This window comes from Homo sapiens, chromosome 6 (genome assembly GCF_000001405.40).
Source record: "Homo sapiens chromosome 6, GRCh38.p14 Primary Assembly".
NCBI lineage: Eukaryota > Metazoa > Chordata > Mammalia > Primates > Hominidae > Homo > Homo sapiens.
This window is the reverse complement of record NC_000006.12, coordinates 93,430,155-93,703,711: the sequence shown is the minus strand read 5'-3', so window position 1 is coordinate 93,703,711 and position 273,557 is coordinate 93,430,155. Positions and strand designations below refer to the sequence as shown.

Sequence of the window (273,557 nt, the reverse complement as noted above, 5' to 3'; positions counted from 1 at the left end):
TAAAACAGTATTGATGACTAGGAACTTAGCCACTTCTTCCTGTGAGATATGACTCTGAATCATCTAAAATAATTTATCTATTAAGACGAATACCTTGCCCAAAACTTGCTTTAATGTTTGACTTGCTTTGCTCACCAATCCAGTCATAAACTTTGCCCAATTCCAACCCAGTTTTCTACTTTTGAAATCCACTGCAAAAACATTCAGCCTAGGCCCTAGAACTCTATAAATACATACCTTACCTATCCTCATTCAGACACTGTGAAGATTCTGTCAAGGTAGTGTTCTTTCTTGCTGTAAGTGAGTACTTACTGTCTAATAAGCTTAGCTTGACCTAAACAACAAGTTTTTGGAGGTTGTAAGAAGTAGTAGATGACAATATGTTAAAGCTAAGAGTTGTTCGATTATGTTTAAATCTTGGTAGGAAAATTTGGTAGATTCAAAATCATGGTAGACACAATCAGAAGAGTAACCCACACAGGTGGGAAGGAATGGGAGAGGCATGCAGAAGTAAAGTTGTAGATTTAACCTCAGTTAGAAGAGGCTTCTACACCACTGTCCCAAGAGAGGAGGAGTGAAATGAAGGCAAATATAAGTAATCAGATATGCCTGGCTGGGATAGGGAAAGGGAGAGTCAAGGAGCTAGCAGGTGTTTTGGTGTCTAAGTCACATAACTGCCTCTGTGATCCAAAGTCAGGACACTGCAGCTACCACACCCATGAAACTAATGACCCAACAGTGGAAGAGCTCCTGCCAACACTCACTCCTACCAGAGGCTGTTTTTCTATCAACACTGCCCCAATCAGATGGCATTGACTTTCCTTGTTTTTTCCTTCTATATTAGCATAAATCAAATTCACATCCAGAATGTTAATTACAAGGGGTCTTGGGAGTGTGTTGTTTGCTTTCCAAATTCTCCAAATAGAAGGAAAGTGAAATAAAATGGGGAAAAAAGGTCCAAACCAAGTATTAAGTACAGTTGATCCCTTAATGCAAACTCATCCTTGCCTCTATGGTATGAATCCACATTAGTAATGTACTAAAATTTATTCAGGCATTTGCATCAGTAACCATACATGAGACTGATCTGTAATTATCTTTTATTGTTTTCTGTTAGATTTGTGTATCAGTGTTATGATGCTTTCAGCATAATGTGAAAGTATTCCATTTTCTTCTACGCTCTGGAATATATTAGATAACTTTAGGTTATCCATGTATTAAAGGTGTCATAGGATTCATCCACAGACTCAATTGGGCCTAGTGCTATTTTAGAAGGTAGTGCTTTACAATTTCATGAATTCATTTTATTACCAATGGTCAGTAAAATTTTGTAACCACTCTGAGCTCTAACATAGTAAATTACATTTTTAAAATCAATTTTATTTAGTTTTACAGTATATTTTACTAGATTTGAACAGCTGTATTATTTCCTCATTGAGCATTTAAATATTCTATGTTCTCTTTTCTAAAATAATCACCATATTTGTTTTATTCCCAGTCATTTGTAATTGGTTTCTATGCTAACCTGCCAGCCCCTTTGCCTTAGTTTCTCTATTCGTTTCTTATTTGGATGGGCTACATCCACTAATGGTTTCTTCAACAATGGTTAGTAGAAACAATATTGTCTACTAACAGTATTGTTAGTAGAAACAATATTGTCTACTAACAGTATTGTTAGTAGAAACAATATTGTCTACTAACAGTATTGTTAGTAGAAACAATATTGTCTACTAACAGTATTGTTAGTAGAAACAATACTTGCATGTTCAAAATTATTTGTTTTCCATATATAGAAGGGCAGTTTGGCTGGGTATAGACCTCTTCAGGCACATTTTCTTCATTTTCTTTCCCAAAGTCATTTCAGGCATTGATCCACAGGTTCCAGGCATTAATAATGACTAATAAGAGGCTTGGGAGCCAATCTGATATTTTTTTTCCTGCATAAGCGCCATGAGAACATGGTCTGTTATCCGTCCTGTTCACCATTCTTTCCACAACTGGCAAAATGCCTAAAACAGAGTAAGCAGTCAATAAATATTTGCTGACTAATAGAGTAAGGGAACTGATCTTTTTGCTTGAATGTCTGAAGAACTTTATTTTTATAGTCCAGTAAGTTCACCAGACTATATCTCTAGTTGAGCTTTTCCAAAGACATGGTGTTTCTTTTACTGCAGGGAGGGGTACTTACTATTATTGTGGCTCTCCTTTTTCCTCCTTTCCTAGTTATGATATCCGTGACAATCTTTTGAACTCTTATTCACTTCCACTTTATTTTACTTTTTATCAAACATATCCTCCAGGTGCCTTACTTTGCTTTTATCAGTGGTCTTTCTCCTTTTTTGCCTTCTTCAAATGAGGCCTTAGTTCTTTAACAGTTTTATTTTTCTCCTTTTTTCCAAGCTTAACAGATCATATGTCATCTACTCGCATTAACTTGCAAATTTTATCTGACACCTTATTATGTTTGTATTATAAGAAAAAAAGAAAATGGATAAGTGGAGGCAGGTGGTTAGTTTGGGGTTATCTGTAGCTATCTGAGTTTATTAGTTTGGGACATTAATTCTGAAAACACTATAAAAGCCCAAGTACAAATCTTTAAAATACAAATTCTGTTTCACTGGGCATTCTGTGTTACTAAAATATTCACTAGTGTCTTATTGGTTCTGTTTCTACTTTTTTTTAAAAAATGGGAAATCTTCAGAGAATAATTTGGGACTATGCGGTGTTTGCAAAATGGTTATCTTTAGTAGCATGTTATACTTTTATAAATTTATTAGCATTTCATCTGCATATGCACTATATATAGTTAATATTTATAGGTGTGATAAAAATACATATCCAAATGAGGCATGTTATATCAGTATATACTCAAGCCTACGCAACTCAAAAAAAATAAGGAAAAAACATTTCTTTGAGTGTACTATACTTCCGTGTGCATGGCATTGGCTCTAAAATGTTTTTCACTTTTATATAAAGAGGCTTCTTTTTTGTTAATTTTCCCCAACATATTCATATTTTCCTGTCCTTTCTACAATGAGTTTTAAACCAAGTGATAAGTATTAACAAGCATTTCTTTTTAACTTTTCTAGGATGAATTTCCTGGATATAATAGGATTCCACATAGCACCAAGTTAATTTTTACTTTATTTTTTATAGGAGGTTCATCCATGTTAGTCAGTATTCCAGAACTCATTTTAGAGATCTACATCAATGTATGCAACAGCTTAGTCAATATCTTCACTTAAATGTCTCAACGGCGGGTCCACTGCACTTTATAGATTCAATCAAACAATGCAAAAACCAATTCAAATGCAATTTAAAAACCAAACTTATAGTTTACTTTCCTTAAGCTTTGTCCTTTTTCAGATTTTTTAAAAATGTCAATAAATGGTACCACTGCACACCCAGTTGCACAATCTAGGAACTTAAATGCTGTCCTTAGCAATTTTTCCTTGCCACATAACTCATACTCATTTCAGTTTACCCGTCTTCCCCTCACGACTGATCTCTGTGTTCTGACTTTTTAACCTCTCATATTTCACTATCTTCATTTGCACTAAAACCAACCCTATTTGAGCCACAATCATATACCATATTACTACTGATGCTCTCTATTTGGACATGGCAATGTCCTAGTTCTGATCTCCCTTCTTACCCATCCCTCCTACATTTCATTCTCCACATGGCAACAAGAGAGAAACAAAATTTAACATAAATTGGACTACATCAATCTCTGGTTAATGACATGCACTGACTTTCTTTTGCTCTCAATTTAAAGAATAAAGGCTTTTTATTTTCTTTATAAACTATGTATGATACATCATTACCCACCTCTCTGTCTGCATCCTATCTCATTTGCCCTACTATGTTATAAGCTTTCAAGTTGTCACCATGGGACATATGAAGTTTCTTACTTGTCAGGATACAGTGATTCTTCTGTCTGGCTCCCTCTGGACTCTGAACTCCCTAATGGAATGTCTGTCTTCTGCATATCATTATGTACTTAACACCTAGAACAAGGCCAGGGTGCAGTTCATACCAAATTAAGACAGGTTGAATGAATAATGAATATGAGTGCATCTTCTCAACCAATAAAGTAGTGATTAATTTGTTCCATCAAAATTTTAATGAAAGCCCATTTTATTTTCATATGAATTTAATTGAAATATTGCGAAACAATTAAATAATGTAATTGTTCAGCTTTTACCTGCGTTTGTCATACAAATCGTTTAAACATTTTTTTGAGTAAACTGTTTTTGCAATATTAAAAAACTGTTATTTCTGATCAACATGTATTGAATTCCAAGTATTCTAACTCCTGACTGCTCTGTACTCAATGATATCCCTAAACATAGACTTAATATTTAACACTAAAAATTTAAAGTATCTCTTTAATATCCAAAATTATTATTTCTTTAAACAAGCTATTGTTGAGACACAAAGCTATAAAGTTGGGATATTGTCACCATTTGGATTATAATACTGAAGTGTGTGTGAGATTTTGACAAAGGTGATATTTCATGCTGAACCACAAACTATGTTACTAGGTCCCACTTGAAGGCGGCATCTTGTATAATATTTGCAGGTCAGCTTTCTGGGTTTGGTTTGCACACTATGACTCAGGCTTATGGATAAAAATGACTTTCCAATGTGGGAGAGCATAACAGAAAACATTTTTTATTAATATGCTCTAACAAATTGAATTAACTGAATCTCATGCCTCATCTCTTTTTCTAATCAATTTTAGATTTATTTCTTCCCAGACTAGTAGAATGTGTTTTCTCAAGGTCATGCATAGATCTTGATGAAGAACTTGGACTTTAGGGTCAGAGAGAACTTGGTATAAATCCTGATAATATCATTTAACAGGTTTGTGAGTTCAGAAAGGTCACATAACCTTCTAAACCTACATTTCTTCATCTATGTAATAGAGATGATTGATAATAGTACCATTGTAGAAAAAACTGAATAAATATTAGCCATTATATTACTATTTATTCGACAATGCAACTTTCATCAGTAGTTTCCCTACAGATGTCGCAAATAAAATCGAACTGTACTCACACTCCTAGAATTCAGTCAATGGATTCTGCTATATACTCATGTCTACTCATGTCTACTCATGTCTACACAAAACTCCTGAAAACAAACTTGATTCCAAAGTTGCAACTCGAAACAGAAATTCCACTTTACTATGCACACGACAATGCAAGGTATGCCTTTTCACAAGCCCAGCTTCCAGATGTGCTTAGCTTTTATAATACAGATCCAAATTAGTGTAGATTGTGCTCCAAGATAGACTGCACAGACAACATGATTTCACACAATTGCAGTAGGTGGCTCTTGAGAAAATCAAGCCCAAATGAAATGTATTTCTTTATGGGGTTATGCTTGTAATGCAAAATGTGTTTTAGGAAAGACTAAGTCTTGATGTATTCAATTCTGCATTTGGCCCTTTTTTTTCTCAATTTCAAACCAGATCCAGGTGGGAATATCAAAAGCTAGTGCCCACCCTATGTGTACACCCTGTGTGACAGCATACAAAGATTTTTTTTTTCTTGAGTGAATAAACTGGTCTTATCCACCATCTCTTCCACAATACATGCATACATTTTTAAAAACGGAAAACAAAACCTGACTGCAAAGCATAATTGTAAGTGGTAATACTTACATTTTCATCATATTTATGCAGTAAATAAGCCTGTCAAAAATGGGGTTTAGTTTTGTGGTGTGCCTCCCTTCTGTACTGATATAATTTATTTTGCTCCTCTACTAATGAGGATGGCTTTAGATAGCCATGAGCATCAGTCTGAAATAAAAATTAAAAGTCAGTATATTACATTTCTCCTTCTGTTCTTTCTGCATATTACATTGTTCCATAAGCTCATTGGTGCTAGAATTCTCTCTCTCCTTTGGCACAATTTTCCTCTATGGTATGATGCTATGAAAATTTATGGTAAAACAAAAATAATATAATAATGGGGATTTTCTAAACTTGTGCTGTATATATCTTCAAACAGAAGCTGGGAGGGCTACATCTGTTACCTCCCACTAGAGCAGATCTTTGTGTCCTGTGAAATAGCTGGCTGTCTCAAAGACCTTCACTTCCATGTGAGTTAAATGGCTTCCATACTGAAAAATTCTAAGAGAATTTTTCTCCTTCCGTATATAGTTTTGACTATCATCATCTCTGAAACATTGCCAGATTTTTCTTACATTGAGTAGGCTTCAACTGATATCCTTATTCATCCTTCCTATGTCAACTACTACAATTCATTCTTTTATAGCCACCTTAAATCTTTAGTCTCTAAAATTCCTGGGTCCAGAATGCTCTGAGCAGACTATTATCTTGCTCAGTGAAGCGGGACTGCTTCACCCTCACTCCTCCTCCATCACCTTAACTGACTGGATTTCTTTTCATTTATAAATTTAACTCAAATTGTTTTCTTCTGTTCAAATATTCTTCAAACTTTCTCATTGCAGCCTATTTCCTAAGCCAGCTATCTGCTTAGCTACACATAATGCTCCTAATTCTTTCTTTTAAAATTGCCACATATCAGTCTCCCATTTATTCTCTACAGTCATAATTCTTATCTATTATATTAATATGATTAGAATTCATTCCTTTTACTGTTAATGATCACTGAAAAAGTAGGGTTTTTTTCTATTAACTATTTTTAAAACTCTAAGGGTCCCACCAAATGAACATCTTGATATTTCATTGTAAAATTTGGGGGAATACTTTTAAAGCTGTAAGACACTCCCAAAATACTTCAGTTTTTGCTCTCTCTCTCTGTCTCTGTGTGTGTGTGTGTATGTGCGTGTGTGTGTGTTTGTGTGTGTATAAGAGACAGAGAGAGAGAGACACGGAAATGCAGAGATGGGAGAAAGACAGAGAGAGAATGCTCTTAATATAAATATGTTTTGACAGGGTCATGTTGTGGAGAGACCATTCTCCATGAGTCTCTTACATTTCTTCATGTCTTATATGCAGAGGCACTGTCCAGCTTTGCTCCGGATTATTATTTCAAAAATGTTAGTATAGTAAACAGCCTAAGTAGGTAGAGATAGTGTTTTCATCTGAAGCAAAGATCTGTTCTTTCTGTTTTTTTCTTTGTTTTTTCTATTTTTCTTACTGGTCAGTATAGTAAAAACATGTTTCTCTTTGTGTAAAGATCAGATATGCTTTCTGCCCACTATAGAAGATTTGGTTTCCCTAACTCATGCTTCCTCTCCTGTAGGGTAACTTAATTGCATGTAAAGATGCCACCTCAACCTTTTTGTGCTGCCCTATGGAAACTGGAGCTTGAAGAACCAGTATAAATACTGATATACTGGCTATTACTACCTCTGTAAATAATAAAGCCCTTTGTTTCTTATCTAAGGCTTTATTATTATTTTTTCTTTTCTCTGAGTATCCATGAAAGAGGGACAGCATAACTTGTTAGTTGAGAAAGATTAACACACTTCTGTTTTCCTGGGGATTTCGTGGTGAAAATGGGATGCTGACATAGGCATGTTCTCTGTTGGCAAAAAGAAAGATTAGGAAGGATTAGTCTCTGCGCCAATAAATAGGAATATAGGGAAGTTCATATATGGTCACCTGGATAACAGTGTCCTTCACTTCGATGCCTTTCAATTAAAATGAGTTGAATAGATGGTTTCAGAAAAAGCACTGGGAAGTAGGTACAAAGACAACTACCCTACTACTTTTTATATAAGTGGGTGAAGAGAATGCCCCTATGTGGTGATCATCCTCAGTTCTACTGCTTTGTAATAACTAGTACTGAGATTTGTCCTGGGGTTTCATAGTAGAAAGTTCTGTCACCTTTCAGACAACAGAGATGCACTGGGGAAGAATTGAGGGAAATTTATTACCACTATGTGCAGAAATCAGGCAAACCATTAAAATTTTGGCTAGTTCACTTGGGAAATGAAAGAGTGGGGCATATAATGCTTATTAAGGAGGAACAGCAACTGATGAGTGTTTTATGGCTTAGTCTCTCCTGCAGTCTAGACTGTCAACCCTAGACCCTTTCAGGGTTTTGTTGTTGTTGCTATCGTTGTTGTGTGTCCTGACTTCTATGTGGGAACTTTGGCTCTCTCAGGAAGACTTCCAAAACGAAGACAGACTGCTTGGGAAAACAACAGGTGAGGCATTAGCTAGTATTTGGGCTCTTACTACACTGGTTAGACTTTACAGTGCTAATGAAAGTGATCCACTAATTTATGAGAAAAACACTCAAATAAATCTAGATAAATTCTTGCAGGAAGCCAGGCCATCTTGGAAAATTATCCTAGGCCTTATGTTGAAACTACACAATCTTGATCTTAAGAAATGTTATTTCTTAAGATCTTAAGAGATGTTATTTTGGTAATGGTACTGCAAATGTTCTAGAGTAAGGTGGACTCTAAAGAAAAATAAAGACACCACTGTGTACATCAAATCTAAATAAGCCAAAGGAAATAAATTCCACAGCCCCAAACAGAAAACAATGTGGTAATGGCTGTTGAATCAAGGGGTCCACAAAGCTAAAATAGATGGCGTCAGTGAGGATGATGTTACTGCTAATATAGGGCATTGAGTGAGCTAAAAACATTGGAAGTTCATTTGGTTGAGTTACATGCAGTCACCACTCTGCTCAAAATTGAAGATAAATATGTCATGCCCTCTGATTCTTCCTTTTCCACAACCACATCCTCAGCCTCTTTATGAATAAATATGATTTGGGGATAAGTTATATGCATTCCTGTCCAAAAGAAGGACCAGAGGCCATATGCATCTGTCTCGGTATGCTATGTAATTTGGGGGAAGGCAGGAACTCAAACTTACATGGCTCTGTTGGGGAAATGTGCCCAACTCAGCATCTTATTGGGGTTCAGTGTGTATAAAGATGCTCTGATTCAGTTAATGAGATATTTGGTCTGGGTATACAGTGGGGAAGAGCAGCTAATACGGCCTTGTGGACACCACCATTTGGGCAAATTTAATGTACAGTTGTGGTTTTCACTGTCGAATTCACTGTATAATGATATTAATGGTTTATATGTGGATACTACACATTCTTATCCATCTTCTGATGTCTGAAGTTTTCACTAACTAGATGATATCCTGCTGGTCAGCAAGTCAGAATTCTCAGTGTCCATGGACCTGATTGTTGTATTATTACATTTCTACTAACAAGGATGGCTACTGAGGTATTAAACTTCAATAAAATTTAGGGGCCTGCTAGCCAAGAAGTATTAATATTTTGGCCCTATATGAGTGCATACTAACACTGTCAATCCTACTGGCTGTCAAGAAAAAAAAATAAAACCTATTGTGTCTTTCCCACATCATCTCCAAAAAGAGATACAGCAATTTATTGAACTCTTTGGATACTAGAGATAGTACACGCCTCAGGTAGCATTCTACTTGGAAAATGGTACTAACTAGTCCACAGATAAGCATCCATCGAGTGGGGCCCAGACAAAAAGGATACGTTTAAAATTGCCCAGTGAGCTTTGCATGTCTTCTACACAACTGATCTCTTTGAACTATAATTCTCTGTGGCTAATGATTTTGATGATTGGAGTGTTTGGAAAAGTGAAGCACCCCTATAACCACAGGAGTCCCTGGGGTTTTGGAGTCATTGGCTTGGTGGCACAGGTTCCAAGTACACTCCTTTTGAAAAACAGCACTTAGCTTGGCATGAGACACTAGTCAAAACTAAATACCTGATCCATGAAGGAAGGGTTCGACAAGCCTCATTTGTCAGATGAAAGTAATACATTCAAGAATGCTATTGGTTTGGACCCAGTGGCATCTTTGCCTTTCATTTTCAAAAGAGGTTACTATCTCTTTGAGGAAGTCTTTATCCTTCACTCTGCCAACTGAAGCAAAGTGCTGTCATAATGGGGTCCTTGCTTCACAGAGTTTGCCCTAAATGCCTGGGCCTGATTCACTGAAGGCTCATCTCAGCAGGAACCTGATGGTGTCCACTGGACTGCTACAGCTGTTTGCAATACCAACTATTCAGACTGAACATGGACATTGTTCTTCAATTCAGTAGGATAATATTCCTTTTGATGAACCTTGTTTTATGTTTGCTGTCTCTTGAGCTTTTGCTAATTGTCTAAACTACTTATTCTCCTACCTGGTAAACTGTAGACTGACAGACTTGAGAAGCCTCTCTTTAGGACCACAAACTGTGGTAACAAATCACCCTGCTGATTGAACCATCTGGGTCACTCATAGAGCTATGCATAATGAGGATTTGTTCCCTGATGAAACCAGGTGAAGTCTGTCTGCTAATTGAGCCTGCATTGCTCAGATTTCCACCATTGCTGTCTAGATCCATTCTCATACAAGACATGGCAACACATTCATTATTATAGATCAAGCAAAGTAAAAGACCCTAAGTTTATGATGCACGGCCTATCACTGTATACCAGGCATATAAATCTTGCCAGAAGTTAATGTGTTTGTTTCATGATAGGAGAGACCACATCACACTGGGCATTCCACTCCCCTGCTATGGCACATTAACTAGACCAGAATGTTGTCTTCTCTCAAGGGTATCAGCAGGGTCTCATAGCTGGTGATTTTTTTTTTTTCAGATTATAATGCTCATTCCATGCCTGATCAGCCAAGTCCACACACAACAGTGGCTCTTGTAATTGGTCTATGTCATATTTTCAGATGTCTTGACAATTTAGAGACTGATGCTAGCACTTTTTTTGTCAAAAATGTATACAACAATGGGCTAATATTCAAGTTATACAATGGACCTCCTACATTCCCTAACATTCACAGGACTCTGGTATTGGAGAACATTGGAATAACCTTCTCAAAAATCAACTCAAAAAGATTTATGACCATACCTTCCTCAACTCTTCCTTATCCACACACTTTAATAAAGCAGTTTGGCTACTGAGTATAGCTCTACCTAGAAACATCATTCCTTTTCAGTTACTTCCTCCGTAATGATCAGTATGAAAAATATAAGAGGTCATGTAATCATATTTTGAAAGTTTGAGATTCTGCTCTGATTGTTACTGGGCATGATACTTGTTACTTTCTCCCAATAGCAATCCCAAGCTGGACTGATTTGTATGCACTCTGTGTGGCTCCCTGGGCAAAAGGAGGCCTAAGGGATTCAAACTTAATTCTTATTCAACTACCTAGATTCTTTATGAAGATTAAAAAAGGACACAGATCTTTTATGGTGGCAGGGAAACAGTAACAACTTTGGCATTTTCCTAGAGCAGGAAAATCTTAGACCCCAGAAGCCATGGATGAGGTAGTGACATTAATAATTATTATTTTTTTCTTTCTGACTACCCCTGGAGCCTTCCCCAAGAAAAATTACCTTTAGTGGCTCTCCTAAACTGTAACACACACTTAAATTTAATTGATTTCTGTGTCTGTAATGCCTCTTGGTAATCTTCCACTAGGCAGCCCTGATGACAAATTAATTGCCATTTCTTTTATCCTTACCAAAAAATCTATCAAAAGAACAAGTGATGGCCCTAGTCCCAATACTTTCCAGCAAAACTTCTATCAATAATTCTAGTTATCTGCTTCACCCCATTCCCACTACAATAGCTTAGTCATTTTGTGAAGTAGAGAAAGCCATCTGGATGATAGTGAGAAAATACAGAACTGAGTAGACCAACTGCCTACGATCTTACCTTCAAAAACATTAAAGATATCCAGTTATTCAAACCGAATTGAGAAACCAAGCAGTGCCAGCTGGCCAGGAGGTGATATTAGAGCAATGTCAACCTGTCTCCTAGATGATGTAGATCCCACTTCGATGGTCTGAATAACTGTAAAGAGTACTTTATTTTTAGGGGTGCCACATGTACTCTTGGTACTGTATTTCTTTTGTAAAAGCCAAGCATTCCCTTTGTCTCTCCTCCCAAAATGGTGATTGTCACCTTAAAAGTGGCCATAGCATACCTTCAAGCGTTTAAAGAAACACCCCAGTAGATCACATAGCCCTTAAATGACTGCCCTCTTTCTACAAAATGAGCTATACTTGGTTACTTAGGGGTGCTTCCCAGGAAAGCTGACTTGCTATTTATAACCACCCTGTAGGCAGGTTTTCCTGCAATAGGAATCATCTAATTTAAAAAGGTAATATAAAATTTGTCTTTGATATTAGTTAAAGTGATCAAAGGCACCACCTTGGTCCTGGGGTATATTTGGTTTAGTCTTAACTCAGTGAGCATGCCGGCTATTGATAATTTTTGCCCTCGATTTTCTCTTTGCAGGCCAAAGTAGAGTTTTCTTATTCTCTAACACATCCTGTTGTACCTGGATTAGTGCCTTGGGCCAAGTGGGAAGGTCAATATGGAAAGTTAAGGAGAGTGACACTTGGATTTCTAAAGTAGATCAAACGGTTTATGAGATTTGGTCAGCTGGTTGAGTCTGGGACCCTGAGGAGCACAGTTGATGTTAATACTACAGATTGCCTCGTAATGCTGCTCAGATTCCTAATGATAGTAACCTTAATTAAATACTATATGAGAAAAAAATGAACACATTTAGTTCTAACCTCTATCAGTCACATTAATTAGTGTGGCTGTCAGACTGGTGTACTCATAGAAAAATTTGCTGAAACTCAAGATAGCATTGAGTAAAGAAGACAATATTGCCAAAAAACAATTCTGTATGTGTCTCTCAGGTGTCAGCACATCTAGAGAACAGAGGTAATAATAGCCATTGTTCTGGACTATCATTTCAAGGGAGTTTGTACACCAAAAGACATGGAAAGTAATGATAATCTCCCCCTACAAAGTAAAAGACAGGTTTTGTTTGTTGTTCAGTATGACAAAGATAGTGTTTTTTGGGGAGGGCAAAGATCTGGCAGATTACTGCCCATCATTAAAGATTTGATTTCCCTAAGTTCAGACTTCCTCCCCTGCCACTGTGTGTATGCAGGCACTCAGCTCACTTAGCTTTATCCTGTGGAGCACAAAAATAAATGCTGATATTCTGACTACTGCTATTGCTATTAGTAATAAGGTCTGTTGTTTCTGGCCCAGAAATCTCATGTCTTTTGCCACCACACATAAAACTGTGGCAAGCTAAGTTGTCACGTGCATAGGGTAAAATCTCAGACCCTTCTAAGTTCTTGACAAGTATAATATTACTAATGTCTACTAATTATGATTTCAGTTACTTTGTAAAGAGTGAAAAAAATTTAGTCTAAAGATCTTATAGCTATCATTTCCAATTGATGCTGGACTTTAAAATTATTAAGTGAGTAAATTAATGTGATTATATAGTAAATAATTCAGTACTGTCCTGAAGAAAGATTCTGGTTCCCACTAAGGACATTTATTTTAATATTTTAGAGAAACTGATATAAGATATAGAAAATTCCTCATGACAAAAATTGTTCTTTGACATTTGTGGATAGTTTACAAATCTATGGAATATTTAATTGAGAGCCCTCACTCTAATGGTGCATATATTTATAGGGTACATGAGATATTTTGGTATAGAAATGCAATGAGTAATAATCACATGGTGGCAAATTGGGTATCTATTACCTCAAGCATTTATCCTTTGTGTTACAACCTAAGTATACTCTTCAACTTATTTTAAAATGCACAATTAAATTATAATTGCCTTGTTGTGCTATCAAAAACTAGGTCCTATTTATTCTTTAACTATTTTTTGTACCCATGAACCATTCCCATATCCCCACCACCACTCCATCACCCTTTTCAGCTTCTGGTAGCCATATTTCTGTTCTCTATATCCATGAGTTCAATTGTTTTCAGTTTTAGATCCCACAAACAGGTGGGATCTGTACCTGGCTTAATTCACTTAATGAATGTAATGAACTCCAGTTCCATCCATGTTATTGTCAGTGACATGATCTCATTCTTTTTTATGACTGGATAGTACTCCACTGTGCATAAGTACTACATTTTCTTTATTCATTCATCCGCTGAGGGACACTTAGCTTCCTTCTAAGTTTTGGCTGTTGTGAACAGTGCTGCAACAAACTTACTAAGAGTGCAGATTATCTCTTTGATATAATGATTTCCTCTCCTTTGTGTCTATACCCAGTAGTGAGATGGATAGATCTTATGGTAGCTCTATTTTTAGTTTTTTGAGGAACCTCAAAAACTGTTCTCTGTAGTGGTTGTTCTAATTTACATTCTAACCAACAATGTAGGATGGTTCCCTTTTCTCCACATCCTCTTCAGCATTTGTTATTGCCTGTCTTCTGGATATAAGCCATTTAACTGGGGTGAGATGCTATCTCATTGTAGTTTTGATTTGCATTTCACTGATGGTCAATGATGTTAAGCACCTTTTCATATGCCTACTTGCCATTCGTATATCTTCTTTCAAGAACTGTCTATTCAAATATTTTGCCAGTTTTCTTTTTCCACTGGATTATTAGATTTTTTTCCCATAGAGCTATCTGAGCTCCTTATACATTCTGGTTATTAATCCCTTGTCAGATGCATAGTTTGCAAAAATTTTCTCCCTTTCTGTGGATTATCTCTTCACTTTTTTGACTGTTTCCTTTGCTGTGGAGTAGCTTTTTAACTTGATGTAATCCTATTTGTCCATTTTTGCTTTGGTTTCCTGTGCTTATGGGGTATTACTGAAGAAATTTTTGCCCAGACCTAGGTCCTGAAGAGTTTCCCCAAGGTTTTCTTGTAGCAGTTTCATAGTTTGATATCTTACATTTAAGTGTTTAATCCATTTTGATTTGATTATTGTATATGGTGAGAGATAAGGATCTACTTCATTCTTCTGCATATGCATATACAGCTTTCCTCATAGCATTCATTGAAGACACTGTCTTTTCCCCAATATATATTCTTGAACCTTTGTCAAAATGAGTGCACTGTAGGTGTGTGGATTTGTTTATGAGTTCTCTATTTTGTTTCATTGGTCTCTGTCTGTTTTTATGCAAGAGCCATGCTGTTTTCATTACTGTAGCTCTGTAGTACAATTTGAAGTCAGGTAATGTGATTCTTCCAGTTATGATTTTTTTTTTTTTTTTTGCACAGGATAGCTTTCATTATTCTGGGTCTTTGGGGGTTTCATATAAAATTTAGGATTGTTTTTCTATTTCTGTGAATAATGTCATTGATATTTTGATAGGGATTGCCTTGAATATGTACTTTGCTTTAGGTGGTATGAAATTTATAACAATATTGCTTCTTCCAATTCATGAACCTGGAATATCTTTCCATTTTGGAGGTCCTCTTCAATTCATTTTATCAGTGTTTTATAGTTTTCATTGTAGAAATCTTTCACTTTGGTCAAGTTAATTATGAGGTATTTAATTTTATTTGTGGCTCTTGTAAATGGGCTTACTTCCTTATTTCTTTTTCAGACAATTCACTCTCGGCATATAGAAATGCTACTGGATTTTGTATGTTGATTTTGATCCTACAACCTTACTGAATTTGTTTATCAGTTTGAATAGTTTTTTGCTGCAGTCTTTAGGTTTTTCCAAATATAAGATTATATCACCTGCAAACAAGGATAATTCAACTTCTTCCTTTCCAATTTGGATGCCATTTATTTCCTTCCCTTGTCAGATTCCTCTAGCTAGGATTTCTAGTACTATGTCAAATAACAGTGGTGAAAGTGAGCATTTTTGTCATGTCCCAGATCTTAAAGGAAAGGCTTTCAGTTTTTCACCATTCAGTATGATACTAGCTGTGGGTTTGTCACATACGATTTTTATTATATTGAGGTGAGCTCCTTCTATAACCAGTTTTTGAGGGTTTTTATAATGAAGAAATGTTAAATTAATCAAATGCTTTTCGGCATCAATTGAAATGATCATGTGGTTTTTCTTCATTTTGTTGATATGAAGTATCACACTGATTGATTTGCATATGTTGAACTGTTCTTGCGTCTCTGGGATAAATCCTAGTTGAGCATAATTATTTTTTTAATGTATTGTTTAATGTTGTTTATTAGTATTTTGTTTGGAATTTTTGCATCAATATTCATCTGAGATATTGACCTGTGGTTTTCTTTTTATGATGTGTCTTTGTCCGGTTTTGGTGTCAAGGTAATACTGGTCTCATAGAATGAGTTTAGAAGTCTTCCTTCCTCCTCTATTTATTGGCATAGTTTGAGTAGAGTCAGCATTAGTTCCTCTTTACATGTTTGGTAGAATGCAGCAGTGAAGCCATCAGGTCCTTTTTCTTTACTGGGAGACTTTTTATTATGGCTTCAATATCATTATTTATTATTAGTCTCTTCAGGTTGTGGATTTCTTCATGGTTCAATTTCCTCTAAATTTTCCAATTTTTTGGCATATAGGTGCTCATAGTAGCCACTAACGATCCTTTGACTATTTTATATCTTCAGATGATTTCATCTTGCTCATTAACATTATTTTCTTTCAGATTGAATAATTCCCTGTAGCTTTTCTTATAGGATAGGTCTTGTGTTGATGAAACTCCAGCAAATTTTATATCTTCAGATGATTTCATCTTGCTCATTAACATTATTTTCTTTCAGATTGAATAATTCCCTGTAGCTTTTCTTGTAGGACAGGTCTTGTGTTGATGAAGTCCCTCAGGTTTGGTTTGTCTGGGAAGGTCTTTATTTCTCCTTCATGTTTAAAGGATATTTCCCCAGATATGCTATTCTAGGGTAAAAGTTTCTGTTTATTTGTTTGTTTTAACTCAGTACACTAAATATGTCATGCCACTATCTTCTGGTCTGTAAAGTTTCTACTGAAAAGTCTGATGCCAGATGTATTGGAGCTCCATTGTATGTTATTTGTTTCTTTTTCGTTGCTGCTTTTAAGACCCTTTCTTCATGCTTGACCTTCAGGAGTTTGATTTTTAAATGCCTTGAGGTAGTCTTCTTTGGTTAAAATCTGGTTGGTGTTCTATAACCTTCTTGTATTTGAATGTTGATATCTTTCTCTAGGTTTGGGAAGTTTTCTGATGATATATTGTTTTCTTTTTTTTACTTTTGTTGCTCTTTTATTGTCAAATGAGATAAAATATGCAAAGACTATGTAATTTTGGAATGTCATTTGAAAATTTGAGAAATGCGTCTTCTGGCTTTTAAGCTTTAGAATGAAATAGAAAGTTACATTGTACAATTGTTATGAATGTGTGTTTTTTAAGAATGCAATTATCTAGAGTTTCAGACTACAGACATAACAGGCTTTCTTAAAAAAGATATTATTCTTTTGAATAAACTTTCTACCTCTATCACTTTCTCCACCTCCTGTTTAAGGCCAACAAGTTTTAGATTTGCCCTTTTGAGGCTATTTTCTAGATGTCATAGGCCTTCTTCATTGATTTTTGTTCTTTTTTCTTTTGTCTATTCTGATTGTGTCTTAAATAGCCTGTCTTTAAGCTCATTAATTCTTTCTCCTGCTATTGAGAGGCTCTGACAACTGACATTCTTCAATATGTCAACTGCATTTTTCAACTCCAGAATTTTTACTTCTTTTTAATTATTTCAATGTATTTGTTAAATTTATCTGATAGAATTGTGAATTCCTTCTCTGTGTTATCTTGAACTTCTTTGATTTTCCTTAAAACAGCTATTTTAAATCCTCTGTCTGAATGGTCACATATCTCTGTGACCTCCAGGAGTTCAGAAAAATCCTGTTTCTCCAGAATTGACCCTGGTACCTTAATTTGTTCATTTGTTGTGGTCATATTCTCTTGGATGGTCTTGTTGCTTGCAGATGTTTGTTGGTGTCTGGCCATTAAAGAGTTAGATATTTATTGTAGTTTTTGCAAACTAGGCTTGTTTGTGCTTGTCCTTCTTGGGAAGATTTTCCAAGTATTTGAAAGGATTTGGTCCCCAAGTCCAACAATGCTGTGGTTCCTGCAGACTAGTAGAGGTACTTCCTTGATAGTTTTCGGATAAGATTTAGAAGAATTCTCTGGATTACCAGGCAGAGACTCTGTTCTCTTAACTTACTTTCTCCCAAACAAAGTCTGTGTGTGTGTGTGTGTGGTGAGCCACCTGAAACTGGGTTGTGGTGATGCAAGCACCTCTGTGTTCACCACCGCTGAGACTAGACTGGGTCAGACCCAAAGCCAACACAGCACTCAATCTCACTGAAGGCCCATTGTAAACTCTACCTGACTACCACCTATGTTCAGTCAGGAATCTAGGGCTCTACAATTGGCAAGTGGTGAAGCCAGCCTCATTTCTGTCCTTCCTTTCTGGGCAGTGAGTTTCCCCAGGTCCCAGGTGGGTCCAGAGATTCTGTCTGGGAGCCAGGGTTTGAAGTCAAAAATCTTAGAAATTTACCTAATGTTCTATTCTACTGCAGCTAAGCTGACACTCAAACCACAACACAAAGTCTGTCCTGCTCTTCCCTCCCCTTTCCATAGGCAGAGGAGCCTTTCTCTGTGGCCACTGCCAACACTGGCCCATAGGCGATTCTGCCAGGTCACTGCCGATGCTCACTTAAAGTCCTAAGGGCTCTTCAGTCAGCTTGTGGTGAATGCTACCAGGCCTGGGACTTAGCCTTCTGGCCCAGGGAAGGTTCACAAACCTGACTGAGAGTCTAAACCTGGACTTAGGGACCCCAAGAGCCTGCTTGTTGCTCTATCCCACTGTGGCTAAGGTGCAAGACAAGACCCCTTGACTTTTCCCTCTGCTTTTATCAAACAGAAGGAGTCTTTCACTGTAGCCACAACAGCTAGGAATGTGGTGTGTCCCACCTGAAGCCAACATGTCTCACAGCCCAAGGCCCATTGTGTACTACCTGGGTATCCCTGCTGGTTGTTCAGGACCTACTGATTAAAGGGGTCTTTAATCAGTAGGTGATGAATCCTGACAGGACTGGGTCCTACTCTTCAAGGCAGCAGATTCCCTTTTGGTTTGGGGTGTGTCTAGAAATGTTGTCTGGGATCTAGAGTCTGGAATGGGGACCTCACAACTCTGCCCAGTGCCCTATTCTATTGTGGCTGAGCTGGTATGCAAGATGCAAGGCAAAGTCCTCTCTACTCTTTACTGTCCTCTCCTCAAGCAGAAGGAAAGAGTCACTTTCATTGCTGTCAGTTGTGCTGCCTGGATTTGGGGAAAGGGTGTCACAAGTATTCCTTTGGCTGCCCCAGCTGTTGTTTTACTAGATCATGTGCCACCCTAGTCCTCTGGCTCTGAGCCCAACCCAGAACTAGGAGTTGCCTAGGAATTGCAGTCCTTGTTTCCTACACTGCCTTTCTGGTTTACCTAGGACACCAGAGAACTTTGGCCTCCATTCGCAAGGCTTGCCAATACACTCATGTTTCAACCACTAGAATGGGGAATTCCCCTCTGTCTAGGGCCAGTCTAGGGCTCCTTTCATACCTGGGAACTGGCTAAGCCCAGCATGTCTTTTCTCTCTGCTGTGACAGGGCAGTGTGAAGTTCAGTGTAAAGTCCCCCAATCACTGCCCTCTTTCTCACTAAAGGAGACAGACTCTTTTTGCCCCACAGGACCATGCAAGGAGATGGGGAAGGCATGATGTTGGCAATTTAAGACTGTCTCTCCTACCCTCTTCAATGCCTCTCTTTCAGCAATGTCAAGTTAAAACAAAGTACTGTGATGGCCTACCTGATTTTTAGTTCTTGTGACTTTACTGTTTAGATAGTTGTTAGAATTTTGTGTTCCTACAGGGAGATAAAGGTTGTAAGCTTCTGTTCCACCATCTTGCTCCACTGCCAATGGCTATTACTGAAAAGTCAAAAGATAAGTACAGTGAGAATGTGGAGAAAAGGAAACTCATATATTATTGAGAGGAATATACACTAGTAAAAACATTATGCAAAACAGTATGGAGGTTTTTCAAAAAAATAAAGGTAGAAATACCACATGACCCAGCAATTCTGTGCATATACTCAGAGGAAATAAAATCACTATCTGAAAGAGATCTCTGCTTGCTCATGTTTCTTGCAGCATTGTTTACAATAGCCAAGATATGATAATGACCTAAGTGTCCGTCAATTAATGAATGAAGACATTTTAGTGTGTGTGTGTATATGTACAAAATATATACATACAATGAAATATTACTCAGCATTGAAAGAGAAAGAAATTCTGTCATTTGCAACAACATGGATGAACCTGGAAGACATTATGCTAAGTGAAATACGTTAGACACAGAAAAACAAATACTGCATGATTTCACTTATATGTGGAATCTAAAAAAGTTGAACTTATAAAAACAGAGTAGAAGGTTGGGTACCAGGGATTCAGGTGGGGGAAATGGGAATATATTGGGGATATATAATTGCAAAATGGTGATTGAGGTGGGGGAAATGGGGATAATGGGGATATACAGTTACAAAAAGTATACAATTGCAATGATAAGATAAATGATTTCTGGATCCTAATGTACAGCATGATGACTAAGGTTAATAGTAATGTATACTTGAAATTCACTACATCATAAGTAGATGGATATGTTAATTAGCTTGATTATGGAAATTATTTGATAATGTATATGTATATCAAAACATTACATTGTTATATACATATATAAAATATTTGTCAAGTATATCTTAGTAAAGCTTAACAAAAATGAGTTGTGTGGGGTAAAAATGAACTTTGGGAAAATATTTAAAATTTTCTTCTTTGATAGTATTAAGAAAAAGTACTAAGGGTAGGGAAAGGTTATTAGTTTGCTATCACTCAATCCCTGCTGAGCAGAGTAGAACAGGAATAAAAAAAGGAAGTCAGCTCTATAATCCCAGCTGCAGGCTGATGAATCAGTCAGTGATTAATTGTTGCTACTAGTAATTGAAATAATCATATTTCAGAGAGAAAAAAAAACATTTGGTCTCTAAAATATATTTGCTTAAAAAATGTATTGCTGCAATATTATTGAACTTTTAAAAAGGAGGTATAAAGATCTTCATGCAAAACTAAAAGGGATGTGATTACCAAAATCACTCCAACATCTGGTAGTAGGTCTTAAAAACTCCCCTCTGACTGTCAAAATCAGTAGTTCCCTTTACACCAGGCCTCTTATTTCCTTACAGACTTTTCTTTTAAAACAGAATTTGCTTTATAGAGAACACAGCATAATGTAGAATGCAAACTAACAACGATAAAAATGACAATATACATTGCCTAATTTTCAACAAAGCAGTGAGTTTATGTTTACTCTCCCCCACAAAATGGTGTTCATGCTTTTTAATTGATGTTAGTGTGACTCATTTGACAGAGCTTATCATGCTCCAAATTCTAAGTATGTAGGACCCTACCCTAAGAATTCTGGAGTCATTGTCTTCAAGGAGTTTACTCTTTTGTTGTAAAAACATAGTATATACATAAAATGTTAATAATAGCACATGGATAATATAATCACTAGAAAAAACTTTCTAAAGTTGGAAATTTACATTTAGTGAGTGCTTAATATCTTATTCAGGCTGTCTACAAAGTTTTCTTTTAACTAATTTCTGAAACAACCCTGAGATGAGGATATCATATCAATTTTAAATGAAGAATAAACAGGATCAGAAAGGTTAAGTGATTTGCTCAATTCCACATTGTCAGTACATAGTAGAACCAATTTTCAAATATGATTTTGGGTCCATCTGATTGCAAAAACAAGAGACAGAGAGAGACAGAGAGAGAGAGAGAGAAAAGTAACTTCACATTTTAAATCCTTGGTGATGATATAAGTCTTAAAGAATACCATTTACAGAGTAGAAAAATTGGGAGAAAAAAATAAAATAGGAGGAAAGATGAATTTATTGTTATTGTTTCTGAAGCAATGCTAGGGCATATAAATATAAATGTCCAATAAACAGAGACCATTTTTTAAAATTCCAATTTAAAAATATATTGAGGGCCAACCACGGTGGCTCATGCATGTAGTTCCAGTACTTTGAGAGACCAAGGTGGGAGAATCACTTGAACCCAAGAATTTGAGACCAGCCTAGGCAACACAGTGAGACCCTGTCTCTCAAAAAAAAAAAAAAAAGAAAAAAAGAAAAAAAAAAGAAAAGAAAAGAAAAGAAAAAAAGAAAAAGAATTTAAATTAGCCAAGTATGGTGGCACACGCCTGTATTCTCTCTCAGCTTCCCAGCTTCTTGGGAGGTTGTGGTGAAGGATGGCTTGAGCCTAGGAGGTTGAAGTTGCAGTGAGTCAGGATTGTGCCACTGCACTCCAGCCTGAGAGACAGAGCAAGAACCTGTCACAGTAAAAAATAAATCAGGACTGGAGATGTGAATATGGTACTTAATTGTCCTTCAATGTGGACACGATGAAAAGTCAATAAATGAGCAACTATATTCTTGATTCCAAACAACTAGATTATGTCCTTGAGCAGTTTGAATTCTAGAGAGTATGGGGAATAGCTAGCAAAAATGGCTGTAACAATCCCTCCCTTGCCTGTAGGTACATGCTACTCCTCATGTTAAAAAAAAAAACGGAATTTATTTATCTTCTCCTTCAATCTGGATTGACTTTAGATTTGATTTAACCATGTGGTGGAAGTGAAATTGTCCTTGTTCAGGGCCTAGACTTTAAGAGACATAGCCGCTGATTATTTCATTCTTTTGCTATCCTAAGGCTTCTAGAAAAGAAGTCTAGGCTATCCACTTGGAGAAAGTGGCCATGTGAATAAAAGGACCCCAGCAGCAGCCCAGCACCATGGTTCCTGACATGTGAGTAAGGTCACCTTTGATCCTCTACCCCAACTATCACCTGAATGAGTGAATGCAGCCAAGATCACAGAGCACAGACGAGCCATCCCTGACAAGCCTTGCTCTCATTCTTGGAAAACAGAATCATGACTAATAAGCTGGTTGCATTTTAAGCCACTAAGTATTAAAGTAGTGTGTTGCACAGTATAGCTAAGAAACAGAAGGGGACTAACAACAATTAATTTATTAAATATTTGTTTTCCTTCCTGACAGACAATGAAACATTCCCATAAGAAACATAAAGCAGGCTGGGGACAGTGGCTCACGCTTGTAATCCCAGCACTTGGGAGGCCGAGGCGGCGGATCACGAGATCAAGAGATCAAGACCATCCTGGCCAACGTGGTGAAACCACGTCTCTAATAAAACTACAAAAATTAGCTGGGCGTGGTGGCATGTGCCTGTAGTCCCAGCTACTTGGGAGGCTGAGGCAGGAGAATCGCTCGAACCTGGGAGACGTAGGAGGTTAAAGTGAGCCAAGATCATGCCACTGCACACCAGCCTGGCCACAGAGCAAGACTCTGTCTCAAAAGGAAAGAAAGAAAAGAAAAGAAAAGAAAAGAAGAAAAGAAAAGAAAAGAAAAGAAAAGAAAAGAAAAGAAAAGAAAAGAAAAGGGCCAGGCACGGTGGCTCATGCCTGTAATCCCAGCACTTTGAGAGGCCGAGGCAGGTGGATCACGAGGTCACGAGATCGAGACCAGCCTGACCAACATGGTGAAACCCCATCTCTACTAAAAATAGAAAAATTAGCTGGGCATGGTGGCACGTGCCTGTAATCCCAGCTACTCGGGAGGCTGAGGCAGGAGAATTGCTTGACCCTGGGAAGTGGAGGTCACAGTGAACCGAGATCGCACCACTGCACCACTCCAGCCTGGTGACAGAGCAAGAGTCCATCTCAAAAAAAAAAAAAAACAAACAAACAAAATAAAAAAAAGGAAAGAAAAGAAAAACATGAAGCAAGGCTTAAAGATGAAGAGCTACCAAGGAAGTGGTAAAGAAGTATTTACATTGGGTGGTCAGAGAAGGCTTCCTGAAGAGATAACATTCAAGCAGAAAAGGAAGTTAGATAACTAAATGGGTAACAGAGATGAGTCACAAACATCAGAAAAAAATATACATATATATATCTACAAATGTTTTCGTGATATGTTATAAGCAATATATTCAAATCAAATTCACCATCCTTCCTATATTGGCATCCACATAGAATGCCCATCCTGTCATCTCCTTTTCTCTGCATTACTATTTATCTTTACAAATCAATTTAGCTGTCATCTTCTCCAGGAAGACCTACCTGACTTTTCTAATCTGGGTAGTGCTCTCTTCTATGTCATCATAGCTCCCTGTATTTTCTTATATGACAGTTTGTAATATACATTAACCTTAGAGCTCTTTTAGAGTAAAGAAATTCTAACTTTGATATACCCTGCAATATGTACATTGCAGGTAAAATGGCAATGTTTTTCTGCCTCTACTTACACTGAATTCACTATTCTTTCTTTTGTTTTATTTTATTTCCTAATGGTTCCTAGTGTAAGCACGTCACCAAAATTTAGATTAAATCAAGAAAAAAGTTTTTGACCAATGGCTGCTTAATCTGTCACTGAAAAGTAGCAACAAAACCAAGCTTTTATCAACCAGAAAACATATTGTGCTTCCTTTGGGAAAGTAAACAAGACAGTAGACATAGAAGCCTCACACAAAGGGGGAAAATAAACTGAAGGATTTTAAGAGTAACACCTGTCAAATGGAGCAGTAATGTGTATGGTTTGACAAAATAGGCTGGTGACTGTCAAAGTAAATAATAAATCTTCCAGCTCTGACTAATGACTGAACTATGCTGGAAGACTTGAGGGAAGCATCCAATAAAATGCAAAATTGAAAGAAAAATTGGAACGGTCGGCACAGCCTCCTAGCAGCTAAATTTCAAGTAATTTTGGAAAAACACAAACCATTCACCAGGTTCCATGGCAGAGGGAAAAGTTCCAAAAACTGTTCTGATTGAGCATTCTGCTTTAGTTAGGAAATCACATCTCTTCTGATGGAGTGCCAAGAAGTTGGTTTCTGCTTTTTCAATACAGAAAAAATCCTGCCGTGACTGTGACATTCTCTGTGCAGACATTCAGCTGACTGCCAATAATATCATTAGGGAAGAACAGCTAGAGCTGGACCCCTTTGTACGTAGAGTGAAGCAAACTGCAGAAAAGGCATAGATCCAGGGAAAGCCCATCTCTGATACCTTTCTATTTTCATTTCTTCCCAATTCAGGTACCTAATTTCCTTTAGTCACAGCTTCTTAGAAGACTATCTTATTTTTTCTTACCAGCAAGCAAAGATTTTCTAACATTATTATAAAGAAAACTGGCCAAGTGTCTGCTGATTATGTTATGATCCTTCCAGGGGCAGTTTCATTTATATAAATTGTTTCTTGAGGACCCAAAAAGCCTTGATAAATTTCTGTTCTAGAATTTAATAATATATCACAAGTGGAAGAATGCATCACTAGTGAAAGAATTTTAAGCACCTCAAAAACACAGTTCTATAAAAGTCATCTTTTTTCAGAAACTTTCCACTTATCTCTCAAGTTCAAAGTAGCAGAGGTGAGTACTGGTTTTCCCTCTGTCTGACTCCTTTAATTTTGTCTTTGTTTCCAGAGTAAACTATGCTCTAGATTCCCTATATCATAATGAAAGAGAGAGGAGGAAAAACAAAGTATCCTTTTTTAAGGGGGGACCATCTCTAGGTATTATTTAGCCTGCAATAGCATGGCTTGCTTTCTTATTTAATTATTTTTATTTATGTTCTTCCACTATTTATTTCTCCTTCATGTCTTTTATGCATTAGATTGTATTGAACCTAGTTCCAAATATGTTTTTTTCATAAAATTTGGTTACTGTTATAAGTAAGCAAAGTTGAGATGAGAAATAAACTAAATATTAAATCTAAAAACATACGTTTAATATTTGTTTTTTTCTAACTTAAATATATTTGCTAAAATCTGTAATTTAAAAACCTCCTAACCATTTTATTTATTTTAGGCACTGTCTTGAAGAATTATACTGGTCTAAAAACTGCATTTTATTAATATATTATTTTCATAGCCATACTTATGAAAGCAAAACATCAAGACATTTTCTGATTACAGAATGAATATTTGAATTCAAGATCATGCCAGATTTATGGCTAGCAAATCGCTGTCAATGTGTATCCCAAGTGCAGTGAGAGGTTGGCTCCCTCAAATACCCATGACTCAGAAATGACAGGAATCAGGATGCCTTTGCTTCTTTCCCAGTGATTTCAACATTCTAGGATGATTTGATTCAACAACCCTTTGGTTGATCCATTCTACTCTGATAGGTGGTTATCCAACCCAGTCACCACCATGTCCAAGGAATCCTGTACTTCTTGCAGCAATTATTCTGCTTGGCAGGACTCTCTTCTCTGAAGCTTTCTCTGCTCATTTTTCTTGCTGCCTCTGCAGGGTCAGTAATGTGTCTGCCAGTAAAGTGTTGTCTCTTTCCATTTCCTATTCCCATAACCACAAGGAATAGAAGCAGTTCCTTCGTTGAGGAAAGAGTATTTGTCCATTAATAACCACGCTAGTCTAGCATTCAAATCCCTCGTTGACACTTAGGTCATTTTTACCTTGGACTACTACAACCACATACTGTGCTGTCTCCAAGGCTTTATTCTTCTCTCCAGTTTAAAATGATATGCACTCTACAGTTCAAATCATTTTCTAGATGCATTTAAGTTATGCCCATGGGAAGAAAGAGCCTGAGCTTGGCAATATTGCATACAGGAAGTGTGGTGTGGAATGCAAAGAATTGTCTAAAAGAAGCATTTAAATACACTATATGATGACAGAGACTCAGCTTAATAGTTTTTTGCACTCCAGGAATCAAGAAATTCCAATAAACTATTACAATTTTAATGGCTACCTTTGACAAATTATGAGAATTTGATCTGCCTGGATCCCACCTTATTACAAAGTTATTAAAAATATTTTGTGTAATTTGCAAAGTAAAAAGTCACTGAATAGTACTGTCATGTTGTTATTTACTAACTTCTACTCTGATGCAGTCAAATCAGCAAAGAAATTGTAGGAAGCTCCTTGAACAATAGGTACATGGTTTGCCAAATATGCTCATAAGAAGAAAAAGCAAAACTTAGAGGAATGTGAGACTGAAATAGAAAAAACAAACAAACAATTGTCTGCTATCCTGGGAAACTCTGTTTAATTTCCTGGCATCTGAGCCATTTTTGTAACCTATGTTTTGGAATTACTATAGCCCTGTATGAAAGAGTTAATTCATTACCAAAAGGTGAGCCATTTCCTGTCTACTCAATTGTAGAATCAGACTAAGTACTATTTTATCAAAGGAGCATTGGCTGTCACCCAGCGTTAATCATTTTCAGAACAATTATGATTTACTTTAGACATAAGGCTGATGGATTTTTATTTCCAGATTCCATTTTGGCAACTTTAAGCCTTACCTCATATGTAAGACTATTACTAAAAACAGTGCCTCTCCAAATTTTCATCCTTCATTATTTCTGTTTCTCCCTAAAAAAAAAAAAAAAATTAAAATTAAAATTAAAAAAATACAATTAATTACATTCGTTAGTTAGCCAATGTGATTGCCAATGCTAGCTTAAACATTGTTTGTATATAATTTTACATAGATGTGGAGCCAATAGAGATCTGAATGATTGTGTGCTTTTACACATCTTTTAGCTAAATTAAAAATCCAAAAGCTAAATCTTGTGTTCTGGGACAGCATGTGAATTTGATATTTCCTGGCGGCTATTGGAACCATAAACCATTGAATAGACTATATTCATTCATTTAAGTGGTTTGTGACTGTGAAAGACTAAATATTTACAATGTCTTTTATCCTTGGATACAATGTAATGATTTCATCATTTTAATAGCCTTTTACTCAAATGTGGTTGCATCCTGGTTAGATTTTAGACATGCATTTCAAATAGTTTGGGTCTCTGTAATCATTTCAATGACTCCCAAGATTGAAAAACAATATATAGCAAGAGTTCAAGTCTTTGAACTTATTACTTTAGTTTTGATTTATGTCTTCCCTCCAGAATTTTGCCCTGTTTACCAAACTTTGCTCTAAATGTTCAGATAAGAGATATTTGTGCTGAGTTGGTCAGTGGAAGGTCACTAACAGATCCCAGGCATATATTTATAAGTGCAAGTGCATGTACACAAATAGGGATTTGGCAACTTAATGTGAATGAACCAAGACAAAACCATAGCAGTCACTATAGAAACAATTAAAACAATATGCCCCCACTGAAAGCTATGGAAATAGCTTTGTGGTACATATGAAAACACAGTATTATCCCATTAAAGCAAATATCTAGGTTTTTTTTCCCTTTTAGACAGTCCTAACAAATGCCAGAATCTCTTTGTCTCATTTCAGAACGAAAAATTGATTTGTGTCTTCTTTCCTACCTCACGTAGGGTGAAAATTAAATCTGGTTTATTTTCAACATAAAAATGTAGAAACAACATTGGTTCATTTTACATTTGGTTCTAATAATCACAAATATTTATTTCTATGAATATTCAGTCTTCTGAATAGCAGGAAAATAAAAATACTGACTAACATATACATTGTCAAAATATAATTTGTGATTACTTCCCCTAAGGTGCAGAATGGATATGATCACTTAGAACTTTTGTACCAAGAATTTTTAAATGCTCAGCTCAGAGTAGTTGATACCAATGATTATTTTATGAACCATTATCCTAAAATACCTATCTAAAACGTACAATAACTTGGTTGGATCTTCTGTCAAACCATAATTTATGTCACAATGAGGTTAGATGCCAAATGAAATAAATAAAGGCTAAGGAATTTTTTGGCTTGTAATATACTGATACTTAATGAATGTTCAAAGAAAATCATGTTCAAAGGGGTGTCTTTTTTTCTACCCTACAAGGAGAAAAATATATATACTTTGGTTCTTTACCTGTTGATGGTTCTTTACCTGATAGGGTGACTTAACCCTTCATTCCTGAAAGGTCTGGGCCATTTGCAGTTCTGCCAGAATTGGATTGTCATAGTTTTCCATTGACTTTAATTATAGGGTATGTTAATACTAGGAGACACACTAAGGAATCTTCTGGATTTCAGACATACTCTTCCTTACCTTTATTGAGGAGGATTAGTTCAATTTCCCCTTCGTCATCAGGATTAATAATCCCAGCCAACACCACATCTTTCTTCTTGCCTGTTGACTCAAAGGCATGAGGAACCCAAAATGGCCAGGTGGCAGTCTTAACATCCAACACAATGAAATCATTGTTGTGTCTCCTGGTAGAAGCATTTGTTTCTGTGGAACTAAGACCTCTAGGCTGACAGAAATTAAAGCTGCAGAAACAGGAACCAAAAATTTTGCTAGTGGGTCACCAAAGGTAATTGTAAGTGATGCCACTCCCATTTCCACTCTTTGACTCCTAGACCTATATATCCTGGCTATCAGAGAAAGAGTACCACATAATGACACTGATTCAGAGCCTTCTGGAGAATCTTGCTCCAGCCCTGAAAGGTATTATTACCTAGCTGGTGCTGTAATTCAGTCTTCAAAAGAACATTCCATCATTCTATCAAGCCAGCTGCTTCAGATTGGTGGGGAACATGGTGAAATCAGTGAAATCCATGAGCATGAGCCCATTCTTGCACTTCTTTTGTTTTGAAGTGAGTTTCTTGCTCAGAAGCAATACTGTATGAAATACAATAACGGGAAATCAAAAAAAAATGGCTAGGAGGTTATTGTAATTATCCAGACCAAAATGATTCACAACTTATGTTAATTTGATTGTCCTGAAAAAGATGAAGAGGGAATGAGTTTGAGATAGAGATGTGGTAAGATTAATAAGATCTTCCCATGTAGAGATGGGGAGTATAGGTAAAGTAAATAGTATGTTGGTGTGATGAGTATATGTAATATATAAAATGTGTATAATTCTCTAAGCATGTGCTTAAATCTCTATGAGTATGAGAAGTATCCACTACTCTCGTGTGCTTCTCTGTGATGTTTGTCAATAACTACTTTATTCCCTATTTAACATTTTTCCCCACAGCAGATAAAGGATTTTTAAAATGTGTAAAGCAGATGCAAGCTGGAAATCCCTTTCTGTTAGTAATTTCTGAGATTGGATATGGATGATTAAAAAAAAAAACCACTGTGCCTACCCCTTCTTATCATGCTTTCATTTGGACAGCACTCTGTCAAGTCATAGGATTTTGGCCGCGATCTTTCTTACCATGTTTGGTGGGTGGCAATTAATCACATGGTGTGCATCACCCTTTTCACCCAGTACACTAATATACTGTGCTCAAGGATGCAAATGTTCATGGTAAAAACTTATCTGTTTGCATCCCCATGTTGAACGCATCCCGCATGTTGAATGAATGGCCTTAAAATTCCTGCATCGTTGTTGTCTATCTTCTGTTGTAATAGAGATACAGGCAGGAATTTAGCCTAATTAATTCCCATTTATAACACTCAGCACTGCCCCCTAAAAATATAGACATTTAATAAATGTTTTGGTGATAAAGGAATAACTTATCTTTCCTTGGATGCATCCCTTTCAACTGAACCAAGAAAAGCATACATTGTACTGGTTTAGGGAGGATAAATGTAATTCCATGACAATTAAAAATGATAGGAGGAGTAGAAACCCATCCATCTATCTAATGACTAAACTTCGCTGGTGAAGATTTGATAATTCTAGTGAATGTTTTAGTGGAGGAGACTTTTATTTTAATATATTAAAAAATTGAGGAAAGTCTAACTTTGTTAACTCAGTAGCTTCAAGCCATTTGAAGCAACCACAGTGAACTGAAGAAAAGGGTCTGATCTATATTTTCACTTCAGAACAAAAGAAAACGATGTTTATCCTATTTAAATTAGTTCAAATTTTGTTCCTATTATTTCCAATATAATATATAAATTATAAAATCTAAGTCATATATACATACCCATACCACACGTGATTTAATATATGATATATATCCATAGCTCCACATGAAAAATTGTTATTTTTTATGATTTATTACTTTAAAATATTATATTTAACTTTTGGAATCTAAAAGCTGTTTATCAAGTGAAATGGATATATAGATAATTAAAATAAGTTTGTTAATGCAAAATTAAGAATTAGGTTATTTTTATTGATATGCTAGTTTGTGTATGAGCTTGTGTTTTATTTTATTTTAATATTTTATACCACTTTATTGAGATATATGATTGACACACAAAAAGATGTATATATTTAATATACACAACTTGATAAATCTGGCAACAAATATAAATCTGTGAAACTATCACAACAATCTATATCATAAATGTATTCATCACCTCAAAAGTTTCTCTCTCATCTCTTTATTATTGTTATTATTATTTTGTGATAAGATTCCTTAACATGAGATCTACACTTTTAGCAAAATTTCAAGTATAAAGCAAAGTATCATTAAACATGGGCACTATGCAGTAGAGCAAAGCTCTTGGGCTTATTCATATTGCACAACTGAAGCCTTGTACCCTTTGACTAATACCTCTCAGTTTTCCCAGAGGAGGGAACATGGTACAATGACTGTGGAAAACAGCATAGAGGTTCCTCAAAAAAAATTAAAGTAGATCTACCATATACTCCAGTAATTCCTCTTTTCAAACATGAAATCAAAATCGGGATCTTGAAGAGATATTTGTACACCCCTGATCATAATAGGATTATTCACAATAGCCAATAAAGGGAAACCACCTAAATGTCCATCAATGGATTAATGAATACATATGATGAAATATTATTCAACCATTTAAAAAATTCTGCCATTTGCAACAATGTGATGAAACTGGAGAACATTATGGTAAGTGAAATAGTTCAGACACAGAAAGGCAAATACTACATGATACCACTTCCATGTGCTTTATTTTAGTACCAACACAAACCAAACCATGCGGTATCTAGAAACTGCTTGTTGGAAACTTGGCTTCTGGGTTAAGACTTCTGCTGAGAGCACACAATCTGTACAATGAGCTCTGAATAAAGAAATAAATCTCAAAGTGAAGCAAAAGGTAGTTTTTCTTTCTTACTGGAACACATTTGACAAATCTGTTCTGTTTAGGTTAGTATGTCAAACAAGAAAAGGATAGTAACTCTGTGTCCTAGTCAATTGAATAATGTCTTCTTTTTCAGCTCTAGGAGCAAGGAATTTGCATTGGTTATTTTTATGGCATAGAAAAAGTATTACCTGTATATTCTCAAATCAAGCCTATTAAAGCACACAATTTCAAGCCAAGCTTATCAAGGCTACTACTGTGATTGTACTATATTTGTTACTAACATATAATGCAAATTCAATTAAGCTTTCCCTGAGGCTATTGTTGTGGCAAATAGTGAGCTCTAGAAAATAAATAATATTCCAAATTCACTAGTTTTTAGTATGCACCAGAAATAGGATATTTAGAATTCCACTTACAGAATTTAAAATTATGAACTTGATTTTGTGGATACCACTGAAATACTTATTGAAGAAACATGTTCTTATTTTATAAAATGTAGTTCTCATTTTATCATTTGTATTTACGTTCCAATAAATTTACTTTCTCCTTTAATTTTATTCACTGAAAAATTGCTTCTGACGTGTTTTGCATTTCCCTATCCCTCCAGATCTGTTTTTACATGTTTCACACAAGATTTACTGTGATGCTGTTAGCAATTTCTGCCACCAGAGAAAGTTGTGTTATATTTTTTCCTATGATTCCCTTGCAAAGGTTTAAATGAAACTGAGCTACATTTCAGTTAAAACTGATATTTCTGTCCAGTTAAGTTACTTAATTATCTCTTCTATAATTTAAGCTGTGCCTAAAAATAATATTTCTTAGTTTATATTGATATTTTGTGACAATTTTTACTATTCCTAATAGTATTTCAAAGAGTTATCATTTTTTACTTATATACTTGATTTTTTAAAGTTTTCTGCATTAATAATTAGATTTATTAGGTCTCCAAGCCAAATAGCTTAAAAATATTTGTATCCAGTTTTACAGTGCCAATCAATTAATATATAGCAATGAAAGCATACATTTAATTTTTCCCACTAGGGATTCCTCTTTGGATCTAAGTGTTGCCACTCTGCTGCCTCTGACAGGTAATTTGAATTAAAGATAGGATCAAAAGACTTGCACTTTCCTGCCTTAAACTCATTCAAGAGAAGGATATTTATCCTCTACTATGTTTCTACATAGGTAATACTTATGTTACTATAATAAAATCAATAATAATAATAATGTCAGCAAAATGATAATGAGAATTTATCAAGCAGTCTCTGGGGGTCAGGCACTGTGATAAGGCTTGTATCAGTAAAGATAGGATAGCTTACGCAGTACTAAAACAATCTTCAAATTGTGTGCTGTCCAGTTTGGGTTAACATAGAGACAAGAGCTTCTCAATAAATGCTTCCAAATAATTTCTGCAGGTGAAGAAGATGGGGCAAATCTTGAGTTGGTTGTGAAAGCTTCTGCACGTAACTCCCTTTTCTCCAACTTTCATGGGCTGAGAAGGCCATACCCAGATACAAAGAAGATAGCAAGTGCAATCCTACCATGTATCAAGAAGAAAATTTTTTGAATTTTTTGCACAATCCTAATGATTTGGGGGACTTCAATCCTTAAATCAGCTTCTCTAATAAACACCAGGACTTTCTGCCATCTCTGTCAAGTTCTATGCCCTCACCTTGCTTTATTTTCTTCAGACTACTTATAAATATATGAAATCATATTGTTTGCTTGGAGATATAGAATTGGACATAGAAAAATATAAATAAATTCATATTTGTAATGCACAATCCATGAGGACAAGCACTTTGTCTACCTTTTCTTTCTTCCCCATCTCCATACTTTCCTTTTCTTTTTTACTTTTTATTTTTCTCTTAACTCTATTGCCCATAGCTGCACCTGTTAGATGTTAGTTTCTTTGTGTAAAAATAAATTATATATATTTTATTAACAAGGAAACTATCTTAGAAAAGTTAAGCAACTTAACTAAGATGAGGTAGCTATGTAGCAGCCGAATTGTGATTCAAAGCTGGAGGTTTAAACATTCAGCTGTATAGCTACTGTGCTTGATAATTACATAGGCTACTGGGAAATACATATATAATTATGAAGTTACATGAAAATGCTGTAAGAGAATCATATATAAATTACTATGGAATCACAGAGGGAGTTAACACTATGGCAGGTTTGAAGGTGATGAAGAATTGAAGGATTTTGAATGAGGTCTTGAATATATTCAACAAATATATATTATTTGTTTGGATTTATTTCTTTGACTTTCTGCTATGAGCCAGGCATGTTCTAGTTGCTAAGGAGACAAAAATACCCAAGATAAGTTTTGACCCTTCTAGTGCTTCTAATCTCATAAGATATGTGCCAGTCAGACACACACACACATATACAAAATCACTACTCAGTGAAAGGCTGATAACTGTTATCTGAAGCTATTGGAGGGATAGTTGGGACTAAATAAGAGGACATTTCATTTGAGTCGAGTGAGCAGATGTTGACAGACAGATTATACCTTCCAGGTAGGTCTTTGAGAGCGATAGGCTCTAAAGTTTGGCCCACGACATGACCATAGAGGAAGATGAAGCAGGGACCGGGACTTTGCCATATCCCTCAGTTGCTCTCTACTAAAGCATCTGCCAATGATATTCTTCCACTTTTCTTCCAAAGCAATATTCTTCCATGTTGCTTGCTTCTGACTTTCCAAGCAGAGTCGGAGAAAAATAATTTCCTCATAAAATACACTTATGGCAAGAATTCAGAATGAAAATATTTAAACCACTGCAGTCTTCTCTACTTAGAAGGCTGTGAAGTTTGATTCTTCCTAAATAAATGGGGAAAGTACCATTCTTATCAATAGCATATATTGATAACTACTGAGTTCAGGACATGTTTGCTAAATTTTAGATGAGGAACAGAGGATGGTACATGGACGGAAGATAATGGTACAGTTAGAGATTCTAACTCAAAATGAGGGGTAAAGGCACCAAGTCTATTGACATTCAGAGGATGCAGAGGTGTCTAAGGGACATAATGGGTGCTAGGACAATGCCAACAAAAAAGACATGACGAAAAGCACTTTCCAAACAAATGAAAGGTGGAATTATCAAAGTGAGGTGTTATAGCATTGAGGATAATGTTTGACTGCTTATAATAGAAAACCCCAAAGTGACAGTGTCTTTAAAAGAGATAGATTTTATTTATCTCTTACTAAAAAGTACATATGTGACCTGATATGGTCTTCTTTCTGCTCTGTCATTTATTCTAGGCGATAGGGGAACTGTCTGCATACCAAAAGTAGTAATGGTTGAGAATCGAATAAAGGAACTATTTATAGAGGTATAAGGATGGCTAAGAGCAACAGAAGAGAATGATGAAGATTCCAAGGAATAGAAACAGGGGAAGTCAACAATAGCTTTAAGTCTGAAGGGGTGAGAAGGAGATGCTGTTACACGAAATTAGCGCTGTGGCCATATGAAGAGCAACTGTGCCTTCGAAAGAGTACCATCACCACTGCTAAACTTCATTTCAGCAGAGAGAAAATATAGGGAATTAATAAATAATCTCATACTCTCCTCCTCCATTTCATTTCCTGTCATTGGTCAAATATAACTAGAAGCTACAGGCCAAGAGAGCCCAGGGGATACTTTCAGCATCTCAAGGAACAGAACAGGTAGAAAAGAGTAAAATACTAAATTAGAAGAATAAACATAAAATAATCAGTTGCCTCCTTTTATCCCTCAGTATGTGTTTTGTCTTTTTTCCATGTTTGGTCAGCTTGGGACCCAAAATCACTTAGTCTCCCATATTTAGGCATTTAGAATTTACCAAGACTCAGTTATACACCAGGAGCAGCTTTTCAAATGGCAGAAAGGGGCATGCATTTAATCTGAATTTCAAGAGGAATGTGCTGGTATTCTCCTGTTGGGACTTGCCAGAGATCTGAGGAGGCATCTGTCACGGTTCCATTCAGGACCATTGGGTCTGCTGCATCCTAAGATCCATATGCCAGAAAAAATTGTAATGCAGTCTAGGCCTGCTGTGTAGCCTTCACTTGCTCTGGGCCTCACTCAAAACTGCAACCTTAAATATAAATAATATATTACTCACAGTTCTCCTGAGGGACAGAACCATTAGGATACATGTATATAAAAAAGGAGTTTATTAGGGTGAATTGGCTCACAAGATTACAAGACAAAGTCCTGTGACAGAGTCCCCTGCAAGCTGGGGAAGAGAGAAGCCAGTAGTACCTCAGTCCAAGTCTGAAAGCCTCAAAACCAGGGAAGCTGACAGTGCAGCTTCAGTCTGCAGCCAGAGGACTAAGAGTCTCTGGGAAGCTGCTGTTGCAAGTCCCAGAGTTTAAAGGCTGAAGAACCTGGAGTCTGATGTCCAAGGGCAGGAGGAGCTGAAGCAAGTGTCCAGCATGAAAAGAATAAAAAGAGCCAGAAGATTTAGCAAGCAAAGTTTTCCACACCTTCCTCTTGCTTTGTTCTAGCTGCACTGACAGCCAAATGGATGGCACCCACCTACATTGAGGGAGGGTCTCCTCTCCCAGTCCAACAACTTAATGTCAGTTGTCTCTGGCCACATCCTCACAAACACACTCAGAAACAATTTCTTACCAGCCATCTAGGCATCCCTCAATGCAATCAAACTGACACCTAGTATTAACCATCACAAGTTCACTCCTTGTCAACTTGGCATCCATACACATCTTCTTAAATTATACTTAACCTCCAAATAAGGACAATAATAAAGTCATAATTATGTCTAACATAATATAACTATCCTTCGTACAACCAACCAAAAGTGCACTAATCCTTTAACCTAAATGCTATTACATAAAATTAACAGCATTTAAATACTGATAGACATGAAGTCAGTAAATCTTATGTTATATGATAAAGTAATAAAAATGGAAATAAAATGAAGATATTTTCTTAGTACTGGTGTGCATATCCACCAACATATTCTTAACCAAATAAGGAAAAAATGCTCATGACAATTAAACTCTTTGTTTCTGTAACTGGTCACATGGTTGTAGCTGGTGTTGGTAACTATCTTTTTCCACTATCCATTCAGTATTCCCCTTGCTTTCAGCAAGCACCTCAGCTGGTTGTGGTTTTTTTTGCCTGGTGGCATGACACAAACCTTCATTTCTGAAGAGCCTTGACTATGTGTAGTCTTGCCTGGATTGGGTTGATGTAGCTTCCCACTGACCTTAACTACAGGGCAGGGTAATACTGAGATGCCCTAATGAATCTCCTGTATTCCAAACATACTCTTCCTTACCTCCATTGTGGAGTAGTAGTCTGATTTCATCTTGGTAGTCCAGGTCAGTCACCCAAACCAGCACTGTAACTCCTTTCTTAGTCTCTTGACTTAGAGGCAGGTGGAGCCCAAAGTGGCCAGGTAGCAGTTGTCTCAACTTCCAGTTCAATGGAATCGTTGTTGTGTCTCCTGGTGCAACATTCCTCCCTCTGGAACTAAGACCTCTAGGCCAGAAAAACATAATATCATGGGAACAGGAAACACAAACTTTCTGGCAGGTCACTAGGGGTTATGGCGAGTGGTGCCACTGCCACTTCTACCCCTTTATCCTTGGACTCATAAATACTGGCTATGGGAGATACAGTACCATATATTGGATGTGATTCAGAGCATACACAGCCTTCTGGAGAACTTTGCCTTAGCCGGCATTGTAATTGTGACTTCAAAAAGCCATTCCACTCTTCTATCAAGCCAGCCGCTTCAGGATAATAGGGAACATGGTAAGACCACTAAATGCCATAAGCATGAGCCCACTGCCACACTTCTTTGCCTGTGAAGTCAGTTCCCTGGTCAGAGACAATGCTGTGTGAAATATCATGAGAGTAGATAAGGCATTTTGTGATTCCACAGATGGTAGTCTTGGCAGAAGCACTGCATGCAGGAAAAGGAAATCCATATCTGGAGTAAGTGTCTATTCCAGTAAGGACAAACTACTGCTCCTTCCGTCATGGAGGAGGTCCAATGTAATCAACCTACCACCATGTAGCTGGCTAATCACCTCAAGGAATCGTGCCATATCGAGGGCTCAGTGTTGATCTCTGCTGCTGGCAGATTGGACACACAGTAGTGGCCATAGCCATGTCAGCTTTGGTGAGTGGAAGTCCATGTTGCTGAGCTTATGCTCAGCCTTCATCCCTACCACCATGTCTGCTTTGTTTATGAGCCCATTGGGTGATAACAGGGATGGCTGGAGAAAGACGCTGAGTGGTATTCACAGAACAGGTCATTCTATCCACTTGATCATTGAAATTCTACTCTGCTGAGGCCATCCTTTGGTGAGTATTCACATGGAACACAAACATCTTCACAGTTTTTGACCACTCAGAGAGGCCCATCCACATACCTCTTCCCCAGATTTCTTTGTCACCAATTTTCCAATCATGCTCCTTCCAAGATCCTGGCCATCTACCCAAACCATTGACTACAGCCCATGAATCAGTATATAATTGCACACTTGGCCATTTCTCCTTTCAAGCAAAGTGCACAACCAGATATACTGTTTGATGTTCTGCCCACTAGGAAGATTCCCCTTTGCCACTGTTTTTCAGGAATCTCCCAGAAAGGGACTGTAGTGCTGCAACTGTTCACTTTCAGGTGGTGCATGCATATTATGCAGAACCATTTGTCAATTAGATCCTAGTCTTTTCTTCCTCTGTCAACTGATCATAGGAAACTCTCCATGAGGTCATACATGCAGGCTGAGAGAGACATGGTAGGGTGGTAGAAGTGGGGACCATGGGCATTTGGGCTACTTCCTCATGTAACTTACTTGTGCCATCAGAATCTGCTAGAGCCCAATCCCATATGTACCACATCCATTTGATGATGAAATGCTGCAGCATATGCCCACCCTTATGGGTAGATGAGTCAGAAAGCAATCAATTCATGATAGTCAGTTTAGGTCATGTGGTAACTTGGTGATATGGTTTGAATCTATGTTCCCATCCAAATCTCATGTTGAATTGTAATCCTCAGTCCTGGAAGTGGGGCCTAGTGGGAGGTGATTGGATCACGGGGGCAGGTTCTAAAGAGTGGTTTAGCACTATCCTCTTGGTGCTGTACTTGCAAGAGTGAGAGAATTCTTCAGAGATCTGGTCATTTAAAAGTGGATGTCTCTCTCTCTCTCTCTCTCTCTCTCTCTCTCTCTCTCTCTCCCTCTCTCTCTCTCTCCCTCCCTCTCTCTCTCTCTCTCCCTCTCTCTCTCTCTCTCTCCCCCTCTCACCATGTGACATACCTGCTACCCCTTCACTGAGGCCTCCCAGAAGCAGATGCAGCTATCCTTTCTTTACAGCCTGCAGAACTGTAAACCAATTAAATATCCTTTCTTTATAAATTACCCAGTCTCAAGTATTATATTTCTCTACAGCAATGTGAGAATTAACTAATACACTTGGCGACCCACAGTCAAAGGTTCAGTTTTTACCAAGGCCCAGTAACAGGTTAAAAGCTGTCTCTCAAGAGAATAGATATTTGCAGAAGATAGTAGGGCCTTGCTCCAACTGTCATTCATCTGTGGGGACCTGCCAAAGGCTCCAATCATCATCCCTCTCTGTCACGGATACCTCAAACACCATTGGATCTGCTGGGTCATCTGGCCCAAGTGGCAGACCAGCTTGCATAGCAGGCTGGACCTGTTGCAGAACTTTTTCCTGTTCTGGAACCCACTCAAGACTAGAAACCTTTTGGATCACTTAATAAATGAGTCAGAGTAACACAACTGAATGAGGAATGTGTTGCCTCTAAAATCCGAATAGGCGCACTAGGCATTGTGCAACTTTCTTGATTGTAGGAAGAGCCAAACGCAGTAACTTATCCTTTACTTTCAAATGAATATCTCAACAGGCCCCACATCAATAAACTCTTCAATATTTCACTGAGATAGAAGGATCCTGAGTTTTAGTCAAATTTATTTCCCATCTCCTGACATGACAAACATCTCACTAATAAGTCTAAAGTGGTTGCTACTTCTTGCTCCCTGGGTCCAATCAGCATAATGTCATCAATGCAATGGACCAGTATAATATCTTGTGGAATGGAAAAGCAATCAAGATCTCTGCAAACAAGATTATGACACAAAGCCAGAGAACTGATATACCCCTGAGGTAGGACAGTTAAGGTATATTGCTGAACTTGCCAGCTGAAGACAAGTTATTTCTGGTGGGCATTATGGACAGGAATGGAGAAAAAGGTATTTATCAAATCAATAGCTACGTACAAGTTACCAGGAGATGTCTTCATTTGCTCAAGCAATGAAACCACATCTGATACAGCAGCTGCAACTGGAGTCATCACTTGGTTAAGCTTACAATAATCCATATTATTATCTAAGATCCATCTGTCTTCTGCACAGGCCAAATAGGAGAGTTGAATGGGGATGTGTTGGGGATCACCACCCCTGCCTCTTTCAAGTCCTTGATCATGACACTAATCTCTGAAACCCCTCCAGAGATATAATATTGGTTTTATTTACTATTTTATTTGGTACAGGCAGCTCTAATGGCATCTAGTTGGCCTTTCCCACCATAATAGCCCTCACCCCACAGGTCAGGGAACCAATGTGGGGATTCTGCCAGCTGCAAAGTATGTCTATCCCAGTTATGCACTCTGGCACTGGGGAAATAACCACAGAATGTGTCCAGGAACCCACTGGACCCACTGTGAGTCAGACTTGAGCTAAAACTCTGTTAACTACCTTACCTTCAAAAGCCCCTACTCTAATTGGAGGGCCACAATTACATTTTAAGTCCCTGGAAATCGATTTCATATCAGAGTAAGTGCCCAGGAGTCCTCAAAAGGTCTGATCATTCCCCTTTCCCTAATGCACAGTTACCCTGGTAAAAAGCCAGAGGTCTCTTTGGGGAAGGATGGGAGAAAGATTAACAGTATAGATTTTCAGGAGTGTAGTGGGGTTCTCCCTCAAGGGAACGTGGCCTTCCCTTCATTCAAGGGGTACCAGGCCCATAAACTGGCTCAAGTTTGGAAATTGATTGAGGGACCTTGATTCTCTATTTTTATAACTCAAATTTTACTTTGTCCACTCGACCTGGAAGTTTTCTGCTTATGCAAATCAAGTAAGAATGCAGTAGGCTTCCTATTAATTTCACTTCTAGGAACACCAGGATTAATTAGCCACTGCCAGAACTCTATACAAGTCAGACTATTCTGATTGCCACTTTGCCTCTGCTGTTAATTATGGTAACTATGCCCACCTTGCCTTTCATGATTGAGTGCTGCCATTTAGTTGTTCCACCTGGGAGCCAATTATTCCCATTGCATTTAAGTTTTCCAATTGAGTGGCTGCCGTTTTCACTGTAAGATCTGGCATATGAAAAGGAACTATCACAGAACTCTTCAAGGATGCTGGTACTTGCCTCACAAATCTATGTCACAGGTATTGGTGAAGGTTATATCTTCTGGACTCTCCCAGTTGAGGTGAGTAGGTATTCAGTGACAAGGCTACTCTAGCATTTCAATCTCCCTAAGTCTTTGGATCACTTCATCTACATTAAACCAAGGGAGATCAGGTGTCTCTAGCTTGCTTACAGTGGACCATCTTTCGCTCTATGTTTTAGTTAACCAAGTAAATAAACTAGTAGAATCTTTGTAAATCCCTGAGCTGCAACATTTAATTCAGAATCTCTGTTTAGTGAGTCGATATCAATAAATTCAGCCTGATCCAACTTTATGATCCTATCACCATTATCCCAAACCCTTAACATCCATTGCCATATCTGTTCTCCAGATTTCTGCTTATATAAATTAGAAAACTCAAGCAGTTCTATTGGAGTGTAGTGCACCTCCTCATGGGTAACACCCTGAACCTCACCTTTAGGGTCCTACTGGGTCTTGAGTCTAGTTATAGGTCTAGAAACAAAGAGGCATGGTGGGGGTGGGTCCTGAAGATAATCTGCATTGTCTTGACTGGCAACTGCCTCAGGTGAGGCCATCACTGTGGTCTCAAGCAGTGCAGGGTTAATCTCCTCAGACAAAGGTGGAAAGGCTGATGGCAGTGTGGGTGGGGGAGGGGATGTTGCCACCACTGAGCATGGGGAGGCTGTTTCCTCTGGCAAAAAAGTCTCATCACTATTTAGAAGTTCAGTGTCCTCAGCTTCATTAGGGTCCTCTCACACATCCTCATGCCAAGTTACAGGGTCCGGTTGTTACCCAATCAATGACTTCACTTTAACAATAGACACCTGGTAAGGTTGAGCCGACACTTTTTTGTTGTTGTACCTCCGCCACTCACATGATAAGATCTTGCATCTTATTTTCAGCAATTTCAGCCCTTTGTCTATAGAAGAGAAGAATCTCACCCCGGACACTCTTAGAAGCTTTGAGGCAAAGTATGTTCTTCTAGAGCCAGGAGATATAGTCTCTGAACTCATCCTTTTCTTTCATCACTCTGTCCAGTGAATTTAGGAGCAAACAACCGACTTCATTATACTCCTTGGTTCTCTGCAAATGTTCAAAGGTATTATGTATAGAGTCACTAAACTTGCCTCTCAGGAGCACTGAATCAGGAGTATCAAATATCTTTATTTTGCACAACTCTGTAAACAATGCATGCCAAAGACTCAGTGCTCTCTGGGCTATTAGAAGAAGAGTCTTTAGCATGTTTAGGTCTAATCAGATTAGAAAGCCAACTCCAGATACCCCAAAATCAACTAAGAAAATTCATTCTTAAATTTCTTTCCTAATAACCAGTCCTGGTACCAAAATCTGTATTAGGGTTCTCCAGAGGGACAAAACCAATAGGATACATGTATATACAAAAAAGAGTTTATTATGGTGTACTGGCTCCCAAGATTACAAGACAAAGTCCTATGATAGGCTGTCTGCAAGCTGGGGAAGAGAGAAGCCAGAAGTGGCTCATTCCAAGTCCGAAAGCCTCAAAACCAGAGAAGCTGACAGTGCAGCCTTCAGTCTGCAGCCGAAGGACCAAGAAACTTGGGAAGTTGCTAGTGCAAGTCCCAGAGTCCAAAGGCTGAAGAACCTGAAGTCTGATGTCCAAGAGCAGAAACAGCAGAAGCAAGTGTCCAGCATGTGAAGGAGAAAGAGAGCCAGAAGATTCAACAAGTAAAGTTATCCTACCTTCTTCCTCCTGCTTTGTTCTAGCCAGGCTGGCAGCAGCCAATTGGATGGCCCCCACCCACATGATGGGAGAATCTTCCTCTCACATCCCACCAACTCAATGTCAGTCTCCTCTGGCAACACCCTCACAAACTCACCCAGAAACAATACTTTACCAGCCATCTAGGCATCCCTCAATCCAGTTAAGTTGACACCTAACATTAATTGTCGCAAATGGTAAATATACGTATTTAAATGCTCAAATATTTTACAGGTTAGCTCTAAAATCTAAAGAGGTCAGCCATTATGCCTATTTCTTTTTGAAGGGTACTTAGAAACTCCATGGAATTTTCAGACCCGTATTTATCTTAATAAATCAACTATGGTGCTTCCTACTTCCTTCATACCTGTTGCAATTAGTATAATGTAATGGATCAGGAAATAGTCTATAGAATTCCAAAAACAAAGAAAGAAGTTTTCTCCATACTAGGTTAGAACAGAGAGCAAAAGAGTTAACAAAGACCTGATATAAGATGGTAAGTAGTGCTGCTGCTCCTGATACATGAAGGCACACTATTTCTGATTGTGTTAACTGGTTGGAAGTTAAAGACAGTAATTTCTAAGGTAATAGCATACGAGAAGCTAACACATCTGTTTATTTGCTCATCATATCCAGAACAACAAATACAATTGTTGTATTATTTGAGTAATATTGTTATAATCCAGAGTCATTCTCTAAGATTATTCTAATTTTTTTTCAGAATTCAAACAAAAAGTTAAATAAGGATAAAATAGATAATGCTGGTTTTACAAATAGATAAAAAATATCCACTCCATTATCTCTTAAATCCTTGATGGTGGCACTAATCTCTGCAATTCCCACCAGTTATGTAGTGTTGCTTTTGATTTAGTATCTTGAGGAAGGATGCCATGAGAGAAAAATATATAGAACATTTCTGCAATAATAGCCCTCATTCCATAGGACAGAGAACTAATGAGAGGACTCTGCATTTACCAAATATACATATTTACTCAAAATATTCCAAAACTAGGGAAATAGGAAAAAAATAATTCTAATCAATTTAGTACAAGATTGACTTTGCCAAGATTCCATCTCACACTTGATATCCATTAGTCCTTAATTGAACCACTGGATCACATTGTTTCATTCAGATCTGGTATCTAACAACAACATACGGTCTGGTTTTTTGCTTTTTCTCAGTCACATTATTAAGGGATTATAGCCTCTGGAGAGAACATGAAGAAAGATTCACAGTACAGAATTTAGGCTCTTTTCTAGGGTCTTTCCTCAAAGAGGACTGGTCTCCCTGTCAATCAAATCATTCTGGGTCTGTGAGATAGTTTATGTTTTAGAATTGAATAAGAGGCCATGAACCCCACTGCAGTACTTCAAGTCTTATTTTTGCTCAATAGACCTGAAAATTTTCTGCTTTTATAAGTTAAATAATGCATTAGGAGGCTGCCCATCTATTTCACTCTCAGGAGCCTTGGGAATAATTAGCCACAGCTATAGACCTCTGTGGCTAATTATGGTAATTGTGTCCAAAGGTTATGGGCCACCACCTGACCCCTGCTACTGTGGGATACCATAATCCACTGGGGAACCTAATTCCATGGTAGCAGAGCTGACTGTCCTCTCTAGATTATAGACAACAATCACTGTAGTCTTTTTTTTGTTTTGTTTTGTTTTTTTATGATTTCTGATATTCCCCTCAGCAATGCAGCTCTTAAAGCTTTGGGAAAAAGTATTTCCTACATGCTGAAAATTGTCCTGGTGTAGAAGTGATCTCCACCTGGAAGAGGCCCTGATTTGACTGTCTGTGCTATGCTTAGATCTAATTCTCATTTTAGGGATGGAGTCTGTGAAGAATGTTGAGAGTAGGTACTCAAGAGAATCCACATATCTTTATGAAGTATCTGTACTAGGTGACATCATGAAGAGTTGTTTTGTTTTGCTTTGTTTAGTTTTGTTTAATATAAGAGATTAGTTCTCTTAGGCAGAAATGGGCAGGTAGGATGGTAGGAGAGGATACTTCCACCAAAAAAGTATGTTCAGGAAGACTTGATAGTTCTAATTCTGTGCCCCATCGGTGTCTGCCTAACTGACCCCAAAGCACATCTTAGGGTCTTGGTTCTTCCCAATTGCCACTCCTGCCTTAGCATGAGACCTAGTTGGATTGTGCATTTTGGATCTGTGAATCTAAAGCTTTCACTATCAGGCTTTATTCCTGTTTACCTTATGACTACATGAGATGGTTGACTTCTCTGCCCACTTCCTGAGCTGGGAATATGTGTCCATTCAAATTCCAACATCATATTTAGAAAGCCTACTTCTGACAGTCATTACTGTATTGACTAGAGTCCTTGAAAGAAACAAATGACAAACTTAAAAGGGTAATTGATGAGCTTTTAAAGAAGCATGTGTTTGCATATTTATTCTCTGTGCCCCTCCGTCTTTACTTTTCATAGCTCTCCATGGGTGCTCAGACACATACTCTATACCAATGGCTCCTGATGCCCTCTAATTTCTGGTTAGTCCAACAATCAGAAACCACTAACAATAGATAATACAATGGAAGAGAGTAAAGCTGAGGATCCACTCCCCTGGTTTCCTGCCTTCCCAGTCACCATGGGTTCTATATGTTCTTCTACAAAACACCAAAGTTTATCTCAGGCAGTCTTCACTACCAGCTCTCTCTTTCTTCAAGTTAAATAAAAACTTTATTCCCTCCATTCTTCAGGTCTACAATCTGGCAAGAAAGAGGAGAAATAAATACTGTGACCTTGCTCTCCTTTCACCTCCAATATCTTGTTCTCATTGGTCAAATCCATCTAGTCGTAAGAAAACAAAGGAACTTGAGTGATGCTATAAATAGAGGTCAGCTTTCTAGAGCAGGGAACAGGGTTTTTTAAGTGGGCAAAGAATGGATCTAGAGAAGCAAATATAAAACAATCTGTGCCTAATTTCAGCAGCAACTTCCACTCTTGAGTTTACCTTGTGGTTCAAGAAAGCTACATCAGTTATATCTGTAATATCCACACATTAGCTAGTGGGAAAGAAAAAGGAGAGAAATAGTGGAACCATTCCTTCTTTTAAAAAAATATTTTACAGAAATCTCAAATAACCCTTTAGTATAGTTTGGATATTTGTCCCTTGAAACTCCATGTTAAAATTGGATCCCCTAACTGGCTAGCCATATGCAGAAGACTAAAACTGGACCCCATTCCTTTCACCCTGTACAAAAATTACTTCAAGATGGATTAAAGACTTAAAAGTAAGACTTAAAATTTTAAAAATCCTAGGAGAAAACTAGGAAATTCCATTCTAGACATAGGCCTTGGCAAATATTTCATGATAAAATCTCCAAAAACATTTGTAACAAAAACAAAAATTGATAAGTGGGACCTACTGAAACTAAAGAGCTTCCTCAAAGCAAAGGAAACTATCAACAGAGAAAAAAGGCACAAAATGGGAAAAAATATTTGCAAGCTATGTATCTGACAAAGGTCTAATATCCAGAAAATATAAGGAACTTAAATCAAGAAGCGAAACACAAACAACCCACTTAAAAAATAGGCAAAATACATGAACAGACACTTCTCAAAGAAGACATACATTCAGCCAATGGGCATATGAAAAAAAATGCTCAACATCACCAATCATTAGATAAATGCAAATCAAAACCACAATGAGATAACATCACATAGCAGTCAGAATAGCTATTATTAAAAAGTCAAAATATAACAAATGTTGGCAACATTGCAGAGAAGAGGGATCAATTATACACTGTTGTTTTGAAAGTAAATTAGTTCAGCCACTGTGGAAAGCAGTTTGAAGATTTCTCAAAGAACTTAAAATACAGCTACCATTTGACCCAGCAATCCCATTGCTGCAATATACCCAAAGGAATTAAAATCATTCTACAAAAAGGCACATGCATGCATGTGTTCATCTCAGCACTATTCACAATACCATAGAAATGGAATCAATCTAGATGTCCATCAGTGTTGGAATGGATAAAGAAAATGTGGCATGCATACAACATGGAATACTATGCAGTCATAAAAAGAGAAAAATTATGTCCTTTGAAGCAGCATGGCTGCAGCTGGGGAGCATTATACTAAGCAAATTAATGCATGAATAGAAAACAAAATACAGCATCTTCTCCCTTGTAAGTGGAAGTTAAATACTAAGTATGCATGGAAACAAAGAGCGGAACAAAAGACACCCGGGGCCTACTTGAAGGTAGGGGGTGGGAGAAGGTTGAGGGTCAAAAAACTACTTATTGGGTACTGTACTCACTACCTGAGGGAAGAAGTCATTTGTACACTAAACCCCACTGACATGCAATTTACCCACGTAAGAAACCTGCACGTGTAATCCCTGGACCTAAAATAAAGTTGAAAAAGAAATAAATAAATAAATAACAGTTTTTAAACACACAAAAAAACAACAAAATGAATTGATCCTCAGTATTGGAGATGGGACCTAGTGGAAGGTTTTTGGGTTACAAGGGTGGATCCCTCATGAGTGGCTTGGTGCCATTCTCCTGGTAGTGAGACTTACTAGTCACCACTGTACTGGTTTCTATTAAAATCAGTAGTTAAAAAGAGTTTGGTATCTCCCCACTCTCTCTCTCTCTTTCTTGCTTCATTTCTCACCAGGTGATCTCTACAAACTGCAGCTCTCGTTTGCTTTCTGCCATGAGTGGAAGCAGTGTGAAGACCTCATCAGACACCCAATCTTGAACTTTTTCAGACCTCAGAATTATCACCCAAATAAATCTCCCTTTTTAAAAATATATTACTCACTTTCAGGTATTCCTTTGTAACAACACAAAATGGACTAAGACACTCTTATACTTAATATAATCATATGGTTGCAACTGGCTACAAAAGAAGCTGAAAATGTGGTCTTTCAGTGAAGCGCATGTCCATCCCAAATAAAATCAGGTTTTTGTTACTAAAAAGGAAGAGAAGAACAGATGTTGATACTGTTGGTCAAGTATCAGTCTTTGACATAGAAATTCATTACTGTACCTATGGAATATATTAATAGATATATCAGATTGGTAAATTGGAAGATTTATGTTGAGAAGTTGTAAACAGAAATGCATGGAGTTCACCTGGTAGCAGCCATTAGATGCCAAGCTAAGGAGACATAAACCCAGTCTTCTTTTTCATAGATATGGTAGTAGGGGCTGAGGGTATGTTTCTTTGCCTAAAGGAAAAGGGTAACAGCATTGGTCCCGTCAGTGGTCTTCTGAGCTTTCTATGACTTCTCAAAGGTAGAAGACACAGAGGGACACAAAATGGCTTGATATGAACTGTAAGGTGTTCAGGACTATGGCCAGGGAGGCTTTCAAGAGGACTGTATGCTGTGAGGTTTCCATGATAGGGTAGAAACACATCCCACCTCATTCCATTATGTCACACACAATAAACATCTCCAACTAATCCCAGTAATCTGCCAAAAAACCTAAGTTGGGCTTAAACATCCCTCATAATGTAGTGTCTAGGTGGCTGCTAAATATTGATTAGCATTTTGAGATGTACTGGCCATCCAGGATGTAGTGAAAAAGTATGTGCTGCAGCTTAAGTGAGTCTTGAGTTTAAGTCCTCCTTCCTCTGTTAGAATTGCCAGTTGTCTTGCGGCTACTTAAGTTGTCTGTGTCTCATTTGTTTTGTTGTTAAAATTACAGCACTGATTTTTATCATTGCTAGGTGTCCTTAGCAATGATAAAATGAGTAAAGGAGTGAACACATATGATGTTCCTAGTAAACAGAAGTACTTATTAGTAATTCCTGACCTTCTCCCTTTCCAGCTTTCTCTTTCTTTTCTTTCTTTCCTACCCGCTTTCTTTAACCTGCTTCACTGTAATCTCACGAAACATCATTGCTATAGTCCATACTTCACCTCACAGATTCAAAGCTTTTAAGTTTCCTGACTTTAAGAAAATATAAAAATGCTGGAAACACCATTGTACGTCCTCATGCTATCCAAAACAAGGGAAAACATTACTAGAGAAGATATGAAAAGGATCTTTGAACACCTTGGGAAAATGCTGACTCAAATATTTATGCAAAATCTTGTAACATTAGCTATATAAACAAATTTAAAACAACTTTCATTAGAGATAATAAATATGGCAATTTCAATTCTGTTTTTATGGATTTTGTTTTCCAAATATAAAAGATTTTGAAGTCTCTAAGAATTTCAGTAATTGAGTTTGTGTTCTGTGCCCTTTTGGGGTCTATTCTAAATCTGATAGGTAGGTTATTTTTTGACTTCATTAATATTTCCTCATTAATCATTTGAAAAGATTTAACAGTGCCAGAGGGGAATGATCTTTTATTTTTTTCTTAGTCTTATTTACTATTCAAACAACCATTTGTTTGATTTTAGTTTTATTCAGTGATTCCAAATTGGTCAATAAAATGCTAATGATTACCAACATACTATATTTCTCACTTGGAGATCATCATTTAATTCTAGCAAATGCCAGTTGGATACTTGTTAAAACAGCAGGAACAACTAATTCATATATTCGAGCTAAATAAATAATGTTTGATTGCGTATTTGTTCCACTCAGCTCTGATAACTGGTACTGTTAGAGAGGTGCTTCATACACACTACCTTGAAAATGCCTGATAATCAGGTTACACTGATAAAATCAATATGTCAAAATGGTCTTAGGTGCCTAACTAGCCCATGTTTATGTCTACCATTAATGGACTTTAGACCTCAAAATTCACATTCTGAAATTCTAGGGCAGCTCTATAAGGCCCAGTAAGGTCTCCATAATAGGGACCTTCAGGAACTTATCAGCAACTCAATCTTCCCCAAAGGGTCTCCTGTGTGCATAAGCTCACTCCCATCCACTCACAATTCAAAAATACTTCTGGGATGAAAAATAATACTAGAACTTTACAACATGATTTCAATTGCTTTAACTAAAGGTGAATTGAGGGAAATAGTGTTCAGTTTGAAACAGAATTCCAAAGAGCCTCTACTTTGAAACGTTTTTGGATTTCATGGGGAAATCTATACTTTCATAAATTCAACTTTGAATCGGTTGGTGTAAAACACTCCTCAGTGTTTACTTTTGGGAAAGACAACCACTGTTATCATTTGTGAAAAACTCATACAACTAGCATCCCAATGTAGTCGTCCTGTCTTCTATTTACATAAGATCAACAAATATCCATGCATTTTCCCTAGTAGGGTCTTATTTTGTAGCTTCACTTTACAATGGTTAAGAAAGTATATAAAACCAAAAGTTCAGTTGCTTATCTTGATGTTTTATCAAATTTCACACAAAAAATTATATAAATGTGTTTTTTATTTGTAAAAGTTGGCGTAATTCTACGAAAAGTAATCTGGATTGTAACAGAATAGATAATTTAAATAAATGCAAAAGTGAGATGTCATGAACCTCTTATCCAGATTTGAAGAGAATACATTTTTTAAAAAGTGAAGATTTTCTATAAATATTTTTAACATGTCCAATAAGGACACCCAATGATTCTCTAGTTGGTGATTACTTTCTACTCTTTACACTTGCCAAGTGACACTCTTTACAGGAGTGACTCTCTCTCCTTCTGCAATATCACTAATATTCACATAGAACATTCTTAAAACAGGTTCTTTAATATAATTTACATTTAACAACTCTTCTCCCTAAAGAGTCTCCGTGTTTGTTAGCAATCAGACAGTTTCTAATGTCAAAGTGAAAAAAGCTGTAAAAGAGTAAGTGTACAAATCTTTACATAGGGCTCCTCTTGACATAGTAGGAAGTAGACATGAAGATTTTAAAGTTGCAATATATACACTAAAAATGGTTCTAATATTTCCTTCTTATAAATATGAATTTTCTATTGGTACAGTATTTGATTAATGTTCTGACTGTAGTTTTAAATTCCAAAGCACCAATGTCAGCAATGTTATCACATTCCTATACTTACATGAAGAATGATTACCCTCATCTGGGGTGACTGGCCAGGCCATATTGATGACACTATGCAAATTCCCAGTTGGTGGCCGATTAATATTCAGTTACTACTAAGTAGTCAACTATCTGTTAAGTTATTCAAATATGAAATGGTTTGCTTAATATGTATTTGTGTACAGAATCATTATGACGGTTTCTTTGGCATAATTTGAGTGAGAAAACATTGAACTAGCTTTACTTTACACTGGAAAAAAACAGGGATGATCCTAAAACAGTTGCATCAGAAGTTATCAAAGTTTTTAAACGGAAAAAATATTGAGTACAAACAATATAAAAGCATATAAAAGGGATGGGGAGCATATAAGAAGGACTGAGGACAAACGATATTAAAGCATATAAGAGGGGACAGGAGTAAACTGAAAAGGCTAAAATGTGAGAAATAAGTGTTAAAATAAAAAGCTGACAGATAACAGGCTAACAAATGCATATTGAACGTATATCATTTGCTGAACAACATGTTTGACCCATGTTCAATAATAAGTGCTTTACCATTTCAAATAGACATGCCAAAAGATAGCCATTTATACCTCTGCATTTTATTTGTTATTCTGTGGGTTTGAGAAGAAATGAAAACAACACTTCTGGCTGGGCAAGGTGGCTCACGCCAGTAATCCCAGCACTTTGGGAGGCCAAGGTGGACAGATCACCTTTGCCCAGGAATTCAAGACCAGCCTGGACAACGTGGCAAAACCCCATCTCTACTAAAAATACAAAAAACTATCCCGATGTGGTGATGCATACCTGTAGCCCCAGCTACTTTGAGGGCTGAGGTGGGAGGATCACCTGAGCCAGGCAGGCAGAGGTTGCGGTGAACCTAGGTCCTGCCATTGCACTCCAGCCTGCGCAACAGAGTAAGACCCTGTTCCCCCAGTGCTCCTTCCTGCCCCCCCCAAAAAAAAGAAAGTAACATTGCTTATCATTTGAATCTTCAGAAAACAAAGAGTTAAAAGAAAATTCTATCCTAGTGCTTTGTATTTATGCAGCCCAAATAAAGACTCCAAGGCTGCAGTGTACATCATACATTATCTATTTGTGTACTCGCTGTGAGCTGAAAATCATAGGATTTTAAATAGCTGCCATTAGTTTAGCACCTTTTTTGTGAAGAGTCAGTCTGTAGTGCATTACAAATATTAACAATTCTAGAAGCTAGTTATAAGTAACCCTTTTATACAACCAATGACTCTCAGATTCAGAGAATTAAGTAAGTTTTCTAAGCTCCCATGGATCACTTAGTTGTAGTTCATAACTTTTTATCTTTTTTTTCTCTCCCATTCCATAAAATACTTTATGCAAACTTTAAATCAAGTTCACATAAGACAATATATAAGAGGTTAAAGTCACCCAGGCAAAGACAAGACCAGATAGCACTAATTTAGATACTAAAGAAAATTTAAAAAAAAAAACTACAAAATGTTGACATTATAATTAAAGAGATACAATAGAGCAGGCATCAAAGCTGCTTTGCATTTACTTTTCAGTTTTTTAAAAATTTTTCTTTAATTCTTTAAAAATACAAAATGTTTACTAAGTGCCAGGCATTGACCAGGCCCTGAGTAGGTAGTGGTGAATAAATGAAATGGGTAGAGTCCCCAGATATATGGAGCTTACAGACATGAAACAGATATATACATAAATAACTACATAATGACAGAACAGTATATGCTAGGAAGATAAGGAGAGAGTGCGCAAATGATAATGAGGTAAGAGCAATTATAAAATGAAAACTTTGATAAAAATTCATTGAAAATAGGATTTTCATATGACCACTGTATTAGTCTATTCTCATAATGCTAATAATCACATACTGGAGATTAAGTAATTTATAAAGGAATGAGGTTTAATTGACTTACAGTTCAGCATGGCTGAGGAGGCCACAGGAAATTTACAATCATGGTGGAAGGGGAAGCAAACACATCCTTCTTCACATGATGGCAGGAAGGAGAAGTACAGAGCAAAGTGTGTGTGTGGGGATCCCTTTATAAAACCATCAGATCTTGTGAGAACTCACTCACTACCACGAGAACAGCATGGAAGTAACTGCCCCCTTAATTCAATTACCTCCCACTGGGTCCCTCCTAGGATACATGGGGATTATGGGAACTAGAGTCCAAGATAGGATTTGTGTGGAGACACAGCCAAAGCATGTCATTCTACCCTGGGCCACTACCACATCTCATGTTCTCACATTTCAAAACACAATCATACCTTCCCAAGAGTCTCCCTAAGTCTGGATGTCCAGACTTCTCTTCTTTGTCTGGCTCTGTTCCTTTTCCCCTCCTTATACTTTACTCCCTATTCCCCAAATTAGAAAGAGGCAGATTTTCAGGTTACTCTCCCTTTCTCAAGTTCTCCCACCACCAGTAAGCAGCACCTGTTGCCAAAATGGAAAGAGAACTTTTTTCAGCAACAAGAAACTGTAAAATAAGTCCTAAGCCCTTCCCCTTTGTAAATATAAAGGTGGAAATAAAGTAATAGAGATTATTTTATCTCAGTAAAATTCACTACCACACAATTGCTTGCTGCAAAATCTCACTTATGAAGACTGGAAGTGAAATGTATTTTCTATATTTCTCACTGTCTTCATTCAGCAACAAATCCTAATCTACACAGCACACTGCCTAGATCCTGAAGCAGACTGGTCCTTCAAGAATGATAGATCAAAGGTCACATAATCAGAAAGACAAAAAAGAAATATTCTGTAACAATTTTTAAATTATTACATTAAGTTTGGATAATTTGTAAAGCTTGTCTTGAATAAAAATGAAAGCAGTTTGCCCTATAATGTGAGCAGTAGAAACAGTGGGAAATACAAGAGCAAAATGGACAGAAATATAGCAATAGATATTGTTTAATGTAACCCTAATTCTTTGAAAGTTACATATATTTTAGCTCTTTATAAATTATTTGAATTGAAATTCACCATATCAGGAAACACAAGCATACTTCTATCACTAAAACACTTAAGGAATATTTCTTATATTTTGTAGGAGCTTTGGAAAGACTGTGTTCAATGTTATCCTTCTGATTTTATTTTTGAAAACCTATAATATTTAGATAATAGACTCTTCCATGGCAGCCAAAAATAAAAGAAATTGTCAACTTTCCTGTCTCAATTACAATTCAGTACCAATGTTTTTGTTTACACTATTCTATTTGTGTTCATGTTTCCCCATTGCTGTTTTTGCGGACCACAGTATCAAAAATACTCGTTGATTTGCATGTAAATTTTATCTGATGATGTTAAAGAAGTACTGTTTTCTATCACCTAATGATCCAAATTTTAAGACAGAAATTACACTTTATATATATATATATATATATATATATATATACACACATAAAAATATGTATATGTGTGTGTGTATATATATATATATTCTGATGGATTCTATAGGATACCAAGCACATAAATTGAAAGATTAAAATTTCATATTAAGTTACAGTCAACAAGTGTTTATTGAGCACTTATATGTCGGGTATTTTTCTAGACATTTGAACTAACAGCAATGAGCAAGTCCAACTAAAGCCCTACTTTCATGGGGCTTATCATCCAGTTTGAGGAGACATAGAATAAACAAAATAAATTAGCAAACTATTTTTGTATTATAAAATAATAAATGCTTTGCATGGAAAAAAAAAGAAAAAGGGAAGGAGGATCAGGAACTCTGGGCAAGAATGTTACCTTAATTAGGAAGTGCCACCTGAACAAAAAAATTAAAGGTGGTTATAGAGCAAGCCTGCGAGTATCTGAAGGAAGAACCTTCCAGGAAGATAGAGAAGCAAGTGCAAAAGCCCTGAGGGAAGTGTGCCTGTGAAAGAAGCACACTCCAGATCAAATAGAGCCCCGTGCGTTGGAGCAGGGAGTCTCACTGCAAAGCTGGTCTGCTCTGCTACTGTCAGACACATGCAGAGGTGAGTGTACTTTAATAAAAATACCTTTTTTTCCAGAAATGGGTAAGGCTTCCACTTGTTCCACGAGGCTTTCCATTCAAAGATTATTGGGCGTTACCTATGCAGCAGGCATTATATTAGTCTCCTGGTGAGTGAATAATACATAATTTTGGCCTTAAAATGTTGTGACTCTCAAATTTCAATTGATGAGAAACACCTGGGAAGCTTGCTAAGACTATATACTACTGAGTCCCATCCTAGAATCACTAATTTCAGAAGTTATCGAGTGGAAGAGGAGTCTTCATTTTAATAGACACTTTAGTTCATTTTGATTAGTCTATGGGCTACAGTTTAAAAATCACTTATCCAGATGGTATGTTGTATCTTCAAAATAGTATCAGGTTACACATCCTCAGAATTTTATATTAAGAGTATATAATTATAATTAAAGACCCATTTGCATCTTTATTAGTTTAATGAGTCTTTCCAACTAGATCAAGTAAAACTGATAAAGTTTACACCTGATAGATACTTCTTTGTGGGTAGGAGGCAAGGTGATTTGCTAAGGTTGAGAAGAAAGAGGTGGAAGGCTGGGAGATTAACATTTAGGAAATGTATGTGGGATAGAAGTCAATGATTCAAGGAGAAAAACTGTAGCAAAATAACCTTCTTGAACTAACCATATGTGCTCAGTGGCTTTTGCATAAGTTTCACAGAAAATCCTTTCACATCTCACAATGAAATATGAACAGCCAGTTAATGAGTAACCAAAATTTTAGACAAGATAGTAACTCATCCTTTGTTATCAAGGTAGAAAAATATAAAAGACTATAGAGATGAACTTCAAATCCAAATCCACCTGCTTCCAAATCCATGTTATATCAATTGTACCTTAAAATTTTTCAAATAAAAAGAGTGACCCCAGCTATGGAACAAAGATTTTTACATTACATGTAAAAATCATTGTTTCTCCATTTTTTTCACATGTTGATCTTTGTCCCACTCTTTTCTAATTCTATTTTTACATGAAAAATAATCAGTTCCTTAAAGACATGTTTCATATGTGCTTACATACTCTAATGTGCAAGACCAATTCTGAAGCAGTTTGGGCTACTCCAGCTGTCTCTAATTCTCCATATAGATAAACCTCTAGATCTTTAACACAGTTGGTACTCGTTAATGGTGTGCCCTTGGGCAAGGTACTGAAACATTGTTTGCCTTATTTTCCCCACCTGTAAAATGAGGTTAAAAATGGTACTAACCTATTGCGAATAGTGCCGCAATAAACATAACATGTGCGTGTGTCTTTATAGTAGAATGATTTATAATCCTTGGGTTATACACCCAGTAATGGGATTGCTGGGTCAAATGGTATTTCTAGTTCTAACCAACCCGAATGCCCATCAGTGATAGACTGGGTAAAGAAAATGTGACACATATACACCATGGAATACTATGCAGTCATAAAAAAGGATGAGTTCATGCCCTTTGCAGGGACATGGATGAAGCTGGAAACTATCATCCTCAGCAAACTAACACAAGAACAGAAAACCAAACACCACATGTTCTCACTCATACGTGGTAGTTGAACAATGAGAGCACATGGACACAGGGAGGGGAACATCACACACCAGGTCCTGTCGGGCTGGGCAGTGGGGAGCAAGGGGAGGGAGAGCTTTAGGAGAAATACTTAATGTAGGTGACAGGTTGATGGGTGCAGCAAACCACCCTGTCATGTGTATATACCTATGCAGAAAAACTGTACGTTCTGACATGTAACCCAGAATTTAAAGTATAATTTTTTTTTTTTTTTTTTTTGGGGACGGAGTTTCGCTCTGTCGCCCAGGCTGGAGTGCAGTGGCGCGATCTCGACTCACTGCAAGCTCCGCCTCCCGGGTTCACGCCATTCTCCTGCCTCAGCCTCCCGTGTAGCTGGGACTACAGGCGTGCGCCACCATGCCCGGCTAATTTTTTTTGTATTTTTAGTAGAGACGGGGTTTCACCGTGTTAGCCAGGATGGTCTCGATCTCCTGACCTTGTGATCCGCCCATCTCGGCCTCCCAAAGTGCTGGGATTACAGGCGTGAGCCACCGCGCCCGGCCTAAAGTATAATTTTTTTAAAAAAAAGAAGAAAAAAAATGGCACTAACCTCACAAAGTAGTTCTGCATCTATATATACACACACATACACATAACCTAATTAAAATTGTTCATGGTACATGGTAAATCCTATGTAAGGTATAAATTTCAGCTATCATTATCATCATCATTATTGCCATCACCAGCATCATCATTTGTAGTTTATTGTTACATTGCATTGACTCCTCAGCATGTGTGTTCCATCTTTTTTCCAAGTTACATTGCTTTAAGTAAAAATTTACCTGTTTCCTAATTTAAAAAATAAATTAAACTACAACATGTATATCATGTTCATGCTCTTACAGAAAAGAACAAGTTCTCACTACTTTTCACTCTGAAATGAAAATTCTACATGTCTAATTCAATATGTAATTATTATTGTTTTTATAATAATTTTTTATGGAATGTAAAGTGTAACCCAAGGAATTGAGTGGGTTTCCTATCTTATTTCGTTTTTTGATAATTTACAATAAAGCCTTTTAATTGGCCTTGGAAGTTTTTATAAAGATGACATTTTACATTTAAACCAGAATGCAGTAAAAAGACTCCTCTTGCAGGCAGCACAGAAAAAAATGTTTCTTAGAGGCAGCTTCTAAGGCCATCCAATTTCTTTTAATTCAAGGTACTCATCATGCCAGAGCATCATACTTTGAGGTCTTGCTCGATTGGGCCTAACATTCCCCTGTCTGAAACTTCCCTAGAAGTTTTACACACTAAAAGTTGAGTTGAAGGCTATGCAGAGAGAATAATCAAGTTGGTAGCTGAGCGGCAAAAGATCTCATAAACCAGGCTCTCATTCCTGGGAAAAGGTCAGTCCAGTGAAGCAGTTGTGTCTCATTTTAGCCTCTGTATGGTACTGGCAAAGAAGTCTTTAATAAGAGACATTTCAATGGAAATAGAATAAAACAAAGGCTAATGTTTGGAGCAGCCTGTAAGGTAGATTCTCTAGAGTTTAGAGGGCAGTCAATTGAGAAGATTCCAAGATTTGTGTTTGAAGTTGAAACAGAAAGATGTAAAGGCAATCTAACAGATTTTCCTGCATTGCAGTTTAAACGTAAGATGATATCTCTGACACTTATTTATCAAGGCAGCCATTTTTAGCTTGTAGAGCTTCAGGAAAGCAGAGTTTTAACTTTTAGTGATTCCAAGTCACAGGATGGGAGAAAGATTTAAAATGTTAGTTTGGAGACTCACTGACAGATATTGGGAGAAACTAAAAATTCAGGATTCTGTTCAGATTGTAGGTAAATAATAAAAATGTGAAAACAATGGGCAGGGCTAGACTCTAATAACAGGTACACTATGGCTTTCCTCTGAAACATATTTTTTTCCATCCCCTGTCCCCTCATTTTTATCAGATAATCACAATAAGTCCAATGAATTGCAAAGTAAGTTTAATCTCATTAACTTGGCCTGCTTTCTTTGTTTGTTTGTTTGTTTTGCATAAATTGCAGCAAGTATAGTGATTGTTCATATAGGCTTGTTACCAGTCAAAGATATTTAAGTTATTGGTGGCAAATCTGTATGGGTCTGCAGCAACCTCAATTCTTGCCTTCTCAGAAGAAAGAATCTGACTGAGGAGCATAAGGCAGTAAAAGAGACCAAGGCAAGTGTCAGAGCAGGAGTGTACGTTTATTTAAAAGGCTTTAGGCCGGCCTGGTGAATTTTGGGAGGCCGAGGCAGGCGGATCCTCTGCGGTCAGGAGTTCAAGACCAGCCTGGCCAAAGTGGTGAAACCCCATCTCTACTAAAAATACAGAAATTAGCTGGGCATGGTGGCTGACGCCTGTAATCCCACTCACCCGGGAGGCTGAGGTAGGAGAATCGCTTGAACCTGGGAGGCGGAGGTTGAGCTGAGTGAGCTGAGATCGTGCCACTGCACTCCAGCCTGGATGCCAAAGCAAAATGCTGCCTCAAAAAAAAAAAAAAAAGCTTTAAAACAGGAAGTACACTTGGAAGAGAGCCAAGTGGGAACTGAGGTCAAGTGCAATGTTTACCTTTGATTCTAGGACTTCAGGCTGGCTGGCCACTTTCCCATGATTCTTCCCTTAGGATGGGCTGCCTGTATGTGCAGTACCCTCCTTACCCTTGGAAAGTGAGCATGTGCAGTGTGTTTAGGAAGTTGTATGCATGCCCATCTGAGGCTTTCTTCCCTTTTCCAGAAGAGTGCCCCCCAGAAGGTCACACTCTGCCATTTTGTCTTTTAATGCACATGCCTGGGAAGTTGCTTCTCCCTAGTGCTTGCATTCAATTAACACTTAGTGCAATAGGTGTGGACCATCAGAAAATGGCCTTTCCCTGGCACCAGCTGCCAATTTATCACTTTTAGAGAGACAATGCGATAATTGCTGGACCATCATCCGACATTCCTAGTGGGTTGGGGGAGAGCCCTCTCTTGCCCCACTCATGCCTATCTAACTACTTGTAATAGGCTCTTTTTAAGTTTCCTTTGTTGGAACTTTAAGTAAGGGACCTCAGAATAGACATTTTAAATAACCTCTTTAGGCTAGGAAACCAAGCCAAGGTCTTACCATCAAACTTTACTTGTAGAAGCTAGCTGAATTCTTCTCTCTTTTAGGCTCACAAAATATTTTGAGGTCCCAAGGCAGGTCAGAAAGTCACATTCTTGAATCTCCACAAGGCCAGGAAACTTGTATTCAAGGTACCAGCTCAGCTTCTTCAAGGGGCTTTTACTGGTTTCATAAATCCAACCTCAGTTTTTTAAAGTTGTCTGTTCATATCTGAAGAATTGACATTCTAGTGAAAGTTTTGGTAATATAATCTGTGTTTCCAGCTATCTCCTGTTAGAACAAATTTTTGTTGAATTTATGTGGGTAAGTATATTGTCAGAAAGTTAACAACACTCATGAATATTTTCTGAATTACAGAGGGATCAGGAAGGGAGAAAAGGTGAATGATTCAATGCTGCTCAAAAAAAGTATACTTTACCAAATTTCTGTAAGCTATAGATAGCTTAAAAACAAACATAAAAAATTCCTTTAATCTAGCAAACAAAAAGAATTAACAATGTTTCAAGCAAAAAGTATAATAATAATAGTGCCTCATCAGTTTATTTCCAAATAATTAATTTTTGTTCTCCTTGATGTTGGATTAGCAAGTTTATGAATCCAGGTCTTTTTTTTCTTTTAACAGAGTTCTAGAAATTCTCGAAGTTATCAGAAACCTATACTTGTCGCAGTTATTCTCATTCTTTTCATATATCTCATTGAGATACAATATTATAAGATTATAATTGCTTGCAAAGAGCTGTCATAAAAAGCATAAAAAAAGTACTGTGCTATGTACAGCAAGACATAAAATGGCCATGATTAAAAATCTGATGGGAGTTTATTATTATTTCTATGGCATAAAACAATTTAATATGTAGTTGCCCCTTGAACAAGAGAGGTTTCAACTGCAAGGATTCACTTATATACAGATTTTTTCCATAAATATATTGAAAAATTTTTGGAAATTTGCAACCATTTCAAAAAAACTTGGAGACAAACTGTGTAGCCTAGAAATTTCAAAAAAAAGAAAAAGTATGTAAGTAATGAATGTAGAAAATATATCTAGATACTATAAAATATATATAAATTAATTATAAAATATTAAAATTTATCAAAGCTTATGTACACAGGCACAGACTATACATGGCACTATTTGCAGTAGAGAAAAATGTAAAGAAACATAAAGATGAAGTAGTAAATCATAACTGCATAAAATTAATTGTAGCACATACTGTACTACTGTAAGCATTTCTTAACCACCTCCTATTGCTATTGTAGTGAGCTTATGTTGTGAGTATCTGCTTAAAATGCTATGTAATGCTAATCATCTTTGGATGAGTAGTACATCCTGATAGTAAATTGTGTATCAAAGTAAAAAGTTATCTCTACTGGGTATTATATATTTTTCATCCTGCTTAGTGCAATAACATAAACCTAAGTAACACCATGGGACTGAAACAAAGTGCCAGTAGTAATGCAGGAAGTGTTCCCAAGAAACACAGTCATGACATAATAAGAAAAAGTTTAAATTGCTTGATGTATATAATAGTTGGAAGTCTGTAGCTGTGGTGTCCTGCCAATTCCAGATAAATAAATCCAGCATAGAGATCATTGTAAAAAAAAGAAATTCATGAAATTGTAGGCGCAGCTATGCCAGCAGATGCAAAAACTTTGACTATTTTGTGAAATACCTTTTTATGTCATACTGAAAACATAGCTTTTATGTTGATGCGGGATTCCTCTAAGTAAGTCATACTTATAAACTCTAAAATAAGTCATTATATGACAACCTAACCAAACAGAAGGTAAATAATCTAAAGCTACATAATTTAATGCCAGCAAAGGATGGTTTGATAATTTTAGAAATATCAAGTTAACACAAGAAGCAGCTTCTGCTGACCAGGAGGCAGCAGACATGTTCCAGAAATTATTAAGAAAGTTGTTGAGGAGAAAGAATATCTGCCTTAACAGATGTTTAATGCAGATGAAAGTGCCATATTCTGAAGAGGAAAAAAAAAGCCAAAAGGACATTTCTTATTAAGGAAGAGAAACAAGCACCAGGATATAATGCAAGAAGGGATAGGCTAATTCTACTGTTTTGTGTATATGCAGTTGGGTATATGATCAGGACTGTCCTTATCTATAAAGCTGCTAACTACTGAACCTTGAAGAAAATGATCAGCTGTCCCTCTTTTCATTGTACAACATAAAGGCCAGGACAGCAAGAACATTTAATTTTGTTTTCTGGATTGGTTCTGTTAATGTTTGGCCCTGAAGTCAGGAAATACTTAGCCAGTAAGGGACTTCCTTTTAAAGTTTATTTAATATTGGGCAATGCCCCTGGGCTACTGGGAACCCCAGGAGTTTAATACTGAAGGTGTCAAAGTGGTATATTTGCACCCAACATAACATGTCTAACTCAGCCTCTAGATCATGGGTCACTAGGACCATTAAGGCTCATTACTCAGGGTACTGCATGAAGAGGATTGTCAATACTATGGAAGAGAGATCTGATAGAGAGAACATCATGAAGTCCAGAAGGATTACACCTTTGAAGATGCCATCATTGCTACAGAAAATGTCAAGAAATCCATTATGCCTGAAACAGTAAATTCCTTCTGGAGAAAACTGAGTGCAGATGTTGTGCATGACATAATATAATTTGTGACAGTGCCAATTAAGGAAATAAAAAAGTGGATAAAAAATAAATTAAAAAATAAAATTGTGGCCAAAAAAAAGTGAGGGGTGATGGGTGTTAAGACATAAATCTTGGAGAAATTCAAGAGCTAATAGACACCGTGCCAGAGGAATTAATAGAAGATTGAATGAAAATGAGTGCTGTCAAACCAATGCTAGATGATAAGGAAGAAGACATAGAAGAAGCAGTGCCAGAAAAGAAATGTACATTAGACAGTCTGGCAGTGTGTTAGATTGAAGACTGCTTTTGACTTCTTTTATTCCATGGACCCTTCTATGATATGGGCATGGAAACTAAAGCAAATGGTAGAATAAAAGTTGGTACCATATAGAAACCTTTTTAGGTCAATTGAAAATTTTGAAAGTCAGACAGAATTTATGATGTATTTCCATAATGTTATACTAAGTGTTCCTGCCTCTCTTGCTTTTGCTTCTACCACTTCTGCATTTTCTGCCTTGGCCCCACCCCTGAGACAGCAAAACCAACCCCTCTTCTTCCTCCTTTTCCTCAGCCTACTCAATATAAAGACAGTGAGGATGAAGACGTTTATGATTATCCACTTCATTTAATGAATAGAAAATCTGTTTTCTCTTTTTTATGATATTCTTAAAATTTCCTTTTTTCTAGCTAATTTTATTGTCAAAATGCAATATACAGAATATGAATTGACTGTTTATGTTATACAGTAGGCTATTAGTAGTTATTTTTTGAGGAGTCAAAAGTTTTATGTGAAATATTGACTGGGCAAGGGGTTGGCACACCTAATTTCTATGTTGTTCAAGGGTCAACTGTAATAACCAAAGATTATAAATGATAGTATTACGTCAAGACATACCGGATTTCTAGAAATCTCATATAATTTTGGAACACATTAATAACGTATTCATACAAATATAACTCAGTTAAATATAATTTCTTATTTGACAATATTATTATATAATTTTAAGATACTAAATAAGTCAAGTAGTTTAATATGTCTCTTTTGTATTTCCTGGGGCCCTTCTGGAATGTCTAAAATTTAGCTCAAGGTGAAAAAAAAAAAAAAGAAAATAACTTAATTCTGATTTTGCAAAATTTGTAAAAAAATAAAGGTTCAAAATCCTTTATCAAAAATAGGTCACAGGTTATTACAAAATAGTATTCATTTAATCAATATCACTAATAACATCATGAGGCATACAGAATCTCTCTCTCTTCTTTTTAAAAATACTCACACAAAACATAACAAAATATTTTTATCTTTTATTAATACTACATTAAAATCTGTGTAAAGGAGAAGAGAAAATCCTAGTTTTATATCAATGTACTTTTTCTATTAAGGTTCACTTTTTAAAACTTATAATAAATTCATGTAGCTTTAATCAGTTTAACCAGATAAGATTCTTTTTTGCACTGCTTCCTCTTTCTAACTTTTTATATCCATTTATTTTTATCTATAACATTTCTTTCTCCATTTATTTATTCTGAAACAATCTTTGAATACACTTTAGACTAGACAAAGTTATTTTGTCTCAATAAAAATACATATCTTCTATTCCTTTTTTATGTTTCCTCACCAAAAACACATCTTGCTTTTCTTGTATACTTGGTATGCAGAATTGTTTCCCTTATTTTTAGTAATTATAATTATGTATATTCACTAGAATTTTAACTCTTAGTAGCCTTAATTTTTAGTGAAATCCTAGGAAGTAAGCAGTTTTTAATTGTGTCATATAATCACATTTTATGAATACATATTTTATAATTTAAAAAAATTCAATTTTTTAAATGTAGAACAGGAAAGATTCAAATATATTGTTTGAATAATATTCAAACATAATAAATTCAAATATATTATGTTTGTTTGCAATATGAAACTGAAAGTAAAAAACAAACCTCACGGTCTGTAACTGATGTTTCGATATTTTATTTTATTTGGAAATTGTCTAGAAATTTTATAAATATATGTAAGTTAACTTAACAAATCTCTAAAGGTATAGATGTCAAAGAAATTTGAGAAAATTTTAAATTAAACATATTATAAATAATAATTGTTATTTAAAAATTATGTGTAAGTACTCCCACTTAATATATTTAATTCATTTCTTCTTAGGTCAAATTCATGCTTTTATAAGTTTGATCTTAAACATCCTCTAGAGATAAAAGCTCTGTATCTGCATTAGATTTAATGTTGACAGACATGCCTGTTTTAATTAAATCAATGTTATTCTTATTTACCAAGGATTACCAAAGTCACATGACCTTGAAAAGAATTTGTACTTATTTAATTTATGAATGTTCATTTATTCTTAAGTGAATTTGGTACCATGTGGACAATATACAAACACATGAAAGAAACAAACATCCATGTAGACACAACATGCCAAACACACCTGTACACATGCACATACAAAAATACAAACAGAAACAAACAGAGATCTTTCAGCTTTTCAAAAACATTAGCCTTGAGACAGGTACAAAAACTAACTAGTTTAAACAGTTGGATCTAAACTGTGCCACTGTAAATGAAATAAGTTAATCTCTCATATGGCTAAAGCCACCTACTGAGTTCTAGAGATGGGTAGGAAATTTATATCTTGAAGGCACAGAGAAAGATTGCAAATTCTTTCAAGAGGAGTTTGGAGTCTGTAAGCTAGGTAAGACACAGAGTGAGATCTACAGCAGTTGCTAAGGCACAATAAAATCAAGAGAATTTACTACAGAATTTTACAAGAAAGTATACAAACGAGCCTAAAAGAATATTCAGAAGCCTGTGCAAAATAACTGGCTGGCTGAATGTCAGACACTTGAGATTTGCTTTTGTTTTGTTTTGTTTTGTGTGTGTGTCTACCTAAGCATGCAAAGAGGCAAAGAGGATAAAAGTTGGAGTTTGCCCCCTACAAATAACCATTTACTGTAATTATTGCCAGTTACCGTTAAAGTTGCAGCTGTTGCTAGTATCTCATCAGTAACCATATACCCAAATGTCAGGTGTTGTCTCACAGTATAAAATAACCCTTGATATCCCCAAAAGTCAAAGTGACCAGGGAGCTCAGTGCAAAAAGAAAGCAGAGTTTCAAACTTGTGGGGATCCCAACCGCAACTCTTGTGACTTTGTGAGGAAGACAAGAACAACATAAAGGAAACAGTGGTGCACCTTTTTTGTTTCTCTAAGGATTTCAAGAGTGCTAGAAGTCTCCTTTAGGTGTTTTTATATTGTCTCCAGAACTCTGATTTTTCCTCTTATTGCATCAAATGGAGAAAGTAGTAGCTTGAGGGGGAGCATTTCGAGAGAGCTAGTTGCAAGATCAAAGGTAGCAAAAGGAAGGAAGGGCAGAAGTATATGGATGAGCAGGTCTTAGAGGAGTGATTTGGGGGAGATCTTAACTTTCCCCAAAAGGCCAGTGAAGTTCAGTTAGTAGGGATTTGAGAAAAGGGGTTCAGTAGACCAAGAAGTTCCTATGAGAAGAATAGGATCAAAGAAAGAACAAGGAAGTTTGTAAATATGTAGTCTCAATGTTAGCTTTTATTAAGCTAACTTTTTGACAGTATAGCTCTCTTCAAAATTCTTTTTCTTCTTTTTCTTAAGAGCAAAGCAGTTCAGTTTTCATTGTCTAAATTTTTAATAATATCTGCACAATTATAGAGGCCAAATAGGGAAGGTCCTGTGGTTGATGAGAAGGTTGGGTGGTCTTTGAGTAACTTTTAGAGGTACGTCTAAAAGTCTCCGTAGAGACACAATTTGCAATACAAAGACAGTTGCTGTTTATTCACTTATGAATTGGATTATGGCTTGAATAATATAAAGGACTGACTCATTCACTCAATTGCATTATCTTCAATTTGCTCTTTAGTATTAGGGAATGGATTATGTCAAAAATATAAAGAGGGTTCTAATGGCTAAATCTTGATCAATGTAAGCATCAAAATAAATATGGTAATTAATTTCATATTAAAAATAAAAAGCCGAAATAACCTGGGGGGAGGAGCCAAGATGGCCGAATGGGAACGGCTCCAGTCTGCAGCTCCCGGCGTGAGTGACGCAGAGGACGGGTGATTTCTGCATTTCCCTCTGAGGTGCCGGGTTCATCTCACTGGGGAGTGCCAGACGGCGGGCGCAGATCGGTGGGTGCGCGCACTGTGCGCGAGCCGAAGCGGGGCGAGGCATTGCCTCACTTGGGAAGCGCAAGGGGTTGGGGAGTTCCCTTTCCGAGTCAATGAGAGGGGTGACGGACGCACCTGGAAAATCGGATCACTCCCACCCAAATATTACGCTTTTCCGAACTGCTTAGGGAACGGTGCACCACGAGATTGTATCCTGCAACTGGCTCGGAGGGTCCTACGCCCACGGAGTCTCGCTGATTGCTAGCACAGCAGTCTGAGATCCAGCTGCAGGGCGGCAGCGAGGCTGGGGGAGGGGCGCCCGCCATTGCCCAGGCTTGCTTAGGTAAACAAAGCAGCCGGGAAGCTCGAACTGGGTGGAGCCCACCACAGCTCAAGGAGGCCTGCCTGCCTCTGCAGCCTCCACCTCTGGGGGCAGGGCACAGACAAACAAAAAGACAGCAGTAACCTCTGCAGACTTAAATGTCCCTGTCTGACAGCTTTGAAGAGAGCAGTGGTTCTCCCAGCACGCAGCTGGAGATCTGAGAATGGGCAGACTGCCTCCTCAAGTGGGTCCCTGACCCCTGACCCCCGAGCAGCCTAACTGGGAGGCACCCCCCAGCAGGGGCACACTGACACCTCACACGGCAGGATATTCCAACAGACCTGCAGCTGAGGGTACTGTCTGTTAGAAGGAAAACTAACAAACAGAAAGGACATCCACACTGAAAACCCATCTGTACATCACCATCATCAAAGACCAAAAGTAGATAAAACCACAAAGTTGGGGAAAAAACAGAACAGAAAAACTGGAAACTCTAAAACGCAGAGCGCCTCTCCTCCTCCAAAGGAACGCAGTTCCTCACCAGCAACGGAACAAAGCTGGATGGAGAATGACTTTGACGAGCTGAGAGAAGAAGGCTTCAGACGATCAAATTACTCTGAGCTATGGGAGGACATTCAAACCAAAGGCAAAGAAGTTGAAAACTTTGAAAAAAATTTAGAAGAATGTGTAACTAGAATAACCAATACAGAGAAGTGCTTAAAGGAGCTGATGGAGCTGAAAACCAAGGCTCGAGAACTACGTGAAGAATGCAGAAGCCTCAGGAGCTGATGCGATCAACTGGAAGAAAGGGTATCAGCGATGGAAGATGAAATGAATGAAATGAAGCGAGAAGGGAAGTTTAGAGAAAAAAGAATAAAAAGAAATGAGCAAAGCCTCCACGAAATATGGGACTATGTGAAAAGACCAAATCTACGTCTGATTGGTGTACCTGAAAGTGATGGGGAGAATGGAACCAAGTTGGAAAACACTCTGCAGGATATTATCCAGGAGAACTTCCCCAATCTAGCAAGGCAGGCCAACGTTCAGATTCAGGAAATACAGAGAACGCCACAAAGATACTCCTCGAGAAGAGCAACTCCAAGACACATAATTGTCAGATTCACCAAAGTTGAAATGAAGGAAAAAATGTTAAGGGCAGCCAGAGAGAAAGGTCGGGTTACCCTCAAAGGGAAGCCCATCAGACTAACAGCGGATCTCTCGGCAGAAACCCTACAAGCCAGAAGAGAGTGGGGGCCAATATTCAACATTCTTAAAGAAAAGAATTTTCAAACCAGAATTTCATATCCAGCCAAACTAAGCTTCATAAGTGAAGGAGAAATAAAATACTTTACAGACAAGCAAATGCTGAGAGATTTTGTCACCTCCAGGCCTGCCATAAAAGAGCTCCTGAAGGAAGCGCTAAACATGGAAAGGAACAACCGGTACCAGCCGCTGCAAAACCAAGCCAAAATGTAAAGACCATCGAGACTAGGAAGAAACTGCATCAACTAACAAGCAAAATCACCAGCTAACATCATAATGACAGGATCAAATTCACACATAACAATATTAACTTTAAATGTAAATGGACTAAATGCTCCAATTAAAAGACACAGATTGGCAAATTGGATAAAGAGTCAAGACCCATCAGTGTGCTGTATTCAGGAAACTCATCTCACGTGCAGAGACACACATAGGCTCAAAATAAGAGGATGGAGGAAGATCTACCAAGCAAATACAAAACAAAAAAAGGCAGGGGTTGCCATCCTAGTCTATGATAAAACAGACTTTAAACCAACAAAGATCAAAAGAGACAAAGAAGGCCATTACATAATGGTAAAGGGATCAATTCAACAAGAAGAGCTAACTATCCTAAATATATATGCACCCAATACAGGAGCACCGAGATTCATAAAACAAGTCCTGAGTGACCTACAAATAGATGTAGACTCCCACACATTAATAATGGGAGACTTTAACACCCCACTGTCAACATTAGACAGATCAACGAGACAGAAAGTCAACAAGGATACCCAGAATTGAACTCAGCTCTGCACCAAGCGGACCTAATAGACATCTACAGAACTCTCCACCCCAAATCAACAGAATATACATTTTTTTCAGCACCACACCACACCTATTCCAAAATTGACCACATACTTGGAAGTAAAGCTCTCCTCAGCAAATGTAAAAGAACAGAGATTATAACAAACTATCTCTCAGACCACAGTGCAATCAAACTAGAACTCAGGATTAAGAATCTCACTCAAAACCGCTCAACTACATGGAAACTGAACAACCTGCTCCTGAATGACTACTAGATACATAACAAAATGAAGGCAGAAATAAAGATGTTCTTTGAAACCAATGAGAACAAAGACACAACATACCAGAATCTCTGGGACGCATTCAAAGCAGTGTGTAGAGGGAAATTTATAGAACTAAATGCCCACAAGAGAAAGCAGGAAAGATCCAAAATTGGCACTCTAACATCACAATTAAAAGAACTAGAAAAGCAAGAGCAAACACATTCAAAAGCTAGCAGAAGGCAGGAAATAACTAAAATCAGAGCAGAACTGAAGGAAATAGAGACACAAAAAACCCTTCAAAAAATTAATGAATCCAGGAGCTGGTTTTTTTGAAAGGATCAACAAAATTGATAGACTGCTAGCAAGACTAATAAAAAAAGAGAGAAGAATCAAATAGACACAATAAAAAATGATAAAGGGGATATCACCACCGATCCCACAGAAATACAAACTACCATCAGAGAATACTACAAACACCTCTACGCAAATAAACTAGAAAATCTAGAAGAAATGGATAAATTCCTCGACACATACACTCTCCCAAGACTAAACCAGGAAGAAGTTGAATCTCTGAATAGACCAATAACAGGAGCTGAAATTGTGGCAATAATCAATAGTTTACCAACCAAAAAGAGTCCAGGACCAGATGGATTCACCGAATTCTACCAGAGGTACAAGGAGGAACTGGTACCATTCCTTCTGAAACTATTCCAATAAATAGAAAAAGAGGGAATCCTCCCTAACTCATTTTATGAGGCCGGCATCATTCTGATACCAAAGCCGAGCAGAGACACAACCAAAAAAGAGAATTTTAGACCAATATCCTTGATGAACATTGATGCAAAAATCCTCAATAAAATACTGGCAAACCGAATCCAGCAGCACATCAAAAAGCTTATCCACCATGATCAAGTGGGCTTCATCCCTGGGATGCAAGGCTGGTTCAATATACGCAAATCAATAAATGTAATCCAGCATATAAACAGAGCCAAAGACAAAAACCACATGATTATCTCAATAGATGCAGAAAAAGCCTTTGACAAAATTCAACAACCCTTCATGCTAAAAACTCTCAATAAATTAGGTATTGATGGGACGTATTTCAAAATAATAAGAGCTATCTATGAGAAACCCACAGCCAATATCATACTGAATGGGCAAAAACTGGAAGCATTCCCTGTGAAAACTGGCACAAGACAGGGATGCCCTCTCTCACCACTCCTATTCAACATAGTGTTGGAAGTTCTGGCCAGGGCAATTAGGCAGGAGAAGGAAATAAAGGGTATTCAATTAGGAAAAGAGGAAGTCAAATTGTCCCTGTTTGCAGATGACATGATTGTATATCTAGAAAACCCCATTGTCTCAGCCCAAAATCTCCTTAAGCTGATAAGCAAATTCAGCAAAGTCTCAGGATACAAAATCAATGTACAAAAATCACAAGCATTCTTACACACCAACAACAGACAAACAGAGAGCCAAATCATGAGTGAACTCCCATTCACAATTGCTTCAAAGAGAATAAAATACCTAGGAATCCAACTTACAAGGGACGTGAAGGACCTCTTCAAGGAGAACTACAAACCACTGCTCAAGGAAATAAAAGAGGATACAAACAAATGGAAGAACATTCCATGCTCATGGGTAGGAAGAATCAATATCGTGAAAATGGCCATACTGCCCAAGGTAATTTACAGATTCAATGCCATCCCCATCAAGCTACCAATGACTTTCTTCACAGAATTGGAAAAAACTACTTTAAAGTTCATATGGAACTAAAAAAGAGCCTGCATCACCAAGGCAATCCTAAGCCAAAAGAACAAAGCTGGAGGCATCACACTACCTGACTTCAAACTATACTACAAGGCTACAGTAACCAAAACAGCATGGTACTGGTACCAAAACAGAGATACAGATCAATGGAACAGAACAGAGCCCTCAGAAATAACGCCGCATATCTACAACTATCTGATCTTTGACAAACCTGAGAAAAACAAGCAATGGGGAAAGGATTCCCTATTTAATAAATGGTGCTGGGAAAACTGGCTAGCCATATGTAGAAAGCTGAAACTGGATCCCTTCCTTACACCTTATACAAAAATCAATTCAAGATGGATTAAAGACTTCAACGTTAGACCTAAAACCATAAAAACCCTAGAAGAAAACCTAGGCATTACCATTCAGGACATAGGCATGGGCAAGGACTTCATGTCCAAAACACCAAAAGCAATGGCAACAAAAGACAAAATTGACAAATGGGATCTAATTAAACTAAAGAGCTTCTGCACAGCAAAAGAAACTACCATCAGAGTGAACAGGCAACCTACAAAATGGGAGAAAATTTTCGCAATCTACTCATCTGACTAAGGGTTAATATCCAGAATCTACAATGAACTCAAACAAATTTACAAGAAAAAAACAACCCCATCAAAAAGTGGGCGAAGGACATGAACAGACACTTCTCAAAAGAAGACATTTATGCAGCCAAAAGACACATGAAAAAATGCTCGTCATCACTGGCCATCAGAGAAATGCAAATCAAAACCACAATGAGATACCATCTCACACCAGTTAGAATGGCAATCATTAAAAAGTCAGGAAACAACAGGTGCTGGAGAGGATGTGGAGAAATAGGAACACGTTTACACTGTTGGTGGGACTGTAAACTAGTTCAACCATTGTGGAAGTCAATGTGGTGATTCCTCAGGGATCTAGAACTAGAAATACCATTTGACCCAGCCATCCCATTACTGGGTATATACCCAAAGGACTATAAATCATGCTGCTATAAAGACACATGCACACATATGTTTATTGCGGCATTATTCACAATAGCAAAGACTTGGAACCAACCCAAATGTCCAACAATGATAGACTGGATTAAGAAAATGTGGCACATATACACCATGGAATACTATGCAGTCATAAAAAATGATGAGTTCATGTCCTTTGTAGGGACATGGATGAAATTGGAAATCATCATTCTTAGTAAACTATCGCAAGAACAAAAAACCAAACACCGCATATTCTCACTCATAGGTGGGAATTGAACAATGAGATCACATGGATACAGGAAGGGGAATATCACACTCTGGGGACTGTGGTGGGGTGGGGAGAGGGGGGAGGGATAGCACTGGGAGATATACCTAATGCTAGATGATGATTTAGTGGGTGCCGCGCACCAGCATGGCACATGTATACATATGTAACTAACCTGCACAATGTGCACATGTACCCTAAAACTTAAAGTATAATAAGAAAAAAAAAAAGAACAAATAACCTAAAAAAAAATAATAATAAATAAAATAAAAAGCCTACTTGCCTATGCTGATACTAAATGAATATATGACAAGGAAAATACCACGTAAAAGAAATTATAGTTACAAAATCTCTTTTGCAATCATAGAAATAACTGATTACAGAAAAAACTTAATGGATACTAAAACTAAACATATTTAATGGGAAATATAATACTTAACAATCTCAACATGTCACAACTAATTGGTTAATTACAAGGAAAATAGAAACTTTTCAGTGGAGAAGTCTGGCAAACAATATTTTACCAAATTACCAGAGTTAACATTACCGAATCATAGGATAAACTGACATCGTGTGTCTCCTAATGCGATGTACTGAAAATGACATAAAAATGACAGTATTCCTAACAAAATGATCACTTGTATTTAATCATGAGGCAACAATAATAAAAAAATAAGATTAAATTCAATGAAATCACTGGTTAGTATTCTTAAGAAATACCAATGTCATGAATGTCAAAAGATGAGGAAATGAGAGTAAAGAGACATGAAGACTATATTAGAAAATAAAACTTGTGGAAGACTTTATTGAGGGCAACTGGCAACATTTGAATATGAATGGTATAATAAATAATAGTACTTTAATCAATATTAAAGTCCTTTATTTTATAATTGCACTGTATATAAAATAATATCATATTTTAGGAAATACACATACTGTAATATTTAGGAATAAGTGTTCATAATGTCTTCAATTCACTATAAAATTGTTCAGTGCAAAACATTTATACACACATGCACACAGTTAATGTTAAAAAGCTAAGAATTGGTGAATATGGGTGAAGAGAATAAGAAAGTTCATAGAGTTTCTTCCAACTTCTCTATTTATTTTTATGCTTTTTAAAATTAAAAGTACAAAGAAGGATTGAAAGAGCAGGGGAGGGGGGAGTTTTTCATTCATTCTGAACCTTACTCTCATGCCTTTCACAAGAATGGGAATGGAAGCTATCAAACAAAAGGAAAATTAGACATTTTTCATGATGGCACCATAATTGCCACACATTCATCTCCCTTAATGATTTATTTTAAATAAAATGTCATTTGTGTGTGTGTGTGTGTGTGTGTGTGTGTATACATAATATGTGTAATTGATGTGTAAATAATATATTTATATTTATATACCATATTTACATTTATATTAATTATGTGTAGATAATATCTATGGTGTGTATATATATACCTTATATTATATATAAGTGTATATATAGTGTATGTATATATATACCATATATATGGTATACATATACACATTATATTATATATAAGTATATATATGTGCTTATTAACATCTGCAAATACTTTATTATTTTATGAGCTCTATTTTACTATTGAAATGGTAACAATTGCTTTAAAAATGAGAATGCATTAGAATTACCCAGAGAGCTTACAAAAATGAAAATTCCTGGCCACAATCCCCCAAAATTCTGACTCAGGGAATGCACTGTGGGCATAAGCATCTGTATCATTAACAAGCACTCCGGGTGATTCTGAAATAGATCATCAGCAACTTACCTGGTGAGATACACTGAAGCGCTTTTGAGCTTCCTCCCTAGGGAGGCCAGCTGAATCTGGCTTTTGTCTATGAGTAAGTGCACATCATTAGAAGAAAGAAAGTTTCTCCTGAAAATCAGACAGCAACCATTTAAGAGCAGAAAGGGAAAATCTATTCAATCTTGTTCTTATTCTCTAGAACCCAACAGTTAATTTCTTCCACCTTCAATGAAACGTTTTGAATATTTTCCTTCCTGACTCCTCAGCATCTCCTTTCATGACCAGGTAGAAATTAGGGTTTCAGTGCATGCCAGGTATTAGAATTTATAGTCATTCTTTTTTAAGCAATTAAAAATCTACAAAATTACAAATAATAAACATTGTGAACCTGACATTTTAAACTTACAGTTATTTACATTTTGTACTCCTTTTTCTTAAAGAAAAATAAATTCCAGTTCAAGTTTAAATCCCTACTGTTCTATACTACAGGTTCGATTCCCACACCCCATTCCAAACCCCAAGAAACAACCATTATTTGGAATGCAGTGTAATCCTTCTAGTTCATTTTTTTAACCTTTATATGTGCATGTACGCTCATAGCCAGTACACAGCATTTTGAGACTTTTCTTTGTATTTACATAAATAACATAACATGTTTCGTTTGGTATTTGATTTTATTCATCACCATGTTTTTGAATCTATTCATTTGGATAAAGATAAATCTAGTTCAATAAACACGCATTTAAGATATCTAGCTTAAAACAACATGCTAAGATAAATCTAGCATAAAACAATACATATTTATTATCTCACCATGTCCATGGGTCAACTTTACAGCCATAGCTAACCTGGCTGTTCAATTTGGGGTGTGACAGGCTGCAGCCAAGGTGTCTGTTGGGGTTGTGGTCTCATTTGGAGCTTGGGTTTACTTTCATGCTAACTTAGTTGTTGGCAGAATTCAGTTCCTTGCAGTAGAGTTGAGGCTCACAGTTCCCTTTCATGTGGCCTTCTCCATTGGCAGTCCATAACTTAGCAGCTCGATTCTTCAAAACCAGCATGAGTGTCCTCAGGTGTACATGCAAGTAAGACTGAGTTTTATATACACATGCAGTCGCTATTTGAAGGGTATAATGGGAATTCAAAAATTATTATGCAAACTGAAACTAGGTGAAGCATCTTAACAATTGATGAAAAATTATAATTTCCTTATGATTGTTCTGTGAACTTTAAAATTTTTTTGTCAAAACTTTAAAAACTCTTACTCTAAATTGAAAAATTAAAAAATAAAAAATGAAATACATTTAAAATTGTAATTTCAAACTCTGGAAACATTAGGAATTGAAGTGCTTTATTTCTTTGTTTAAAAATATAACTTACCAAGAGTAGATTGAATAGTGCTTGTCTTCCTCTTTTCATCACATTCAAGTGAAATAGCATATTGTCTATACCTTGGTATAATTTTGGTATACCAAGTCAATGACTTTGTATAGTTCTTTTAAAGTTTAAGTCAACTTCTAATGTTTTATGCTTTCCAAGTTAAATACTAGATGTCTCCAAGAGTTCCTTTAATGTGAAGTGTTTTCCCACTATTACTTCCTCTGAACCTTCCTCCCCCCTCCTTTTTTAAATCACAACCGCTTTTCTCATTTATATCAATACATTTGTCTTCACTAAGTTCTTCAGGGTGCATGTCTATATTTTCTCCTTCATGGCCACTTAGAAACTCTGCGTCTTTTTTCATGGAAGTTTTAATGAGATTTCCTTCCAAAACCGACTCCTCTCATCAGCATTAAATATTTCACAATCATTACATCAACCTTAATCAATCCTTGGGATATGGGTGCAAATTTCACAGCTGCATCCTTATTGGCTCCAGCTGCTTCACCAGATAGACTAAAATTAATCAATTTATGCAACTTCTGAAACAATTAAACCACCTTTATTGGCAATAAATTTACTTCTTCAGCCTCAGTAATTAGCTTTTTTTTTCAATGACTTCAAACTTCAAAACTTTGTCTTGAATACTAGACAAACTGATTGGGATTGTTTCTGTCGTAATATTCAACCCAAAGGTGAAATAAATGCTCAATTCCTTATACAATTTTAACAGATGATGTTGAAATAACTTTGCCTTGTTTTTTAATATTCATTTTACTTTTTCAATATCATTGAAAAAAAAGTAGCTTCATGAAAATATTGGTCTTGTCCTATGGTTGCCTTGTCATCTCAACATTCAAATCTAATCTAATCCAATTTCACTCCCGGTATTTTCACTTGTCATTTATTTGCTGTACTTTCATCTTTGGTAGTCAAATCCCTCTATCAATTGTCCATTCCTGTAAAATGGTATGTTGCTTATCACAGGACAAGGAGACAACACAACTATAGGCTTTTCTGTCTCTGCATGAAATGACTGGATTATGTTATGTAATGAACACTTACCAACAGACTTTGACAGAAGTGACATGATTCGTCACTGATCATATATGCATCTGTTATTTACATAGTGATATATAGTCTGAAAAGGTAGCAAAGTTTGTATATTTTCAATTACAGTTAAGATACTGCAGTAACTGAATTTGGATCATGTAGTTGGGGTCTGGTATTATTTACCTAAACTATGGTAACTGAAATTTTTGCATAAGAAAACTTTGCAAATCAAGGAATGACTGTATATCATAACCTAATCATAAGAATGACATTCTATCATCATGACCGTATTCCATCGGTTTTACAAAAGTCACAGGTACCACTCACAATCAAAAGGAGGGGATTATAGAGAACACAGCATCAGAGAGTGAAGATCACAGGGGCCATCTTAGAATTCTGCCTACCTTAAGCATTCATAATTTTATTAGATTCTGTCTAAATCTATAGCATTTGCACTCCTACCTGGAGTATATAAGGAATCTGCCTTTCCACAATTTTACTGGCACTTGCTTATTATCCGATATTTATTTTTTACCAATTTAATAGTTGACAATCTCTATCTTAGTTTAAAATTGCATTTTTAAAACGTTCATTGAAATCTAACATTTTATACGCACTTAAAAATTAACTTCCTTCTAAAAAAGTTGCATATACCCATGGCTTGTTTTGTAACTGTTGATATTTTTCATTTTATTCCTAGGAGAATATAGTTTCTATATTCTATATTCTGGACAGCCAATCTTAGTATACTGTATACACTGAAAATACATTCTCTTAACCTGATGCTTATCTTTAATTTAATCATGTCTTTTATTTTATAGAGAATTTTTACTTGACTGTATCAGTGTTTCCCTTAATGCTTTCTAAAAATGCTCCTTGCAGTCAACTAAATGTTTATTTCCCCCAGAAAAATCATATGTTGAAATACTAACAGCCAATGTGATGCTATTCAGAGGTTTAGCCTTTGGGAGATAATTAGGTCATGAAGACGGAGCCTTCATTTATGGGAATAGTGCCCTTATCAAAGGGATGCTGAGATCTTTCTCACCCTCTTTCCACCATATGAGGATACAGGAGATACAGCAGTACAGCAGTACTGCATATGAGGATACAGGACACAGCAGTGTGTGACCTGGAAAAGGGTCCTCCCCAGAACCTGACCATGTTGGCTCCCAGACTTCAGACTTCCAGCCTCCAGAGCTGTGAGAAATATATTTCTATTGCTTATAAGCCACCCAGTATATGATAGTTTGATAGAGCAGCTTGAATGAATTAAAATATTCCCCAAGCTCTAAACCAAATCTGTTAATATTTTTTCTTCACATAAAAGAACCAAAATATAGACTTAACAATTCATTGTTAAATCATAACAATTATAAATGTATTGCTATAACTGGTTTAGATTCTAAATATCCAAAGTTAAATTTTAACATCAAAAGCAGCTGTGAAATTAGGAAGCATTAAAATGTGTCATTCTTTGCTATATCAACTCAATTCTCCAAAAAAAAATAGTATGCTTTGACAAGAATCCATTAAAATAGGACATAGGTAGAAAATACCAAAGACAATTTCAGATTTGGCTCAAAAAGAACATGGCTGAGATAGGCCCACTTTAGCAATAACTTGGAAAATTTACACCCAAGGTTAAATGAGAAGTGCTACTATTCATTTAAACATTTCAGATACATCAGAATAGCAACATTGTTATAAAATTGCCTACCCTACAAGCCCAAAGTGTCACTCTGAAGTTTGGCTTAAACAGCTTTTCTGGAATATGAAGTCTATTGTTCTTTTCTTCTTTTTTTTTTCCAAGTAGGTTAATACAAAAGCACTTCAGTTAATGGGAAAGTCAAAGATTGAGTCTTTTCATCAAAATGTGAAATAGAAATGCTACAAAACTAAACAAAGAGATCTGTTTATTTGCACACAGACAAATTAAAAATGCATCTTAAAAAACAGCTTTTTCTTGTAGCTGGCTTTCATCTGAACTAATCTAACACACATGCACACACACATTATATATACATATATCTGCACCCATTAAAATATAATTAGAAATGACCTTTAAAAATGGTTTCCCAAGTGCCCATTATATAATTTTCACCAACCTCTTAATGTTATTAAGTTTTTGTTAAAACTGTCATTATGCTAACTGGGTTGTGATTCTTTTACATTTTTACTAAATTGTTCTGAAAAAAATCTCCTGTTTTTAAAATAAGCTTAACTTGTCTAAAACATATTTTTCATATGAAAGATATGCATACATTTGAGAATCTATTTCTGTTATCTATGTACTCCATATCAACATGCAAAGAGAACCGTGTAATTCAGCAAGAACCTCCACAAATTTCTTTTTGACAAATCCAAAGTCTAGATATCTGATAATATAACTCAAAGCTGCAGAGTTCTGGAGTCCAGCCTTCTGCCTTGTGAATTGCAGTTTATTCCCTGTAGGCAATACATCAACCTCTGAAAACCTGAATGAAAATTCAAAAAGAAAAAAAAATCTTCACACATATAGGCTTCTAAATCAATCTTCAAAGGTTTCAATGTATTTTAAAATTTCAGCCTCTGAAATTATCTGCTGAATTTACTATCTTTTTAATTCTTTGTTACAAAAATGTTCAGTATAGAGCTTTCTATTTTCTCTTCTTAAATTATCCTTATGTCTTAATAACTAAACTTTAATAACTAGCACTTATTTTTGAAATCTCATTAGATTGTAAAAAGTGGAGGTATAAGATCTCTCTTCTAAGGTATACTCTTGCTGAACCACTGAGAGCCATAAATGTCTGTGGCATGAAGAATTACCATAGTATTATAGATATAGACAAGCTTATTGTACCCCCCCCTTCCAAATCCATTCCCCATTCTTCTCTATGCTGCTTTCTACCCCCGGGGGTACCAATCTAAAGGGACTGAACAAAAGGGTTTTATTGCCTTAAGACTTCCAATTGGGTTGAGCCAATGGAAACCCTAGCAGGAGGTCTAAAGGAAAGAAAATTGGATTCAGAGTATTTGTTTCCATGGCTCCCTTAGGACATTTGCCCAGAAGTCACTGCACCTGGCAAAGCGCCAACTCGTACTCATTTTCCAGGTTCCTGAAACTGTTCTGCCTGTTTCAGGCTGAGGGATAGTAATAGCTTGGCAGTTACTATCTCTATCTTGCTCCACAGTACTCTGTGGTTCCCATACTCACACACTTGTGAAGTAAATTGTGTTTTTGTCAATGAACTTGTCTCAAATTATTCTTCTTTGAGTGTGTCATAGTTTTTTGGACTCCAATACATTTGCCATTACTTGAATCACTAATTCTGTAGACCAATATTAAATATTTAACATGGATACACCCACTTTTTTTCCTAATTCATTTAGTGGACATTAACAGCATGACAACTGTCTCATAGCATTTGTGACATTTTTTTACTGTCTAAAAGAAACCTTGAGAGAATCAGATTGAGTATACCCTAACCAGTCACATGAACTGAGCGTGGTCATAATTCTTTCATGTGTATTGTAGAGTGTGAAAATATGGAGCATGTGTTGGTGCTGAAGTACTAGGGACCAGAGGAAATATTTGAGTTGTGTCCAAAAGGAACCACATGGATGGTCTACACTATAAAAGAGCAATAGATATTCCATGAGGAGAGAAAAGATGGCTCTGAGACAAGAGAGATTTGCAGGATATTACAGGGCCCCTACTGGTGTAAAGTGTTCATGAGAGCTCTTTGAAGAAACAGGTGGCCTGAGAGGTGTAAATCACTGGATGAGAGATCTCTGTGAAGTATGGATACACTGCTGGAAAAATATCAGCAAGGACTGCCTGGGATCTCATTGCTCTGAAAAAACAGGTAAAGGAAAATTGGTATCAAGTGCCTTCTACAAGGAATAAGATCTACCAGATTGGATATGGTGCTGCAGACTTGGGAAGCAGGAAGTGATTCTATGTTAGGTCATTCTTGTGTTGCCTTAAAGAAATACCTGAGACTGGCTAATTTATAAAGAAAAGAGGATAAATAATCTCACAGTTCTGCACAGTGCAAGAAGTGTGGTGCCAGCACCTGCTTCTGGTGAAGGCCTTAGGAAACTACAATCACGGCAGAAAGCAAAACCAGAGCAGACACTTCGTTTGGTGACAGTGGGAGCAAGAGAGAGGCAGAGAAGGTGCCACACACTTAAACAACCAGATCTCACATGAACTCAGAGAAAAAAATCACTTATCATCAAGGGGATAGTGCTAAACCATTCTTGTGGGATCTGCCTCCATGATCTAATCATCTCCCATCAAGCCCCTCCAACATTGGGGATTACATTTCAACAGGAGATTTGGATTAGACAAACACCCAAACTGTATCAGATGTCCACTCTTGAAGTTCAGTCCTCCACAGGCAAGGGTCCAGGGTAGGGCAGGATAAGCAGATGGTCTCCCAACATTTTCCCATGAACCTCATAACAGACTCCAATCTTGTCCTAAAATGCACTTTTGGTGTAGTGAGTTTGATTGCAAGGGATCAGTGTTATGTACTGGTACCACTCTCAGATGCCCCAAAGTAAAGAACAGATTTAGGATTAAACAAAAATGAATTAAGACTTTATGAGATGAAAAAAAAAATTCTGGTTTTTCACACCTGTGTTAAAGAAGAAGCCCGTGTGGCAAACTGCTTTTGAGAAAAGCATCTCAGTAAATCCTCTTGCTTTCTGAAGTTACTGAAGACAGAGACTCTGGAGTGAGGAGAAGCAAACACACATCCCTTACACAGCTTGTCAAACATATGGAGAAGATCCAGCTAGAAACAAAGCCCATCTCCCAGTCTCCATCCTTTGTGAATTCTGTTTCTATTATATGAATCACTACAGAGCTGACTGACATAGACGGGATCAGATATAGCCTGGCTGCTTCCAGGGCAAAGTGCCTGCAAGGAACAGGGAACATGAACATCCTCCAGGTAGAAATCAGGAGGAAAATTCTCCCAAACAGGACCTCACAGATGAGTTTGAGCACCCTTCAAGGAAATGGGGGTTGGATTAGGAGAAAAGCCTTTGAGTCTTTAGTTGGTGGAGGGCTAGATAATGCTAGTAAATATCATGTGAATGTTCTTACTGAATTTTTAAAGAAGGAACATGGCCAGGCATGCTGGCTCATGCCTGTAATCCCAGCATTTTGGGAGGCTGAGGTGGGAGAGTCACTTGAGCCCAGGAGTTCAAGACTAGCCTGGACAACACAGGAAGACTCTGTCTCTACACAAAAATAAAACAGAAACATACTATTATGCATGCCTTCATTGAATAGATATTAATATATTACATAAGTGAGCCAAGCACTGGTCTAAGCACTAAGGGTTTGGCACTATGCAATACAGACAAAGAAGAAAAAAATAAAATAAAAATCCTTGCCTTTATAGAACCTACATTCTAATCAGGAGAGAGAGACAACAAACAAGATCAATGAGTTAGGAACATGGTAGATTTGAGTGGTGATAAGTGGTGAAGAGCAGATCAAACTGAGACTGGGTCTAAGAACACGTGAAGGCAAAAACTGTGGCAACAACTGCAAGAATAGGGTGCCAAGCATAGGGAAGATCAAGTGTGAAGGCCCAGAAGAGCAGTTTTATGTTCCAGAAACAGCACAGAGGTCAGCACAGCTGCTGGGGAATGAACCAGATGGACAAGAGCAGAAGAGGTCAGAAAGCAAAGAGGACCTAGATCTTGGGAGACCTCTGGGAGACTTTGGCTTGTATGTAGAGTGAGACAGAAAAGTTGGAGGCTGAGGGCAAGAAAGTGACATGACCTGACATTAGTTTGACCACCATTCTGGCTGCTGTGTTAAAAAATGACTGAAAAAGAGCAAGCTCTGAGCAGGATACCAGTTAAGATCCACTGAAATAGCACAGCCAGAAACCACTGGGGCTTGGACAAGGTGCCAGCAAGGGAGGTGGTGAAGGCCAGTCAAATTCTGGCTGTGTTTTAGCTGTACAGACAGCAGGTTGTGATGGCCAAACTGCTGGTACATTTCCTCCTGTGCCAGAAGGGGTCTCTTTCACAATGTTCCACCTACATCAAAGCAGCCAATGTAGATTGGCTGAGGGCAGCAAATGTTCGCTGGTTAGGGATTAGGAACTTAACATGAAAAGAAACAGTATTTCAACAGGGTAGAATCCTCTCAAGTGAAGGATTTGGTTTTAACAGATTTATATTTCCATAACATGTTAAGGGATACACAAGAACAACAGCAATAACAAACACATCTTTCAAGAGAGATAGGGGCTGCTAATTGCAAGGCTTTAGATTTTCTGAGTGTGTCATGCTAGTTGAGAGTGAAGGCTAAAAAGATAAGAATATCGGGCAAATTTTTCCAGTGGTGTGGTCGTTTTATCCATAGCACTCAAAGGCAGAATGCCAAGGATCTGCAGACCTACAGGGCCTTCTAAAAATATGTCAGGCCTGAAAAAATCATCAGCTCCAAAACACGAAAAGAAAACTGCAAAGTGAAAATTAATAAATATTTAATTAAATTTTAATTAAATGCCTACAAATGCATAACCTATGTCAACTTCATTAATTGTTAAAATTTGAATTCATAAAAAATGTCATGATGCATGAGAACAATTTTAGGTTATATTTTCTCACTTTGCAAGAATCCATAAGTTATGATTAATGCAGTACAATCAGAGCCAAATGTAATTTTATTATAAGTCACTTCTAGCAAAATAATTTCAAAAGCAATATTATACCAATCCTTTAAAACTGTTTACTGCAAAAAGTCATTTGGTGTGTTGTTTGGGTGTTATATCTGAGAAAGGGGAGGCAAAGTGTCTGACTGAAGTCAGAGGGAATCTTCAGGGGCAATGGAGATATGACCCAGAGAGACTTTGTTTAATGTCTTCATTCCCCATGAAGTCTTCAGGGAGAAGTCTAATATCTTGTGGAGTTAAAACCCACCAAAATGCTGATCCTGTTTCAAGGTAGGATTGGAACAAGATCAGAGTCTGTCTAGGTAGGGAAAATTAAGTCTGGGTAGCTTTGAATTATATTAAATATTGACTCTGACCATGCTTTAAATTAAACAAGCTAAAAACAATAAATGTAGAGATGACTGTTTTGGAAAAATATAAACTGAAGTTTTGGTTTTTGTTTGCAAAATGTTTGGATTCATTATGTTCAAGAATGAATGTTTGTGCTATGTTTATAATTTGTAGATTGTCTGACAGAAAAAAATAAAGCTTACTGCTTTAAAAATGAACACGAAATCTTAGAAAAAGGAATGTTACAAATTAGTTACCCAGAAAATTTTTTCTGGCCTTAACAAAGGAAAAGCTACAAACGACAGCGGCATGTACCACTTCCATAACAAGGCCAGGATGGAATATACTGACAGGAGTATTTCCACAGTTAACAAGAGGGAAAAAAAGAAGTAAAAATAGCTTTTAAAAAAACTTTCAGCAATAAATTGTCATCTTATTAAAAAGTAAGTTGCTGGGATACTGTATGTATTAAATCATTGCAATAATGGGAAGATTTGCACCAAGATTTGCAGCCATTATGAGGCCATGACTAGAAAAGTCACCATTATTCAAGTCTGATCACTTGAAATGCCAAACTTTTAACACCTCCCTTTCCTATTTTCCAACTGAAAATGAACCTCCTTTCCAATCCAAAGAAAATATAGGAAATGCAGTGAGGATATATCTTTTTATTATTATTATTGTACTTTAAGGTCTAGGATACATGTGCAGAACGTGCAGGTTTATTACATAGGTAAACACGTGCCATTGTGTCTTGCTGCACCCATCAACCTGTTATCTGCATTAGGTATTTCTCCTAATGCTATCCCTCCTCTAGTCCCCCAACTCCCCACAGGTCCCGGTGAGTGATGTTCCCCTCCCTGTGTCCATGTGTTCTCATTGTTCAACTCCCTTATAAGTGAGAACATGCTGTGTTTGGTTTTCTGTTCCTGTGTTAGTTTGCTGAAAATGATGGTCCCCAGCTTCATCCATGTCCCTGCAAAGACACAAATTCATTTTTTATGGCTGCATAGTATTCCATGGTGTATATGTGCCACATTTTCTTTATGCAGTCTATCACTGATGGGCATTTGGATTGGTTCCAAGTCTTTGATATTGTGAACAGTGCCGCAATAAACATATATGTGCATGTGTCTTTATAGTAGAATGATTTATAATCATTTGGGTATATACCCAGTAATGGAATTTCTCAGTCAAATGGTATTTCTAGTTCTAGATCCTTGAGGAATCGCCACACTGTCTTCCACAATGGTTGAAATAATTTACACTCCCATCAACAGTATAAAACTGTTCCTATTTCTCCACATCCTCTCCAGCATCTGTTGTTTCCTGACTTTTTAGTGATCACCATTCTAACTGGCATGAGATGGTATCTCATCGTGGTTTTGATTTGCATTTCTCTAATGACCCAGTGATGATGAGCTTTTTTCAATATGTTTGTTGGCTGTGTAAATGTCTTCTTTTGAGATGTGCCTGTTCATATCCTTTGCTCACTTTTCCATGGGGTTGTTTTTTTCTTGTAAATGTGTTTAAGTTCCTTGCAGATTTTGGAGATTAGCCCTTTGTCAGATGGATAGATTGCAAAAATTTTCTCCCATTCTGTAGGTTGCCTGTTCACTCTGATGGTAGTGTCTTTTGCTGTGCGGAAGCTGTTTAGTTTAATGAGATCCCATTTGTCAATTTTGGCTTTTGTTGCCATTGCTTTTGGTGTTTTAGACATGAAGTCCTTGCTCATGCCTATGTCCTAAATAGTATTGCCTAGGTTTTCTTCTAGGTTTTTTTTGGTTTTGGGTCTTATGTTTAAGTCTTTAATCCATCTTGAGTTATTTCAGGCCAATATCCCTGATGAACTTCGATGTGAAAATCCTCAATAAGATACTGGCAAACTGAGGATGTATCTTTATATTTTTTATTTGCTGTCCTATTTTTAGTTCCTATTCACTACAAATCCCTTTTTTTTCACTTTCTATGGGAGGGGGGAATAGGTTTTTACAAAGTTTTCAAACATCTTTTTTTTAAAAAAATAATTTCAGGGTATAGTGGTCTAAAAGACATCTTATTCCCAGACAAAATGCAAGGCTCTAAAAGCTCATTAAAATCACTAGGCGGTGAGAATAAGGGAGCATTCAAGGGCTCTCGCCTCGCCTGGGATTCCAACAGGTTTGTGTTTGAATACCTCTGCTCCTTACTAACTAGCCTTCTCACTAACTTCTGTAAGACATAATTCCTTATTTGGTAACTCATAGGGTTTTTGTAATAATTCTATTATAGGATATATGTAAAACTTTATCAAATGTATGAGGTCAGAAAGCTACACTGAACCACATTATGTCCAGTTCACTAATGTATCTTCGAGAGGAAATTATATAAGAGATAAAGTTTAAAATCTTTTATATTTATATTTAAAATATTTACCATAAAATTTTTCATTATGAAGTTATTTAATCTATCCAGAATAAACTTTCTAACCAACAAACACAGCACACTCTGATGCTTTAGAGTAGGTGTTAAAGGCCATAGAGTACCTTAACCTTTAGATGGGATGTGATGGCATGTGATGGCCCATTAGTTATCTCCTCATTATCAACACCTACCCTCTCCCGAGACCTACTGTGTATCTGTCCTGTGCTGGGCCTCATCAGTGGTGCCTGCTATTCCCTGACTGTGATCTGTTGCTCTGGGGTATTCCATTTCACTCTTTACTAGGATTGGTTGTATTCAAAGAAACTAAATCTAATGTGTTGATCCTAGATCTTATTACTGAACAAATGTCAGCTCTACCACCCCACTCATCTCGTTACAGCATCTTTTAGTTATGCAAATTGGATATGCCTCATTCACTAATGCTGGTAACCTGTGAGCCCCCATTGGGAGTTAGAGTCACAATCCACAGATTAAATGAGTTAGTAATCTTGAGTACTTTCACCTGTGCTCAGCACAGTGTTAACATCATATCAATATTGGCTTTTAAGAGCCAAAGAAATAAAAATCATCAATTGGTTTACCACATGGGTAGAGGTACAGAATTCATTTTGGCTTGAAAAGTAAGGATTTGACTCAAGTCTTAGGCAGATGGAGCACAAAATTATTTTCTTCTTTAATGCATGTTACAGGCCATTAATAAGGCTTAGAATTCCCATTTGTGCGCAGATATGAGTAACCTCAGCAAATTGAGAAAGTAACCCCAGAATTGTGTGGGATGATAAACTGTTCCTGTTCCCTTGTATCTTCCAACCTACACTTAGAATTAAGCACACAAGAACATTTGAGAGAATCTACCCCGTTACTTTTATGTATTTGGTTAAGGAATTAGTGCTTGTTCGGTATTTTATGTTCCTTAAAGTTTTAAAGGAATTTAACCCATAAGAATAAATTAAAATGTCTAACTCAGTACTGGATTTAGGCTTATATTAAAGTTTAAATGTTATCATTTATCTATAGGATTGGAACATTAATAGCCTTTAGGATTCAATATATCTATAAGTTTAATCTACTGAAAGTTATTTAAATACTCAAGATTTTGTTTAAATCAAACAAGAAAAATATTTTAAAAGGAAATCAAATATGTTTTCTATATAAATGCCATTTTTAATGTTTGTAGATGTTTAATTAAATTGAAAAATGAGATAAAATTTTATTCAAAAGTCTCCTTAAAGTGATTATTACAATGTGCTAGACTATTATAATAAACAGAATAAAAAATTTTGTAGAAACTACATTTTTTATTTTACAACTACAATGAGTGGAATACTAATTTTTAAAAACATCCACAATGTCTTTTGTTATTATTCTCATAATTATCACTATCATTGTATTTATTGGTCTGCTAGAACTGCTGTAATGAAGTACCATATACTGGGTGGTTTATTCAACAGAAATTTACTGTCTCACCATTTTGGAAGCTAGATATCCAAGATGAAGGTGTCCTCAGTTGTAGTTCTTTAAGGTCTGTGGGGGAGAATCTGTTTCATACCTCTCTTATAGTTTCTGGTGGTTTGCTGGAAATCTTTAGCATTATTTGGCTTGTACAATAATCATCCTCATCTCTGCCTTCATCTTTACATAGCATTCACCCTGTATGAAAGTCTCTCTCTACAATTTCTCCTTTTATAAGGACACCAATCACATTGATTGAGAGACCATCTAATGTCCTCATTTGTCCTCAGGGAGCTCAACATAACTGTCTTGAAAAACACAATTCAACCCGTAACACTGCCTATCACAGGTTTTCAACATTTCTTTCAAACATGTTTAAATTATTCTCTTAATTAATTTGTGTTTTTCTTATATAATATACCAGGGTTTTTTTTTTGTTTTTTGTTTTTTGTTTTTTTAAGACAGAGTGTTGCTCTGTCGCCCAGGCTGGAGTGCACTGGCGTGATCTGACCCACTGCAACCTCCACCTCCTGGGTTCAAGTGATTCTCCTGCCTCAGCCTCCCGAGTAGCTGGGATTACAGGCACGTGCCACCACATGCAGCTAATTTTTGTATTTTCAGTAGAGATGGGGTTTCACCATGTTGGCCAGGATGGTCTCGATCTCTCTTGACCTTGTGATCCACCCACCTCTGCCTCCCAAAGTGCTGGGATTACAGGCGTGAGCCACCGCACCCGACCGTAATGTACCAGTTTTTAAACTGATGACACACAGTACTGTGTTCAAATCCTGGCTCTACCACTTGTCCTGTGATGAAATTACTTTCTATGTTTTTGTTTCTATAAAACAAGAATGGTAATATACTCCTTGAAGTGCTATTATGAGAATTAAAAAAAATTAAAGTCATCCAGAATAATGTCTTATAAACAATGGAATCTCAGTTAGTGAAAGCTTCTGCCACTACTATTACAATATCTATCTTTACTGTTTCTTATTCTTGGAGGCAAAGAAATATCTGTTCTTATGAGTATTTAAGTTGCCAATTGTTTTAGTGTCCGTTGGTTGGTCTAACAAATTATCACAAACCTAGTAGCTTAAAGCAACACCAATTTATTCTCTTACTGTTCTGGAGGTAGGACAGAAGTCTGAAATGAAGCTCAGCGGACTAAAATCAAGGTGTGAGTATGCTGATTCCTCCTGGAGGCTCCAGGGGAGACTCTGTTCCTTGCTTCTCCCAGCACCTGCAGGCTGTCATCACTCTGGCTTGTGGCCACATCACTCCAACCTCCGCTTCCATCATCATCACATTGCCTTCTCCTCCCTGACTGTAATTCTACTGCCTCCCATTCCTAAAGCCCCTTATGATTATATGGGGCCAACCAGAACAATCAGCATAGTCCCTCCATCCCCAGATTCTTAATTTAGTCAGGGCTTCAAAGCCACTTTTACCATATAAGGTAACATATACACACTTATCATCCTCAATTTATGATGATTCTACTTATGATTTTTTGACTTTACAATAGTGTGGAAGTTATACCATTGAGTAGAAACTGTACTTTGAATTTTGAATTTTGGTCTTTTCTAGGGCCAGAGATATGCAGTACAATACTATCACACAATGCTGGGCTGTAGCATTGAACTGTAGCTATTCATCAGCCATAAATTACAACGGCAAACAAGTAATACTCTACAGTGTACTGTGTGGCCAAATGATTTTGCCCAACTGTAGACTAATGTAAGTGTTTTCAGCACTTTTAAGGAAGGCTGAGCTAAACCATGATGTTCCTTAAGTCAAGTGTATTAAATGCATTTTTGACTGATGATATTTTCAAGTTATGACAGGTTTATCCATTGTAAGTTGAGGAACCTCTGTGTTCACAGGTTCTAGAGATTAGCACATGGACATCTTTGGGGGGACATTTTTATTCAGCCTACCGTGCCAATTTGGATTAAAACATTTTTTCCGCCATCTTAAAATAGGAGTTCTTGTTAAGTTATAGAATATTTCAGAAGAATGTCAACAATGTGTGCCTATGTAAGTGTGTGCATAAGATGTGTTAGGGGAAGTAAATTTTTAAGTTATGATGATATGACTTCAATAAATATTAAACTAAGAACAAATATATTTTAGCATTAATATTTTCAATTTAACAAAAACTAACATGGGATTTATAACATTTCTTTAAAAAGCTCAATGTGGTGTTAGTATAACCCAAATAATTTATGATTGTGTCACTGGTTAAATTCACTTTTAGGTACTATGAAAAAACAGAATATTTTACAGATAAGGAAACTGAGACAGAATGGAGGATGGGAAATAGGGGCGTATGTGACATTATACAAAAAAATGTCATGGTACTGCCAAAATAGAATCCTGAGTTTCAGTTCAGAGTTGAAGAAGAAAATATTATTTCCTTGAAAAGGGATTTCACCCTACCTCACCAAGTAAGGTAGAGCATTACTATCTCAGAAGGAGGCATATAAGTGTCTGATAAGATTGGGGTCCAAGACCAGGAAGAACTGAGGATACAGAGGTCCCACATGGTCCGAACAGAAATGGAGCTGGACATCCCACAGATGTCTCACATAGCTGCAAAGCACAGTGTAAGGAAATTGAGCCCATTACAAAAAGCAACAGAGGTAGACATTAATCTTCAGATTCAAAAGTTCAGCTAGCACCTCCTCCTTCCCCTTCCACAATTTCTCACTGGCATGTCTACATGTTAAAATTTAAATTTAGGAACAATTTGGAGTTAGGACAACGCACAGAATACAAGTAAAGAAAAAAATAAACCTAGAATGAGAAGCAGGAGACCAAGATTTTTAATTCTAATAATATGGAAGATAAGATATCATTAATATCATCCTACTTCAAAACACTAAGACATTCTGGGTAATATATAACAAATATCATTTTAAATATACAGCTTTGGTCCTGAGAAATCAAGGGGATTTCCCCAAGGCCAAAAGTAAAGAGAAAGTTGAAAGCCAGAGAGTTAAGCTGATGCTTTCACTGCCTTGGAAGCAGTCAGTTTTAAAGGCTTTCCTTAACTTTAAGCATGTTAATTCAATTATGCACGTAAAAGTTTTGAGAATGAAATCACCATCAAAAAGTAGAATATCTCAACCAGGAGTGCAGAAATTACGTATATGAAAAAAACAGAGAATCAGGGAACTACTTGAGGGGCACAGGTGAAATACTTTTTATCTTGGACCCAGCATATCCTTTTCAAGCATTTGACAATAAATATCACACAAAATATCATTTTGGGGTGGAATGATAGCAAAATTTCAACGCTCTGTTTATGCTTAAGTCATGCTCTACAGGGTTGTTTGATGCTTATCATCTCTAAGAATCTGTCTAAAATTTAGCAAATCTTTGGTTATAGTGTTTACCTTCCTTTTCTCCCTTCTTCCAATGTCTTCCCTCTTTTTTCTTCTCCTTTTCATCTTTAGCTAATGCCAATATCTGTTTAATAAATATTATTGCCCAGCTGATTTTATCCTAAAACTTATCAATGTGTCTCTTACTTCATCTTGTGTCTCACCTACAACCTTCCTCTGGGGGAAAGAAGTCCCTCTTCCCCCCACCGCCCCACTTTGGTGCATGACCAAACTCATAATTTTACTGCTTTGGATTCTGGCACTTAGGAATCATTACCTTGCATAATTCTCTTTCTCATGTCTCTTCTCTCTCTCTCTCTTTCTCCCCCACCCCCCGAATTTAACTTTGCTCGTGTTTCTCATAATAATAAATCGAAATAAAACCTTTTCCTCCACGATTTTATAGCCCTCTTTTCCATCTATTTTTTTCTTTTACTAATCAGCACTGCTGAAAGCATAACCTACACACATTTTCTATTTTCAAAACCTTCATTTCCAAACCTCCAAATTTCATACAGGCTGTTACCCCCTTAATCTTTCTTACTTGACTAAAACTCCTTACTCATGCTCAGTAGTGACTTGCTTGATGTTAAATCCAATGACAAGTTTGATTGTTGATCTTTACTGTCTTCTCTGCAGCTTGGAGCATTAATGATCCACTCCTCCATCTTAATCACTTTCTCTATCTTGAAAGTGTTTTTTATTGTGTGTGTGTGATACTATTGTTTTTTAAAAATTCTGCCCCTACTGTGACAAGAATTTCCAAATTCCCAATCCTCATTTCATCTAAAGCACTACATAAAGGAATTCTCCCCCAGTCAGAAAATAGAGGAAGGATATTAGAAAATTAATGACCTTCATGGAACTGTGGCAAGTTAATAATCATTAGTAGACTCAGATTTAAAATCTTACTCATGGCAATAAAAGAAAACCTCATGTTTTCTCTGTTTATCTGTTTTATTCTTTTCTTTCACTGTCATTTTCTTTTGTTCTGAAGTTCTTTTTGGTCATTGATTTACTTGAGATTGCATTTCATGTCTAATATTTACCTATGCATGAAGCAGTGATTTGTAAGCCTTGAGTACTAGTCAGGTATTTCAATTTAGAAGCAATTATTTGATATAGCAGATTTAAAACCATAATTTACTAGGTATAAACTTGTGTAGAAACCTGAAATTCTGGTAATGAAGAAATAGCCACAATGTTTAGGATCTTCTAAGTCAAAAAATTCAACAAGAAATTTAAATTTCAATTCAATTCAACAAAGAATCCTAACTCAGATTGTGTAAGGAAAACATTATTAGGACTGGGCCCATGAACTTTGATGCTCCAACACAAAAAGACTATGCTCATGTAAAGTTTACCCAGAACCTTTTCCATAAGTATGTCTTCTACTAACACAATATTTCCATAGAACCCTGAATTTGTTTGCAAACTCTGTTCCAGAAGGACATTATGTTGAGTACACTGGACTATATATTGGTGGTTATGAAATTTTTTAAGAGACAGATATCATAATGTCTAGTGTGTTTCCAAATTGAATTTCAAAATGTAGAAGTTATTTGTGTAAATAACCATCCTGCTACATCAGATAATTTCAATTTATTTCTTTTTGCTTGATACAGTTTATTGATTAGACCCAGTACAGAAAGTAGGACTGAATTTGATGGCATATCTCACCACAATGGGATGAACTACGGTGTTCTTAAATAACTCAACTAAGGCACATGAAGAAAGCTATCTTTTTCACTGGTACTCTATAAAACTAATGAAATTACCCTTAATAAGCACGGAAAATGTTCTGACTCTTATAGAATCCCATTAAAACTTGAAGAGATTGATTGTTCTTAGAAATAGCCTTTGCTTCTCCTAAAGTTTCATGGAATTACATATAAAGTCTCCTATACCCAAAGAACCAACTTTAAAAAGTTCTTACAAGCTGACTGTCCTCAAACTGCCAGCTAGAGAAGCAAGAATGTCAACTAAACACTACCAAGATGTATTGCTTTACAAAAACAAGCAAACAACAGTCATTAGTGAGAAGGTGATGTGAGAGTGTTCAGAAAGAAGTGAATGAGCCACTTATTGGAAACATACTTCAGTTACAAATACCAGATGTTATTATCCTATTTTCCACATATAAATATGAGGCTGAGATAGTCAGTGTAAGAACTGAAATTAGGAACTCTATATTAAAGTATGCATAATAAATTATCTCTTAAAAATAATATAAAATAAATATTTTTTAAGAAATAAATTTCTAAGAAATAATTATTGCATGACAATTAGACTGCAGTGATGGAGCTAAGCATTGATGGGAATCAGAGACATATTTTGCACAATAACCAATCTCAAAAGCCTTACAATTTAGCACAGAAAAAGTAATATGCATTCATAACACGACTATGACACAAGGTGACTAAGATATTGCCATAATAGAAGTACAAACAAAATGCTCTTGTAACAAAGAAGAGGAAAACATTTTTTTCAATAAAGTGATTTTTGGGTGAAGCATAGGAATTTTACTAGTATTTCACAGGAGTATGGAATTCCAAGATAAAGGAATCTCATTAGTAAAGACATAAAATTATAAGGGTGCATCTGACGTAGGGAGGTCAGCACATTACATGCTTGGACTTGACTACTGCAAATGTATGAATGTATAAAGGGAAATGTCACAAACAGGGCAAGGTATACCAGAGCAGATAAAAGTAGTCTTTATAGACAATTAGGAGTCACTGATGATTTTTGAGGATGCACATAATATAAACTTACCAAACTTAAAATTTTAGAACAAAAAATGTTGATAGTAATATTAAAATGTCACACAGGCTGTAGTTAATAGTATTCAATAAAACCTTTGAAGAGTCAGGCACAGTGACTCACGCCTGTAATCCCAGCACTTTGGGAGGCTAAGGCGGGCAGATCATGAGGTCAGGAGTTCCAGACCAGCCTGGCTAATATGGTAAAACCCCGTCTCTACTAAAAATACAAAAATTAGCTAGGCATGGTGGTGCACACTGTAGTCACAGCTACTCAGGAGCCTAAGGCAGAAGAATCGCTTGAACCCGGGAGGCGGGGTTGCAGTGAGCCGAGATCGCGCCACTGCACTCCAGCCTGGGCGACAGAGCGAGAAAGACTCCATCTCAAAAAAAAAAAAAAAAAAAAAAAAAAGTTGAAGAAGAGAAAGCTGAAGATAGAGAAGCTATCCTGATAATCTAGGTAAGAAACAATTAGGACAAGTGCTACATCAGAGTCCAGGAATACAAAATAAAGAACAGTAGTAAGTAACGAGCAGTGTTAATAAGCAACCTATAATCAGTAAACTACAATCAGTGCTCCATTTAGTATACACTGCCTTTATGGAAGCTGTAGTATAAAATAGTATCCAGTGTAATAAATGGAAATCATAATCCTGAACAAAAGCTTTCAATAAATCATCATAATCATGAATATAAATACAATATATAAGGCTGAACAATTTAAATTTGTAAAAAAGCCCTGCTTTCACATCTGCAACCCAGTTAAGGAGACAGGATTTTCACTTGAAAACCATAAATTTAAGCAGAGAGCTACATTTGCTAAGTTCCCAGCAAGTAACATGGACACTAGGTGGGAAAGCAGCTGAGAAGGGATGGGATAGGATGGGTATCAGAGTGTTGTGGAGTAAGTGGAGCTTAAGTTAAATCATCAGGACAAAATTATGCCCAAGGAAAGACGAAAAAGGGGAGGACATTTTGGGCAACAAAAGATAATGTTCGGAACTATAAATAAAATTAGGCAGCAATGAAAGAAAATTGTTAGGAGAACATAGTGAGGATATCTTTAAAGAGATAGGAAGTAATCAAAGTGTACAGGATGCTAAATTGTAAGCTGAAAATGGGATATCGTTTCAGCAGCCATAGTCCTTTAAAATGTTTAAGGAAAAGATGCGTCAAAGCAGTTTATTGGGAATTTGCTTTCTGCTACTGTAGTAGGATCTGGACCAAGGTAGAGCAAGTGAAAAAGAAAAGGAAGACATAGAAGTAAATAGAGAAAGGACATGGTGATTTAATGTCTATAAATGAATGTCTTCATTCATTGGGAATGAAGTCAGGTATGGCTCCAAGTTCTTAAGCTAGGATCTTGGGGGAATTATTATGCCAATGATTGAAATAAAAAATGTGAGATATGAAGTATATTTCAGAAAAGAGAGTGAATATGTTGTCAGATCATTGAAAATTAGGTAATGGTTAAAGATCCAACTGGCAGTTAGAGAGCCAGGGTGAATGCTCAGGGACCAAGTCAGGGCTGCAGGTATATGTAATAAATGTATAAAATATGAAATGACAATCAAATAATAAAATGACTAATGTTGATACCATTTGATATAGTTAAGCTACAAGGCAGACAAGAGCAATAAATGAATTATATACACTGGTTACAGAGATATGGGAAAAATAAGTTAATTGCCCTTCTCTCAGGAAGTTTAAAACTTAATTGACAGGAAATATATTATTTAAATATTATATATATACATATGTACATAATAAAGATACTAAACTATAACACATAATAGTGGTATAAATATCTAAAGTGGCTTAGACAAGATTTATGAAAATTAGTGACATGCTAACTAATGCTTAAACGATGAGTAGGAGCTCTCCTTATGGGATGGAGATAAGGGGCATTTCAAATACAGAGCAGAGCATGTGCAAAGCTACAGAGGCATCTAACACTCAGGGATCTGTAAGTAGTTAGTTAAGGTGTGAACGTAGGTTGTATTGGGGAACTGGTGGTAGGTTAGAGAGGCAGTTAAAGAGCAGAATATAGAAAGTCAAGCATGTCATATTTAGGAAATTAAGAAGACACTGAACGTTTTTTTAACAGCAGAGTGGCAATCATCAGATATTCCTCTTTCCAGATTCTCATCCAGATTCCCCTGTTCTGCCTTCCCCCAGGTTCTGTAGCTCTGAACTCCTTGTGCATGCCATACATATTATTACCCTAAACTGAACCACTTGCTCTCTCTAACATTGATCAAAAATTAGACTTCAATGCCTTGAAACAAATGTTGTGTCAAATATTTTCTCAAATACTGTTTGGTCTCTTTATTTTAAATGCTATCATTTTTCTGTTTCTATTTTATAGGCTACAAACCAATTTCATGCAGTAACTTTTGGAGATGGCACTCTTCTCCAGTGTGAATATAATTTGCAAAATAAATTCTGTGATTATCTACAAAATATATAGTAATGCATTTTCAAACCATATAGGAGAAAAGGAGGATTTGAAGAGTCTCCTTCGATAATCATCCTTTATTATTAAAAAAATTGAAATGTCCTTATGTTTGTTTTTTGTCTCTCAAATGTAGCCTGACTTCAGAAGTTGAGTTAAAAATTATTAGTGTTTCTCTTTTTGAGATTTTCTATTTGGCTGTTTTCTGCCTATCACACAAAGATTGCATCAACTGAACCATTCCTTTAATGTATAATTGGGATGATCAACAAAGTAAGTGTGCTTCAAAGCAACAATATAAAAGTCCAATAATTTATAAATAGGAGAAGAAAGTGGATTGTAAAAATAGTAATAATTTTGATGTGATTACTTAAGTATGCCTAAAACTTAGGATGAAATAAATTCACCAGCTATTTTATCAGGTATAAGAACAATACAGGATTCCAATTTACAAACAACCAGAATTCCTGTTTGTGCAACATATATATCATCCCTTCAAATTAAAATTTTTTCATTAATAATGGAAAAGGGGTCAGTAACAAAAAGAAATATATTCCTGTGTTAGTTTCATTGTTGACTTTACATATCTTATTTCATAATTATTTCATAGTATAGGTATTAGTATTTTGAAATTCCCAAATGGCATTCCAGAAGGTTGATTTATATATCTTTATTGCTGATGGAATAGTGTGAAATGTCACAGGCTCTAAAACCACTTTCCCTTTTATATTTCACTTCACAACTTCAGGCTAATATTAAAACATTTAGTAGAGTCTGATCATTTCCTGCTGGTTGGATTGTATTAAAAATATATTGCTTTATGGGCATAGAAATTAAATATGTGAACAATCAGCCTTTGTAAGAATATACCATATGTTAACCTAAGTAAGAGCAATAAAATATAAACAGAATGTGAAGATTTAGAACATTCTCATAATGTATGTTCTTTTTATGAACTAACTGCTCTGTTGTGGATTATATTGTACAGACCAGAAAAAAACACATAATTTTACAGAATTTTTTTTCATGTAGTTTTTAAGATGATAAAACTAAACTAATCTCTAGTTGAGTTTTCATCATAAATCACTTCTAAGGTGAGAAGCTACCTGATGGACTGTTCTGACATCTTGACAATAAAAAAGAGCTTATGACAGTTCTGGGGGGAGGAGGAATTGTTCCAAAATGTTTTCCAACAATTAAGCAGTAAATCAATGACTGACAGGATTGCTAGGCTGCCACATCTTACCATGGTTACATGAAATTTGATTACAATATAATATGCAATTTTTCCCAATCCTGAATGTGACCCAGTTGGAAAAAAGTTACCCCTATACATCTGATTTCAAAAATCCTAGTTGAAGTCTTGTTTGCACACAACCATGTAATTTCTAAGAGAATGTCACAACTATTTCAACAGTTGCTTACTGAAAGCCCAGGAAGTGTTATTCCAGAAAAAAAAAAAATTGTAGCATTATTTTACTTCTCTCATTTAATGATTGTGTTTGTTCATTCGCCCAGATTTTTAGCAATGAATAAATTTAATAATTCAACTGAAATAAGAAAATTATTCTACTTCTTTGAAAGGAAATAAAATGTAATACTTTTAAATGTATGCTAACTTTAACTGCATATATTATAGAATAATACAGTAAAGAGTGTAAGAGAATGTGGGAACTTTATTTTGTATATCAAAAATAACCCAACTGATTTATCTGCAGACTCACTACAACCTATCCATTAAACTGAATTTCTTATAGAAAAAGCTGTGATCAATTTCAAAGAAAGCTGAATTATGCTCAATATTTGCAAGTGGCACTCATGTAACAGCAATGCCAGATAGGCTTTCTTGAAAAGCGTTACGTGTAAAAGTGTAAGAGCTTCCTTTAAAAAAAAAAAAAAGATTAAAAGAAAAAGAAAACTCAGGCATGTACTCACAGATAATAATCTCCTTACCTGGAAGAATTACAGGAAAATGAAAAGAAAAAAGTAAAGATATCTTTGTAATACCATATTCTATGATGTCAACTTATGTCCCTGATATTTGAGTCAATCTTTGAAGACATAGGATACTAATGCTTTCATTTCCATTTTGTTTTCGTTTAAATTCATTTCCAAAGTTACTGTTCGTATGAAGTGATCAGGCTATTCTTCTTTAAACTGTGTTGCATATACTTATATGCCACCATACAAAATAAACATAATTGAAATGTATTTACTTATGTATTGGAGTTTATATAATTTTGCAAATACAGAATAGTCCTCAGACATAATTTATCATTCTGCTAGATGACATATTTTAGTAGAAGCCTTCATTAGTTGGTATCTTCATCTTTTTTAGTCCCAGGATTTAAATCAGGTCAAAAATCTCTTAGGATCACAGAGCCCGCAGATTTTCTTGATAAGGTCTGCTACAGATAGGTGATATAAAAGCAACGTTTAAATTTAATTTGTTTTAATTTTGAAATTTAATTTGCTTCTGAAATCAGAATTGAAGTGGTGTCTTAGAGTTATTTATCATGCAAGAGAACAAAGGTGCCCTGTGAAGCAGCAGTTTCACCCTGTAAATGGTAGCTGCTTACATCCCAATCTCTGCCTGCATGCTGTAACAGTAACATTATGCCATTCTAGGATAACATTGTTATTTATAATTTTAATACTATTTATGTATTTGCTCATTTCCTTATTTATTTATGTAAAGAGTTATTAATAACTGCACTTAACTCATTTGGTCCATCTTGGTAAAATGAATAACAAATTGGTGTTTTGGGGGCAATGTACCACGCAAAATGCTAATGGGATTCCTGAATGGAAGACATCCAGCATGGATCAAGACCTTGCCCATATGTGGTGTTTTTGTCTAAGCAATCTTTTTATAAGCTTTTTATTGCTTCAAGAGCTACCGAAGCAAACAGAGACATATTATTTATTAATTGTGCACCGTTAATAGCGAGGTCTCACCAACTGCCAATCCATATGGACGTAAAGCCCTCAGTCCTAAATCTGCTCAGATTAATTTCTTTCAACGGCATCCAACAGTGTGAGGGCGAAGTGAGAACCAGGTTGTGCTCCTGCCTTTTTATGCCATGCTTGGCAGATTAGTTCACTAGGACTTCTTTACAAGCACAAAAAGCTGCAGTACTTCTCAGTCCTGTCCAGGCTAGAGATTTGCTGAGATGAAGATAAAAGGACTTTAGATCTGTTCTGTTTTTTCCAGATCCTCTCCAAAGCCTGTATAATCCTTTTGTTTCAGAAAAAAAAAGATTTTTAAAAAAGATAAGAAACATGTTTCAACAAACCCAAACAGCTACAATATCTAATTACATTAAGGAGAACTCTTAGTTGAAAAAGTTAAAAAAAAAAATAGGTCCAGTTGAAGTTTCAAGAAGTTTGTGATTACTGGTTAATTTCAGTAATAAAATTCTTTATGTAAAATATAAAAACGTATTAACCTAATCATCACCACATCCACACACAATGTATGTATGTATACAATATATGCCAAATTTCATTATATTAATTTTTTAAAATTGGGTTATATTCTGGTCTTTTCTAAATTTGCAAGCTAACTTAACATTGCTAGATGAATATCAGTTCAGAGAAAGTACCATCATTTAGCTACTTCCAAAGCTATTTTGTGCTGGTTGCCCACTCCCATTTTTACAGAGCAAGCATGATCATTTGAAGAGTCTTGACTTTTCCCTACTCTCTTCTACATTGAATGGAGGTTTTGAGTGTGTATATGTTTTAATAATGAATTCAACTGCAAACTGAAAGCATTTTAGTTGCCCTTCAAGGCAGTATCTTCATTCTGCAAACTAGCTGTTCAATAAACTGTTAGAAAACTAAGTTACTAGTTTGTTCAGTAAATTTTTAGTACACTGTTGGAAAAGTTAAAAACTACTGAATTTGTGAGACGTCTCTGCTCAAATGGGAATTCTTAAATCTGACCTCACTCTCCGTGTTGGGAAAAAATAAGACAAAGTGTGTTTTTGTTTTTAAAGGCAACTGTAGAGAAAAGCTGGGACTCTTAGCAGTAGAAACTATAGATATATTTTAAAATCTAGAACCCTAGTTACTTTAATCTTTTCTACTCAGTGCTTAAAGCAGTTAAGTAGGCATATACCCAATAAGAAATGTGTTTGAAGAAGCCTATTAGGTAAGAAAGAAATCAGTGTGTTAATAATCACCCTAGCTGCAAATGGTGAGAAATAACCCAGAGCACTTTGCCCAGTTTCTGCATGGGGTTCCAAGACCAGGAAAAGTAACTTTCCTTAAGTAACAACCAAGCAGTTCAAGTAAGAGCTAGACTTGTAGCTTATGGAAATCACTGATTTTCCACAGAAACAATGTTTTAAAAGTATTTACTTTTTGCAGTGTTAATATTCCGTTCATATTGCTTTTTGTTTGCTTCCAAACAAGTCATTGAAATAAGTCACCGCTGCTTCCTGAGGAGTGTTTTATATTTAAAGTCGATTCAGTTTTAGTGGTTTTCTAAGCTTTGTATGTTCCACAATGGAGTAATATTTAATTGCTTCAGTAAACTCACCACAGAAGAACCTGACTGTGTAATTTTTTTCCTTTTCTTTTGTTATATTTTCTCTTCTTTCATCTTTAATTTTTAAATCCAGGAAGGTTCAACTGCCATTTTATTAAACATGAAAATTTCTTCTAAACAATTTGAGAAGGATCTATCCTTTGACTGCCTTGAGGACCTCAGGCAGCAGCTTGCTGTAGATCTAATGAAAATCTGTCTGTGCTTATGCACAAATTGACTAAAGAGAGTATATCAAATGTTAATTCATAGATGCAGAAGTAATATGCAAATAGAGATTCTAACCTTACTGCACCATCATTTTTAATGAAATAAGTTATTCAGCCCTTACATTTAAGGAAATAATAAAATAATGCCTTGGCTCAGTGCACTGGAATATAGAGTCTCTTCCTCGTAATTCACTGATTGCCAATTTTCTTCCTTTGCCACCAGATGTATTTGAACTTACTGAATTATGAGGACTTTTAAAAAATTCTTAGCTTAGGTAAGCTTAACAGTAAAAATTTCTAGTTGTGTACAAATTATGTGTCAGTATGTTTTACCCATATATAAACCTGTACACACATAAATAGAGTACCCTCCCCTCATCTTCAGGGAATACATTCCAACATTCCCAGTGGATGCTTGAAAGTGCGAATAGTACTGAATATTACATACACTGTGTTTTTGTCTATACATACATACCTATGATAAAGTTTAATTTATAAATTAGGTATAGTAAGAGATTAACAATAACTAATAATAAAGTAGAGCACATAACAATACTTATAACAATATAGTGAAATAAAAATTATATGAATATGATCTCTCTCTTAAAATATCTTACTGTACCGTACTCACCTGTTTTTGAACCTTGGTTGACTGAGGATAACCAAAACCACAGAAACTGAAACCATGGATAAGGTGGGGACTAGTATAATCCTGAGACAGATTGCTAATGCAATACAATATTGATACAAACTTGATAAATGTATTACAGCTTCTCCAAGATGAGAGCTTATTAAAAACACATAAACTTACTTCTACCTATAACATTTTGAAAATTGAAAACATATAAATTATGAAATTACATCTGAAGTGAATATTAATTATATATAATTTTACCATAAATTATTTTCAGCTAAAATTTCTCACTATAGAGGAAGGCATTTTAAAGTATTTTTATCACAGATGAGAATATTTACTATGATAAAAAATATTTATTAGCAATTATTTCATAATCGGTGGTTCCACCAGAAAATTTTGAAATCAAAGAATTCTCCATCGAGCAGCAGGGCATTCCTGTAAAATTCTACTAAACAAACTGTTTTTCCTAATAATGTATGTAGATCCCTCATTATTTAGAGTTCCATCCTTTTCAAGAAACAAAGTATAATGATATTAAAGGAAAAACTAAGGAACAATTTGGGGGTGAGTTAGGACACATGTTGAGTCGGTTTGTCCAGATTCGGTCTATCCTGCCCATCATTTCATGTCCATGTTGACTTGTAATGATTTGCATCAGTTTAAGCAAACTAACCATCACAGCTTAAGTGAAAGAGGTGAAACACTAGGAAAATATGATGTGAATAGGTGAAAAATTCAAAAAATCACAGAGAAACAATATGGATCTAGGTCAGAGAGATCCTATTAATTTAAGACCTTAATTTTAGACCTTATCTCATAACACCCAATATCAAATGAAAGTGGATGAAATGAAAAAAAAAATGTAGTTATATAAAACTAATCAAGTTGCCCCTGGCATCAGGGGGAAGAAAGACTTTTTTTTTTTTTAACATAGCAAAGCTTTTACTATAGATACAGTATACAACATTCAATGGATTATAGACATACCAACTTATACCTATGTCATTTATTAATCCATTCATTCATTCTTTAAACACTGAGGCACAACAGCCTCATGTATCAAACTGTAACCTAGGTATACAGTGTGTCTGTGGGACAAACGTGCTAATTATTGATTGTATGGAATAAGATTATTGTTAAGAAAGGCAAGTAGCAAATATGAATAGGCAACTATTATTACATGTAATATTCATCATCCTGAGGTTGTTAGTATAAATTTCTGTTTTAAATGATTGATCTGAATGGCATAATGTAGCCTTAATCTCAATGGTTTAGACAATTGGAAGAGAACACTTGTTTAAAATCTATAGAAATTTTATGATTAACTATTTAAAGTATACAATTCTGTGAAGAAAATAAATAACAGCAAGGCATTACATAAAAGATTTTTGAGGAATGAAGATATTAAGTTAATTACTTTTTTGTCATTTTGTACTGGAGAAATTTCAAACCCTGGTTATACTACCATTTTAAAACTTATTTCCATTTAGAAATAAGTTGCTTGTATATTTAGCTGCATTAAAGCATAAGATATTACTATAATAAAAGTACAAATTCTAAAGTCATGCCCTTTTCTGAGTTATTAACTTCAAGATTATAATGGCTTTTTAGTCTGTCAAATTTAAAAACAACTGAAGTAAGAAAGATAAGTGAACAATACACATGAATAAAAATTTAATGGAAATTAAAAAGAGAGAAATATTGACCAATGGAAGAGAAAAAAATAAACCTTGACAGAGGAAAAAATAGGCCATAAGACATTTTTGATGGCATGCTTATGGTACTTAGCAATGTGTATATACCACAAAGGCAAATATAGCACACTAGGCAATTGTAGCAGTGGTGGTTGTAAAAAAGGACTGTGCCACTGTAACGTGTTAACACTTAGATAGAATATGTTTTGTCAGTGAAATATTTTGTAAGGATATGATCATTTTAATAAAATTATAATTTTCACTCAGTCCAAATATCTGCCAGGTAAATACTCTAGATTTCATAAACTTGTGTGTGTGTGTGTGTGTGTGTGTGTGTGTGTGTGTGTGTGTGTATGTGAGAGAGAGAGAGAGAAAGACAGAGACAGAGAAGGAGAGAGACAGTCCAAAAGAGACAGACAGAGACAGAGAGAAGGTGGAGGTTGAAGGGTGGATAGAACAAATGAGAAAAAGAAAGGAGAGAGACAGAGAGAAAATGCCCGAGCCTACTAATGAATAAGAATATATTGGATATAGCACTAGCCAGGACATAACTCTACTCAGCAGCATTTAAGTTTCTTCTACTTCTAAGGATGAGGTACAAGTTGCAGAAAGTTGTTTTGATTTGGTCTGAATTCCTATTGTTGTATTCTGCTTATCTTATTCTATTATTTGCTTTCTATATTATTTATGTTCCATTATAGTCTATCCCAGTTTGATAAAATTCCTCATTTAAGACACATGGCATCATCAATCTTTGCTTCCATATTTGCTTAGTGATCACTTTAAGACAAGTTGTTACTGCCAAAGAAGCTTTGCCTCTTCCTAGTATACACTGCAAAATTCCAATGAATTGGACTGTTTACTTAGTAGATAGATGGTTTTTTTGTGTTATATATTCAGCCTAGCTCTCCAAATTTAAAAAATTCTGCTTGCTTTCTATATGCTGAATTATCTGTCAACCTTCAAAAAGGAGCTTACACTAACTCTTGGACCAAGAAGGAAGAAAACGTAATTGCTGATTTAAATCTAAGAAGACACATTTCTCCTTCCTAAGCAAATGATTTTGTTTAGGTTTCACCCACATCCTTCATAAGTTTCACAGGAAATGATCACTTATTTAATGCCCAGGAAGGAATCATTATTTATCTAAATGGGTCATAGTAGTCTTATTCTCTTTACCAATAATAATTTTACTTCTGATATGCAACATGGTTCTTGTAGATGTCATATGAAGTAACTTCTGCAGGGTAGCATTTGAGTGGTAATTTATCATTACCACTATGATAAATTCTTTCTTTCTGAGCTTATATTTTATCATTAGTATAGACTCTGTGTTAGGCCATTATTGCAGTGCTATAAAGGAATACCTGAGACTGGGTAATATATAAAGAAAAGATGTTTACTTGGCTCACAGTTCTGCAGGCTGTACAAGCATGGTGCTGGCATCTACTCAGCTTCTGGGGAAGCCACAGGAAGTTTTTATTTATGGCAGAAGGTGAAGTGTGAGCAGGCACATCCCATGGCAAGAGCAGAAGCAAGAGAGAGAGTTGGGAGTGGGAGGTGCAACCCACTTTTAAACAACCACATCTCTCCAGAACTCACTCACTGTCACAAGGACAGCATCATGCTATGAGGGATCCGCCCCCATGACCCAAACACCTCCCACCAGGCCCCTGCTCCAACACTGGAAATTTCAACATGAAATATGGGTGGGACCACATCTAAACTATGTCAGACTGCATAAGCATATTTCAGTCAAGAGAAAAGCTAGCAAAATGATGGGAAAAATGTAGAGGAAGCCTACCTCTGTGTACAACTGTATACCACTAGGCAGTGCAGTTTATTTAATAATCCTACAGTTGCCCAGTGTCTATTACAAGTTCCACAGAAATCAGGGATGAGTAAATAATATATTCCTACTTTTTTATGAAGTAAAATCTTAGTCTGCATAAATGATAAAGTGGGAAATTGTAATGAGGAAAAAAGAAAGCCTCTTTAGGATGTACTATCAAACTGGTCATCACCTGTATCGAATGTGGCTGATTGCTCCATCTGGCGCTATTCTCTTCCAAAAAGACAAATAAAAGACTACTTAGGACAGCTTTGGAATTGGTAATTATTATGTAGAAATGAGGAGAAAATAAGAATAATTTATCTAGGAGCTCCTCTTTCCTTCATGTAATTTGATATTCCAGAAGGAGAAGAAAGAGGTAAAGACAAAAGGACTTGTAACGGTGAAAAGTGATACATAATGGTACATATATGTACCTTTATTATAACTGTTCCTTCAGTTTTTCATTTCTTTGTATAGATAAATCTTCTGATACCATATTTCTTCAGTGTGAAGAACATTCTTTATAGCACAGGTCTGCTATTAAAAAAATTCTCATTTTCTTTGGTCTGAAAAAATATTTAACTTGCTTGTGTTGTTGAAAGGTTTATTCACTGGATATAGAATTTTGGGTTGTGGGTTTATTGCTTTTCATACTACTGAAATATCATTCCAGAGTCATCTGGCTTGCATAGTTTCTCATAGGAAGTATTCTGTAATTCTTTACATTTTTCTGTTCATTGTGTGTTATTTTTCTCTGGCTCCTTCAAATGTTTCCCTTTCCCTTTACTTTTCAGCAGTTTGACTCTAATATATCAAGATATTTCTTTTTGTTGTAGTGCTGGTGGTTATTGTTGTTCTATTTATTATAGATTTCCCTGAGCTTCTTGGATCTTTTATTATGTTTGGAGAACTCAGTCATTATCGCTTCACATATTTTACCTGCCTCATTCTCTATTTCTTCTCTTTGTGCCGTATCAAACTATACATATTGGGCTATTCTGTGTTATTCCACAGCTTTTATATATTCTATTTTGATTCTTTTACCCCATATTTTTTTCTTCACACTTCAGTTTGGTTACTTCTATTGAAATATCTGAAAGTTCACTGAATCTTTTCTCAGCTGTGTCAAGTCTGTGTAACTGTGATGGACATATTTAAAGAGGTGTTTTTGTTTTTGTTTTTATCCCTAAGGTAGTAATTTTGTCTGTTTGTTTGCTTGCTTGTTTTTTCTAGCATTTCCATTAGGCTAGGCTTCCTCTTATATTTGCCATATCCCTACTAAAATGTCTCATTTATTCATACATATTGTCAATCTTTTCCACTACGTCCTTTAATATGTTAATCATAGTTTTTTAAAGTCCTGACATTGTAGTCACCTTGGAGTCTGACATCTGAGTCATATCTGAATCTGGTCCTGTTAATTACTTATCACTTGGCAATAGCTCATGTTTTCATATGTTTCTGTATATATTATAAGTTTTATTAAATGCCAAACATTGTTTATAGTTTAATAAAGACTGAAGTAAATAATATTTAACCTGAATATGAACATTCCTCTTTCTTCTATAGGTCATCAGTGTGGAGTGTTGAATCAATCTAGTTAGAAATTGAGCTGAAATTTAGTTTTGTCTCTAAAGTTACTGTCAGTAAATTATAGGCTCAATTCCTCTACTAATCAACTTTCATTGCCTTATTTGGGATAGGGTAGAATTGGGATGCCATACAAATTTTTTCAGTGTTTGTGCTCTATCTTCAGCTTTCACCATGCATGCATACCTACACAACAGAAAAATATAGCTCCACATTCTTGTCCCTCCCCAATGGTTGATTGTTATTGCTTGTTAACATGTGCCAACTTTGTGGTTAGAAATGTTCTGTTATTCTGGCCTCACTTCAGTCTTAGGGAAGCCATATGCATCTGGACCTTGGAGTAGAAGTTTTCCAGCATAGATAGTCTACCTCTTCATGGCAGGCCAACTTAACCTGTTATCTGTAAACATTTGTCATTATCCAAGATATCTAAAGTTATTATTTTACCAGAAGAAAGAGTCCTGGAAAGGGAGGAGGACTTTACATCTATTCCCTGTGCTACCACTTGTCACTCTACTTACTCTATGGATAAGCATGTTCACTGCCCCTCCCAAAGAAGCTTAGGCCTTTGTCTCATATGAAAGTAGAATCCACAGACGTGTGCAGTATTTTAAAAGTCATCAATCACTTCCTGCATTCCCTCTTCATGGATAAGCTCTTCCTGGTTTATTATCCTGGTCCCAATTTTGCTCATGAGCACTTGATAGAAACCACGGGGAAAAGCTTGAGAGAGAATGGAAACATTTTTTGTGTCTGGAGCCCCTTAATATTCTGGACTTATATATCTGCCTTGTGTTTTGTTTGTTATATGGTTTTCTGATGTTGTCTTACAATTTACATGGTAGGTGGAATGTCTTTCTTCTTTTTTCTGCCATTGGTGAAACAATTTATGAATTTATATCTTCTTGTAGGTTTTTATTCCTTCTTGGAATTCAGGTCACTTGGTTTCCTTGTGAATTTAAGGCTCTGATGGATTCAAAAAGGTTATAATTTTGTAGAATATTTGGATTCTTATTATTAGCATGGGAGCAACACATTTTGTAGCATTTTTTTTCTGTCTGAAATAGTAGGTTTAGGATACATGGATGAGGATAAAGATAATAAGCTCATCGATGTTTATAGTTTCATTTTTAATATCCTGGAAGCTATATCAGAATGTAAGAAATAATCCGCTATTTTTTTCCTGTAAAAATGTGTATTATTTATTGAGAAAAGGATTAATATAAAAGTATAGATGTGAGTACCGGGAAAGGGAAACTACGGTACTCAAAAGCTTTCTCTAAGGGAATTCTCCTTTAGGGCTTTTCTAAATTCTCTTCTTAATAAACTGGAGATATATAAAACTTAAGCTACAAAATCAGATTTGTGGATTTTTAGCCTCAAATTCAGTATGAAAGGATAGTTTTCAGCTATTTTATTTTATAAGCATTTGAAGTCCCCAGTGAAATTAAGACAGAAATGGTGTCAGTGTAACATCCTGAAACACAGTTGTTAACTGTAAATTTACAGTTATAATTCTTGATTGCTGATTTTCCAAGTCACTAAAAAACCCATTGATCAAGCAAAACTAATTTTATTAGGACTACTACAATAAGGGAAAACGCCATCTTAATACATAGATATATTGACAAACTCTTAGTAGTGTCTCAGAGGGGAAGATCAGGGCACAATATGTATAAGGTTTTGCTGTCTTGGATAAAGTTATTATTGGTGGGAATTGATTGGATGGACAAAATGGATGACATAATAGTTTAGAATTGCTGGACATGTCAAGGCAAGTGCTTTTAAATGACTTTTGATAAATAAAGAGTTATTTAATAATTGAGATATTAGTACAGGTGATCACTTGCTCTTGTCCTGATACAAGAGCCTTTTTTTGCCTATACGAGAAACTATTTGTTTGGAGGGATTTCCTAAAGCAAATAGATAAGTTATTTAATGATGTACAGTCTAATCTCCTGTACATGAATTTCCAGGAGCAAATAGCTAAGTCATGTTGACACAGGTAGCTTCAATTATCAGTCCTGATTGTTAAGTTATTGTATCAAGGTAGTTTATAAAATTGTTACCGCGATGGTGTTTTAGTTATCTGATGTTGCAAACAAACCATCCCAACATGTGCTGTTTTAAAACATTACTATTTTAGAACATTTCATAGTTCTGCTTGTAGACAGGATTACCTGGAAAGTCCTGGTTTATGGTATTTCATGAAATTGCAGTCAGACAGAGGCTGGGGCTAGATTCATATAAGGGCTCAGTATCCAAGATAGTTCATTTTCATGGCTGATATTTGATTATTGCTCTTGACTAAAGCAAAGATGTGTTGTTCAATAGAGTGGCTACACTTTGCGGTTGTGCTTCTCATAGTGTGGTAGGTAGTTTCTAAAAGGATGCATCCCAAGAGTCAGCTTTTCAAGAGACCCAAGTGAGTGTTGCAAGGCATTTCTAACTTGTCCCCAGAATGTTACGTTCACCATATTCTATTAGTCAAATAAGTCACTAAAACTAGTCCAGATTTAGGGTAATATGGAATTTGAGCTCCGGATGTGAGAAGCAGTAGGCATATATAGCAAGGGTAAGCATCTTCGAGACTATCTTCCACAGACTGTGCTATGGGAACCATAATTCATGTTTCTTCCACATGCAACATCCATTAATTCTCTAAGAAAGAGCTTGAAACTCATCCCATTACAACACTGGTTCTAAATCCAGAATCTCAACAAATTGGATCCAAGTCATCAGGTGTGACTCCTCTCAATCTCAAAATCTGTTAACTAGAGGATAATTTATCAGTCCCCATCATGAACTCAATATTAAATGCTGATACAAATACAATATAATTGCAGTAGACACACCCCCTTCAAGAGTGGGGAAAGGACAGGTTGGCACATAGCCATCACTAGTCCATAACAATTCTGAAATCCAGCATAACATACATAATCACTTGTCTAGTTAGGTTAAATCCTACTCCCTAGGAATGACTCTCCATGGATCTTGACTCCATTCTCTTGAGTATTGGCCAAGAAACCTGAGTCATCCACAAGATATTACCTGTGTTTGCAGCTAAGTAGTCTCATTTTTCTTTCTCTTCATAGAAGATTGGGACTATGAAAGTTTTCATTTTAAATGGTCTCTGTCTTTTTTTACTCCAAAGTGATAACTTTTTGTTAATTCTATACTTCTAAAATGGGAGGAATTTCCTATAAATATTACTGGGTTTCCACTTAGTTTACTAAAGAAATACCCAATAATTTATTTGAGACAGGATTCTTTTCTGGCTAGGGTTGAGAGTCATGGTGCTATGGTACAGTGCCCTTGAGGTTTTAGAAATCTTCCTGGCTAGAAAGTGAATCTAAAAGAGACAAGATTATTAGACTTACCAGCTGAAAATTTCTGGAACGTGTACCTTTAATATTTTTAGAAGTCTATTTGTCTAGCTGATACGGTGCACATAGGACTGTCATAAATGTTTCTGAGGTCTTAATAAAAGGTCTTAAAACTATACCCTCAAGCTGAACATTACTACCTTGAGGCCTCATTTTGTTGCAAACACCTTGTATTTAGTCTTCACCCTGGGTTTTTTCCTTATTTTAAAAGCTTTTGTCTTGTTGAGCCTTTGAGAATGAGAAACAGTTTAGTTTTTGACCCAATATATCCAAGTTTTGTTCTATTTCTCTCTAAATTTGTCTAGAAATGGAACAATTCATTTTTTAGACTGTCTCTCTTTATCTGTATCTGATCACACAAGGCTTTCAAAAACTGTTACTTGTATGGTTCTGGAAATCTCCTTAAACAAATCCATCAATTCATTATGTATATTTTATGTTTTCTACTTAATCCCAGGTAATAGAGTTGTCAAATATTTTGATACTATATAAAATGGGTATCTTTACTCTATAATAAATTTTTCTCAATGTCCTTCAAGTCCACTGTAATCTTTTTGAGGTCCCTCCAGTTTGTGCCTATCTTTAGGCTGAAAGTCATAGCCACATGTTTGAAGACTGTGCTGTCATGTGTCTTAGTCTGTTTGTGTTGCTATAACAAAGTATCACAGACTGGGTAATTTATAAAGTAAAGAAATTTGCTTCCCACAATTCTTCAGGCTAGAAAATTCAATATCAAAATAGCAAAGGCCTGGCAAAGGCCTCATTGCCACAGCGTCTATAGCAGAAGGTGGAAGGACAAGAGAGCATGGGTAAGAACAAGACAGAAAGAGACTGAACTTCCTTTTGCAACAACCCCACTTTCCTGATAACAAAACCAATCTCTGGATAAAACATTCATTCACTCATAAGGACAGGGCCCTTATGGTCTATTCACCTCATACTGGTTCTACCTCTTAATACCATCACAATGACAATTAAATTTCACTGTGAGCTTTGGAGGGCACATTAAAAACAAAGCAGTAGCATTCCACTTCTGGCACTAATATTTGTTATAATTATGTATTGCTATGGGGGAAAATCCCAGATTAGTGATTTAAAATAACAATTTACTGTGATTCCTCACAGTTTTGCAGATTGACTGGTCTTGGCTGGTTTATTGTCACTTTGGATTTCTCATGAAGTTACAATAAATTGGAAACTGGGGCTGGAGTGGTCTGAAGGCTCCAATGCACTAGATATGTAAGATGGCTCATTAATATTCCTGTCAGTTTATGCTATTGCCTAGGAGCTCATCCTTGTTGTTTACCAGATCAGTGACACATGGTCTCTCTACGTGGCTTTGACTTCTCACAACATGAAAGCTGGTTTCTAAGCGGAAACATCCCAAAAATAAGCATTCAAGGGCCTAGGTGGAAGGCTAAAGGCTTCTGTTGACCTAGTCTTTGAATATCAAGAATATTACATCCACTGCATTCTGTTGTGTAAACAACTCACTAAGGCTAACCCTCAAGCAAATGAGAAGCAGAATATACATACAGAGAAAGAAAGTAATGATGGTAATCATTCTATCTACCACAGAAGGTGCATGCAAATTCAGTGGAGAAATAATGCCCAGAGTGAGTGTACTAGAGAAGTAGGACTATTTAAGAAAGTTCTGTATCTGTGCACCATAGTACGTTAAAAGCTACATCACCCCAGTCTTTTGCTAACTTCTTTATCTTCATAAATTTCTGTCTCATGTTTAGTAATCATGCTAACAAGGAAAAAATTATGTCAGTTTGTCAATTACTAAATCATTTTAGTTTTTATTGTTTTATAAAAACTACCACTGATATAGGAGACTTATTTCATGACAACATAAACACACACACACACACACACACACACACACACACACCCCAGAGAAGCATAGATTAATACTATGACAGATCTGTCTCCCTTAATAAGTGCTTGTTATGGTTTGTAAGTGTCTCGCAAAAATGCATATGTTGGAAACTTAATCCTCAAAGCTATGGTGTCAGGAGATAGGGCTTAATGAGAGGTGAGCGAGCCATAAGAGCAGAGTGAATAGGTTAATTCTGTTGTCAAGGAAGTGGGTTTGCCATAATGGAGGAATTCAGCTTCCTTTTATTCTCTCTTTCTCTCTCTCTCTCTTGCCCTCTTTTTGCCTAATTGCCATGGGATGATGCAACAAAAAGGCCCTTTCCAGATGTGAGCACCTTGATCTTGGAGTTTGCGGCCACAAGAACCATGAATCAATAAATTTCTGTTCATTATAAAGTATCTAATCTGTTATAGTCTGTTATAGCAACACAAAATGAACAAATATGGTGCCCATATAATGAATAAAATAACATTTAACTTCTATTTAGTTTGGTGAGATGGATTGTCAGAGATTAATTTGCTATAGAATTTTGATTTCTGAAGACTAATCAAAATTTTGCTTTTCCTTACACTGTGCTGATTCCTAATTAACTTCCATTATTCAATTCATCTAAATAATGATGATAGTTACATATCACTAGGCCATTTTGTAGCCTGTCATTGTAAAGGTTTATGGTATTTTTTTTAAATGAAAAACTAGTTGGTCCTTTGCCTTTGAATCTTCAGGTTGATAGCTTTTGAACCATATATACATTCACAAAAATTTTAGGGGTAAATTTCACAGGTAATTAAATATGCTTAATTAAAAATACAGTATGTAAATGTTCTGCTTTCAAGAGAATTGCTTAACCTCTATATGATGTCTTTAAAAATAGAACAAAATAATTGCCCAGTATTATTTTGTTGACAAGTTTTAAGGGGCTGCTTAGAGATATTTTAGCTTGCTAAAGGCCTTCAGCTTGCTACAGTTAAATTTTAAAAAACAAAAGCCAATGTATTAATAAATATTACTTACTCTTCCTGCCAAAAAAACAGATAATTATCTTTAAAATGCACACACATATACATTCTTATCTAAGTTGGATAAACCCAAATATTTATCACCTAATATTTATTAAAGACATTCAGTAAATGAGCACTGCAGATATATTAAATTTTGTGAGTGACACACACACACATATTTAATGTAGTTATAACTACAGCAGCTCATTATAGTAATAAAAGATATATAAAAATAAACATTTAAATGATCAATATAAGAAAAAGAATTACAGATTTTAAACTAATATATTTTGTAAGGAATTATTAAGTGAGGCAACTTTAGAGGAGTAGTGGAGTAACATTTTAATTATTTTGTATAATAAAATAAATACATACTCAATGTAAAATTTGTTGATAGTAAATAAGATAAATAAGAAAGTAACCAGTAATCTTGGTCCCTCCATTTATTAGCTTTGGAAATTTTGCCTGTTACTCGGTTTATAAAATGAGAATATAATAGTACCTATATTATAGGGTAGTTTTCAGTATTAAACACATGTTCATGTGTATAAAGAACCTAAAAGAGTATTTAGCACATGAAAAATATTCAAGGTGTTAGCTATTATCATTATTATATAAAGTAATTTATTTAAAAAATTTGTTGAAACTTTGCTAAGTGTATTACACTTGTCTAGTTCATCATGTATATAAATAAACTTAACACACTGAATTCTTTGTCTTATGGAGCTCATATTTAAATAAAAAGAGACTGAAAATTCATATAAAAATAATGAGTATATTGCCTGTTAAAAAGTGAAAAATGTTATGAATATAAGGAAAAATAAGTGGAATGGAAACTACTTCAGAAGCAGGTGGTTTTACCTTTAAGCAGTATGGACAGAATGTATCTAACTGAGAAAGTTGCATTTGAGCAAAGACCTGATGGAGCTAACATACTGAATTGTGCACAATAGCAAGTGTAAAGGTCCAGAAACACCAATGTTCTTGGTGTGGTCAGGGAATAGAAAAGAGGCTGCTGGATAGGGAAGGCTGAGAGAGGAAAAGAGTAGTAGGCTGGGTGTGGTGGCTCACTCCTGTAATCCCAGCACTTTGGGAGGCCAAGGCAGGCGGATCACAAGGTCAGGAGTTCAAGACCAGCTTGGCCAACATAATGAAACGCTGTCTGTACTAAAAATACAAAAATTAGCTGGGTGTGGTGGCGGGTGCCTGTAGTCCCACCTACTCAGGAGGCTGAGGCAGGAGAATTACTTGAACCTGGGAGGCGGAGTTGCAGTGAGCAGAGATCATGCCACTGCACTCCAGCCTGGGCGACAGTGCAGAAAAGAATAGTGATATGGTTTGGTTGTGTTCCCATCCATATCTCATCTTGAATTTCCACGTGTTGTGGGAGGAGCTCGGTGGGACGTAATTGAATCATGGGGGCAGGTCTTTCCCATACTGTTCTTGTGATAGTGAGTAAGTCTCACGAGATCTGATGGTTTTCAAAAGGGGAGTTTCCCTGCACAAGTTCTCTCATTTTTTGCCTGCGGCCATCCACATAAGACGTCACTTGCTCCTCCTTGCCATCTGACATGATTGTGAGACTTCCCCAGCCATGTGGAACTGTATGTCCAATTAAACCTCTTTCTCCTGTAAATTTCCTAGTCTTGGTTATGTGTTTATCAGCAGCATGAAAATGGACTAATACATATAAGAAGGTTGTGGTCAGAGAGCCAAAAGGGGAGTCAATTATGCAAGGACTTTTAGGCCTATGGCATTTACTCTATGCAAAATGGGGAGCTACTAGAGGATTTTTGAGTAGACATGTTCTGATGGCTATTTTTTAAGGATCTTACTGCTTTCTTCAGACTAGAATATGAGAAGACAAAGGTGGAAGTAGGAAAACCAGTTAGAAGCTTATTGTAGTCTTCCAGGAGAGAGATGATTATGACTTAGGCTAGGATGGTGGCAAGGAATGACAGTGCTAAGGGAAAAGCTTGTGATGCAGGAGAGAATGAAAAAACTTTCCAGAATTAAATCATTGAATAGGAGAGAGAAGTGATTACTTTGCTTTAAATAGGAGCCTAAACTGTTCATACAGCAACAAGAAGAAAGGTGGGACTGTGTGGTATTGAGAATTTGTGAAATCCTCTTGTAATATACTATCGTTGTTGTTGTTTCTAACTGAAGATATAAATATTATTAATATCTAATGTGTTCGCTTCCAAGCTCTTCTTTCTCTATCATATGTGAAGATAAAAGCAGAGATCAAGGTAATGCATCTGCAACCCAAGGAATGCCAAAGATTACCAGCAAACCATTAGATGCTGAGAGAGGGGCCATGAAAGAAATTCTCCTTCACAGCCCTTAGAAGGAACTAAACCTGCTGAGACATTGGTCTTGGATTTCTGGCCCCCATAATTGAAAGACAATAACCTACATACCCCTGATGTCAGACTCCAAGGCTCCATAAGGGAGAGACAATGCATTTCTGTTGTTTAAGCCATCCAGTAAGTTGTACTTTGTTATGGAAACCCTAGCAAACTAATACACTACCTTAGTCAAGTAATGAAGGTCAACAGCAACTGAAATAAGTCATATTGACAGGATGTATTCTTGATATGATATAACCAAAGTGACACTTTATCTCTGTGATTTTTCTCCCAAATGCACATAGCTCCAGTAAAAACATGACAAAAACATCAGACAAACCTCAGTTGTGGAACATTCTATAATATATTTAACAAGTACTTCTCACAACTATTGAGGTAACAAAAATAAGGAAAAAATCTAAGAAACTGTCATAGTCTAGAGGCACCTAAGCATACATGATAATTAAATGTAATGCAGTATTGTGGATTGGATCCCAGTGGGGGATGGGAAGGACCTTAGGTAAAGGCTGAGAAAATATGAATAAAGTATAGACTTCAGTTAATAATAATCTATCAGTATTGGTTCATTAATTGTAACTGATGTGCCATACTAATAGAAGTAATAGTAGGGGAAATTGGAAATTAGTTATACAGGAATTCTCTATTACCTTTGCAATTTTATAGAAGCTAAACCTGTTTAAGGAATAACATGCATCTTTTAAAATCCGTGGAAATATATTTTTAATTTTTTTTTTTAATTAGCCAATTCTGAGGGTATATGTACAGGTTTGTTAAAAGCATATATTGTGTAGTGGTGGGATTCAGGCTTCTACTGTACCCATCATATGGATAGTGAACATTGTACTCAGTAGGTAATTTTTCAACCCTCACTCCTGTTCCACCCTTCCCCCTTTTGGAGTCCCTATTGTCTACTGTTTCCCTCAGAATGTCCATATATACCCATTGTTTAGCTCCCGCTTAAAAGTGAGAACACATGGTATTTGATTTTCTGTTTCTAAGTTATTTCACTTAGAATAATCACTTCCAGCTAAATCTGTGTTGCTGCGAAAGACATTTCTTTCTCTTCATGGCTGTGTAGAATTCCATGGTATATATATATATGTCATATGTCACATTTTCTTTATTCAGTCACCTGGGGATACATTTGGTGACCTCTACATTAATTTGTCCAGACCTAGATCTCTGAATCTGCCATGCTTCTTGCATCTTAGCCAGATCTTCTCCACAGTTAGGGTTAACTTTTCATCAGCTTAGTTTACAATGATGTTGACAAGATAATGAGTTCACAAGCATGGTGAAGGGTATCTTCATTTTTCACTTACTCTCTAGACTTGAGAAAAGGTAGATGAATAAAAGTTGTTTCATAATAGCAATTTGTTTTATTTTGAAAAAGAAACATTTTTATTTTAAATCTGATAGATACACAATCTAAGAGATGCCAGGATAAAGAGGTAAGATTATGTGGAAGAAGAATATATTCAGTATATAAATATTTTATTATGAAACCCAGAGAATAGTTTTATAGGTAAATTGCACGACAAACATGATATGCATAAACAAGTTGGTTACAAAAAAGAAAATACAAAAATGTGCCACACATTAGCCTTTCCACTTTATTTTTAAAGCAACCAGATTAAATAGAAAAATGCCTGATTGTTTTAAAATTACAAAATAATTGGTTAGAATGAAGAACAATGTACAAAATATTCTAAAATTGAAGATTTATCAGAGAAAAGTACCAAAATACTACTAGAGAGCAAAAAAGAATTCTTTGAGGGCAAAGACTTACATACACACACACACAAATACTTATTTCTAAATGGAAATATAGTTTTAAAACTCATTTTATCTGACTTTCAAGCATGAAAATAATCTTTAAATAATCCCAGTTTACTCTGGAATGAATACTAGATTTTCCAGTCTCTTTAAGCAACACTAATAACTTTATGAATATAAATAAAGCAAAAATAAGTGAACTACAACAAAATTGAGGTAAAATCCTTTAACTTTCAATATCAAACATTATACTAACCTTCTGAAAAAAAGCAAATATATAACCTGTGGTTTATTTTGTGTAACTATCAATTATATTATTTAACTGTCATTGTTCTAATCATATATGATTATGGTAAATAATATTTTTAGATTATTCTAATTTTTTATCTTTCAGTTTATTTTTTCAGTTCACTAATTTAGAAGTATCCAATGTGACAACATAGTTTATATCAATTTTCGTATTTTTATTTTAAAATACATAATAAAAGTTTTGTGTCTAAATTGCATCTTTTATAAATAAACATGGCATTAGTGATCTCTGTCCATTGAGTGTGCTTTTGGGTTGTTGTTCTCACAGTCCTCTTCTTTCATCTGGTCTCCTCTTAGGAACAAAGACAATTTGTCAGGGTTTGGGATATGAGCTGTGACCACAGATTAGAGCAAAGTTAATTATTCTGTAGAAGCTTCAAATCCAAGACTTTGACCTTAAGAATGTCATGCTTGAAGCAGTCAGACTAAGTTGGCCACAGACAAATTAAATTCTTTAAAGAAATCCAAGTTGTAGATTAGCTAGATTTTTGAACCAGTGCTGATGGGGTAGAGATGGTAGCTCATTTATCTCATACTTTTGGTTTTGCCGTTGAATAAATTAATCTATTCCAGAGAGCTTGCTGCACTCTGGGGTTTTTTCCTCCTTTTTGTTTACTTTTGTTCTTCCCTTCCTACACATCCACAAAGCCCTCACAGAGTCCAAAGAGAGTTAAGATATAAGATGAAACAGTTCCGTCTTTGAGCTTCCTTTAATTCCCAATTATTTATATCCTTCGTCATCAAGAAATAAGGTTTTCTATTAATTGGGATAGTTTCCTCAGTTTACATAATTTATGGTTTAAAAGGAGAAACCTTCATTTTCAGGTTTGGAACATTAATGTGGGTGTTAACGCTAATATTTTTTTTTCACCCTTCTTGTAAGGGAGATTAATCAATATGCTTTATTTTTCTCTACAATTATCTCTTGGTTTTATCCCTCCCTATCTTGATTCAGCTACTACCGTAGCAATGGTTTCCATGGTTGATACCTAACTTAATGAACACTCTTAATGACTGATCTCCATGACACAATTCTCTATCTTCTCCAATACTTAAACTCTTCTCACTTACCTCAAAGGCTCACAACTAATTCTTCATTACCATGCAGTGTGCTTCATTTTCAGTATGGGGTCAATAAGTTATAAGTCACAGAAAAAATTACCCTCCATTTCCCAGTTTTCAAGTCACTGAAATCACAATGGCTCCCCACTTTGCCCCTCATGCTTCGTGGAGTTGACCCTTCTTTCTGTTTGCTAGTCCATAACCACCATCTATACAAGAACCAGGTGCAAATACAGCTGAAGAACCCTAACTGCTTCTGATTATCTCTTCATTTGGCCTCTTTCAATTGCTCAAGTACTAATTCTATGCTGGGTTATTTTGATCATTTTAATTTGATCTCATTAGTTATGGCTACACATAAAGTATCAATGAGGCTTATAAAATGGTTAAAAGGCATAATTCATAGTCTGGCCTTATTTTTCTAAAGTTTTTTAATACAGAAAACAATATTATAATTTTTAGAGCTATATTAAGATGTAATAAAAATGTAAAGAAATTTATGGAAAAGGTAAACCTATAATTTAAAATTAAAGGTTAGTTCTGTGCAGGAGCAGGGGGAAACCGGTTTCCAAATATAAAAGAAATGCTTTATTTCTTGAGCTGAGTGGTGAGTACATTACTTTTATACATTTATGCTTATTATATTTAAAGAGCAGATAATATCCTCAATTTTAGGCTTCAAGTCTGTAAACACGCACACATACTCTATTTTCTCAACTGACTTGTAATATTAGGCTCATGGTTACAGAAGGGGCTTACAAACTTATTTCTTTCAAAAGTCTTTCAAATTAAGAATCCACTACTAATATTCCAATTATCATTTATTCAGTCAGTCATTTACAAAATATATGAATGACTTCTCTTTGATAAGCACCAGGTTGTCAGGGAGAAATACAGAAGACACTAATTTTGTGCCTATTTACTGTGGGAATTTAGATTGTATAGGGAGATACACATATGTAAAAAAAAAAAAAAAGTAAATGAAAGGATTTGTCATAGATGCTCTGTTAGAAGAATCCAGGCAAAAGGCAAAGCCTAAAAATGTGAGAATGAAGTTAGCCTAGTGTCTTAGTCTATTTTGTGCTGCTGTAACAGAATATTTGAGACTGGATAAATTATAAAGAACATAAATTTATTTCTCACAGCTCTAGAGACTTGAATGACCAAGATGAAAGCATCAGTAGGTTTCTTGTCTGCTAAGGGACAAACCTCTGTTTCCAAGGTAGTGCCTTGAACACTGCATCATCTGGAGGTAAGGATCATTCCTCACATAGCAGAAGAGAACAAACCCACTTACACAAGCTCTTTTTATAGTAACATTACTCTGTCCATGAGAGTGGAGCCCTGATGACCTAAACACATCCAACTGGTGCCACCTCCAAATCCTGTTGCACTGGGGACTAAGTTTCAACATGAGTTTTTGAGAGAACAAACACATTTAAACCCTAGCACCTGGGATACAGGGTGGTAGCTGAGGCTCTGAGACACATCAGGCAGCCTCTTAATATTAGGACTTGGTTTTCCACACTCCATTCTCCTGCTCTACAGTGATTTTCTCTACGGGTAGTATTTAAAACATAAATGCATTTTAGCTATATGCATAATGAATTTAATAATATTTCTCAAAAGTTCTCATTGGTAAAACTTATAGCATAGTTTACATGTATAGCCTATGCCTATGAAAGCCAAGTTAAATTAGGTGAGGAAAATATCTGAAATTAAAGGAAAATTCAGCAGTAATGCTAAAATTTTAATTCTAGGAAAAATGTTGAAAACATTCTTTTTTTGCTTTTTTTTTCAGTTTGATTGTAAACATCGTTCTGTACGTCTGAGTATTTATTTCCAACTTTATTTAAGTTATGGTTAGAAGAATGGATGTTAGTATGAGAAAGACCATCACAGAATAGCTATATGTCCTTAGGGAAATTTCTTTACTTCTCTAAGCCCTAATTTTATTTTTATGTAAAATACAATTGATACTAATATTGCTCCTATACTGTTGTGTGAATTAAAACAGGCAATTTGCATAATGCTCTTAACACATTGCCTGGCGTACCATAAGTACTGAAAAATGTTAATAGGTTTATTGTTGTTATTTCTAATTGCCTATAAGGAAAATCCAAATGGCCAGGTGCTATCTTTTATCAGACATTTGAAATTCAATTGTGTATAATTTATTGATAATCCTCTCTTTGTTCTTTAAACATATACTTGAAAACAAGAGAAAGTTTTAATTATATATAAATGTGAGTAAAGCTACAATCTACAGAGTTATGGATTCTGGCTACTACTGACATCAAGAATCATTCACGTGCTTTTCAGCAAGCATCACCATATGTTTACTTACTTCGTTTATTTTATTTTATTCTTTCTTTATTTTTCTGAGACAGAGTCTCGCTCTGTCGCCCAGGCTGGAGTCCAGTGGCACGATCTCGGCTCACTGTAACCTCTGCCTCCCAGGTCTAGCAATTCTCCTGCCTCAGCCTCCCGAGTAGCTGGGATTACAGGTGCCTGCCTCCATGCCTGGCTAATTTTTGTATTTTTAGTAGAGATGGGTTTCACCATGTTGGCCAGGCTGGTCTCGAACTCCTGACATCATGATCTGCCCACTTCGGCCTCTCAAAGTGCTGGGATTGCAGGAGTGAGCCACCTCTCCTGACCCTTACTTCATTTTTTAAGAAAGAACCAGTCTATTTAAATTTGTGTTACAGATTTAAATTTTGTGAAAAATAAGGGAAATTACCATAAACAGCATCATGGCATCAATTTACACAAATTACATGCCACTAATTGCAATATAAAATCTAATGGCAATGTGAATCTTGGTCTTATTTCCAAGTGTTATACTAATTATTTTTTTGCTAGAAAATTTGGCATAATTTATATTTAAAACAGTTTTATGTTAACTCTGATATTATTTTAAATTATTTTTATAGAGTTCATCTTTCTGTATTTGCGACTTATTATTGGAAGCTGAAAGTTTTACCTGGCAGGTTTTATTCCTTAGGAAGATTTTGGAACTGTAAAGGAATGATGATAGGTGGACATTCACGAGTGATTGTTCTCTTCATTCTTGTGTGTTTCCTGTTTCAAAATGCATTCCTCATAAATATTTTTCTTATTTGTACTTTCAAAATCTACACAAATAGTTATTACTGAGGAAACATATAAAACATTTGTATAACTTACAAGAACTCACATCAAATTCCCATTGTTCTTGGAAAATAAGAATTAGTGAAGATACATTTTTGTGAAAAATGGGATAGTCTGTAAAATGTGTATATACATTTATATAAAGATTATGTGTATGTTTTATTTTTGGAATATTATTATTAGTATTTTGAATGAGGTTAATTTACACACAATAGAAAATAAGTTTCTTTCAAAATATTTTATAAAATGTTAAAAAACTAATAAGCAATTTTATATACACATAAGTGGCACCTCCTTAGCAACACTACACAGAAACTTCCATAATGATTTAGCACACATTTTGGCAAGTTTTAAAAAATATAAAATGATTGAATAATAAATGAATGGCATTTAAAAATATATATGGTATTATCTATGGTATTATTTCTTGTAAATCATTGCTATATGTTTGCCTTTCCATGGCAATGCAAAGTAAATGGTAAAATCTGGTATTCTCAAGTGGCAATAGCTGAAATTATGGTGAAGAGAAGTGCATGGTAAAGAACAGGTGCAAGCCGTTTATCTTCATTTTCTCTGTCTTCTATTGGTTAATACCTATTTAAAGTTTGAAGGTAGTGGTGCCTGCCACCGCCCACTTAAAAGAAAAAAGAGGGAGGCTGAGGCAGAGAATTGCTCAAACCCAGGAGGCAGAGGTTCCAGTGAGCTGAGATCATGCCACTGCACTCCAGCCTGGGTGACAGAGCCAGACTCTGTCTCTAAAAAAAAAAAAAAAAAGAGAGAGAAAGAGAGAAGAAAGTGTCGCTCCTTTCTGTTAAGCAAAGATTTGACTTTTAAAATGGCAGGATTAATATCCCTTCTAAAACATTGTTCCTAATTGGAAATCATACAGAATCTATACAACAAGCCACGAAGGTTAGCAGTGGTGGGTGAGGAGCTCTCATGGCTGACAGACAGATAATTGGAGAACAAGAAAACTTGTACTTATCGGAGCCCAACAGCCTCCAGGAAGGAAAGGTCCTTTGCCAGCACTAGATCCAACACTTGACTGGTGTGTGGTTAGACACAGAACGATGATCACAGCATTGGATGCAGTCAGAATTTAATACCCTGGCAGCTGTAGAAACAGTAAGACAATCCACCTCACCATAGTGGAATTGAGTAACATTCACAGGCTTCACTGGGGGTTCAGAAAAGCACAACAGTGCCTACACCCCGGAGCTTCTTATGATTCTCCAGAAGTTTGAATTTTTTTTTTTTCAAAAGGAACATTAACTCAAGGTCATTTCTCCTGACTGATGTTTTAGTGATTAATTTCATTTTCTTTGTTCAAGTGGCCTGTGTATACCTTACAAACTTGTATCAACAAATTGGGTTAGTAGCCTATTAGGCTAAGAAAAATAAAATTATCCCTTCCTCATATTCTCTGTGTACTCTGTATTGTAGCATGAGTATGTCTCCCTAGGTCCTGGCTATCTTTAAATGATAAGGTAAACTTTAATAGAAAAATTATGAGTATGCGTAAGAGTACTGCTAATCTGATTTTCCTTAAATTTTAAATAATTAGAAATCAGGGAAATAGGAAAATACTTCATTTTATGGATCCAAATATGATCGTTTTGGAATCCAGCAATGCTAGATTTTTAATTGTAGTTTGCTCAATTCAGTGAGACATCTCATGTCTTTGGACATTGGTGTGTTGTTTTTCTTTGAATGAATATGACCATTTGCTAGAGTGACATTTCCATATGCTTTGTTCTTTTACAAATCCTTAAATGTGTTTTCTCAATAAGAATAAACACCTTATTCTGTTTGAAAATCTAAGAAATATTTTTTTTAAATCTTTCATAGAAATACTTAGTGCTCAGAAGAGTAGAATACACAGTCTTTATGATAGAGAAGAAAACAAACCAATAAGTAGATATCTTGGATCAGCTGGGAAGCAAACAGAGGAACCGGAGCAGGAGGAATGTGCATGTGGTGGGTGTGGGTGTGTGTGTGTGCATATGTGTCTGTGCATTTTATTGCAGTTGCTGGTATTCCCACCCGTTTCTCAGGAGGGAGGAAACAAAGGGAGCAGGTGAGAGGTTTGGGTGAGGAATTTTTCCAAGGAGTAAATGAAGAAAAGCAGAGTTATGTGCAAGTTGGTGGGGAACTATTAAAAGAAAAAACAAACAGCTGTTAAAAACCAAACAAAACAAAACCCACAGGCTACCATTTCAAAGAAGCTTTGTCTTCCTATCCATAAGAATAGCAATTGATTTTTCTTTAAATTTTCAGAAACTATTAAAAGTATCAAGCGTGTTTCTTTTCTAAGATTTGGTTGATATGTTGGTTGTCCTAGAATTTTGTACTAGTTATTTGGTTAATAACAAATCAGCATTGTGTTTTTATAGCGGAGAGAAAAGCTAGGAGTTAGGACTGTTTCACAAGCCAGTGATAGACTTGTAACTAACAGGGGCATTTATTACTTGCACCAACTAGAGGTAACTGATTAAGTATATCTGGAATAGTTTTGCCTTCTGCTGGAGATGAAAAACAGGGCTCTCCAAAAGACTGTGTGTACAACTAAAGAAGACATTTTGGGCACATGCAAACAGATACAAATGGCTAGTAATTTATCTCAAATTTTAAAAATAGGGACCTTTTTGGCAGTGGTGGATTTTTGTTTGCTTTTTGATGGTTATGTTAATGCAATCGTTCTCATAGTTGGACATTGTTTATGAATATACTCTGTGCAGAGGTCAGCAATTATTTTCTCTATAGGCAGGCTGATGATAGATAGATAGAATTTAGTTTTAGCTTTATTGGCCACATATGGCCTCTGCCACTGCTGCTTCTCCTCCCACTTCTTTTCCCTCTTCTTCTCTTCTTCTCCCTCCATCTATTAGACTACTTTCACCTTTCAAAAATGTCAAAATTATTCATAGCTCCTGTGACATGTCAATTCAAGCCATGAGTCAGATTTGAGCAGTGGGTCATAGTTTGTCAAATCTTGCCTTATAGTTCTACAAGCTGTGTCAGGAAGATCTTCTTGGTCACCAATGAGGATTAATATAGGATGTTGTAAGATCTTTGTTTTTAAAACCAGAAGGTTATTGATTCTGCCTAAAATGTCCAAATTGTTCCTCCCATACAATAAAATAATGAATCACTAATTAAAACCAGAGTGAGATACCATCTTACCCTAGAAAGAACAGCCATTACTAAAAAGTCCAAAAGCAATTAGTATAGGCACAGATGTGGTGAAGAGGGAATGCTTATACATTGCTGGGAGTAATGTAAATTAATACAGCCTCTATGGAAAACAATATGAAGATTTCTTAAAGAACTAAAAGTAGATCTACCATTCAACCCAGCAATCCCACTACTGAATATCCAACCAAAGGAAAATAAGTCACTATATTTACAAAACCTGTATACATATGTTTATTGCAGCATAATTCACAATTGCAAAGATATGGAATCAACTAAGTGCCCATCAGCCATTGAGTAGATAAAGAAAATGTAGTGTATATGTGTGTGTGTGTTTGTGTGTGTGTGTGTGTGTGTGTATATATATATATAATATATATATAATGAAATACTACTCATCCATAAAAAAATAATGATATAATGTCTTTAGCAGCAACTCAGATGGAACTGGAGGCCATTATTCTAAGTGAAATAACTCAGTAACAGAAAGCCAAATACTATATGCTCTAATTTATAAGTGGGATCTAAGCTATGGGTACACAAAGGCACACAGAGTGATACAAAGAGCATTGAGCACTCAGAAGCGGGAGGGTGGAAGTGGAGTAAAGAATGAAAAACTGCCTATTGAGTACAATGTATACTATTCAGGTGACAGGCACACTAGGTACACTAAAATCCCAGACTTCACCACTATACAATTCATTCGTGTAACCAAAAACTACCTGCACCTGTAAAGCTACTGAAACAAAAAAATGAGAAAATATAAAGTAATTCAGCACTGAGGAGCCACTTACTTAAGAACATAACATTAGGAAGACATTAACCACAGGGCCATGGACCATTATTGCAAGAAATGACCTTAAAGATCAATCTATTTAACACTGATTTGTTTTAGAAGTTGTTTTATTTTCCAGATGAGGAAACACACTCTGAGAAAAAGTGTAACTATAGGTTGCCTTCTATAATTCTTTCTTAAAATATCAGGTAGACTTAAGAGCATCAATTTTAAATCAATGCCGTTTATCATTGTCCAAGATTTCTAAAGTGTTTGCATCTCACTAAAACACTGACTTTGTAGAGATAATTTAAATAAGGTTAAAAGATAGGCGATGACGTGCAAAGTAAGATCCAACTGCATGTTTACATAACAGATACTTAATTTAAACACAAATCATAACTTGTGTTTGAATTTAAATGTCTGTTATTTTCCAAGGCCCATCTTATGAAGGGCCTTTTACCCTGATCCTAACTCCATAAATGTCCCTAACCAGTAAACTGGGGATTCATTTTTCGTGAGACTTAGCCTACTTTCTCAGTCACCTTCCTTTTTCACTTTTCACAGTTTTCCTGAATCATCTTATCAATATCCATAAGTTTTATATCTAGTGTCCCAAATCTCTACCTTTACAATTCTAGCCCTGTCTTTCTTTCTCTTGATTCATATATGTGATTTCCTGTTAGGCACCTTTTTCTGGTGCTACCACATGTGTCACATATATAACATGCTCAAATTATAACCAATTCTCATTTTTCACAAACTGCCTTTATCTGTATTACAATATCAGCTTCATCCAATTCCCCAACAGTGAATACTAGGCATCCTGCTTAACTTATCTAGCCCCTCTTTATCCCCATGCTAAATGACTTATTGAATTTTGTTGATTCTATCTCTTTTGTATCTTTTATATCCATCTGGTTTCCATTTCCACCACTACTGAATTAGTGCAGGACCTCATTATCCTGGCTTATGCTAGTTCAATAATCTCTCTGCCAGCAGCCTTGACCCTCTCTAATCCATATGACACTGCAGCTATAGTAATCCTTTAAAATGCAAATTTAATCATCTTATTTCTTTGTTTAAATCCTTCAAATGGCTTTTCATTTCCTATAGGTTAAAATCCACATGCATTTTGGTGGCATACAAGTCACTTTCATGATCTCACACCCAAACTCATCTCTTGCCTCTGCACTCCATAGGAACCTCCAATCTTGATAACCTAGGCTGATTTTTTAGTTTCTGTACAGCCCAAATATAATTCCTCACATTCTGCTTTCTCTACTTATGAGGTCCTTTACTTCATCATCCACATCTCGAATTCTCACCTATATTTAATATTTAGCATAAGTGGAACATTATCTGTAATCGTCAGTGTTCTCCAGAGAAACAGAACCAATAGGAGACAGACAGAGGGAAGAGATATTTAATGAGAATTGGCTCATGTGATTATAGAGGCTATGAATTCAAAATCTACAGGGTAGCCTGGTGGTATGGGAGACTGAAGGAGAGCCAATATTCCAGTTTGAAAGCCATTAAGTAGGAAGAGTCAGTGTTACAGATGATGAAATCCAAAGACAGTCAGCTGAAGGAGTCTCTCTTAATCCTGGGAAGTCAGTCTTTTTGTTCTATTAAGGCCTTCAACTGACTGGATGGGGCTCACCCACAACACGCAGAGCAATCTGCTTTACTCATGCCCACTGATTTAAAGGTTAGTCTAATATGAAAACACCCTCACAGAAACACCCAGAATAATGTTTGACCAACTACCTCGGAACCCCATGGCGCATCCCAATTGACACAATATTAACTATCACACTCTATATGAAGTAATTCTTCACTCCTTCAGAAAGAGTTAGTTGATTATTCTCTCATGCCACAAACACATCTACTATATATGCCTTTATTTTATTTATAATATTTTTTACACTTATTTATGTCAATCTCTTTTACCAGATATTAGATCAACGAGGAAGGAAATCACAGGTGACAAATACATGGCAAATTCAGTGCTTGATGGTAAGTGAATAAATGAACGGAGCAAAATAAATCTTTGAAAAATAGACATGAAAAGCAGTATACAAATAATTATTTTAATAAAACTAGATTACTGTGGCCAATGGTATGGTCAGAAAAATAATAAAACTAAACATTGCAGAGCTTTCAATTTTTTAAATATGTTATCTCATTTGATTCTGACATTAGTCATGCATACAAGTGGCTGGTTTTTTTCCCCATCTAATAAAAGTGGCAATTGAGGCTTAAAGAAGATATGGATTTGACCAATGTTGCAGAGTTAGCAATTGTCACTGCCAGGACTTCCGTACTCCATCTGTTTAGCACTTTTCCCTGCAACAGCCAGATTTTAATAAAAGCCTGTTCTAGTCTCCTATTATGTGATTTTTTAAAGCTAAGTATCTTTTACTTAGTTATTAATTTTTAGACTCTCACTGTACATGGTGAATTGATGTGCTGCTTCTTGGAGCAATATGTTGGAACATGCTACTGCTTGACTCATTTCCAATTTTCAATATCTGTAAAAAATGGAAGTAGTTCAAATAGCTGCAAATTAAAGCACAGTTTAAAACCACTGTATCATATCAAACCTATCTGTGCTTTGGTTTATAAGTGCACGCTGCTTGTGCATGGATAATCCATCACAGCTTAAAATTAGAAAAAGACTTGCAGCAGGTCACTGATTTCTCTGACAACATGACCTTCTAAATACTTCTTAAACTAAATAGATGTGTTTTCCTCTGAATGTTTTCAAATCAAGACACTTTCAGTGGAGGTTCATTTCTGTACTCTGGAAAGCCCATTCGAGTCTATGATTTAATTAAATTGGTATTTGCATTTATAAAACAGAAGTAACCGAGGGCAAGGGCATCTACTTATATATGTGTCCTAGTTCTATAATAGAGATGTGCACATCTGTCAAGGTTGTTGAAACTAAATCTGTGTGTCCTCTAATGTTGGATGGTATTCTGGACACTGCTTTAGCTTGCCTACAGAGCAGTGTCAGATTTCACAGATCCTCAAGGGATAAAAGGAATCTGTACTGAGATGTGGTAGTATTGAATTTGGCTAGTATTTCTCATCTCCCATTTTAAAACCTGATTTTATTATGTTTATTTTTGGTAAACACTTAAAAAGTCTAGGGATAACTATAAATGTATCTGTTCACATATACCCACCCAATATCAAATATCCAGCAAATATCAAATACTCAGCTATTTAAAAACATGTACATTACTAACAGAAGATTTGTTCTTCACAAAGATATTTAGAATTTTGTAAATACAGCATTTTTTCTGGACTCAGTGTTCATGTTATTCCTTTAAATCAATTTTCTTCTCTTTGCTTATGTGACTGGCATTCCAGATAATATTCCCCTTTTCATGCATTATTTTATACAAACTCCCCAAGATTTGTATCTCCCCCATCCCCCATACTTGCAATTTTAAGTTTTTTATAACATTCCATTTGAAGAAATAGTGGGTGATATTTTTATAAGGAATTGTGGGCTTCTTATAGGATGAGGGTAGTGATCATATTTCTTTTAGCCAGAATCACCATATTGTTAACTATGAATTGCAGAAAGGAAGAATGCTTCTTTAGAGTATAAGATATGTGACCTGGTCTGCCTGTGGTGGGAAAAGACTTAAACTTGTGTGATTGTAGGGAGGAAGCTTTAGGCTTTTTATTGGGAGCTGTTCCAGGAAGTTGTGTGCAGCTGAGACAGAGAATATATTAGTGGGCTTCTCCTCACAGGGAGATGGTGTAAATACAAGAGTTTGGAAAGTAGAATGGGGGCTGGGGTGGGGATACTGCCGCAGCTGTGGAGAACTGCATACTTCTTTTTGCCTAATGAGAGGGATCTAGAAGAAGCATCTGGCAGCAGGGAGGGTCTACATTTTATTATAGACAAGAATAGAAGATGAAAGGATATGGTAGATGGAATACATGCACTTTAGAAAAGCATTTAATACAATGTCTGGTGAAATTGCACTTTAAAATACTTCTAGTACATATAACCCTCAAAACAGATGAGAAACACATGAGAAACTGCACATAAAGGAAATGGCATCATAGCTAGAAGTAGTTGGCATCAAGGTGCTTGGGAGGACTCTGAGCATTCTCTGTAGAGTCCCTTAGGGCCTGCATCGCCTACTCCAGTAACTAGAAACGGGGATTATGGGAGGTTTGTACATAATTCATGGATGATGCTGAGTGGGGAAGCAATATGTGCACATATAAATCCTACAACAGAGCCTGAGGAACTAAAGGATATATACTTCAGAGTCCAGAGGTCATGAGAAGTAGGAATTGTATTCTTCCTGTGTTCTTAGCAGTACCTGGTTCAGCTTTGGGATCTAGCAATCATTCACTTAGTCCAAAATGTCAAAGTTCATCCTGAACAAAAGACTTATTTTTGTTAATCTACCTTGACAAAATAGCAGAAGCTAATAACAGCAGGTGGAAACTTCTATTTCCTTAATATAAGAGGTAAATACAATTAATATGAAAAAAAACCATGGAAATATGTTATATATAAAATGAAATAGAAATTCATCAGTACATTACAGAATAAAACTTTTCTGTTATATTTTAAATGATTAGTGTGAGAATTATATTTTTATACTTAATAACTAGGATAAAGGAAAATGAAAGCTGAAATCTAAGGAACAGAAATTATATTAGAAAGTCCTGTTACAGTGGCAATAATTTGAATTACAAATATAATTGTAACCTTAAATTACTCCAGGGTATTTTTCTCACGAAGAGTAAGTGGTATATGCTAATGCATGATATAGAGTTTGATAAGATATTTTGATAGCTTCACAAAGCTAGGACAAAGGCCATATGGTAAAATCAATGTATAATCTCAGCTTCTAAATCTTGTTATGTTTAAAAGCGGCTTTAAAAATCATTTGTCTTATAAAAAGACACACGTTCTTTTTAATGGAAAGCAGTATGCATCTGAGTACAATTTGTGACTTTAATCTGACTCCTAATAAGAAAAAAATGCTATGTAAACATAAGACCAATTATTGATAAGAGAAAGGAGTAAATCTAACACAAATTCTCTTCTTTTTTGACCCTGGAAATAAAAAAGATGCAGAAGTCATCAAGCTGCGTGGACAAATGTTAGGCAGAATAAGGCTTTATCTCTAATTTACAGAAAGCTGTCATGGATGAGACTCGCACTCAACTGAAAGAGCAAAGCAATTGATGGATATTGGCCTAAAGCCCTGGAGCAGCACATGCACTTTGAAAATATTTTAACTTTAATTTAAAATATTCAAGATAGTTGAAAGACCCGTCTACTCAAAACAGAGTGTAAACTACTACTAGGAGAATTAGTCTTTAATGACAATTAAGAATCAGAGTCAAAATTTGCAAAACAATTTTGTAAAGTTGTATATAGATATTGAATTCAGTAAATTAAATAGACAAATCTTTTTCAAGACCGAGAACTACATTTTCACAGTCATGTTTACCTTTTAAAGCAAATTGTTTTAATGCTTCCTGCCCCCAATAAATGATTCTTTGTCCACTAAGTATGTCTTTAGGAAAGTTTGGTGTCTCAAACATTTAAGTATGCTCAATGAACCACTGCTCTCAACATACCCAAAGTTAGTGATTTTAGTACTAAATTTACAATGTGAAGCCTAAAAATGAGAATAAATGGAACCTGTCTACATACCATGTATTTAAATTCTACCCATAGAGTAGAATTTTGTAATAAGCAAGAGCAAATGAGCTTAAAAATATACATTCTTTTAACTTTTAAAAATTATTTTACTTTATCTGTTTCTCTTATTTCTGTTTTCATTGTTAACATTTCTTCATTACAATTATTTGTTGTTTATACTGTCCTTCTCTGGTTTTATTGCTTCTATGTCTGGATAGAGACTAAGCAAAGTGAATAGTTTGACATGTGAAGTTCTGCGATTGCCTGATCCCAGCTCGGGCTGAGTGCCAGGGCTCCCACTCACCAGATTTTCATCTGTCTGGATTATTTCATCTCACCCTTTTGGCCTTTGTTCTCTAGGAAACCTCCATGGGTCAGGAAAATTACATATCCAAAAGTGCTCTGCATTGCGTTCTCCCAAAAATAAGGTCACATAATTATATTCGTTTTATTTGCTTTTGGCTTCCAATTTAATATTTAGTAATTCATATGACTATTCAGGATTTTGAGAGTGTTTAGCAAGAGGAGGATAATTGTTGATATAGAAAGAGAGAGTGTCTTTCTTGTGGCTGTTGTCTAACCTAATAACCTCCCTTAAGCCAGCCAGGAGGCAGGTTATTTCATACATGGACATGGGTACACTGAGGTTCTCTATAATACTCCTCTGCCCTACTGACACCCATTTTGTGTGGGTGTCCTGAAATCTCTATCTCACCTAGTCTGCAACATTCCATATCCCCTTTGCAAGTGCTAAAGTAATTACATTTTGAAGGAAATTTTCTAAATATTATATTATCAATGATTGATCAAGGTCTTTATTGATGAGATATTAACTGGAAAGACAGAGTATCTGGAAAGAGCAAAGCAAAATGAAAAATATTGTGTAGTAAGATTCTGCAAATTATGTGGTATAATCCACATTTTAATTGCCTTTTGGGGCAAAACAATGTATTATGAGAAAGTGAATGTATTTAATATTACATTGCATCAATTAGTAAATGATTATATTGCTGATGCCATAAAATTTAAGCCTAGAATGTTAATCTAGGAAATAAATTCAATTTTATGTTACTAGTTTATTCTTGAACAAATCTATATATTGAATAAGAACTTAATGTGATTATTTTCTATTCATACACAAAATTTGAATTGCAATTGTTAATTGCTTTGGCAAAAATCCTTATGATTCTCACAATGTCAAATTGTTTTGGAAACATGCTCATTGTAAGATAAAAAAATTAGTAGACACAAAAGGACAAAAATGTCTGGAATTTTAAAGATTCATTGATTCATTCATTAAGTCAATAAGTATTTACTGGTATTTACTACATATTCAATGATTGTGCAAAGTGCTAGAAATTCAAACACAAATCTATTTACCAGATCCCAGCCCTGAAAATGCCCTTCTAAATGCTGCACTTCTACAAAGCACTCTTTCGTCATATGCTTGAGCAAGATCTGGAAGAAACAGACATGTAAACACAGTGAGACTGTGCAATGTGGGATAATATTCAGTAGGAGTCTGCAAAGAACATTTATGGCAAAAAGAGAAGATTTACATCAACTGCTTAAATAAACATATAAACTAAAGTAATTTTGTCATACTTTTAAATTTTCTGTATCCCCTACCATGGTTCTTCTTAGTTCATTTACTGAGGAAATATTTAATTCCTTACTGTTGCTATGCAATAGTGAAGAAAGCCCTGTGCTCATGGAGTTTTCAATTTAGCAGCGAAAACAAACTTTGACCAGGAATCGCAAGGGTGCCGCATGTTATAGAGGAGAAGAGGTGAGTCATTGGAACATAATAGATAGTCTTCACTTTGCTAGGCTTCCAGGAATAAGTGGAGAATGAACAGTGACTTCACAGAGTAACATGCCAGTTTCTTGACCACCATAATGGGCATTTTTATAAGCCTACCTGTTATTTGCTGGAGGGAAAATGATCAACATGATTCACATTTTAATTCTCTTTTAGGACAAGACATTATATTATTGAGAACTAAGTGTATTTACTGTTTGATTTCATTGGTTAATGTGTAATAACACATTTCTCTTGCTGATTATCTATATTACCATAAATGCTTATGGCAACAAAAAACAAAGGAACCAAAACGTTAATGGATATGAGGACATTCAGTTTTTTCTATAACATGTTCTCCAAAGCAATGACATGGTAAATAATTTGACATTACAACACAAGAAATCCACACATACTGCTTCATTTTATGTAGATGTGCTTGGGAATAAGTAGATGTACACATTTATTCAGGTCTCCAACATACTATCAGGATAACGTATTTTGGCAGCAAAGTACTGCATTGCTCACATTTTACCATTTCCATTAAACCAGAACTCTATGTATAAATTTGGATACATTTATCTTCTATTTGTTAAATTATTTATTGCATAGCACATGTCCTCTCTGTATCTGATTTTGTTGTTGTTGTTGTTGTTGTTGTTGTTGTTGTTGCAGATAAATCTGCTTCACTGGAAGATTACCTGTTACTGTGTGTTTGTTTATTCTCCCTTTACGTTTCACACAAGAACCCTAGCTCAGTGTCTGTTCTGTAGTCAGTACTTAATATATTTTTTGGTGGGTTAAATGGAATGTAATGGGTTTGAGTAAAACGTCTATCAAGTCAATCATACAAACACTTTTGAAGTAATAAATCCCAGAAAAAATGCCTGAATACTGAACAGAAGGTCCACAATTGTATAAATATCCTAACCATGATTATGATTATTTTTCTATAGTATATGGGGACATGAAAAATCAAAATATCTAAATTATTAATTTTGGCTGCTTTTTCCAACCAATCTCTTAATTAGAACTAGTAGCTAACAGTCTGATTTGAGAATTACTTTCCTCTAACTAATTTATGTTATAAAGGGAACAACATCAGTGGAATGATTAAATACTGAAGAAACAAAAGACCTAGAGAGCCCATAGATGACAAGCTCTGAATTATCAAGATTATCTTTCTAATTGCAGCCCAATTATAACAGATTGGAATGTTGCTATGTCAAAAAGAGACTTATAACCCAGATATCTCAATACCAAATAGATATAAAGAACACACACTCTCCACAAGGAAGATGTTTATTAATACAGGTTTACAGCTTGTGGAAAACGTCTTGGTAACCAGCATTAGTCTATAGGCAATAGCTTTCTAGAAGGAATTCCTAGAAGGAATAGGAATTCAAAAAATAATTCCAGACTGAAAAGGACACTAAATGTGATGAAGAGGTCATTGGGCAGAGATCAAAGGAGGTCTGCAGCTGTTCCATTCTGGTTGTCTTGGTGTGCTCTTTGATGTCCATAAAACTGTTTGGGCTAAAATCAGCCCTGCAGAGAAAGAGCCACTCCCATTTCCCCCCACCTACTTTTGCCAGCCCCACCTGGGAGTGGAGAATTGGGTAAATACCCAGACATATTGGCTATTTAAACATTTAGAATTACAGGAATATTTTTGCTTTAGATAAGATGTATGGTAGATGATTAAATAGAAAGTGTACAAGAGTTTTTTTTTTATGAATCATCTTTATGGTGAAATAGTCCACATACATATAATCTACCCATGTAAAATGTACAGTTTAATGATTTTTATTACATGCACAGATATGTGCAAATATCAGCCAAGAAATTTTAAACAATTTGCAAATATCATCACAAGAAATTTTTAACAATTTTTATCACCACCAAGAGAAAGCCTGTACCCTCTAGCCATTGCCCTTCAGCTTCTTCCCCCACCTTCTCCCCAGGCCTAATCAAACCTAACATACTTTCGGTCTTCATAGATTTATCTATTCTGGACATTTTATACAAGTAGAATTACATAACATGCGGTATTTTTTGAGTGGCTTATTAACAGAATGTTGAGTATTTTTTTATTTCTAGGTTAATTTTCTTTTTAGTCCCTCCACTCTATTTTTTATGAGTGGGAATCTCAGATTTTCAGAAATGAATCTGGTCATTCCTTCATGTGTAGTATCTTATACCATCAAAATGTTCTAATCTCTGTATACCTTTATATGTATTCTTAGAAAGTATGAGGTTACTATTGAAATAAAAAAATTAGCCACTAGGAATGCTACCTTTTATGATGTCATGCTTTGTCTCACTAACATCTTTATTATCTTGCTAAAATTTTTATTTTAAGCCTAGCAATTATTTCGTTTAGACACATTTCTTTTGGTTACGGTCCCTGAAATAAAAAAGGTTTAATTGTAAGAGGAAAAAAGTACCTACATGTGCACAGAGATTTAAGCATAAATAAAAATCTCTATCCTCATACTCTAGTTGGGCACACATTTCCTACATCTTTCACTATGGCAACAGTGCTGGCTGGCTCACTCAGGCCAAAGTGACACAAGTCTGGTATCCACTGGTGCATTTTCATAGCCAAAATGAAATTGAAAGTAATTATTGCATAACCTAAGAAATCCCTCTCCCACAATTCCTTTAACTACTTAGCTAATAGGTTTTCTGTCTGAAACATCCCAATTAGTTATAACACTTCACACTTCAGCCTGGCTGTGGAGGCTTGCCAGTACAATGATGTTAGTCTGTCCTCTGTGCAGGCAAATATCTCCACAGCAAGGAATGTGCTTTCTGAAGAATGACTATCCCAGGTACCTTAGAACATACCAAAGACAATCCAAACAACAGCATTGCAAAGTGGGTCTGTTTTATTTCATTTTAAAAGCCAAAGAGACTCAGCACCACGAAGCTAACCTGTTTCCTTAACTGGGAAATTTCACTTAATCTCTGTGACACAGAAGAAAATAATATTTAGAAAGTATCTCAATGGAAGCAATGAAGATCCCCAATATAGATCATATAGGAAAAAGCTTACCCACATGACCAAGTTTGTAGTTTATTCTGAAACTTACCCTATATCTGCATTTATACTTTATAAGCAAAGTCTGGTTGACAGGATAGATAATGCACTAACCAATAGAAAACAAAAACAGTATTTGCTTTTGTATTGAAGATTCAAGATTAAAAAAATAAACATTTTAAATATGTCTTTTTTCACCTTTATTATAATTCAAGAGTACTTCATGTTCAATTGTAAATATCGATTTGGGACATAATTTTTGGACCAACTCTTGTTTCTGAAATTTAAAAAAGAAGTTTGCTTCATTTTGTCTAGGGTTTTGTTTTGTTTTATTTTCCTCAATAAGAAAGAAGAAACTGTAAGGTTAAACATTTCAGCTTTCTTAAAAGCTTTTGATGCACTTGATTTCCTTTCAAGGTCTCATTTTCATATGTCATTTTAGGGATAGGAAAAATAATTGTGATTATGGCAATTGTAAATGGAAAGAAATGGAAGGAAAAAAAGACTGTATTAATACCTCATAAGCAAAGCACAAGGTCTTGTTTACATAAGATTTTTATGAAATATTCCTGCAATGCCTAATCATTCCAGGCAGAAGTACCTATAGGGTAGCCAGCAGAGGGGATATAGGGACCAGGGGCATATTTCATCACTGGGAGAGCCACCATGAGTTATGCCTGTCTCGTCTGTTCTTGGTTTCAAGGGGAGCCTTGGCACAGAGCTGGCCCTGGAGATAGTATTGTGGTGGCGACATAATAAACACTGTCGCCCGTAGGTTCAATAACTCAAGTGGGAAACAGCTGGGTGACTATGCCCAGGGCATTCTCTTTTCCTGTCCAGTTAATCTGTCCCTGTAGGGATGGAGGAGAAAGACACTGAGAATGAGATCACAGGAAAAGTTCAGAGAGGCCTAAAGAGCAGTGGGGCCAAGCAGCACTGCAGCCCAGGGATGCAAACTTCCCCAGCTGTCGGTTTGGACACCACACACTAATTTTAAAGCAGAAAGATAAGCCTTAGCAAGTTGTGTGCCTTCCCCAAGTAAATTTATTTCAAAGCTCTAGCCTCATTTGTACAAAAAGAGACAAATAAAAACTTACGTTTGTTATTCACTTCTAATAAGGAGAAAAATTTGCAAAAAGTGTGATTATTTTGATCCTCTCGTACTCTAATGCATGAGTTTCTCCACATGTAATATGAATGGTCATTCCTATATGGATCATAGCCATAGGTCTGTTTTTAAAATTACATATTGTAGTAAAGGTTTAACCTTAGTTTCTAATTCTGTCCAAAGGCAACATGTTGTTTTGTTTGTTTTGATGAGGTTCCTTAAAATGTTCAAACCATAAAACAAAATTATTCTAGATGGATGGAAACTAAACCACAATGTTTTAGTGAAATGAAAATCATCACCCTATTCCCAATCACTTAAGTAGATTAGGTAACAAGTTAAAGAGCCTACGATTTTTTAGGACTGGTAGACATATCTGTTAACGAACCTTATTTGCATCTTTACTCTCATGCATCTCCACTTCTGAACCTCTAAAATCACAGGTCACAGTACTTGCTACAGTTGCGGGGGTATCATTCTTTCTTCTAGGTTAGCAATACAGACAGTATGTTAATCTCTGGGAAACGCATTCAGCAGAACATCAGTCATCAAAAATGTATTCAACACTTACGTGCTCAGCACTTGATGTTCCAGTTAGAATAAACTCTGTACCATTCCTCCCACATGTGATTATTTTAGTCTTGATTTCTTTGATCATAACAATCTCTCTGCTCACATTGCTTTCCCCACGTTACTTAACTACACGTATCTCCGTTCAAATTTTGCCCATTCTTCAAGGCACGGTTCAAATGCTTCTTCATTTGGAAACTATGTATTATTTCTTTCAGTGAAAGGTGACTTCACTCTTTTTTTTTTTTTTTTTTTTTTTTTTGAGACGAAGTCTCGCTCTGTCGCCCAGGCTGGAGTGCAGTGGCGCGATCTTGGCTCCCTGCAAGCTCCGCCTCCCGGGTTCACGCCATTCTCCTGTCTCAGTCTCCCCAGTAGCTGGCACTACAGGTGCCCGCCACCATGCAAGGCTAATTTTTTTTGTATTTTCAGTAGAGACGGGGTTTCACTGTGTTAGCCAGGATGGTCGCGATCTCCTGACCTCGTGGTCCGCCCGCCTTGGCCTCCCAAAGTGCTGGGATTACAGGCGTGAGCCACCGCGCCCGGCCGACTTCACTCTTTAATGTTTCATACAACCTTATTGGTACCCAGGAACAGTTACGTAATTTGTGGGTTCCAGGACAAAATGAAAATGAAATGCCCCTTGTTCAAAATGTAGTAAGAATTTCCATCTCACACCAGGTAGAATGGCGATCATTAAAAATTCAAGAAACAACAGATGCTGGAGACGATGTGGAGAAATAGGAAAGCTTTTACACTGGCGGTGGGAGTGTAAATTAGTTCAACCATTGTGGAAGACAGTGTGGCGATTCCTCAAGGATCTAGAACCAGAAATACCATTTGACCCAGCAATCCCATACTGGGTATATACCCCAAGGAGTATAAATTATTCTGCTACAAAGACACAGGCACACATGTTTATTGCAGCACTATTCATAATAGCAAAGACTTGGAACCAACCAAAATGCCCATCAGTGATAGGCTGGATAAAGAAAATGTGGCACATATACACCATGGAATACTAAGCAGCCATAAAAGGGATGAGTTCATGTCTTTTGCAGGGACATGGATGAAGCTGGAAACCATCATTCCCAGCAAACTAACACAGGAACAAAAAATCAAACACCACATGTTCTCACTCATAAGTGGGAGTTGAACAAGGAGAACACATGGACACAGGCAGGGGAACATCACACACCCAGCCTGTTGTGGGGTGGGGGGGCAAGGGGAGGGATAGCATTAGGAGAAATACCTAATGTAGATGACAGGTTGATGTGTGCAGCAAACCACCATGGCACGTGTATACCTCTGTAACAAACCTGCACATTCTGCACATGTATCCCAGAACTTAAAGTATAATTAAGAAAAATCAATTTCCAGACAACAACAGCAGAGCATTAAACCAAATGTAGGCCCTTCTAAGCACACGGCCCTGTGAGACTGCACACGTCATATGCTCATGAAGCCAGCCCTGTCTACACCTCCTCAATGTACTAATTGCTATTAATTTTATTAATGCATGAGCTATTTTTACACATGGGTTGACTTTTCTCTTCGAATATAGTGTAGGCTCCTTGAGAACAGTGTCTGCATGTATTCCACAGTAGCAAAGAGAGTCTTACAAAATGTCAGATATTCTAAACTCTTGCTACTAAAATATAGTCCATGGACTGATTTCACCTGGGAATTTATTAGAAATGCAGAATCTCAAACTCCACCCGAAACCAACTGAATCAAATCCACATTTCACAAGATCTGCATGTAATCTGTATGCACATTCAAGTTTGAGAAGCATCATTAAACGAGCAAATGAATAGCCCTCTAAAACAAAAGTCACCATTAGGTGAGAAATTCATGCATTGGGGTATTATGTATTATTCCATCAAACTCTAATGGAAAGGTAATTTCTGCTTTTCTCAACAAGAGGGAAGTATCAGATTAAGACATTTTATTCCTCTTTTCAGATTTCAATTCAATCCCTCCCAATTTTTCTTTTCTTTGAGAAAAGGATTACTTTTCTCACTAATGATGTATAGAAGAGCCAGGTAGCTGCTGGACACATTTTACCAGAAAATATGCCATGTAAAAGATAGGTATAGGAATACAGATCTGTAAATTTCTCTCTCTCTCTCTCTCCCGCCTCTATTTCTCTTTTCTCTGTACTCTAATTTGCATATTGTTGCATATTGCTAATAAACAGTGAAATAATTCTGTCGGTGTGGCATAAGTGAAAGAAGAAAAACTGGCATATGGATTGACATCACTCAGCTTTCATCAGAAAATTCAAAAGGTGTCATAACAATTATAATGGTCTGCCTTTAATTCTCTCATTGGTTCCTATTTGAACTTTCCATATTAACACTAATCCCGAGCAGCTAACAAAGTGGTTATCTGGCAAGGTGGAATATTTTGGGAAATTCTCAAAAAATTTCAGCTCTCAATTTCAAATATACAGGAATGTACAAGTAGATTACTCTCTCAAAATGGCAACCCTGTGATTTGAGATTTAAAGGAAAGAAAAATAAGTAGAAAATGTGATATAAAATTATCAATTTCACCATATTAAGAATGATACTAAATAATTTAAATTCACCAATTTAGGAAAAAGTCCACTAAAGAAAGAGTTATTTCAATAATGCCAAAAAGGAAACATGATTTTATTTTTACTGCTACTGCTTGCTTACTTGTTCCCAAGATAGTTTATTTTAGCAAGGTTAGATCTTAGGGCTCTAAATTCTCAAGGTATATAATCAAAATTTAGCTTCTCAGGTATATAATCAAAGTTTAGAAGCCTAATACACCTGGACTTTAAGAAAATTCACAAAACCTTTATAAAATCCTTAACTCTAGAAGTGAACATATGTAAATGACCGTAGTTGAACATTAAAGTTCTGTAGGAGAGCTTTTAGCAACTTTTTATCTAGATAGCCTTCAAATTCTTCAGTCTTCATTTTATTTACTTATATTTACAGAAGTGAGGTTTCTTTGAAATTACTTTGGAGAACCTGTTGGTGTTTTAAAGGTAATAATTGCAGGTGATACCATAGTGAGTTCAGCTGTTCAAGCTCCAAAACACCACATAGAATGACAATGTGACAGACCAATGATACAATGGGAAAAGCCTGAAACAGTACGTTGAGTTTGATTAAAAGTCATAACTTTATTCAAAGCCTGCCTGGTGATAGTAGCTGCTGGTAAATACAGATGAAACTGAAGTAAGCTAAATTACTCTTTTCCGATTTATTTTTGATAATTGGTGGCAGAAGGTGGCTACAGTTTTAGAATAGAACCTCTGATTCCATTTTATAAGCGCTGATCCTGATTCTACTTCTATGTATTAGTTATCTATTTCTGCATAACAAACTACTCCAAAACTTAGCACTTAAAACAACATCCATTTGTTACCTCACATGTTCAAGGATACTGGTGTGGCTTATCTGAGTGCCGTGCCTCAAGCTCTTTCATGAGTTTGCATTCAACCTGTAATCCAAAGCTGCATGTTCACATGAAGGCCTAGCTGGTGAATGATCTGATTCCAATTTCACTCACATGAACCTAACCAGGGGACTGCTTCATGACATGCAAGCAATCCGAGACAGAGCAACAGCACTCCTTCAAGGGGAAGCCAATATCTTCCTAAAACCTAATCTCAGAAGTGACATCACACCAGTTCTGTAGTTTTGTATTTATTAGAAATGAGTCATTAATCCAGCTCACACTCAAAGGGAGGGATTCCTCAAAGGCATAAATACCAGGGCATGAAATCACTGGAGGCCATCTTAAAAGCTGCTTATTATAACCTTCCACTTAAGAGAAAATATGTGTAAGAAAAACATAAGTAATTTCTTCTGTTTTAAGCTGCTGCCAACATTTTCTAATGCATTTTACTTAATCAGTCCAGTAAAATTTATCTGCAGCTCTCCCATCTAATTTGAGAAATATGACATACTCTATTTGGCACATTTTTGTTTCATGAATTGACTATACTCTTCACTTTGTGAGAAATACAAAAAAAGTTTAAAATGTATTAATCAGAATTATTTTATTTGCAAGTAACCATAATCCTTACCTATAAATAAAAGTAAAACAAATTGAATGCCTGAAAAATACAGAGGTGCGTTTTCCTTTAGGTATGGCAGAATATAGGAATTCAGCAACTTTTATCCTCTCTCTCTTGTTCCTTCTCTCTTTTCTGTGGGATTTTTTTTTTCTGTTTTGAATACTTTCTCAAACAAATACTGTTGAAATAGAGAGTCCCAATATTTCTAGATTCATATATACAACCAACATTTTTATTAGGCAGCAAGTTTTTTTTAATTTCAAAAATTCCAACTGACATCCTAGAATTGTCTTTATTATCATCACTGCTTAAATTACATACATATTTTAACTAAGGAAAGGGCATATAAAGAATATGTGAAGGGCCAGGCCTGGGTAATACGTCTATCCTACAGTTTCACTCAAATGACATGTACTGAGTATGAACAAGAAATTAATCCTAAAGAAAAACTGGGTAATAAAAGTTGCAAAGCTGGTTCAGCAAAAACTATGTATATCTACTATAAATATTTATTCAATGTTTATAATGTACCAGACAAAATGTTGATATTAGTACAATTTTACTACAGGTTGAGTATTACTTTTTTGACATGCTTAGGAACAGAAGTGTTTCAGATTGTAGATTTTTTATGATATTGAAATATTTACATATATGTGAATATATATACATACACACACAAATAATAATATTATATGTATATATTATTTTGAGCATGGAACCTAGAAGGTAATTTTATGTAATATTTTTAATAATTTCATTCATGAAACAAGGTTTCTGCACATTGAACCAACAGAAAGCAAAGGTGTAACTATTTCATGTTGACATGCAAAAAATTTCACATTTGGAACATTTCCTATTTTGGATTAGGAATGCTAAATCTGCACCAAATTGTATAGGTGTATCAGTTCATTCGCATGCTGCTAATAAAGACATACCAAAGACTGTAATTTATAAAGAAAAGAGGTTTAATTCACACACAGTTCAGCATGACTGGGGAACACTCAAGAAACATGCAATCATGGCGGAAGGGTGAGCAAACATGTCCTTCTTTACATGGCAGCAGCAAGGAGATTTGCAGAGTGAAGAGAGGGAAAAGCCCCTTATAAACCATCAGATCTCCTGAGAACTCACTCACTATCACACAAGCAGCATGGCGGTAACCACCCCTATGATTCAATTACCTCCCACTGCGCTCCTCCCGTGACACATGGGAATTATGGAAACTGCAATTCAAGATGAGAGTTGGGTGGGGACACAGCTGAATCATATCAGTAGGTTTCTTCAACTTGTGGGAAAGTAGTATTAGAATAGGGCTGGTTAAATGGTAATGGGGTGTGCTGAGTCTCTTCACTCAGCTCAGAGGAGAAAAAATCAGTTTAAGTAAAATTTTGCATTATAGGTACTTCTGTAACTTTGTATGGTTTTAAACAAGTTATATTAAAATAATTAAATGACTTATAGTAGAGAGAAATTATTTTTGAAGCAATAAAGGTAAAAATTAGTATGCTGCACTATTGACGTCATAAAGGTATAAATTTACCACCTCCTGTCTCTCTGGCTACATAGTCATAGAAAGAAGAAAGTCACCTCAACACTGATTTGTCTTTCTCTCTCTTTAGTACCTTCTTTCACAGGAACCCCATTGAGGCCAAGCTAAGCTTTAAATAATCGCAATGGTCAAAGATTAGAGTGATGTCAAATATTACAGTAATTTTTTTTTTTACTCCAGAATGTGATCCTAAGGTAAATCTTATAACTTACTGAATCCAGTTTTGTCAAGGATAATACATTAACTCGTGTAATAGAATAAAAGATCAAGTCTTTACGCAGTATGTTTTAGGAGAGTCACATTACTCACTAGAGTTTTCTAACACTTTGTTTGGAAATAAAGATCTAAAGGAACACTAGACAAATAGTAAAAGCTACCAAAATAAACTTTTATTTTCCTGGTTTTAACCAAAAAATTAAATTTTAGAAAAGCTGAGGGTCAGTTATGGAATGCAGTTGTCCGGAGAATAGACAGATGTTCATTTTTATTTGCTTAAGAGTATAAACTATTGGATCACTGCAGCAGTTATAAATGATTTATGGAATGAGACACATTCTTGTTTAATGCACAAAGACTGTCAACTGTTCTAGCAATTACAGAGATATGGTACTATTTTTAGTGGTATAGTTACACAGGAACTACATTATTATTATATGAAATATGAAATATAAACTAACTTCTCTCACTATGGAGTTCTCATGAAGTTACATCTAGTAGAAAAGTAGTGAGAGAATAATTACATTTCTTTGCAACCTGTGTCTACACTTGCATAATAAAGTGGAATAACAGATAATATACATAATTTTAGTTTTAGCATTTGGCTCCACAGGGACACTTAATGGCCACTTGTTACGTAACCCAAGTGTCAGTCCAAGTCCACCATCCCCCTTCCAGGGTCATCTTTGTCTAATATATTTGAGCAAAATGGTTGTGTCTCATCTCCACTTCACAACCACACATCTGCCAGTTGCTTCTCTACTCCCATCCCCCTCCTGTCCATGGCATTGATTTTCTACATTATCTGCACCTCCAGGTACAACCTGGTTCATTTTATTCTCTAAAGCATCACCAATTTAAAGATGTATGTATGGAAAACTTTGTGTGTAAATTTGAGGCGATGGTGGAGGTCATTTTTGGAGCCTCACAGCCTGGGAAGATTCTTAAGTAAACTACAAGAAATTCTTTTTTCTAAGAAAGAGATCATGTCTATTTACAGGAACATAGATGGAGCTGGAGGCCATTTCCTTAGCAAACTAACACAGGAACAGAAAACTAAATACCACATGCTCTCACTTATGCATGAGAGCTAAATGATGAGAACACATGGACACATAGAGGGGAACAACACACACTGGAGCCTATGGGAGGATGGAGGGTGGGAAGAGGGAGAGAATCAGAAAAAATAACTAATGAGCACCGGGCTTAATACCTGGGTGATGAAATAATCTGTACAACAAACCCTCATGACACAAGTTTGCCTATGTAACAGACCTGCACATCTACTCCTGAACTTAAAATAAAAGTTAAAAAAATACATTCTTCTTTCTTAAATATTCTTCAGCGATTCTACCATAGAAACTTCACACTTTTTTTTTAATCTCAGGATTCCATTTCACTCCCAAATTGCAGATTTCTCCTTTTCCCTTGACCTCTTCCTCAATTTTCTCAAGCATTCTCTCCCCCAATTCCCAGGTTTCTGTTAGTGTGCTTGGTATATGATGTTATCATTTTGCCTAGTACTAGTCCATGGAGCCACAGACCTATTAGAGTATTTTCCCTAGAATATATTTGTTGCACAGATGCATGAAACTCTAATATACACAGACAGACAGCAAGATTGAGCAACACACACACACACAAAAAAAAACAAGATACAGACACAAGACACACACATACAAATACACACAAATAACAATATACAGAAGGATATACAGATAAAGTCATTATATAGATGGGTTATATATATATAGGTATTTTAAATATATTTTTATATATATTTTATATATATATTTATAGGTATTTAATAATGACTTTTATATATATATAAAACCCATCTATATAATGACTTTATATGTCTTTATATATATTTATATATATATCTCTTTATATAAGTCATATACATAAATTCCCATGTAGGAAATTCTATAGAAATGATATATATATATAAATATATAAATGTATATATAAATGGATATAAATATATATTCAAACATACATATTCAGCATACAGATGAAAAAAATAAGACTGGAATAGAAAAGGGTGCTTTTTTTTTGGTTGTTACCACTAACGTAATATAAATGAAATGCTACCACTCATGAAGTGTACAATGTAATGCTTACTAAATAAAGAGATACCAAAGGACATTTAATCTGAAGCTTGCTTTACTTGAACTAAAGTAAAATAATAGAATGAGCACTCAATACACACACACACACTCACACAGAGTCAGGGAAACAATCTATACAATTCAGGTGAATACTGCTTATGAATGCATTTCCATGTTTGTGCATTTCTATTATAAGCATGACAGAATTCATATAACTTAAGTAGCCATTGTCTTGTGCCTCCTCCTTTTGATGACTTTGTATTGTCATTTTTATCCTGGCTTCTGAAAACTATTGTCATTCTGTAGGTAGAGATAATACCCTGTGAGCAAGGGAAGTTTGTCAAATGTGGGCAGGAATAGGAATAAAGCTATCTTATTTCTTGTCTTGGTTTTACCTCTTGGCTGTGTAGAATCTTAGAAAATCTATCTAGTCTCCCTTTACCCATATAGTTTCCCATTACACAAAGTGAGACAACTATATATTGTTTATGATTTCTCTCATTCAAACATTCTAATTATACTGTGCAAACATAATTAGTCATATCTCGCATTTAGTATCACAGACTGATCATAATTTTGAAAATTTTATTCACAGAGAAAGCCCATCCGTAAATAGTGAATGTAGACTACACCCTTCCTATGCAAATTGTGAGTAGGTCTGGAAGGAAGTGTCAATTCCCTTTGGTGCTACTGAGGCATCAGGGTGCTCATTAATATCTACATGGTCAGCATGACTCTTTAGCCCTGAAAGTTCTACCCATGTTCCAGGTGAGGGAAATTCAGGCTGATTCAGGCATCATTTCTATAGAATTTCCTGCATAGGATTTTAAAGTTGAAATACTATGCAAACAAAACCAGAATTGAGACTTGTTCAGTGAGCACAGTATGGCTAAAGGATACAGGCCAGTTTACTAAGCCATTTTCTTAGTTATACAACTAATTCAGACATCTCTATATAAAATACACAAACTTAAGTTGAGTTGAGGCTACCTGGATACGGCTCCTTGCTAAAGACTGGAGGAGGAAATTCGGCTTCAGGAATCAGCCTTCTTTTTCACCCTTTGCTCTTGAGGTAATTTCTTATACACCTTAAGTTGTCCTAGCGAACCTCTTTGTTCAACTAGCCCTTATACTGTGCTGTATCTTTTCAAGTTACTTTATACTGTAGCGAGTTTACTAATGCAAGTAGTTATTATGTTCCATTGTTATCATTATTAGACATTAGTAACTAATATTAAGGGCTCACTGTATGCTTAACACCATTCTAAATGCTTTATGTGGATTAACTCATTTTGTCCTTATGAATTAATGAAGAAGGAATGTTATTTAAAGTTCCATCTTACAGATGAAGAAACTGAGGCACAGGGTACTAAAGTAACTTGCCTAAGTTAACACTGCCAAGAGGGATATCAGAATTTGAACCCAAATATACTGATTCTATACTCTGTCCTCTTAACCACTACCTACACTGCCATTTGTTGACTTAATTATGTCTATTGCACAATCCTTCAGTTATTACTCTTATTCTAATTAGTCCTTTCTGCTGTGTGTGTGTGTGTGTATATATACACACACACACACATATATATATACATATATATATACACATATATATACATATATATACATATATATGTGTATATATATATATATATGTGTATATATATATATACACGTATATATATATACACTGCTTCTCTGTTTTTCTCCTTTCTCTTGTATTTTAACACTTTTATTTTCTGTATGGGACAGACTGCATGCAGTGATCTACTCAGACCTGACAGGGCCCTTGTTGCTTCTCTCTTATTGCTGTCTGTTCTGTCTCTGTTTTTTCTCTCTTATACCACCTGTCCAACTTCAATACAAAGTGACTTACTACTCTCTGCTAACATTTCCACTCAGTCTACGTTCCCAAGGCCGTTGGATCAAAGATTCTCTTCTTCCCTCAAAATGCGGCTTTTTCTATGATTTATTTTAATTATGTGTGGTTTGAATGATTATCTTTGTTTCTGAAAAAAATGTATTCTTTGAACAACAACAACAAAAATCTTTGAGGATTTTGTTGGTGGTGTTTTGTTTTATTTTTCATCAATGTTCCCAGAGAGACCAGTACTCTGAAATTCTTTTCTATTTACTTGAAAGAGTCCTCCCCACCTAAAAAAAGTTATATGTCAAAAATTGTCAGCTCTTTATGAATAGAAAAAGTATCGCTTCAAGACTTACCCACTTAAGATTTTATTGACCAGTTTATGTCAATAATAAACTGCTAGATTCTCTAGAAATGGCAATCTCAGTGTCTTTTCATTGAGTTTACAAAGAAACTGCAATTTACTTAATTTTACAATGGCTCCTCCTAGCACAAACAGATTGAAGGCTATCACTTTAGTTTACCAACAGGTACATTAAAATATTATGTGACATGTTTAATTCAGATGTCAGGTAAAGCTCATTCCTTTGGATATTAATGAAATTGTTTCTATTTTCTATGGATTATAGAGAATGAAATGTCTTAACAATTTTTTATGGATTTATAAAGATCTTTTGGAATTTTAGCTGTTCTCTTACTTAAGTTTAGGGATAGGCTAAGTGTCTTGATTGTCTTAGCCTGTTTTTAAATGCAAACACTGATAAGGAATTCAGTATATTTTATGTACAATGGATTATCAAAGGTTAAGGAGATAGGAGTGCATAACAACACCCACAACTTAAAACACCACATTTAAAATAACCTGTTCTAAACGCCTTACAGCCATTTCTTTGGTTTAGGTTTTATCGCCCTAATAGGCTGCCCAGTAATCCTTCCTTCTCTTCACTCTCTTACATACCCCCAACGTTTCTGTTCATATCCAGTAAAAGGCAATATTAAATCACCTTTTCCAGCATGGCTCCTGCAGAACTATACCTTCAGGGTCTCACCATCCACCTCCAAGAGGCTTAAAGAGGTATTTTCCCCAAACAAAGGCAGTTCTCTTCCTTAAGTCAGAATTCTGGAGCCAGCTGTTTAGGTAATTAAATTCTCAAACTCCACTCTATGCAAAGTGTGACACTGACTCAGATTGCTTGAAGGCAGTCCAGTATTCTTAAACTATTCTGAATATTTTAGTCCCTGAAATAATGATGGTAAATATATTACGGTTCCACTTCTCATCATTCAGTGTGAGGGTGCAGTTCCCCGGCCGTTTCCTTCTCTCATGACTATTAAAAAAGGGCATATCATTTGAGATACTGAAACATTTAAAGCTGTTTAATCTTTGAGCTTGTCTCCGTTAGAGTCAAAGTCAAATATTTCAAATTCTGAACCTAAGGTTGATCATTTCCTTTAGTGCTCTTATGCCTCTCAAGGTTCCAAATATTCAATGTTCATCTAGGCAATCTGAGTCAAGAATTCCAACACCATAATTTGTATTCAACATACATGTCAAATCAGGAGGGTTATACCATAGTATAAGTTTCTAATCCACCTGTATTGTCTTTATATGAGCGATGCTGAGTTTTGATCCAAAGTAATATCCAAACATTGACTAAATTAGCTTTAATATTGATCTACTGCCTTTTTTGTCATTAACATTTATACTTAATAGGGACTTATTTAATCCTGAAAATATTGGTAAAATGATTTTCAGTTGAATTGGTACATATAGCAACATATCCATAGTCTTCCGGGCAAGTTTCATTTCTTTCATTGAACACAGTAGACTGAAGAACATGAATTTAAAATTAATATTCTAAGATTACTATTGCCATAATTATCTGTACAGAGTTTTTTATAAATGCTTTCTCAATTATATATATGTCCACACTGTGAAGAAAAAGGCTATTGTAAATTTAAAGCCAAGTTTAAAACGTGATTCTTTCTGTTGCTGCTTGCTAATTAATTGTGCTTAATTATAATTCACTTTTAAACACAGTCATTATAAAAGAATAGTTAATTATTCCACATTGTGGAAGATTTGGGTATAAAGTAATGTATTCAAAGAATATAAAAATATTATGTTAACATAAATATTTTCCAAAGTGTGGGTAATTATGCTCTGTCACTGAAAACTTCATAAAATGACTTATTTTTGATATATATTATTGCAAAAAAAGTAAAATTTATGAAAATAATTTGAATTATTTATAATCTGTATTTTATACTATAAGGTCTTCAATTTTTCTGCTAAATGTGTGTGTATACATTTACAAATAATTATGATTGAAAGATAGTTGAGCTATCAAATACACAAACAATAACAATTGGAAAATAATGCAATACGCCATGACTTTTTAATGACTTTAATTAAACTGGAAAAAGAGATATTAGTGAAATGCTTTTATTAGAACTGACGTCATATATGGGAAATATTAAAATACATTGTGAAGGCTCTTTCTTGTATTATATCTTATATCACTGTCAGTTATTTTTGTTGCATGAAAACCACCCCAAAACTTAGTGGCTTAAAACAACAACCAGCATTTATTATTTTTCATATTTTTGCAATTTGGGTAGGGCTTTAGGGGAACAGCTTTTCTCTGCTCTGCATGCTATTGTCCTGGATGGCTTAACTGGGACTAGAGGATTTGAGATGTCTTCACTTACAAGTCTGGCACTTCAGATAGAGTAGTTGGAAGAGCTTCAGGAGTGGCTGAGACTCTCTCCGACAAGTGGTCTTCCATTATTCAGAAGTCTTACTAAACCTCTACAGGGAAGCGTGATGCCAAGAAAGCAAAAACTGAGGCAACCTGGTTTCTTAAGATCTAGACCTGGAACTAGCACAATGTTATTTCCGCCACATTCTCTTGGTCAAAATAAGTCAAAAACTCAACACAGATGCGAGAAGAGGGGAAATAGATTCCACCTCAATGATGGGAGGTACAACATGTATGTAGGAGCAAGGGCTGAGTAATTGACAGCCATCTCTGCAGCCATCTCCTACAATCACTATCAATATTAACACTTAAAGAGGGAGACATCATGACTCACAAGAATTTTCAATAGGTGACACTTCAGTTGTCAAATAAAAACCCAACATTTTTTATAAGCCTTCTGTGATTTAAGTTGTTGAGATGCCAAAATAAATTTGTAAAGTAACAACAAACATACTGAGATGTTGGTCAAGTTGATTGCCAACTAGAAACTAGTTAGCATAGGTTAATCAAATACTTCAGATTTTAGCCAGTTCAATTGTGTTACTGATCTATTCTAGGCACTGAATATTCCCATAAGAAGGACATACAAATATTAGAAGCAGTGAATGATGTGCTAATAGCCAAAATTATATGTCAATTATCACATTTTCAATTACCTATCACATTTGGCAATTAACATTTTGTTAATCATCCACTCTCCAGTTTGATGTGACTTTCTAAAGTAAGTAGCTTACCCTCTAACTCTGAAAAATTACTGTTTATCATTAGTGAATACATAATCAGTTCCTAAAATTTATATTTGATTTAGGACTGTCTTGTGATAATGAATTCACCTCAAGCAGGATTTGTCTAGAGTAGTGTATGTATGGGAGAGCAGACATTTTCAAGCAATGGTTTTGCAGTTTGGATGTCCTAACTATACAAACAGTATGCTGAAAATGGATTTGCAGACATTAAGAAAGCATTTCTAATGATGTTCATTTTGATAATCAGAGTGCTTTTCATAGAAGTATGTTCTCATAGCAATGTAAATAAAGCAGACTGTTATTTTGATCAATATAGAATCATATGAGCTGTGGTTTGTGAATAACTATCCAAATGTAGTCCTTCTTTGTGCATTTTGGCTAATGAAGTGTGGTGTGGTGGAAAGTACACAGATGTTTACAGATTTGAGTTCAAATCTTAGCCCATTCAATTATTAGTAGATTATTCAGCTGTTGCCATGCTAATGCTGCCTAACAAACCATCCCAAACCAATAACAACAAACATTTATTTGTTTAGTTCATGGGTCTACAGATCAAGGCAGTTTGGCTCTATAGGCTGTGATTGTCTGGGCAGCTCTGCTTCAAGCTGTGGTCAGGCTGGCCTCAACTCCTCACTGCAGGACAGGGTTAGGTCTATCCTCCATGGATAAGTGGCCACCAAAGATATTATTATCATGGTAAGTAGCAGAAAGGCAAAAGCAACCTAAACGATATAATACATTTAAAACCATTTTCAGGCCTTGCTCACATAATATCCACTTATTTTTCTGTGGCCAAAATTATGTGGTCAAATTCAAATGCGGCATAGAATGTACTACATCCCAAGAGGGAAGCAGGGAGGTAAGTGAATATTTGCTGAATAGTATTCTAATCTTTCACAGTAGCTATCCACATTTGAGTACTTTCCATATTGCCTTTGATTTCCAATGTTATCATTATCTGCAAAATGGGGGTAATAATAAAACATGATCAGAACTATGTGAGGATTAGCATGTTCCTGACACAAAATTGACTGGATAATCTGGTGGTGTCATTCAGTTCAATATGCATCTGTAGGGTAGAACAGATTTAGCTAAAATTGAAAGAAGTAAAATCTTGGATATTTTAAAGTTGCTGTCACCAATTAGTACATTTCATTTACTACTGTTAAAAATAAAGTTGACGTGAGGATATTAGTAAAAATTTACATAAAAATATTAAGTTCCATTTAGTACTGTTACAAAGTCATATTCCTTAGGTGTACGGCATTTATTCAGTGATATATCAGTAGATAAATTAACCAACAAGTTGACATTAAATACCCTGTTAAATTATGAAGTGGCCATTGCTGCAGAAAACTGGCAACAGATATAAGGGAGTTTCCCTCTAGCAGCTTCACATTTTTATATGGAGTCTAAAAACAAGGGAGTTTAAAACACAAATTAATGACATAGACAATTAAGTTGTAGAATTAGGGATGGCAAACATCTCAGTATCTTAGTAATAATTATGAAGAAACTCATAAAGGAAGAAGAAATGATGTAATAATTGAAGGACTGGACTTGAGTAAAGAAAATGGTTGGAAACTACTAGCTAGGAGAGTTCGCCCCTGCTATTACTATTACCACTGGCTTCATTTATAGAGCATCTACAGTTGTATCAAGCTCCATGATAGAACTTTACCTTCAGTGGTTTATTATATAGCAAACCTGGTGGTTGTCCCCAGTGAAGAAGACATTCACAGTTTAATCATTTTTAAAAATTCACTGGAAAAGGTAAGATTAGCATTAAAACCACAAGCCTGTTAAATTCCATCCCCTATGCAACACTCTCTCACATGGTATGACATACTTGGAAAAAGAAGAGAGTATATGTAGCATACCAGTAAAAAACAATAATTAAAAGGCAAGGTTGGCTCATATTATAAAGAACATTGGATCAGATTAAGGAATTTGAATGCTTTATGCCAATAAGGGGGACATTGGTAGATTTTGTTTGATGAGAACAGATTGTTAAAATGAAAGCAACATGACACATACACATTAGACCACATTGGAAATGTGGAGATTAGTTTAAAGGTTATGCAATAGTTCAGGTCTGTCAGTGAAGGGTGTGCAATAGGACATGAAAGAAATGAAACAGATACTATAAAGGCAGCATTAGCAGGTTTTCAAGAAAGAGAGTTCTACTATTTTTAATTACTCATTTAGTCATATTTTTAGATCACATCTTTCTTGTGATCATAACATACAACCAATAATTCCTTCTGTGTACAAATATGCCTTTCCTTAAGAGATTCCACTGGCTCACATACATTATTGCTGAAAGACAGAAGCAGATGTTAATGGAAGTGATGTTTAATGATCTGTGACCATATATACAAAGAATACAGGCAACATAGTCATCTGCTAACCACATCCTTGAAGCCTGCCAGTGCAACAGAATTCATGACCTTCAGATCTCAAGAACCAGCCTCTTCCCAGTGAGTTGAAAGTGCTCAGCTGGAAGAAGGGTGAAAAGAGAGAGTAAACATTGGAACAAGTGTGACATCTCCTTGTATTTGGGGTAAGTGATATACATGCAGTCTTCCCTTTACCTCCCATTTCCCCTGTAATTAGGGTGAGGTTTATTCTCAAGGTACAGAGCAGCTGGGGTTCACAGAAGGGCATTACCACACTTGGGTGCCAATCTTTAATGATGCAGCACTGCCTATGTATACAGACTTCAAGGCCATCAGCAAATATGTGAAAAATATCACAACAAGCTTCCATGAAAAGCATCAATAATGATTCAATGACCAAAGGAAGACACTCACTTTGTAATCAAATATAACCTATAGACAGCTAAGCACATGTGGCATGGTTTATGAGTGAAGCTGGGGTTCACAGAAAGGCAGTCTATACACTATTTGGAGGATAAATCATCAAATAATAGATTTCATTAATTATCATTACTAAAATGAAATTTTCACTTTGATACTTAGAGTCACCAAGAAAGAAGCTGTTCCAAATTCTTAGGCATCCTGCCATGGTATGATTAATTTTACAGTCCATGTATGGATGTTTAGTTAGAGAAGAGAACTGTAGATATCTTGTACAATCCATCAAAATAGTAGGAATAAACTGTCACTCCCAACCTGAGCCGTGAACATGTTTATTTATGAGCCACTCTGCTGAAATTGAAAAAAAGAAAATCAAGACAGCAATGCAAAGAGAGGCATCTGAAATGTTTTCTGCTAAGTAACAGCTAATGGAAAGCATGCAACGAAGAAAGCCTGGCTTATTTCCAGTTTTCAAAAAGGTTGAAAACATTGGCTCAAAGAGTTTCGATTTCTTATTTGACCCACCTTAGGACTCTTAAAATGTAATGTGCTTGTCTTTAAATTTTGGCTAGTTATGTTTTAAAGGGTAGTGAAATCTCTTCTCTAAATCTGTATTTTTAGCATGAATTAAGAAAAACTGAAAATAAATGCATCAACTTGATAAGCGACCATCTTTGTGGAATACTACTATGATGATTTCTTATCTCTCTAGTTATCTGTACTTGTTTTCATTTCTTCTGCATTATAGATTGTATTTATATTTCAACATAAAGTCATCACCTTTTCTTTCATTTATTTGTAGCTTTATCCCCATTTCTAGGGACAATAAGTAAAGCAAGGTAGGGGCTCAGTAAATATCTGTTGAATGAATGGATGAACAAATACACTACTTTTATTTACAGCCATAATTATATTAGTGCCATATTATATGTTATAGCCATAATATATATAGCCATAATTATATTATAGCCATAATTATATTGAGCTATAAACTATATAAATTAACATAAACTTTGAAAATGTACCTTAAAATATCCACTTATTACCAGTACTTGGGAGAAATTTCAACAAACTACAAGGACAAACTAGAAACAAAAAAAAAGTTAAAGAGTAGCTTTAACTTATGCAAAAAGAAGAACCATGTATACTTAAAAATACTTAATCATCTTATTAAATAACATTGCATCAAGGGGAAGACAAAACTTTTCATTACTGCAGTATATTACATATCAAAACTCATGAGATGCTGTCAAAGAGATTTTTTTGATGAGGAAGACAACTTATTAAATGTCGATCTCAGATGTTAAAAAAGAAGTACGAGAAGATAATAAACACAAATTGGTGTATAAGAATGCTTATGTTTTTTGCACATTGATTTTGTATCCTGAGACTTTACTGAAGTTGCTTATCAGCTTAAGGAGATTTTGGGCTGAGATGATGGGGTTTTCTAGATATACAATCATGTCATCTGCAAACAGGGACGATTTGACTTCCTCTTTTCCTAATTGAATATCCTTTATTTCTTTCTCCTGCCTGATTGCCCTGGCCAGAACTTCCAACACTATGTTGAATAGGAGCGGTGAGAGAGGGCATCCCTGTCTTGTGCCAGTTTTCAAAGGGTATGCTTCCAGTTTTTGCCCATTCAGTATGATATTGGCTGTGGGTTTGTCATAAATAGCTCTTATTATTTTGTGATACATCCCATCAATACCTAATTTATTGAGAGTTTTTAGCATGAAGGGTTGTTGAATTTTGTCAACGGCCTTTTCTGCATCTATTGAGATAATCATGTGGTTTTTGTCTTTGGTTCTGTTTATATGCTGCATTACATTTACTGATTTGCATATGTTGAACCACCCTTGCATCCCAGGGATGAAGCCCACTTGATCATGGTGGATAAGCTTTTTGATGTGCTGCTGGATTCGGTTTGCCAGTATTTTATTGAGGATTTTTGCATCAATGTTCATCAGGGATATTGGTCTAAAATTCTCTTTTTTTTTGCGTCTCTGCCAGACTTTGGTATCAGGATGATGTTGGCCTCATAAAATGAATTAGGGAGGATTCCCTCTTTTTCTATTGATTGGAATAATTTCAGAAGGAATGGTACCAGCTCCTCCTTGTACCTCTGGTAGAATTTGGCTGTGAATCCATCTGGTCATGGACTTTTTTTGGTTGGTAAGCTATTAATTATTGCCTCAATTTCAGAGCCTGTTATTGGTCTATTCAGAGATTCAACTTCCTCCTGGTTTAGTCTTGGGAGAGTGTATGTGTCCAGGAATTTATCCATTTCTTCTAGATTTTCTAGTTTATTTGCGTAGAGGTGTTTATAGTATTCTCTGATGGCAGTTTGTATTTCCATGGGATCGGGGTTGATATCTCCTTTATCATTTTTTATTGTTTCTATTTGATTCTTCTCTCTTTTCTTCTTTATTAGTCTTGCTAGCGGTCTATCAATTTTGTTGATCTTTTCAAAAAACCAGCTCCTGGATTCATTGATTTTTTGAAGGGTTTTTTGTGTCTCTATCTCCTTCAGTTCTTCTCTGATCTTAGTTATTTCTTGCCTTCTGCTAGCTTTTGAATGTGTTTGCTCTTGCTTCTCTAGTTCTTTTAATTGTGATGTTAGGGTGTCAATTTTAGATCTTTCCGGCTTTCTCTTGTGGGCATTTAGTGCTATAAATTTCTCTCTACACACAGCTTTAAATGTGTCCCAGAGATTCTGGTATGTTGTGTCTTTGTTCTCATTGGTTTCAAAGAACATCTTTATTTCTGCCTCCATTTCGTTATGTACCCAGTAGTCATTCAGGAGCAGGTTGTTCAGTTTCCATGCAGCTGAGCGGTTTTGAGTGAGTTTCTTAATCCTGAGTTCTAGTTTGATTACACTGCGGTCTGAGAGGCAGTTTGTTATAATTTCTGTTCTTCTGCATTTGCTGAAGAGTGCTTTACTTCCAACTATGTGGTCACATTCTTATACACCAATAACAGACAAACAGAGAGCCAAATCATGAGTGAACTCCCATTCACAATTGCTTCAAAGAGAATAAAATACCTAGGAATCCCACTTACAAGGGATGTGAAGGACCTCTTCAGGGAGAACTAAAAACCACTGCTCAACGAAATAAAAGAGGACACAAGCAAATGGAAGAACATTCCATGCTCATGGATAGGAAGAATCAATATCATGAAAATGGCCATACTGCCCAAGGTAATTTATAGATTCAATGCCATCCCCATCAAGCTACCGATGACTTTCTTCACGGAATTGGAAAAACTACTTTAAAGTTCATATGGAACCAAAAAAAGAGCCCGCATTGCCAAGACAATCCTAAGCCAAAAGAAAAAAGCTGGAGACATCACGCTACCCGACTTCAAACTATACTACAAGGCTACAGTAACCAAAACAGCATGGTACTGCTACCAAAACAGAGATATAGACCAATGGAACAGAGCAGAGCCCTCAAAATAATACCACACATCAACCATCTGATCTTTGACAAACCTGACAAAAACAAGAAATGAGGAAAGGATTCCCTATTTAACAAATGGTGCTGGGAGAACTGGCTAGCTATATGTAGAAAGCTGAAACTGGATCCCTTCCTTACACCTTATACAAAAATTAATTCGAGATGGATTAAATACTTAAATTTTAGACCTAAAACCATAAAAACCGTAGAAGAAAAACTAGGCAATACCATTCAGGAAATAGGCACGGGCAAGGACTTCATGACTAAAACACAAAAAGCAATGGCAACAAAAGCCAAAATTGACAAATGAGATATAAATAAACTAAAGAGCTTCTGCACAGCAAAAGAAACTACCATCAGAGTGAACAGGCAACCTACAGAATGGGAGAAAATTTTTGCAATCTACTCATCTGACAAAGGGCTGATATCCAGAATCTACAAAGAACTCAAACAAATTTACAAGAAAAAAACAAACAACCCCATCAAAAACTGGGTGAAGGATATAAACAGACACTTTTCAAAAGAAGACATTTATGCAGCCAAAAAACACACGAAAAAATGCTCATAATCACTGGCCATCAGAGAAATGCAAATCAAAACCACAATGAGGTACCATCTCACCCCACTTAGAATGGCGGTCATTAAAAAGTCAGGAAACAACAGGTGCTGGAGAGGATGTGGAGAAATAGGAACACTTTTACACTGTTGGTGGGACTGTAAACTAGTTCAACCATTGTGGAAGACAGTGTGGCAATTCCTCAAGGATCTAGAACTAGAAATACCATTTGACCCAGCCATCCCATTACTGGGTATACACCCAAAGGATTATAAATCATGCTGCTATAAAGACACATGAACAAGTATGTTTATTGCGGCACTATTCACAATAGCAAAGATTTGGAACCTACCCAAATGTCCATCAATGATAGACTGGATTAAGAAAATGTGGCACATATACACCAGGGAATACTATACAGCCATAAAAAGGATGAGTTCATGTCCTTTGTAGGGACATGGATGAAGCTGGAAACCATCATTCTCAGCAAACTATCGCAAGGACAAAAAAACAAACACTGCATGTTCTCACTCATAGGTGGGAATTGAACAATGAGAACACCTGGACACAAGAAGGGGAACATCACACACCAGGGCCTGTTGTTGGGTGGGGAGAGTGGGGAGGGAAAGCATTAGGAGATATACCCAATGTAAATGACGAGTTAATGGGTGCAGCACACCAATATGGCACATGTATATATAAGTAACAAACCTGCATGTTGTGCATATGTACCCTAGAACTTAAAGTACAAAAGAAAAGAAACACAAATTAAGAAGCAAAAGAAAAAAGAGCTAATAATACATGATCTGATACTTTCCAAAAAGATGACAAGCAGAAAATAATGGCAAAAAGAGAAAACCTTGGAAATGCTTTCAGAGAAAATAAAAATAATTACTTGGCCAGAGTAATTAAAAAGAGTTAGTAATCACTGACAGTACATAAAAAATCATGAGAAAATACCCCATACACGATGAAAAAAGATCGAAAATAATGAAAATGCATATTTGTTTTAAACAACTACTTAATGGATTACCAAAGAGGTAGAAAACCTGGGAGTTAACCAGTAGCAACCAACAACTATGAAATAGGAAAACTATCAAAGAAACATCAAACCAAATGCAGCCAGATTCTTATGATGCTTCTGGTAAATGCTATCACAACTTCAGCAAGTAAATAATATGTATTGCACTGAAACATATCCCAGAAAACAGAAAATTATAAAATTCCCCCTAATAACAACGATGTTAGAATTAGCAAAGCTAAATAATTACATAGAAAGCTAAAACCTATATTTTGGCAACTTATGTTTTACACCTTCTACCAAAACATTCTTTCTTAGAATGTTTTAAAGCCGAATCCTTCTCATCACTCAGGTTTTAACTCAAATTGCAAGTCCTCAGAGTCCTTCCTTAAACACTCTAAGGTTATGCTGCCTCAGGCACTCTCTAACCAATTCAATCAATTTTATTTTATTTGTCATATGATGATGTGAACTGATTTTACTTTCACTTTTTAAACATGTTTATTGTGTGTTTCTGACCACTGGAGGGTTAGCTCCATGAAGGCACAGCTGAAACCTCAATGTTTTGAACACTGCTTACCACATAGCAGGCACTCAATAGATATTTGTAAATGTTGTTATATCTCACTTAGGAATACAGATATAAAATCCTATAATTTAAATATTAATACAGTGCTTCATTTTAAGTATAATAATTATATATACTTCATATGACCATAACTTAAATACCACAGTGTATTAAAGAGATTCTAGATCATAAACTGATTATAACATTCTACAATATAGGAAGGTTGGTTCAACATTAGGAAATCCATAAATTTTATTACTTCCATACACATGTTAAAACACGTGATTATCGGGGTAGATATTTTACAAACATTTTATAAAATTAAGCAAATATTCGTACTTGAACATTTAGTAAAATAGCTGATAATGACAAAGGTAACTGAGTAATGTGTAAGCAGAAATGAGGTTTGCCGTGCTACTTATAGCCCTGTGTAACATGCCAATAGATTATGGGTGGTAACGTGGTCTGGGAACCTCTGATATTGACCAGGAGAGCCAGCAGAAAGGGTTGAACTCTAATTTAGCTCAGTTTGGTTCTCTTGTTTGAAGTTCCATGTGTAGCTATGCACTCTGGAAATATTAAGCAGAATCGATGGAAAAAGTTATCAGTTGGACTAATACTCTATAAAGCCCACACAAGCTTTGTGAAAGCTGGGCTAGAATGCATAGTCCGGCCTAAAAAAAATATGAAGGCCCCAAACTCTGTGAACATGCACAAGGTCGAGGACACCCAAAAGAGTCCAAGAATTTTTTACATGCGAACACAAGCAACAGAAAAAGAAAGCAAAATAACCATGCCTTCTGGGACAGAGGACTTAAGCTTAAATCTCCGAATTTCAACATTAATAATGGGGACAAAACATGCCAATTGGTAATGATATAATATTTTAAGAACCTAATGTATTTTTAAAACTTCAAGCTAGAAGAAAAATAGAACTGGAAATTGCTGAGACAGAATTGAGTCCAGAAGCAGACCAAATTTTAAAATAACATGATAAATAGAATATTTCAAATCAGCAGAGGAAATACGGCATTAGGACAGATGACTAGCCATTTGTAAAAAATAGTGAAATCACTCCTGTACTCCTTATACCTGAATAAATTCCATATTCATTTCTAAATAAAACATGAAAATGACATTATTAAAAGTTCTAGAGGAAAAATGAAAATGGAAATAAAACTAATCTTATGAGTCTCAAAATTGCTTCTAATTCTGATCAAAAGCCAGAAAGAGAAATTCCACAAAATTAAAGAATAAACACTACTTGTGATAAAAATATGACAGCATGTTTAACAAATGACAAATTGAAGCAAGTGTGCAATGCTTGACAGTCTACTATAAGCTGCTTCTATAAGTCATTATGAAAAAATTACTTTCTGATGGAAAATAGTAAAACAATGTAAACATGTAATTAAAAAATAAATGATTGATAATAAATTAATCATAATCATTAATTATAATCATCAAATAGGCACAAATTATAATAAAGATAACATTTTGCCCATCAGGAGCAACTTTTAAAATTCCAATAATAATGATATAATAATAATCATAATGATGGGAAAATCAAGTTTTAAAATAAATTGTTAATGTTTTTGCATACATTCATAAGTAGACATCTTAAAATATATCACAATTATGAAATGAGCATATGTTGAAATTCTACTTGTGTGATTTCTCTCAGTTAAATAATGTAACAAGTGGACAGCCACATGTGTAAAGCAATCCATACCCCTGCTATTTTTCAATAGAACAAATGAGATACAATTGAAATGTCCATCAGTATTGAATCATTTATCGAAATATTGGTGTATCTTTGGAGAAGATTCTATGCAGGTAAGACACACAGAGAGATTAATGTGTTCATTTTCCAATGTGCCTCTGTACATACAAAAAATCAAAACTATACACAAAGTATTAACATTTCATGCATATTCAGTAATGCCTTGATCTTCATTTTCTTCCTTTATGTATTGAATTATATATAATGACAAACATAAATATCCTTAATTATAAAAAAATAAAACTAGTAATAAAATGGATAATGAAAGGTTTGTCTTCAAGATATTAAGTTATAGTACAAAGTTTTGATAATTTATAGAATGTGGTACTGGCATAAGAATCAACATAGAGGTCAACAAGAATTGATATTGTTACTATTTAGATATAGATAATTATATTTAGAATATATTAAAGGATACATCACAGATAAATGGGAAACGGGATTTATTATTCAACAAATGGTATAGAGAAATATGTATTCCTTAGAGGAAAAATCAGCTTTGATCATATCTTTCATTTTATTTTAAGTTCTGGGATACATGTGCAGGATATGCAGGTTTGTTACACAGGTAAGCATATGTCATGGTGTTTTGCTGCACCTATCAACCCATCACCTAGGTATTAAGCCCAGCAAGCATTAGCTACTTTTCCTGATGCTCTCCCTCCCTGCACCCCTCACCGACATGCCCAGTGTGTATTGCTCCCCTACCTGTGTCCATGCGTTCTCATTGTTCAGCTCCCATTTGTAAGTGAGAAAAAGTGGTGTTTGGTTTTTTTGTTCCTGTATTAGTTTGCTGAGGATAATGGCTTCCAGTTCCATCCATGTGCCTGCAAAGGACATAATATTGTTTCTTTTTATGGCTGCATAGTATTCCATGGTGTATATGTACCACATTTTCTTTATCCAGTCTATCATTGATGGGCATTTGGGTTGATTACATGTCTTTGCTATTGTGAGCAGTGCTCCAATGAACATATGTGTGCATGTATTTTTATAATAGAATGATTTATATTCTTTTGTGTATATACTCATTAATGGGACTGCTAGGCCGAGTGGTATTTCTGGTTCTAGGTCTTTGAGGAATTGCCACATTGGTTTCCACAATGGTTGAACTAATTTGCATTCCCACCAACAGTGTAAAGGTGTTCCTACTTCTCCACAGCCTTGCCAGCATCTGTTGTTTCTTGGATTTTTTAATAATCACCATTCTGATTAGCATAAGATGGTATCTCTTTGTGGTTTTGATTTGCATTTCTCTAATGATCAGTGATATTGACCTTTTTATTCATATGTTTGTTGGCCACATAAATGTCTTCTTTCAAAAGTGTCTATTCATCTGTTTTGCCCACTTTTTGACGGGGTTGTTTTTTTCTTGAAAATTTGTTTAAGTTCCCTGTAGATTCCAGATGTTAGACCTTTGTCAGATGAATAGATTGCAAAAATTGTCTCCCATTTTGTAGGTTGCCTGTTCAACTCTGCTGATACTTTATTTTGCTGTGCAGAAGCCCTTTAGTTTAATTAGATTCCATTTGTCAATTTTTGCTTATGTTGCAATTGTTTTTGAAATTTTTATCCTGAAATCTTTGCCCATGCCTATGTCCTGAGTGTTATTGCCTAGATTTTCTTGTGGGATTTTTATAGTTTTGGGTTTTATGTTTAAGTCTTTAATCTTTCCTGAGTTCATTTTTGTATAAGTTATAAAGAAGGGGTCCTGTTTTAATTTTCTGCATATGGCCAGCCAGTTATCCCAGCACCATTTATTAAACAGGGAATTTTTTCATAATTACTTGTTTTTGTCATGTTTGTCAAAGATAAGATGGTTGTAGATGTGCAGTCTTACTTCTGAGTTCTCTACATTGTTCCATTGGTCTATATGTCTGTTTTTGAACCAGGACCATGCTGTTTTGGTTACTGTAGCTTTGAACTATAGTTTGAAGTTGGGTAGTGTGATGCCTCCAGCTTTGTTCTTTTTGCTTAGGATTGTCTTGACTATATGGGCTCTTTTCTGATTCCATATTAATTTTAAAGTAGTTTTTTTTCTAATTCTGTGAAAAATGTCAATGGTAGTTTGATGGGAATACCATTGAATCTATATATTACTTTGGGCAATATGGCCATTTTCATGATATTGATTCTTCCTATCCATAAACGTGGAATGCTTTTCCATTTGTTTGTGTCCTCTCTAATTTCCTTGAGCAGTGGTTTGTAGTAATCCTTGAAGAGACTTTTCACTTCCCTTGTTAGCTGTATTCCTGGGTATTTTATTGTCTTTGTAACAATTGTGACTGGGAGTTCATTCATGATTTGGCACTCTGCTTCTCTGTTGTTGGTGTATAGGAATGCTTTTGATTTTTGCACACTGATTTTGTATCCTGAGACTTTATTGAAGTTGCTTACCAGCTAAAGAAGCTTTTGGGCTGAGATGATGGGGTTTTCTAGATGTAGGATCATGCCATCTGACAACAGAGAGAGTTTGACTTCCTCTCTTCTTATCTGAATACTCTTTATTTCTTTCTGTTGCCTAATTGCCTTTACCAGAGCTTCCAATACTATGTTGAATAGAAGTGGTGAGAGAGGGCATCCTTGTCTTTTGCCAGTTTTCAAGGGGAATGCTTCCAGCTTTTGCCCATTCAGTATGATATTGGCTGTGGATTTATCATAAATGCCTCTTATTATTGAGGTATGTTCCATCAATACTTAGTTTATTGAGAGTTTTTAACATGAAGGGATGTTGAATTACATTGAAGGTTTGTGCTGTGTCTATTGAGATAATAATGTGGTTTTTGTCTTTATTTCTGTTTATGTGATGAATTATATCTATTGATTTGTGTATCTTGAACCAGCCTTGCATCCTGGAGATGAAGCCTACTTGATTGTGGTGGACAAGGTTTTTGATGTGCTGATAGATTTGGTTTGCTAGTATTTTATTGAGGATTTTTACATCAATGTTCATCAGGGATATTTGTATGAAGTTGTCTTTTATTGTTAGCTCTTCTTTTTGAATTGAACTCTTTACCATTAGGTAATGATCTTCTTTGTCTTTTTTGATGTTTGTTAGTTTAAAGTCTGTTTTGTCAGAAACTAGGATTGCAACCCCTGATTTTTTCTGCTTTCTACTTGCTTGGTAGATTTTCCTCCATCCCTTTATTTTGAGCCTATATGTGTTTTTGCACAACAGATGGATCTCTTAAATAGAGCACACCAATAGGTCTTGACCCTTTATTCGGCTTTCCATTCTGTGTCTTTTAATTGGGGCATTTAGCCCATTTACATTTAAAGTTGATATTATTATGTGCGAATTTGATCCTGTCATCATGATGTTAGCTGGTTATTTTGCAGATATGTTGATGTAGTTGCTTCACAGTGTCATTGTTAGTGTAGTTCAGTGTGTTTTTGTAGTGGCTGGTAACTGTTTTTCCTTTCCATTTCTTGTGCTTCCTTCAGGAGCTTTTGCAAGACAGGCCCAGTGGTGACTAATTCCCTCAGGTTTTATTGTCTGAAAAGTCTTTTGTTTCTCCCTCACTTATGAAGCTTAGTTTGGCCAGATATGAGATTCTGGCTTGGAAATTCTTTTCTCTAAGAATACTGAGTATTGGCCCCCAATCTCTTTGGGCTTGTATAGTTTCTGTTGACAGGTCTGCTGTTATTCTGATGGGCTTCCCTTTGTAGGTGTCCTGGCCTTACTCTCTGGCTCCCCTTAAATTTTTTTTCCTTCATTTCAACCTTGGAGATCTGAAGATTATTTGTCTTGGGGTTGATCTTCTCTGAGAGTATTTTACTGAGGTTCTCTGGATTTCCCAAATTTGAATGTTAGCCTGTCTTGCTAGGTTGGAAAGTTTTCCTAGGTGATATCCTGAAGTATGTTTTCCAATTTGGTCCCATTCTCCTTGTCTCTTTCAGATACCCCAATCAGTCATAAGGCTTTGGTTCTAATCTTACACTATGTACCGCATTTTGGGGTAAGAAATTATATCTGAAAATGAAATATTGGAAAATTGAGGTGACTTTTTTTTATCTGTTTGGGGGAAATGAAGTATTTACTAAATATGAGAGCAGAGGAAGGAATTATAAAGGAACTAAGTTTATCTAAGTACATCAAAATTTAAAACATTGTGTGCTGAGAAAATACACTTTTAGAAATGAAGTATTTAGTCAAACATTGTCATGCGAAGGCAGAACAAAGGCATTTTATTTATGAAAAGTCTATTCCATTCTGGCACCTTTCTTCCGAAGGTACTGAGGATATATTCAAACAAACAAAGGAATACAACAAACATGACGCAGTTACAAGATCCAAGATTAAGTTGATTGAATCCTTTAGATCACCAGTGTATGCCAAAAGATCAGACTTTGAGAGGAAGAAGTCCCACAAGATAGTTATTATGATAGATACATTAGGAGAAACAAGGTGTAAAAATGGCACAAAATACTGGAGAGGAGAAACAGGTAATCAGAAACTTCAGAAAAAAATTTAAAAAAATTGTAATTAATTTAAATTAATTGTAATTAATTTAAAAAACTGTAATTGAAAGCCAGAGATTAATTTTAGGGAAGCCAGTCCAAGAAAAAGCAGACAGGCTTTGGGTTTCAAGAAGAAAAATAGAATGAAGTAGGTATTGTAAAATAAAATAGAATCAGATAGTTATAAACATGAATATTATTATAGTTGTAGAGAAGAAAACAGTTTAATTTTTCCCAGAAAAACAAAAGAAAGGCAATTAGCAACTCCAAGAGAAACATACGATTCAAGAAAAGCCTGATGCAAATGCAAAAGAAAGCAAAAAGTATAATTTTAGGCACCTGTCAGGCTTTAACAATGAAGAATCCTTTGCGTGCACCAGGGTTGTAACATTTAAAGCAAAGAAGAGGAAGAGTGTTTGTAGAAAAATATATGGTTCTGTAACGAATTGTACTGTGTAATCCTAATCACATAAAAATATGTTCTTAATCAAAGAATAATTTCAATTTTAGAACCAACTTCTAGATAAAGCAAGAAATATTTAATAATATGCAAAATATGGAACTAAGTGAAGAAGGATAATGAGATGACAGAGTTCTTGTTTATTTACTAATTACAGTAGGAGGGAATCAAGTATTTACTATCCATAGGTTTAAGGAGAGGTTTTAAAGATCAAATAATAAGCAACAGAGAAAATAAAGACTGTATACAAAACTAATTGGAGTAAGAGATGGAAGTGGAAGAGGATGCAAATAATAAAATTCTTCATTTATCAAGGATTCAATTGATGAGATTTATTATTGGTAAATTAAACATCTAGACGTGAACACATAAATAAATAAAAACAGAAATGGCAGAAAAGTGATCCTGAAGTTTGGGAGGAATAGGCATAAATCAATTACAGCTCAGGTTAAAAATGTAAACTTCCATCTTATCATAGCCCTATAAATAAAGTTAAAAAGTAAGAGACATACTAGGAAAATATTTGCAACATACAGGATATTTCAGGGTTCAAAACATAAGTGTTATAAATATATAAGAAAAACATGAATATATCAATTTTTTAAAAGAAAGGGAATCTAAATTGGTAACTAACAAGAAGAAATGAGAAATCCTTTAACATTATAATTAGACAGTAGACATTTACAATAGATAATAAAGTTAACTAAAACTAGTTTTTAAAGTTATTTTCTTTTCATAGAGACAAGTGTAAACGTTTAATAACTTTGAACTTAGCTCAAATTGTATAACTTAAATTAAACTGCAATGTATTTTCAAGAATTGTATAAGACTTACTGGTAAGTAACTAGATAGATTTATTTAATCATTTATATGCTAAACTCTTTATTCATAAATATAATGAAATAGTTTCTGAAAAAATGATCACAAATTAGTAGAGGTTTAATAAACAAAGCTATTGGTTATTTAGAAACTTGCATTTACTTCTTTATGCTTAATTATAGATACAGAATTTCTTCAGAGACACTTAATATATATTTACACATTTAAAAAATTAATACATTTATTTTATTTTCATGAAAATTTGACATGAAGATCCTAGTAATTTTGTTCTGGTACTTATTCTGTGGAATTCATCAAGCGAAGGAAAGATACAAGGTTTTTAAATTCAATTTCAGTGTATTTTAATTAAATCAGTAGAATATATCTGTTATAGGCACACATAAAGACTTGAATTTTGCTATAATATCATTTATTGTCACAAAGATTTTTATATAGGCATATCTGTTGCAAACCTCAAAAAAAGAGCCTTAGCTAATCATTGAGATGGTAGTCTCAGACCATGTACCACCAGGGAAATGTTATATTGTTTCCCACATACAACCATTTCTTCACTAAAAATACAAAAGTTGATTACTTAATAAACAAGAAGTGTAAGTGCCTGAATTTTTCAGAAAATAAAAATCATTTGTTTTCTTCTAGTGGAAAGAAAGATAGAATGGGATGCCTGTAAGTGCAAAATTAAAATAGATTGAGGCCAATTTCAACAGAAAATTTAAGAAGTGCTAGAGTTTGAAATGTACTCTCTAGGCAAAAGGAAACAGTGGTTTCTTCGGTGAGGAAATTATAAATTAGGTCTATGCTTTCAAGAGAGTATTTCAAGACATGCTCTGCAAATTAAGCCTTCTTTGATAAAACAATCTAAGAAATGCATTTTAAGTTTACAGACATTGTTTGGATAATCACAATGAGTTTTATAAAAAGGTCAACATGATGTTCTTTGCAGGGACATGGTTGGAATGGGAGGCCATTATCCTTAGCAAACTAATGCAGAAACAGAAACCAAACACTGCATGTTTTCACTTATAAGTGGAAGCTAAATGATGAGAACATATGGACACATAGAGGGGAATAACACACACTGGGACCTTTCAGAGGGTGGAAGGTGGGAAGAGGGAGAGGATCAGGAAAAATAATTAATGAGTACTAGGCTCACTACCTGGGTGATGAAATAATCTTTACAATAAACCTCCATGACACAAATTTACCTATGTAACAAACATCCACATGTACCCCTGAACATAAAAGTTTTAAAAAAGGAAATGCAAATCAAAACCACAATGAGACACCACCTCACAGCAGTCAGAATGGCAATTATTAGATCGTCAAGAAACAATAGATGCTGGTGAGGCTGTGGAGAAATAGGAATGCCTTTACCCTGTTGGTGGGAATGTAAATTAGTTCAACCATTGTGGAAGAAAGTGTGGCTATTCCTCTAGAACCAGAAATAACATTTGACCCAGCAATCTCATTACTGGGTATATATCCAAAGGAAAATAAATCATTCTACTGTAAAGACACCTGCACTCATATGTTTATTGCAACACTATTTACAATAGCAAAGACATGGAACGAATCCAAATGCCCATCAATGATAGACTGGATAAAGAAATGTGGTACATACACACCATGGAATACTATGCAGCCATAAAAATGAATGAGGTCATGTCCTTTGCAGGGACATGGATGAAGCTGGAAGACATCATACTCAGCAAACTAACACAGAAAAAGAAAACAAAACACTGTATGTTCTCACTCATAACTGGGAGTTGAACAATAAGAACACATGGGCACAGGGAAGTGAACAACACACACTGAGGCCAGTCAGAAGGTGGGAGCTAAGGGAAGGGAGAGTATTAGGACAAATAGCTAATGCATGAAGGGCTTAAAACCTAGACGAAAGGTTGATAGGTGCAGCAAACCACCATGGCACATGCATACCTACGTAACAAACCTACGCTTTCTGCACTTGTATCCCAGAACTCAAAGTATAATTTAAAATAAATTAATTAAAAATTTTAAAAGTTTTGTAAAAGGCTGAAAATTCGTGCAGTAAAAAGTCAAAGACTTGCTTAGCTTTGTATAACTCATCTTTAGCCAAATATATTTTATTATAAATTAGTTTTAGGAATAATATTGAATCTTCTAAATTATCTTCAGAAACAACTATTTTTAAATGTTGTCAATGTATTCTACAATGTAGTCTGATGTACACAGCAATAAAAGTCTTTACGCGTCATTCTTATGGTTTGCCAAACAGATTTATTTTTAGAAATTTCCTGCAATAAGTCTCACTTCTTGATCTAAGTTCACTTTTCATGTAGAAAATTAGTAAACTTTAAAACATCTTGAATTAATTTTTGTATAAGATTTAAAGAAAGGGTCCGGTTTTAGTTTTCTGCATATGGCTAGCCAGTTTTTCCAGCATCATTTATTAAGTAGGGAATCCCTTCCCCATTTCTTGTTTTTGTAAAGTTTGTCGAAGATCAGATGGTTGTAGATGTGTGGTGTTATTTCTGAGGTCTCTGTTCTGTTCCATTGGTCTATATATTTGTTTTGGTACCAGTACCATGTTGTTTTGATTACTGTAGCCTTGTAGTATAATGTGAAGTCAGGTAGCTTAGTTCTTTTTGCTTGGCTATATGGGCTCTTTTTTTGGTTCCATATGAAATGTAAAGCAGTTTTTTCTAATTCTGTGAAGAAAGTCAATGGTAGCTTGATATAAATAGCATTGAATCTGTGAATTACTTTGGGCAGTACGACCATTTTCATGACATTGATTCCTCCTACCCATGAGCATGGAATGTTTTTCCATTTGTTTGTGTCCTCTCTTATTTCCTTGAGCAGTGATTTGTAGTTATCCTTGAAGAGGTCCTTCACTTCCCTTTTAAGTTGTTGCAGGGACATGGATGAAGCTGGAAGCCATCATTCTCAGCAAACTAACACATGAACAGAAAATCAAACACCACATGTTCTCACTTATAAGTGGGAATTGAACAATGAGAACACATGGGCACAAGAAGGGGAACATCACACACTGGAGCCTGTCAGGTGATGGGGAGCAAAGGGAGGGAGAGCATTAGGAAAAATACCTAATGCATGCGGGGCTTAAAACCCAGATGACGGGTTGATAGGTGCAGCAAACCACCATGGCACATGTATACCTATGTAACAAACCTGCACATTCTGCACATGTATCCTGGAAATGAAAGTAAAATTTTAAAAAATTAAAAAAAATAAAATTAGTAAGCTTAGTTATTATGTATATACAAAAGTAAATTCCAACAGGTTAATGCATATCTAAAAGGTACAAGAATTATTTTAAAATAGTAAATAGCTTTTTTTCTCTCTATGAGATTTGCTCTAGACTAGTAATTCCCTTAACAGAGTTAATAATTAACTTTCAAAACCAAAACTAAAGATAATTTTTATTTTAATGTTGCTATGCATGTAAGTCCATGGAAATTATTTTTGAGTCTTCAGTCAGATTCCATATAATCACCACCTCCCCTTAAGAAATAATAAAAGGAATTCACAATGACTAAAATATACCTATTTCATATAAACTAAACTACAATTTAGAATTTCTGAAAGATTTCATTCATACCTTTTACACAGAATTGATTTTGTGAGAGTAAAAGAGCTATTTTACTAAATCTCCCTGAGTAAAGCACTGTTCACACAGGCAGAATCCGAAAAGAAAGATTAACATCTTTGGACGTCGTGTTTGAAATACATCTTAGCCTATTGACAATTCTGCCTGACAGAGCTTTTCGACCACCTAATGAATTAGGAGAATGAACATGGCCTTGAAAAGTTAGAAACTCTCCTCTTTTGGAAAAGTCATATTCACAACGACCTGTCATCTCACATTCTAAAACTCCCTCTCAGTGGAAGTTCTCCTGGGTCTTTATTTTCTGTATTAGAGGAGACCAAACTCATTATGCTATTTAACACCTTGAACTAGACAGCAACTTGGCACAGAAAAGAGCAGCCGGTGTTATATTTGCCATTAAATACAAGCACCTTTTAAACTATTCAGAAAGCAATTTTATTAAGCAAAAGGCATATTATTGGCTTAAGGCCATTTACTATAAATATTTTTTGGTCAGGATCAATTGCTGTAGAACATCTTGAATAATGCTAAAGGAACATAAAACAAGATCTGGATGTCATAAGATATAAAAGATTACATAAACCTTAGGAATTAAAGTTAATTTATTTCTAAATCATACCTTGTGTGTGACCTGGGTATTGTTAAAATAAACTTCATAGATTCAAACCAAAATGTACTAAGAAGGTTGGGTTTATGCAATGTATAGGACGTGCAAATTTCCCTCTTCTCTAGTGCACTCAAAGTAGAATCCATGAAAAGCGAATCAATTTTTGGCTCAAGAGAGAATGTGCCTTTCCCTTCAAATTTGGGAACATTAAGCAGTCAATATCATTTTGGATGTCCTTTTTTGTCTTCATTACTCTAAACTAAGTGTCCTGAAAGTTAAGCAATAGTGAATGAGAAAAATTGAACACACTATAATGAAATTTAACTGAAGTTAAATGCTTACTTCAGTGGCTACTAAGTGGTTAACATCAATTTTCTGGAAGGTAGTGACTTATTTATTCTTGCTTTGTTCCCAAAATAATAAAAAGCACCAATAGGGCTTCATGGGAATGTGGGAAAAGAAAAGTAACTGTTTCTCAGTGAATTTTTTAAACTTCATAATTCTTACTTTAAAGAAATCTAAAAGCAAATATCTTGTGTACCAAATGTACAACTTCGCTAAATTTTTTCGTGTGCTAGATAATTGTCTCTTTTTTGCCAACGCATGGTTTTAGCACTGATACATAAAGACAGACGGAAAGTATATTTTGGGGTCAAATAACATATATTAAGTCAAATATGAGAAATGATTTTTATTTATAAATGTTTTCAATTTAACAGAATCATGTTAATAGATATTTGCTATATTTTCCCCTATATAGGGTCGAATAACTTGTTTAATGATTTTTGTTGAATAAAGAAAATAATTTTGTCATCTAATGTCTCTGAGACCAGCCTTCTCTTCCATCTAAGCGTAGCATGGTCTTTTGATACAGGAAATGAATAATTTAGAGAGAATAAATACATAATGGGAAATAAAGAATCTGTAGTATAGAAGTACACTACACTGACAATATTGACTATAGAGGTATTATTATTTCCTAAATAAAATACCATTTCCTTAAGAGCATAATGATATTCCTTTCATTTAAGTAGTTGAATTCTGACATAAACCAGCAAATTGCACCAAATAATAGCTTAATAATCTGCTAAGCAAATCAAAAGTAAAATAAAGTCTAATAATGACTGATAATTACATATAGATTCCCAAACCTCAACTTAATTGAATGGACATAACACAGAAGAGGGAGTTCAAAGATCAGTGTTTAAGTTGATCCACTTACCAGATGAAGTCAACTTGGTCCCTGAGGAAGTTACCTATCCTCGCTAAAACCCAGTTTTGTCGAAAGTGAAGTAGGAATAAAGCAATACCTTTATTGTTGTTGTGAGACTGTAATCAGATATATGTGATAACCCTCTGTAAACTGAAAGCACTGTACAAATAAAGGTATATGTTATTAATTACAAAAAAACCCCACAAATGGCAAATCAGCTTTACATCTATATACTCTTCAAGAAAACTCAGGATAAGTAATGTTGCTGATTGTCTCAAAATTGGAAAGGAAAATTTTTGGATTGAGAACACTTGATCAAAAGAGTATAGGATTAAAAATCTTAATTAAACTGACAGAAGTATATATGTTTATATTACCTATTCCTGAAAGGGAATTTGAAGGAACTTGTGTATCTAAACAAATTTTTTTTAAATTAAAGATTAAAATGAAAGAAAAATCACTCCTAGAGAATAGGGAAACACAAATTTTTCGAACCTGTTACAACTTATTTAGTGTAGTCGGCATTCAAATTCTAGCTGAGCTGTAGTGAAATTGTTGATATAGACAGATTGAGTGAGACCAATTTCTCACAGCTGGTGTGAACTTCTTCATGAAGGATATGCAGCTGTTAGCTCTCATGTGTGATGCTGCAGAGTCTTGCACACTCCCCAATGCGTCTTCTACATTCTACCTGCACTCTTCTGTTTCCAGCCACAATCAGAGCTGCCTCACAATTAGAAAATCATCTCACCTTGGACTTTATTCTGATGTTGACTATTTAACTCTATGTCCCTCAAATTTATTCTAACCCATGTGAAAACATCATCTGAAAACATCTGTATATTTTTGCCCTGCTTTCTCTGCTGACTGAGAAAAATATTCCTCCTCTTTTCCAAAGCTAACCAACCTTTTGTGATTTGCACAGTCATCATCTAGAGAATCCAGATCCCCTTATGTTATCAATCTTCTTTCTATATATTGTATTTCAAATTCTCTCTCTCTGTCTCTACTTGTTCCTTCCTCTCAGTAAAATAATGATGTTTCTTGTATTAAAAAATACATTTACCAATTCCTGCCTTATCCTAAAGAGGGAATATAATCTATGAGGTAAACTGATTTGATCTAAACTACTGGCTGCCTATTAGCTATCCAGATCCTCTATCCCTCCAAGTTTTAAGCATGTGTCATTTTAAAAAAAAATTCTATCCCTTTCCAACTGTATTTGCATTCAGCATATTTTGTTGTGCAGATTTTCCCTGCAATACTTTTGTTGTAATTCTGTTTTATATTCTTCCACAACCGCACACATTTCTGCTTTTATTGTTTTTTTCTGGATTAATTGGCGTAGCCTATTAATTGGTGTTTGCAACCTAACTTCACTATCTCTGATCTATATTTTAAATTATTACAAAAATACCTTTCCTAAATCATACTCCTCATTTATTTTTGCTGAAATCTTGGTGATTTCCATTGACTGATAAATAAATTATCTCCTAAGCAAATGATTTGAAGCAACATACTCTAAATAAGCTTTCCAACCCCTCTCCCTACAGCTAAGCTTCATATATCCGTACTTTACAATTGCAACTCAATAAAACTTTTCAGTGCTTTCCTGCCTCTATGTGTGTAATTACAATTTTCTTATACCAAGATCACCATTTTATACTTCTCAGACTCCAGATTGCCTTGGATGCATCTTTATACTTTATACTTTATTTAATGTTTTCCTCTTCAAGTAAATATTCTAGGTTCCCAAGCTAGAACTTCTTTCCATCCTTTAATTTTCCAGAAAATTTGTGTTTTCCTTTTGACATTTCCTTTCTACCTTATACTTAATGTCTTCATTCATCTATGTTTTCTTGGCTGGTAGATTCATGCTCATCAGTGTCAGTGATCATGTCAGTTTTGTCTCTGCTTAATTCTCCATTCAATCTTTTCATTTTGAATATACTTGGGATTCAGTTAAAAGTAAACGAAGGTTGATTTTACATTTATCTACTAAATAAAGCATAAAGGACAAATTATTCTTTTTCTTTCATGTCAAAACAAACATGCACATTTTGCAGCATGTTTGTGCACACCTACACACAAAGAGCCCATGAAATCTCATCAACTTAAAAAAAGAAACCTTGTGCCAAGTGATGTTTACATGGTAGGTGAAAAGAGAATACTGGATGACAGGAAGGATGACAAGTCAAGTGAACCAAATCTGAAGTGGTAATTTTTACAACCTGAATAATCTGCTCTCCATATGTTTCCTGCAAATCCTAGGAAAGGTACTAAAATCATGATCTTTGCATTAGAGTAGAGCATATAAAGATTCACCTCTTAGCAGAAATACATTAAAAATAGAGAATAAGGAAGAAAGCTTTTTGGCAATCTTTCCTGACAATGTGTGCAAATCTGAAAAGCCAAATGGAAAGAGGAGTCTGCTAAGCTTTATCACACAGCACATGCAAAGTCATCACACATCATAATGCTTTCATATCATATGTCCATTTCACATTCTCAGACATGGCACCACATAGTTAAGCCTCCAGCAGCTGGAGAAATTATAATGCAGCAGTGGTCTACCCATTTAGTTCAGTGATTCCTTTAGAATTCTTGGCTTCAATAACTTAAGACAAATAGAAAGTTTTATGCTTATAAGTTGAACCCAGACTGTGACTTAGCTTTTCTTATATATTTTTTTAAAGTTTCAGTTACTTTAAGTTAAAGGAATCCTATATAATTTGAACTGGGAGAAGTCAAGTGAGGTCATACTCTTACGGAGATATTGATGCAAGTTTTCATATTCAATCTAGTATATGATCTTGTCTTTCCCGTTTGTCTGTATATTCATCTCTCCTGGGTTCCTCATTGTGATGTTTTTCAAGAGTCTGATTGCAAATAAGCATGAAGATATGGGCTACCATTTGGTAAACAGATATTTTAGGTGATTTGGCCATATCACAAGGGATGATTTTATTTTATCATCATCTTCAAATATTTGCCATATTGGTAATTTTCTTGAGAGAGTATCCTCTTTATTAGAAAATATGAATACTGTTTTTGAAACATCTATGGTATACTTGTTATTGGTTCCCACATATTTTCATGAAAACAGCATATCAAAAGTGTTAGTATTTGAATTTCTGTGTTAAGGAGAACCTATTCTCCTAGGAATTGAACCAAATAGAGGTTATAAGGTTATATTGTAACAAATAAGAAGGTTTCACCCCCTATTTATCTTTTTAGGTAATAGAAGATTCAATAAAATAATTTAAAATTTGCCATTATACATCTGCGTGACTTTTTCTAGTTGTATAGGAGTGGTAATATGACAGGAAGAATGTGTTTTGGGCATGATGGTCTGGGTTTGATTGATTCTCAGCTTCCTCTCTCCACTTGATGTGTGATATTGAACAAGTTATTTAGAAAACCTATTTTGCATCTATTTAATCCTCTGTGAAATGGGGATAGTAAAACCTACTTTGAAGTTTTTCTAAGGATTTAAAAATATGACATGAGGAAAACTGTCTAATATCCCCATTAAATAGTCTCTTTTTCTTCTTCATGCCTCTACCTCCATTATAAAGCTAATTGGAGCACCTTGTTGCCTTTAAGATGGATTATCTATGAAGATCTAATTTTAAATTCTATATTACATTTGATTTCTGTGCACATCTTAATGCTATGTCTATTTCCAAGGCATCTGGTTGCCTTCACTATTTAAAAAAGAAATGCTTATTTTTTTAAAAAAAGTAGTGCCAGTAAGCAAATGACTTAAATGTACTTTACCTTAGTTAATTCTCATAACAGTTATCCAAAATAGATATTATTTATCTTTAATCTATAAATGAGGAAACTAAGGTTAAAAGGTTAAGTGACTTTTACAATACCACAAAGGCTAAGCAAGGTTAAGTGACTTCTATAATACCATGAGTAAGTAGCAGTTATGGGAATTGAACTCAGGTTTTCCAGTTTTAAGCTGAGTGACCTTTCTACTCTTCCACTCTGGCAGAGCTTTATTTCACATAGCTTTCCCACTCCCTCTCTTTAATGCACTTCTACATTTTCCATGTTAAACGCTATGTTTTACCCTCGTTGGCTTCCTCTTTCTGCTCTCCTCTAGCAACCTGGAAAAAAGTCTGCCTATTTCTGTAAATAAGAATCTTTAGGTACAGTTATTTAGGCACATTTGACAGACATTTAGCCAAGAGAAAATATTTAAAGTGAAATATTTGGTATACTTGTCAAACCAAAAGAAAAAATGTGCTTATCAGTTACATAAAATATCTTTTTTGGGTAAGTGGCAGAATGTTACATTTTTATAACATCACTTAAAAATGCCACTTGAGTGTGTTACATGCTCATTAACAACAAAGAAAATACATCAAAGAAATATAACTATTTGCACAATTCACATTTAAGGGTAGTAATCCAGGAGCTTGGAAATAAGGCTGTGATAAATGTTATTAGGTAAGTAACCAGGTATAGGCTTCAGGAAAAAAAAAAAAAAAAGAATGTCCTATATGGAAATGAAAAATCTGAATAATGCTTGGATCACTTCTATAGGGCTTTTGAGTAGCTTTGTGTTAAAGACTTATGACCTACTCCTATAGTTATTGGGAAATAAAATGGAACAGAGAAAGAATAAGAGAAAGAAAAAAGAGAAAGGTAAGAAAGAAACTGAGCTACTGAAACATACTTATCATGAACAGAATTAACAAAAATGGATACTAATTATGTTAGTATCTGAAGTATTATAGATACTAATACTAATTATGTTAGTATCTGTAATTCATTGAGTACTGTCAAAAATAAAATCACATCAAGTTAGAAAAAAATATATAAACTAATTGTGCATTCAAAAAAACAGTTCACAAACCCAGAGATCACAAACCAAGAGTGGAAAGAAGTCTCACTTACAGCAGTTACAGCACAGCTGATAAAGCATAGAAGAGGATGTATTTTGACCTTATTCATTATTGGCTATTGTACATTAACATTCTTCATAAGAAAAACAGAGCTGTTTAAGCTAATTTTGTCTATAGATGATTTTTTAAGATTTCATTGAATCATGCCAATGAGGATGTAAAGCTTACATGGTGTCTTTTATTTATCATTAGAGCAAAAGTTTGGGGAAAATCAGGACAACTTAAGTTTTGGCTACGTGGATATGAGTGGCTAGCCTTGGGCTATATGTAAATCGTGGTTTCCATTTTAATCTTTCTTTAACAGTTCCCACCATATACTTGGGAAAATTTATATATAGATATACAAAAAAAAGTTTCAGTAAGCTTCCTAAAAATCATGCTAAAATCACGCAAAATAAGCTTATCTATTTCCCTTTAAAAACCTATAAAATAGACTTATTTATTTTAGATAAGGAAATAGTCTTAATGAAGTTAAATAATTTGTCCAAGATCACACCACACACACAGTGGGATGATTTGAAGTTTCCTCTATATTGATGTAAAATGAATGCTTTCACAATACCAAGCAGTCTTTTCACAAAAATAATGTATCACTTTAATAAGTAATAGGAACACCACAACACTAAGAAATTTTCTTTAGCTACCATCAGTCATTAAATATTAAAGCATATTATTTCTAAATATATTTATTATAATTTTTATCTCAAATGATACTCTGATAAAATTAACAGGAAACAAATTTTAAAAGGCTATTGTAGAGAGAGTCACCTGTGGATGAAAAAAGAACATATATCTGATTCCTTTTGAAATGAGGGCTATGAAACCACACAGTAAAGTGTAACTTTATGGAATACAAAAAACAGGAAGTCTAAGTGATTTGAGCAAATATGACAAAAAAAGAAATGAGTAAGTTATCTCTCTACTTAATCACACAAATGTTTACAATTTCAAACATTGTTATTTTGAACTCTGATAAGTAAAGTGGTTTTCTTTTAGAAGTTTGATTTACAAATAAACTCTGGCACATCCCTAAAATTTAGTTGCCAAAAAAATGAATGTGATCATAGAGAAGAATCTTTAAAACAACAGGAAATTTACAGAGCTATATTGAATTAACAAATGACAATTTAACCAAATAAACAGACTACAGTCCCAACTGTGCCTAAAATTATTAAATTTAGATGTATGATTGATAAATAGAAAGATATAAATAAAAATTCAACAGAGGTTATCTCTGGATAGTGTGGTTATTATACATAATTTTAAATTTTATATTGTGCTCGTTTAAATGTTCTCAGATGGACTACATTAATTTTGTGTAGCAAAAAGACAGTAATGCTAATATCAAAAGTCAAAGTTTACTTAGCTTAATTTGGATGCCAATTGTTCAGATATTTTTCATGCATTTTCTTTAGTTAGATTCCACTAACAAGTGACTGACAAAGGAAAATAAAGAGAAACTCCTTTTTCAAAGAAAAAGAAAATAAGGCAGCCCTTTTTTGGTTGTCAGTATGATCACGTCAGACTATAAGACCCAGGGAGAAAGACATTTCATTTAGACTGTGCTGTGTACAGAGCTATTGCTGCTATGCACACAATTATGATCATTGACAGTCACTCAATCTCCTTCCCTCTCTTCTGCACCATTGCTGCCCTGGTGCTGCCTTGGCAGCATATTTAGGTTTTAAGTTGTCAGTCACGATTCTTTTAAATTCTCAAAAAATGATAAAAATTCATAATATGAAAAGATGCCTGGTGAGACAAAGTTTTGGCCAGACAATTGAATTGGTTTCCCTTTGCGTTGCTCGGCAAATGTTTAATACACCAAACGTTCCATAATCCAATGAAAGTAAGTTTTCTTGTTTTAGTTTCCATAAAATATATTTCATTTTTATAGAATATTAAACTACGGCTTCACAACATCCTGAGACTGTCTGAGATTAAACAGGGAAATCAATCAGAACAAAACATGATCCCCTTTGCTCCTCTGCATCAAAGCACTGCAATCCATTCTCTAACTGTTCCCAAGAGTAAAATATTCATTAAGCTGAAATATACACATTGCCATAAATTAAAGCAAATATATACCTCTGCACAATCTATTTTAGGCTGGGTGATCAATTCCACTTACCATTTTCCAAAAGAAAATAGATGGTGTTTTTTCAGTGTTTCAAATGGAATTTTCAGAGAATCTGGAAATTAAAGAAAAGTTTACAATAATAACACTAATTTACAATAATAACAAATAGAGTTTTAGTGGATCTAAAATTGAATTCTAATCTCTGTGTGTGTGTGTGTGTGTGTGTGTGTGTGTGTGTGTGTGTGTGTGTGTGTGTGTTCCTTCATGAACCAAAATGACCTAGGAGATGTTTACCACCCAAGAGATCATCCCTGTAAGCTCTGGAAACCTAAGGTACCTAAGGTACACAAAGAGATAGTAATCTTTGAGTTGCAGGAGCAGCTAATTTGGGAGTAAACAATAGATTTTTTCATGAAGTTCCTATCCCACTGCCAAAGCCAGTTGGCCATATATGTGGCTGGCCATGCTGAATAATAAGGTTTGGGACCAGATTGTTCCCTTGTAGTATATGAACTGTTCGACCTTCAATTTCATTACCACAGTTCTTCATGCACACATTTTTCAGTAAACTTGAACAATTTACTACACCTAGAATTGTATGAAACATATACCATAATTGATAATGAAAAATGTTTTATTTTATACTGAGGTTTTCTTTATTTATTGATCTTTTTTCTTTCTTTCTTTTTCTTTCTTCTTTCCTCTTTTTTTTCTACAAAATCAATTAGATATATATAAAAACAACCAAGAAACTTGTTAATTATAATTGAATTATTTAGGCTTTTTTGTGCCCATTTATTCTTAGATTAAAATCCGATTTTTTAGTAGAAGTTCACTCCTGGAAAATTAAGCCAAATATTCATAATAATATCCATTTGTTGTTTAAAATAAATGTTTCAAATTTCTGATGTTTTTAAGTGCAGAAAGATTAGTGTACAATGTATTCCAATAAGTGCTATGAACAGAAGGAGTTAGGACTTTGATTATATGTCTCATCTCAGAAAATCACCTTCAGAAACCTACAGTGCCCTAACTTGAGCATAGGGCACTGTTGAAATTACATTAAAAAGTCAGGGAAAATGTAGTTACAAGGTAAAAATGTAAGAGTAGTAATTACTTGGTCTGTGTTAGGGCAAAGTCATGAGACAGAGTCACAGAATGAAACCCGATTAGCAGAGCTTATAAAAAGAAATAAGGAAACACTTACTGTAAGTGCCTGAGAATCAAAAGAATGTCACTGCAGAGTGTAAGTCCACTACTTAATAGGAAAAGGGAAAATTACAGACTACAAGAGGGCCAACACATTTAATTGCTCCTTGGGTTATTCTTTGCTAAATACTAATAATTGTAAAAGGTTGCTTAATGTGATAATAGTTACCAAGGTTGAAGAGATCAAAAGACAATGTCAGAAAGTAATAGATTGAGGTGAGTAAACATAATTGTGAATACATTCATATTAATGGTACCCTGAGAAGTACCAAAGAAAGAGATGCATCTGATGCTGAGATGACTATGAGAATATATTAAAATAAATGGAAAATATTCATTTATATTTGAGCTATCAAAAGACAAAATTATTCCAGGAAACATTTTAAAATTGATAATTATAAAATCAATCAATTAGAAATTATTTGTTAAATATCTATTATATTTGTAAGACAGGCTAGGGATTTTGGGATAGCAAGTATATAAAAGAAAATTTAAAAAACTAAAAATTGTTACTATTTTCACCAAATGTAATGTCACTATGATTTTAAAAACACACAAACATTTAAAGAATAAAATATATAAGAATAAATAATATTAACAGAATAAAATCTAGAAAAAGATACCGAAAAGGCTTTCAGACTACTGTATATATTTTTATAGGTGAGATGTTTCATACTCTCAAGGATAAGTAGTGAGCATCATTTATTCCAAGAGTAAGTAAATGACTTAATTTGATAAATTTATTAGAATTCATTTTATTTCTTGCTCAAATTAAACAAAATATTATATGCATATTAATTAACTAATAAATCCTTTCATTAAATTTCCAAAACCATTCCTGTTTGAATAAAATCTTAGTAGCAGATTAAAAACAAAAAATATTTAATGGTGAAACACTGAAAGCAGTCCCATTATAAACAGGAGCAATAAAGCATAGCAATCTTTATTACCTTTATCCCAAAATTATTCTGTACATTCATCCAATTTGTTTTCATATGCTGAATATGTTTTATTCAACCGCAGCTATATTTTAATGTATAATTATCTCAACTTGGGAAACTAATAGTACTTTCTAGTTGTTTTCTTCGTTGTTGTGCCTTGGCCATATTAGTTTTTGTTAGTTTGTTTGTTTTTTGTTTTTGTTTTGGAGATGGAGTCTTACTCTATCACCCAGGCTGAAGTGCAGTGGTGTGATCTCAGCTCACTGCAAACTCTGCCTACCAGGTTCAATTGATTCTCCTTCCTCAGCCTCCCAAGTAGCTGGGATTACAGATGTGTGCCACCATGCCCAGCTAATTTTTGTATTCTTAGTAGATATGGGGTTTTACCATGTTGTTCAGGCTGGTCTTGAACTCTTGACCTCAGGTGATCCACCTGCCTTGGCCTCCCAAAGTGCTGGAATTACAAGCGTGAGCCACCGCGCCCGGCCCCGTATTAGTTTTTTAATAGCTTACTTTCTGACACACAAAAAATGTTTCGGGCCCATTTTGCACATTTCTTATCTTAAAACTGGAATCAGCCATTTCTCTATGAACCTGGTTTCTTTAGTGGGGTAAGCTAGTGGTAGTTCTGCCATACTTTTACACACACACACACACACACACACACACACGTGCGTGCATCTTTCTAAAGTATTTCACCATGTGTACTTCTTCTGATTTTTAAGAAAGTCTGTACTGTTTTTTATTGGATATATTTATATTAATTTCTTATTTGGCAATCTTTAGTTCCCTCTCATTTTTGATACTTCTGAAAGTGTGATGAAATTAAAAATACCTGGCTCACATTTTCTTTTTTAAGTATCTAAATAATGTTGCTCTAAGATCTTTTTGCATAAAATAGCACAGCTGAGAAGTCTGGTGCTAATTTGATTTTCTTTCTTTCTATGCTGAATTTTTTTTTTTTTTAACTAATGGCTTGTCTTCATTAGTCATTTTCCTGAATACCCAACAGACGCTTTTTAAATATTTAATGTTTAATCATTTTAAAAGGGTATATCTCAGAATTCGTCATTCATGTCCAAATTCCCAGGGAGCTTTTCCATTTGTAATCACAATTATTGGTGAAAATTTGGTATTGATATTGCAGGTTAAAAATATGCATTCTAACCTATGACTTGGTTATTTTCTCAGTTTACAAATAAATATATCATATATATCCTTTGCCTGTCTTCTAGATCTGTGATTTTTCTTATAAACTTTTACCTTTAGTTCTAATTATTTGTATTCATTTTATATCACTTATTTTACTGTGCTTTATGTGATATCTATGAACCTTTATCTTTCTTCTCAATTAGGCTAATTTTTAAAATATTTTCCTTCTACTTTTTGTTTCTTATACCTAAATTCTGACACTTTTCTTTTTATTTTTGTTATCTTATTCTTTGGCTGTTCTGATTTATAATATTATTTCCAGGCTTTGACATTTATTTAATGCCTTTTAAGTTATTCTGAAAAATTTATGTAGCTTGTGTATATTCTGTATAGGAAAAATTTAATGGCATTTTTCTATAGTATTGGGATATTACATGATTAATGTTTATATTTTATTAGAATTTTTATAGGATTTGATCATACATTTTGTATTTCTCAAAAATGTTTTTTCTGTGTGGGAACAAAGATGGGTCACAGTAATTTTCCAAGCAAAAGGAGACAAGGAAAAGCAAAAACGAAGGTAAGAGAATTGCTCTATTATATGCCAAGACATACCTCCAGATAACAGTCATAAAAATAATGTAGTATTAACCTAGCAATGGACAAATACACCAGTGTAATAGAAGTGGGTCCATATATAAAATAATTTAACAAAAAAATAAAATGGCACCAAAATCAAAAGGGAAAGGTAGATTATCAAATAGATAGAAAATAAATTAGAATCCTCATCTAATCCCCATATAAAGGTGAAATCTAGGTGAAACTATGGAGTAGGTACAGGCAAAGTATCATTTTTAAAAAACTTCAAAAACACAAAGCATAAGATAAGAAATTTATGGATTAATGGTTAAGAGCTCCATTACCTACTAGCTGAGTGAACTTGGACAATCCTTTAACTTCTCTGTGACTCAATTTCCTCATATTTGCAACAGGTATTAAATGATTTAATATATGAAAAATGTTTAAAGCAATGGCTAGCACACAGTAAATGCTAAATAAGGGCCTAATGGTACTTCTGCTACTTTGCCCAATCAAAGATTTTTGATCAAGGAAGGGTACCACAGGCAAGGTAATTGACAGAACAGAGAAGGTATTTGTACTGTCTGTAACTCACAAGTAATAGCATTTACAATATGAGAAATTTCTGCAAAACTCCATAACAAAATAGCAACTTGATAGAAAAAAATGAGCAAGGAAATAAAACAGGTTATTTATAGTAGAGGAAACACAAAAATCCATTAGTTGGAACAATATGTTATTGCCATTTTTTGTGAACCAAAAAATGTTTGGATATCAACAATTTTATATGGTTCAAATTAATTAGTAATTGATGAGACACTCAAGATTTTTAGTAATCGGAAAAATTCAAATTAAAACTGCAGTGGAAAAAAATTAAAAGGTTTTGTAATGCTAAATGTTGGCAGGGATGTAACGACATAGGAAGCTTCATATCCTGCTGGTGAGTATGTCAAGCAAGACAACCATTCGAAAGAATTCAAGTCATGTTTAGTCAAATTTTATATGCACATATCCAAAGAAACAGCAAGTCCACTTGTGGATATGTATCCCAAATCTTCTCTGGTTCATAGAGTTATATATGAAGATGGTTCTCTGAGTGTGTGGTGTTAAGAAGGCAGAAACAACCTTTGTGCCCATCATTGGGAAAGTGGTCAGGTAAAATATGGCAAATTCACACCATGAAATATAATGCAACATTTAGCAGCAACTGACTAAATGCAAAATGCATACATATCAACAGAGATGGATCTTACTAGCCGTATGGCATATCTTAAGGTAAGAAGCATATGACAATATTGTTTATATACACATTAAATATTACACACTTTGCAATGCAGTCAAGTAGAAAGTTACACATCAAACATTTAAATGTTTGATGCCTATGCAGAGAGGGGAAGGAGCTTGTCGTTATGGGAATTAAATGCCTATGCAGAGAGGGGAAGGAGCTTGTGGTTACGGGAATTAAAGGAAACTAGTAAAAGAAGAATGTGAAATACCCCAAATATTTAAGTCAAAAACAAAAGCAAAATTAAAAGGCAAATGCAAACTGAAAAAAAAATTGTTGCAAGAGAAATAACAAGATCATCTCCTTAATTTTTTTTTTCAAGAGCTTTCAACAGGCCAGGTGCAGTGGCTCACACCTGTAATCCCAGCACTTTGGAAGGCCGAGGCGGGTGGATCACCTGAGGTCAGGAGTTCGAGACCACCAGCCTGGCCAACATGGTGAAACCCCATCTCTACTAAAAATACAAAAATTAGCCAGGCATGGTGGCAGGTGCCTGCAATCTCAGCTACTCGCGAGGCTGAGGCAGGAGAATCGCTTGAACCCAGGAGGCGGAGGTTGCAGTGAGCCGAGATGGCACCATTGCACTCCAGCCTGGGGGACAAGAGTGAGACTTCATCTCAAAAAAAAAAAAAAAAAAAAAAAAAAGAGCTTTCAACAGTGAAAAGAAAAAAAAAACAGTAAAAACAGTAACATATCTATCAAAAAATGGTGCTATGGTCTGAATGTTAGTGACCTACCTACAAAATTCCCGTGTTGAAACCTAATCCCCAATATAATGGTGTAAAGAAGTGGGACAATTCGGAGGTAATTAGGCCATGAAGGTGAAATTCTCATAAATGAGATTAGTGTCCTTATAAAAGAGCCTCAAGGGAGCTTGTTTGCCTCTTCCACCCCATGACAAAACAGCAAAAAGGCACCATCTATGAACCAGGAAACAGGTCCTCACTAGACACCAAATCTGCCATCACCTTGATCTTAGACTTCTCAGGCTACAGAACTGTAAGAAATAAGTTTCTGCAGCCTATAAGGCACCTAGTCTATGGTGTTTTGTTATAGCAGACCAGATGGACTAAGAAAGATGGACAAGAGGAGAAATATTGAATAAGTAAAAATTTACAATAGGGATATTAAAAAAACTTTTTTCCATAGTAAAGTCATTATAATATAAAATTAAAAGGTTTTATTTTTTACACCGGCTATTATTGTAGCTAAGGCTAGGCTATAATAGTAAAATGTTGACTTCAAGAGAAGAGAAGCACAAGAAATAGCAGACAATTAAAATATCATGTGTCAATTCATAGGAAACATGTTAAATAAATTGCAGTGTATAAATATATATATATGGAGCATCATGCAGTCAAATAACAGGAATGAATGAAGCTCTCCATGGCCCAAAATGAAAAGATATCTACGATCCAGAGTTGAATAAAGCAAGCAGGATACACGACAGTATGCGTAGTAACCTACCATTTGTATTGACAAGACAAAAAGAATATATTTATAATTACTTGTAGATGCGTAAATGGAAACAATAGTCCAGCTTAGATGATTTTGTTTCAAGCCAGTTCACTTCTTTTTTCTAGTCTTCACCACTCTGTGGAATCTTATTAATCTATGCAAATACTTGAAAAAAAGTCTCACTTGCTTCCCAAAAAGAAATAATAATTTTCTGGGGCAATGCACATACATTTAAGAAACAGCACGAGTAAAAGCTATATATTTCCTTGATCATCAAGGCCAGTATTTATTAAAGATATATTTAATTTTTATAAAAATTTGGACAGAAATTTTACCAATGCTGTCTAAGGCATTGGAATTAAGGTTCATAGTGAGTTTAATATTGTTATTTTCTTTTTTGTATTTGTTTAAAATTGACAAGTAATAATTGTATGTAATCATGGGCTACATAGCGATGTTTTAATAAATATAATGTATAGCAATCAGACTACGGGAATTAGCGTATCTATCATATCAAACATTTATCTTTTCTTTGTGTTGGGAACGTTCACTATCATTCTTTAGCTATTGCTCAACATTAATCATCAGGGAAATGGAAATCAAAACCACAAAGAGGTAACACCTCACCTCAGTTAGGATGCTATTATCAAAAAACAAAAAAATAACAACTGCTGGTGAAGATGTGGAGACAAGAGAGCCCTCCCTATACACTGTTGGTGTAGATTTAAACGACTACAGCCACTGTAGAAATAGTATGGAGGTTCCTCAAAAAACTTCAAACCGAACTACCATATCATCTAGCAATCCCACCACTAGGAATTTATCTTAAAAAATCATCATGTTGAAGATACATCTTCATCCTCGTGTTTCCTGCAGCACTTTTCACAATAGTGAGATATGGTCTCAACCAAGGTGTCCTATGTTTGAAAAAATTAATGGAGTGAGGAAGGTGGGTGCTGAACATACTTGAAGCAGAAACAATGAGGAGAAAACAACAAAAAACTGGAGAAATCACTTACAGAACAGAAAGAGTTCCTTTTAGAATACTAGCACAGGCTCATTTCAAAGCAAGTATAGAAAATAGAGGTGAAACCACCACCAAAATTGATTTGTGGGACACCCAGGCAATCATTAGGGACTCCAAGTATTACTCAGGAAAATAAATTAGGCAAAAGAATATTCTTCCCCACTTTTTATTGTAGTATGTGAGGTGAAACTCGTGTACGTGTTTGTGTGTGTATGTCTGTGTGTGTGCACGTGTGTGTAGAGAGAGAGTGGTGTTACTGCAATGGACTACTAAAAGATATCTAAAAATCTATTCCTGCATCTTTAACTTTTATTCTCAATAGAGAAGCCATAGCGATTATTTAAAATATAAGTATGTTAGTGTCAATACTCTTCTCAGAGCCCTTTAATAGATAGTGAAGACAAAGAAGGCTCCAAAAATGCAAGAGCAATTCTGACCCCACCACCCTGGCACCAAAAAAAGAGCTCCAGGTGCTAGCTGTTGAAAGTGAAAGCATATTGAAGCTTCCCACCTTCGTTATGTCTCAACAGATTAATATAGTAAAAAAGGGAGATAAGAGAATCTCAGCAAAGCACTGACACTATCCTCTACACAATAAATAGAGGAAACAAAAATCAAAGACTGAGACTAAGGACAATTTAATGTTAAGAGGACAGAGAAAAGCAGGAACCTATGAAGATGGCTGAGAAAGAGTGACCAGTGAGGACGAAGTAAAACTAAGAGTACATGTATTCATTTCTTACTGCTGCTATTTAAAAGTGCTGTAAACTGGGTTCCTTAAAACAACAGAATTGTTTTTCTCTCTCAGAGTTCTGTAGGTTAGAAGTTGGAAGTTCAGGTGTCAGTAGGTCCTGCTCGCACCAAATGCTTTAGGAAAGAATCCTTCCTTCCCTTATCTAATTTTTTGTGGTTGCTGGCAATCATTGGTGTTTCTTGGCTAGTAGATGTGTCAGTTTAATCTATGACTATCTCCACATGGCCTTCTCCCCTGTATGTTTGTGCTTTCACATTGTCTTCTCTCTGTTCATATATCTGTAACCAAATTTCCCTTTTCTTATATTGAATTTGGTGCCTGCCTGTATTTAGCATTTTCACATTGCTAAAGATACTACCCAAGATGGGATAATTTATAAACAAAGGATGTTTAACTGACTCACAGTTCCACATGGCTGGAGAGGCCTCAGGAAACTTAAAATCCTGGCAGAAGAGGAAGCCGGCACCTCCTTCATAAAGTGGCAGGAGAGAGAGTGCTGCAAAGGGGGAACTTCCAAACACTTTTAAAACCATCAGCTCTCCTGAGAACTCCCTATCATAGAAAGGCATGGGGAAACTGCCCCCATGCAATCACTTCCCACAGCTCCCTCCCTTGACACGTGGGAATTATGGGAATTACAATTCAAGTTGAGATTTGGGTGGGGACACAGAGCCAAACTGTATCACTGCCCTAATTCAGTATGACATCATAATTTTATCACATCTTCAAAGACTTTCCAAATAAATACACATTCACAGGTTCCAGATGGATATGAATTTTGCAGGAACACCATTAAATCCAGTAGAGTAAGGTGTCCTGATAGCCAATGGAGAAAGATTGTCAAGGAGGAAGAAATAATCAATTGGCCAAATCCTGCAAGTGAGAAATAGTCTTTGAAAAGTTCACTGATAACTTTGACAAGATCATTCAGTGGAACATTGGAAACAATTTTTTTTTGAGACAAGTTATTGCTCTGTCACCCAGGCTGGAGTACAGTGGTACAATCATAGTTTACTGTAACCTCAAACTCCTAGGCTCAAGCAATCCTCCTTTCTCAGCCTCCCAAGTAGCTATAACTATAGATATGTGCTACCATGCCCAGCTAATGTTTTATTTTTTTTAAGAGACAGTGTTTTGATATGTTGCCCATGCTAGTCTTTAACTGTACTCCTGGTCTCAAGTATTCCTCCCACCTAGGCCTCCCAAAGTGCTGGGATTATAGGCATGGGCTACCACACCCAACGTGGACACAAAATTCTAATTTAAGAAGATAACAAAAAAATAAGTATTGAATAATTAGAGCAACTAAACATAGAAGAATGCTGCTAACAGAAAAATACATTATTAGCTTTGTAGTAAGTAAAATGTTCTTGCTTTAAAGATAAGCTGAGCAATAAATAAAATACTTTTCATTTTTAAGAAAGAAGAAATAGCAATACATTTTTAGATATAAAGTACTGATCCAGTAGAGAATAAATAGGGATGAAACAAAGGAGACAAGGTGGAATTACTGGAGTGATGTCTTCAGTGGGCAAGAGATGATGTGTAAATTGGCTTTGGGAGGAATATGAATAGCTTATCTCTGGAAACAGATGGAATGCTAGAGTATGTGGGTGTAGATGCTGGAAGGTGCATAGACACAGAGTCTGGAGATTTCTTGTGATTGTTTCAGTTTCCTCAATCAAGTAGGAAGCAAAATCATTAGCTAATAAAGATAATGTAAGAGCAGAGGTTTGAAATTAAAGAGAGGAGGTGTGAAATATTTACCTAGGTAAGTGGTTTAGTGAATAGACCAGGAACATATTACATGATTGTTCAGGAGTATTAAAGGACTCCTACAAGTTTATAGTCATGAATTTAAAATGTTTATGGGGTTGGATGTTTTTATCTAGTCATATTTAGCTGGCTCAGCTATGTGGATCTCTAAATTCAATCAACTATGTGGTTTTTGTTTCCCCAAGCAAATAGAAGAAAGCAAGAGAGGATCAAGGGAGTCAAGTGTATAAATATGGGAGTTATTATATTGAGAGACCATAGAATTAGAATTTCATCTGTGTTATAAAAGTAAGGGTATATATGTATATATGGAATGAGAGAGTGAAAAGTTAATAGGATCAAAGAATTGAAAGCCACAGCAAAGTCACTGGAGTGAAGAGTAGTAGAGAGTGTGAGATTTAATAAATTATCTTTTTAAAGCTTTCTTATAAAATCTGTTGAACTGACTAGTAAGAGAAAAGTATGTTTAGCGTACCTCATTCTTTTTCTTTCTGTGTATCCCCTGTAATCCGACTGTGTCTGAACTAAAAATGATCTGTCATAAGCATTTATTTTCCAAGACTTTCAAAAATTGTCTTCCTCATAAAATTTGAATTGGAAAATTCTACTTTTAATTCAGTCTCACAACATGAGAAATTTTTAAATAGATCTTTTTTCAGACACTTTTACCACTGATATTGATGAATTAAATAGTTATTAAATAATTTTTATTAATACTATTAATAAACTAGTAGAAGTATGATTTTATATAATCTCTACTAATCTGTTTTGTATCAAAATATTTGAAACATTTTAGTGGTTGCTTTTGTATGTATCATAAACAACTTTCAAGTGTCAAGTGTTAATACAGCATTTTGCTCCTATGTATATATGTCCTAATATGCATGTAAGTCTATTATTATATACATATTATTATTATAAATAATATATAATATATACTATATTATTATATAGTATATAATATAATAATAGACATACATATTAATTAAATGGACTAATAGAATTTCAAGATATAAGCATATAAAGAGATTTTTCACTCCAAGCTGCATCTGAAATGCTTAACTACATTTCGATGAGAATACTCAGAAATTAACAATAAATCTGAACTATGCCTTATTCATATTACTCGTATAGTTATATATTGATTACATGCAAGTCAGTTCTAGGCATTGAATATTGACTTTACCAAGAATATATGGAACTATAACAAGGCTAAAGTCAAACTTCAGTCTAAAATTAAATCAAGGATATTAATTGTATTTTCTAAATATTCTATATCTTTGCTTGTTTTTGCTCTGCTATAGCTGTTGTTTCAGGAAAGATGTGTTAAAATCTCCAACTAGAATTGTTACTTTACCTAATTCTTTCCATTGTCCTAGCATTTGCTAGTTTATATAGTTGAAGACTGTAACATAGAAGCATATATGACCATGATTGTTACATATTTTTTGGCTGATTGTGCCAAAGTATTATCTACTTCTAAAAAACAGAATTTACAGTAAAGAGGAAATCAACAGAACACTCTTACTATTTTGACAGACTATTATAAGCAAACATCGTAAAAGAGCAAACTCTATTCTCAAGTTCAGGCATATAAAGTAACGTGTCAAAAACTTGCATTAATTGTCTTTTAGACAAGAGCTAAAATTTGGTCAGCTTATGTATGTAGTAACTGCTGTTATCACTTGCAATCCATTATAAATCACTGTTATATACTTTGTGGAGAAAGCTGTGAAAGAATTTCCATAGTTTTACTACATATTAGACCTGTGAAGCTTTCTCTTCAGTTTGAAGCTATGTTTGCTATTTTTATCAAACTATTCTGTATCATATTCTAAGTGATTATTATTCTTGAAAAATGTATCTTATCTCTGATTACTCCACGTCTATTTGTACTCTCTGCCCTTGCTTTTCACTAGCAATTTATTTAATGCTTCATGTGAAGATTACTTAAATATTTTTTTAAAAAAATTTCTTTCCCATAGCTCTTAGGCAATATAATCAAAGTGAAATTGTGGAAGACCACTCATTGGAGGTGAACTCCTTCAAAAATTTCCCTGAAGCAGCAGTTGCAAGTGTGCCTAAGATGATTCTTTACTGTAGAATCTCTAGTGCATGAGTCTTCAGTAAAATGACTAGTATAGCATTTGTAAGATCACCAAAATAACAGCAACTCTCACATCAAAATGCCACTGGTATAGAACAGAGCAGCAGAAAGTGTTTCTGCTAAAACATATTTCCTGGAATTAAGGATAATGAGTTACTCAGCTACCTATTATTCATATGAATACATATCTAATTCAGATTCCTATACTACATGTGACCTTTTATTCGTAATAAGAATTTATAATGGGTGGAGTGATTGTCAAGTACTCATAATAATTCAAGCAAGTGTATATATTTTAGATCATTTGAGAGCAAACATTTTGGTCCTTGATTTTCCTTAAGATAATATCCAGTTGTAGTCTAATGACTGCTTTTTTTTTCCTTTCTTGTCACTTTTATTAAGGCTATTTACTGGTAGTGAGTCTTAACACATATATGTCCCTCCTTTTATTATATAATTCACCCTCCATGTCAGACATATTCCTTTACAACACTATTACTAATTAATATTACTTACCATTATTCTCCTTAAGTATACCACGACATATTCATTTAATTAGCCTACCACGTGAATTTTCCTAATTTTATCATATTTCATGAATCCACCTTTTGTAATAAAATAAGGACCTCCCAAAAAGAAAAAATTTTCTTATGTCACTGTTGATGTTAGCCCAAAACACACAAGTAAATAAAAGCAGATACATAAAAAATAAACATACACAGAAAAGTTCAGTAAGCCTATTGATACACAAGATGATTTTGGAGGTCATAATGATGATAATAATGGTAATAATAATTTGATGAAATCTTATTTGTCCACTTTTGCTTTTTCTGTCCATGTTTTCTGGGATTGTATCTAAAGAAAAAAAAATCATTTCCCAGCCCAATGTCATGGAGCTTTTCTCCTGTGTTTTCTTCTAATAGTTTTTACAGTTTCACGTCTTCTGACTAAAAGGCTACAGCACAGCAAAGGGAATAATTAATAGAGTGAAGAGACAACCTATGAATTGGGAGAAAATATTTTCAAATCATATCTGGTAAGGGGTTAATATCTAAAACATGTAAATAACAAATAACTCAGTAACAAATAAGTTTTAAAAACTCATTAAAACAGGCAGAAAATAGACATTACTCAAAAGACATACAAAAGGCCAACAGGTAGATGAAAAATTGTTCAACTTCACTAATCACTAAGAAAATGCAAATTAAGACTACAATGAGATATCACTTAACACTTGTTAGAATGGCTATTATCAAAAAGACAACTAAAGATAAGAAATGTTGGTGAGGATGGGGAAAAAAGGAAACACTTCTGCACTGTTGGTAGGAATATAAATCAGTACAGCCACAGCTGAAAACTATATGGCGGTTCCTCAAAAAACTGAAAATAAAGCTACCATAAGATCTAGAAATTTCATGTCTAGATATGGATCTAAAGGGTTTGAAATCAGTACACTGAAGATACAGCTGCACTTCCATTTTTATTGCATCATTATTCACAATAGCCAAGATATGGAATCAACCTAAGTGTCCCTCAGTAGATGAATAGATAAAGAAAATATGGTATATATACACAAAGAAATACTATTCCACCTTAAAAAAAGAAAAAAAAATCCTGTCACTTACAACAATATGAGTGACAAAGAAGTCATTATATTATGTGAAATAAGTTAGGCACAGAAAGACAAATACCACGTCTGTGGTATTGGTATTCCACGTATGTAGAACCTCACCTATATGTGGAACCTCACTTATATGTGGAATCTAAAAAGAGTCAAACTCATAAAATTTGAGAATACCAGATGCTAGAGGGTGGCATGCAGTGATATACAATGGTACAAAGTTTTAGTTAGATAGGAGGAATAAGTTATTGAAATTTATTGCACAGCATACTGACTATAGTCAATAATAATGTATTGTACATTTTAAAATTGCTGAGAGTAAAGTTCAAATAATCTCACCACAAAAATGATAAATGAGGTGATCTATTAACTTAATGAAATCATTCACATTGTACCCTATACATATATACAATTATAGTTTGTCAATTTAAAAAGAAAATAAGTTTTAAAATAGTAATAATTTGTTAAGCATTTGTACGGTGGGATAAGTACTATCAAGATCTATATTGTACTGATAAAGAAACAGACAGATAAGTTACATAACTTAATGAATATCATACACTTAGTGAGAAAGTTTGGAGTAAAAATTAACTTTGATTCAAAACCATAATTATTATGTCATACTGTCTCAGAATTTTAGAAAATCAGACGGTGAGGTCCCATCAAGATATGATAACCTTAATGACAACACTAGGCATAACTTATCCGTATCCACTTAACTTTTATAAGAGTTGTCAAAAACAGGGTAGGTTATCATCCATATCCATAATAAAAGTGGCTGGAATAAATTATAGCATCATCAAAAGCATTAATAAAAGCATGATTAAAAGCAAGCCAACAAACAAGAAAAATAACTTTGAGACCTTTTACAGTATTTAGTGTGCATGTGGGGGGGCATCTCTTTCTTCATTAGACAAAAGAAAATTGTTGTAAACTTCTATGTGTATGCACCAATGCCTATGCTCAAGGATAGTTATATTGCCTGCCAAGCAAGCTGTCAGAGCCCCAGCATCAGAAAGTGGTCAGCTCGCAGGTAGTGGGGTGGTAAGAAGAATTTACTGGCAACAGTATAGGATTGAAAAGGAAAGTTTTATTAGATAGAAAGAAACAGACAACTTACAGAGTGGAAGAAAATTTTTGCCAACTATGCATCTGACGAAGGTCCAATATCCAACATCTATAAGGAACTTAAACAAATTTACAAGAAAAAAACAAACATCCCCATAAAGTAATGGCCAAAGGACATGCACAGGTACTTCTCAAAAAAAAGATATACATGCGGCAACAGGCATATTTTTTAAAAAGCTCAACATCAGTAATCATTAGAGAAATGCAAATCAAAACCACAATGAGATACCATCTCACGAAAGTCAGAATGGTTATTATTAAAAAGTCAAAGGCCGGCCGCGGTGGCTTACGCCTGTAATCCCAGCACTTTGGGAAGCCGAGGCAGGAGGATCACAAGGTCAGGATATCCAGACCATGCTGGCTAACATGGTGAAACCCTCTCTCTACTAAAAATACAAAAAATTAGCCGGGTGTGGTGGTGGACGCCTGTAGTCCCAGCTACTCAGGAGGCTGAGGCAGGAGAATGGCGAGAACCCGGGAGGCGGAGCTTGCAGTGAGCCGAGATCACGCCACGGCACTCCAACATGGGCGACAGAGCGTGACTCCATCTCAATAAATAAATAAATAAATAAAAATAAAAATAAAAAGTCAAAAAATAACAGATGATGGTGAGGTTGTGGAGAAAAAGGAATGCTTATATACCATTAGTGGGAGTGTAAATTAATTCAGTCACTGTGGAAGACAGTGTGGCAATTCCTCAAAGAATGGAAAACAGAAATACCATTTGACCCAGCAATCTCATTACTCGGTATATACCCAAAGGAATATAAATCTTTCTATTATAAAGACACTTGCATGTGTATGTTCATTGCAGCACTATTCACAATAGCAAAGACATGGAATCAACCCAAATGCCCATCAGTGATAGAGTGGATAAAGAAAATGTTGTACATATACACCATGGAATACTATGTAGCCATAAAAAAAGAAAAAGAGCATGTCCTTTGCAGGAACATGGATAGAGCTGGAGGCCATTATCCTCAGCAAACTAACATGGGAACAGAAAACCAAATACTACAGGTTCTCACCTATAAGTGGGAGTTAAATGATGAAAACACAGGACACATGGAAGGGAACAACACACACTCGGGGCTATCAGAATATGGAGGGTGTGGGAGGAGGGAGGATGAAGAAAAATAGCTAAAAGGATACTCGGCTTAAGACCTGGGTGATGAAATAATGTATACAACAAACCCCCATGACACACCTTTACCTATGTTACAAAACTGCATATCCTGCACATGTACCACTCAACTTAAAAGTTAAAAAAGAAACAATGATGCAAGAGAGTGCAGCAGGGCACCTCCACAAGAGAGGACTGAGCGCTCCACAGTGGATTTTTCCTTAGAGGTATGTGTGGATTTTAAAGTAGGAGCTTACAGGTAATTTGGACCATAGTAGCCACGTAGGTCATGATAAATTATTACATTTTGGTGCCCAGATGTCAGCAAGGGTTGCACAATGGCACAATGAGTTTCAACATGCACACATTCCGGAGATGTAAAGAAATTCTAGTTATAAATTTTTGGGAAATAAATCTGGTACCAGATGCCTGCTTTAGGTAACAGAGAGGTCTATTTATTCTTAAAATGAGCTTCTTTGTTACACTAGGTTCCAAGGGGGAGAGGAGAGGAAAATATAGGGAAGAGCTATAGCGGACCTATAATGGACACACAACATGGGCAAAAAATAAACCATTGTTCTTTAAAGCCTCTAAAGTTTTGGGGGTCATTTGTCAACACAGAATTGCTTAATATAGCCTGACTGATACAACTATCAACTTTGAGTAATTCTAGCAATAATTTTTCAAAAAAGAAAAATTAACTATTCCTATTTTATAGTCCCTAATTTCCAGTTTTTAATTTTTGTATGGCCCTGACCTCTCACAGGGACATGGAAAAGGAAAGGCACAGGTTTCTGGACTATGAGTTGGTATCTCTTGTTATAAAGAAACTTATAAAGAATAAGTTTGCTTTCCTTGTTGTAGAGCTCAAATGTGTGCAGGGCTGATTTAAAGAGCAATTCTTGACAGGTGTTCAGCAGAGTTAAGTAATAGCTCCCTTATCACCACGTACAATGGGCTACCCATGTAATAGTGCTTTCAATTTCAATATATGCCACCTCAAATGAATTCATGAGGCAATAAGTCAGTAGTTTTCAACCTGTGCCTTCAAAATTTCATAAGGGAGGAAAGGCAGAGCAGCACATTCATTGCAGATTATCTTTCCAGGTCTAAATCAGGACCTCTACCATTCATAGACTGTCATTGTAAGAGAATATTCAGTTTCCTATCAATTTTCAACATCTTTGTAGACCTATTATAACCACCAGTGCAACTGTGGGCTTCAATCTAATTTACCCACATAGGGAGTTAGTTCATTTGCAAAAAGAGAAAACAATCTACAGCCATAATATGCTATAGAATTCACATTTTGAGATTGAAAAGACAGCTTTTTTACCATAAGGTAGAAATAACAACTACAATAAGAATAAATCTCTTTAATCTGCAAATATGAAGAGGTTAATGAAAACAATGTGAACCCTATTTTATGGCTTCAAGCCTTTACCTTTTCCTAGGTACATTGGTGGCCCAAAAAACACTGGATATGTATTAATGACTATAGTGAAACCATTGGCTCAATGTGTATTTCATGGCAGGAAAGCATGAATTCGAGGAGCCTTCCTGACAGTTGTACTCATGTGTTGGATATACACAAACGCACATCTCAACACAAGCATAGAATTAACCCCTTCTTTTTCTTTCAAGGAACCATTACTTCATCTATAGTTTTCTATCATTTTTCTTGAGGATGAGAGAATGGAAATAGTCACTTATCCTGGGCCAAATCTTCAGCATTGTTTATAGAAAAACTGCCTTTGTTAGTCTAAGAGAAAATAAAACACTGTTCTTTCCAACTCATTCTTTCCTCTATCACATCTTTTGGTAGTCCTAGAACAAAATTAGTTGGTTGTTTAGATAAAACAAAAATAATTGGTGGTCAGATTTCCAGAGGATGATTGTGGTTAATGTGTACATGCAGATCGCTTGAATTAAAAGAATAACATTTGCTCATCTAGTCATTGATGTTTCATCACCACAACCATCATGTTTTCTTTTGAAAGTCGTGGGAAGACTGGTTTTCTTATGAAGGCCTAATGTTAGTTTCTAACATACCTATTCAATTTGTCCATAGGTGATTTTTGGTATGTTATGAGGAAATTTTGGTTGGTTGATGACACTCTTAAAATCAGAGCCTATCTGGTGGTTTATCCTAATTCAGATACCCATGAACTCCTACTTCTTTACCAGATATTTAATGTAAGAATTCTTTAGTGTCAGTGTCAATAGCAAACCCAGATACCAAACATTACATATTCCTTACTCCAGCCATGGAATTGGGTATTCTGGCAAGAATTTCATTGTGTACACATAGATATTTAAATTTTTGCATGGTCCAATAGATAGCAAAAACACTGACTTTATAGTTTTGAAATCATTACCAATTCTCCTCCAAGATGAGAACCAAAAAAGAATAATGAATTTGGCAATTACAAATTACTACACAATTTAGAGAGCAGCTGCAGTAGAGTGAGTAATCAAAGCAGCAGCTTTCACTCGAGAGTACTCTTTCTAATAATAGGAAAAGTCCAACAGATTTAGAATTTTCAGGAACAGAAATATTCATTCCATATGCTACACAAATAATTATTGCACCATTTTCTCAAATAATTTATTGAGTGATTTAATGCTGTCATATCTTCCTGTATTTCATAATTGTTACACATATATTAAAATGGTCAGTTTTGCATTTCACTATGTTTGCAATTAAGCAGCTTTATATAATTGAAAAAATTAGAATGTTTCAAGTATCACAATATTAGCAAGATGACTAATAATCTATTAAAATTTAGAGTTCTATGCCCCAATTCCTTGACATATATTTTTCAATTTTTTTAATTTCAAAATTGCTATTGTACCCTTTCTCAAAACGAATAAATCACAAAAAAACATAAATATAGAGACTGAAATTATATAGACGAGGAACTAGTATTTTAAAAATTAGGTGTGTACTATTATCTCTGGAATTCTATGACAAACATTTTTCACAAGTACTCACCTTCTCATCCTAAATATTTATATAAACAACATAGTGGTCATTGCAACTATCTAAAACTATTTATTTTATTAAAGATGCATATTTATGCAATAGAAACAAACTTTTAATTAGTACCTTTCAAAAATAATGTCCAACCCAAGGTAGTATTTAGGTTGGTCAACTTTTAAGTATTGATGGAATTTCTGCATAAATTTTATTAATTGTTTGATCATCACTAGAAACAAATTAGTATGCTTTTTATTTTTCCAATAATTATTACAAAAGTAATTTCTCTCATTTTATTCAGATTACAAATAGATTATTTATAATTTATTATGCATGGTTCACAATGTGCCTTCTTAAAATGATGCATATTACAAATTTTAGTTAAATTTTATTTCTATTATCTAACAGCATGACCGCTTGGGATGTTTTTCCAAGCAGTTACATGCATAACTAGAGTACAAACTGCTCTTATGTACACTTCTACAAATCTAAATGGAAGTATTTTTCTTCTTAAACCAATGAAATCATTTTCATTAAACAGGCAGAAGAAAAAGATCTCCCTCTTTAGCAAATCACAATATAGATTTGAACATGTCCATAACACATTTTTGTAATAATCATATAATTAATTATAGTTTATTATATCAAAGAAGGCCCAACAGGAAATAGAGAAATCATATCTGGTATTTCAACACAGAAAAGTCCATATAAGGAATTAATTAATCATATACTAGAGAACTGGAAAAGTTAAAAGTAACTGAGGTAACACAGAGACAGTGCACATCTGGGGCTTGGTAAATGATGAGAGGAGGTAAGTGGAGCGCCCTACAAAGCTGAGACTCAAATCTCTGAAGCAGAGACATCCCTGAGTGTTCTGGGAAAGAGTACAGAAAGTGAGCACTGGAATCAGCTGTCACTGCCAGGGTGCAGGGTCCTTGCTGGGGCCATACTATCAAACCAACAAGCAAAAAGGACACAGCAAACATTTTCTCCCTCTCCAGCTTTCTGAGATCCTTCCTGTGCCACCAACTGATGAAGCCAATTAGGGAGTAGACCACAAAAAGGTCTCCACCCCAGCATCACAGTGTAGAAAGAAGAATGGGTTTGGCATTAATAAAAGAAATAGCTCAATAACTGACACTGCTGTCTTTTTTATTGTTATTATGGTAAAATTCTGCTTACAATCTGAGGATTTTGATTTTATGATACAATGTATGCTTTCAAAAATCGACTTTGATGTACATTATTTGTATATATTTTTATCAGTCTTACTATTTTATGCTTTTGAGTTATACTAAACACTTGTATAAAAAAAGAAACATTATATTTTTCTCAGTTCTTTTTAACCTGTTCTCAAGCTCCCTCTGGAATTGTCCACTTGAGAGAAAGGGACAGAAGTGTTTCGTATCCATGTTCACATCTGTGCACTTCTCTATCATGAAGGGCAAGGTGACTGGCTGGGCTGTGCCATTTGTCAAGTTTGTCAAGAAATGAGTGAGAAGTACACTTAGATGTAAGTTGCTCCTCTCTTATCCATGAAATAATCTATTTATCTATGTGTATTGCTATCGGATGACTAGTACAAACAACGATTGATTTTTCTATTAACACCATGTGCATTGGTTATATTTCAATTAAAAGCATGATATTCAAATAAAAGTACTAATGAAAATGTTTTCTTTACCACTATTTATATGTCAGAAAAAGTAGTTATTCCTATTCAAATCACTAGTGAGAATTTCTATGAAATATAGAAAGAAAATACCTTTGGCTTGAAATTTAAAAAACTGTACTTATGGTATGTTATTAGGAAAGTTATTAGGCTCATATTAAGAGTGGCATTTGTGGAAAATTTGAAATTTGAGACTTTCTCTTAGGTATAATTTGCTCATAAGCAACTAAAAAGCATACTAAGTAAGAAATGTTTAAATAAGGGTCTTGAGAAAAATTGCTTCCCAAGGGAAAGATCAGCTCAACTTAATTTATGTATTTCAATTTTGAATGTTGGTGGGTTTAGTTGTTTGTAAGTGGGACCCTAAGTTAAAATTTCTAAGTAGTTTTAAAGCAGTCCATAGATCTAAGGGAATGGGTAAGAAGAAGTTCTTTGCAATTGTATTCTATCTTGATTCCATTCTACGAACACTTAAAACTTGAAGAAATTTCTGTGACTGTATATTTTCAATTTAAAACAATTTAGGCCAGTCATGGCAGCTCACCCTTGTAATCCCAAAACTTTGGGAGGCAGTGGTGGGAGGATCATTTGGGACCAGGAGTTCCAGACCAGAATAGGAAACATAGCAACACACTGTATCTACAAAAAAAATTTAAAAATTAGCAAGGCATTGTGGTACATACATACTTATAGTCCTAGCTGCTTGGAAGGATGAGGTAGGAGAATTGTTTGAAGCCAGGAGTTTCTGAGATTACAGAGAGCTATGATTACAGTACCACACTCCAGCCTGGGTGACAGAGCAAGATCCTGTCTCTTAAAAAATAAAACATAAAAATAATTTTTTAAAATAAAATGTTTTGACCATAAAAATACTTTATCGTAAAATATATAAAGAAAAGTTCACAAGACAAATATGAAGCCCGGTGAATAACATAAAGCAATCATTTATGGTATCTCCACCAAGGTCAAAATCTTGGACACTGTCATCTATAGTAGGAAACCTCCAAGATAGACCTCAATAACACCTATCCCTTGTTAGTCATACTCTGAGTTTAATAACTTGTTCTAAAAAATGGAATGAAGCAGAAGTAATGGGATGACCCTTGTGTGATTAGGTAATAAAAAGACAGTGACTTCTCTCATGGTGTTCTCTCTTGTTCTCTCTTAAGTCATTCAGGCTGGGGAAGGCAGTTGCAATGTCAGGAGGCAGCCTTGGAAAGATACACTCACACGGGAACTTAGAAGTGTGTTATTTAGAGACCTGCCAAAACTGCATCAGTGAGTTTGGAAGAAGATATTTTAGCTCCACTGAGGCCTGAGATGACTGCCATCCAAATACCCTAATTTCAACTTCATAAAAGACCTTGAGCTACAGGTTCCCAGATTAACTGTGCCTGATTCTTGACCCATAGGAACTGATTAATAAGTATTTGTTATTTTCAGCTACTAATTTCTGGAATAATGTGTTATGCATCAATAGATAACAAATAGGCCATCACTCAAAAAGCCCCTTTATGTCCTCTCCTGATCATTTCCCTTCTGTTCTCCTACCTCCTTAAAAGGTAACTACTGTTGCTACTTCTAAGTAGTGTTTTCTCTGCTTTTGAGCTCTCTATGAATCCAGCAATACAGTTCATATTATTTTGTGTCTGGTTTCTTTTGCTCTACATTATATTGGTAAGATTCATTTGCATTACTGCATAGTTTCAGCTTGGGGCTCTTACAGGTTGTGAAAATTCTTATGTATATCTTTCGTCTCTGTTTACGTATTTCCAATTAGTATAAGCCTTCAACAGAATTTCTGTACCAAAAAACACAATATCTTAACATTGTTAAGTATGACAAACCGTTTTCTGAAGTGGTTGTACCAATTTACACTCCCAACATCAGTGTATTGAGGTTCTTATTGTCCCATATCCTCACCAAATTTTGCTATTTCTTGTTTTAATTTTAGCCCTTCTGTCATAGAAGTAGGGATATCTCAGTGTGGATATAAATTATATCTCCCTGATGAGTAATGTGGTTGAGTGTCCTTTGACTTCACTGCAGAGCGTTTCCAATTAATCTGAACAGTTGTAATTGATTTGTTGTAGTCTTTTATAAATTCTGGGTATAGACCCTCTTTTAGTTATGTATCTAGAACTACTTCACCCATTTTGGGGGGCTTCTTGTATGTTCCTCACATGGTATCTTCTGATAATAGAGTAGTTTTTATTTTAATTTGATTCCTGCCTATTTTGGGGGCTTAGAAGTTTTGTGACTAATATTACAAGTGTTTCCCTTTTCAACAGTCAAGATGATATGCCCCTATATTATCTTTATAAACTTTATTGTTCTACTTTTCATATTTAGATCTATCATCTACCAGGTCAGATTTCATTTTTACAATATGGATATATAGCTTACACAAAATAATCTATTGAAAAGACAACCTTTGCCATACAGCATTATGGTATTAAATGTGTCATAAATCAGGCAACTATATACACGAGGTATGTTTCTGGAATTTTAATTTGGTTTCAATGGCCTATATTTCTGTCCTGATGCCAATACCCCTGTCTTCATTAGTATAACAAGATGAATTCATTCTAGAGATCTGCTTCAAGGCATAGTATCTATAGTCAACAATACTGTTTTATGAACTTAAAAATTTGTTGAGAGTAAATCCCATGTTGAGTGTTCTTATCACACACACACATAAACACACACACACAGAGATACAAGAAATTTCTGGAGGTGATAGACATGTCTATTACCTTAATTATTATGACATTTTATGAGTGCATGCATATGTGCAAATGCATCAAATTGTATATATTAAATGTGGGGTTTACTGTATATCAATTATATTTCAAATAAAGCTTTGTAATAGAGCTTGAGTTTTGATAACTAATAATTTAGGTTTTCCAATTTTGTAATTTCTTTTCAACATTTAGTCCTTTGCATTCCCATATTTATTCTTCAATCAGCTTATCAATTTCTCTTAAACAATACTCTTCAGGATTCTGGTTAAGATTGCATTGTCTTTTTAAATCGGTTGCTAGAAAAGTGACATATTTGCAACACTTAGTCTTCCAATGCAAGACTATAGGACATTCCTGTGATTTTTAGACATTTTAATTTTTAGCCTTGTGTTTTGGCCTCCAGCTCTGTACAGCTTCGGAGTTCAGGGAACACACTGAGGACGAGACCACCTGTGTGCCTGAGCTCCCTGAAACCTCTAATTATGTCAATCCAGTCCCATGTGACCCCCCTCCCCCAAAAAATCTCTGCTTTTCCCTCTGTCCCCTAGCAGTTTGCCTATGTATGGGTTTACTTAGTTGTCTCAGCTTTTGTCTCAATCCTAGGACCAACAAATGGCTTCAGGGATGGCTGCATATCCTTAGCTCATCTCTGAAAATTTTTTCTCTTGCTGGAATCTTACTTTATTTAGTCCTTGTAGCTTCTGGGGTTCTCTTATGCCTTTAAATAAGTGATTTTATAATTTGTCCAGTTTTTCTAGTTGTTTTGGTCTGCCTTGAAAGGCTCTGTCTTATTGAGAGGTGAAAATGAGGATTTATATTTGATGTAGGCCAGCAGCCAGAGGCACCAGCATTTGGTGATCATCTTAATCCAGTTACCTGGATTGATATGGTTCAAAGCTGGGCTTCTATCTCTGTAAAAGTCAGGTTGGTTATTTCTTATTTCTGGATTGGCTTTTCTCTTACTGTGTAGTCGTTTGGAGGTCCTAATTCAAAGGATAGGGATTTGCTAGGGGCCTTTGCCTAGCATAGACTTGAATTTCTGTTCCTTGGCATTGCAAATGTACCCAACATTCTGATCAACTTATCACTGAAGGAATCTACAGATGCACCTACACTTAGGAGAGAAGTATGCCTAAATATTGGGTTTGTTTACTTTTTGGGTTTCTATCTCTTCCAGGATTTTGGCCCCATAATTCTTAATGCGTTGTTAAGTCTCCAGTGCCCCAGAGTCATTCTTGTATCTTTTTCCTCAGCTCGTCTTCCCAATAAGGAAACCTGATCACATTACCTAGTCAATATTTTTAAAATGCAAAATCATAAAAAAATTAATAAATTATTTTCATAATAAAATGGAATAATATTTTGGACAAGGTAGAATAAAATAAAGTAGTCTGATTTGGTTTGGCAGCATTTCATTTTGTATGTGTTGTTGTTTCAGTTTTTATGCTTTTGGCTACAATGTCAAATATCTCCTCTGTAAGTTCAAGTATTTGTAATAAATTTTTCACTTACAAAAAGTGGTAACAAGGACACATCAAAATATAGGAGATAACCTCTATTTTAATTTTTTGAGGTCCCAATTAAAGCCTTCATTTTGCTGGTCTTCTGCCAGCTTAAAAGACCACTTGAATATTTTAGCCTTGCACATGCTACCTGCTTTGCATTTATAAAACTCTCTCACAAAAATCTATAGTGTTCTCTTTAGGGACACAGTAGTATTCCCTTTTAATGTCAATAATACCTCAGTCCAGAGGACACAGTTCTATGTTTTACTGTTAAACATGAATGAACCATATGAATTAACACACACTAGAACCAAAAAAATCGAATCCATCATCTAAATATTTGTAATTCCCCTGTTATTTATGGGTATCACAATACTCTTGTTTACAATGTTTATATATCTATTTCCTATATAATTCTCACAACCTATGCATCAGGTGAAACTCCTTCAGCTCACCAGGAGATTTATCACTGCTAATTGAGTTAGCACATATTTGCAAAATATCACACATGCAGCCCTGTATTAGTTACCTATTGCTGTGTAACAATTTACAAAACTTAGCAGCTTAAAACAATGCACACTTATTGTCTAAATACTTAGGTCAGGAGTCCAGGCATGGTTTAACTGGATCCTCTATTTTAGGTCCTCTTACAGGCTGTAATTTACGTGTAATCTGGGAGATTGAGAACGTAATAGAGAAAGTCTGCTATTAAAAGGAAAGTCGTAATCTTTTGTAACCTAATCATGGAACTGACATCCCAGTACTTTTGCTGCCATAGTCTATTAGTTACAAGCAAGTTTCTAGGTTCAGCCTACATTCTTACAGAGGGAATTACATAAGGGCTACAATGCAAAAATTTGACATACGGAGGGAAGAACTGACAAGAAAATTTATGTACAACTGGGAATTAATGCTCTACATGATTAGTCATGTCTGATCAATCTTCCTGAAACAAATCTCTGATCATATCACTATTCTTGCTTAAAAATAATCATCAAAGATCCCCTTGCCTACAGTTATCCACAATCAGACCCCAATCTTCATTTTCAATTTATTTTATACTTTCTCTTACTGCTTCTCACAAATTTCATTTTCTAGCCCATGTTGCTAGCTGAATTCATAAGGTGCTTGCTTTGCATGTTTGTTCATGTTGTTCTCCCTGATTGAAATAGTATCTCCTTCTCTGGACATAAAGAGAGGGTTTTATCCTGGGAAACAGAAGGGGTAGTGGAGGGCATATTATTTCTCTCTTCAAATATTTAAAAAGGTAAGGCAGAACAAGTCACTGTGTGGAAGACTAAAAGGACAAGAATTAAGGCACAATGAAGAAATCCTGAGAGCCATCAAGGTTGTCCCATATTGAAATAAACTGACTCAAAATATGAGTTTTTCATTTTAAAGCATTCAAACAAATCATTTATACATGATGGGGATCAAGAGATTTATTTCTGTGTTGAGAGGGAGTTACAAGGAAGAGACTTCTAAGGTACCTTCCAACTATTAAGATTTCATGAATCCATGAATTTATATAAGAAATCAAAACTATTCTTATGACTTGCAAAGATAAGAAAAAATAAATGATTTACATGATAAAATTTAAAAAGAAATTATCCTTGATATTTTATTTTAAGCTGTGATTATTTTATATACTCAAGAATGTTCATTCTTCAATATTTTCCCTATTTGTGATTCATTTTTGTCATAATAAACTATAGAACAACCCAACATTCCAAATTAGAAAATAAATATATTTGTGATCAATATGCGCAAAAGCAAATTTTTAATTGTTTAAGAGGAGTTATGGTGCCATTTGAAAACTCTTTTCCAATCAAGTATGTCCCTAAGAAACTCTATAAAAGGAATTCGGTCTTTATTTTCACATAATCTTTTATCACTGTTCATTCTAAGTTTACTAATGAGACCAATATAAAGAAAACTCTTTTTCTTGCTTTAGAAAAAGTTACAGATAAAACAGCTGCCCATTCTTTTGTCACTACTTCACTGGATAAGTTGGAACAAGTGGTGCTATGAATTATGCATTGAATTATTGCATGGGTAAACAGACTTCTAAAAGTATGGTTTCACCTTTTTCAGAGATAAGATGGTTTGTAAGAGTAACCCACAACCCACCTTATCTGCTTTGTAATTCTGCTTTGGAAGAGAGATCAAGGGAATTAGTGTTATCCTTTCCTTGATGGAGCACCTGATTTAAAGTCCCTCCAGATGGTATCCAGTGGAGAACAAATTCATGGATGAAAACTGAAATGCTTTTTTAAAAAAGAAAAATGTTTGACAATTGTTTGTGGCTTACTTTATCTAAACTACAAGATGACTGAAGGCAGGCAGGCATCCTGTCTAATTTGTTTTTGTTGTGTGGCTCAGTAACCATCACACTCAGACAAACTTTTAAATAAATGTTTAATGAATCAGTAATTGTGTGAATAAATACGTGAGATTCAAACATGCCCCAGTGTGTGGATGGGCCTTGAAACTTTAGCTTCTGCTGAATTGTTTGTTACTATGCATCTTAGGATCATATATCACAAAAACAAGAAAACTTGAACAAGACTGAACATCAGTATATGCTAACTCTTTATTGAGGAGAAATAAAATTAGGTGTAAGCCTATCTGGCCAGGCTGTTTCTGTCAAATACATAGTGTTATCCAAGGCCAAATAAGGCAGACATAGTGGATTTGACTATTATGTAAATTTGGTTCCATAAGATGGAACACACTTGTGTAGATGAGAAGGATGCTTCCTTTAAAAGAAATGGAAATTTCCATCTTAGGAAGACAATTCTGGGACCTATGGAAATGGATTTTAGATTAAGGGAAGAAAATGTGTTCTACTCTTCCTGGAGCCTAGAATAGATATACATCAGGCTTTGCAATATAGCAAGAGATTAATCGCCCTGGCCACAAGGAAACGAGTCAGCAGTAGGACAGGAAGCAAGCCAGTAAGGGGGATCTGTGACTGGTCTGCACCTGGGCAGTTGTTGAATGTAGTCACTTTGTAATATACACCTTCTGCTTCCTGAAATGTTCAGTAAACTGTCATTAATATTTGCAATGCTTACTGTGCCTTGGGTTTGGAAAGAAATGTGTGCTAGTCACAATAACCAGGGCAGTAATCAAAGGATTGGTGATCCTGGTGCTCAGCAGCAATGGAATCAGCCCAGTGGACACATGAGGTGCAAGGCCAGAAAAAAAAAAAAAATCTCTGACATTTAGAGAGCAGCCATTTGTTAACAAGTTGCCTTGTCTGTAAAATGGGGCGATAATGCTTGTCTTTGCTTCCCTCCAGGAAAGTTATGAAATGTGAAATAATTAACGACTGTAATGTGTTTTGAATACCTAGCAAGAAACATGTTATATAAGCATATGATATCATGATTACCTCCATAATAAAAAGAAAATATTTAAAATAATAATAATATGTACATTTTAACACCTGCAGTTGCATATGAAATGTATAACCCTTTTTACTGTTTTCTGTCTAATACATTGCACCTGCATTAAAAATGTACCCCCATGGTTCAATTTTTAAAAATACATAAAATTTAGACAGGTACTTATTCTTTTATTCACCCCATTGTGCCTAAATCTCACAGAACATATTTTAAACAATATACTACCACAAAGAGACCACTTCAATACAAATCTCAATAGTGTGGGTTAATAAAAATTACTTTTAAAGGCAAACATCTGGCACCTCATAAATATATATCACCTTTCATCAAGAGTTGTTCAAACTCTCCCTATATATATTACACTTATAAGCATTATTAATTCAGCATATTGTACGATGGTTTTAGAGTAGTCCCAAAGCAGAATTACATATGTAAAATATGTGCTGCAATATCTAGGCCTGTGCAGATCATAAAGAACAAGACATTAACCACAATGCTAAATCCTTTTGATTTAATGTTTTCTGTTAGCTAGCAGGGGTGACTTTTTAAACACAGATACAAGAAAATACTATAGTTAAGCTTAAAGGCAGCTATTTAGTCTAATTTTTTTCTCTCTCTTGCGACATTTAGCAAATTATTCCAGGCCTACACTTAGCTCATGTCAAAAATGTGTCTTAAATATTTTACTCCAGTTTATTTGTACATATGAAACAAATTTTAAAAGATGATTTGCCTTTACAAAGTCTCTATCCATAACACCAAACTGATACTTCTTTTTTTTTCAGACGATATTGAAAATAAAGAATATTCTGTCATGCCCTTTGACCATTTTTCCTGCCATTAATGATCTTACTGTGAAATATTTATTCGTTGTAGTTCAGTTTTTATTTTTCCAAGGAAGTAAAGGCCAATTTTCTTGCTATGTGTTTAATAAGCACGGAAAACATATAATCAGTTTTATTGTTATATTTTATAATGGTATATATAAATATATATATAATATTATTATTTTGCCAGTTTAAATAGCACTTACTCCTTTAGCTGTTCCCAAGAAGTTGGCATTAGATACATTTGCTTGTATTTTCATATTTCTTTCTACTAATTTAAAAAGTGAATACCACAAAATGAGTGCATTAAAGCTGAGGATTGTGAAGGTCTGAGGCCTGATCTGGCATAGATTAAATAGACAGTCTGCCTTATTCATATCATAAGCCTGGCATTCTATCTAAAATTTCCCATTATTCATATATATATTTAAATCCTATTGACTTCCATGCACTAGCCTATGCAGTGAAGATACAGTGACAAATGAAACAGGCAGCCTTCTTAACCATATAGAACACTCCACATGAAAGAGAAAATGGAAAAAGATAAGTAAACAATTAAAACTTTAAAATTGTTTAAGTTCTCTAAGAAAAAACTATATAAGTGGCTGTGACCAAAAATTAAAAGGGACCTTAATTTGAATAAGATGCTCAGATATAACCTCAGTATCTAATGCTAAATATGTAATACTGATTTCTTGATTAAATGATGAATGGAAGAAACACATCTAACTTTTATCTCACAATCATATTAAAATGAATATCTAAATATCCAACTAGAGATTATTCTGTGTTCATATTAGAAAACATGGAAGAATAACAGTAAAATACAGAAACTTCAAGACAATTTTCTACATAAGGAGGAGTCCTACTTAACAATGATTTGCACAGATCATTGCTTGTCTGCACGCAAAGAAGCACCTTGCCCAGAAAATAAGGGAAGAGATTCTAAAAGAATTCACTAGTATCAATGGGTTGAAGGCCAAATTCATTACTTTAACACTAAGACAGCAATGTGTGATCCTTCTAGAGTCCTGTGAGGACCCTATTATTGTTTGCCTTAAGTGCCTAGATCCCATAGCACTTGCTCACAGTGTATCCTTGGAACTACCCCTGCTAAATAATGCCTGTGATAATAAACACAAAATGGTGATCTTTGATGCAGAAGGAAGTTTCGGGTTGTAAAGCCTGTATAGCAGTGGTGCTATCTCTACAAACTTCTGGTAATGAAACTCTGAACTGACAAGTGAAACTACAAAATATGAGAACCTTATCCGTCTCCCTTCATTTGAGCTTGAAAGACTCAGTCTTGAATCCTCTGAAAGGTCTCATTTCACATTAGAAAAGAATAATCTTGGAAAAATAACTGAAATTATTTGAAAGTTCAAAAAAGAGTAACTCAGACGAGCAGTCAAAAATATTAGGTGTTCTTACAAAACCCTAAAAAAATTAGTACAAGATCAATGTTTCTTTATAGGAGTCAAGGTAATAGTGGAACTATAAAACAGACAATCAAAGGGAAAATTTGATCCCAAAGGGATTACAAAGAGAAAAACAATATAAGCAATAAATTTAAAGCCTAAATGAAGCAGAGATCAACAGAATGAAAGAGCAGGAACTAATGATCAACACCAATTTGACTGCCACTATTAGCCAGCAGCCTCCTAGACACTGGGGTTACAGCAATGAATAAAACAAAGTCCCTTTTTTCAAGGAGCTCTCTTTTATATTCTACTGAAGAGAGACTGCCATAAACAAAATGAACAATTAAACATCTGCTACGTTAGAAGCTGATAAGTGCAACGAAAACTATATATAAAGGAAAAGGAACAAACATGGGGATGAGGTTATAATTTTTGACTGAGTAGTCAAGAAAGATCTCACTGAGAAGGTGACACTAGGACTTGATATTGTAGAAAGGATAGTGTGCGACTTCTGAGTCATAAAAGACATTGTAGCTTCCATCTTGATTTCTTGATTTCTTACAGCACTCATTCTGGCAATAGTCAGGTATCATGGCATGAAAACGCTCAACCAGTCTATGAAGAGGCAATCATGGAGAAGGAGGATACACATGGATTAGATAAAGGCCACCCATCTAGATATGACCCATGTATATGTGACCCATGTTGTGTGATGCATATGTGTGATATTTTTGTTATGTATATGTGGTGGCTTTTATCTAATCTATGCATATCCCTGTAAGCCTCTGAGTTTCATTTATCACAGAAAATGCTCTTGCCTTCACAGAGTTTATAGCAGTTTTATAGCCGTATTACTTCAAATTGTCAAACATATTATTCTCAGCGCAGTAAATTTAGCTTTAAAACTCATATCTAACAAAGTAACACACAACACATGCATGTAAACAATAGTACAATCATGCTTTTAAGGTAATCCAAAATGCAAGCTCATGCCTTTCAAAAATTTATTAAAAGAATGATACTTCATATCCAACTAATGTGTATACAGGAAGGAAAGCGTGGTTTCACCTAGATTAATTTTAAAATACTTCAATACATTAAAGGAAATATGAACAAATTGTCTCCTAGAAAAATGACGAAAAGACACCCAAGAAAGCGTCATCCTTAGAAAATTAAATCTAGAATATTTATTCAACATGTAAAGGACATAAGGCCTATGATAGCCACTTATCATACCACATTATTTTGAAAGTTCTTGTCAATTATATGCATAACAGTAGAAATAATTTGTAAGGAAAGAATTCCAGAACATCCCATTATCTACCTTAAAAATGCAGAAAATATTCAACTTAAAATCACTTTAAAAAGAACACTTTATATTATGGCTGTAAAATATAAATATGAGGAAATCAAAAGCTTTCATTGATACTAATGGTGTCTAAGATGTCAGTCACTATAGCAACCAAGTTCTAGAATATATAAAAATAAATTGTATAGTTGGCCCTCTGTATCTGTGGGTTCCATATCCATGGATTCAACCAACTACAGATAGAAGCTATTCAAAAAAGATAAAAGAAAAATTGCATTATACTGCATATGTACATATGTTTATATCTTGTCATTATTATTCTAACAGTACAGTATAATAATTATTCACACAACATTTACATTATATTAGATATTATAAGTAATCTAGAACTGATTTAAAGTATATTGGGATGATGTGCTTAGGTTATATGAAAACACTACTCCATTTTATATAAGGGCCTTGAGTGTCCATGGATTTTGATATCCATGGGGGTTTTGGAACTAACCTACCATAGATATCAAGGGATGACTGTTTAAGAAATACTTGTGGCCACATCAAGTGGCTCACACCTGTAATCCCAGCACTTTGGGAGACTAAGGTAGGAACATTGCTTGGACCCAGAAGTTTGAGACCAGCCTGGGCAGTACAATGAGACCCTAACTCTTAAAAAAAAAAATCAAAAATTTAGCTGGCCATTGTGGCACGTGCCCATGGACCTAGCTACTCAAGAGGCTGAGGCAGGAGGATTGTGTGAGCCCAGGTTTGCACCACTGCACTCCAACCTGGGAGACAGAGGGAGACCTTGTCTCAAAAAAAAAAAAAAAAAGTAAAGAAAACAAAATGAAAGAAATGTTTATATAAAGAGTACCACAAAATTTTACTAAGGAAAAAAAACCATTTTAAAAGTTAAGTAAAAGTAGAGGGACATGTCAGATTTCTGGATTAGAAGATGGGATGGTATAGATGTACAAATTTTCCTAAAATTACCTGTAAATATCATGAAATGTTAATCAATACATCAAAAGAATATATTTCAAACATGACAAAAATAATTCTAAGCTATGAGAAAAATAAATTGTATTATCTTTGTGCCTTCTCTCCTAAAGAATGCCATGTTTGAGGAAGCATATGGACTATATTATACACCTCACTGAAGAAGATATCACATATATAAATGAACAGAAAACTAGTATGTGACTGTTGTTAGTGAGCTGCATATCTTGATAGGCAACATATTCCATACTATATTTTTGCAGTTCTACTAATTAGGCAACCAATGTTTCAAAATGTAATGTGCATAAATATATCTTGGTACTTAGAATAGCAAATAAAAAGGAGAGAATCTCTCTTGACCAAATTTCAATTTCTAAGTTAATCTTTTATAAATGGGAAGTAGGACAAACACTAATCCATATTGAGGACTTCTAATTTTCTAGGTACTTTACGTATATTTTGTCATTTAATCTTAACACCAACACCATGAGATAGATAAACCAATAGTTCCACAAGAAAACTGAAACTCAGAGAAATGAAACACCAGTTATTCAACTACTTATTGGTAAATTCAGTCAATCCCAAGATTTTCTGGCTCTCTAAATTCAGACCCCTTCAATTTGCCATTTTTTAGTGGTTTAATTGCTTATATCTCTTACATCATTTTTTAATATTCTTATTTCAAATAGTATGATTTCTACTTTGGTCATTCTCTTCATCATGTCTGCCGATTCTCATGTTGGTTTACTTCCCATGCATTAGCAATTTTTGATTAGTGAAATTTTATTTATCTACAGCATATCCGCCTACTATGTATCTATATTTATTTATTATTTAGAAAGCCCTAGAGTTGTGGAAATGCCACTTCAGATATGTCTTTGGTTGTTTTGTTTTTTTTGTTTTTCAGGGAAATTTTAAGAAGTTTAATAACCCTGGCACAATTTATATGTTGAATTCTTGGCATGTTGTTCTAAAACCATGCAGTGTGTGTACTTTATCATCTTATACTCACATTTAAGATAAACTTGAGATTTTGATTTCTCTTCAGTGACATTTCCTCTTCAAAGATAGAGACACAAGAAATACCCTTACTGCTTTTTAGAAGAAAGGATGCAGTGAGGAGTGCTGAGTTTTATTCAGGCTCTTGCCTCCTAAAGCCCTGAGGCTACGCCATTCATCCTTGTGTGTCTTTACAAGCTTCGGAACCCACTTTTCCAGCCCGGATATGACCCCCCAGAATTCTATTTCCTGAGCCACCTTGGTGTCAGCCTCAATCTACTACTTTTGGACTGGTTTTGTGCTTGATTCCAAGTAAATGTGGATTAATTTTTTGTTGTTTTCAGTTCAGATATCCAACTTTTTAAATCTAGCATTTCCAGACAGGAATAAAGGGGCATTTCCTCTTCTCTCCCCCTCCATATGAACTGACACTTAACACCCCATGCTCTTCTCATCGTTTTTGCCCCCATGATCTAAGAATTATTCCTCTCTACTCTCATCTAGTTTTCTTAAAATTCACAAACAAACATTTTCTAATCCCTTACTTTTTTCCTTATTTTTTTTTATTTCTTTAATCTTTTCCTCCTTTCCTGGGTGCCTTCTCTTCTTTACTATCTCCAACATCAGCCAGTCCACTTCTCCCCACTTTTCTTTCACTTTTCATGTAACTTATCCATTAGTGATTAATTTTGTTTGGTTTTCTCTTGTTATACAAGGACATAAGTCACAACTGAAATATTTTTTGTGTGTGCTTCATTGGTTAGATTGGAACACTACAAAAATGCAACCAAAATGGGGCCTAAGGGATCAAATTATTATGAAAAATTAATTAAGTTAATTAACTGTAACTTGGAATTTGAATGCACAGAACTCTTTCAGGTAATTAGCACTCCTATAGGCTAGGGATTGTATTTTTAGGGTGGAATAAATTGTGAAGTTTGAACTGAAGTCAGGTAATTTATGAAAAAAACTATTGCCCCTTGTTAAGATCTAAATAAATATCAGCCATGTCAGTTTTAAATATAAGATCTGTTAAACTATGCCAAGGTAGCTTTTCAAGGGAAGATATTCTGTTAAAGTCAATTCTCATTCTACTTTAGAGAACTAGTTAAAACTTTCAGAAAAAAATCTTATTAATATAGGGATCAATTCATCATTTGGAGATCATCTTGGGTCAAAAACTCAGTTTGTACAATAGAAAAAAATTTTAGCTCACAGTTATTCTGTGCTATGTGCCAGGGACTATTCTAAGTGACTTATCTCCAATCATTTAGTATTTTCTAAAACTACTCTAAGTAATAGATCATGCTATCATTTCATTTTGTGAGGAAACTGAGGCACAGTCAGGTTAGGTAAGTTGTTCCAGGTCACATAGGTATTGGATTTTGGAGTTAATATTTTAAATTAAGTAAACTCACTCCAGGTATGGGGCTTTTTCAAAAAAAAAAAAAAAAAAGCACTTTTTAAAATAGTTCTTTTCTTCCTATTTTTTTTTTCTTAGAGCTAAAAATTCCAAACACTAAAATTAGGCTTTCTTAATCCTAAGTGGTAATTGGGTGAGTTTTCCTGTGGAAAAACAATTCTGACTTCCATAGTGTTTAGGAAATAATGCGATCTGAGAGTGAGAGAATAATTTAAAGCTAATGCTATGTGAAATATTTCATAAAATATGAGAAAAATGACACTTTAAGAACTATAAGTCTAATGCAACTGCATTAGAAGAACCATGAAATCCATGGATAATTAATATTAATCCAAGAAAGAGAATAAGACTTGTCCACATCCTATCTATAGAAATAAATGTAGATGTTAGTATACTGGTGTAAATGTGTACGTGTATTTCTTAGCTCTGTCTACTGAAAAGGCCAGGAGGTAATGAGACCCAAGTAACAATGAGCATCCTCAGTGCCTCAATCTTCATTTATTAATGCTACAGTCCAACAAATGAAATGAGTGCTTCTGGAGAAATGGCTGATTCCAGAGTGCTTATGTTATTCATTTGCAATACTGTTAAGCTCATTTATATTCTTTGTATTATATTTTAGGCTCTCCCACTCAAATCCTGGTTTCTTTTAATTTTTTTAATTATTTCTTTAAAATAAATAATTTGGGAGGATGTTAACATTGTGAGGATATGTTAAACAGCAACATGGTTCTACAAGTAAAAACTATGCAAACAGTTATAATCATACAACTAATACTCCCTACTCATGCCATCTACCATCACCCCGATTCTTTCCATCTCATTCCTACCCTCTAAGTAGCCAATCTCATTAGTTTCTGCTTTATCCTTCCTTAACTTCTGTTTACGAAAATGAGAATATACATGTATATTTCCATGTGCCGCTACTTTCTGCAATAAAGGGTAGAAAACTATAGATATTCTTTTCACTTTGTTTCTTTTACATAACAATATATCCTGGAAATCAATCTATGTCAGTTCTAAGAGACACTTCTTATTTTTTATAGCTGCATAATATTCTATTATGTAAGTGTATCACTTTATTTATTTATTTATTAAATCATCATCCCATGTATGAGCATTTAGGTTTTTCTGATATTTTGTAATAAACAATGCAGTAATGAATAATATTGTCAATGTGTATTTTTATATTGTCGGAGGTCTATTTTCAAGATGATTTCCTAGTAGTCAGATTGCTCACTGTAATAGGTTGAACGGTGGCCTCAAAGAAGATATGTCCACGTATTCATCTTCAGAACCTGTGAATGTTGCTTTGTTTGAGAAAAGAGTTTTTGCAAATATAATTAAGTTAAATATCTTGAGATGGAAAAGACTATCACGAATCATCTAGGTGTTCTCTAGACCACCTAGGTCTAAAAGATAAGGACCCTTTTAACAAAAGGGCAGAAGGAGGCTTCAGATTGACATAAAAGACAGAGAAAAGAAGTCAATGTGATCACAGAGACAGAGACTGGAGTGACGTGGCCACAAATCACAAATGTCAATAGCGTCGAGAAGCTGGAAGAGACCAAGAACTGATTCTTCCCTGGAACCTGCAGAGGGAGTGTGGTCCTGTTAATACTTTTGATTTTTTTTTGAATTCTGGTCTCTGAAGTTGTGAGGGAATAATTTTTCTTGTTTTTAAGCCAAAAGGGTTGTACCAGATAACATTCACACTGGTAAAGAGATTACCTGTTCCTCAACAGCCTCACCAACAGAATATATTGTCATACTTATAAATTTTTGCCAAATCTAATCGGTTCTATTGGTGTTCTTTTAATTTACATTTATCTGTGAGTTAGATTAAACACTTTTCATATGCTTAAATGCCATTATTCTTTCTTCTTTGTTAAGTATCTTTCATATATTTTCCCAATATTTCCATCATGTTTTGGCCCTTTAATCCTCAATTCATTTTGTTAATTTTTATTATATATTGACAATTTATAGTTGTGTATGTTTATGGGATACAGAGAAGTGCTATAACTTTTTAACACAATGTTGAATGGTTAAATTAAATAAATTATATTAATCAGTTCAAATGTTTAACATTTTTGTGATGAGAACACTAAAACTTTATTCTCTTTGCAATATTAAATCATACAATACTCAATTATTAGCTATATTCAGCATGCTGTTATGGATCTCAAAAAAAAATCAAATTTATTCCACCTATCTAACAGAATTTATATCCTGTAACTATTATCTCCCCATTTCCCCCACCCACTAGCCTCTGATAAATACAATTCTACTCTTTACTTTTATTAGTTCGACTGTTTTAGATTCCACATACAAGTAAAAATATGTGGTATTTGTTTTTCTATGGTTTATTTTACTTAGCATAATGTTTTCCAGTTCTACCCATATTGTCACAAATGGTGGAATTTCTTCCTTTTATAAAGCTGAGTTGTATTTCACTGTGTATATGTACCAGATTTTCTTTTTCTTTTTTTTTTTTTTTTTTTTGAGACGGAGTCTCGCTCTGTCACCCAGGCTGGAGTGCAGTGGCGCGATCTCTGCTCACAGCAAGCTCCGCCTCCCAGGTTCATGCCATTCTCCTGCCTCAGCCTCCCGAGTAGAGTAGCTGGGATTACAGGCGCCCGCCACCAGGCCAGGCTAATTTTTGTATTTTTAGTAGAGACGGGGATTTCACCGTGTTAGCCAGGATGGTCTCGATCTCCTGACCTCGTGATCCGCCCGCCGCGGCCTCCCAAAGTGCTGGGATTACAGGCGTGAGCCACCGCGCCCGACCCAGATTTTCTTTATCCATTTGTCCCTGGACGGACACAGGTTGCTCTCATAACTTGGCTATTGGGAAGAGTGCTGCAATGAATACCAGAGTGCAGAAATCTCTCAGACATACTGACTCCAAAGCTTTTGGGTAAATGCACTGAACTATGACTCTAATTTTTAAGAGTTCTTTATGTATTAGGGCTATTTTTCTGTTGTCTATGATATATTCTGCAAATATTTTCGTACAGTTTGTCAATTGTCTTTTGACTTTGTTTATAGTGTTTTCACCATACTTTTTTCTTTCCTCATTTTTCTGTAGTTAAATGTATCAACCTTTTAAAAATCACCTCTGGATTTTGATTCATGATTAGAAAGACTTTCCGTCCATCAAGTTAAAGAGAAACTCATTCAATGAATTCTAGTTTTCTTCTAGTACTTATTTATTTCTACTACTTGTATGGTTTTATTTTTATACTTTTGTATCTTCCATCTGGAGTTTATTCTATAATTTGCACTTGACTGATACCGTTTGGTGCATTCCTATACTTTCATAATTTCTAAATCCCCTGTTTTAGATGTGTGTCTTCTATATATCATATAGCTGAATTATGATTTGGGGATGCAAAATAAAAATACTTTCTTTTAATAGATAAGCCCATTCACATTTATTGACATGACTGAGACAGCTGGTTTCAACTCCGTAATATTTAATAATTACGTACATTTTATCTTATTTGCAGTGTTTTTATTAAAATGTGTACTTTTGCTTTTTAAAAACCTTATGTTTGTATGCAAGAAGATTTGTATTTTTATTCTAGTGATTATCTTTTTTAGTTAGACCTTTATACATGCACTTTCTTTAACCTCTTAATTTACCTTAATCTACTTTCTTCTTTTCTTGTTTTTCCTTTTATAGAGCATTAATTTTGAGTTTTTCACAACATCCATCAATGTGCATTAGTAGTCCACTCATTCTACTTTTGTTTTAGATCTAGAATTACATATATTAAAATATTTACCGTCAGTCTTTTTGCTAAAGCATTGCCAGCGATACATCAGCTGAGTGAAGATTATCCTGTAGTATATTCTTCAAGAAAAGATTATGGGTACAAAATCCCTAAGTTATTGCACGTTCAAAACTGTTTTTATATAGCTTTGATAATTGAAGGACAGTTTGGCTGGATATAATCCTTAATTAACTTTTTTTCACTGAGTTGTTTGAAAATCTGCTCAATTTTTGTCTTGCTTATGTTGTTTTTAAAAAGTCTGATGCTTGTCAAATTCTATTGACTTATAATTTATATGATCTTTTTACCTGGAGATCTTGAGGATATTTTCTTTATCTTTGAAGTCTAATCATTTTACTGTGACATTTCTTAAAGTTGACCATTCTGTGTTAATTTTTCCAGGCACCTAACGGGACCCTTTAATATATACATTCAACTCTTACTTTATCTGGAAAGTTTTTGTCTTAGATTATAGTTTAAATATTAGTTACATTTCATTGTTAACCCTTTCAGGGACATCAATTACATAAATGTCATTGTTCTTACTCTTTTTACTTCTGTTCTTATCCCATTTTTTATCTTATTGGTTGTTACCCCTTTCTTCAGTTCCTCTATTAAATTTTCATTTTATTTTGCATCTAATATTTTTTTCGTTATCTCAAAGATAATTTTGTCTCTTTCTTCTATTCCTTTCCTGAGTACAACCAATTGTATTTTTCTTTCATCCTATTATTTGTCCATTTCTGGTCTTAGTTTTTAAATTTCTGATTCAAACTGCTTCTTGATAACTCCAATGCTTGTCTGATTATATTTTACTTTCAAATGTTTCCTTCTGTGTATTTTTACAAAGAGTGAGAAAGTAAAGGGGTGACTTTCAGTGTTTTAAATCTATTATTCTTTACAATATCTCTGTATACACTTATTGAAATTTTATGTTTTTATTTCTGTGGTTTGGAATGAATAATATAATTCTGAATTCAATGAAAGCTTTTCTCAGTGTTTCAAAGTCTAGATTCTTCAATGGGCTTTACTCTACGCTAGGACAAAAGGTTGAGTAGTGTGCCTCTGGTATTTTTTCTAATACCTTGTATGGCCTTGAATTTTCTCTTTTGTGTATTTTCCCTCTTCAGCACAGAATTTCCAAAATTTTCTTCTTCGTTCTTTTTTACCTTTTTCTGACCCAGAAGCTAAGCCTTTCAAAATCTGCCACTTCAAATAATGTACAATTTTAAGTTACATTCTTGTAGTCCACACTCTTATCCGTCAAAAGTTTATTTTATAATAATTTCACAGTAAGAGTGAAATTACATATTCTGGTAATAGTTTTATCTCAACCTCAGGTTATTGGTATTTCTCTCTTCTCTCTTCCTCACAGTTTTTCTCTACCTACCCTTACTCACACAAAGATGTGCATCAGGGCAACTCCTGGAGTAATCACTTGCTGGGATTAGATGGTTTGCCTTTTTTTCTTACATTTACTTTAACATTTAGCAACCTCTGTCTTTAAGTTATACTAAGGGGTTTGTTTTGTGTTTTTTTTATTATTAAACATCAAGTTCTGGGGTACATGTGCAGAACATGCATGTTTGTTACATAGGTATACATGCGCCATGGTGGTTTGTGGCACCCATCAACCCGTCATCTACATTAGGTATTTCTCCTAATGCTATCCTTCCCATAACCCCCGAACCCCTGACAGACCTCCCTGTGTCCATGTGTTCTCATTGTTCAACTCCCACTTATGAGTGAGAACACGTGGTGTTTGGTTTTCTGTTCTTGCATTAGTTTGCTGAGAATGATGGTTTCCAGTGTCATCCATGTCCCTGCAAAGGATACGAACTCATCCTTTTTTATGGCTGCATAGTATTCCATGGTGTATATGTGCCACATTTTCTTTATCCACTATCATTTATGGGCATTTGGGTTGGTTCCAAGTCTTTGCTATTGTGAACAATGCTGCAATAAACATACATGTGCATGTGTCTTTGTAGTAGAATTATTCATAATACTTTGGGTATATACTCGGTAATGGGATTGCTGGGTCAAATGGTATTTCTAGTTCTGGATCCTTGAGGAATTGCCACATTGTCTTCCACAGTGGTTGAACTAATTTACACTCCCACCAACAGTGTAAAAGTGTTCCTATTTCTCCACATCCTCTCCAGCATCTATTGTTTCTTGACTTTTTAATGACAACCATTCTAACTTGCATGAGATGGTATCTCATTTTGGTTTTGATTTGCATTCCTCTAATGACCAGTGATGTTGAGCTTTTTATCATATGTTTGTTGGCTGCATAAAACTCTTCTTTTGAGAAATGTATGTTTATATCCACTTTTTGATGGGGTTGTTTGTTTCTTTCTTGTAAATCTATTTAAGTTCTTTGTAGATGCTGGATATTCGCCCTTTGTCAGATGGATAGATTGCAAAATTTTTCTCCCATTCTTAAGGTTGCCTGTTCACTCTAACGACAGTTTCTTTTGCTGTGCAGAAGCTCTTTAATCAGATCCCATTTGTCGATTTTGGCTTTTGTTGCCATTGCTTTTGGTGTTTTAGTCATGAAGTCTTTGCCCATGCCAATGTCCTGAATGGTATTGTCTAAGTTTTCTTTTAGGGTTTTTATGGCTTTTATGTCTCATATTTAAGTTTTTAATCCATCTTGAGTTAATTTTTGTATAAACTGTAAGGAAGGGATCCAGTTTCAGCTGTCTGCCTATAGCTAGCCCGTTTTCCCAACACCATTTATTAAATAGGGAATCCTTTCCCCATTGCTTGTTTTTGTCAGGTTTGTCAAAGATCAGATGGTTGTAGAAGTGTGGCATTATTTCTGAGGCCTCTGTTCTGTTCCACTGGTCTATATATCTGTTTTGGTACCAGTACCATGCTGTTTTGGTTACTGTAGCCTTGTAGTATAGTTTGAAGTCATGTAGTGTGATGCCTCCTACTTTGTTTTTTCTGCTTAGGATTGTCTTGGCTATGTGGCCTCTTTTTTGGTTCCACATGAAATTTAAAGTAGTTTTTTTCCAATTCTGTGAAGAAAGTCAATGGTAGCTTGATCGGGATAGCATTAAATCTATAAATTACTTTGGGCAGTATGAACATTTTGACGACATTGATTCTTTCTATCCATGAGCATGGAATGTTTTTCCATTTGTTTATGTCCTCTCTTATTTCCTTGAGCAGTGGTTTGTAGTTCTCCTTGAAGAGGTCCTTCAGATCCTTGCAAGTTGTATTCCTAGATATTTTTTTCTCTTAGTAGCAATTGTGAATGGGATTTTACTCATGATTTGGCTGTCTGTTATTGGTGTATAAAAATGTTTGTGATTTTTGCACATTGATTTTGTATCCTAAGACTTTGCTCAATTTGCTTATCAGCTTAAGGAGATTTTGGGCTAAGACAATGGAGTTTTCTAAATATACAATCATGTCATCTGCAAACAGAGACAATTTGACTTCCTCTTTTCCTACTTGAATACCCTTTATTTCTTTCTCTTGCCTGATTGCTCTGGCCAGAACTTGCAATACTATGTTGAATGGGAGTGGTGAGAGAGGGCAACCTTGTCTTGTGCTGTTTTTCAAACAGAATTCTTCCAGTTTTTGCCCATTCAGTATGATATTGGCTGTGGGTTTGTCATAAATAGCTCTTATTATTTTGAGATACGTTCCATCAATGCCTACTTTATTGAGAGTTTTTAGCATGAAGCGCTGTTGAATTTTGTCAAGGACTTTTCTGCATCTATTGAGATAATCATGTAGTTTTTGTCATTGTTTCTGTTTATGTGATGAATTACATTATTGATTTGCATATGTTGAACCAGCCTTGCATCCCAGGAATAAAGCCAACTTGATTGTGGTGGATAAGCTTTTTGATGTACTGCTGGATTCAGTTTGCCAGTATTTTATTGAGGATTTTCGCATTGTGTTCATCAGGGATATTGGCCTGAAATTTTTCTCTTGTTGTGTCTCTGCCAGACTTTGGTATCAGGATGATGCTGGCCTCATAAAATGAGTTTGGGAGGATTCCCTCTATTTCTATTGTTTGGAATAGTTTCAGAAGGAATGGTACCAGCTCTTCTTTGTACCTCTGGCAGAATTCATCTGTGAATCTGTCTGGTCCTGGATTTTTTTTGAGTGGTAGACTATTAATTGCTGCCTCAATTTCAGAACTTGTTATTGGTTTATTCAGGATTCGACTTCTTCCTGGTTTAGTCTTGGGAATATGTATATATTCAGGAATGTAACCATTTCTTCTGGATTTTCTAGGTTATTTTTGTAGAGGTGTTTATAGTATTCTCTGATGATGGTTTGTATTCCTGTGGGATCTGTGGTGATAGCCCCTTTATCATTTTTCATTGCATCTATTTGATTCTTCTCCTTTCTTCTTTATTATTTTGGTTAGTAGTCTATCTATTTTGTTGATCTTTTCAAAAAACCAGCTTCTGGATTCATTGATTTTTTGAAGGAATTTTCGTGTCTCTCTCTCCTTCAGTTCTGTTCTGATCTTAGTTATTTCTTGTCTTCTGCTAGCTTTTGAATTTGTTTGCTCTTGCTTCTCTAGTTCTTTTAATTGTGGTGTTAGGATGTTGATTTTAGATCTTCCCTGCTTTCTCTTGTGGGCATTTAGTGCTATGAATTTCCCTCTACACACTGCTGTAAATGTGTCTCAAAGATTCCGGTACGTTGTGTCTTTGTTCTCATTGGTTTCAAAGAGCATCTTTATTTCTGCCTTCATTTTGATATTTACCCAGAAGTCATTCAGAAGCAGGTTGTTCAGTTTCCATGTAGTTGTGTGGTTTTGAGTGAGTTTCTTAAACCTGAGTTCCAATTTGATTGCACTGTGGTCTGAGAGACTGTTTGTTATGATTTCCGTTCTACTGCATTTGCTGAGGAGTGTTTTACATTCGATTATGTGGTCAGTTTTAGAATCAGTGCAATGTGGTGCTGAGAAGAATGTATATTCTGTTGATTTGGGGTCAAGAGTTCTGTAGATGTCTATTAGGTCCTCTTGGTTCACAGCCGAGTTCAAGTCCTGGATATCCTTGTTAATTTCTGTCTCATTGATCTGTCTAATATTGACAGTGGGGTGTTAAAGTCTCCCACTATTATTGTGTGGGAGTTCCTAATCTCTTTGTATGTCTCTAAGAACTTGCTTTATGAATCTGGATGCTCTTGTATTGGGTGCATATATATTTAGGATAGTTAGCTCTTCTTGTCACATTGATCCCTTTACCATTATGTAATGCCTTTCTTTGTCTCTTTTGATCTTTGTATGCTTAAAGTCTGTTTTATTAGAGACTAGGATTGCAACCCCTGCTTTTTGTTTTGTTTTGTTTTCCATTTGCTTGGTAAATATTCCTCCATCCCTTTATTTTGAGCCTATGTGTGTCTTTGCATGCGAGATACAGCACAACGATGGGTCTTGACTCTTTATCCAATTTGCCCATCTGTGTCTTTTGTTTTTATTCTGTTGTTCCATTTTGGTTTTTGATAAAATGTTGGGAGATGTAAACCTAGGCAACTGCCATTGTCCTGAACTACACAGATTTGCAAATAAAAATATTAAAGCATGATATTATACCTGAAATATATACTATGATGAAAAGAATATTAAGATAAAGTCATTATCATAAATATATACTATCACAAAAAGGGGATTAAGATGAAACGATTATCATAAACAAACAAAACATAAATTTGTGAATATAAGGTGTTTAATCATTCTTCAGTTTTTAGCCTTATGTTCTAAATAATGTTTCCCTGAACATGATATGATATATTTATAACTGTTTTAATTTTTGAATCTTGGGCCCCTCATTTTTTGTTTTGCATTTGGCCACCCAAATTATGCAGCAAGATCTGAGTTCTAATGAAGGTACTAACAGACTCATGATAGTAGCTTCCATTTCTACCTCCTTCATCAACTCAAAATAACTGATAAGTTCCATCATCCCTTACTTCTTATTCACTTATTCTTTTCCAGCAAAGGTTTATTGTTGAGTTATAAATTCCATGATCTTTGAGCTATTAAAGTCTTTATTTATTGAATATCTCATAACATTTTTCCACTTCAATTTTCTTAAGCTTGGCCATTTATCTGCAACTTAGTGAGTAGAATAGCTATACCTTGACTTGTTAACACATTGAACTAAAATGGTATTTATTTTACATCAGATATCTTAAATGTCTTTATTTCCTCTTTATTCAATTTGCTCTTTAAATTGGTACAGTATACCTTTGTTCCTTGAACCTTCATTTTCACGGTTCAACAATGATCTAATTGCCAAACTCAGCACACCTTCCCTGGTTTTTCACATTCTCCTTGACAATATTTCCATTGTTGACCATTTCTTTTCTACTAAAAATTTTCTCTCAACTTGCTTTCATGATATAACATTTATACCTTTCCCCTCTTACTTCTCTGATATTTTCCTGCTCAGTCTTCCTTTTTGTGGTTCTATATAAAGCATAAACCATAAGGCTCAAACCTCACTCAAGAGAAAAAAGAAGTAGGAGAATTTAAAGGAAGAACGTATGCGTAGTATCCAGAATCAAAAGGAGTTCTGAACTGACAAGGTCTCACGATTCAAATACAGAAATTTGGGAACCTTTCTCTAGGTTTTTGCTATCAGAGTGATTCAGATGCAGTGACTCGTAACATTCTGTGAAGTTTCAGATTCCAGAAGGAAAGATCTGATTGAAACATCTAATAAAACTAGAAATAGAGCCATGGCCCTAGAGGCTGAAAAACCCCAAGTTGATGTCTATTATAAGTATTCACTCTAAGAGTCAACTGCACTCCGACAAGAAATAAATATTTCTGAATTTTTACTCCATTCTGTGTGATATAGTTTACAACAGACAATGAAAACTTAGCCAGTAAGTACCCAGAGAAGAGTGGTAGAATCTAAAAAACAATTTCCCAGATAAGGGAAGAGTTGCGGGGAAGAAAATATACCTTAACAGTTTTTAATATCTTATCATTATTATGAGGTAGAAAAACTCAGTGAATTTTTATAGCTCCAGTCAACAGAAAGGACTATCACAATGTAAAATATGTGTCCTCATATTTCAGAAGCCCAAAGTAAGAAGGAACTTTTTTTCTATTACAAAGTTTTTCATTAATAATCTTAGGAGAATTTAAACACACAATAAATATTATGAGTAAATTCCAATTTTACTCTCACCAGAGACGTTAAAATTGAAGATTAACAATTATCTATGATGAATATTCTAGAGAAACATGCTGATACTAGTTGAAATCCATAGTAAGCATTGTCAAATAATATAGTTACATAATGTTGACATTGGACTAGGTCTTAGATAATCTAGCCTACTTCCATAATTCTATAAATGAACAATGGGAACTCTATAAACTATGCGGCCACAGGGTTGGTTAGTGACAGAACCAGAACAGAAATACCATCTAGGAGTGCTCCACAAACATGGAACATAGTGTAATATCTATAATGAGCAGAGGGACATAATGGATCACAAACAGGAACACTGGTTAATCTTAGTCCTTAATGTCAAAAGTTATTCTGACAGGCTCAAGCTATAAAGTTTGCTCTTATGTGAGGAAATAGCCTAAGTTGGCATTTTTTTCTAGCAAAGATAATAAAAAATGTTTACATAATTTTTAAAATATAAAAGTAATATAAACCAATACCAAAAAAAATGTGCCAAATAGAAGAAAGAAAAAATCACTGGAATCTACTTCCATTTGAGTGGAAGAAATCCACTCAAATACAATTATTTTGGTCCTCTGGCTTATTTAATTTCAACACTTATTTATAATATGTGTGTTTTTACATGTACATGCACACAACATATACACATGCATATGCTCTTCATATATAAAAAACCTGCATCTTTATTTTTACTCTTCTTCTAACTATGATCACATCATCTTAAGTAGTTCCTTGCTTCTCCTTTAAATGAGTTATCAAAGAACAATTTTAAGAAACTAAAATCTTAACGAAGTATTTTTAAAGGAAGTTATAGAATATAATAGCATTTTTCATATTATAACAATGCTCAGGTATGTCTATATCCATATTTAACTTAAGAAGATTCTTTACTCACACTTACATTTTCTACGATTCCTTCTGGTTTTTCAAATCTACTGTTACTCAACTGCTGATAAGGATTCTAAATGATGATAATATATAGATTACATATTTTATTTTGACTTAAAATATATAAATGAACATTTATTCACCCACCTTTTGATGTAAGAAATTTTAAAAAAATTCAGCTCTACTGACTGGACAATATATTATTTGTAAATTCTACCCTTTTTCTGAAGCAGAGTGAAAACTTAAAACACTTTTCTAAATATCTGAGTGCAAAATCTTTCTAAATTTTTTTCTTTTTAAATTTGTTATTATCATTTGTACATAAAACTATGGAAATTTTTGGTGATTAGCTATTGAGTCTTTTCAAAGTATTTAACTTAGTTTTCATAGACCCAACTCTTTTCACATTTATATTTCATTATCTTTGTATTATGGAATTATATTTTGTAATTACAATTGTTATAAGCAGGTTTAATAAAAAATTCAACTGGCTCTTATTAAGCATATGAATCTTCAGTGGGAACAGAAGTGCACTGGTACACTAGACTACCTGTAATGAATCTGTGCTATGACTTGGGCAGCATTTAGTGTCATTTGCAGAGGGACTCTGAGGGTCTGTTACGTTCAGTAGAGTCTGAGTAAGAGAACTTCTACTTTATTTGGGGTAAGATAACATATTAACATATAAACAAGTATATAAAATATAGTAGAAATCACTATAGAAACAGGTGTGAAATACATATATCAGGTTTTATATATGTGTGTATATATATACACACACACATACATATATATGTATATCACAATGTCTAGTAATGTAATTGACAGTATATCATAAAAGAGTTCAGAAAGAACTTTTCAAGCATAAAGGTATTGAGAGGTAACAGTTTTTCTCTACTCCCAATATTTCCTTCCATGTAACAGTAAATAAATTAGTGGAACACCCTATCCTCTCTGCCCCTTTACCACAACCATTCAAGGAAAATGGAAGACCTTTTTTTTTTTTTTCTCTTTTAACTTCAGCAGTATATGTGCAAGTTTGTTACATAGGTAAATTTGCATCATGGAGGTTTGTTGTACAGATTATTTCATCATCCAGGTATTAAGCCTAGTACCCATTATTTATTTTTCCTGATCCTTTCACTCCTCCCACCCTCCACCCTCTGATAAGTTCCAATGTGTGTTGTTCCTCTCTCTGTGTTCATGTGTTCTCATCATTTAGCTCACAGTTATAGGTGAGGTCATGCAGTATTTGGTTTTCTGTTCCTGCGTTAATTTGCTAAGGATAATAGCCTTCAGCTCCGTCCATGTCGCTGCAAAGGACATGATCTCATTTTTTTTATGGCTGCATAGCATTCCATGGTGTATATGTACAAGGTTTTCTTTATCTAGTCTATTATTGATGGGCATTTAGGTTGGTTCCATCGAAGACCTTTTTTCATTGGAAAATTTGAGCTCAGCATTTCCCTTCTTCCCTTTTGATAAATGGGCCTGCTCTCCCAAGATAAGGTTTTGCCCCAAGGTATAGAGAGATCTTGCTCCAGCCCAGAGATGCCTATGGTTTGGGATATGATGTTAAGAAGCACATGTGTCATAATCTTCAACATACCATTTATCAGTGATAAAGGTGATATTTGGGCTCTCGTTTGCTTATTTATGTTCTTGTTTGTTTGTTTGTTTCTTTTGCTGGTTCAGAACTTGAGCGAAGAAGAGGGTTCTAAGTGGAGGCCCCTGCAAAGATTCAAGCAAGGAGATGAAGGAAGGCTTGGTAAATGATATGATACTTCAAAGACATGGGGTGAGAAAAATGAAAAGTCCTGAGTACTCACCTATTTTATTGAATTGCCTGAATTGCTTTTAAGAAGTCTGTTGTTCCCAATTCTTTGCTGATCCATTTTCCACTCTATTGCCACAGTAACCTTTCTTTAAAATGTGACTATGACTATGTATCTCATTTAGTTCCTCAGCATAGCATTCAGGGCCCTTTATGGCTAGGGCGACTGCATATCCTATTTTGTTCAGGAAAGTACCAATTTAAACATACTGCTTCAGTGTAATTATTTACAGTGTACCCCTTGACTCTCAAAGTGTTCCAGTTTCAACAAATTATATTGTCAGTATTTATGATCTATCTGTTGCCTACCCTTTCAGTCTCATTTCTTCTTACCCTCACAGGTCCATCCAACAACAATCCACTCAGGAATTCCAAATAATGCATGTATATTATCTCCTCTGGCCCTTTGTCAAAGCTGCTTCTTTTAGTAGGATGTCTTTCCTCCTTTCCCTCACTTGGTAAAATCCTACTCTTTCATTATGGCCCAGATCCAAGGCCACACCTTCTGTTGTTTTCAATGACTCCTTCTCTACCCTTCCAAATTTGTACAGCCTCTGTGTCTACCATTGGTACAAAATGTACTTTGAGGCTCTAATGCACTGGTACGTTTTGATCAATGTATCCAATGTAATTTTTACTAAGACGGAGTATACACAATGTTAAACAGTGTCTATTGAGTGAACACTGAGCTGAGAGAGTCCTTCATTATGGCACAGAGCTAGGTACAAGATGCTCTTTGGAATAGTTAATTAGAGTTTAGTGTTCAGCGGGTGACAGGGAACAAGCTCAGGTTAAGTGTGACGTGTGAGAGCTCTCCCTGGTGAGTATATAGCAGTACTTGTTTAGATGGGCAGTACACAGTCCAAGTCCAACGGAAGCCTGGGCTAGAGAACAGTAAATCCTTTTATAGACATTGTGAGACATTGTTATACTGTGGTAATGATTACATTGTAATTGTTGCTAACCTGTTTAGTGTTCTTTGGAGTCTTTTAATCATTTCAAGTGTGCTGTCAAAAGTTCTAGTGTTCACAACTATGCTGACAAAAAAAAAAAATGAAGAGCTACTGATACATTAAGAGCGAGCATAGGCTTGTACAGGGCATATAGAGTGAGAGCTTAATAAATGCTAGCTACCCCTGCCTGGAAAATAGTTATGTACTAGTAAGCCATAGAGATACCATGGGAACTGATAAACTGGTGTAATTTTTTGTCTGTGGGGAAAAATGTGCAGAAATAAAGTGAAAAAAATTTCGAATAAAAGTCTCCCCAAACAGCTTTTCAGCCACAGCAGACTGAGTCACTAGCCCCAGTTCTCACAATTTGTTTCAAGCAGGTTTGGGTACTGAGGGACTGACACAGTGGTCACATCTCTCGTTAGTGTACTTCCTTGGGAATAGTTGTCAAACTTAAATGTCTTTTCATGATCTCTCTCTATATATATCTTTCTTTCATTTTATTATTTATTTACTTATTTATTTCATTTTTTGAGACAGAGTCTCGCCCTGTCACCCAGGCTGGAGTGCAGTGGCGCCATCTCGACTCACTGCAAGCTCCGCCTCCCGGGTTCTCGCCATTCTCCTTCCTCAGCTTCCCAAGTAGCTGGGACTACAGGAGCCCGCCACCACGCCCGGCTAATTTTTTGTATTTTTAGTAGAGGCGGAGGTTTCACTGTGTAAGCCAGGATGCTCTCGATCTCCTGACCTCGTGATCCGCCCGCCTCGGCCTCCCAAAGTGCTAGGATTAGAGGTGTGAGCCATCACGCCCGGCCCTTTCTGTATTTTTGAAGAATTCTAGGTATTTACCTGGCAAGCACTATTTTCTGTAACAATTTTCGCAGTCAAAGCTTCTATACCCTCTGATTCACAACGGGATAGAAAATAATTTCCTATATTCCCCCTTCACTGTATTCCTCAAGCAAATATACAACATTTTGAATGTTTTATTACAATGTTATTACTATTAATGAAGGAAAAAAAAGAATAACCTCTTTACCATACTCTGTGAAAAATTTTAAAAAATACTCCTCCATAAAGGCTAATGGATTTGGGTATACAAATAATAGAAATAAATTCCATTCACTTTTGAGAAGAAAATCATTCTGAGAATATTTGAGCATTTCTTCACTGCTAGGGCTAGGGGTCAGTGAAGGGAGGTAAAGTTGGGAACATAACAGCTGTAGAAGTAGTAGCAGAAGGTTACTGAAAAATCAGCTTTAGAATCATTTCTTCTTCTTCTATTTCATTGCTCTTGCCCAGAGAAACATTCATCTTGCCAAACAAATTTTGATTCAGTTTCCTCATGATAAGGGTAATTATGTTACCAATTTCATAGGGTTGTTGTGAAAATTAAACATGATAATAAATGCAAAACACTATAAACAATTCATTGCACGTTAAGAACTCAATAATGTTAGTCTTTATTACTGCCATTACTTTAATTTTTATTATCCTTACCCTAGACGCATACTAAGGCAGAATAAAAAACTGGGTGAATAGTGTGATGTGTATGGGGTGAGATAGGGAGAAGACAACCCTGTACTGAGACAAGAGATTGCAGATAAATGGAGAAAAATGAAAAAAATACAAAAACACTCTACCAGCAGAAAAGGGAAGACCCCCACATTCATTGGTATAGGAGTATACATGTTCCGTGTTTGATTTCAGCTTGGGGGTCAAAAGTATATTGGCCGTAATGTGGTGATAGGGCAAAAGGAGGTATTGAGGCAGGGTGGAAGTGTAATCAGAAAAAGTAGGAAAGCAAGATGGTACAGAATACAGGTCACAGCACATGAAGGACATTGCTGAAAAAGAGCATAGATAATTAGGCCACTTCCAAGCCAAGCACCTAAAACCGAAGAGGAGAAGGTATACGAACAAATTATTCTTCCCTGACAAGAATATGGTAGCAGTGCAGGAACATCAGTGCAAAGCAGAGACAGAGACCTTCCTGCCATTCCAGGAGATACATTGTAAAATTGAGAGAGTTTATGAGTGGACAGGTATTCAGGGTTTAGTTCATGTGAAATGAATTGAACTAAAACAGGAAAGAAGCATAACCCTAGTCAAAAAGAGCCAAGACACTCACATTCTTTAGGAACCAATGTGACGTGTGCTCATAAAAGGATGGAATCAAGTAATTCGCTTAGGCTCCCAGGGAAGGTTTTTTAAGACCTACTGTTGCCACCCAATCAGACAGTAAAATGTTTCCAGGAACATCTTATGATTAATTAACTGGGCATTTATCTCTTAAGAAAATGAGAAGCAACTCCTCCACATAGCTGAATGCCCAATTGACTCACTTGATTGAGGCTAAGATAGTGAAGTCCCTATATATAGTGAAGCATTTACGTTCATGTGGACATGCTTACTATACAGTTCCTGTCTCACTATAAAGGCTGAATAAATGTTGACTGTACCTAAGCCAGAGTACATATGCATCTTAGTCATATTTAATCCCAATATAGAACAGTGATTGATGGGCGAATTTCTAGTACATTGGCAGGAGTAAAGATGGATATATTTTGGAGACAAGCAGACTTTTGCATCTTTTCAAATCCCATTGAAACCTGTGTGTGCCTAGGAACCAATCTTAACACAGACAGTTTTTTTAGGAGGTTCTTGGAGTTTCCAAGAATGCCACAAAAAAGTAATATAGACACTGTATTCTACACTCCCTGGGGAAAGTAAGTCAACTCTCTTACATTTGTTGAGAAAATAGTCTGAAATTGTGAGGTCTTGAAAGAGTCACCTAAATTATCTCATGCAATTGAATGAACTATTAAAATTTTATAATTTGGGGGATAGAGGATATATTAAAATTCTTATTTGCTAAAATTAGGCTAAAGTAAGCAGGTACAAAACTTTAAATTCTTATATAAAAATAAAATATATATGCAATTTGGCTAACAATATATTTGGAAGAACTTTGAACTTGTGTGAAGTTTGAAAAATGAAGTTCATGGTTAGCTGAGAATAAGGGCCAGCTTTATTTTATCCATCATTGTAATGCAGCTATCAATATCTTTTCAAGTAACCTCAAGTTCTCTGAACTCGTCTGGATTTAACTCAGGTTTCTAATGGCATTTTAACATTTTACACAGTGGTTTAATAATACAGAGTCTTCAGCTAAAAAAAATTAGGAACAGATGGTGAGAATGGACTCATTCCCATTCCTGATGTGCACTTTATTATACTACTTTCAAAGAGTGACCTAAAGCACATTCCAAAAATGTACAGTAGGTGTGTGAATTGCATCTCTTGAGAAATGACTATTTGGTGCAGTATTCCTTTAACTATTGCTATTCCTAGCTCTGTTTCATTACGTATGAGGTAACTTTAGGTAGAAAACAAAGTAAATTTATATCCGGGGATGCAAATGCCAATAAAAAATTTATAATCTATAAATGATTTTTAATATCAAATCTTTTTTGATAAAAGCCTATTCCCTAATGTTTAAAAAGTGCTTTTACATCACTCAATATCAACCACAATAGGATACTTTCTAAAGTTCCCTATTCCAAAAATTATGAGCTGGTAAGATGAAAATAATACAGGTTGAGTATCTCTAATCTGAAAATTTTAAATTCAGAATGCTACAAAATCTGAAGCCTTATGAACAGCAACAGGATGCCACAAATAAAAATTTTCACACCCTACCTCATGTAACAGGTACACAAAATTATTTAAAATGTATAAAATTACCTTTAGGCTATGTTTATAAGGTTTATATGAAGAATAAATGTATTTTGTGTTTAGACTTGGGTCCCATCCCCAAAATATTTTATTTTGTATACAAATGTTCCCAAATCTGACAAAAATTCAAAATCCAAAACCCTTCTGGTCCCAAGCATTTAGGATAAAGGATACTCAACCTGTAATAGCAATAGCTAATATTAAGTGAGTAGTTGTTATGTGCCAAGCACTATTTTAAATACTGTATATTTTTCAATGCCATTTTTTGATCAAGATATCCCCAACTTTAGAAAATAAATTTTGAGGTATAAATTTATTCCCAATTCATATAAGAGAAAACAAAAACACAAAGAAATTAAGTATTTTGCCTGAGTTCCTAAAGTTCATAAATAACATACTCTGTTAGATGGCGATTAATACTAACATTTAATCGTGAATAGAATAGGACATGTTTAAAGGTACATCTACAGAGTAAAATAAATTGGTTGATCTTCTAACATATTTATTACTAGATTACAGTATACTCTGCCATCTAGAAATATAGATGGGCTTATGAAAATCTTCTCCAAGTATACCACTGACTCAATGCACTCCCACTGTATTCCGACCAAAAAATCACCATAAAATTGTCTTTAAAATTTGATATTCTGCTTCTTCTGTCATAGTTATTTTACTAGAATAATAAACAGTGTGGAGGTTTGGGGAGGCTGATGCATCTTTATAGTAGTAATATCTTGCTATAAGCACTTTGCTTGTCTATGAACATTTTACTTTGCTTGGCAAGACTGGGGAATAGCTAGACATATATGCAAAAACAATAATCCAGATCTGATTCTGCACTGAAATTCCACATAGACACTGCTACAGTGATCCTGAAAGAGTGAATATCTGTGTTCCTGAGTCACATATCCTTTTAGAGAGATTTAAAAATAACATTTTGTGTTTGAACAGTAAATATTTTCTTCAAGTAGCTTACAAAATGTCATACTTGCTTGAGAAATACAAGATTGATAATGAAACAAGAGACCTTTACCTTTATTTTATCATGTAACCAAGGATTGGCTTGCACCTCCTATGGATTTAAAATTTAGGAAGATTGCACTGACTTAGGCTTATAATTAGTTCTTGTTAACATTGTATAGTGCATAAAGCAGTGGTTCTCAAATGTTAGTGTATATCAGAAATCCTGGATGGTTGTTAATAATCCTTACTGGGGAACCTACTCCCAGAGTTTCTGATTCAGTAGGCCTCAAATAAGGCTGATGAATTTGCAGCTCCAAGTTCCCAGGTGATGCTGATACTGCTAGTTGCAAGACCACACTTTGAGTACCACAACTGAGTGTGTACTACAAGAGTCTTAAAACCAAGTATCAATTATTGGAATGAAATTTGCCTATAAGTTCTAATGTCTTTGTTCTCTCTTAGAAATAATTGATACTAATATGTATTAGCTGGCTGTTTTATATAAATGTATATACATTTTACCCCTTTCTTTTTTATAGGATGGTTGCCCTATAAATGCTTCTATACTGGGCCCTTGAATCACAAATTTTAAAAAGTAGAAATGCAAAATTTTATGAAGGAATACATCTAAATATATAAATCATCCTTTCTGCAGTACCACGGTTCTTAGGTGGCAGTTTTGCTCAAATGAATAGACTTTTTTTTAGTTGAGAAAATGATAATCTGTTTCAAGTTGCTCTTCTTTCTAATTAAATAATACTAGAAAGAATTATCATCTGCAGCTTTCCCAAGCATATAGAGACTATATAAAGAAACTGATACATATTTCTACATGAGTCCTATTATTTTATTTTTTATATATTGTCATTTCTTTTAGTGGTCTTAGAGCATTGTCAGTAAAGATCTGCATAGCACACTTCCTCTCAGCTTTTGAGATCAACTTTTTGTTAACACTTAGATATGCCTTCCCTTCTCAAGGAGGATTATCCTATAAACTTAACCTTTGAATTAAAGATATTTATTGACTAACAATGTAAACAGGAAAAACTTTAAAATCTCAACAGAAATTATTTTCTCTTTAAATACTTTATTACTTTTTATTTTACAGCAACTCACATTTATGGCTTAATATGGAACTCATTTTACAGACTGTTGACATGTTATTGCTAATGAAACCAGTAAGATATTCTCTTTATAACTCTAAACATAGCTATGTTATCAAGGTACAGTATCTAACAAAATGCTTACAAACTTAAAAACAAAAAAAAGTCTAACATCTGTTTCCAAAGTAACTTTGCAGTCACTAAGAGTAAAACCATATTACTATCAAGAGACACAAAAGAAAACCAGAAGAGTTGTATTTTCTCAGCTTGTTTGTATTGTGAAACACAGTTAAACAAATAGCATCTCCCTTTCACGGCTCAGAATCCCAGCCAATAATACAGCTGAGGCTGAAACTATTTGAAAGGAAGCTGCGGCTTTTGTTGGGATCTGGCTGAATGACATTGCTTGGTGGAAAGCAAAAGTGCTCTTGCTTTACCACAAATACTTTACAAGGCAAGGAAATTTCGAGAGGGACGACAGCAGAAACTATTAGAAGATTAATGAGGATCCCCACAGCCTGTTCTTTTAAGGATTGCCAGGAACTCTTTCATCAAGCATATTTACAGGGGAAGTGAATCTACTGCAAAAAATTATATATATTTACTATACATATATAGAGAGAGAAATGAAAGGCTTTTCTTTAAGCCTGCTTTAAGGTAAGAGATCCTAAACAAAAGATTAATGGCATGTTATCAACAATGAAAGACTCAAAAGAAAAAACCCACTAAGGAGAAAATCTATGAAAACTTTCATTGTGCGTGCTAATTAGCCATTTTGCTCTTCAATGCCAAACAAACTCCTGTTTTGTTTTGTTTTGTTTTTTCTCACAAACATAAAGAAAGTAATGTAGGAGGAAAGTGAAATATATCATACTAAGAATGTGTTAATATGCATGTTAAATCATATTAAGTCTGATTTAACTGTAATATGTTGTCTTTCCACAATAAGATGTAAACTTACAAGTTCATTACATAAAACTCACAAGAACAAAATGGATATAATGTTTTTTCAACTTTTAAAATTGCAACAAGTTTAATATTAAGTTTATATGCTGCCTATGCTGACAATATAAAACTTATTTTTTTTTTTTTTAGAAACAGACTGACCAGGTTTAAATCTGTTAACGGTTTAGTGCAGAAAAATAATTTTAAATGTATCTGTCCTCTCCCTTTTTGAATGAATCCTTCTTTAAAACATGGTAATAAAGTACTCTGACTTTAAAGGCTCCCTCTGTGCAGCAGCAGGCAAAACACAAAAGTAATTTCATTTACTAAAAGGAATTGAAAATAAGATATATCACTAGAAAATAAGAATAAATATAAATTTATGTATGGACTTCAAGTCATTTGGGAGGTATTTCAAATATTGATTTTCTCTTCCATGTCATAATATAAGAGATAGTCTTCTCTCACTTTAAAATTTTGAGAAATAAAGAGCTCTTCACAGTTTAAGCATTTTTAAAATTACCTAGGGCTTTTAGCAGATATTTGATAATTGTTTAAGATGTTAATTATCTTTCTAATGATTAACTGACCCAACTTAATAGTCTCTCCACTAGGATAAATCACCCATATTCTAGAAAAATATAACCAAACTCTTAGCATCTCTATTTGGGTTCCCAATGGGCATTTCAAAATTACCAAGTTCAAAACAGAAATCTTGACTCAACAGCAGCCTCAGATCTACCCCACCCCTAAAACGTCTTCTGCTTTTAGATGTCCTCATTCACACTTGATATTACCTTGATGATCACCCCAAAATGTAAAAGGCAAAATTAATTCATCTCTTTAATAATACCCCACATCAAATCCATCTGCTTAATCTAGGGGTTATATACTTCTCACATACTTCTCAGATCAGACCATTTCCATGAACACTGACCATCTTGATCATTACCATCTTCTCTCGCCTGAAATACTAGAATAGCCTCCTAACCTGTTACCCAGTTTCCATCACTGGATTTCACATGACTCATTTTCTACATGCTAGTCAGGGCAAATTTTCAAAAATGTAAATCAAGTCATGTTACTCCTTGGATTAAATCTTTCCAATGGTTTCTCATTGCAGAAACTATTGGAAAGCACTCAAGGAATACCATTAAGTACTTCAAAGTAGCGGATAACAACAACAATAAATATCTAATCTCGTTGTGTAAGCCTACAATCTACTGCTTGATTCAGTCGGTCTGCTTAACCATTCACTACACTTCAACCAAACAGACTTTGCCAAGCTCATTTTCTCAGATAGAACTTTTCATATTTCTCTTAAATCCTACAAATTCCTTGCCCTAATTATTCAAAAGCCTGGCTCTTTGTAATAATTCAGGCCTCAAGTCAAACGTCACCTTCTGAAACAGACCTTTATTGGCCATCTCACTTATGGCAGATCTCTCTTCCTTTCTACTCCAGCCACTTCTGATCCTATATGCCAGTGTTATTATTATAGAACTTATTACCATCTGAAAGTACGTAAACTTTTTTTTTTTTTTTTGAGTTGGAGTCTCGCTCTGTCGCCCAGGCTGGAGTGCAGTGGCGCGATGTCGGCTCACTGCAAGCTCCGCCTCCCGGGTTCACGCCATTCTCCTGCCTCAGCCTTCGGAGTAGCTGGGACTACAGGCTTCCGCCACCACGCCCGGCTAATTTTTTTATATTTTTAGTAGAGACGGGGTTTCACCATGTTAGCCAGGATAATCTCAATCTCCTGACTTCGTGATCCGCCCCCCTCAGCCTCCCAAAATGCTGGGATTACAGGTGTGAACCACAGTGCCTGGTAACTCACGTAAACTTTTAAAGATCCAAACAAACATGCAGTAGGCTGATTCATTTGAACAGTATAGACTAACTCCAGAATTAATGTATTAATAATAGTCATTGCCTTTAATGAAGGTTACACAATTCCCTTAAAGTCAATATAATAATTTTTGAAATTTGACAGCTCAAGAAAAAATAGAAAGAGGCTTAAAATCTGTTCAAGTATGTTATGAATAGCAAAGATACAATGTACTCTTAGAAAATGTATCCGTGTAAAATGAACATGATTATGATTTGATTTGTGCAGTCTTGTATATATGATTACTCTAAATATTGCTTGTTAATTCTTAGAATTATATTAAATATGCTAAAGCAAGATTGTTTAATATCCCTTGTGATTTCCATGAGAAATAAATGTCGTTTTCATTTGGCTAGTGGAAAATATGAACACAAGTTCAATACTAATTTACATAACGTACTGTGCTGTTTCCAAAGGCTCAAGAATATGCATTTTTTTCCACATAGTAGTAATCCCTTCCACTTTATAGTATGAAAATCCCATCATATATATTATCTCATTTGTGCCTCATAACAATCATCTGAGTTAAGCAGAGCATTGTACTATTTCATTCCTTCAAATGAGGGAAAAAGAAAACTGGGGATCAAAAAGTTGCATATTATAATTTTTTCCAAATTGCACGGCTAGAGAATGAACAAACCTACTGTATAGCCCAGGGTTTAAATTTTTATCCCAGCACTCTTTTCATTGTATCATCCACCTCTGTTAATTTCCTGACAGGTAGCACAGGAAGTAATTAAAGAACAGTGCCTTGAGCTATGGCTGCCCACAGAAGCATCATGGCATCCATGTTTCCCTGCAACAGCAGATCCAGTTATGACTCCAAGAAGGAAGTAACTCTTTTAAACACAAGGGGATGAAAACTTCTCGTGTATCATCAAAGTGAAAAAGAGAATGCTAATTCTACGAAGAGAAAGCAGCTGCCATTAGACACACATCTCTCAGAATCAAAGGGCAAAGAGCAGCTGGAATCCTCTCCCAGACAGCAGTTTCCAGAACATATTGAAGTGAAGCACAGCTTTCTATAGACATCATTTGATAAAGATTCAGTATTTAAAGATTCCTCATTGAAGGAGAAGAAAAAAAAATACACACACACAGGAAAAGACTGAGAGCCTTGTATTACAAGGCATAAAGCTTGCTCAGACAGATTTGGGCAAAACAAACTTGAGACAGAAAGATCAGAATCCAAATTGGACTATATCACATTGCTAAATGAATATCACAAGTCTTCTGTGAGGAGAATTTGGAAAGTGATATCAGAACCAATATTATACTTATTTGACTATACTGTAAATTATATATAATCTTTCTTTAATTTATAGACCCAATTACTCTGGACAAATAAATCTGCTATCTTCATTAAATTGTACTGCAATGAACCTTCTCTGAGTACATTTTTATGAAGATACCTGGACAACACAGGTCCTATTAGAGCAAAAATTCTGAAGCCCAGATGTGATGAGATTAATTAGTCAGTAAACCCACCCTATACCATTCTGAATGAGGTTTATTTCTGTTTGTCTTAGGCTGATTATTTCCCTCCACTAATGACCATTTTATCTCTCAAGGCCAGGATTATATACGACTGCATCCTTCCAAGCTCCCAAACTGCTTCCTTCCTTACTATCCTGGGCCTAGGTGTGATAATAATTTGGCTGCTACAAAGGCCTAGATTACTGAAATATCCATTGTGGTAACTAGACACCTACACCTTGATAATTAGTACCTCTGTAAATAAATCATCCTAGAAGTAACCTATTTTCAAGTGCCATCTGTTTCCTATTGGGACTTTTAACAGATACAGCCCCACATGGTACCCACAGAGTACAATACTTTCAATACTTTCTGTTATCTAGTCCTCATCACATCCATAACAGTTATCAAATAATATTTCCTGTTTTACATTAATAAAACTCCAGCTCATAGAGTTTAAACAATTAATATACTGCCATACATATAGTAAGAGGTAATGCTAGAATTTTGATAATAGTATAGTCTGAGCCAAAATCACTGATGTGTCTACCATAGTGTATTGACTCATAATTTTTTATTATATATATTCTCACAAATATATGCTTTATTTTTACGAAGATTTTTATAAAGGTACAGATGTTTTAGTGAAAAAGATTGTAGAATGATATGATTTGGCTGTGTCCCCATCCAAATCTCATCTTGAATTGTAGCTCCCATAATTCCCACGTGTTGTGGGAGGGACCTGGTGGGAGGTAATTGAATCATGGGGGTGGGTCTTTCCCATGCTGTTTTCATGATAGTGAATAAATCTCACAAGATCTGATGGTTCTATAAAGGGGAGTTCCCCTGCACATGCTCTCTTGCCCGCCACCGTGTAAGATGTGCCTTTGCTTCTCCTTTACCTTTGCCATGATTGTGAGGCCTCCCCAGCTATGTGGAACTGCAAGTCCATTAAACCTCTTTCCTTTCTAAATTACCCAGTCTTGAGTAGGTCTTTATTAGCAGTGTGAGACTGATGTAATACATAGAGGTAACCTATCTTGACTCCTTTATAAATAAATGAGGTAAGAAAACTAAGAAATAATGTACCTTGCTCAAATTCACAAAGATGTTGACTGCCACCTTAGCATCCTACATACACTTTAATTAAAGACATATGTAGTATTCAATGACTTAGTTATGCAGAGAGGTGAAGTGACTTGCCAAAGTGACATTCTTAAAGGTAAAGACCACGATTCTTATCATTTCCAAGCACCTGTTTTAAGAGTTGTAGGACAGTAGATGCTCATAACTCTGCATACAAAGAGAAAATAAAATTTTTGTTAATTTAATGTATCCATTAATTATTTAACTGGCTATATTATAGATGTGATTAGAAATAACAAATCAATTTATGAAAGTAATAGTAATTTAAAGGAACATAATTGACATTTTTAAATACTATATTTCTTTTTGTTACCTTCACATTATATTTAGAGTATCACTGATCAAATGAGGAAGAATTCTGATATTTTAGGTTATTTTGAGTAAACCCTTAATACTGGCTTAAAAATATTAATATTAATAAAAAATGTAAAAGGGGGATCTAAAATTTGACTAAGTTCATACTAAATATGAAACTAATAAAATTAGGGAAAAACACAAGAATTTCTGATAAAACTGTTATAATTTGAAATGCCTTTGGAAGTTTTAACCAATTAATCAAAAATAGAACTTAAGAAGTAAAAGTCTAAATATGGCAATATAAACAAAAATTATTTTTCTAGATAACATGTTTTTACAGCTAGAATATTCAAACTGATCAAAAGAAACACTAATAAAGTTAGTAAGAAAATTCGATAAGGTGGCTGAAAACAAAATAAACATACAAAATTGCATAGCTTTTCAGAATACCAGTCTTAAATAATTGGAAGTATAGTGGTCCCTGGGTAGCCATGGCGGATTGGTTCCAGAACCTTCTTCAGATATCAAAATCCATGGATGCTCAACTTCTTTGTATAAAATGGTGTAGTATTTGTACATTGCCTACACATCTTCTCCTGTATGCTTTAAATAATCTCTAGATTACTTATAATGCCTAATACAATATAAGACCATGTAAATAGTTGTTATACTATATGATTTAGGGAATAATGACAAGAAAATAGTGTGTGTACATGTTCAGTACAGACATAGCCCTCCATTTTTTCCAAATATTTTCTATCCTCAGTTGGTTAAATCTTTGGATGCAGAACTGTTCCATGCAGAGGGTTGACTGTATAATTAAATACATACATACATACATACACACACTCACACATACATACATGCTGATACTATATACACACATACATACATACTAATATTCAAATATGAGGCACTTAGTAAGAAAATGAATAAGAAATATATGGGATGTAAATAAAATAAACTGCAGATTTCCTGAAAGCAATGAAGAAATATTTAAATAAATTAAAAGTTATGCAATATTTCTGTATAAGACTACAAAACACAATGCAAAATTCTTTTCAAACTAACTACTTTAAATTTGTAACACAATTTTAATTAAAACTTTAAGGAGATCTTAACTTAATTTGAACAAAAATAATTATCAAGTTTGTGAAAGACAACCAGAGATAAAACAATTCTTAGTAATTTTAGAGTAATAACAGAAGATGTGTCTGAGAGATTAAAATATTTATAAAATGTATTATAATTCAGTGCAGAATTTCCACAAAATAGATAAATTGAGTAGATAAAATGAATAGCCCCCAAATGGAAACTAGTTCATAAAAAGAAATATGTAATAAAAAATGTGGAAAACAATGAGGGAATAAGAAATTAATCAACCAATGTTCTTGAACAAATGGTCACTAATAGAAAAACATGAATTAAGATCCTTTATACCATACGCCAAAATTCATTATAGATTAATTAAGTTTTTAAATATAACAGATCAAGCCATAAAAAGCTAAAAATGTATAATAAAAACTTTCTAAGTTTAAAGTAATTGTGATAAATTATGAAGGATACAGTTTATATGCTGGGAACATAAAAAGTTAAAGCTAAATATCAAGAGTATCACAAACACTATTAAAAGAAAGTGGAGAACTGCTTGCAATGGAAAAAGATTTAATAACTATTGCATAGAGTTCACACAAGCCATCAAGGAAAAAACTGATACAATAGGTGAATAAGTAAAGAATATGAGAGACAATTCATAAAAAAGGAATTTCATATAATAAATATACCACAAAGCTGATTATCCAGAGTAATAAAATATATTTTCATTAAAATTAAATCAAAATTTCAACAAACAGATTTAGAAAGATTTTTAGAAGTTAATACTTTTTAAAAGTTTGTGAAAAGAGGAAGTCTCATTCATTGACGGAAATTGTATGTTTCTGGGAAGTAATTTGAAAATATGTATTAATATACATATTTTATTCTTGGTCATCCATAACAGGGACATAATCTAAAACATAAATATTTATGCATTAAATTGTTTCACGCTGCATTAGGAAAAAAAAAGCACACCTACGTTACATATATGATATGAACCATGTACAACTCAGCAGTTCATGTTAATTGATTCTTTTGTAAATCAAAATATCTATAATACATTGCACTTTCCTAATGACTAATGATGCTGAGCATCATTTTATATGCATATTTTCTTTTAGTATATACTGTTTTGTGAAGTGTCCATTTAAACATTTTACCATTTTTATTGAGTTACTTGTCTTTTTACTACCGAAGTTTTGCTTTTATTTATATATTCTAAATGACAAGCACATAGTGAGGTACCATGACACATCTTTTAGAATGGCTATAATAAAGTGACTGACTAAACTGAGTGTTAGCAGCATGTGGAGAACCTGGAACTCTCATATACTGCTGCTGGCAAAATAGCACAACAACTTGGGAAAGTAATTTGGCATTTAAAAAAATAATTATCATATTTTCCAGCCATACCATCCTTAGTATTTATCCAAAAGAAGAAAAAGTATATATCTATACAAAGACTTGAACAGAAATATTCATAGCACCTTTACTTATAATAGCCAAAAACTGGAAATAACCCAAACGTCCATGAACAGATGAATAGACAAATAAATTGTGATAAATCCACACAATATGGAACATACTAGACAACAAACTAGAACAAACTATTTACTAATACATGCAATGACATGGATAACTCTCAAAATAATTATGCTGAGAAAAAGAGGATAGATATTTAATTATTAATAAGCCATGAGTATTCAACTATTCAAATGATAAACAATTCTAGAAAATGTAATAAAATCTATAGTGTTTAAAAAGTAGATGGAACTGTGGGGTTTGGGGGGAACGTGAGAAGAGTGTGGGGAAGGGTAGAAAATAAGAATTATAAAAGGTGATGAGATCAGTTTAGGGAACGAAAAATATATTCATTATCAGGATTCTGTTTATGGGTTCACAAGTATATACTTATGTCAAAATTAAGCAAACTACATTTGACATATGTAAAGATTACCTTATATCATTTATACCACAATAAAGCTGTTAAATATTTTAGAATGACCATGCATATGACTTTTCATGTTTAAGTGATTTTCTTTATTCTGCAATTATATTATATATGTGTGCAGATTCCTACCTTGTAGCAGTAATGTGAAAAGTGGCCCTCACTGGAACGGTTTACAGAGGGAAGTTCTAAGTGGGTCAGTTAGACAGCATAGGTTACCCAAAAATTTCCCATGGAATATAGGCATAGGAGAGAAGGCAGTAACAATAGGGAGGAGGTGGAGCAAAGAACAGAGAAGGAAGAAATAACATAAGTTAGCTGTAGAAAATGGGTTTGGAATGGTCCAAGAGCACATAAAGGCTGAGGTCCTGAGGCCTGTAGTCCAAGGTCTCACGAATTCTCCCAGGCTGGTCATGAAGACTAGAGTGTCTCATTTGATTTTTGAGGAAAGCCTAGCAGGTTTCATTAGACTAGGGTAAGACAAATGACATGTATTCTGAACTAGGTAATGAATCAATTGATTAAGTAAAGAAGAGACCTCTCAATGATACACCTTCAAAGGAAGAGAAGTTCCCATACTAGACAAGGAGAAACATTGTTCACATTATGTAAAAAGGAATTTGCTGATGAATTGTAGCTAGAAAGGAAGATATGAACACTTTCTTATCCTACTGTGTATATAAAATAATTGCTCTTTGAAAAAGTAAAATCTCAATTTAATGATAATGCTTAGGGATTAAGATGTTCTTGTTAATTGAATTTTTTATTTATACAATCATTGATGACAATCACAGAATTTCACAGTTGGAAAAAGACCTTGGAGATCATTTAGTCCAACCTCATTTTATAGATTAGGTAACAGAGGACCAAGAGGTTAAGTAAATGGCCCAAGGTGGCAGTCAATTAGTGACAGAACTGGGATTATTTTAGAGAAACTTAACTAGAACATGCTTTTTGTTTCAATCTCTGTGATTGAAAATCTTTCTGCTCAAAATGTATTCATCTACTTAAATACAGTGTTAATATAAAAATACAGGAACTCTGAACCTGTAAGGAGGTTGTGCCCCCAATTTCTTCTTTTACTAATTCATTTAACTAATATTTATGGAATGCCTACTATGTTCTGGGCACTGATTAAGTTCTGAGAATAAAGAAATAAAATGTACAAATAGCTCATTTTCTAAGGGTTTGGCAGTAAGTAAATGAGATAAGTGCTATGGCAGTAAGCACAAGGGCTCTAAAACCATAGCAAAGAGGTGTCTGCTGGGGTGAAAAAAAAGATTGTGGCAAGTATTGCATTAATATAAACAATTGATTAATTAAAGATACACACACATTCACACACCCACACTCACACATACACACACACACACACACACACACACACACACAGTAAAACTATAAAGAAAAGAAAGGAAATTATTATCACAAAACTTAGGATAGCAGTTTACTCTAGGACAGAAGGAACGGAAGCAATTGGCAGAAGCCCATTTAATTATATTGGTAATCATCTATTTCTTTTCTTTTTTTTGTTTTTTTTTGAGATGGAGTCTCACTCTGTTGCCCAGGCTGAAGTGCAGTGGCACGATCTTGGCTCACTGCAAGCTCTGCCTCCCGGGTTCACACCATTCTTCTGCCTCAGCTTCCCGAGTAGCTGGGACTACAGGCGCCTGCCACCATGCCCAGCTAATTTTTTGTATTTTTAGCAGAGACGGGGTTTCACCATATTAGCCAGGATGGTCTCGATCTCCTGACCTCGTGATCCGCCCGTCTCAACCTTCCAAAGTGCTGGGATTACAGGTGTTGGCCACACGCCTGGCCAGTAATCATCTATTTCTTGAACTGGAAGGTCATATATATATATACTTATTGTATTTTTTAGGTAGTTATATATGTTTTGTGTTTACAGGTTATATTAAATAAAGAAAAAAAAGTTTAAGCAGCTGAGATGTAAAAAGTTAAAAGGAGAATGAGTGAAAATTAAAGTCCCTCTTAGTGGTAAGGGGAAGAAGAGTTTCCATAGTAGTTCTAGGGATACAGATGTAACAAAAGGAAAAGTGGAGAATTATAAATAAGTTGTGCTTGGGAATGGTGGCAGACACTTCATATTTTTTCACAAAAAATATGAAAAAGAGCCAATTTTGAGAAATATTAGGAAAAGATAAAGGCATTTCAGGGTGTTCCCTTTGGATTGGATGTCCATGGTTCTGTTAGCAAAAATAAGAGGTATGTTTCATATTTGCTGAGAATAAAGGCAAGTGGTTGTAGGCTAGGGAGAGAAAAGTTAAGGGGGTGTGGATGGGAACAGAAGTGTTCTTTAAAGCTAGAAGGGAATAAAAAAGTGTGAAACAGTCTCTAAGTGATACAGAAATTACCATCAAAGTCTGTCTGAAGAGTAGCAATTAATCTGAAGTTGATTATCTTAACAGTCTTGTGACTTTTGTTTTTTGTTTGTTTGTTTAGCAATGATGAGCAGGCTGGCAGCAGAAATAGAGAGCTCAGGAAGCTTAGAATAAGGCGGAATGTGCTGTGGAGTTGACTGAAAAGGAAGGAAACATAGGGTATTGGCTTATGTCATACATGGGACTGGAGTGTGAGAAGTGAAGTTCTGATCAAGCAGACAAAAGAGTGGAAAAGTTGAAGCCATTTGTACCTTAATCTAAACCCACCAGGGAAGAACAGGTATAGAGATTATATTTAGGGTGCCATAGTTAGGTTTATTGTGAGACTAACTACAAAGTGCAGTTGAAAGGGGAAAGGGTGTAGGAGGTTGTATGAGCCATGAACAATGTACAAAGAATGTGACAAACTCAATTTGGATTCAGACAAAAGTCAAAGAGGGTTTTGCAAGAGCAGGTGTTAGTTCCCAGCAGGAAAGCAGGGCACAGCTATAATCTGGTTGATGGCTCAGGAAATTTAGGAAGAAAAAAAAAGGTCTCTATTGAGAAACAGGTTTGTAGGTGGAAAATAAGGGCCCAATTAGTAGGTGAATGTTTAGAAGCAACACTTTTGTACAACTAGAAAGGAGCAGAAAAGGAGACAGGCTAAAATGAATTGAATTATTAATTAGCCCTTGTGGGGGAACTGGATCCCGTAGAGATAAGAGTAAGTTTGACTGTGAGGTCCACATTCCAGAGCCTCTGGCTAGAAGAGTAGTTAAGGCTAAATGTCATCAGATTTGTGTAAGTTGTTCAGTAGATCTTTCCTAAGCAGGATGGTCTTAGACATGCGGAACTGCCAAGGTGTATTGGATGGGTGTCAGGTTCACTAGCAGAGTTTAGAACAGAAGAGTAAAGAACTGAGGTAGGTGCTGTGAGAAAAGGCAGAATAGACATTGTTTAGTAGAAAAGGTTCAGCATTGGGTGTAGGAGGTGGTTAGAATTTAGGGCCAGCAGCCCTTGAGATTCTCTGCTTGTGACTGATACAGTGTGTTGGTTGTCTTCAGGTTTTCTGTTAGTTCATATCATCACCAAGACTGTCCAAAATGATTTATAGTCACCTACATTTCTTCTTGCAGACATTCATCAGAATGTTGGATCATGGGTTAGTATTTTCAAAGACTTGTTATTCTTGGCAAACTCAAAGTGTTCCCCAAAAATAGGAGCACCAGTGCTGTCAAAACTTCTTTAGTATATGAAACTGTCACAAAGGAAAAACAAAACCCACCCTGGAATCCTGGAAGATTCAATCGCTTTCACTTACAGGCCATACTTAACAGAAAAATGACAAGCCAGAGTCACTAACCTTGAGATAGTGAAATGTGGTCAATCATTTGGGAAGGTTAAAAGTGCGTGAGTAAAATTTGTGGAACATATGTGACGTGAAAAATGAAAGGAATAGGACTAAGTGTAGGAAAAATATTCATATAAAATAGAGAAGTTAAAAGTATATTATCATTTTAATTTTTTGTATTAAAATGCACCTTAAAGTTACCTTTAAACTTGATGGATTTAATTTTAATGGGTTGTGTGTGTAAACTTCACTGCAGTGTTCTTCACTGTAAAGCATAAGAGAAGCAACTACATTTGGGCATCATCTGGAGGATTATTCAGGAAAATACCAATAGGGTCTTAAAATTATTTCACCTATGGGGAGTCCCACAGCATGAACCCTGAGTGCAGTGTTTCAGCAAAGCTTCAATATATTTGTATTTTAATACTTTGGAACAAAAACTAGAACAATGTGCTCTGGAATTTAAACATATCACATTAAGAATTCATGGTGAGTGGCTGGGTGTGGTAACTCACGCCTGTAATCCCAGCTCATTGGGAGGCCAAGGTGGGAGGATCACTTGAGGCCAGAAGTTGGAGATAAGACTGGCCAACATGGTGAATCCCCATCTCAACTAAAAATACAATAATTAATTGGGTGTGGTAGTATGCGCTTGTAAACCCTGAGGCAGGAGAATAGTTTGAACCGGAGAGGCAGAGGTTGCAGTGAGCCAAGATCATGCCACTGCACTCCAGCCTGGGTGACAAGCTGTCTCAAAAAAAAGAAAATAGAAAAAGGAATCCATAAGAATGCTAAAATAATTCCCTATTTCATAGTCTTAAAGATTAATTAATATTTTATAATTTTATCATTATTAGATATATCTTTAATTTTTACTTTCTAAATTATATGTAAAATACTTTTAATTGTCTAAATTGTTAATAACTTTCTTCCTGTTGATATTAAATGTTATCCACAGAGAGTTTAAAATTAGGTTTTAATTGTTTTAGGCACAAAACTTTCATGAAAGCTTTTTGTAACCTTATTTATCTGAGAAATATTTTAATGTATTTTAACTTGATTTATGTTCTTGAATATAGGAAATTTTCTTAAAATATAAGTGCTATTCAACATCAATCTAAATATTTTGAACTATGGCCTGGAATAAAAATACATTTTACAAAAGCATGCCATTGTTCATTTTATCCATTTTTTTTCAAAGTTAGTCTTGAACACATACTTTCCTAAGGGTGAACAAAAATTATCACTGTAAAGTAGTTAAAAAAGAAAGAAAGGAAGAAAAAGTCATTCTTACTCATTTAAAATTTTGAAGAAGAAATCATGGAAATAGAAGAAGATTATATGAGTCAAGTTCCCAACATTTCATGGATCAAATAGGATACACTCAAATCTGGATCATTCAGCAAACTACTCAAATATGAGGCTATTTACAGAGATGGGGGTGTAAGGGAACCACAAAGTACAGTGCAGCAACTCTGGCTTGGTAGTAACTGTAGAGCTGCTGCCCCCTGACCTAAGGGAGAAGAGAGGGGACACTTACTGGACCATTACCGGGAGAGGGCCAATAGAATAAATACCAAGTTCATTCTCTTTCTGCCCACTGCTCGTCCACGGCGCTCCCCACTGGCCAGAAACAAAAGCCCTATTGCGGCAGTTTAAGTTGTTACATTTCCTCAAACAGCAGGGTAGAGAAGGAAGAGCAGAGGATCTGGAAAAGCAAACCCAAAATATATAGTTAAAAATGTTTCTCCTAAACTAATGTGCAACGTGTTTAATTCATAAAATTTATTGTGCAGTATTACTAATTACAACCAACAAGTAGATGGCTAAATTATTTCTAATTTCCATGATCATTATTGACAAAGTTCACAATCTTGCTTAACACAAATCTTATCACTAAATGAAAGTTAGAAGAGATATTTTCTGGGGTTTTGTTCACACACATACTTTTTAAAAATTAATATATTCAATAGCTAGTTTCATCATTCATTTTTTTTCAATCATTAACATGCACTCCGCTAGACAATAGGGATTAAAAAGGAGGTCTCTGCTCTCCAGAAATTCATAGTGTAATGAAAGAGACAAATTTAGCAAGTAATTAGAATACAATGTAAGTGAAAAGTGGTTAAAGACCTCAGAACTGGGAAGCCTTCACAAAAAGCTAACTTTTGACCTGAGACTAGAAGAATTACCGTAGATAAAGTGGAGAACATGTGCAAAATCAAGAAGTGAGAGGGTCTGGTATGTTTGGGAAACCACAAAAAGCTAAGAATGATATGGACAGAGTGAAAGTGAAAGATTCAGATGAGATGCGAAAGATGAATTAGGAACAAATTGTAAAGACTTTTTGAATACAAAAAAGTAGCTTGAATTTTGTCTTTAAGACAATAATTTTCAAACTTTTTGCCAAAATAATACAGAAAGCAGAGAGTGAGTTGGTACCATCATAAGTCTGTCAGTAACATATGAAGTAGTAATCTACTGCAAACCAAATAAATAAATAAATAAATGTTATTGTACTTTATTGTGAAAATTAATGATAATTTTACATTTTATTATTTTGTTTGTAATAATATGAAAGAGATGTTTTGACCCATTTACAAATGAGTAAAGTGGATACTAGAGTATGCTCAGCCATAGTTATTTTGGGGCATCTAAAACTTTTTTACATAATCCAAGAAAGTATGCCTTTCCCAGAAAGCTTTAAAGGCAGATTTCAAAAGTCCCACGAGGCAGAGGAGAGTTAACAGAGGTATAAATGTATATATAAATACGTATAAAAGTAAATTTACCAGAAGGAAATACTTTGATGTTAGGGAGGCCACCCAAATATTAGAGTCATAATAGGGACAGTGATAAGGAAGAAAAGATAACTGATTCAAGAAATGCAGCATCTAGGGTCTGAAAACTTTGGGAAAGGAAAAATAAGAATACAAGGATGATTTCAAGATTTCTATCTTGGAAAATGTTTCTCAATGGTGATAATATTGTTGAAAATCAAGAGGAAGGGTTGGAAATGAAGGTGATGATTACAGTTTGGGGACATATTGTGTGAGTTTTACAAGTAGGTCATACATGTAAGTAGAGTTTTTCAGAGAAATTATATAAAATCAGGTCTAGAATTATAAAACTGAAGTTTAGATGAAGGTTCAAAAATTAGTCACTTTTATGATATATGCCCCCATTTACCCTTATGTGATTATTATGCATTGCATATCTGTGTCAAAACATCTCATGTAGCCCATAAATATACACACTTATTTTGTACCCACAAAAATTTAAAATAAAATTTAAAACAAAAAAGTAGCCACCTTTAAACCAAATTTGGTCTATACGAGTGTTCTGTTTAACTTGTACCATGTTAAAATAGTTTTCTGAACAAACACTGAAACATTTGGAGACTAATTTCAACTCTTCTCAAAATACTGGAAGTTCAAAGAACCCTGAGCCAAAGCACCACATGACAAATATTCCACTTGCTAAGTGAGGGCTGCCCCTTTATAAGAGATTGGCAACCTCCTTTACTCCCCTGCTCATTAAAGACACACAAATGCTTACCTCCATCTGCTTTGCTCATTTATATTACCTGTGAGCACCTGTTGATCTTTATATTTTCAGTCAAAGCTTTTATAGTTAATGAAAGCACAACTGAAGAGGAGAGAAGCGGAGTACAACTGAGAAAGAAAAAGAATTAAGAAGAGACAAGGAGAAGAAATGGGAGGGGAGAGGGAGGAAAGAAGAATGTTTGCCCTGAAAAGTATTACAGAATTTGGAAGAGAGTTTCAGCAAAGGATTGTAAGGATTGTCAAACAAGTAAGAAAACTGAGATTATGCTGTCATGAAAGCCAAAGGACGAGAGATTTCCAATAAAGATATGAAAAATCCCATGCAGTGAAAAGGTTCGGTTCAAAGAAATTTGGAATTTTGGAGATCATGTTGTTTCAATAGGGGTCAGGTTGCAGGAAGTACAGTAAGAAGAATGGAAAATGAGAAAAGAGCTACAAATGATATAAAAAAATTGTAGTGATTTTTTTGTTTGTTTTTGAAAAGTTTAATTCACGTAACATTCTAAAAATGATTCTGAAAATGTTTTACATGTAAAGGTTTGTAGAACATCAGAAATCAGTGTCCTAAATTATAAATTCTTACTTGACTTTAAATAAATTTTATCTTTAGAATGCACATATCAAATGAGAAAATTGATTGGTGAAGAGAAACATGACTTGGACTTTGTTTTAGAATGTTGCTTGAATATGAGGATAGATGTGGACTTGAAATAAACCAACTTAAGGCTGTGGTAATTTTTGGACCTGACTCTGATTTCTCCTTATTTAGGAGACTATCAGAAAAGTTAGAGAAATATTAGTGAAAGCATGTATTATGCCTAAGGTTTATATAAACTTATTATCTAACTCAATATTTTAAAAAAATCATTTGTGGAACAGCAGTAAGTCCATTTACAGCTAATGACGTGTTCTGCACCCCACCTGTATCAGTCAGCTTGGTACATGAAACCAAATACAAACTCAAAAGGAGTATGCGATTGAAGAGAGTTTACAGAAGGGACTGTTGAACAAAGGCTTCAACATAGTTAAAAGAAAACATAAAAGAATGGTAAAACATCCAATGGCTCGTGATAGTGGAAAGACGGTTCAGCCCCAACCCTGAGTATATAAGGAGAGGAATTATTTAGAGAACTCAGGTAAACATGTCACTGTAGAAAAGGAGCAGGGCACGATCTGTGGCCTTCAAGAGACAATAATAACAGCCAACCTAAAGCCAGGCACTAACTGAGCTAGGAGAATAAGTAACTCAAACCCATTGTCTTTCTGATCTCTAATTTTTAGGCTTTGTTTCCCATATTCTGAGGCCAACCAGAAGTTAAGGCAGACCAGTTGATATGCCCGTAGAAGTTAGCCTCTCCTAGCACAGAGCAAAGTAGAAAAAGAACAGAAAGACATCTCTCTTTCAGCAAGTCTCCCAGGCCCTTGCTGGGAGACTTCAAGGAACAATGAGATATATCTTCTAGGAACAATGAGATATATCCTCTTCAAGGAACAATGAGCTATATCCTCTACCCCGATAGTAATCATGTCTCATTCTTACTCTCTTGCTGTTTGGAGTCTTGGACATAAGGCAGGTGCTATGGCATAGTAGTTTGTTGGTTTCCTTGTTTTTACAGCATTCAACCTCTTCTTATTTTGAAGAAACTCCCCATTGTTTATTGTCTCTGTGGGGATATGGGGGAAAGAACTCCTGCCTGTGATTGAAGGCTACTGGAAGCCAGAAAAATAGACTTTCCTTCTTCCTGCCCTTTGACTAGTAAGGTAAGTGTCTGGGCCTAAGAGCACTGAGTGAGATACGCCCCTGCCAAAACACTAAACTTGGAAGATATAAGCAAAAGTAACTAGAGTTAGGATTTATTCTAGACAGAGGAAGCTTTTCTCATTTCCTTAGCAGCAGCAGCAGTAGCAGTAGCCTGCCAGGTTATCCCTGCTAAAAACACTTGTAGTGCTTCCTGTATTTTTACTACTAGGAAGTGTTCAGCTCAATTCATTCCTCTAAACTAGCCTTCCAGCTTCTCTGCAATTACATATGTTCCAAAAATCCTCCCAATAAATGCGCTTGTTGGCTTCTGTTATTTGTACCCAAGAGCATCGTAACACGTATGGTTCCTAGTTGCAGCTTTGAGTTGCAAGCTGGATGACACCAGGTTCTCCCAAAGAGCAAGTGAAGTCCTTTCTTTGCTTCTGTCACCTGGATCTATCCCAGTTTGTCCTGTCCTCTTTATCCAGCCACTCAGTCCCCTTACGTAATCCTCCCTTTGACCTGACTCTTCCTCTTCCCTTCTCGTTAGTTTTTTATTTTAAAAAATAATTTTTTAATAAAAAAGAATTTTATAATTTCAATCCTAATCTTGGGGAATATTTTAATGAATTAACTTAAATGGGAATAACTGATAGAAGCTTAATACAATAACCAATAGACTTTCAAAAGTCAGAAGCCAGCTGTTAATGGAGATATTTGGGGAATAGGAAGACCATCCTGGCAGTCTAAAAATCTAAAACGATTGACTACTCTGATTACAAATCTTGATGCAAGGGAAGGCAGGAAAATAACATGTTACCTGTGTCTACTCTAAGCTAACAGCACTATGCTAGCCACTTTTGGAAAAAATTACCTCCTTTTGTTCTCGTAAAAATATAGTTTAGGCAACTGTCTCCAGTCATGGCTATTTAGTGAAAAACCTGGGAACTGAACATGTAACATCTACCCTCAGTTCCTGCGATACCACCATCCTGCCTAAAAATGACAGCTACCTCTTTACAGAACTTGACACTCATATATGAATGTGAGAAAATTAGTGGCAGGAGTCTGTTCAGTGACAAACGTACAAGAAACTATATGGCACCTCAAATTTCAAGATGAATTTTTGACAGCACAAGAGGCACTTTATTAAGAAGTCATGAATTTGATTGGGTTATGCTTAAAACATCTACTAGAAAACCATTTCTTAACATTACCATTTTATTTTCTATGGTATTGATGGAAAGGAAATTGCATAATTTGCTCATGTGTCAGGGGTAGTCTGCTTATTTACTGTTAATGATAATCAAAATATCTGACATGTCATAATGTTCTGGTAACACTTAAATCAAACTGATTATACTGGAAACCTAATAAACAGTAACTACAGAAATTTTTAATATGCTTCTGGCTGTTGACGTACTGCCAATTGGTAAAATATTTAAATTCCAAACCACAAATGGATGTGTATTAGACTGTATAATCAAAATAGAGGAAATAAAAACACAGCTTTGATTGCGCAGCCTTTTAACATTAAATTAAAGAAAAATAAGTAAAAATCAAAAAAATACACTTCAATTTTGGATGTTAACTTTAGAGAATTAATATTGTTTCACGAACAAGATGAGTTTCTTTAGTGTAATTGAATTCTTTTTGGTAATCGGGTTTCATAGGTGTGACTGGAAGCAGCTGCAAAAGCAAATCAAGTTTGCTCAGAAAGAATATTAATGGCATTCTGAAATTTCTTATTCCCAACAGGAGAGTAAAACTTTAAGCTAAATACTTGAAAGAATACACATTTTACATGTTTCTTTTAGTAGTTATGAGAGTTGCTTATTAATCAATGTTTAACAATGTAATTACAGCTGTTTTAGTCTCACCAGATAACACAGATTAATAAATGACCTGCAACTAGTGAAGTGTATAAAAAGGGTAATGAATTCTTTCCATCAGCACATTAATTTATTAGTAATAAACAAAGACCATGATGAATTAGGAGAATTGTAGGGTTTCTGATTATTGAAATCAAATTTCCAGATGAAAGCATTTAATCATTCAGTTTTCCTTCATTTATTTCTCTTCATGTCTGATAATGGGCTGGGATTTGCCTTTCAGGGCTGCATTAAATAGTTGATATAAAGCTCATCTCTTCTACTATTTGCAAGTTTATATTGATCCTATCCTTATTGTTATATATTAGTTTTACCTAACACTGAATGTAGTATAACTTTGATTTCAACTAATTGAATTATTTATGTTCAGAAGAGCTTCTTGTTCCAGCTCAATAAAACGTTGCTGGATCAGTAGCTGTTTTTTTCAAAACTGGAATTAACTATATAGAATCCTATTTGAAAGTTTCAGCTAAATCAAAGGAAAAAGGCAAAATGCATGCATATTATGACAAATATCACCAAAATATGACAATAAAGGAAAATTATTAGTCATATGAACACTGAAAAGTAACATTTAAGACTCATATTATCAACTTAAAAAAATCTAGCGTCTTTTGAATTTCAGAGCCATACAGTTGCTCAAATATGAATTTTTACCTGGTAGCATATATTATAATAAATATTTCTTCAATAACCACCAATTTGGGGGGGATGAAAAATTGGGGGGGGGGCAAAAATTTAGATATATATTACTAAATTAGAAAAGAAATGCTGCTTTAAAAGACTATAATTAGAAGGAAGAAATACTTAAGATTTTTTAAATGTGCAAAATTTGCTTAAAACCTATACGTATTCTGCTTTAACTGTACTTTAACATGTGAATTCGGAAAGAAAGGTATTCATTCTTTTAAGAAACAGTAGGTAGAGTGAGCTGGAAGTGAGAATTTTCCAAGGGTAAGAATTGGAAGCAAAATAAAATTTTACACTAACTTTCTGCCCAGAATGGAAATGAGTCAAGCAAGAAAAATACTCTCTCCTGATAAGACAGGGTAAATTATAGAATGTTTCAAACACCTGAAGGATGACACTGCCTCCTGCCTGCACCCACATGTAGTTGGAAATAACCTCTCTTCTTCTAGCTCTAGTCTAGCCTGATGGAACATAAAGTTTTTTCCTCATGTAAAAAGAGGCAAGTTCGCAAAGGAACAACTACTTATGCATGATCAGGAAGTAACTTGGTATTTTTTTCTGCAGGAAAACTTACAAAGAGGACGTTAAAAGCTTTTTAAGACAGAGAAATTATATATATATAATGATTCCTAATGCCAAAATTGTTCTGAATTCTTGGAAATTAAAAAAAATAGACATATATTCATTCTGAAATTGTGCTTTAAAAAAAAAAAAAGTAGGGTACTTCTACTCTCGTCCAAATTTTTTCACAAAAAAACCTTTTTCACGTTTCCTGGAAGACTATGGTGCACTGGGTCCTACCGTACTAGCCCTGTTTGTAGCCTCACCTTCCGGGATGTCCATGACATTTGGACTTATCATCCTTATGTTGTGCTTCATATAAGAGTTATTTAGTCATGTAGTAAAGACTCATTGACTGTCTTGTATTTTAATCCCTGTAGTGGCTGAAATAGTAGTTGCCAACCTGAAAGTACAGAAGAGTGGTAAAAATGAGCCACTTCTTTGGAGGCTCACACAATCTATTGCCAACAGAATATCAAGCTGAAGATGGAATTCATACTGCTCTTTAACTGTTTACCAAGTTGTGGTACCTGAACTCACCACAAATAGTAGGTTTAGCTTCTTGAGGAATTCGAATATCTTAGAGGGCTACGGAACCATTAGAGTCAGCATAAGAACAAAATTAAAGTTAATCAGCATTTCCTGGTGTGGAGCACTTTTCATTGTATCAGAATTCTGCTGGACCAATCAAAATATGAAAGAGGGAAGGGTATTTAATAAATATTTGAATAGATAAGTGAAGAGTAGTAATGACCAGTAGAGTAGGCAGTAAGAGTAGGTCAAATTATCTCAAGCACAGCCACATGCAGCAGGCGACAGTTGTGAATAAATGGGAAAATAAATATGAGAGATAAAGCAAACCCACATTCACGTATATCATACAGTTTTATATTTCACTCCCTTTTTTCCTTTCTTTCATTTTCATCAAGATTTCTGGTCACTTTCAGACCTAGGAAGCTCTTTTTTTCTGAAAATGTTTATATTTCACTTTAAAACATAATTTAGCAGATGAAAGGTTTAAATGGAAGAGGAAATCATTCAGTGGTGCACATATTAAATGTTTCTGACCATACCATTTCTACATTGTCACTACAACATGTACTAAGAAAATTGATAGTGAGATCTATGTATTTTTAGTTGTGATTTAATGCTTAATTTTAAGAAGATATTTATAAAATGTATATCCAGAGATTGACTAGGTATCAGTTGAAGGGACTCAGTGAGTAAAACCTATCACTTTTCCTTAAAATGCGGTATTTTGAGGTATAAGATAAGAAGCAAGCTCAACTGGTTGGTTGATGATAAGGTTTGGCTCTGTGTCCCCACCCAGATCTTATGAATTGTAACTCCCATAATTCCCACAGGTTGTGGGAGGGACCCAGTGGCAGATAAATTAATCATGGAGATGGATTCCCCCATACTGTTCTCGTGGTAATGAATCAGTCACATGAGATCTGATGGTTTGATAAGGGGAAACCCATTTCACTTTGCTCTCATTCTCTTTGCCTGCTGCCATCAATGTAAGACGTGACTTGCTACTCCTTGCTTTCTGCCATGATTGTAAGGCTTCCCCAGCCACGTGGAACTATAAGTCCAAATAAAACTCTTTCTTTTGTAAATTTCCCAATCAGCAGTGTGAAAACGGACTAATACAGTTGAAAATATGGGCCCCGAGGCAGAACACAGGAGGAGGGTCTCTCTGTCTCTCTCTCTCTCTCTCTCTCTCTCTGCTCCTTCTTCCCCCCTTCCAAAGATGGAGAGTAAATACAAGAACAACATTATCAAACACTTACACTGTGCTATGTGATAGATGTTGTTCTAAGCACATTTGTCTCTTAATAATTACATGAGTTAGGTACAATGATTATATCCACTTTGTGGGTAAGAAAACTGAGCCACAGAGTAGATAAGCGACTTGTACACAGTCACTGAGCTGGAAAGGGAGGCTGAGAATAGAATCCTCACAGTTTGGCTCCTGTGATCAACACCAAAGCTTCTTTGCTTACATTATGAAATCCATCCCTGGTAGCAACAAGTTAGAAGCTGAGATAAATGGAGTATATTGCAGCATTCAGTCAGAGAATTGAGAGGGATGAAATAAGGTAGGTGAGAGGAAGAAGCAACAATTTAAAAATTATAGGCAAGTTGCAGTTGGTCTGAGGAATTCTAGAGCTATCATATAAAAGCTTTCAGTCATTTCTCTAAAGATTACAGTAGAGGAATTATTAACAGAAAGAGAAGTATAGGAATTATAGTTATCAGGAAAGGAGAAATTTCTGAAACAGTAAAAGGAAAATTTCTAAAGCATTTGTAGTGTGAGCCTTAGAGTTTCAGAATGAATTTATAATGACATGGGAGCACACTGACTGGTGGCAATGGCCCACAGAAAGTTGGGAGTTATTGATCCATTCTGAGAGAGCCGGCAGAAACTAGCAGGAATTTAAGAAGAAAATGTGTCAGAAGCATCAAAAGAGGTCACTGAGTAAATACAAAAACACATAGAAAATCCAGTTTAATTCTAGAGAGGCTGAATTCTACATAAACATAGCAGAAATAATAATGCCAATGTTATTTAAACTATTCAAAACATGAACAAGTTTCAATATAATTTTTGAATGTGTCATAACCAAGAATGAACACTGTGAGCCAATTTCACTTATAACTGTAGATACCTAAATTTAAATAAAATAGTGGAGATAATCATTGTACCTAACGCCTAGAATTTTTAAGAAAAAAATGTGCTTAGAACAACATCTGTCACACAGCACAATGAAAGTGTTTGATAATGTTATTCTTGTATTTATCCTCTGTCTTTGGAGAAAGGAAAGAAGAAGAAGAGGTGGGGGGACCCTGCTCCTGTGTTCTGCCTTGAGGACCACAATGGATTGAGAGAAAGCAAATGAAAAAAGAAATAGTCCTTGTAAATAGCTACTTGTAGAAATTTGGGGTTTCTCTACTAATAATAGACAAAATAGACTTTAAGCCCAAAATTGTTACAATGATAAATAAGAATATATATATATATACAGTTTAAAAAGACATTTAATCAATAAACTGTAACATTTATAAACATATATTCACCAAAAAGAGAGAACCCAAAATATATGAAGCAAACATTGACAAACTTGAAGGGAGATACAAACAGTTCTGTAATAATATTTGGAGACATCAATACCTCACTGTCAACAATGGATAGAAGATCTGGCCAGAAAATCAATAAGGAAATAGATTATTTGAATTGCACTTTAAACCAACTAAATCTAACAAATATGTATAGAACACTCCACCCAACAACAACAGAATATACATTCTTCTCAAGTGCACATGGAGCATTCCCTAGGATAGACCATATTGTAAGCCAAAAAACAAATCTCGGGTTTTAAAAGATATCAAAATATCTTCTCCAACCATAAGAGAATGAAGCTAGAAATCAATTCACCGAGGGAAAACTAGAAAATTCACAAATATGCTGAAATCAAACAATATAAAATACACTTAAGCAACCAGTGAGTCAAAGAAAACAGCACAAAGGCAATTAGAAGAAAGATTTCAAATCATATCTTAATATTACACTTTAAGAAACCAGAAAAAGAATATGCAGCTAAACTCAAAGTTAGCAGAAAGAAGGAAATAGTAAAGATTAGAGTAGAGATACATAAAATAGAGCTAAGAAAACAGTAAAGAGAATCAAGGAACAAAAAAATAATTACTTGTAAAGATACACAAAATGGAAAAATCTTAGCTAGACTGGCTAAGGAAAAATGAAGACACAAATAAATAAAATCAGAACTGACAACTGCAAATTATTACTAACTTTACAGAAATAAAAAACAATTATAAGAGAATACCATGAAAAACCAAATAATTAGATAACCTAGATGAAATGGAAAAATTCCAAGAAACACACAAACTACCAAAACTGATGACTTAAGGAGAAATAAAAAAATCTGAACACATGTATAATAAATAGAGATTAAATTAGTAATCAAAAACCTCCCAACAGAGAAAAGCCAAGGTCTACTGCTTTACTGGTGAATCCTACCAAATATTTTAAACAAGATTAACACAAGTCCTCAGACTTGTCCAAAAACTAAAAGGAGAGGAAACTCTTCCTAACTCATTTTATGTTACCAGCATTATCCTGATAGTAAAGCCAGACAAAGACACTACAAGAAAGGAAAACTACAGATGAATATCCCTGATAAATATTGATGTAAAAATCCTCAACAAAATATTAGCAAACAGAAGTCAGCAGCAATTTGGAATTACGTTTCCAAATTGGAGCCCTGAATGACTAGAATAGTATTGAAAACAAAGACAAAGTTGGAGGACCAACACTTCTCGATTTCAAAACCTACTAGAAATCTATAGTAATCAAAAGAGTGTAGCACTCTCATGAGGATAGATATCTAGACTAATGGAATTGAATTGCATGCCATTATCAAGTAGGATTTATATCAGGAATTCAAAGGTGGATCAACACAAAAAATAAATAAATATAATACACCACACTAATAAAACAAAAAAGAAAAAAAAATCCTCACCATCTCAGTCGATATAGAGAAAGTGCTTGGCAAAATCAGATACCATTTATTGATACGAACACTGAGAAATTTGAAAGAGAAGAGAACATCCTCAAGTAATAAAGAACTTTTATGAAAAAACCCTAAGTAACATCATAACCATGGGGAAAAACAGAGGAATGAAGGCGAAATACAAGGATGCCCGCTTTTACTATTGCTGTTCAACAGTGTGCTGGCAGTTTTAGCCAAAGCAATTAGGCAAAGAAGAAAAAGAAAGAAAAGAAAGAAAGAAAGAAAGAAAGAAAGGAAGGAAGGAAGGAAGGAAGGAAGGAAGGAAGGAAGGAGAAATAAAGAAATAAAAGGCATCAAAATTGGGAAAAAAATCTTTATTTAAAAATAACATAAATCTATATATAGAAAATTCCAAAGTATACACACACACAAACATACACACACAAACCAAACCAAAATAAAACAAACAAAAAACAACAACTAGACCTAATAAATAAACTCAGCAAAATTGCAGGATACAAGATTAACATACAAAATTCAGTTTTATTTCTACATACCAGCAATGGTAGTTTGAAAGGTTTTTAAAATCAATTTGATGTATAACAGCATCCAAAAGAATAAACTATCTATGAATAGATTTAATCAAGTAGGTGAAAGGCTTCACTAAAACACAAAATTTTGCTAAAAGGAATTATATACCTACATAAATGAAAAGACAACTTGTTTTCATAGATGGAAAAATAATATTGCTAAGAGGCAATATTATCCAAAGAGATCTAGACCTTCTATGCAATCTCTATCAAAATTCCAATGGCCTTTTTTTTTCTTTTTTCTTCTTTTTGCAGACATTGAAAAGCTTATTTTTAATTCATTTGGAATTACAATTCCAAATTGAAGCCCTGAATGACTAAAACAGTACTGAAAACAAAGACAAAGTTGGAGGACCAATACTTCTCGATTTCAAAACCTACTAGAAATCTACAGTAATCAAAAGAGGGTAGCACTCTCATGAGGATAGACATCTAGACTAATAGAATAGAATTGAAAGTTCAAAAATAACCCATACATCTATGGTCAATTAATTTTCAGTAAGAATGCCAAGACTATTTACTGGAGAAAGAATAGTCTAGGACATCCACATGCAAAAGAATAGTGCTAGGATAACTGGATATTCATATGCAAAAAAATAAATCTGGACCTCTATGTTACACCACATACAAAATGGCTCAAAATAGATCAATGATCTATTTCTATAAAAGCTAAAACCAGAAAATTCTTAGAAGAAGACATAGTGGTGTATCTTTATGACCTTAAATTTAGCAGTGAATCATTAGATATGACATCAAAACATGTGCAACCAAATAAAAAATAGATCTAAGTTGGACTTCCTAAAAGTTAAAAACTGTTTTGCATCAAAGGATATTATCAAGCAAGTGAAAAGAAAACCTATAGAACAGAAGAAATATTTTCAAACTATATATCTGATAAGGGATTAATACTAAGAAGAAAAAAAAAAAACTCCTACACGTCAACAACAAAAAAGGCAAACACCCAATCTCCAAAAAATGAGCAAAGGACTTTAATAAACATGTCTCCAAAGAAGATATGCAAATGGCCAAGAAGCACATGAAAAGATAGTCAATATCAGTAGTCATTAGGGAAATGCAAATCAAACTCAGAATGAGCTATCACTTCACACTCCCTAGGATGACAATTAGAAAACAACATGTTGGCAAAGATGTGGAGGAATTGAAACTCTTATACATTGCTTATGGGAAAGTAAAACGGATCAGGCACTATGGAAAATAGTTTGGCAATTCCTCAAAAAGTTAAATACAGAATATCATGCAACCAAACAAATCCAAATCCATTCAATATATGCCAAAGAGAAATGGAAACAGGTACTCAAATAAATATACATATATGCATGTTCATAGCAGCACTGTTCATAATAGCTAAAAGGTGAAAACAACTCAAATGTTCATCAATATATGAATGGATAAATAAATTTGGTATACAATACGATTTTACTTATCCATAAAAAAGAATGAATTGAATATTTATACATGCTACGACTTGGATGAACCTTGAAAACATTATGCAAGGTGAAAGAAGCCAGTCACAATCACCACATATTGCATAATTTCACTTATGTGTAATAACCAGAATAGGTAAAATCCATAGACACGGAAAGCAGATTGGTGGTTGTCAGCCAGTAGGAGGAGGGGAGAGTGAAAATGGGTAGTAATTACTTCATAGGTTTCACTTGGGGTGATGAGAATATTTTGAAATTTGATAAAAGTGATGGTTAAGCAACATTGTGAATATACTAAATGTCACTAAATTATTCACTTAAAATGGCCAGCTCTATGTCATGTGAATTTCACCTCCAAACAAGCAATCAAAGAAACAGAAAAAAACATAATAAACCATGGTCAAATAGGGCTCATTCCAGAAAGGATGATCAAGGTCAGTTCATCTACTTAAGTAACAAACCCATATAATTATAGTCTCGGTCAGTTAGGCTCCTATAACAAAAATACCATAAACTGGGTGGCTTATAAGCAATAAAGAATATATATTTATGAATAAGTAATATTAATAAAAATTCTAAAATAATAGAATTAGAAGAGAACAATTTCACTTTGATGAATTTTGATAACAGATATTTATCAAAAACTTACCATTATAGTGAATGGTGAAATGTTAAAATCATTTCACAAGTCAAGAACAAGAATACCTGTACCAACTATTGTGATTGAAAATTATTTTGGAAAGTTTAGTTAATGCAATCAGATATAACAATTTTTTTAATACTGGAAGAATAAAAAACTCTATTTATATAATATATGAATATATACCCAGAAAAATCCGAGAATTAAAAATAAAATTTAGTTAAATTGGGTGGATACCTAATAAACATGAAAAGTTTCATTGATAATTCCCAATAACAAGTTGATAGGACTGAAAAATAAATGTTCCAATTACAATTTAAAAATTATAAAATGCAAGGAATAAGTTTTCAAAAATAGCACCTGTGTGAGAGAAACTATATTATTAAAAAACAAAAACAAACAAACAAAAAAAAACAAGACCTGAACAATTAGAGGAATAGATTTTTTTCTCTTGGTAAGAATATTTCATATTATTTTTATTAACTTACTGCAAGTCCAATCAGACTTCCCACACAATTTTTAAGGTTAAATATTTCAATGTTTATATTGAATAATAGCCCATGAAGACCTAGCAAAATTAAGGAAGAGTATAATGAGTAGAAAAAAATAATATTAAAAAAATACTAGTTTTCCTAAATACCAAACTTCTTACTATAAAACTTTTGTAATAAAATATAGTATGGTCATGGGCAGTGAAAAATCAGTGACACAGAACAGAGAATTCAAAAGTAGATCAGTATATATAATGACTCACAACACTAGGTAGCTATATAGGCAGTTATAAACCCAAGAAAAAGAAAAAATGGTGTGGTGTGTGTGTGTGTGTGTGTGTGTGTGTGTGTGTAGAAGATTTGTGTTCTGAAAGATACAGTTGGAAGGAAGGAGGACACTGACTCCATCTCTCAATGGTGAGGTATGTGGTGCTGAAAACATTCAGTTTCAGGTGAGATACACTCTGGGTACTATCCCTGAAGGTGCCAAGGTGGGAAAACTCTCATAGAGGTTGAGAAACTTACTCACCATGTGCCACCAATATTAGCAGGAAAACAGTGGAAAGCATCAGGAGTAGTACAGAGAAGAGAAGATATGAGGAAACAGTTGGGTCAGGGACAAGCAAGAAGAATGAGAGAATGAATGAAATTGAATGAATAAAATAAAGATGGAGCTCACCATATGCAAAGTTAATTTTGATTTCATTCAGTGTTTAAATTTTAGAGACAGTTTTTAGAATGGTTCATATTTATGGAAATGAACAGATCCTGTTGATGCATTACGTGAGAAAACAAGTTATAGATTCAGACGTTATGATTGTTTTAAGCAATTTTGTAAACATAGGGAAATGACCATATTGTAAGAGGATGGATAAGGCTGTGGTTAGATACACACCAAAATGTTAACATGTTTATATGGGATCAAACTGGGAAATGAGAAGTAATGAAGAAGGTAGTGGGAAATAATTATCAATTTTTCTTTATATATTGTTGCATTCTTTAGTTATAGTGAATTCATGTTACTTTTTATATTATTTGAAAATACACTTACAAGAAAATAAAATAATATATTGTAAATCCTTCTAAAGCAGAAGTGTGGCTTAAGAAACATGACAGTAGAAGATTGAGACTGAGGGAAAACCATTAGAAATCTGAACTGGGAGGAAAAAGGAAAGCATTTATTAGGCCTATGCCAAAAATTGGAACATAGGACATTCTCCCACTCGAAGGCACCGACACAATTTAGATAAATTTGTAGTACCAATATCTCAGGAGATTTAGGCAGAATGGCACAGATCAACCCAGTGTCCATTCCATGGAAGCATTCAGAGACTGAGGCTCCTCAGTCCTACCACAGAAACACTGAGAGTTACAGAATGGCAAATATCTGTAACTGGTTCCAAGCAAGAGGTAAGAGAGAATGAGGCACTCAGTAGGAATTGTTGGAATTGAGGTAGAACTTGGGCCTACTCATCAAATTGTTCTACAAATCAATTAGGCTAGTAAGTAGTCCATAGTAATAAGCAATATTTATTATTAATAATAATTTGACAGAAGGCTGCTTACTTGTTAGACCTTTTGCTGAATGATAACTTTTGTAAAATTTGTTTAAAGACTACTATCTGCAATGCACTGTGTTAAGTGAGTTATACACATAATTTCATATTGAATCTCTGGGAGATACCTATTTTCATCTCTGTTACAGATGAGGAAACCAATACTCAACAACTAGAAGTTACCTACCCTAAATCATAAAGCAAATAAGAATATGGACTGGGGTTTAACTATAGATATGCATGCCTGTGTCATTATATATCATAAAAAATACACCCCAGGGTAAGACTGTAATTGACGTTTAATAGTGCTCCCTGAATAGTATTTGTTTCCAAGATACATGCCTAAAACTAACATCTTGACTTAATACAAAAATCACATTCAATTAGCAAACAGGCACCAATGATTCTTTCCATTCATACAATTTTTCTAATATTATGATCTTAGAACTTAGGCAGGCCTGAGATATTGAAGCTATAGTTATTGAAAACTTTTAAGGAAAATTGATGAAAGTGAATGATTACATTGAAATTGGAAAATTAATTATCAACTTTTGTGTCATGCCAACATAGAGAATAGAGCCAGTGCCCAAGAAATGTAATGAAGTATTTGAGGTTATGTAATGATACAACCAGAAAAAGATATACCTGAGGAAGAGACAAAAAGAGAACTGTTATATGAAAACTTCTTTTTATTTGAGAAAACATCAAGCACACTACCAAAATATTTACACCAAAACCCATAAAACCTGCTGGGGACATGACATTAAAACAGTACTAGTTTTTCTGGATTTCTCATAAAGTATATATGGCAGATCATGAGTTGATTTAATCATTTCTTTTCTCACAAGTAAAAGTCTCTTTGTCTTTGAAAGACAAGATGTATTTACAACATTTGTAACTTTATTTTCCTGCCCAACTGAGTTAAGGTATTAAAAATGGCTCATAAACTGCGGGATCAGCAATATGTACAGAGAAATTGTTTATGAGTAGCTCTTTGGGTATAAAGAAAAGTTTAACCATTATAAATACATGGAATGTGTTTTTCTGCTCAACATTCATATATATGTGGATATATATATATATCTCTCTCATATATATACATACATATATATGTGGATATATATATATATATCCACACATGCACACATGCGCACACACACACACAAATGTACATGACTTCTACCAAGTTTATTACATGTTTCTTTAATAAACTAAAAGGATCTTGGTCCATCAAGCTCTGACAGGGAACCCTATTAGGAACTACAGCCTTGCGCATTTCCTTTTAAGATGTTCTCGTTGCAAGGAACTTCAACCTTGTCATGGAAGATACAAAGGAAGTTTGTCAGCAGTATTTGGCCATCCTTCACCTCAAGAAGGGCTTAGCTAGGACCTAGGAATTGGGCTTTATGCAATTTAAAATAATAATATGTGTTCACTTTTGTACTTGCTTTTGTTGTAGTGGGTTATATTTTGTCCTCTTTTTTGTTTTAAATAATAAAGTTAATATTTAATATTAACTTTAATAGGTTTAAATATTAATGTATATCCTAAAAAAATTGTATATTTTACAAACATTAAATCCATTATATATATTTTTAATCATTATGCTTTAAGTTCTGGGGTGCATGTGCAGAATGTGCATGTTTGTTACATTGCTATACACCTGCCATGGTGGTTTGCTGCACCCATCAACCCATCATATAAATTAGATATTTCTCCTAATGTTATCCCTCCCCTAGCCCCCCACCCCCCGAAAAGCCCCAGTGTGTGCTGTTCCCTTCCCTATGTCCATGGGTTCTCATTGTTCAACACCTACTTATGAGTGAGAACATGCTGTGTTTTGTTTTCTGTTCTTGTGATAATTTGCTGAGAATGATGGTTTGCAGCTTGATCCGTGTCCCCGCAAAGGACATGAACTCATCCTTTTTATTGCTGCATAGTAATCCATGGCATATATGTGCCACGTTTTCTTTATCCAGTCTATTATTGATGGATATTTGGGTTGGTTCCAAGTCTTTGTTACTGTGAATAGTGCTGCAATAAATATATGTGTGCATGTGTCTTTATAGTAGAATGATTTATAATATACACCCAGTAAAGGGATTGCTGAGTAAAATGGTATTTCTAGTTCTAGATCCTTGAGGAATCGCCACACTGTTTTCCACAATGGTTGAACAAATTTACACTCCCATCAACAGTGTAAAAGCGTTCCTATTTCTCCACATCCTCTCCAGCATCTGTTGTTTCCTGACTTTTTAATGATCGCCATTCTTACTGGTATGGGATGATATCTCATTTTGGTTTTGATTTGCATTTCTCTAATGACCAGCGATGATAAGCATTTTTTCATATGTCTGTTGCCTGCATAAATGTCTTCTTTTGAGAAGTGTCTGTTCATATTATTTGCCCACTTTTTGATGGGGTTGTTTGTTTTTTTCTTGTAAATTTATTTAAGTTCTTCGTAGATTCCGGATATTAGCCCTTTCTCAGATGGATAGATTGCAAAAATTTTCTCCCATTCTGTAGGTTGCCTGTTCACTCTGATGATAGTTTCTTTTGATGTGCAGAAGCTCTTTGGTTTAATTAGATCCCATTTATCAATTTTGGGTTTTGTTGCCATTGCTTTTGGTGTTTTAGACATGAAGTCTTTGCCCATGCCTATGTCCTGAATGGTATGTCCCAGGTTTTCTTCTAGGATTTTTATGATCCTAGGTCTTATGTTTAAGTCTTTGATCCATCTTGAGTTGATTTTTGTATAAGGTGGAGGAAGGGGTCCAGTTTCAGTTTTCTGCATATGGCTAGCCAGATTTCCCAACAACATTTACTAAATAAGGAATCTTTTCCCCATTACTCGTTTGTGTCAGGTCTGTGAAAGATCAGATGGTTGTAGGTGTGTTATGTTATTTCTGAGGCCTCTGTTCTATTCCATTGGTCTATATATCTGTTTTGGTACCAGTACCATGCTGTTTTGGTTACTGTGGCCTTGTAGTATAGTTTGAAGTCAGGTAGCGTGATGCCTCCAGCTTTGTTCTTCTTGCCCAGGATTGTCTTGTCTATGCAGGCTCTTTTTTGGTTACATATGAAGTTTAAAGTAGTTATTTTTCCAATTCTGTGAAGAAAGTTATTGGTAGCTTGATGGGGATAGCACTGAATCTATAAATTACTTTGGGCAGTGTGGCCATTTTCACAATATTGATTCTTCATATCCATGAGCATGGAACGTTTTTCCATTTGTTTGTATCCTCTTTTATTTCCTTGAGCAGTTGTTTGTAGTGCTCCTTGAAGAGGTCCTTTACATCCCTTGTAAGTTATATTCCTAGGTATTTTATTCTCTTAGTAGCAGTTGTGAATGGGAGTTCACTCATCATTTGCCTCTCTGTTTGTCTGTTATTGGTGTATAAGAATGCTTCTGATTTTTGCACATTGATTTTGATTCCTGAGACTTTGCTCAAGTTGCTTATCAGCTTAAAGAGATTTTGGGCTGAGACGACAGGATTTTCAAAATATACAATCATCTCCTTCCACCTCATTATTCAAGATTTGACATGCATATCGCGTCCTTAAAAAGGACTTTGCCTACACCTTGATTTAAATATGTTTTCTAATCAGTTGTATCATATTGCCAACATTTACTAGTCCTCAAACACTTATTCTCGGATCCCATATTATTTTTATTTGCTCACATGATTTGTCTCCCTCATGCAGAATCTAAACTCCAGGAAGCCAAGTGTGAGTTGTTCATTGATACATCCTCAGTATCTACAACTGAATCTTGCTCAACAAAGAACAAAGAAGAGAAGACTGAAAGGAAAATGAAGAGAAAGAGGAAAAGAGGGAAGGAGAAGTGGAGAAGAAGGTGAGGAAATGTGTTTATTTATCTGAACTTCAATCCAGACTACTTGAATTAGCCAAACCCAAGATGGGTTAGTAAATTTGAACCCTGAAGCACTGGAAACATACTTGTCCATTACTTGTGGAATGCACCAGAATTGGGAGGTAAATGCATGAGGAAACATTAATCTCACAAAGTTTGCAGTGACTTCAGACTTTGGTGGGAAATGGTGCTGGAGAAATTGGAGTATTCCAAAAAGAAAAAAAAAAAAGAAACTGTACCTAACCCTCATGACTATAAGAAAAATAAACCCAAAATAAATAAATCACAGACTTAAATGTAAAAAGTGCTAATACCAAACTTTTAGTAAAAAAAAAAAAAAAAGAAAAAAATAGGAGAAAGTCTTTTGTACATAGGGTAAGCAAGGAGTTTTTAGACTTAGCAACAAGAGTACAATCCACAAAACAAAAACACTTGATAAATTAGGCCTCCCCAAAACTAAAAATTTTTTTCCTGTGAAAGACCTTGTGAAGAGGATGAAAAGCTACAGACTTTTGCTTTCTGTTCGGCAATTTACGAGTTGGAGTTATCTGGCTTCTCTCTATCATTGCCAGGATTTGATGTTATCACAATTTTTAAATTTTAGCCATCATTTAGGTGTGTAGTGATTTATCATTGTGGTTTTAATTTACATTTTGCTAACAGATAATGACGATGAATATTTTCTCACGTGATTACTTGCCATCTGTACATCCTCTTTGGTGAAATGTCTCTTCACATCTTTCACCATTATCCAATGAGATTTTTGGAGTTTTTTTACTGTTGAGTTTTGAAAGTTCTTTATATATTTTAGATGCAATATAAAATGGAGCAGCTCCTTTCAAAAACAGTATAGAAGTCTCAGCATTTTGCAAAATTGAACTTGTGCTTACATATGACCGAGAAATTGTACTACTGGGCAGTATTCCAGATAAATTAAAATGTGATCACTCAAAAACCTGTATATGAACATTCATAGCAACTTTATTTGTAATAGCCCAAACTTGGAAACAATCCAAACATTCTTCAATGAATGAATGGGCAAGTAAACTGTAGTATACTCAGACAATCAAACAATGGAATACTACTTATAAATAAAAAGAATGAACTATCGATACACTCAACAACTTGGATGAACCTCAGGAATTACTATGCTGACTGAAAACAGCCAATCTCAAAAGGTCACTTACTACATGATTTGTAAAACATTCTTCACATAACAAAATGAGAGACATGGAAAAGATATTAGCAGTTGCCAGACATTGGGAAGTTTGGGGAGAGGATGTGGGTGTGACAATAAAGGGGTAGCATGTGAGAATTTTGAGGTGATGAAACAATTCTGTATCTTGATCATGGAGTGGCTACATTAATCTATACATGAAAAGTATATGTCTGGTTTAGTCTATTTTCTGTTGCTTAGAATACTTGAAATTTGATAATTTATAAAGAAAATGAATTTATTTCTTACGGTTATGGAGGCTGTGAAGTCCAAGGTTGAGGGGTTGTATCTGGTGAGAGCCTTCTTGTTGGTAGGGAATTTCTGTGGCATTCCAAGATGGCACATGGCATCAGATGGCAGGAGGGTTGAGGATGCTAATGTGCTAGCTAAGCTTTCCTTTTCTCATAAAGAAACCAGTTCCCTTCCCATGATAACTCATTAATCTATTAACCTATTAACTGATAAATCCATTCATAGGGCAGAGCCCTAATGATCCCATCACTTCTTAAGGGTCTGACCTCTTAATATTGTCACATTAGGTATTAAGTTTCAATATGAATTTTGGAGGGAACATTCAAACCATAGCACTGTCCAACAGAGTAGCAATTAGCCAGATGCTGCTATTGAGCACATGAAATATGGCTAGCAGTACATGTTAAAAGTATAATATCTTTGATATATTAGATTAAATAAAACATATCACTAAAATGTATTTCACCTGCATTTATTTTTAACGTGGCTACTATAAAATTTAAAATCACATATATAGCTCACATTATATGTTTATTGAACAGCCCTGCTCTACAGCAATTATTCCCAGCTCTGAGTATACAGTAGAATTACCCAAGGAGCTTAAAAATGTACTAGTATCTACACTCACCGCCTATTAAATATATAAAATTGTTGATAATGATAATATCACTGGCCTTGATAATTTTAAAACACTTCCTAGATGATTTTAATGTGCTACCAGGTTTCAGAATCACTGATCCAATGTAGTTCTTAATTATGGGGAACGTGGAATCTTTCAGCAATTGGATATGGGAAATCCTCCCCCAGAAAAATGCATATTTGCACAAGATTTGCATAGAATTTCAAGGTATTTCTAACAAACCCCTATTCCAAGGCTTTTATATAATTCACTTTACATCAATTGGGTTTCACAAAATTTGTTATTTACGTCCTTAGTTATACACCTTTATTATCACAGTTCATTGCCAAGTAGGAATGCTAGGGCTAGGGTGAGCTGCCCATCTTGACGCTGCTAGAGACTTTTTTTTTATTTACTTAGCATGTATAATGAGAACTTATCCTGCTTAATTCTGCCTATTTCCCTAATAATTATCTGTTGTGTTTTAATATTTATAGCTCTCTTTAAAAATGAATATACATCCTCTGATATATTTTTCCTCTTTTGAATTTTATATATTAACTATTCTAATGCTCTTCAAAGATTTGAATTGTTATTACTAATGGCACTGCCAAAAAATCTTGCCTCCAGATAATCTAAACTGCAGGAAATGTCCTTGTAGAATGTTTCTCTAGAAATAACCTTAAAAATCTAATTATAAAACACATGGTCAAGCTAATTGAAAACTATTCATTAATTTATTCAACAACTAAGTACCTAGTATATATTTAAGCACTGCTCTAGGCACCAAGAAAGGAGAATTTAAAAACTCCCTATCCTCGTGAGTTCTAAATTCTAGTTTAGAGATATATTAAATGTTACAAGTTAATGTATGATATATTGAGTGATGGTAAGATCCGTGGAAAACAATAATGGGGATAGAGAAGCCTAAAAAAAAATCTTTGTGAGAAGGGACAATTGAGTGGATCTGAGGGAAGTGAAAGAATGTTCCACGCAAATGTGGAGAGGAATTACACTTCTGGCAGAGGGAATTCAAATATCCTGAGGCAGAAGCATGCCTGACCTCTTAGAAGAGCTGGAAGCCAGTGTGATGAGAAAAGGTGAGAAAACGAGAGGGAGCTGGAGAGAGGGTAACAGTTTGGTGAGACTGTGTGAGCTGTTAATGAGATGGGAATCACTGGAGAGTTTCCAGGGCCAGAGTAACATATTATGATATATAGCTTTCTAGGATTACTCTAGCTGGACAGGCACTGTTATAGTCAGAGGCCCCAGTTCACACGCTAATCCAAAATCTAAGAGACAAGTAATGTATTTTAAATTTAAATGCTGTGTTTTGTACCTAAAATTCTAACTTACAAATATATAGAGTGTCTTAGTCCATTTTCTGATGCCATAACAGAATCCCAGAGACTGGGTAATATATTAATAATAGAAGTTTATTTGGCTCATGGTTCTGGATGTTTGGAAGTCCAAGAGGATGGCACTGGCATCTGGCAAGGGCCTTCATACTGCATCATGCCATGGCAGAAGGCAGAAGGCAGAAGGGTAAGCAAATACATGAGACAGAAAGAAGAAATCAGGCAGAACTCATCCTTTTATCAGGAGCCTAATCCCAAGATAACTAACCTGGTCCCACAGTAATGGCATTAATGCATTCATGAGGTCATCACCTCTTAAAGGTACCACCTCTTTTTTTTTTTTTTTTTTTTGAGATGGAGTTTCACTCTTTTTGCCCAGGCTGGCATGCAATGGCACAATCTCAGCTCACTGCAACCTCTGCTTCCCGGGTTCAAGTGATTCTCCTGCCTCAGCTTCCCAGGGAGCTGGAATTACAGGTGCCTGCCACCATGCCCAGCTAATTTTTATGTTTTTAGTAGAGACAGGGTTTTACCGTGTTGGCCAGGGTGGTCTCGAACTCCTAACCTCAGGTGATCTGCCCTCCTCGGCCTCCCAAAGTGCAGGGATTACAGGCATGAACAACCATGCCTGGCCAGTCCCACCTCTTAATACACCATAATGGCAATTAAATTTCAACATGAATTTTGGAGGGGACATTGAAACCCTAGCAGAGAGTAAATGTTTTGAAGTTTTATCAATACGATAAGAATCTTTATAAACACATTTGATGGCATAGGGTTTTAAATGTCATATTTTCCCTCTTATACAAAAGCAAGTAGATAAATATTCCAGATTCCTGACTACCATGGTTTCTCTGGCAATAGAATTTCCTCAAAAACTTAGTAGGATCTTGCAAACATACTGTCATCTGCTGGATTTATGACCAAAGCACCACTGTAGTGCAATGCAAAAGAGTGAGTCTTTCCAAGAAATTATGCTGGGTTCATTGGATATATCTATGGGAAAAAAATGAATCTTGACCTCTACCTCACACCACATACAAAAATTAATTTTACATGGGTTACAGATCAAAATATGAAGGAACAAATGATAAAGATTTTGAGGAAAACCTAAGAAAATACCTTTTTCACTTGGATTAGGCAAAGATTTCTTGAGCAGTACACCATAATTA

The 273,557-nt window shown here is 35.0% G+C and overlaps 1 long non-coding RNA gene across 1 annotated transcript, besides 5 other annotated features; it reads right to left on the bottom strand.

Annotated features, from left to right (window-relative positions):
• Positions 38,506-39,005: an enhancer, noted in NCBI's record as "H3K4me1 hESC enhancer chr6:94374425-94374924 (GRCh37/hg19 assembly coordinates)". NCBI's record gives its function as "activates a minimal SCP1, AML or CMV promoter by ChIP-STARR-seq in primed H9 embryonic stem cells {active_cell/tissue: H9 hESC(primed)}" and the evidence as "EXISTENCE:reporter gene assay evidence [ECO:0000049][PMID:30033119]".
• Positions 39,006-39,507: an enhancer, noted in NCBI's record as "H3K4me1 hESC enhancer chr6:94373923-94374424 (GRCh37/hg19 assembly coordinates)". NCBI's record gives its function as "activates a minimal SCP1, AML or CMV promoter by ChIP-STARR-seq in primed H9 embryonic stem cells {active_cell/tissue: H9 hESC(primed)}" and the evidence as "EXISTENCE:reporter gene assay evidence [ECO:0000049][PMID:30033119]".
• LOC105377899 (uncharacterized) lies at positions 58,551-257,295 on the bottom strand. Its single transcript, XR_001744262.2, has 7 exons — positions 256,076-257,295; positions 248,900-249,067; positions 178,999-179,059; positions 74,477-74,777; positions 73,685-73,792; positions 59,468-59,737; positions 58,551-58,848 (listed from the first exon to the last, which is right to left on the bottom strand). It is a non-coding gene; the product is annotated as an uncharacterized LOC105377899 (long non-coding RNA).
• Positions 65,766-66,336: an enhancer, noted in NCBI's record as "H3K27ac-H3K4me1 hESC enhancer chr6:94347094-94347664 (GRCh37/hg19 assembly coordinates)". NCBI's record gives its function as "activates a minimal SCP1, AML or CMV promoter by ChIP-STARR-seq in naive H9 embryonic stem cells {active_cell/tissue: H9 hESC(naive)}" and the evidence as "EXISTENCE:reporter gene assay evidence [ECO:0000049][PMID:30033119]".
• Positions 66,337-66,908: an enhancer, noted in NCBI's record as "NANOG-H3K27ac-H3K4me1 hESC enhancer chr6:94346522-94347093 (GRCh37/hg19 assembly coordinates)". NCBI's record gives its function as "activates a minimal SCP1, AML or CMV promoter by ChIP-STARR-seq in naive H9 embryonic stem cells {active_cell/tissue: H9 hESC(naive)}" and the evidence as "EXISTENCE:reporter gene assay evidence [ECO:0000049][PMID:30033119]".
• Positions 249,592-249,641: a silencer, noted in NCBI's record as "silent region_17403". NCBI's record gives its function as "represses an Ori minimal core promoter by ATAC-STARR-seq in GM12878 lymphoblastoid cells {active_cell/tissue: GM12878}" and the evidence as "EXISTENCE:reporter gene assay evidence [ECO:0000049][PMID:35858748]".
• Positions 257,296-273,557: the final 16,262 nt, after the last annotated feature.